At 39.2% G+C, this 288358-nt stretch overlaps 1 protein-coding gene across 3 annotated transcripts; it reads left to right on the top strand.

The window, feature by feature from the left end:
• The first annotated feature begins 75552 nt into the window (after window positions 1-75552).
• Window positions 75553-250990, top strand: LOC128656338 (T-kininogen 1). 3 transcript variants are annotated; one of them, XM_053710187.1, is made up of 10 exons: window positions 75553-75845; window positions 99280-99393; window positions 106980-107067; window positions 136725-136894; window positions 150273-150383; window positions 153604-153688; window positions 163791-163936; window positions 177922-178026; window positions 202665-202745; window positions 249709-250990. In XM_053710187.1, the coding sequence occupies exons 1-10, from the start codon at window positions 75606-75608 to the stop codon at window positions 250378-250380; spliced, it is 1812 nt and encodes a 603-aa protein (XP_053566162.1). In that variant the 5' UTR covers window positions 75553-75605; the 3' UTR covers window positions 250381-250990. The 3 variants fall into 3 exon arrangements, with proteins under 3 accessions (XP_053566162.1, XP_053566163.1, XP_053566161.1); XM_053710186.1 differs by having other exon boundaries at window positions 75556-75845; window positions 136722-136894; XM_053710188.1 differs by lacking the exon at window positions 202665-202745 and having other exon boundaries at window positions 136722-136894.
• The last annotated feature ends 37368 nt before the right edge of the window (window positions 250991-288358 follow it).

The raw sequence follows: 288358 nt of genomic DNA, 5'->3' as shown, positions 1-288358 counted from the left end.
CGGACGGAGAAGCATCTGCCCTGTCCCCCGCGTCAGGACTTTCAGATCCCGCAGCTGGGAGGGAAGAAGAGGAGGCAGAGGATGGCGAGGATCTAAATCTTTTGGGGACCCGGAGATTGAGGAGCTCGCATAAAGTCACCTCATAAGGGAGTAGGTACAGTTTCCGCGGGGCCTTTCTTTGGCCCCCTCTTTTACGGGCTTGTACCCAGTCCCTTATGAGGTTTACTTTTTTCGATAAACGCAACCTCATATCTCCGAATCTCCTCATGATCTGATCCTGGGTCCTCTGGACGTCACACACCAATCTAACCGCATTGGTGATAGACTCCCAGAGGGCCTTCTTAACAGGCGCATCTGTCAACCTCCTCTTGTTCCCAAACAGCTGGGGATAAAAGTCCTTGACGGCGTGGACCAGTGCAGCGCTCTCCTCCTTGGTGAACCTGGGAACTGACATGCCTGCTCGGTTGGCTACTAAATATATTATAATAATATTAATATATAACACTGCCTGCAGGCATTAGAGAACTGACAAAGATGGCAACGTGTAATGGACTTTTATATGGTGAAGTAAACATGAGATGCACCATGGGACAATTTATCTGTACATCTGATTGGATAAAAGTTAGAAATATTGTTATAATGTCTGTGAGACCATCCTGACTCAAGTTGTGTTTGTGTGATGAACTCTGATTGGCCGTTCCTTAATGTTTCATATCTTAGTAACTTCCTTACACATACCGCTTGGTGGTGCTGTTACTTCATTTTTCATGTAGACTTATTTGTAACTCATGGGCCTGTCATGCGGATATGTGTGACGCAGATTTAATATCCGTGATCCGTTAAATATTAATGATTAAATACTCTTTAAAATCTAATACTGTCACATTATTAATGTTGTAGACATTTCTCGGTTTAATAACGGTCTGTTTCTTTAATACAAATACACATTTCATATTGTATGTCTTTATTGTTCTTTAAATACATTTATTGTGAAGTATTGACATTGCTCTATTAAATGTCTTTATAATGCACATTGATTGTGTGCTATTGCGTGACATTAGACTCTAATGTTTAAAGATGCTAATCTGGTGTTTCAAGATGCGTTTCCCACGCAATATTTATTAATGTTAAAATTCAGGTTAGAATGTCAGTAACTTGGATAATCTGTTTATAAATATTAAACTACAGCTTTGTTATTCGCAAATAAACCTCGAGCTTGTATTTGTCTGAAGTGCTCATATATGTTATTGTGCAATGGCGTCTTTAGTTTTAAAGAGACATTACAAACAATTGTATCAAATGATCTGTAGAGATAGAAGATTGTTTAGACTTTAAAATGTGAATCATTTTCCCTTAGTATTTATATATCCTCAACAGAAGAAATTTAAATGCACATGGTTGAGACAATCACATAAGGCATCTCTGTGCATCCACCAATCTTCATCTACTGAGCCGATCTCGATATGCTTTTCAAGCAAAGTATGTCAAGATAGCAAGATAAGTAAATACACTCTTTAAATCTCTTAAAGGGACACTGTCCAAACAAATTTAGCATTGGTGATTGAGCATGAAATGTTAATCAACTTTATTATTTAATCCGATTATCAAATGTTAACAGTTATCTTGTTATGTTTCTTTGCAAATCAATAATGATATTTTATATTACGGACAATTGTTTAATAAAAACCTGGGTTGTCCTTGACGATTGTTGCATCAATTATTCCAAACAATCAAGTTCTGTCCAGAGTACTGAAGCAAATAAATTAGCTATTTACTGCCTTATTTTTAAAGTAATGATAGCAACATCACAATGAGCATTCATAATATGAGACAAGTTTTAAAGTTGATTCAAATAGAATACTCATTCAGAATGTATAAATCATTAATTTTTTAACTGTCTACCTTTAAGTATATTTTGAGTTCATGTCCCTTTAAATAAACATTTCACAATAATGCTTAAAATATCATAAACCTAGGCACCTTCCTTTTGCTAAATGAGTCTAACATATGAGTAAAGCAAATTTAGATTAACTTCTAGATTGTTTTACACACTGACTGAAATATATTTATTAAATGAGGTCTTTTTTAGCCTTCAGCGTAGAGGGACATTAAGCTATATGTTATGTATGCATTTTGTATAATATTCTTATATTTGAACAACTTAATATGTTTTGTTATTCAATCATTATATTGTAATTATATATATTCTTGGATTAAATACATCTCTACATAGGCTATTTTGATGCTGATTGTTGTTTGCATATAGATGCCTTATATCATTGACTAAGATATGTGCATTGTTTTTTTTATTTTAACAAGTATATTTAAAGACTGAATGTAATTCTATAGTACTTTCTAAATATGTTTAAATTCTTGTATGATATTTTTTAAAATCTATACAAAATATACTTTGTGAATGTCCCTTTAAGGACCCAAACATTTTGTATTTTGATTTAACATTGACAAAATAAACAAAAGGGGAATTTACATTCTATATAGATATTTGATGTCTAACCCAAGAGGTAAGATTGTAATAAATACATAATATTACTAAGTATAGTTAAATGACTCCACTAGAAAATTACATAGATTAACCTGGCATCCAATAACTAATTTTTGAAAAATATCAAGTTAAATGACCTACCATTTATAAATGTAATAATTTAAATAATTTTTCAAATAATGTTTTGAGATACCTAAGGAAGATACATGATCTTATACAATTATTTTTACATTCAACAACACTGTCACTTTCATGTAATTGAACCACTTCACCTTATTAAATGTTAAAACAATTAAAATTTTACTACATATCCTAAATAATTTTAATATATACATTTTCAATATAAAAGCATTGAAGAATCTGACTCCCCAATTAATGTTATAAAATATATTTTAATATTCTCGGAAGCATTTTATTTTCTAATATTAATGCATTATTTTATCTTATGCATGTGCTTGTCAAATAGCCAACTACCAGTCATGGGAGTCCAAGTTTTATTTATTTACAGATTATATTGATATTTAGTAGAATCTGTTCAAAATAATGTATTTAATAATAAAATGTTTAGTATTAACATGTAAAAATATATTTAATAGAATTAAATATTCCTGGAAGTCATCAGATGCCAATCTGAAATGACAAATAATAAAAATGGAACAAAGTTAATACACACGTTGTCAAATATTCATAAAATACATTTAAAATCATATGGTGTCTATGCTCTAACTTTGATCAACATTTTTTAAAGATAATCATTAAATTGATTTAAAATTAATGAAATACATACACCATTATATTGTTGATTAAAAATTCAATTTAAATATCCAAAATTCAAATTATACATAATAATGTATATCACATTTCAACAATATATGTATGCTGAACATAAATCTAATATTTCATGTCCATTCAAATACCTCTATATCAACTATAATATGTATTCCTTTTTCTGATTGTGATCCCTAAATATCTAATGATGAAATAAGTATGACTAATGTATGTAAGCTAACAATAATCAACATTCTTCATGTGATTCTTAACTAGCATGCACCAACCTGGATAATGCATGGTCTTTGAAAGTCAATTCAGGGGTAAACAGTTGATCTTCAATAGGTGTCTTATTCATCAGTTCATTAAATAGAGGACTGGGAAATACTATCTAAAAAAGTACAATCATCTAAGTGTCTGATTGTGATCCATAAATATCTAATTAATAACTAAATATGACTAATGTATGTAAGCTACTAATATTCTACAGTCTTCACTAGCATGCATTGGTACACCAACCTGGACAATGCATGGTCTTTGAAAGTCAATTCAGGGGTAAACAGTTGATCTTCAATAGGTGTCTTATTCATCAGTTCATTAAATAGAGGACTGGGAAATACCATCTACAAAATAGAAAATCATCTAAGTGTCTCCAATAGGATGTCTCCACAGCCTTATTCTATCAAATAGTTTGCACTTACCATATGAACATGTCTTTGTATGGTTTTCAAGGTCAGCAGAATTGAAAGATAATGCCAGACATGATCCCATTGGTATACTTCAATTTCAATCTTGGCTTTTTCCCCACTGTCAGTCTGGGCAATCTTCACTGTCAGGCTTCAAATTGTTCCCTTTCAGTCTTTAGATTAAGTCATCTCCCTAATGTAAGAAATTTTATCAAAAAAATTCATACAAGTGTGTGAATCAGTTCTGTACCCCTCTCCCACCCCCCATTTCATAATAAATATCTGTCACTAGCTTACTAAGCCTGTGTATGAACCTGTGTTATTTTCTATCAAGTGTGAAGATGAGTCATATTGAGCAGAAAAAACCTCTGTGTGACATTGAACCATAGTCATTCTAGCGTATCCCTTTCTGATTATGTACATTTTAAGTAATGTGTAAACAAAAATCTATTTTTGAAAATGTATGCCATATGATGTATTTGTGTACAAATCATGCCAGCAACAGTCCATACATTTCTACTTACCATCTGATGTCCTCTTTAAAAACCAGGTGGCAAAGACTCGCTATAGGACCCAATGCCCAGAGCATCACCTATATTATGAAAATTAAAAATTATTCTAACATTTGATCAATACTAACATGTTTGCACAATTCTCTACTTGTCATTTCCATAGAGTTCACATCTATTGAAAATACTCCAGTGTAACTTCTATTCTTTACCGTCTAAAGTGGCGGTTGATGACGTCTGCTCTGACATCAAGTCCCTCGTCCTGGAATTCCCCCTCTAGAACAGGATCATCCTCCTCATCTCTGAGGAGGTCTCTGTCCACCGGGACGGCCTGCAGCATCCCAGCCCGCTGTGCAATATTATGCAGGACGCTACAGGCTACAACGATCTTAGCCACCTTCTTTGGGTTGTACTGGAGTGCTCCTCCAGAACGGTCCAGGCACCTGAATCTCATCTTCAGGAGCCCGAACATCCTTTCAACCACCGCCCTGGTTCTCTTATGAGCCCTATTGTAGCGCTCCTCAGACACATCAGTCGGGCTACGCAAGGGGGTAATGAGCCAAGGCCGGCTCATGTACCCAGAATCACCTATAAATTTTGAACAGAACATAATTCAAACAGAATACTTAAACTAGTATATTGTTGTATAAATTTTTATTTTTAAAAACGATAATCCATATTAAAAGTTGTCAGAAACATCCAAAAAATAAATTTCTATATTATTCTGTATCTTCCCATTTCAGCTAAGACATGCTACATATGCGTATTGTTCTGAAAACAAACCTTGTGTAAAATGCTAACTACATGGTTACATTGCATTCTCTATCTGAACACTTAAGGTAAGACATGCTACATATCTGCATTTAAATAAAACTAGACATTAGCAGAAAGAGACAATGACAGGGTTAAATTGCATGAGATAATAGCTTCCCATTTCACCTAAGACATGCTACATATGCGTATTGTTCTGAAAACAAACCTTGTGTAAAATGCTAACTACATGGTTACATTGCATTCTCTATCTGAACACTTAAGGTAAGACATGCTACATATCTGCATTTAAATAAAACTAGACATTAGCAGAAAGAGACAATGACAGGGTTAAATTGCATGAGATAATATCTTCCCATTTCAGCTAAGACATGCTACATATGCGTATTGTTCTGAAAAAAAACCTTGTGTAAAATGCTAACTACATGGTTACATTGCATTCTCTATCTGAACACTTAAGGTAAGACATGCTACATATCTGCATTTAAATAAAACTAGACATTAGCAGAAAGAGACAATGACAGGGTTAAATTGCATGAGATAATAGCTTCCCATTTCAGCTAAGACATGCTACATATGCGTATTGTTCTGAAAACAAACCTTGTGTAAAATGCTAACTACATGGTTACATTGCATTCTCTCTCTGAACACTTAAGGTAAGACATGTTACATATCTGCATTTAAATAAAACTAGACATTAGCGTCGGTAAATAACAAATGGTTAAATTTAATCCTATAGCTGAACATGACGCTAACAGTTAAAAAATACAGGGCCAATTGTCAAAATAATTAACCATGTTGAGCACAAATACTCACCAACGAGATAACCAGGGGGCATTTGTCTTTCCTCAAACTGGCTCCACAGGGATGACAGAGAGAGGATGCGGGCATCATGACAAGCCCCTCCAAAATTCGCAAACACATGCATAATCCTCATCCGTGCGTCACAAACATACTGCACGTTGAGGCTATGAAAATGTTTGCGATTTCTGAAGGGCAAGTCATCAATTGGAGCACGCTGCGCAATGTGGGTACAATCTATGGCTCCCAAGACATTGGGCAATTGAGCAATATCAAAGAATTCCCGCTTCAGGCGCCTCCAATCACCATCATTCTGTGGGAATCCTATGTATTGCTTACTGATACGTACCATGGCGTCCAGAAAGTTATCAAACACCACAGAGAATGTACCTTGAGCCAGGCCATGCATGTACAGTTCTCCGGATTGAAAACTCCCGGAGGCCAGGACGTATAGACAGCTTAGCATCTTACTCATGGGGGGAACAGCAGTCCTTATTTGTATACGTGGCTCCAAATGAGGTTTAAGAAGATCGTAAAGGCCAATGAGCTGTTCGCGATCGAGCCGATACTTATCAAAAACCTCAAAGTCGCTCATGTTTTCCAAGGTGGGTCTCACCCTGTAGACACGAGGACCTCGAACCAGACGACCCCTTCGTCTCGGTCTGAGCCGCCGAGGCTGCCGGATTCGACCAACAGCTAGTTCGCCAATAGCAGCACCAGCAGCGTCTACCATGTCATCGTCATCCATCTTTCAAAACAGCGTAACAAGGTAAGCACTTGATCTGATGTGGATCACAAGTGATGCATTGGCCATGTTGTTTGGGGGATTTATAGTACGATTAGTCCAATGGTATTGAGTTTGTAATGATTGCTAATTGTATTCACTTGTTTGTATGTGAGCGGCGCGAATGCTTTCAAAGTGGGCGTTGTATTTTTTTGGCTGAAATGTTGTTTTCCGCCAATAAATCTCAATGTGAAAGTGTCAAATATCACACATACAGTGCATGTTTGTAATGTTTGTTCATATGCGTAATCAATATTTATTAAACGCGATCTTATAGTAACAAGTACACGTCCAGGCTAACATGAATGAAAGTGCATAGTTGTGTATAATGTGCATCGAATGTGATCGATCAATGTTGCTGCAACATTGTTTGTAAACGATAAAGTAACATCTGCCATCTGTAGTATTATATATATAAGTGATTGCCGAGCTGTCAATATTGTATGCGTCCCTTTAAAATCGCAATAATACTGAATAACTTCCGGCTGTCATCTGTAGTATTGTATATATAAGTGATTGCCGAGCTGTCAATATTGTATGCGTACCATTCAAATTGCAATAATAATTCTGAACTTCCCGTCTGCCATCTGTAGTATTGTATATATAAGTGATTGCAGAGCAGTCAATATTGTATGCGTCCCATTCAAATCGCAATAATAATTCTGAACTTCCCGTCTGCCATCTGTAGTATTGTATATATAAGTGATTGCCGAGCTGTCAATATTGTATGCGTCCCATTCAAATCGCAATAATAATTCCAAACTTCCCGTCTGCCATCTGTAGTATTGTGTATATAAGTGATTGCCGAGCTGTCAATATTGTATGCGTCCCTTTCAAATGGCACTAATACTGAATAACTTCCGGCTGTCATCTGTAGTATTGTATATATAAGTGATTGCCGAGCTGTCAATATTGTATGCGTCCCATTCAAATCGCAATAATAATTCCGAACTTCCCGTCTGCCATCTGTAGTATTGTATATATAAGTGATTGCCGAGCAGTCAATATTGTATGCGTCCCTTTCAAATCGCAATAATAATTCCAAACTTTCCGTCTGCCATCTGTAGTATTGTATATATAAGTGATTGCCGAGCTGTCAATATTGTATGCGTCCCTTTCAAATGGCACTAATACTGAATAACTTCCGGCTGTCATCTGTAGTATTGTATATATAAGTGATTGCCGAGCTGTCAATATTGTATGCGTCCCATTCAAATGGCACTAATACTGAATAACTTCCGGCTGTCATCTGTAGTATTGTATATATAAGTGATTGCCGAGATGTCAATATTGTATGCGTCCCATTAAAATGGCACTAATACTGAATAACTTCCGGCTGTCATCTGTAGTATTATATATATAAGTGATTTTAGATCTGACAATATTGTATGCGTGCCATAAAAATGGCACTAATACTGAATAACTTCCGGCTGCCATCTGTAGTATTGTATATATAATTGATTTGCGATCTGACAATATTTCTTAATTGTCCCATTGAAATCTCCATAATAATGCTGTTCAAAAGTGTGGTTTACGTATATGTTGAATTGTAGTATTGAGTGTTAAAGTTCCTAAAGGGGCGGTACAGTGGTGAATCTGTGATGTGTATGGTTGAATCTTCTAATGACGTCATGATATTATTAACCTGCCTATGTAGTTGTGAAATCCTCATTGTGTTGTTGTATTGTGCTACATTGTTATTGTGTGCTGAATAAAATCAAAATGTGTGCTTTGTGGTTGCGTGATGGGTGATGCGTGTTATGTACATGTACGTATATATTGTGATTGTGTCCCACATATGCTGACTTCTATATAGCGGTCTGGCATTGTTGTTCCTTCCCATAAAGTGACATCTGTAATCTGGTGTAATGATGTATTTTTTGTAGGTAATTCCTAATGGTTTATTGTGATGGAATAATGATGTTACAAGTACCGTCAAATCCATATGTTGTGTTTTGTGATTCCTGTAGAGAATGTAATGTGTTTGTCCACCATCATTTGAATGCACATGTATGAGTGAATGTTAAAAGTAATATATGTGCATCCATGAGTGATTATGTGTTAAGCCTATGTAAATATGCAGTTGCTGCAAGCATATGAGTTGAATAACTGAAATGCAATAATAAAGGTAAATGAGAGGTGTTTCCCATTGTGTAGTGTTTGTGAATCCAGAAATGTGTATTGAATTTTATTTTAATTTTAAATGTAATTTTATTGAAATAATAATGTGTTACTAGTGATGTGGATTTGTAGTTGATGTAATCTAAAAGTGTGAAACAAATTTATGGTGTTGTGAATATTTAATAATTAAAAACCATAAGTCCACCATAGGGAAATAGTCATTTCTTGATCTATTTATCATAGCTGTGTCTAACGCATGAAATCATGTTTTTTCTAGCGCTGGTATTTGGAGTTTTTCAGTCTACGCTATTTGCGTGCGTTAGGGAAATGAGGGTTTCGCGTGCACGAGCACGTCTTCCCAATAGAAGTCAATGGAGGCTCTAAAGATTTCTAATTTTTTTTTCTAAGACTGGTTTTCCTCGTAAAGTGAGTGACGTCATGAGCTTGTGTGAAAAAGTAACTAAATCGTGTTCTTTTTGTAATAAATAAATATTTTGTGTATGTCATGTGGTGTATATTGTTTGTATGCATCGATGAGTGTATGTTTGTGATAATGTTATTAGTTAGATGTAGGTATATGAGGGTATTTTCCCGTATGTCCATGTAAGTCAATGGGAAAATGGATTTTTGTGGATTTTTTTCAAACACCCGAGATCTCGCAACTTTAATCCTTTGTATTTTACAGAAAACAAAATAAATATGAAAAATAAAGATAGTGTAGTGTTTGTATGAGTGTAAGTGTACTTTGTGTAATATTTGTTTTGTGATTCGTGGATGTTTTTTTTGTCGGTATATGTTTACTACTGGGTCTGAGGTGGCGGTAGAAAGGTGAGCGTTAGGTGTATTTTGAGTGGCGGTAAATAAACTCTAAATACCGGAGTGCGTAAGAAACCCGCGTTAGGAGCCTCTAACGCTGGTTTTCACGGCTAACGCCGAACTCCAAATCTAGGCCAAAGTGTCTTAGTAAATGGAGTTCATTCAGCAGAGGGGGCTGTTACTAGTGGTGTTCCTCAGGGGTCAGTTCTGGGGCCTGTTTTGTTTAACATATTTATCTGCTATATCAGCAAAGGGATACAGGGGAAAGTATGTCTCTTTGCAGATGATACAAAAATTTGCAACAGAGTGGATGTTCCAGGGGGGTAGACAAAATGAGAAGTGATATCCAACAATTGGAGGATTGGACAAACGACTGGGGTCTAAAGTTTAACACAGCAAAGTGTAAAATAATGCATTTAGGGAAGAAAAATCCAAATGTTAATTACAGACTCAATGACACTTTACTGACTGTTACAGACGAGGAACAGGACTTGGGAATTATTATTTCAGATGATTTAAAACTTAGTAAACAATGTAGTAATGCAGCGAGTAAGGCTAGCAGAATACTTGGATGTATTGGTAGAGGTATTTGCAGCAGAAATAGTAAGGTTCTTATGCCACTTTATAGATCATTAGTTAGGCCTCATCTTGAGTATTGTGTGCAGTTCTGGAGACCATATCTTCAGAAGGATATTAACAAACTTGAATCTGTGCAAAGGAGGGCTACCAAAATGGTACATGGTCTAAAAAATAAAACTTACCAGGATAGGCCCAATGACCTAAATATGTATAGCTTAGAGGAGAGAAGGGAAAGAGGTGATATGATAGCAACTTTCAAGTACATTAAAGGGTTTAGTAAAACTGAGGCTGTGGGTATTTGACATAAAATGGAAAATTCAAGAACAAGGGGTCATGAGCTCAAGCTAAAGGGTAGTAGATTCAGAAGTAATTTGAGGAAGCACTTCTTTACAGAAAGAGTGATTGATTTATGGAATAAACTTCCTCAAGAGGTAGTAGCAACAAACACTGTGGGGGACTTTAAAAATGCATGGGACAAGCATAGGGCTATCCTACGAACCAGATAAGTTTATACTGTTAGGTAAGGTCGGGCAGACTTGCTGGGCCTATGGCTCTTATCTGCCGTCAATATCTATGTTTCTATGTTTCTATATATTTTTTTTTAAATTCCAAGAATGTCTAATATAACTTGGACTGGTTGCAGGGGCGGACTGACAAGTCGGGCAAATCGGTCCTTGCCCAATGGCCCGGCTTCTTAGGGGGCCCTCCCCCATCCATGCATGATTGTACTGAAGCTTTTTTAAAAAAAATGTATTTATATGTAAAAAAAAAAAAATCTTTTTTGGGGGGCTTTTGATTTTGTTCTCGGAGGGGGGGTGACAGTGCGTGTGTAAGGAGGTTATTATCCCTTTAAGGAGCTCAGCTGCAGATTACTTCTTTTTCTATGAGTTAGTGAATGCAGTAGGTAATGCACAGTTTATTTATAAAACAGAAGTAATAAACCTGGTTATTGTTTGTGTCACTGAGGTTTTAGAATCCCCCTATGTATGAAGGGTATCTTTGTAGCAGTGAGTTTAATTAATATTGCAAGTAAGCAAGTAATATAATATAAAGTCTGTAACAAGTATGAAGTTGCACAGATTAGAGTTAATCCCAGAGTTTCCGTTCCTGTGAAGTTCAGGCTTTTTTAGTTATATGATGAGTTTCAAAGGCTGTATTAATGAATACCTTGAATCATGCAGGATATGTAATTGGATATTACTTTTCTCCGGAGTAATAATTACTTGGTATTAAACAGTTCATCAATGCGTTATTGTTAAATAAGCGATGTTAATTTTACCTTATTTATTCCTTGCTAAATGACTTACACTGCAGTCGGTTGCTCAGGTTCTGTCCCCGGCGTTTCCCTGCAGCGTGTGATGGCGGAAGCCTGTGTTGGGGGAGGGTTCAGCTTCAGTATGTGGCTGAAGTAAAGATGCCGATATGGTAACGAATCAAACTGACTGTGAATTTTACAAGGCAGAGACAGCAGTGGTGAGAGTTGTGAAATCCTTATCACTTGATTGTAATTCAGTATAACTCTTTTAAGTTTTGATGAAATGAGTTGCAGATCGTTTGGTGTATTCAGCCACAGACGATAAAGTTGAATTTGTCCTTGTGAGACTGGAAAATAGTTAAACAGTGGATTTATCCCTTCTCAGGTGTATTTCAAGTTTAGCTCAGGTCTTCAGGTGTCTGTTAGGTCAAACAAAAATTACTAAGCAGTGATTGCCAGGAAGTTGCAGGATTTTAACAGGAAAGCAACCAATAGGTGGAGAGAAAGGAACGTTACTGCTTAAAGGTACAGTGTCCCTGACATGACCCCCCCCGCTAAGGGAGCTGTTCCACAGCTACCGGACGAGGACGATCTGGGTGTCTCCGATGGAAAGCAGAAAGCAATCTGGGAGCTTTGAGGTTGGAAGCAGGTTCCCAAGAGTCTTCATCTGATGAGAAGTTTTTCCAGCGTATCAAAAACTGTAATTTGCCAGAGCGCATACGGGAGTCCAATATGGAATGAACCTCATGCTCATTAGGGTCCAGAACAGTTGGAGGTGGAGGAAGTAAAGTGCTGGTGTCACGTAATTCTCCATAAGGCTTTAATAAAGATACATGTATGGTGGGATGGATCTTTAAATTATCAGGAAGTTCTAAAGTAACTGCATTTTGATTTACTATTCGTTTTATTGAATATGGTCCAATGTAAAGACTTGCCATCTTCTTGCTGGGAATCTGTAGCCTAAGATTCTTTGTGGACAACCAAACTTTGTCTCCAATGGAATATGCTGGGGGTACCCTTCTACGAAGATCATAATACTTTTTTTGGACATCCTGGGCATCTTTAATATTTTGATGTATATAGTTAAAGTTATCCACAAGGGAGTTATGCAAATCGTCCACTAAAGGTGAATCAATGGTTTCTTGTGTGGATAGTGGAAAATTTGGATGATACCCATAGTTTGCGTAAAAGGGAGTAAGTTTCGTAGAGGAGTTGACCGAATTATTATAAGCAAACTCTGCCATGGACAGGTAATCCATCCAGTCATTTTGATGATAAGCACAAAAACATCTTAGGTACTGTTCCAACCACTGGTTAATTCGCTCTGCTTGGCCATTTGTCTGCGGATGAAAGGATGTAGAAAACCTGTGATCCATGTGTGTTAGTTTGCAGAGGTTGGTCCAAAAACGAGAGGTAAACTGGGAACCTCTGTCAGTTGTGAGAGTTGGTGGTATTCCATGTAGTCTGACTATATGGTGCAAAAAGAGTTGAGCTGTCTCTGATGAGGTTGGGAGTTTATGGTATGGCAGGAAATGTGCCATCTTGGTGAAAATATCCACAACAACAAAAATTGTAGTTTGACTTTTAGATATTGGTAAGTCCACAATAAAATCCATGGATAAATGTTGCCATGGTTTTGTAGGAGCTGGAAGAGACATGAGCAATCCATATGGAGGTTTTCTTTCAGATTTGGAGGTAGTGCAAATTAAGCAGGTTTTAACATACTGGTGTATAGTTTTATCCATCTTGGGCCACCAGAAGGTTCTCTTAATAAGTTCTGATGTTCTTCGGAAGCCTGGATGACCAGAGAGTGGTGAGTCATGTAAAATCTTCAGTATAGTCGATCTCATGCCTTGGGGTACATATATTTTATCACCATGATATAGAACCCCGGATTTAGTTGTAAGAGTGGAATGCTCGGATGTGACATCTTTTCTGTCCTTGATTGTGTGTTCTTTGATTTGTGACATAAGGGACGACGTTAATCCAATAAATCTTTCTTTTGGTATTATATCAGCGTTGATGTACTCATTTTCTGGCTTTACTGGTAAGCGTGACAAAGCATCAGCTTTCCCATTCTTATTAGCTGGTCTGTAAATGATGTTGAAAGAGAATCTAGAGAAATACAAACTCCATCTGACTTGTCTCGCAGAAAGAGTCTTGTTACTTTGTAAGTATTGCAGGTTTTTGTGGTCAGTAAAAATCTTAATGGGGTATTTTGTACCCTCTAGTAAGTGTCTCCAATGTTCTAGGGAGAGTTTTATCGCTAACAGCTCTTTGTCCCCAATCGGATAGTTCCTCTCAGCTGAAGACATGACTTTAGAATAATAAGATATTGGGTGAATGGGACAATCCGGTGAAGTCTGTTGTGATAGTATTGCTCCTATGGCGTAATCGGAGGAGTCTACTTCCAGAACATAATACAAGGATGGGTCAGGAAACCTCAAGATAGGTGCGGAAATGAAACAGTTCTTTAAGGTTTGGAAAGCTGAGTTAGCGTCTGGAGTCCAATGGAATACAACAGATGAACTAGTAAGTCTGGAAAGTGGTTTTGCAAGTTTTGAGAAGTTTTTTATAAATTTCCTGTAATAGTTGGAAAACCCAAGAAATCTCTGGAGATCTTTTTTGGTCTTTGGTGTAGGCCAATTCTTCACGGCATCCACCTTTTCTTTCTGCATTTCTATGCCAGAAGGTGAAATGTTATAGCCGAGGAATGACACTCTGTCGGTGTGGAACATGCATTTTTCTAGTTTTGCGAAAAGCTTATGTTGTCGTAACCTGGAGAGGACACTCCTCACATGTGAGACATGATCTGTATAAGATTTAGAATAAATTAAAATGTCGTCTAAGTATACGACTACACAAATGTCGAGGAGGTCACGGAAAACGTCATTTATGTAATGCTGGAATGTGGCGGGAGCGTTACATAAGCCAAAAGGCATGACCAAATATTCGTACAACCCATACCTGGTTCTGAACGCAGTAAGCCATTCATGACCTTCTTTAATTCTTATCAGGTTGTACGCTCCTCTTAAATCAAGTTTAGAGTATATAGTGGCTTCCGAGAGACGCTCAATTAACTCGGGTATTAGAGGGAGTGGATAACGTTTTTTTATTGTAACTTTGTTCAGTTGCCGGTAATCGATGATAGGCCTGAGACTTGAATCTTTATTTCGGACAAAGAAGATGCCCGCACCAGCTGGTGAGGTTGAGGCCCTGATAAACCCCTTCCTGAGGTTTTCTTCCAAGTAAGTCTTTAAATGATCCAACTCAGGTTGACTCAGAGAATATAGGTGTCCGTAGGGTATAGTTGCTCCAGGTTGAAGTTCTATCGTGCAGTCATACGGACGATGTGGTGGTAAAGTTTCTGACTCAGTTTTACTGAAAACATCGGAATAGTCAGAATATTCAACAGGCAAAGCCGGAATATTGGTATCAGTATTTAACAGGATTTTATCTTGATTGCAATGATGTAAACAATATTGCGAGTTGAATGACACTTGATAGGGAGCCCATGTTATTTGGGGGTTGTGGTGCTGCAACCATTTAATACCTAGAACAACAGGGAAATGAGGAGAAGGTAATGCATCAAAAGAAAGTAATTCACTATGACCAGCAACTGAAACCTTTATGGGTATGGTGTGGTGAGTTATTGGACCAGTAGTGATTGTAGAACCATCAATGACACGGACACAGATGGGGTTTGCTTTTTGAATGATTGGAATTTTATTTGATTTTACAGTTTCTAAATCAATGATGCTTCCGTAGGCTCCAGAATCAATAATTCCATCAAGTGTCAACTGGCTTTGGTCCCACTGTAGGGAAAGAGATAGAATGCAGTAAACAGATTTGTTAGCGTTAATGACTGATGTATAGACAGTTTTTAACTTACTTCGTTTATTTTTTTGTAGTGTAGGGCAATCTTGTACTGTATGTGTAGGGTTGGCACAGTACATACATAAAGATTTAACCCTTCTTCGGAGTCGTTCCTCAGGAGTTAGAGGGCCTCTTATTATTCCAATTTCCATGGGTTGGTCCAACTGTTTAGTTGTAGAGGGAGCCTCCCTGGGTGGTAGAAAAGTAGAAGGTCTAGGACGAGCATCTATTGCATAGCGCTCAGCGCGTCTCTCACGTAACCTGCGGTCCATTAAGGTGGCTGAACGCATGAGTGCTTCCAAAGATTTGGGTAGTTCAATCCGAGCTAGCTCATCCTTTAAATTATCAGCCAGACCAAGCCTGAATTGATTCCTGAGAGCCACTTGGTTCCATTGTGAATCTGTAGCATACAATTTAAAATCAGTTATGTAGTCCTCCACTGGTCTCTTACCTTGTTTTAGATTTCTCATGGAGGATTCTGCTGTGAGTTGAACGTCAGTGTCCTGGTATAATTCATCCAAGGAAGTAAAGAAATCCTCTAAGCTTCCCAGTAAGGGGTTATCTGTTTCACAGAGGTTGTCTGCCCACGTGCGAGGCTCACCCCTGAGGAAAGAAATTGTACTCAAAACTTTAACCCTCTCAGTAGGGTATGTTCTAGGCTTTAGGTTGAATATCAATTGACAGGAGTTCTTAAACTGTCTGTAAAGTTTACGATTCCCAGAGAATGGCTCTGGAAGAGCAATCTGTGGTTCTGGGGTTAAATCATGATGTGAGGGTCTAGTCGAAATGGAATCCCTAATAATGTTCCTGAGGGATTGATTTTCAATTTGTAAGTCATGCACTGCTTGTGCTAGTTGATCTACCTTCTGTGTGAGGTTATACACTACTTGAGGAAGCTCTGCTGGGTCCATACTGATGGCTTAGTAATTATGTAAGGAGGTTATTATCCCTTTAAGGAGCTCAGCTGCAGATTACTTCTTTTTCTATGAGTTAGTGAATGCAGTAGGTAATACACAGTTTATTTATAAAACAGAAGTAATAAACCTGGTTATTGTTTGTGTCACTGAGGTTTTAGAATCCCCCTATGTATGAAGGGTATCTTTGTAGCAGTGAGTTTAATTAATATTGCAAGTAAGCAAGTAATATAATATAAAGTCTGTAACAAGTATGAAGTTGCACAGATTAGAGTTAATCCCAGAGTTTCCGTTCCTGTGAAGTTCAGGCTTTTTTAGTTATATGATGAGTTTCAAAGGCTGTATTAATGAATACCTTGAATCATGCAGGATATGTAATTGGATATTACTTTTCTCCGGAGTAATAATTACTTGGTATTAAACAGTTCAACAATGCGTTATTGTTAAATAAGCGATGTTAATTTTACCTTATTTATTCCTTGCTAAATGACTTACACTGCAGTCGGTTGCTCAGGTTCTGTCCCCGGCGTTTCCCTGCAGCGTGTGATGGCGGAAGCCTGTGTTGGGGGAGGGTTCAGCTTCAGTATGTGGCTGAAGTAAAGATGCCGATATGGTAACGAATCAAACTGACTGTGAATTTTACAAGGCAGAGACAGCAGTGGTGAGAGTTGTGAAATCCTTATCACTTGATTGTAATTCAGTATAACTCTTTTAAGTTTTGATGAAATGAGTTGCAGATCGTTTGGTGTATTCAGCCACAGACGATAAAGTTGAATTTGTCCTTGTGAGACAGGAAAATAGTTAAACAGTGGATTTATCCCTTCTCAGGTGTATTTCAAGTTTAGCTCAGGTCTTCAGGTGTTTGTTAGGTCAAACAAAAATTACTAAGCAGTGATTGCCAGGAAGTTGCAGGATTTTAACAGGAAAGCAACCAATAGGTGGAGAGAAAGGAACGTTACTGCTTAAAGGTACAGTGTCCCTGACAGCGTGTGGCCATGGAGACTTAGAAAAGGAAGGAGGAAGGAGCAGCGGAGCCAGTAAGTAAGTGACAGTCGGACTCACTAACTGACAACACATGGAGGAGTCCGGACTGACTTAAAGTCCTGGTTAAGAAATGCTGCCCTGCTGCAATATGTGGACCAGGTGTGCGTGTGTATAAATCCAGAATCCAGTCCACATATTATGATGATCACGGCACATTGTCTCCTGGCTGCTCAGCTGAAGCTCTACCCACATTCAACACGCCGTTTGCACACAATTTTAAGTGCGCATTAGAGGCAGTCGCGGAATTGCAGCAGGTGGAGCAATTCATGGCAACACTGGCGGCAGGCAACATCTCAGGCGGCAATTGAAGGAGCTGGGAGCGGGCTGACGGACTGGAAGCAAGTCAAGTCACTTACACTCATGTGACATCAAATGAAATGTAAAAAGAGAGAGAGATGCACTCAGCTGAGACAGAACAATAGCTAGAAAAACTTCCGTTCCTGTTCATTTTCAGTGTCACTCAGGGTGCATACTCTTTAGCACACTATGCCCCTTCACAGAGAAAAAATATCCTGTAGCATATCAGTCTGACCCTGCCCAATGACAGCCCAGCACTGAAATACTAGGCAATTCTTCTCTGAACAAGAGAAACACAGTGAAGTGCGGTGAGGTCAGAGGCTGGTGAGGCACTGGCTGATACTCCCGGGAAACACACATATAGATATAAATATATATATATATATATATATATATATATATATATATATATATAATCTCATATGCTATGCTTAACTCATATAAATGCCAGTTACAGATAGCACAGCAGCTGTTCCTAGGTCTTGTTAACTGTCCCTGTGATCTGACTTTGGCAGCGTCTGTAGAGTTAATGGGAACTAGAGCTCTTATTGATCCAGATTAATCTACGTGGTTTCAGCCATTAAAACTATAGTTAGAATATGGCTATTTTTCTATATATTTTGCCCATTGGTACTAACTTGAAATGATCGACTAAGTAGAGGACAGATTACTATTTGCGTCCATACGTCAACATCAGTAAAAAAAAAAAAAAAAATTATCCTGTTGCTGGTTATTTGTTGAGGCATCCACTTCAGTTTCCCGTTTTTAATATAAATATTTGCATACATTTTCTTCTTCAACTCTGTAGATATGTAGATAGCTGTGTGAATAGTTTCAAATAAAAGCTAAATAAAGAATAATGGATTCTTAGAATGCTTGAATGTTAAGAAAAGATCTGTACAAGATTTGACAGTGAATTGAATGATTTAAGGCATTAAAGGGGAAGTAGAAAGCAATTAGCGTTTTTGGAAGACGTTAACCCCTTAATGACCAGACCATTTTTCAATTTTCTTACCCTTAATGACAAAGGCTATTTTTACATTTCTGCTGTGTTTGTGTTTAGCTGTAATTTTCCTCTTACACATTTACTGTACCCACACATATTATATACCGTTTTTCTCGCCATTAAATGGACTTTCTAAAGATACCATTATTTTCATCATATCTTATAATTTCCTATAAAAAAAATATAAAATATGAGGAAAAAATTGAAAAAAACACACTTTTTCTAACTTTGACCCCCAAAATCTGTTACACATCTACAATCACCAAAAAACACCTATGCTAAATAGTTTCTAAATTTTGTCCTGAGTTTAGAAATACCCAATGTTTACATGTTCTTTACTTTTTTTGCAAGTTATAGGGCCATAAATACAAGTAGCACTTTGCTATTTCCAAACCCCTTTTTTCAAAATTATCTGTCAGGAAAACCTGAATATCCCTTGACATGTATATATTTTTTTTTAGAAGACAACCCAAAGTATTGATCTAGGTCCATTTTGGTATATTTCATGCCACCATTTCACCGCCAAATGTCATCAAATAAAAAAAAAAGTTCACTTTTTCACAAATTTTGTCACAAACTTTAGGTTTCCCACTGAAATTATTTACAAACAGCTTCTGCAATTAAGGCACAAATGGTTGTAAATGCTTCTTTGGGATCCCCTTTGTTCAGAAATAGCAGACTTATATGGCTTTGGGGTTGCTTTTTGGTAATTAGAAGGCCGCTAAATGCTGCTGCGCACCACACGTAAATTATGCCCAGCAGTGAAGGGGTTAATTAGGTAGGTTGTAGGGAGCTTGCATGGTTAATTTTAGCTTTAGGGTAGTGTAGTAGACAACCCCAAGTATTGATCTAGGCCCATTTTGATATATTTTATGCCACTATTTCACCGCCAAATGCGAGCAAACAATTAAAAAAAAATTCATTTTTCACAATTTTAGGTTTCTCACTGAAAGTATTTACAAACAGCTTGTGCTATTATGGCACAAATTGTTGTAAAAGCTTCTTTGGGATCCCCTTTGTTCAGAAATAGCAGACATATATGGCTTTGGCATTGCTTTTTGGTAATTAGAAGGCCGCTAAATGCTGCTGCGCACCACACGTAAATTATGCCCAGCAGTGAAGGGGTTAATTAGGTAGGTTGTAGGGAGCTTGCAGGGTTAATTTTAGCTTTAGGGTAGAGATCAGCCTCCCACCTGACACATCCCACCCCCTGATCCCTCCCAAACAGCTATCTTCCCTCCCCCACCCCACAATTGTCCCCGCCATCTTAAGTACTGGAAGAAAGTCTGCCAGTACTAAATAAAAGGAGTTTTTCTTTTTTTTAATAAAAAAAAATAAAATGTTTTAGCTGTGATGGACCCCTGCCTTAGCCCCAACCTCCATGATCCCCCCCCCCCAGCTCTCTAACCCTCTCCCCTACCTAATTGCCGCCATCTTGGGTACTGGCAGCTGTCTGCCAGTACCCAATTTGCCCCAAAAACAAAAGTATTTTTTTCTCTTCTTGCAATTATTAATGTTTTCTGTAGTGTAGCAGCCCCCCACAATACCCCAACCCCCTCCCCCTCCCAGATCCTTATATATTTTTTTTTTTTAAATCTTTTTCCCCCCTCTTCCCTCCTCATTGGTGTCAGTGGCCAGCTAATCGCGCACGCGCGCCACCGCACGCTCCCGGCGTGCACATTGCACTTACAGGAACCGGATGCCGGGTAGCGATGGGCCGCCCACCCGCCTCCCTGTTATGCTCCCACCCACCAACGAACCGGCACCATCGCTACCAGTGCAGAGAGGGCCACAGAGTGGCTCTCTCTGCATCGGAGTCTTCTAAAAAGGTATTGCAGGATGCCTCCATATGGAGGCATCACTGCAATACCCTGAGAGCTGTTAGACAACTGACGTACCAGGTACGTCTATTGTCATTAACTGGTTGTTAATGCATGATCTACCTGGTACGTCAGTTGTCATTAAGGGGTTAAAGAGACATGAAACACAAATTTTTTCTTTCATGATTTAGAAAGAGCATGCCATTTTAAACAACTTTTGAATTTACTTCTATTATCTAATTTGCTTCATTCTCTTGATATGCTTTGCTGAAAAGCATATCTAGATATGCTCAGTAGCTGCTGATTGGTAGATGCACATAGAGGCCTTGTGTGATTGGCTCACCCATGTGCATTGCTATTTCTTCAACAAAGGATCTCTAAAGAATGAAGCAAATTAGATAATAGAAGTAATTTGGAAAGTTATTTAAAATTGTATTCTTTACCTGAATCATGAAATAATTTTTTGGGGTTTAGTGTCCCTTTAAGTGGTTATGTGGATATGAGGTATTATCAGCTGAGTTAACACAATCCTTTTACCTTCTATTTATTTGTAATTTGTGGTCTTTTGTAAAGAAACATTTACCCAGAAATACCAACAATTTGCCTGTACTGATTGGTAATTAATGACAAATAAATAGAAAGTAAAAGGACAGCAGATTTGAGCTTCCAATTTGGAACATTTATGCAAGTTGTCGGCTGCCATTTTAAAACAAAATTAAGCTTTTTCCTTGTGTAAAATACGTTGTGTGTGGAAATATCCCAGCAAGCAGTTTGCTTAAAAGATAGGTTATTTGTTTGTAATAATTGAAGGTGTCAAATGTTTTTCACCAAAATAGTGTAGACAAAGGATTCTGACAACTTGAAACAGCTGATAATACCTCAGATCCATATAACCACTTAAAGGCTTCCAAAATTGCAAATTGTTTTTTACTTCACCTTTAATGCCTTAATTTATTTATTCAATTCACTATCAAATTTTGCAGACATTTTCAGTGCACTGCAGACTTACTAGTACAAGGAGGACTCCAATATGGATGCTTTTGTACAAACATACTGTATATACTAGAGTGATCTAAAAATGTCAGTGTAGTGTACATAACAATATCAATCTGCACAAACATATCTACATTCTTGGAAAGAAGTATAAAATATCATAGAAATATATTCATGTGTATATATATTTGTAGGGGTCTATATATTAACACAAAAAAGTTGGCAAAATAATTGACAATCACTAAAGTAGCAAGCACTGCTACAATGGCTCCTTCTTTACAAAAATGCACATATGTTTGCACATCTAACACACACACTCTTTTTTTTACATAAATGCACATATGTTTGCACATCTTCTCATACACACACACACACACACACACATATATATATATATATATATATATAAATATATATATATATGTGTGTGTGTGTGTGTGTATGTTTGTGTAGTGTGTGTGTGTAGTGTGTATGTGTGTATTAATATATGTTTGTGTAGTGTGTGTGTATGCGTGTGTGTATGAATATGTATGTTTGTATAGTGTGTGTGTAGTGTGTATATGTAGAGAGTATGTGTGTATGAATATGTATGTTTGTGTAGTGTGTGTGTGTGTGTATAATGTGTATATGTAGAGTGTATGTATGAATATGTATGTTTGTGTAGTGTGTGTGTGTGTATAATGTGTATATGTAGAGTGTATGTATGAATATGTATGTTTGTGTAGTGTGTGTGTGTGTAGTGTGTATATGTAGAGTGTATGTGTGTATGAATATGTATGTTTGTGTAGTGTGTGTGTGTGTGTGTGTAGTGTGTGTGTGTGTGTGTGTAGTGTGTGTGTAGTGTGTATATGTAGAGCGTATGTGTGTATGAATATGTATGTTTGTATAGTGTGTGTGTAGTGTGTATATGTAGAGTGTATGTGTGTATGAATATGTATATTTGTGTAGTGTGTGTGTAGTGTGTATATGTAGAGTGTATGTGTGTATGAATATGTTTGTGTAGTGTGTATATGTAGAGTGTATGTGTGTATGAATATGTATGTTTGTGTAGTGTGTGTGTGTGTGTGTAGAGTGTATGTGTAGAGTGTATGTGTGTATGAATATGTACAGTATGTTTGTGTAGTGTGTGTATGCGTATGTATGAATATGTATTTTTGTGTAGTGTGTGTGTGTGCATGTATGTACTGTATGTTTGTGTAATGAGTGTATGTATATGTGTGTGTGAGAATGTGTATGTACAGTATGTATATGATGAACATTACAGTGGCCATTATTATAAACAACATGTTTTTCAATAAAAAATGTTTTACTCATTAAATAACTGCCTTGCTTGCTGTGGCCTAGATTTAGAGTTGGGCGGTAGCCGTGAAAACCAGCGTTAGAGGCTCCTAACGCTGGTTTTGGGCTACCGCCGGTATTTGGAGCCAGTCATTAAAGGGTCTAACGCTCACTTTCCAGCCGCGACTTTTCCATACCGCAGATCCCCTTACGTCAATTGCGTATCCTATCTTTTCAATGGGATCTTTCTAACGCCGGTATTTAGAGTCGTGTCTGAAGTGAGCGTTAGAAATCTAACGACAAAACTCCAGCCGCAGAAAAAAGTCAGTAGTTAAGAGCTTTCTGGGCTAACGCCGGTTTATAAAGCTCTTAACTACTGTGCTCTAAAGTGTACTAACACCCATAAACTACCTATGTACCCCTAAACCGAGGTCCCCCCACATCGCCGCCACTCGATTAAATTTTTTTAACCCCTAATCTGCCGACCGCCACCTACGTTATACTTATGTACCCATAATCTGCTGCCCCTAACACCGCCGACCCCTATATTATATTTATTAACCCCTAACCTGCCCCCCACAACGTCGCCGCCAGCTACCGACAATAATTAACCCCTAATCTGCCGACCGCAAAGCGGCGCCACCTACGTTATCCTTATGTACCCCTAATCTGCTGCCCCTAACACCGCCGACCCCTATATTATATTTATTAACCCCTAATCTGCCCCCCTCAACGTCGCCTCCACCTGCCTACACTTATTAACCCCTAATCTGCCGAGCGGACCGTACCGCTACTATAATAAAGTTATTAACCCCTAATCCGCCTCACTCCCGCCTCAATAACCCTATAATAAATAGTATTAACCCCTAATCTGCCCTCCCTAACATTGCCAACACCTAACTTCAATTATTAACCCCTAATCTGCCGACCGAATCTCGACGCTACTGTAATAAATGGATTAACCCCTAAAGCTAAGTCTAACCCTAACACTAACACCCCCCTAAGTTAAATATAATTTAAATCTAACGAAATAAATGAACTCTTATTAAATAAATTATTCCTATTTAAAGCTAAATACTTACCTGTAAAATAAACCCTAATATAGCTACAATATAAATTATAATTATATTATAGCTATTTTAGGATTTATATTTATTTTACAGGTAACTTTGTATTTATTTTAACCAGGTACAATAGCTATTAAATAGTTAAGAACTATTTAATAGCTAAAATAGTTAAAATTATTACAAAATTACCTGTAAAATAAATCCTAACCTAAGTTACAATTAAACCTAACACTACACTATCAATAAATAAATTAAATAAACTACCTACAATTATCTACAATTAAACCTAACACTACACTATCAATAAATAAATTAAATACAATTCCTACAAATAAATACAATTAAATAAACTAACTAAAGTACAAAAAATAAAAAAGGACTAAGTTACAAAAAATAAAAAAATATTTACAAACATTAGAAAAAAATTACAACAATTTTAAACTAATTACACCTACTCTAAGCCCCCTAATAAAATAACAAAGACCCCCAAAATAAAAAAATGCCCTACCCTATTCTAAATTACAAAAGTTCAAAGATCTTTTACCTTACCAGCCCTTAAAAGGACCTTTTGTGGGGCATGCCCCAAAGAATTCAGCTCTTTTGCCTGTAAAAAAAAACATACAATACCCCCCCCAACATTACAACCCACCACCCACATACCCCTAATCTAACCCAAACCCCCCTTAAATAAACCTAACACTAAGCCCCTGAAGATTTTCCTACCTTGTCTTCACCATGCCAGGTATCACCGATCGTTCCAGGCTCCGAAATCTTCATCCAAGCCCAAGCAGGGGCTAGACATCCATCATCAGGCGGCTGAAGAGGTCCAGAAGAGGCTGCAAAGTCTTCATCCTATCTGGGAAGAAGAGGCGATCCGAACCGGCAACCATCTTGATCCAAGCGGCATCTTCTATCTTCATCCGATGACGACCGGCTCCATCTTGAAGACCTCCACCGCGGACCCATCTTCTTCTTCCGACGACTTCCCGACGAATGACGGTTCCTTTAAGGGACGTCATCCAAGATGGCGTCCCTTGAATTCCGATTGGCTGATAGGATTCTATCAGCCAATCGGAATTAAGGTAGGAAAATTCTGATTGGCTGATGGAATCAGCCAATCAGAATCAAGTTCAATCCGATTGGCTGATCCGATCAGCCAATCAGATTAAGCTTGCATTCTATTGGCTGTTCCGATCAGCCAATAGAATGCAAGCTCAATCTGATTGGCTGATTGGATCAGCCAATCGGATTGAACTTGAATCTGATTGGCTGATTCCATCAGCCAATCAGAATATTCCTACCTTAATTCCGATTGGCTGATAGAATCCTATCAGCCAATCGGAATTCGAGGGACGCCATCTTGGATGACGTCATTTAAAGGAACCGTCATTCGGCGAGTAGGCGTCGCTTGAAGAGGATGTTCCGCGTCGGCTTGGAAGAAGATGGCTCCGCTCCGCTCCGGAAGAAAGAAGATTGAAGATGCGGCTTGATAGAAGACTTCATCCCGATGATGGACTTCCGACTTCAGCCCGATGATGGAGTTCCTCAGCCGCCGCTTGGATCAAGACTTCGGACCCTCTTCTGGACCGATCGGTGAACCCGGTGAGGTGAAGACAAGGTAGGGAGATCTTCAGGGGCTTAGTGTTAGGTTTATTTAAGGGGGGTTTGGGTTAGATTAGGGGTATGTGGGTGGTGGGTTGTAATGTTGGGGGGGGTATTGTATGTGTTTATTTTACAGGCAAAAGAGCTGAATTCTTTGGGGCATGCCCCGCAAAGGGCCCTTTTCAGGGCTGGTAAGGTAAAAGAGCTTTGAACTTTTTTAATTTAGAATAGGGTAGGGCATTTTTTTATTTTGGTGGGCTTTGTTATTTTATTAGGGGGCTTAGAGTAGGTGTAATTAGTTTAAAATTGTTGTAATATTTTTCTAATGTTTGTAAATATTTTTTTATTTTTTGTAACTTAGTTCTTTTTTATTTTTTGTACTTTAGTTAGTTTATTTAATTGTATTTATTTGTAGGTATTGTATTTAATTATTTTATTGATAGTGTAGTGTTAGGTTTAATTGTAGATAATTGTAGGTATTTTATTTAATTAATTTATTGATAGTGTAGTGTTAGGTTTAATTGTAACTTAGGTTAGGATTTATTTTACAGGTAATTTTGTAATTATTTTAACTATTTTAGCTATTAAATAGTTATTAACTATTTAATAGCTATTGTACCTGGTTAAAATAAATACAAAGTTGACTGTAAAATAAATATTAATCCTAAAATAGCTACAATATAATTATAATTTATATTGTAGCTATATTAGGGTTTATTTTACAGGTAAGTATTTAGCTTTAAATAGGAATAATTTATTTAATAAGAGTTAATTTATTTCGTTAGAATAAAATTATATTTAACTTAGGGGGGTGTTAGTGTTAGGGTTAGACTTAGCTTTAGGGGTTAATCCATTTATTACAGTAGCGGCGAGATTCGGTCAGCAGATTAGGGGTTAATAATTGAAGTTAGGTGTCGGCGATGTTAGGGAGGGCAGATTAGGGGTTAATACTATTTATTATAGGGTTATTGAGGCGGGAGTGAGGCGGATTAGGGGTTAATAACTTTATTATAGTAGCGGTGCTGTCCGCTCGGCAGATTAGGGGTTAATAAGTGTAGGCAGGTGGAGGTGACTTTGTGGGGGGCAGATTAGGGGTTAATAAATATAATATAGGGGTCGGCGGTGTTAGGGGCAGCAGATTAGGGGTACACAGAGATAATGTAGGTAGCGGCGGTTTACAGAGCGGCAGATTAGGGGTTAAAAAAAATATGCAGGGGTCAGCGATAGCGGGGGCGGCAGATTAGGGGTTAATAAGTGTAAGGTTAGGGGTGTGTAGACTCGGGGTACATGTTAGAGTGTTAGGTGCAGACGTAGGAAGTGTTTCCCCATAGACAACAATGAGGCTGCGTTAGGAGCTGAACGCTGCTTTTTTGCAGGTGTTAGGTTTTTTTTCAGCTCAAAATGCCCCATTGTTTTCTATGGGGATATCGTGCACGAGCACGTTTTTGAAGCTGGCCGCGTCCGTAAGCACCGCTGGTATCGACAGTTCCAGTGGCGTTAAATTATGCTCTACGCTCCCTTTTTGGAACCTAACGCACTGAAAACCCAGCCATTCTGTGAACTCGAAATACCAGCGGTATTTAAAAGGTGCGGCCAGAAAAAAGCATGCGTAGCTAACGCACCCCTTTGGCCGCAGAACTCTAAATCTAGGCATGTATTTCCCTGTTCTCCCCCAACAAACATAATATGGCCTGTGGTGACAATAAAGATGTGACTGTTTTGTGTATTTTAAAGAAGGGAGACAGAGTGCACAAAATAAATTCCCTGGAGAGCCATACACTCACTGTGCAGCACAAACTTACTTGATTCAGTAGAAGTTCAGTGGGTCTGCAGGGTCACCATGGGGGAGGGATGAAGCATAGTGCTGTACTAGTAATATATTATACAGCAGAGGTCAGCTGCCAGTGTTTCATCCTCTCCTCCATCCTGAGTCTGACTGAAAAAAACTTTGCAATTTTACACAGGAGGGGGTATTTGCTTGAAAGCATTTGAGGACCTGTAAAAATAAACAAACCTTGAACAGACAGACCTCGCTCCCTTCCTAGCCCAGCCGAGGATGAGCATGTTTAAAAAGACAGATTTACAATGTATCCCTGTCTGAGGCTGAGAGGACCCGTGGAATTTGGAAATGAACGTCAAAGGAGAAAAAAAAACAGGGAGGAAGGGGTTATCAGGGAAAGGAGCAACAGTATATAAAAGTGTCAGTGCAGTGTACTAGCTCTACTGGTCTTTAGCACTTTTGTTTTCCAATTATTCCAAATGTAATTTTGATGTCTCCTTTTTTTTTCTCAGGCTGAGAAAAAAAAGGAGTCATGAAAATGACATTTGGAATTGGAAAACTAAAGAGCTAAAAACCAGTAGAAGTAGAACACTGCACTGACACTTTTATATACTAAATTATTCCAGACCAGTAGTGTGATTTACCACCCCCCACACAGCACACACGTACCTCATTATTGAATTCCCTAGCCTGCACAGCAGCTAACGGTTCTTAAGGAATGCAGCATGGGGACAGAGATGGAGCAAACAAGTTCAGTCCTCCCCACTCCCCTCACCCACCCACACCACTGTTCAGTGCACTGAAGTGCAGCTAACACGGGCCATATTAAACAGCCTCAGATCCCCCCTTTAGTACTGCTGCCGATTCTGAATCTAAGTATGTTGTAATTAATTTGCAATTATGCACTTATCTTTATCTGGCAAACTTCTCCTCCGGCTCTTGTCTGACTTTTCTTAACTCTCAGTCAGTCTCCACTTCTCACCGGCAGCAGGCTGACACGTGATGTCACATGGCTCAGGCTGTCGGCTCTCTTCCTGCCCAGAATCTGGCACCGACTGCTGATTGGATCCAGCGGCGACTTAGACAGTAGCCTCCTTTGTCAGCAATATGGGCTGTGAAGAGCCGTAAGCACCACTTGGTGGCGCTGGCTCCGGCTCATACAAAAATGTAGTAAGCCATCTATATTGCGCAATGGAGGGGGAGCTGAACGGCTCACAGCCTCTCCATTGCGCAATATGGATCACAATGCGCAATCCACAATCATCAACATCCCTCAAATGTGGCAGTGTGGTGAAGTGGGTTTTTGGGTGGTGGCGAGTTGGGGGGGCTACCTTGGGGTACAGATTTTTTTTTAAATAAAAAAAAAACAAGAATTTTTATTTATTTTTAAACATTTTTTAAAAAGTACCCAGGCGCTGCCTCCCCTGCCTCCTATGACAGCACGTCACTGGAGAAACAACAACCCCAGACAATCTTTTCGGCCTTCTGTGGGCCTTGTCAGTGAGGTGCAGTCGCATATCTCTAAGGGCATGTGTGCAAGGAGTCCACGTCTAGTTTCCCCTTTTACTCTTAGGGAGACCCAAGAGCAATTTGCATACATATAAAAAAGAGAGAGATGCACTCTGCTGAGACAGAACAATAGCTAGAAAAACTTCCGTGCCTGTTCATTTTCAGTGCCACTCAGGGTGCATACTCTTTTTGCACACTATGCCCCTTCACAGAGAAAAAATATCCTGTAGCATATCAGTCTGACCCTGCCCAATGACAGTCCAGCACTGAAATACCAGGCAATTCTTCTCTGAACAATCGTCCGGGTTGTTGTTTCTCTTGTTCAGAGAAGAATTGCCTGGTATTTTGGTGCTGGACTGTCATTGGGCAGGGTCAGACTAATATGCTACAGGATATTTTTTCTCTGTGAAGGGGCATAGTGTGCTAAAAGAGTATGCACACTGAGTGGCATTGAAAATGAACAGGCACGGAAGTTTTTCTAGCTTTTGTTCTGTCTCAGCTGAGTGCATCTCTCTCTTTTTTTATATTTATGTAAATTGCTCTTGGGTCTCCCTAAGAGTAAAAGGGGAAACCAGACGTGGACTCCTTGCACACATGCCCTTAGAGAGATGTGACTGCACCTCACTGACGAGGCCCACAAAAGGCCGAAACGATTGTCTGGGGTCGCTTCTCGGGTCAAGTGCAGTTTTCTGTGCTTGGTCTTGGTTGAAAGATTTGCTGCCTGGAGACCTGCTCCTTCGGCCTGGGGTCCTTTCCCTTTGGGGTTTGACCTCCTGCTGCTATTGGGGGGGTGGCTACTCCTTAGGCGTAGAGCAACTGGGTAGTAGGGCCGTCCCCTTGGCCTTGTGGCATCATCCCTGGACTTCAGCCACATGCTACTTTTGGGGGGGCGCCCTGAAATCCAGCCTAAAGTGGCAATAGGACAATTATGCCTACCAATGTGTCAAACGTTCCCCATACACTTCGGGTGTTGATTTCTAAAGATTTCCGAGAGAAGATTGGTTTGGTTCATGTCCAGCAGGGTGTTTTGGAGGGTGTTTTGAAGATGCCAAGAGCAAGTTTGCATTGTGTTCAGTCTTTCCCTTTAAGAGGCATTTTTGATGTGGCTTTCACCGATGAGCATCATTTACAGACCTGCTATCAACGGACTATTGATATGGCTGCTGCTCCAGAGTTGGTGAGCATCAGATTTGTTTCCTGTGTGCAGAGGGAGAGAAGAATCCTGGTGACAGTACATATGTACAACCCTTGGGTCACTGATGTGGAAATTCGTCTGTTTCTTTGTCGCTACTTTGATGATGTTCAAGGAGGTAGCAAGCTGAAGAATCAATTTGGGACTTTCAATGGAAAGCGCAGGTTCTGGGTGTGGTTTGTGCCAGATGAATTAGGTATTGGTGGAAAGAAACACCCTCCACAGACTTTCGCCATTGGTGGAAATAGAGGTTTCCTATACTATGATGACATGCCTCTGTTTTGCCGTAGTTGCAACCTGTTTGGTCACATTGCTGAAAATTGCCCAGGTGCCAGATGCCGAAATTGCGGTGAGGAGGATCATCTTGTTGCCCACTGTAGTAAACGCCGGACCTGTGACCTGTGGAGTTCTTCAAGTCATCTGTGCAGGATGTGTCCTTTGATGATGTTGCAGGGGCTTGATAGAGTGAAGCTTTCCTACGCTGATGTTGCAAAAAAAACATCTTCAGTTGCGGTTGAGCCATCTGTGAATGAGGAGGAGGTCTCTGATGAGGCATTGATCTCTATATTACCTCTTTTGTGTAAGAAAACTGCAGTTGGGGTTCCTGTCAGAGAGGTGTCTGATGCTCCTGTGGTGGTTCCTGTGGCTGAGAAGGTGGAGGAAGCCCAATCTAATCTTCAGGAGGTGGATCTTGCTACATCTAATGTGATAGCTGCTTCCGATGTTCTTGAAGCCCTGTTGCCCAATTCTGTGGATGATACTGCTGCTTTTCCTGGGACAGAGAATTTTTCCTTCACTGAGTCATCTTGTGATCCTGCTCCTGATGCTGTACTTGGTGAAGGAGAGAACATTGATTGGTCTGCTGTTGTGTCCTCTGGTTCTGAGGAGGATATGGATACTGCAGGGAAAAAATCTGCCTCCAAGCGGAGAAAAGGTGCGGATTCTGATGGATGGGAGAGTCCTGATTTGGATCTACCAGTAGTTAAGAGTGCAGCTCCAGATACTGCAAGTGATGCTGACTCTTTAATTTCAGAGTTTCCTTCTGTCTCTACTAAAAACGTTCCCTCTGACTCAAGCCAGTGTATAGGTGACTTTTCTGATACCTCTTCTGTTGGTTATCTAGATAAAAGAGATGTGAACCAACTTGCTGAAGTTACTGGTTATGAGGCTGGCAAGGGGGAGCCTAGGAGGTCGGCATGTCACAGAGGCAGATTTAAAGGATCTCCTTTGAGTCCTAAGAAAAATAAAGAAAAGAAGAAGTCCTGATGTTAATTTTGTTTTTTGTTTGTTTGTTTTTCATTAAAAAAAAATTGTGATGTTTCTGACTATTTCTTCCCTTAATGTCAGGTCTATGAAAACTATAGCAAGGAGAGCTGCAATTTTTAAGTTATTATCTGTATGTTCTGTTAATATTTTTTGTTTGCAGGAATGTGGTCTCTCTGAACATCCTAAATGTGCTGACTGTAATATGGTCCTAAAGTATGGTCTTGTTCTTCTGATAGGATTTCTATCCTTAATGTAGTTCATATTGTCCCAGGTCGGGGTCTTTTGGTTATTTTAAGTTTTAGTTTGACTGTTTTTCGTTTGTTTAATGTATATGCTTCTCCAAATATGGTAGAACGTTTGCTTAATTATGAAACATTAAAGTTTTTTCTGCCAGGTCGAGAGCCAACTTTTTTGGTTGGGGATTTTAATTGTATTATTAAGAATGGGGACAGAGAGGGTGGAAGTGATTGTAGGGTGGATAGCTCAGGGAAGTTTTTAGTTGATCTGCTTAAATCTTTCGGTTTGAAGGATGCATTTGGGTCTGTTTCATTTTCAGGGGAGGGTTTTACTTTCTTTAGTGATAGTGGTGGGATAAAATCTTGAATTGAATTTTGTTTTTTATCTAAATTTCTATGTGTTAATGATTTTTCTTTAAAGTGGATGCCCTTTACGGATCATGCCCTTTTGATGTCTAAGGTGAATTGTGATTTGAAGATCAAGTATGGTAAGGGTGTTTGGAAATTGAATGTGGATTTGTTAGAAGATGAGAAGATTAAGGGTCAGTTTGTTTGGATGTATGAAAGGTGGCGTGAAAGAAAGTGTAATTTTAGTAATGTGCTTATGTGGTGGAAATAAAGAGGTTTTTTATTAAGAAAGGCTGTGAGAAAGCTAGAATGGAAAGGGAGTTGTTTGATAAATGGTATCTGAGGTTGTTGTATTTGTATGAATTGAGAAATGGTGGTATTGATGTGCATGAGGAAATTGCTGAAGCAAGAAAGATAATTAAAAAGTGAATGCATGAAAAAGGAAAGAAAATTGTTTTTATGGCAAGATTTGAGAAAATGGAAAAGGATGAGTCGTGTAGTAAATATTTTTAAGAAAGTTTTGAAGGAAAGTCTGGTTTTGTTAGTGTTTTTGATAAGGTTAAGTGTGAAATTAGTGGTACGGATGGTGTTTTGCGTGAAGTTCATGAGTTTTACAACGAGCTGTATAAAGAAAAAACAAGAGATGTTTTATTGGAAAAGGAGTTGTTGGAAGACATTGAGGTTAAGTTGGAAAAATATGATAATGATGTGTTAGAAAGGGATCTAAGTTTGGATGAGATTGCAGAGGTTATTAGGAGTTTTAAGAATGGGAAGGTACCTGGTTGTGATGGTTTGCCTGTTGAATTTTATGCTTGTTTTTGGAATTTGATTGGGGTGGATATGTTGGATGTTTGTAAGTTTGTTTTTAGAATGAATGTTTTGCCTTTTTCAATTAGGAAAAGTTTGATTGTTTTGGTATTTAAAAAGGGTGATAAGAGAGATTTGAGGAATTGGAGGCCGATTACGTTGTTGAATGTTGACTATAAGGTTATTGCAAAGGTGTTGGCAAATAGAATACGCGGAGTGATTGGTAAGGTTGTGGGTGAAGAGCAAGTGTGTGCTGTTCCTGGGTGTCAGATTTCTGAAAGTTTTTTGTTACTACGTGATGTACTTACATGTAAAGGAAGAAAAGACAGGCGCACAGGGCACAATTCAAGTGTAGAGTTTTATTATACTGATGAGACACACAAATGAATAACACTTACTAGATTAAAAACAAAGTTCTGCATTGAGAGCATATGCTCTTGTGATTTATGCAGCTCCTGTGGCACCAGGGAAATAGATGGTCCCTCTCCTCTCCGTTCCAAACAAGGACTGTTGGGCAGCGGTGTTCCGGATCCTGTTGCCCAAGTCGTTGTCCCCCTGGTGCTAGACAGTACTCTTAACTGCTTTCCCTTGAATCCTTTAGCGGATGCCTGACGCATTTCCCCCGATTCCGATCGGGCTTTATCAAAGGCTATGTGGATTTGAGTTGGCGCCTGTTTGTTTTAAAGGCGTAGTAGCCAATCAGGCTGTGGGTGTGCGCTTCTTAACCAATCATCTTTTGAGGGTGTGAGCGCTTTGTAAGAAAGTCCCGGATTGAGGTTACTTGCTTTATCTGTGTTCCATTACACACCGTGAGCACATAGGATTGATACTAATTATATAAAGCAAACTGAATTAAATATATATACAGAAACTAAGCTAAATACATATACAGAAACAAAATTGCTCTCATACGAATAGAACCACTGAAAACCTGTGAACATTAACATTGTTACAAAAATGTATATTACAACACATTGTTTTTATGTGAGGTAGGTAAACATTATGTGTTAACCCTTTAAGGACACAGCTTTCAGTTTGCTCAATTGTTTTATGACGGAAAAATTCCGTCATATGTCCTTAAGAGGTTAATGATACAACAGCCTATAGACCGATGTTGGTGACCACAAAGAAACCGCTAATGCATCTTTATTGCCATATGGTAGGTATTTAAGTTTCGATCCGTCTTTATTTATGACAGGGTCATTAATGGAAAAAGGATTGTTAATAAAAAAGGGGTTATTAATAAAAAGGATAGTTATTATTGTTATTAAAGATAATGATAATAATAATCATAAATGAAACTAGATTAAATTTGCCTGAGGCAGGATACAATTAAAGAATGTTTCTTTGTTTAGTGGTACAAATTGGTGCTCTGAAAAAAAACAAAAAAACAACAAAACTGTTGACTATCTATTTCATTTTCTGTAAGCATAAAAAGGATTTTATATCAAACTTGTCCTACTCGCTTTATCTATGAATCATAAAATTTATATATAAAAGAAATTCATGCTATAGCACTAGTCTATACTCTATACTCATTAAATAAATTTATTGAGATGACCATGTTTTGTGGAGAATGAATATCCTTATAAATTCGGGTTGTTGATTAACAAAGGATACCCTAAAAAACTAAGTTCTCTAAGGGACATAGTTTAACTTACAATATACACTATTAATAGCATGGATTTGATAAAAATAATTAAATGGATTTGAAAAATGCAAACTATACACTATAAAATCTATTTAGAATTTATGACTATTAAAATTTGTTTAAAACTTAAAAGGGTAAAAATATGAACCTTTCTAAAAAAATTTTTGAAAAACCTTAAAAATACAAACATTTCTAAGAGTGCTATAAAACAAGGAAGTTAATATAATGCACTGTAGTACACTATAATACACTATAAGAAAGCCGCCACATCTATATCAATGTTTAGCCCTAAAGGCTGTAGTGTTTTTAACTTATATATCCACTTTGTTTCTAACTTTCTCAATTCCAGTAATCTATTTGGTTTTGTGTGTGGCACTTGATCGATTACTTGTATCTTTAGAGAGCTTGGATTGCTCCCATTACAATCTAGAAAATGTTTTGGGACGCTGTGATTTTCCATTTTTTCTTTAATGTTATATAAATGTTCGTTTGCTATAATCCTTTTTATGCTTACAGAAAATGAAATAGATAGTCAACTTGGGCAACAGGATTCGGAACACCACTGCCCAACAGTCCTTGTTTGGAATGGAGAGGAGAGGGACCATCTATTTCCCTGGTGCCACAGGAGCTGCATAAATCCCAAGAGCATATGCTCTCAATGCAGAACTTTTGTTTTTAATCTAGTAAGTGTTATACATTTGTGTGTCTCATCAGTATAATAAAACTCTACACTTGAATTGTGCCCTGTGCGCCTGTCTTTTCTTCCTTTACATGTAAACACATCTGAGCCAAGACCAAGTGGGTTTTGTGTGATTTCATTGTTTATATTACTATTACTATCATCTTTATAGTTGATATAATTTTTGTTATTATTTTTATTTTTATCTTATTATTTATTATACTGAACTTTTAGATAAATTTTAATTATTTACAAACATTTTTTTAACTGTTTGTAAAAGCAATCTAATCCCTTATAATTCACATTGTTTCTATGTGGTGACCACAGATAGCAAACTACATATCATTAGGATTTTTTATATCTTACCCATTGAGGAATAGTTGCTTTTGAGTCAGAACATAAGCGCATAAAATTACACTTGTTTTAACTAGTCACGTGATGTACTGTGGTATGTGAGGGAGAGGATGAGGTCTGTTGCTGTTGCTATTGTGGATTTTGAAAAAGCGTATGATAGGGTAGTGCATGATTTTATGTTTCATGTTTTAGAACGTTTAGGTTTTTCTGGTAAGATTATTGGTTTAAATGTTTGTATTGTGATATAGTGAGTCAAGTTCAGGTTAATGGTTTTTTGACTGAGGAATTTTGTGTTAAATCTGGAGTGCGTCAAGGATGTCCTTTGTCTCCTGTGTTATTTGTATGTGTCATTGAGCCATTGTTAACTAGTTTGAGGAAGGATAAATTAGTTAGAGGCGTGAGTGTTCCTGGTAGTAATGGAAGGTGTTTAAAAGTGATTGGGTATATGGATGATGTGAATGTGGTATGTGAGACTCAGGCTGGTTTGAGGAGGGTGAAAACTTTAGTTGAATGTTTTTGTATGGCAAGTGGTTTCAGAGTTAATTGGAATAAGTGTAAAGTTAAAGTTTTTGGTAATGATAGGGAGATTGATTCCTGTGGATGGCCTGTGACTGATGGTGCAATTGAGGTGTTGGGTGTGAAATTTGATGTGGATTTGAAAGGCTTGGAAAGTTGGGAGAATGTTTTTGATAAAGTGAGTAGAAAACTTCAGTTTTGGTCTTTAAGGACTTTATCTTTGGAAGGAAAAATGTTAGTTTTTAAATCGGTTTTGATCCCTATTATGTTATATTTGGCGTTAGTTTTTCAGCCTCCTGAGAGGATTTTTCGGAGAATTTTGAGAGTGTTGTTTTCTTTTTTCTGGAGTTCTGGTATGGAGCGTTTGAAAAGAGATGTTGTTGTTAAGACTAAGAATGTTGGTGGTAATGGTTTTCCAAATGTGGAGAGATTTTTGGCTGTGAAATATGTTAGTAGGTGTGTGGTTCTGAGTGGTAAGGATAGCATGGCTGGTTGTATGGTAAAGTATGCTTGTGGAAATGTTTTAAGACGATATGGTTTGTTTGAGATTGATAGAAAGAAACCGGTATGTTTTGCTGTTCCGTGGTTTTATGTAAGGGTGGAATGTTGGATTAAAAAATATGGTTTGGAGAATGTTAGTAGTGAGATGTGGTGTGCAAACAGAATGGTGTTGAAAATGTTGGAGAAGAAGGAAGGTCTTGAGTTGATTGGGGGTTTGAATGAAAATGAATGTGTGTTGGTATGGAAAAATGTGTGTAATAAGTATTTGATGAATAGGCAGAAAGATATTAGTTGGATGAGTGTGCATAAGTGTTTGCCAACAAGGGATTTTCAGAGAATGCGTCGTTTAGTGGTTTCAGAAGTGTGTCCTAGAGATGGATGTTGTCAAAGCGAGAGTGTTATTCATTTGTTTTGGAATTGTGAGTATGCTAGGGATGTTTGTAGAAGTTTGAAAAGGATGATTAAGGGTCTGACTGGAGTGCAGTTTTTTTACTGTTAATATGATGATGTATGGTTTGTGTGGAAGTGGTGTGGAAAAGGAGAAAGCAAGACTGATATGGTTGTTGGCATGTTGTGTGAAGGAGGTGTTGTGGGATGTGCGTAATATTTTGATTTTTAATAAAGAGGTAGTTACTGTAGGTAATTGTGTGGGTATGATCCGTGGGAAGTTGTTTTTGTATTTTTCTTTTGATAGGAGGCGATATGGGGAATTAGATTCTGAAGGCATCTGGAAGACAAAGAAGTGGAAAGATTGGATTATTTAGTTTTTAGGTTTTTTTTCTCCAGTTTGTTTTTGTCTGTATTTGAAATATGTTTAATTTTATTTTGTGTGATTATTTAAGTTTTATGTTTGCATTTTGATTTTTTCTGATGACAAAAATTTGGGTCAATATTTCAGTTGTTTTGTAACAAGAGATATTTTGATTTTATGTTGTATATATGCATATATGATTATTTTTCTAATAAAAGAATTATGAAACGATCGTCTGGGGTTGTTGTTTCTCTTGTTCAGAGAAGAATTGCCTGGTATTTCGGTGCTGGACTGTCTTTGGGCAGGGTCAGATTGATATGCTACAGGATATTTTTTTCTCTGTGAAGGGGCATAAGTGTGCTAAAAGAGTATGCACCTTGAGTGACACTGAAAATGAACAGGCACGGAAGTTTTTCTAGCTTTTGTTCTGTCTCAGCTGAGTGCCTCTCTCTCTCTCTTTTTATATTTATGTAAATTGCTCTTGGGTCTCCCTAAGAGTAAAAGGGGAAACCAGACGTGGACTCCTTGCACACATGCCCTTAGAGAGATGCGACTGCACCTCACTGACGAGGCCCACAGAAGGCCGAAACGATTGTCTGGGGTTGTTGTTTCTCTTGTTCAGAGAAGAATTGCCTGGTATTTTGATGCTGGGCTGTCATTGGGCAGGGTCAGACTGATATGCTACAGGATATTTTTTCTCTGTGACGGGGCATAGTGTGCTAACAGAGTATGCACCCTGAGTGGCACTGAAAATGAACAGGCACAGAAGTTTTTCTAGCTTTTGTTCTGTCTCAGCTGAGTGCATCTCTCTATCTTTTTATATTTATGCATATTGCTCTTGGGCCTCCCTAAGAGTAAAAGGGGAAACCAGGCGTGGACTCCTTGCACACATGCCCTTAGAGAGATGCGACTGCACCTCACTAACGAGGCCCACAGAAGGCCGAAACGATTGTCTGGGGTTGTTGTTTCTCTTGTTCAGAGAAGAATTGCCTGGTATTTCGGTGCTGGACTGTCATTGGGCAGGGTCAGACTGATATACTACAGGATATTTTTTCTCTGTGAAGGGGCATAGTGTGCTAAAAGAGTATGCACCATGAGTGGCACTGAAAATGAACAGGCACAGAAGTTTTTCTAGCTATTGTTCTGTCTCAGCTGAGTGCATCTCTCTCTCTTTTTATATTTAATCAAATTAAATGTGTCAGACAGTCAGACTCAGTCAGTGTATATAAAGCTCTTCTACTTTAGCTACTTATTATATAAGTAGCTAAAGTAGAAGAACTTTATATACACTGACTAAGTATGACTGTCTGATACATTTCATTTGATGTTGAAGTTATCAAGTGAACAGTACAGTCTTCAAGTTGTCAGTGTAACGTAATTAGTAAGTACTGCAGTTTGCTTGCTTGCATGATTTGCTAATTAATACCAAATCAAGCAAGCAAGCTGCAGTACTTACTAATTACATGCTTGCACTGACTAATCTATTTGAACTTCATTCAAATACAAATGCCGCCCTCGCCTGACTCATACACAGAAGCAGACTCTCCCCTAGGCAACGAGCAGAACAGCAGGCACCGCATCCCTAGCAAAAGCTAGAGCAGCGCGCCGTGACATAGCTCCCTTCTCAAGGGTTCACTCCGGGAACCAGAGTCGGTCGTAAAGGATGAGCAGCATGGAATCTGGAGACCAAAGATGGAGCATGAACATCACAGGCAGGAACCCAGGAACGATCTGCCACAGAGTAACCCTTCCAACGTACCAGATACTGCAGTTGTCTGTGCCTGTATCTGGAGTCCAGGATCTTAGCAACCTCATATTCAGGGTCACCATGGACTAGGAGTGGAGGAGCTCGGAGCCGGGTATATCTATTGTTGATGTAAGGCTTGAGTAGTGAGATGTGGAAGACTGGGTGTATGCGCAGGGTTTTGGGCAAGGCCACTTTGTAGGCAACATGAGACAGTCTATTCAGGACTTTGTAAGGACCGATAAACCTAGGCCCTAATTTTGTGACGTTGGTTGACGTAGACAAATATGTCGAGTAGAGATCCAAACATGTTCACCTAACGAAATGGCATGTACAGAAGCTCTATGATGATCAGCAAACCTCTTGTATCTAGAGACAGCTGAATGTAACTGAGAGCGAATATTTTGCCAATGAGTGGTGAGATTAGTAACGTGTCGGTCTGCAGCAGGAACCCCTGTGGACTGAGCAGAAAGAGGGAAGACACGAGTGCCAATGAGAGTTCCTTGCCCGCTCGGCTAGGGGTAACAACTCAGACCAGTTGGTATGCAGAGAAATAACAAAAGGTTCTAAGATAGGCCTCGAGATCCTGATTTACTCTCTCAGTCCATTAGTCTGAGGATGGTAGCCAGAAGACAAGTAAACAGTGGTTCCAATCAACTTGCAAAAGGCTCTCCAAAAGGTAGAGATGAATTGTGGACCTCTGTTGGAACAATATTCACGGGAATGCCATGAAGTCGTACCACATGCAAGAGAAGAACAACCCAGATAACCGTATGATGGTCAGAAGGAGGGAGGTCAACAATGAAGTCCATTGTTATGTGTGGCCATGGTTGGGAATGAACAAAGGTTGGAGCAAGCCAGGAGGCAAGGATCTGGGAGTTTTGTTGGCATCAGACTTCATAGTAGGCCACCATACATGTTGGGAAAGAAGCTTAAAAGTCCTTATCAAACCTGGATGTCATGAGCCAAGGAAAACACAGGAGTGCGTAGGTTCAGAGGTACAAAAAGGATATCGGGAGCCACAGGGACTTCAAGAGGCTTTCTAGACTGGGCACATTGCAGTCTTTGAAGAATGGTGGCTTTCAGTTGAGCAACCAAACAGGAGGGGGGTATGATGTGTTCAATAGGAGCTTCAGAGGAATCACTAAAGTGAGGAAACTGATGGGAAAGGGCATCAACCTTCTTGTTTGTGGTCCCAGGAAGATAAGAGACCACAAAGTTAAAATGGGAGAGGAACAAGGCCCACCTGGCCTGTCGAGGATTGAGTCGATGAGCAGTCTCTAGGTAAGTCAAATTCTTGTGGTCACTGAGAATCTGAATGGGATTGGCGGTGACTTCTAGCCAATGACGCAATTCATTCAAGGCCATCTTAATGGCTAAGAGTTCACGATTACCCACGTCCTGATTCCTCTCTGCAGGAGTAAAGCGTAAAAGGCTACAGGGTGCAACTTGGAGGTTAAAGGATCCCTTTGGGTTAAAACTGCTCCAGCCCCTATCTCGGAGGCATCAACCTCTAAAGTGAACTGTAGGTCAGGATCAAAATGGCGGAGCACAGGAGAAGAACAAAAGGCTTTTTTCAGATGAGAGAAGGGATTTATGGCTTTAGGAGGCCAATGTTTACAGTCTTTGTTCTGTTTTGTCAATTCAGTGAGTGGAGCGACTGTGTCAGGGTGCCAGGAATCAGACTGAGATGAGAAGTGCAAAAATAATCACACCTTTATTAATAACAAAAAATAATATAAAGTCCACAAGTGAAATAACAAGCCAGGAGTCAAAGCCAGAGCTGGTAGTCAGGTGAGTTGAGTCAGGAGCCAAAGCGAATAGTCAGACGAGCTGAGTCAGGAACCAAAGCGAGTAGTCAGACGAGCCGGAATCAGGAACAAGGAGAACAGCAGAGTCAGGAACAAGCCAGGGATCAGGAACCAGGAGGGACATCAGACAGCAAGGTAATACACAGGAACTGGAACTCACAAACAGGTCTGAGACAACGCAAGGGCAAAGCATACTGAACAGAGGCCCTTTAAATAATATGTGATGACATCACAATTCTGAGACTGCAACCTGTCTCACACAGATGATGTACACCAGGCTGACCATAAGAGGGCGTGCAGGAAATGAGCAGCATCACACACTCTGCACCAGACTCAGCAAGAGAGGTGAGTAAAATGGGTGCCAGCAGCACATGGCAAACAAAGCAGGGAAAAAACCCTGACAGACTGTTTGGGAAACGTTCTTTAAAAAAAACTTGCGGTAATAATTGGAGAACGCCAAGAATCTCTGTAGTTCCTTTAATGAAGCGGTTGAGGCCATTCCATAACTGTGGTGAGCTTAGCAGGATCCATGGCAAAACCCTCCTTTGAGATGACATAACCAAGGAACTGGATCTGAAGTTGATCAAACTCATATTTTTCTAGTTTGGCTACCAGAGAATTGCCTCTAAGACGTAGAAGTACCTGTCTCACATGTTTATGATGCTCCTCCAGGGTGGAGGAGAAAATAAGGATATCACCCAGGTAGACAGTGCAATTGAGGAGGTCACGGAAGACATTGTTGACAAATGCCTGGAAGACTGCAGGGGCATTACACAGCCCAAAGAGCATTACAAGGTATTTGTAATGCCCTGATCTTGTGTTGAAGGTGGTCTTCCATTTGTGCCCTGGGAAGATACAAATCAGATTGTATGCCCCCTGTAGGTCCAGCTTGGTGAAGTAGCAAGCATTCTGAAGTGAATCATACAGTTCAGTGATCAAAGGAATGGGATAGTGATTCTTGATAGTGATGTTGTTTAAGGCCCTGTAGTCGATATAGGGTCTGAGCTCACCATCCTTCTTACTGACGAAAAAGAATCCAGCTCCAGCAGGAGAGGAGGAAGGGCGAATGAACCCTTTAGCTAGGTTCTCTTGGATGTACTCCTCCATGGACTTGGTTTCAGCTTTTGAGAGAGCATAAGTCCTCCCTTTAGGAAGTGGTTCTCCGGGAAAAAGGTCAATTTTGCAGTTGTAAGGACAGTGGGGTGCCAGCACATTGGCTGCTTTCTTTTCAAACACATCTGTGAAATCCGCATATACTGAGGGAAGGCTTGAAGGGGTCTGTTGACTGGCTAGGGGGATGCGGAGCAGAGGAGTAACCTTAGCAAGGCAGGAGTAGAAGTAGGAGGTACCCCAGGTGGCCAATTGTCTCTCAGCCCAGTCAAACTGTGGATTGTGTATACGATTCAAGGAAGACCAAGGATGACAGGCTGTGCTGGGGAATGAATAACCTCAAACTGCATCTGTTCGGTATGAAGGACTCCCACAGTCAGGGTCAGGGGCGCTGACTCGAAATGGATTAACCCAGAACCAAGGGTAATGCCATCCAGAGTAGTTATCTTGTGACAGTGGCATCTACTTATCAAGCCGTCAACTTACCTGCATTCGACGGCACCAATACGCTCGCCAAAGATCGCCAGCATTGCTTCCGCGGACCTGAATACGTTCTCCAAAGTTACCAAAAAAGCTGTCAAAAAGCCGCACACCGAGTACGGGGTGATGAGCAGCGGACTGTTGTTAACTAACAGTCATCGATCTCGCTGCTCTTCGGCTTTTTTACAGCTTTCTTGGTACCCTGTTACTAAACACCCACACTATACTATACTGTTTACCCCCTATACCGCCGCTCCCGGACCCCGCCGCAACTCTAATAAATGTATTTACCCCTAAACTGCCGCTCCCGGACACTGCCGCAACTCTAATAAAGTGTTTAACCCCTAAACCGCTGCTCTCGGACCCCGCCGCAACTCTAATAAATGTATTAACCCCTAAACCGCTGCTCCCAGAGCCCACTGCCACCTACATTATACATATTAACCCCTAATCTTCCGCCCCCTATACCGCCGCCACCTACATAAAGTTATTAACCCCTATCCTGACGCTCCTGGACCCCACCGCAACGAAATAAAGTGTTTAACCCCTAAACCGCCACTCCCGGAGCCCACCACCACTTACATTATATTTATTAACCCCTAATCTGCCCCCCCTACACTGCCGCCACCTACATTAAATTTATTATCCCCTAATCTGCCGCCCCTACACCGCCGCCACTATATTAAATGTATTAACCCCTAAACCTAAGTCTAACACTAACCCTAACACCCCCTAACTTAAATATAATTTAAATAAATTGAAATAAATTATTCCTATTTAAAACTAAATACTTACCTATAAAATAAACCCTAAGATAGCTGCAATATAACTAATAGTTACATTGTAGCTGTCTTAGGGTTTATTTTTATTTTACAGGCAACTTTGTATTTATTTTAACTAGGTAGAATAGTTATTAAATAGTTATTAACTATTTAATAACAACCTAGTTAAAATAAATACAAAAGTACCTGTAAAATAAAACCTAACCTAAGTTACAATTACACCTAACACTACACTATAATTAAATTAATTACCTACATTAACTACAATTAAATACAATTAAATAAAATTAAATAAAATTATCTAAAGTACAAACCCCCCCCCACTAAATTACAGAAAATAATAAAATAATTACAAGATTTTTAAACTAATTACACCTAATCTAATCCCCCTAACAAAATAAAAAAGCCCCCCAAAATAAAAAAAAGCCCTACTCTACACTAAATTACAAATAGTCCTTAAAAGGGCTTTTTGCGGGGCATTTCCCCAAAGTAATCAGCTCTTTTACCTGAAAAAAAAGTACAATACCCCCCCAACATTAACGCCCACCACCCACACACCCAACCCTACTCTAAAACCCACCCAATCCCTCCTTAAAAAAACCTAACACTAACCCCTTGAAGATCACCCTACCTTGAGACATCTTCACCCAACCGGGCCGAAGTCCTCAACGAAGCCGGGCGAAGTGGTCCTCCAGACGGGCAGAAGTCTTCATCCAAGCCGGGCAGAAGAGGTCCTCCAGATAGGCAGAAGTTTTCATCCAGGTGGCATTTTCTATCTTCATCAATCCGGCGCGGAGCGGGTCCATCTTCAAGACATCCGACGCGGAGCATCCTCTTCCATCGACGTCGACTGTAGAATGAAGGTTCCTTTAAATTACGTCATCCAAGATGGCGTCCCTTCAATTCCGATTGGCTTATAGAATTCTATCAGCCAATCGGAATTAAGGTACGAAAAATCCTATTGGTTAATTCAATCAGCCAATAGGATTGAAGTTCAATCCTATTGGCTGTTCCAATCAGCCAATAGAATGTGAGCTCAATCCTATGGCTGATTAGATCAGCCAATAGGATCTACACAAGATCTGTAGCGATGTAAGCATCGATCTGTGTCGGACTGAGTCCGGCGGATCGTATGTTACGTCACCAAATTCTACTTTTGCCAGTTTGTAGGGTTTGATAACTAAGGCAAATCAGGCTCGCCACAAATACGCTGCGGAATTCCAGCGTATTTGTGGTTGACGGCTTGATAAATACATGCCTTTTCTGCAGAAGAGGCAACCCAGTCTGAATCATAAAACGGTGATCCAGAAAGTTTCCTGCTGCCCTGAATCAATGAAGGCTTGAGTGTGGACAGAATTCTGAAAGAAGGTAAGGGTAACAGGTACCTGGATTCGAGAGAAGTGAGGGGATTTAGTAGTGATCATGCTTAGAGGTACCCAGTGTTATCCTCTAAACATTTGCTTTTCCCAGCCGAATGTCACATTTCTTTAGTTGGTGGGAGTTAGAACCACAATAAACGCATAGTCTCAATCTCCTTCTTCTCTGTCTTTCAGACTCTGTGGGTTTGAAGGAGGAGAGATCCATGGGTTCCTCTACTGGGGTAACTGGAGGTAGAGGATAGTGCAGAGACCAGATGAATAGAAGAACGGGAGGGAAGGATTCTCCGAATTCTGTCTCTCTTAGCTTGTCTCTCCTGGAAGCGAGAATCTAGACTGATACAAAGTATTATAAAGTCATCCAAGGAAGAAGGAACATCACGATAAGTAAGTTAATCTTTGATGCGTTCATGCAGACCTCTCCTAAAGGCTGCCTTGAGAGCACTGCCATCCCAACTGGTCTCAAGTGCCAAGGTACGCAACTCAATGGCATATTTTGCCACAGTTCTATTGCTCTGGTGGAGATTAGTGATGTCACAAATAGTTCGCCGGCGAATAGTTCCCGGCGAACATAGCATGTTCGCGTTCACCATGGCGGGCGAACATATGCGATGTTCGATCCACCCCCTATTCTTCATCATTGAGTAAACTTTGACCCTTTACCTCACAGTCAGAAGACACATTACAGCCAATCAGCGGCAGACACTCCCTCCCAGACCCTCCCACCTCCTGGACAGCATCCATTTTAGATTCATTTGGAAGCTGCATTCTTAGTGAGAGGAGGGACAGTGTAGCTGCTGCTGATTTAATAGGGAAATTGATAGCTAGGCTAGTGTATTCAGTGTCCACTACAGTCCTGAAGGACTCATCTGATCTCTGCTGTAAGGACAGCACCCCAAAAAGCCCTTTTTAGGGCTAGAACATCAGTCTGCTTTTTTTTTTTCCTGTGTAATCTAATTGCAGTTGCCTGCCTGTCAGCGTGTGTGTCAGGGTCACACTGTATACTGTGCCCACTTGCCCAGTGCCACCACTCATATCTGGTGTAACAGTAGTGTAGATTTAAAAAAAAAAACACTTTTTTGACTGTGTTAAATAATAGCAGTCAGTTTCCTTCACACGTGTGCGTTTCAGGGCCTGCCTGCCAGGGCACAGTGTCACCCCAATGAAACTCATATCTGGTGTAACAGTAGTGTAGATTTAAAAAAAAAAACACTTTTTGGACTGTGTTAAATAATAGCAGTTAGTTTCCTTCACACGTGTGCGTTTCAGGGCCTGCCTACTAGGGCACAGTGTCACCCCAGTGCAACTCATATCTGGTGTAACAGTAGTGTAGATTTAAAAAAAAAACAACACTTTTTTGACTGTGTTAAATAATAGCAGTCAGTTTCCTTCACACGTGTGCGTTTCAGTGCCTGCCTGCCAGGGCACAGTGTCACCCCAGTGCAACTCATATCTGGTGTAACAGTAGTGTAGATTTAAAAAAGACAACACTTTTTGGACTGTGTTAAATAATAGCAGTCAGTTTCCTTCACACGTGTGCGTTTCAGTGCCTGCCTGCCAGGGCACAGTGTCACCCCAGTGCAACTCATATCTGGTGTAACAGTAGTGTAAATTTAAAAAAAACAACACTTTTTTGACTGTGTTAAATAATAGCAGTCAGTTTCCTTCACACGTGTGCGTTTCAGTGCCTGCCTGCCAGGGCACAGTGTCACCCCAGTGCAACTCATATCTGGTGTAACAGTAGTGTACATTTAAAAAAAAAAACACTTTTTGGACTGTGTTAAATAATAGCAGTCAGTTTCCTTCACACGTGTGCGTTTCAGTGCCTGCCTGCCAGGGCACAGTGTCACCCCAGTGCAACTCATATCTGGTGTAACAGTAGTGTAGATTTAAAAAAAACAACACTTTTTTGACTGTGTTAAATAATAGCAGTCAGTTTCCTTCACACGTGTGCGTTTCAGTGCCTGCCTGCCAGGGCACAGTGTCACCCCAGTGCAACTCATATCTGGTGTAACAGTAGTGTAGATTTAAAAAAAAAAACACTTTTTGGACTGTGTTAAATAATAGCAGTCAGTTTCCTTCACACGTGTGCGTTTTAGGGCCTGCCTGCCAGGGCACAGTGTCACCCCAGTGCAACTCATATCTGGTGTAACAGTAGTGTAGATTTAAAAAAAAAAAAAACACTTTTTGACTGTGTTAAATAATAGCAGTCAGTTTCCTTTACACGTGTGCGTTTCAGTGCCTGCCTGCCAGGGCACAGTGTCACCCCAGTGCAACTCATATCTGGTGTAACAGTAGTGTAGATTTAAAAAAAACAACACTTTTTGGACTGTGTTAAATAATAGCAGTCAGTTTCCTACACACGTGTGCGTTTCAGTGCCTACCAGGGCACAGTGTCACACCAGTGAAACTCATATCTGGTGTAACAGTAGTGTACATTTAAAAAAAAAAACACTTTTTGGACTGTGTTAAATAATAGCTGTTAGTTTCCTTCACACGTGTGCGTTTCAGGGCCTGCCTTCCAGGGCACAGTGTCACCCCAGTGCAACTCATATCTGGTGTAACAGTAGTGTAGATTTAAAAAAAACAACACTTTTTTGACTGTGTTAAATAATAGCAGTCAGTTTCCTTCACACGTGTGTGTTTCAGTGTCTGCCAGGGCACAGTGTCACCCCAGTGCAACTCATATCTGGTGTAACAGTAGTGTACATTTAAAAAAAAAAAATACAATTTTGACTGTAATAGATTGAATAGCAGTTAGTTGTCTGCAAGCGTATGTGTCAGGCCTACAGCGTCTACTCTGCCAACTTCTGCCAGTGCACAGTGCTACTCATATCTGTTGTCACAGTAGCTTGCACGCATAGTACCACCAATCGAAAAAAAATGACAGGCAGAGGCAGGCCACCCCGCAGGGGCCGTCGTGTTTGTGGTGCTGTGATTCCCTTTGGCCCTAGAATAATGCCCAGTGTTCAGAGGCCACGTACCCCGAACTCAAACATTTCTGAGGACATAGTTGACTGGCTAACACAGGACACCCAATCTTCTACAGCTTCCGCTCGGAACCTTGACGCACCATCCTCCTCCAGCTTAGCTTCGGGCACCTCTCAAGTTACCACTCACCCGCCTGCCGCCACCACCAACACTAGCACCACAGCCGCTTCACATGATCTGTCAGAGGAGTTATTTACACATCAGTTGGAAGAAATGATTGATGCGCAACCATTATTGCCAGATGATGTAGATAACAGGGATATGTCTCAGTCAGGCAGCATTACACACATGGACGTACGGTATGATGATGATGATGTTGTACCCGCTGCGGGAGTTTGGTCTGTCACTGTGAAGCGGGCGTAACCCTTACACTACCTGATCGATACAACATCATACCTGATGTTTTAAAGCACGTTATTCCAAACAATTTAGGAATGTTAGGTGATTTATTCCCTTTATGGCTTAAAACCAGACTCTGCATCAACTATGTAATTTTCCATGGGAGTTTTGCCATGGATCCCCCTCCGGCATGCCACAGTCCGAGTGTTAGTCCCCTTGAAACAACTTTCCCATCACTATTGTGGCCAGAAAGAGTCCCTGTGGGTTTTAAAATTCACCTGCCAATTGAAGTCAATGGCGGTTCGCCCGGTTCGCCGGTTCACAAACTTTTGAGGAAGTTCGCGTTCGCTGTTCGCGAACCCAAATTTTTAGGTTCGCGACATCACTAGTGGAGATCCAGTAGAGAGTACTCTGCAGCAAAAGTATGGCCAGAAGTCCCAAACACAGAAGATAATGCAGAAATGAAAGCATCAGCATTGTTCAGAAGTGGAGCGTTCTGTTCCAAAAGGGGGGAGACCCAGTCTAGGGCTTTGTCTTTCAGTAAGGAAATGATAAAGGTGACCCTTGACTGGTGAGACTGGAAGGTGTGAGGATCATTGCGAAAGTGCAGCCTGCACTGGTTAAGATAACCCCTACAATCAGTAGTACCTTCATATTTGTCAGGTAATGGTATCCAGGGTATACTTCCAGAAGCAGGGGAAGAAGTTGCAGTACTAGGAGCAGAGACTGATGGTACAACAACAGGAGCGGCATCCTTCGCTGCAACTAGTGAGGAGAGTTGAGCGGTTATAGCCTCTAGTTTGGAATAAACACTCTGCAACATCTGTCCTTGACGATAAACTGCTCTTGCTACCTCATTTGGGTCCATGGCCCAAGTATAATGTAATGCTTGTGGGATATTCCTTTATCAGACCAAACTTGGCCAGTAGTCTTCTTATCCCAGTGTCAAGCTGGAATGATAGGGAATATCCCAGAGCAGAGAAAGTTCGCAAAATGAGGTAAGTGTACTCACAATAGGCAGGGTAGTCTTTGGCGGCAACAGGTAGGGAATCCAGCGGTATGGCAGTTCAGGGGTAAACCAATAGAATAGTCAGGCAGGCAGAGTAACAGTTTAGCAGTCCAATGGTTCAAGGGTTAAACAGGCAGAGTGGTCAGACAGGCAGAGTTCTGCAACTGTATGACAATCCAGTATTTTAGGGTTAAGCAAGCAGAGTAGTCAGACATGCAGAGTTCCATAACAGTATGGCAATCCAGTACTTTAGGGGTTAAGCAAGCAGAATAGTCAGACAGGCAGAGTTCAATAACGTTATGGCAATCCAGTACTTTAGGGGTTAAGGAAGCAGAGTAGTCAGACAGGCAGAGTTCAATAACGGTATGGCAATCCAGTACTTCAGGGGTTAAGCAAGCAGAGTAGTCAGACAGGCAGAGTTCAATAACGTTAAGGCAATCCAGAATACAGTAACAATCACACCCAGGAGCACACTAAGTAACACCTATACTTGGGCAGTGATAGGTAGAAAGTGAGCAACTTACATAGGCGCAGGATTCGCGCCACAGGAGATCCTGACCGGCTTCAGAATGAAAGGAGCGTGCATCGATTACATCAACGCTGCACACACACAGGAGTTGACTCTCCCCTAGGCAACGAGCAGAACAGCAGGTGCCATATCCCTAGCAACAGCTAGAGCGGAGCGGCAGTGACACTGGAGAACTCTATAATATAAATCTGTATATAAAGAACTAGGGAGGGGTCTGTGTGTATGACAGAGGGGAACTCTATAATATAAATCTGTATATAAGGAACTGGGGAGGGGTGTGTGACAGAGGGAACCTCTATAATATAAATCTGTATATAAGGAACTAGGGAGGGGTCTGTGTTTATGACAGAAGGAACCTCTATTATATAAATCTGTATATAAGTAACTGGGGAGGTGTCTGTGTGTGTGACAGAGGGAACCTCTATTATATATATCTGAATATTAGAAACTGGGGAGGGGGCTGTGTGTGTGACAGAGGGAACCTCTCTATAATATGATATATTTGTATATACGGTACTGGGGAGAGGTCAGTGTGTGTGAGACAGAGGGAACCTCTCTATAATATTATATATCTGTATATAAGGTACTGGGGAGGGGTCAGTGTGTGTGTGTGACAGAGGGAACTTCTCTATAATATTATATATCTGTATATAAGGAACTGGGGAGGGGCTGTGTGTGACACAGAATGAACTCTTTATATTAGTTTCTGTATATAAGGCACTGGGGAGGGGGCTGTGTGTGACAGAGGGAACCTCTCTATAATATTATATATCTGTATATAAGGTACTGAGGAGGGGCTGTGTGTGTGTGTAAGAGACAGAGGTAACCTCTCTATAATATTATATAAGGATCTGGGTAGGGGGCTGCGTGCAGGGACGGAACTACAGGGGGTGCAGAGGTCGCAAAAAATAAAACTTTTATTATTATAAAAAACGTTGACCTGCCACTACCTGCACTGATATCATGTGAGTGTGACATGATGCTTCACTAGTGTCTCTGACTACAGGGGTTAGTCTTTCTGTTTTACCCATTGGTGTTTATGTGTGTATGTATGTGGAACCAGCAAATTACAGGCCTTGTTACTACAGCATGGGGGGGGGGGTAAACAGTGTCACTATACAGTACTACTATATACAGTATGGGGGGGCTGGACCATGTCACAGACTACTGTGGTCATGTTATAAAGTACTGGGGCAGGTAGGGGCAGGACAGCCATCTCACCGTCAGATTACAGACGGTGTCACTGACTCACTATATACAGTACTGGAGGGTTTTTTTTTTGGGGGGGGGGCTTTTTAGATTCTTGCACCTGGGCCCTGTGGTTTCTAGTTACGCCTCTGGCTGCGTGTATGACAGAGGGGAACTCTGTATAATAGTATATATCTGTATATAAGATACTGGAGAGGGGACTGTGTGTGAGGCATAGGGAACCTCTACATTGTGTTAAATGTTTATTAATTAGGTTTTGGCAGACGTTAGACCTCTCTATAGTACTGTATATTTCTACATGAGATGCTATAGGAAGGGAGCAGCAATGTTCTACTGGGAGCTAGCTGAGCATGTTATGTGAGGCATATATGTGCATCCACCAATCTTCAGCTAAATCACAGTAGTCCAGTGCTGCTCCTGAACCTACCCAGGTATGCTTTTCAACAAATGATAGGAAGTGAATTAATCAACTTAGATAATAGAAGCAAATTGTAATGAATGGTGTTTAAAATTGTATGTTCAATCTGATTCATTAAAGGGACAGTAAAGTCATAATTAGACATTCATGATTTAGACAGAGCATAACATTTTAAACAACTTTCCATTTTACTTCTATTATTTAATTTGCTTCCTTCTCATGCTATCCTTTGCTGAAAGGTTTATCTAGGAATGCTCAGAAGCAGCAAATAACCTAGGTTCTAGCTGCTGATTGGTGGCTGCATATATATAAACCTATTGTTATTGGCTGGCCCATGTGTTCAGTTAGAAACCAGTAGTGCATTGCTGCAACTTCAACAAATGATACCAAGAGAATGAAGCAAATTTGATAATAGAAGTAAACTGGAAAGTTGTTTAAAATTGTTCTGCCTAAATCATAAAATAATTTTTTTGGGTTTTATGTTCCTTTAAAGTTTAATTTTTACTTTACTCTCCCTTTAAAATTGATTTCTCTAAACCGGCCCTGGTTTCATATAAAATGTACATAGTTTTATCTTTATTTAGTGTAGACACCTACTTATAGGATCATGCATCTCTTATTTAAAGGAAATATACAAATTAATGATTTTTACCTCTTTAGCTGCCAGTAATGAGTGATTTTACCCCCTTATCTGCCCCTCATTACTTTCTGCTCCATACTGTAGTGCATATAGGCATGGGATTTTTTTAGTATAAGCACTTGCCAATTTACAATATTTAGTTCTTATTAAAAATATTTAAGAAAAAATTGTCTCCTTATATGGCAATTAAAAACCTGGTGGGGGAGGGGCATATGAGGTAGGAGGGGCAATGGAGGTGGGAGGGGCACAGGAGATGGGGGGGCAATAGGGTGGAGGAGGGGCAGAGGAGGTAGGTAGGTGGAGCAAAGAGGGGGTGGGGTGCCCTGCCACACTTTTGCCCGGGGACCTTGGTTGGTCTCAGTCCGCCCCTGTGGTTGTCACATAATAAAGGAGGAGTGGAAATAGACATAACTTTGAAATTTGTAAAAAAAAAAATCTGCTACTTATTTGAAGTTCAGACTAAGGGGTAGATTTAACAACTGTCGGGCGGACATGAAATGCTTGTGCAATTCCACCCCCACACAATTCGCTGCTAGCACGGAGCTGTCAAAAAGCCGTGCACCAAGTACGGGGCGATGAGCAGCGGACTGTTGTTAACTAACAGTCATCGATCTCACTGCTATTCGGCTTTTTCCCAGCTTTATTTATACCCTGTCACTAAACACCGCCACTATACTAAAATGTTTAACCCCCATCCCGCCGCTTCCTGACACCTCCATAACTCTAATAAAATTATTAACCCCTATCCCACTGCTCCCGAAGCCCACTGCAACTAAATAAAGTTATTAACCCCTAAACCGCCACTCCTGGAGCCCTCCGCAACTAAATAAAGGTATTAACCCATAAACCCGTGGCCTCCCACATCACTACCACTTACTAAACCTATTAACCCCTAAACCGCCAGCCCCCCACATCGCCATAAACTAAATTAACCTATTAACCCCTAAACCTAACAACCCCTTAACTTTACATTAAATATTAACTCATCCCTATCTTTTAATTAATGTAAACTTACCTTTAGATTTAAATTAAGCTATATTAAACTAATAATTTATCTACCCTAACTATTATACTAAAATTACATTAAACTATATTAAACTAATAATTAATCTACCCTAACTATTATACTAAAATTACATTAAACTTTATTACATATTTAAACACCTAACCCTACTCAAATTATTTAAATCTACAATAAAGAATTACTACGTTGCAAAAAACTAACTAAGTTACAAAAAATAAAAAATAAACTGTCAAATATTTAAACTAATTACACCTAATCTAAGAGCTCTATGAAAATAAAAAAGCCCCCCCAAAATAAAAAAACCCTAACCTACAATAAACTACCAATCGCCCTTAAAGGCGCCTTTTGCGGGGCATTGCCCCAAAGAAATCAGCACTTTTAACTGTAAATAAAAATACAAACACCCCCCCAACAGTAAAACCCACCACTCACACAACCAACCCCCCAAATAAAAACCAAATCTAAAAAAACCTAAGCTCCCCATTGCCCTGAAAAGGGCATTTGTATGGGCTGATCCTATTGATTTGATCAGCCAATATGATTTTTTCAACCTTAATTCCTATTGGCTGATAGAATTCTATCAGCCAAGCGGAATGTAAGGGATGCCATCTTGGATGACGTCATTTAAAGGGAAACCTCATTGTAAAGAAGACGTCGGAAGAAGAGGATGCTTGAAGATGGAGCCGCTTCGCGCCGGATGGATGAAGATAGAAGATGCCGTCTGGATGAAGAATTCTGCCCAGTTGGATGAAGACTTCGGCCCGCTTTGATGAAGACTTTTGCCGGCTTCGCTGAGGACTTCTGCCGCTTCGTTGAGGATGGATGTCAGGTCTTCAAAAACAGTAAGTGGATCTTCGGGGTTAGTGTTAGTTTTTTTTAAAGGGTTTATTGGGTGGGTTTTAATTTTAGATTAGGGGATTGGGCAAGGAAAAATAGCTAAATGCCCTTTTAAGGCCAAAACCCATACAAATGCCCTTTTCAGGGCAATGGGGAGCTTAGGTTTTTTAGATAGGTCTTTATTTGGGCGGGTTGGTTGTGTGGGTGGTGGGTTTTACTGTTGGGGGGGTGTTTGTATTTTTATTTACAGGTAAAAGAGCTGATTTCTTTGGGGCAATGCCCCACAAAAGGCCCCTTTAAGGGCCATTGGTAGTTTATTGTAGGCTAGGGGTTTTTTTTATTTTGAGGGTTTTTTTTATTTTCATAGGGCTCTTAGATTAGGTGTAATTAGTTTAAATATTTGATCATTTATTTTTTATTTTGTGTAATTTAGTGTTTATTTTTTATTTTTTGTAACTTAGTGTTTTTTATTTTGTGTAACTTAGTTGTTAGTTTTTTGTAACTTTGTAATTTTTAATTGTAGATTTAAATAATTTGAGTAGGGTTAGGTTTTTAAATATATAATATAGTAAATTTAATTTGTAGTTTAATGTCATTTTAATATAACAGTTAGGGTAGATTAATTATTAGTTTAATATAGTTTAATGTTTTTTTAGTATAATAGGCTAGGTTAATTAATAGTTTAGTATAGTTTAATGTCATTTTAGTATAATAGTTAGAGTAGGTTAATTAATAGTTTAATATAGTTTAATTTAACTCTAAAGGTAAGTTTAAATTTATTATAATATAGGGATGATGTAATTTTATTGTACAGTTAGCGAGTTGTTAGGTTTAGGGGTTGATAGGTTAATTTAGTTTATGGCGATGTGGGGGGCTGGCGTTTTAGGGGTTAATAGGTTTAGTAAATGGTGGTGATATGGGAGGCCAGGGGTTTAGGGGTTAATAACTTTATTTAGTTGCGGTAGGCCCCGGGAGCGGCGGGATAGGGGTTAATAACTTTATTTAGTTGCGGCGATGTCCGGGAGCGGCAGGATAGGGGTTAATATATTTTATTTAGGTGGCGGCGATGTCAGGCGGCAGATTAGGGGTGTTTAGACTCGGGGCTTATGTTAGGGTGTTAGGTGTAAACATAACTTTTATTCTACCATAGAGATCAATGGGGTATCGGGCAGCAGCGAGGTGTGTCACAGGAGCGAGCTGCACTTAGTCTTATGGCGCGGTCGGGCCGGGCTGTGACTATATAGCTCGCCCGATGCGCTGACTGAATATTACAGACCCGCTCAGCAGAGAGCAGAGAGCGGGTCTGTTAAAGCGCCGTATTTTAGCAAATTAAACTGTAAAAAAGGCTTTTATGGCTATAGCACCTAAATAATGTTATATAATTCTGCACTATGTGCAGAATTATATAACATTATTTTTAAGGTTTACTGTCCCTTTAACCTATATTTACAAACGCTTGCTAGGATATATAAATGCACAGTTCAAGAACACCAGTTTTTCAGAGATTTTTGCTATTTTTCAACTAACTTGAAAGATCACATAGTGAGTATTTAAATATTATAAAACTTGTTAGAAAATATTTCATTAACATGCTACAAGACACTATGAGGATGATTTATTAAATTGTGAGCGGACATGATACGTTGTAGCGTATCATGTCCACCGCACATCGATAAATGCCGACAGCATACGCTGTCAGCATTTCTCATTGCACAAGCATTTCTTGTGAACTGCTTGTGCAATGCTGCCCCCTGCAGATTCGCGGCCAATCAGCCGCAAGCAGGGGGTGTCAACCGGCCCGATTGTATAGGATCGGGCTGATTGATGTCTGCAGCCTCTGAGCAGGCAGACCAGTTATGGAGCAGCGGTCTTTAGACAACTGTTTAATAACTGCGGTTTCCGGCGAGCCTTCGGCATCAATCTCCATTTGGAGCTTGATAATTCGGCCTCCAAAAGTTAAATAATAGATTAATTCCCTGAATCTCTGCCACGGATGTCAGGGAAAAAAATATTATTTTTTTCATGCATAATTTGGAGTTGTGAATAAGTTTATATACTGTCTGAATCTACAGCATGCCAGCAGGATTTGCAACAATGGAATCTAGCAAAGGGAAATTAATATAGAAGTTATTAAAGAAAATAAAACTAATTGTCAAATACCATACAACATACAGTACTGTATGTGATGTCTCAGAAGTTCAATTACTGTGCATTTCTCCCCAGGGAGTCGATTGTTTAACTAATTGCTAATATCCTTTATATATATAGCAAGATCTAGTCCACTAAGGAGGGTGCGCAGCATAGTTAAAATTAAAGCAAGAAAATACAGGTAAATATCTAAATGCTAGGTTATGTAATAACATGAGTACGTTAGTTTTGTTAAATTAACATCTATATTTGGAGCTCTTCCGGAACAAATAACATGAGTGTATGCAGAACATAAATGGAATAATTTGAATGCAAATAACCTTACACCAACACAGACAACTTTGAAGTCTGTTCTGTTACTCATGTCCAGTAGGAGTAACAATATTTTAGGTACACTTGTTGCAGTCGAAAAAACTGATATATAAGTCCCCTTTGTAAATGTGTTGCTGGAAATAAAGGTTCTGTAAAACGCTTTTGCAGTTTCTTGCCCCCTTCACAAATAATAGCTTGTATCGTCTGTGTAGACTAGAACATGCCTGTTTTGATGTTGATTTGTAAAGAAAAGCTTCAGGGTCTAGTAAAAAGTAAGTCCAACGATTTACGACTGTCCTAGCTCAGTTATGAAGGTCATTCTGGAATGTAATCTCCTGTATAAGCAGATGAATAAACTCTCTTCTCAGACATATTACCCGCTGCTTGCACTGTGGTAGAAACGCACTGCTCCTCACAATTAGACAGCTCGTAAGCTGCTGGGTTATCCTCATTCTCTTCCTTAGATAGCGGCATCTTATCTTACCTTTCCACTGCTGTTCAGACTTCAAAAAGAAGTAGTAACTAGATGCAAATGGAACACATAACAAAAAAAAGTACAACTAATGGAAATTTCCAAAAGATTTTCTGGCACTTTTGGGTAGCGATAGTTCCTTTTATTTTTGTGACAACTCATGTGGTACCTACCACTGGCTGTGACTGCCTGCAATTCTCTGTCTCTGCTCTTGTGTAATGTGATTGTGCAATGTGCATGGCTGCAACCATCCAATTGTGTCAAATTTAGTAAAAAAAAAAAGTATTCAAAATTAAATTGTTCTAAGCCCATTGTCTAGCCTGGGCCCTGCACCATCATTAGGCTTGGCCTCATCATAAGTGCTACAATAATGTGCAAGCTGAAACAGAAAAATAAAAAAATTCAGCTTGCATCACTAATAATAATGAAAGTGCGTCCTGAACAAAAATAAAAAAATTGTGCCCGGGGGGCGTGACTAAGCCGAGGCCAAGACAAGATGCATAACTTTTGAGCTCGAATCTCTCTCTGAATATTTGGAAGTTTTTCCCTAACTATATATATAGACTTAGACTTCGTATATCAGAATACTTGGTTGGGAATCACTGCTGCATTAAAAGACACCATTTTCATTAAAAAGGATTGAGTAGAAGCTGAGTAAACCAAGCTGGAGAGCTGCGGCCTACCTCACGATAACATCTATCCCCCCCGGTTACAGGTCTAACCGGGTAAAGCAGTGTTCTTCTGCTACGTCAAGTTTGTTGAGGAGCAGCCATCAATTTGCTACTTACTTATCTACATTCACATGGAGGAGGACTTACATTTGCAGATACAGACTCTCCTGCAAGATCTAGATCTCTGGATCTGTCATAACTATGAAGATCTCACGCACACAATAAGCATCTTCAGAGAAGAGAAATATGTTGATATACCTAAATGTGGGGCCGGTGTGAACGATGATCTATTAACAGCTGCACCAATTGCCAAAGTGAATCACAACTCTTTTACAGATCTAAGATTGACAGCCGAGGCAATAAAGACCCAGGGAAACACTCCCGTTCGGGAAGAGATCATAACCCACCGACTTATACTAGGATGTAGTGCTTCCACCTACACTGTTAGCCCACATGCGGAGTCTTGTATGGTTGAAACCAGTGATGGTGCGGCTGGCCTCCGGGTTTGCGAGAGGAAGCCTGCAGGCAGAGCTGTATACAACCCAGATCAATCTCTCACTGTACAGAATACACAAAGAGGGGCTTGGAGCCACAGATTGAATCACAGGTCGGTACCTGTTACGAAACACAGATTACATACCCAACTGCAGTTAAAGGGACCTCGAGCACAAAGTGAACGGAGTCCCCCGGGCATTGAGCCTCCTCTCAAAGGGTTTGAACATATCTTCAGATATTCACCCAAGACGGGACCGCTAGTAGCTACCCAAGAGTGGTGTAGGCTGAATAGATCTGACTTTAGAGCAAGGGGACTGCAAAGCTGCTGGCCTCTGAACTATACCGGACTTCCCACTGTTAATGGGGTTCAGTGACATAACTGGGATTTATTCAATATTGTGGTAAAATAGAGTTACAGTTAGGCTTAACTATAATCGCAATGCTTAATGTTGGTGGTAGGTACTATGAGTATTAATCATAAGTTAAGATCATCGCATATACCCTTTGCCATCAGAAGGTATTTTAGGCTGTAGAAAGAGTAATCAAATGGTCGTATTTTGCAAATCCATGCAGATCCTTATATGGCCATTAGCTAATACTGTTTTGTTAACTCACGCTAGACACTACCGGGTAATATTTCAATCACTACAGCCATGTAAGCTAACCTCCTTCACATTAGCTATATTCAATATATATTTCTCATTTTGTTCCAGAGCCATACTTGAGGTTTATATGTTCCCCTACCTGTACTACCATATGTTATACAGCTACTTACTGCACTTCATAAGTTAAGGCATAATACCATATTACATAAAGCTAAATAACATAACTACAACTATTGGTATCACATCATAATAAAGGAGATCTCTTAGAATCATTTTGTAATATGGAAACATACATCTCAGCTATACCTGCTCCTCCACAAGCCACAAGCCACAAGCTTTTATCATAGTTATATGATAATAAAGTACTGTACCTCTCATAGTATATGCCATTATTCTAAGTATTCCAGTTTAAGGTATCTTCCTAATACGGAGTTTATTCTTATAAAGAGGTATTTCAGAAACTTTGAAAATATATAAAAACTTTAAGGAATCAATTTGGTCTACCACTCTTGCACTAATAATGGCTATTGTAGTACTCTTTACATGTTATGGCATATTGTATAAGCTCACTACTTCCTGGAATGTTTCCTTGGGATTTAGATGTTATATCTCAGAGGTATATTGTATATAGAGGATTGTTGTTTTCGTTTTCTTTTTTTTGGTTATAGAGATGGTACACCTATTGAAATGATGCATATCTTGTATTACTAAATACCTTAAATAAAAAACTTTGATTTAAAAAAAAAAAATTGTACCCTTTTTTTATCCATAATAACCTGTCTCTCTTCCTTCAAAATCCTTCTACTTATTCCCACTTATTTTAATTCCGGAATTTTTATCCTCAATTATCCCCTAATACTTCCTCAATTCTCTCCTTCTCTTTTCTCTCTGACCCTGATTCTAAAAAGCTCTCTGGGCTGGTAAAATTCTATAAGAATGTTTGCCAGCCCTTTTATTTCCCTTGTGGAATTATATAAAGCCACTTTTTACCCTAAAAATAGGGTGTCTCGCAAAGGGGTGTATACTGCATTTTCGTTTAAGAAGGAAGTACATCCATTGCATCATAATTTAAAAATCTTACAAAATGAATAATTAAAGAACCATTCACATAAAAATATGCAGGAAAAAAATGTATTGTTAATGTGCATCAAAATAAAATTAATAATCAAAAATTGGATTTTATCAAAAACATAAAATTTGTAGGTAAATTACACAGGAATAAATCATATTGACTATTCACAGTGTAAATCTTAATTTAAGTACACTGGGTGTGCAAAAAAAAGCAAGACATTTGTATTTAAAAGTACAAAATACAAAGCGTACTTGTTTTTTTGTAAAATGGGCTGAACATCCACGTATATGAAATTTTCTCTTCAATACCAGCGTAATTCTATAAACATTTTAACCCTACAGTCCTCACTGTTTTTTCTCACCAGTTAAAAAGTGGCAAGTTTTCACCAAAATATTTAAAACACTAAGGCCTAGATTTGGAGTTTGGCGGTAAAAGGGCTGTTAACGCTCCGCGGGCTTTTTTCTGGCCGCACCATAAATTTAACTCTGGTATCGAGAGTTTAAACAAATGCTGCGTTAGGCTCCAAAAAAGGAGCGTAGAGCATTTTTACCGCAAATGCAACTCTCGATACCAGAGTTGCTTACGGACGCGGCCGGCCTCAAAAACGTGCTCGTGCACGATTCTCCCATAGTAAACAATGGGGCTGTTTGAGCTGAAAAAAAACCTAACACCTGCAAAAAAGCAGCGTTCAGCTCCTAACGCAGCCCCATTGTTTCCTATGGGGAAACACTTCCTACGTCTGCACCTAACACTCTAACATGTACCCCGAGTCTAAACACCCCTAGCCTTACACTTATTAACCCCTAATCTGCCGCCCCCGCTATCGCTGACCCCTGCATATTTTTTTAACCCCTAATCTGCCGCTCCGTAAACCGCCGCAACCTACGTTATCCCTATGTACCCCTAATCTGCTGCCCTAACATCGCCGACCCCTATATTATATTTATTAACCCCTAATCTGCCCCCCTCAACGTCGCTGACACCTGCCTACACTTATTAACCCCTAATCTGCCGAGCGGACCTGAGTGCTACTATAATGAAGGTATTAACCCCTAATCCGCCTCACTAACCCTATCATAAATAGTATTAACCCCTAATCTGCCCTCCCTAACATCGCCGACACCTAACTTCAATTATTAACGCCTAATCTGCCGACCGAATCTCGCCGCTATTCTAATAAATGGATTAACCCCTAACGCTAAGTCTAACCCTAACACTAACACCCCCATAACTTAAATATAATTTACATCTAACGAAATTAATTAACTCTTATTAAATAAATTATTCCTATTTAAAGCTAAATACTTACCTGTAAAATAAATCCTAATATAGCTACAATATAAATTATAATTATATTATAGCTATTTTAGGATTAATATTTATTTTACAGGCAACTTGGTATTTATTTTAACTAGGTACAATAGCTATTAAATAGTTAAGAACTATTTAATAGCTACCTAGTTAAAATAATAACAAATTTACCTGTAAAATAAATCCTAACCTAAGATATAATTAAACCTAACACTACCCTATCAATAAAATAATTAAATAAACTACCTACAATTACCTACAATTAACCTAACACTACACTATCAATAAATTAATTAAACACAATTGCTACAAATAAATACAATTAAATAAACTAGCTAAAGTACAAAAAATAAAAAAGAACTAAGTTACAAAAAATAAAAAAATATTTACAAACATAAGAAAAATATTACAACAATTTTAAACTAATTACACCTACTCTAAGCCCCCTAATAAAATAACAAAGCCCCCTAAAATAAAAAATTCCCTACCCTATTCTAAATTAAAAAAGTTACAAGCTCTTTTACCTTACCAGCCCTGAACAGGGCCCTTTGCGGGGCATGCCCCAAGAATTTCAGCTCTTTTGCCTGTAAAAGAATAAATACAATACCCCCCCCCCCAACATTACAACCCACCACCCACATACCCCTAATCTAACCCAAACCCCTTTAAATAAACCTAACACTAAGCCCCTGAAGATCTTCCTACCTTGTCTTCACCATACCAGGTTCACCGATCCGTCCTGGCTCCAACATCTTCATCCAACCCAAGCGGGGGTTGGCGATCCATCATCCGGTGCTGAAGAGGTCCAGAAGAGGCTCCAAAGTCTTCCTGATCGGAACAGCCAATAGAATGCGAGCTCAATCTGATTGGCTGATTGGATCAGCCAATCGGATTGAACTTGATTCTGATTGGCTGATTCCATCAGCCAATCAGAAAATTCCTACCTTAATTCCGATTGGCTGATAGAATCCTATCAGCCAATCGGAATTCGAGGGACGCCATCTTGGATGACGTCCCTTAAAGGAACCGTCATTAGTCGGGAGACAACGGAAGAAGAGGATGGATCTGCGTCGCCTGCTTCAAGATGGACCCGCTCCGCACCGGATGGAAGAAGATTGAAGATGCCGCTTGGAGAAGATGTTTGCCGGTCCGGATGTCCTCTTCTTGCCGGATAGGAGGAAGACTTTGGAGCCTCTTCTGGACCTCTTCAGCACCGGATGATGGATCGCCAACCCCCGCTTGGGTTGGATGAAGATGTTGGAGCCAGGACGGATCGGTGAACCTGGTATGGTGAAGACAAGGTAGGAAGATCTTCAGGGGCTTAGTGTTAGGTTTATTTAAAGGGGTTTGGGTTAGATTAGGGGTATGTGGGTTGTGGGTTGTAATGTTGGGGGGGGGGGTATTGTATTTATTCTTTTACAGGCAAAAGAGCTGAAATTCTTGGGGCATGCCCCGCAAAGGGCTCTGTTCAGGGCTGGTAAGGTAAAAGAGCTTGTAACTTTTTTAATTTAGAATAGGGTAGGGAATTTTTTATTTTGGGGGGCTTTGTTATTTTATTAGGGGGCTTAGAGTAGGTGTAATTAGTTTAAAATTGTTGTAATATTTTTCTTATGTTTGTAAATATTTTTTTATTTTTTGTAACTTAGTTCTTTTTTATTTTTTGTACTTTAGCTAGTTTATTTAATTGTATTTATTTGTAGCAATTGTGTTTAATTAATTTATTGATAGTGTAGTGTTAGGTTAATTGTAGGTAATTGTAGGTAGTTTATTTAATTATTTTATTGATAGGGTAGTGTTAGGTTTAATTATATCTTAGGTTAGGATTTATTTTACAGGTAAATTTGTTATTATTTTAACTAGGTAGCTATTAAATAGTTCTTAACTATTTAATAGCTATTGTACCTAGTTAAAATAAATACCAAGTTGCCTGTAAAATAAATATTAATCCTAAAATAGCTATAATATAATTATAATTTATATTGTAGCTATATTAGGATTTATTTTACAGGTAAGTATTTAGCTTTAAATAGGAATCATTTATTTAATAAGAGTTAATTAATTTCGTTAGATGTAAATTATATTTAACTTAGGGGGGTGTTAGTGTTAGGGTTAGACTTAGCTTTAGGGGTTAATACATTTATTAGAATAACGGTGAGCTCCGGTCGGCAGATTAGGGGTTAATAATTGAAGTTAGGTGTCGGCGATGTTAGGGAGGGCAGATTAGGGGGTTAATACTATTTATGATAGGGTTAGTGAGGCGGGTTAGGGGTTAATAACTTTATTATAGTAGCGCTCAGGTCCGCTCGGCAGATTAGGGGTTAATAAGTGTAGGCAGGTGTCGGCGACGTTGAGGGGGGCAGATTAGGGGTTAATAAATATAATATAGGGGTCGGCGGTGTTAGGGGTAGCAGATTAGGGGTACATAGGGATAACGTAGGTGGCGGCGCTTTGCGGTCGGAAGATTAGGGGTTAATTATTTTAAGTAGCTGGCGGCGATGTTGTGGGGGGCAGGTTAGGGGTTAATAAATGTAATACAGGGGTCGGCGGGGTTAGGGGCAGCAGATTAGGGGTACATAAGTATAACGTAGGTGGCGGTCGGCAGATTAGGGGTTAAAAATTTTAATCGAGTGGCGGCGATGTGGGGGGAGCTCGGTTTAGGGGTACATAGGTAGTTTATGGGTGTTAGTGTACTTTAGGGTACAGTAGTTAAGAGCTTTATAAACCGGCGTTAGCCAGAAAGCTCTTAACTCCTGCTATTTTCAGGCGGCTGGAGTTTTGTCGTTAGAGCTCTAACGCTCACTTCAGAAACGACTCTAAATACCGGCGTTAGAAAGATCCCATTGAAAAGATAGGATACGCAAATGGCGTAGGGGGATCTGCGGTATGGAAAAGTCGCGGCTGAAAAGTGAGCGTTAGACCCTTTAATCACTGACTCCAAATACCAGCGGGCAGCCAAAACCAGCGTTAGGAGCCTCTAACGCTGGTTTTGACGGCTACCGCCGAACTCCAAATCTAGGCCTAATTATTTTGAAAGGAAAATCTATGCATACAAAAATGACAGCGAATTTAAGGTAAAGTACACTGAAAACAGAACAATTTAATTTCTATTAAGCTTAATATTCAAGTGTTAAAACACTTTGGTGACCAAAAGGGGACACGAGCAGAACCAACAATAAGATTAAAACATTTAATATACACATATAAATCACAAGATAAAACAAACTTACAAAAAGTGAAGTGATAGCAAAATAATATCATTGTGTGTTCCGGAAGTCCCGCAAACCTCTACCTATATCTGTATCTGCTGTTTGTGTCTGGCATTGAGGGCCTGTGCCTTTTACTCTGGTTTCCCTCTCTGTACTTCAGAGAGGTGTGTGACTGGAGGGGAGATGTGATAAAAGGGTTAAGAATTAGGGCCAGATTACTACAAGGGGAGCTCTATTTAACGCTCCCGTTCAAACGCTAACTGCGCTAGAAGTAAGCTTTATGCGCTTGTCGGGTTGCGCTTATATTATGAGTTGAAAGTAAACTGTTTTTGTTCTCACGCTAATCCAATGAGCACAAAAAGCCGAAGTTAGAATATGGCAAAAGTGGGGAAAAACATAACACCCTACATGCACGCAAACCAGATTGCATATTCTCATGTGCACTAACCCGACATGAAAATGTGAATATTTTACATTCCAATGTTCTTCACATAACAAAATATGTTTTATTTATTCAGAAATACATATTTATATATACATATATATATATACATATATATGAAGTTTTTTGGTACACACATATATATACAGTATATACAGTATATATATATATATAGCAATCCCACGTAGAGCTCCACACTCACTCTTGTAATCCCAGCTGCCCAGGGTGCATTTAGTACAAACACAGTCACTTCCAATATAAAGCACTCACCGGGTCTTGTAAATCAACACAACCTTTATTAGTAACGTTTTCGGGGGGTGTTAGCCCTGTCCTCAGACCATATAAAATACAAACAAAACATACCTGAACCTTTATACCCCCACCGCTGTGAGCACTTCAGCAGCAAACCGGAAATCCCATGGCGTCATGGCCGCTCCACTGCGCAGGTCCGGCCGTAACCATGGTTACCAGTAGCGACAAATCTAAAAAAGTGACAGATGTTTAGGCAAATATGCAAGACTCAATATATGCATCGTAGCAAAGCTGTCCCTATTCTGAACAAACAAAAGTAACAGGCATTTAACTAAGCCTAACAAAATCACCTTATGCTAAGGGAAACAATCATTTGCGCAGCCTACAGTATTAGCATATATTACTAAATAGAACACATCAAAGAGTCTATACAAAATCAGTCAAATACCTATAGAGCTATACCGATACTAGAACATTATTACATTATAGCAATATAACATAAATAGTAGAGAACAGCATAATATGTCACCAGCAATGGAAATCATAGAAAGCAATGCCAGTCCAGGCGGGTATTCAACCCCCTGGGCACCAAAGTACACAGGTTGAAAATCCACCTGGACTCACGCTGTAGCAGTAAATTGCCCCGATCCCCTCCTCTAGTCAGAGGAGGAACATGGTCAATGATCACGTACCTCAAATCTGAGACCGCATGACCAAACATCGCAAAATGTTGTGCAACTGGTTGCTCCGACTCACCTTTTTTTATGGCCATATAGAAGTACGATGGTTGGCCATGCGAGTCCGGAGATCATCAATAGTTTTTCCTACATAGAATAACCCGCACGGACAATACAATAGATAAACAATATAAGTTGTCGTGCAGGTTACTCTATGTCGGATCTCAAACTTTTTGTTAGTGGAAGGATGAGTAAAAAACTTAGTATTGAGTAGACCATTACAGGTAGTGCATCCAGCACACCTGTAACAACCAGGTTTAACCTGTTGAAGCCAAGTAGTAGTCCTGTAGCTCAGAACTGGATCCACTTTAACCAGCATATCCCTGATAGATCTAGCCCTGCGAAAGCCAATTTTTGGAGGCTGCATCTTTTTAAAGGGCAAATTCACATCCGATTCCACGATGTTCCATTCTTGTTTGATGATATTAGGCAATGCCTTCTTATCTGCTGTGAATGATGTGGTAAAAATCCTGGTCCATATCCTAAAACATATTATAGTGTCTGAGGATATGTTTTTCATGATATCCCCATTGGAGGAAACGGTCCTTCATCTCAGCCAGTTGTACCTGTGCTTTAGTACTTTCACTGTTATTCCGTATCACTCTCTTGAATTGTGATATCGGTAATGTATCGGTATACACACAATTATTATATATAGGTATAGATGTATATAGAATATATATATATGTCTATATATGTGTAAATTGAGAAAAGAGAAGCGGAAGGCTGCTGAGCAATAGAACAACAATATTTATTCCAATAAAAAAGGTTAGTAAGACACAACAAACCAGGGGAAGGAAACAGCGGTCTTACATGTTTCGCGCACACTTGCGCTTAATCATAGAAGCTGAATACAAGTAGGGACAGCTGTTGTATTTAAAGAGCCAAAACACCAATGGGATATTTGGTCTGTTAAGTGACGTAACTCGTAATTGTCACACAGACACCCAATTATATTCTAAGGTGTGTCTCTACAATGAATGCAACAGATCAGAATAAAAATATACTTGCAAAAGTGAGGCAAAACCTGGCAATTAAAATATAGGAGAACATGTTAACATATGATATTAATAGATTCCAATTATTTGTAAATAATGTATACAAATATATTATACAATGAATATATGTTCAAAAACAGAAAAACAAAAAAAGGAAAAACAAAATTCAATGATAAATGTGAAATAGCAGCAATTCTTTTTTGGAAAATAAAGTGTCATGGAATACAAATAATTGATTTATAAGCGTCAGTGTGGATAAATAAATATATATATACCAACAAAACTGACAAAATGAAACTAAAAATTCAAAAATAGAATAATGAGAAAATAATCCTGTTTCCTAAGATGGCAAACGGTGTGCGTATCTTACCCACAAGTTTCTATATGTAAACAATCGTGCACATTTTCAAGAAATTTCCTCATTAAATACAATTCATAAACAATCCATGAAAAAATTCATAAAGAATAATTCATAATGACATAAGAAATTTAATAACTAGACACAATATATGCATTCACAATTCATCTATATAACTTCAAAACTTAAAAAAATCAAAGAATCAAAAAACAAAGAACACATTGTCACTATAAAAATACCACAATATTCCTATAGCACAAGGAAACAATCACTATATGATGTGACTGAAGATATATACTTTTAGAGTATGTTAAAATGTATGTTAAAGTATGTACTAATATGAAAATATATGTACAACTGTCCTAATATATACCTTTCTAATCCACATAATATCTAATATCCCATTCTAAATTCATGTAAGACCGCTGTTTCATTCCCCTGGTTTGTTGTGTCTTACTAACCTTTTTTATTGGCATAAATATTGTTGCTCTATTGCTCAGCAGCCTTCCGCTTCTCTTTTCTCAATTTTGTCATTGCGGTTGTCCGCCGCTTTTTTGGTTGGCTCCACACACCCCTTGTTCTGTAGTTGGTCTGCTCTTCCCCTCTTCCCCTTGCCAGGCGGAAGCTCTACTGTAGCAGCACCTCTCTTCATCACTTTCTACTTCCGGACATTCCTTGGTGCTTGCTCGTTCACGGACGCCGGAGATTGAACTTGGAGAACACACGCTTGTCACACAGAGACCGGTACGGACACCGTACAGGTACTATTATACTTAACTCTCACAAGGAACTGTTGAGAGGGCTAACGGTTTGCAGTCACGACATTGAATATATTTTGAAAAGCTTACTGGCGTTACCGCTTGTTTTCTTACGCCCTGCATACCACTGTCCGTTATTTTGACTGTCAGTTTAACCTGTTCATTGCTGTATATGTTAACTATACGATAGTCCTTTGGATCTGTGTTTCTCTCTCTGTGAATATAGGAGATTACCAATCGCAATCAGTGTTGTTTAAATGCATACGTTTTCTCCTTGATATCTTGTTCAAACGGAACTTTGGTTCATTTTCCTGATGGGTAAGAGGGAATAAATCTAAAAGATTGAACATATATCAGTTGTTTGTTCATAGTGTTTGCAGACCAACTCTTATTATCTTTAGATTATTCAAGTAGGGTTTTTTTTATTGTGTGAGTAGCAATAGATATTTGTATTTCCAATTGTTTTTATATTGAGACACACTACCATGGAGGGAGAAGGAGGCAACCTGGCTACAATTTTTGATATACAAAATAGGAAACAATTCTTTGATACTATTTTTTCTACTTCTGCCAATGCTGCATCTGAGGGAGATTTGAAACACCTGTTTAACACCTTGGAAAAATTATTATTATCAGATTTACGTTCTATGTGGGATGTTGTCACTTTAACACACTACATAGATGTCCAAAGAGTGCCTAGGGGCGTCAGACTGAAAAAATATCCAACTATGACTTAGAGGACAGTGTACTACAAGATGAATGGAATACTGCCCTAAATGAATGCTCCCTGAAGTTACTAGGGGTTCTGGTAAAAAGTAAGGAGCAGAAAAGAAACAGTCTTAAAGAAAAGATTCTAAGCATAAAGGCAGACTTAAAGAAACGTAAAACTGATGATCAATATGCAGCATTGAAATTACAAATGAAAGAAAAAATAAAGAAAGCAGAAACAGAGATTGCTGCAAGGAAGAACAAATTTTTACGTAAACGTCATAAAAAACCCTCAAAAAAGCGTGTTACAGATGGGGAGGATAATAACCCCCTCAAACCGATTCTTAAGAAAGATAAAGAACGCAGGGTGGTTTTTTCATCTACTGAACCAGAGTCTACTGACCGTTACTCGGATTCCTCAGGATCCAGTGAGGACATATCAGTTCCTGTGTCTCCCCATCCCTCTTCTCTTCCCTTGTCTTTACAGGTTTCCTCCAAGAAGGATAAAAGCAATAAAGAGATGGCTGTTCGCCCTAAGACCCGCAACCAATCAACCATCCCTTTAGGAAACTGACAAGAAGATCTAGATGAAAGAAAGGAGGGCAGTTTGGGAAGACAACAAAAGCCACAGAAAAAGAAATAACTCTTAATGTCATTAATCTGTCTGATGCACAACTTACACCGGTGCATGAAAGGGTCCTGAAGAAAGGTCTGGGATTCGCTCCCACATATAAATTTTCAGCTTTCAGGACACTCATTGATGTAAACAAATTTGTGAGAAATTTGACACTTAAAAAATTCTTTCATGATTCAGAACATAGAGTTACTTATGCTGTTTGTAATCCTTTGATTCACAGCATTGATGAAAATGTAGATTGGAATAAAATGTTTTCTTTCTCAGATATTTGTTTGATTGAAACATTAGACAACTTTGACATAAATACCTCCAATATCAGAAATGAGGCTCTTCTCATTCCAAGAAAGCATGAGTCTAGCTTTTACCCCAGGCACTTTAGAGGTAACTTCCTAAACTCTTTCCATAAGAGGGTCGAAGAAGATGTGTTGAAATTGGAAGAAAATTTAAATTCTCCCAATTTTAAGTTCAAACAGAATTTAACTGCTCAGGAACAATTGGCTGTAAAGGACCTGGCTGAAAACGGCAGCATTGTCATCCGTAATTCTGATAAGGGCGGCAATGTTGTCGTTTTAAACAAGTCTGATTATATGATAGAGGCCAACAGACAGCTCTCAGATGGAATTACTTATAGGAAACTTAATTCTGATCCAACATCCATATTTTCCAATCAACTCAAAAAGCTCCTTGAGGAAGCTGTCTCCTTAGGTATTTTTAGGACAGACCAATCGATATTTCTCTTATCAACACACCCAGTAACACTGATCTTCCATTACCTTCCAAAAACGCACAAAAGTCTCTCATGTCCCTTTTGGAGCCTATGTCTGAATGGATTGACATTTTACAACCTCTAGTCACTAACCTGTATAGTTATACCAGGGATTCGGGTCATTTATTGGATATTTTGAAAAATTTTGTTTGGCAGGCAGGATACAAGTGGATTACGGTTGATGCCGCATCCCTGTATTCTTCTATACCTCATGTGCATGGATGCCGGGCTTTGGAGTTTTTTCTAGAGAAAAATACATCTTATCAAGATGAAACAAAACAATTCATTGTTGAGGTTGTGAGTTCCTACTTACTCACAACTATTTTATTTTCGACTCTGTTCATTATTTGCAATGTCAAGGAACAGCTATGGGGGCGAAATTCGCCCCCTCATATGCAAATTTATTTGTGGGTAAGTGGGAACTCCATCACATTTATGATATACAAGAACCCTTCAGGTCCGGCATCCAATTGTACATGAGGTATATAGATGATCTTATTTTTATTGTGAAAGAGGATTTCCCTTTTAATGATTTTTTGGAAGTCTTGAACTCTAATGATGTGAATCTTAAATTCACCGGAGAATTACATCACGACAATGTGAATTTCTTAGATCTTCACTTGTATGGTGATATCACCACACATAAGATCATGTCTACCACATACAAAAAGGAAACAACAGGAAATACCATCCTCCATGCCACCTCTTGTCACCCTCAACACTTAGTTAGATCCATCCCTAGAAGCCAATTTATTAGGCTCAGACGTAATGCCAGCACTTTGGATAATTATGTCCAAGGGGGCAATGATCTTATTGCTAGACTGAAAGCAAGAGGGTATAATGACAGGGAATTATACAAAACCTTTGAGGAAATAAAAGATTGGAAACCTCATCTCAAGGAACAATTGCCTAGTATTGACAATACCAGTAGCTCAGTTGTCTCTGCTGTGGGTACTAATAATGTTAATACCAATAAGAGTAACAAAAACTATCTAGATGAAAGAAGCATTGTTTTTTCAACTCAGTTTTCCCCACAATATAATTCCATATGTAATATTGTTAAAAAGCATTTACATATATTGAAGGGTGATGAGATTTTACAACCCTACATCAAAGAATGCAGATTTATTGCAAAGAAACCACCCACATTGGCTTCTAAGCTTTCTCCCAGTTTAGGTAATTCTAAGACTCAGTCCAATGACAACTGGCTTAGGGGTATTGGTAATTTTAGGGCACACCTTTCAAATTGCCTTACTTGTGAGACCATGGATTTTACTGAAAGGTTTTGTAGTAAGGTTACAGGTCAATCTTTTGAGATGGATTTTTATGCCACATGTCTTACCAATCATATAGTATATTTATTGGACTGCCTACTTTGTGGAGCCCAATATGTAGGACAGTCGACTAGAACCCTTAGGGACCGGGCCAGAGAGCACCTCAAAGACATCAAGAATTTTAACAAAGATTCAGCTGTAGCAAAACACTTTAATCTCTTTCATCTCACAAATTTACCCAGGTTGAAAATTAAAGTTATAGACCTGGCAAGAACCCCTTATAGAGGAGGAGATATTTCTAAGGTCCTAGATAGAAAAGAACTTGGGTATGAATTTAGAATGGGATATGAGATATTATGTGGATTAGAAAGGTATATATTAGGACAGTTGTACATATATTTTAATATTAGTACATACTTTAACATACATTTTAACATATTCTAAAAAATATATATCTTCAGTCACATCATATAGTGATTGTTTCCTTGTGCTATAGGAATATTGTGGTATTTTTATAGTGACAATGTGTTCTTTGTTTTTCGATTCTTTGATTTTTTGATTTTTTGAAGATTTGAAGTTATATAGATAAATTGTGAATGCATAAATTGTGTCTAGTTTCTAAATTTCTTATGTCATTTTTTATGAATTATTCTTTATGAATTTTTTCATGGATTATTTATGAATTGTATTTAATGAGGAAATTTCTTGAAAATGTGCACGATTGTTTACATATAGAAACTTGTGGGTATGATACTCACACCGTTTGCCATCTTAGGAAATTGGATTATTATTATTCTATTTTTGAAATTTTAGTGTCATTTTGTCAGTTTTGTTGGTATATATATATTTATTTATCCACACTGATGCTTATCAATCAATTATTTGTATTCCATGACACTTTATTTTTCAAAAAAGAATTGCTGCTATTTAACATTTATCATTGAATTTTGTTTTTCCTTTTTTTGTTTTTCTGTTTTTGAACATATATTCATTGTATAATATATTTGTATACATTATTTACAAATAATTGGAATCTATTAATATCATATGTTAACATGTTCTCCTATATTTTAATTGCCAGGTTTTGCCTCACTTTTGCAAGTATACTAAGTATATTTTTATTCTGATCTGTTGCATTCATTGTAGAGACACACCTTAGAATATAATTGGGTGTCTGTGTGACAATTACGAGTTACGTCACTTAACAGACCAAATATCCCATTGGTGTGTTGTCTCTTTAAATACAACAGCTGTCCCTACTTGTATTCAGCTTCTATGATTAAGCGCAAGTGTGCGCGAAACATGTAAGACCACTGTTTCCTTCTCCTGGTTTGTTGCGTCTTACTAACCTTTTTTATTGGAATAAATATTGTTGTTTTATTGCTCAGCAGCCTACCGCTTCTCTTTTCTCAATTTTGTCATTGTGGTTGTCCGCCGCTTTTTTGGTTGGCTCCACACACCCCTTGTTTTGTAGTTGGTCTGCTCTTCCCCTCTTCCCCTTGCCCGGCGGAAGCTCTACTGTAGCAGCACCTCTCTTCATCACTTTCTAAATATGTGTACATATGTATGTATGTGTTTATATGTCTGTTAATACATATATACACCGGAAACCACATATCTTTGAGCCCTTATAATTTTTTTTGCGCAATATTTTTTTTAAAATAATTTTTATTAGACAGTGTTAATATGAGTGTAACTATACTTTGTAATGTATTTTTAATGTTTCACAAAACAATTAACCAGAGCTCTAAAGGATGCAGTAATCAGTTTAGGTGGTATTACGAGTTGAAAGTAAACACAATCACTTGAGCTCAATAGCATTTATTTTGAACTCGTAATACCAGTGGTAAGCCCGACGAGCGCAAACATCCACGCAAAAGTTTGGGCTCCATAAGTAATCTGGCCCTGTGTTTGTGAATGGAGATTTGTAAGGTGTGTGAATGCAATCAAAGGGATATAAATGGACAGTGACACGTTGAAGCCTTGAAGCATTACTGCTTACGTGAGTTAAAAGTTGATATTAGTAACTAAGTAGTAGCAGCAGTGGACCAGTTATTTCAGTTACTGGCTGTTACACTATTGTGTTACTTTTTGTAGTAGTTTAGTGAACTAACATGTATTCATACATTATATACATAGATAGATAATGTAACATAGTTTACATATGCAGTGTATGTCTCACTTTCAGTGACCTGACCACACAATGTTCGACTACTACTAGTCTAATACCATTTTATTCACATGCTAATTCAACCATTTGTAAGATTGTCATTAATTGATTCAGTTTATATATTTTGGCGTTTGTGAATGCGTGTGTATCTGTGTGTGTATGTTTATGTCGGTGTGTGTATATGAGTGTGTGTATATATATGTGTGTCTGTGAGTGTGTTTGTATGTGTGTGTCTATGTGTGTGTGTGTACTAGTGATGTCGCATATGCGATGTTTGATCCGCCCCCCATTCGTCATCATTGAGTAAACTTTGACCCTGTACCTCACAGTCAGAATACACATTACAGCCAATCAGCAGCAGACCCTCCCTCCCAGACCCTCCCACCTCCTGGACAGCATCCATTTTAGATTCATTTGGAAGCTGCATTCTTAGTGAGAGGAGGGACAGTGTAGCTGCTGCTGATTTAATAGGGAAATCGATAGCTAGGCTAGTGTATTCAGTGTCCACTACAGTCCTGAAGGACTCATCTGATCTCTGCTGTAAGGACAGCACCCCAAAAAGCCCTTTTTAGGGCTAGAACATCAGTCTGCTTTTTTTTTTTTTTCTCCTGTGTAATCTAATTGCAGTTGCCTGCCTGCAAGCGTGTGTGTCAGGCTCACAGCGTATACTGTGCCCACTTGCCCAGTGCCACCACTCATATCTGGTGTAACAGTAATGTACATTTAAAAAAAACAACACTTTTTTGACTGTGAAATAATAGCAGACAGCTGCAAGTACCCAAGATGGCCGCCAATAAGGCAGATGGGGAGGGTTAGAGAGCTGTTTTGGGGGGGATCAGGGAGGTTGGGGGCTAAGGGGGGATGCTACACCACAGCATATGTAAATATGCTAAAAAAATAAAATAAAATTTAAAAACCTTTTATTTTAGTACTGGCAGACTTTCTGCCAGTACTTAAGATGGCGGGGACAATTGTGGGGTGGGGGTGGGGGAGGGGAGGGTTTTTTTTTTATTTGATCGCATTTGGCGGTGAAATGGTGGCATGAAATATTTCTGAACAAAGGGGATCCCAGAGAAGCATTTACAACCATTTATGCCATAATTGCATAAGTTGTTTGTAAATAATTTCTGTGAGAAACCTAAAGTTTGTGAAAAAGTGAACAATTTTTTTTTTTATTTGATCGCATTTGGCGGTGAAATGGTGGCATGAAATATACCAAGATGGGCCTAGATCAATACTTTGGATTGTCTACTACACTACACTTAAGCTAAAATTAACTCTACAAGCTCCCTACATGCTCCCTAATAAACCCCTTCACTGCTGGGCATAAAACACGTGTGGTGCGCAGTGGCATTTAGCAGCCTTCTAATTACCAAAAAGCAACGCCAAAGCCATATAAGCCTGCTATAATGGCATGTCTGGCACACAGTGTTGGGGCAAGGGTCCATTTGACCACTGATACCTGGTCTGCAAAGCATGGTCAGGGCAGGTATATCACCTACACTGCGCACTGTGAAGCGGGCGTAACCCTTACATGTAACCCTTACACTACCTGATCGACACAACATCATACCTGATGTTTTAAAGCACGTTATTCCAAACAATTTAGGAATGTTAGGTGATTTATGCCCTTTATGGATTAAAACCAGACTCTGCATCAACTATGTAATTTTCCATGGGAGTTTTGCCATGGATCCCCCTCCGGCATAACACAGTCCAGGTGTTATTGCCCTTGAAACAACTTTTCCATCACTATTGTGGCCAGAAAGAGTCCCTGTGGGTTTTAAAATTCGCCTGTGGGTTTTAAAATTCCCTAACGGTGGACGCGGAAGTTCGCGTCCGCCGTTCGCGAACCCAAATTTTTAGGTTTGCGACATCACTAGTGTGTACATGTGTCTATTTGTGTGTGGGTATCTATGTGTTTGTGTGTGTGTGTGTGTGTGTGTGTATGTGTAAGTCTGTGTGTTTCTGTGTGTGTGTGTGAGTGTGTTTGTATTTGCATGTGTGTCTATTTGTACGTGTATCTATTTGTGTGTGCGTGTCTGTGTATGCGTGTGTATTTGTGTATGTGTCTATATATGTGTGTGTGCGCGTGTGTATCTGTGTATGTGTCTATATGTGTGTGTGTCTATATGTCTGTGTGTATGTGTGTATGTATGTCTGTGTGTTTTTGTTTGTGTGTGTCTGTGTATGTGTCTATATGTGTGTGTATGTGTGTGCGACAAACTGCCTGCTTGCTTTGTGTTTCTGTGTGTGTGTGTGTGTGTATGTGTGTGTACGTATGTCTATGAATGTGTGTGAGACAGACTGACTGCCTGTCTGCTTTGTGACTGTGTGTAACTTATCATCTTGCTTGCATTGTACATTTGTAATGGAATTAAAGGCTAAATAATAGCAAATTTAAAAAGCTATAGCTGATTAGAACTTCAGAAAAAGAAAAAAAAAGTGCAAAATTAACAAATTTCATTATCAAACAATTTTTTTAACGAATTTTGGATTAATCGAAATGAGCAAATAATTAATTTTGGGTGAAGCAAAACATTTAAAAAATCCCAAAAAATAATTTGTCAGAAACAATTTTTTTTGTCCATGCACATTTCTAGAAATTGTTTTTTCAGATAAGTGTGTGGTCCTTGTTTTAATATTTAAAATGCTAATCAGTTTCTGAGATCTGTACTAAAGGTAGACAACCTTCATGGATTACACTGCCCAGTTAGAATTGTTTGGACAAACCAGATCTGTTGTTTGTCTTGTGAGAATTGAGTAACATTTGTAAGCATAGTTTGTTGACCTGCCTATGTTTGAGCAGTAGTTCTTTTTCTCTTTTTGTTAGAATGTTCATTAATCTTCTGTACATTTCCCAAAGCACCCAACTAACGATGAGGCTTCTTGTCATTTTGCTCTTGGGCTCTCAGTGTCTTCTGGTTGCTGCTAACCAAGCTTTAACACTTCAAGGAGACTGCAATGATTTCAATGTGTTTGATGCGGCGGATACAGCCCTGATCCAGTTTAATAAACAGAAACAATACGGTAACCAGTTAGTGTTGCATAGAATTACTGATGCCAGGATAAGGGTAAGTGGGTTTATTGATGTACTACATTGCAGTGCTTAACTTTTTTTTTAATTAACCTCACATTTTGAAGAGAAAAAATGGTTTCGTGGACACACACAATTTTTTTTTCTGATGAGTCAATATGCAATAGTTACATACATGATATACATCAACGTTGTTCATCTTAAAGGAACATTAACAATTCAAATTAAATATTCAAATTGAATTGAGCATAAAGTGTTAATTTATAAACAGTAAAGAAAAAAGAAAAATGTTGTGATAATTTATTTTGCCTGATTTTTCTGTACTATAATAATTAAAATTGTAGGTTTCCAGCTGCATCTGTAGGTTCCAACACACTGGTCTAGCTACAAAGAACCCTGTAATTGCTTGATCAGTACAAATTATATTAATTTGTTCCTAATTCACCATTGAAAATAAAGTAATATAAACAATAGCTAAGAAACTTTTCAAGGGGGTTGTCCTTGAACTGTAAAATAAAGCTAATTTTGCTAATAAAATGGCAATTTAAATGCTTTTAATACGTTTATTTGCTATGAGGGCTTTGCAACATTGGGCCAGCTTACAAGTTGTGCGCTAACTTTTTTCGCTTGCGCGCTATCTGCGTTCAAGTTAAAATCTTAGTATGGCCAGATTTGCACGTGTATTACAAGCTGAAAGTAAAAAGTTAGCAAGCAAGCAAAAGACTCAGGACTTCAGGTATCATGACCATGCTAAATCCCTCTCCCTATACTGTAGACTTCAATGGGGCACGCTAAACAAAAATCTGTTAGTTATCGCTCGAGTGCTAACCTGACACTGCGCTAGACCAACTGCGATAAAGCCGAAAGTGAGTTAGGTATTGTTCACATTCCTATGTTCTTCACTTAGAATAAAATATTTTTTTTAGTTTTAGTTTTAAATATTAATTGCTGTATATGTTTGTAAATATTTTTTGTAATAGATATTTAAATATTATATATTCAGATACCTGTATATATAGAAGTACCTATTTTAAAATAAAAGTATTTTTTTTCTTAAGGGAACAACATTGGAATTTCAAGTATTTCTATTCAAAACACATAAAGACATTAAAATGGATTGAAAATGAAAATGCATGTTTCAGGGTATTTAACTGGGAATGGCTCAGAAGTGTATATTTGTGTGTGTGTACATTTGTATATGTGTGCACATACACATTTACCCATATAAACACTTAAATACACATGTATACACACACAGATACACATATTTAGACATAGAAATACAATAGATATATACACTGGAGCCCTTCCAAGGCAAACACTTTGCCAATACCATATCCCTTTAACAATTTTTTTAAATTAAAAAGTGTATATATTAGCATTATAGTTTATTTTAATATGCAGTAACAATCTCCATTGAAGGTATAGGTTGCACTAGTGCAATTTTGGCCATGCTAACCATTCTCTGGTAAATGGTATTTACCATGGACTTGTAATATCAAGTAGCATGCAAATGAAACTGTGGTCCAGTGATATTGCTTATTGCTACCTGCGCTATCATTAGCACGCCACTTGTAATCTGGCCCATTGTGTTTAATTATTTATATAAAATATATATATATATATATATATATATATATATATATATATATATATATATATATATATATATATATATATATATATATATAAATTACTTTGATGCCACTTTAAGAATGGGGTCACAAAATGGCACCCATTCAGTTGTGGGTCATTCATTCCTTTGGCCCTTGCAAATCTCAAAGGTACAAGTTGCCCTTTATTTACATGGTAGTGCCTTTTTTACGTGTCTGAGGAGCAATGAGAGGAAAATGAGGATAAATGGGGAAATGTATTTTTATTGTGCATTAATTTGTTGATATCACAGAAAGAAATCTACTATGGTATAACAATTGCCCCCTTTTTTCATTCATGTTTGAATCTTTAAAAAAAAGGAACACATGTCAGATTTGCTTTGTTTTGGTATCTTTTGTAGAGTATTCGCAGGAGCAGCAGTGCATTACTGGGAGCTAGCTGAACACATCTGGTAAGCTAACTACAAGAGGCTTATATGAGCAGCCACCAATTAACAGCTAGCTCCCAGAAGCACACTACTACTCTTGAGCCTTCCTAGGTATGCTCTTCAACACAGGATACCAAAAAAAAATTTGATAATAGAAGTAAATTGGAAAGTTGTTTATAATTTCATGCTCTATATGAAGCAAGTAATGTTGATTTTGACTTTACTGTCTCTTTAATGAAAAAATAAATCTCTACTAATAAATTATTGTCTAACCTATTGCTCACTATTTTTGAAAATTGAATGATCTTTGAACATCTGGGGCGAGATTACATATGCAACGCGAGCTTCAGCGCAACTGCTGAATCCCGCGCTGCCCGTAATTTCACCTCGCACATCTGGATATCACATATATACGGCGCCAGCAGTTCATAAAGTGCTGTAAGTCGGATAAACTAGCGATGTCCAGAAATGTGAGTAAATACAAATCTCTTGAGTCACCAGTGACTTACGGCACTTTAGAAACCGCCGGCGCCTAAGACAATAAAAAAAAGTCAAATCTCCCATAAAAGTCTAACCCGCCTCCCAAAAATAAGCCCCCTAACCTAACACCCCCTAAATTAACCCCAATTATCTAAATTAAAAAATACTAAGTTACAAACAATTAAAATAATAAAGCTAACATTACTTCAAAATTAAAAAAAACTAAGATTAAATTAATCTAAGATTACAAAAAATAAAAAATTCTAACATTACATAAAATAATTAACCAAATTATAAAAAAAAAAATAAACCTAATCCCTATGAAAATAAAAAAAGCCCCCCAAAATAAAAACACCCCCTAATCCAATGCTAAACTACCAATAGCCCTTAAAAGGGCCTTTTGTAGGGCATTGCCCTAAATTAAACAGCTCTTTTACCTTGAAAAAATACTAAGTCCCCCTATAACAGTAAAACCCCCACCCACCAAATCCGCAAAATAAAAAACCTAACACTAAAAAATCCTAAACTACCCATTGCCCCTAAAGGGGCACTTGTATGGGCATTGCCCTTAAAAGGGCATTCAGCTCTTTTACTGCCCTTCAAAGGGCATTCATCTCTTTTTCAAAGGCCCATTAAAACCCTAATCTAAAAAAAAAAAACAACCAAAAAAAAAAAAAAAAGCCTAGGTCTAACCCCCAGATAGGTACTCATGGTTCCTGAAGTCCGGCGGTGAAGTCTTCTTCCAAGAGACAATATCTTCTATCTTCTATCTTCTTCCAGGAACAAGCCGACGCGGAGCCGAGGGAGGAACTGAAGACTGGTGACCGCGGAACTGAAGACCGGTGACTGCTGAACTGAAGGCTGATTTGAACAGCAAATAGGATTTCAGTAGCTCTCATCCTATTGGCTAATTTGAATATGAAGACTCGAATCAGCCAATAGGAATTCAAGGTACCCCATATTTAAACGCATACCTTGAATTCAATCCTCAGTGTGCTGCGGTGATCGTATGAAGAGGACCTTCACGCTCCATGTCACCGGTCTTCAGTTCCGCGGTCACCAGTCTTCAGTTCCATGCTCCATGCCGGCTTGTTACTGGAAGAAGATAGAAGATATCGCCGCTTGGAAAAATACTTCACCGCCGGACTTCAGGAACTGTGAGTACCTGGATTATTTTATCCCATTAGACAATGAGGAATCATTGATTTGTAATAAAAAAATAAATGCATGTTTTGCAACCCCTCCATAATTCCTGCTGCCATAAGCAAAGGCCTTGTTGGCCTAGGCTAAAATATACACCTAGTGTAATGCTACTTAAAATTGGACATCTGGTTAGCCCCATCACCGTTAGTGAAACATTCCCCAAGTGTGATAATTTACAGATAAACAAGAGAATACCTCAACTAGGGACAAAAAATCCTCACAATATCACACACAAAGAATCCATCAGTTGTAAGCATTATGGAACATCATTATCTTATGCTGGTGGTTGCTGATGGTCTTACTGTGAAAGCTGTTGTTACTACTGGCCCTGTACTGGCTGCATGAACCCCACCTTCTCAGCACATAGAGTATGTTTTCATTGCTCAATGTGAGCCTTTGTCAAACAGCGCCCACGCAGTAAACCTGACATGTTTAGCCTTGTTGCAACATGAGAAGCAGTGACCAAGCTGTCCATAGAATTCCTGTGGTTGGGAGGAGAGGTGGGGTGTACTCTGGAGGAGCAATAAAAAACCTAATGTGCTATATTTTGTTACCAATTTTATTAGACAGTCAGCTAAAATAACATACTTTCTATACAATCACATATGTTAGGGCTCTACAAAATCCATGGCCCAGGCTCTTATAAGGTGTGAATTTACAGACAAATTTTATGTTATTGCTTTATATACATTTTCCCTACAGACCATACTGTTTTGATGGTTGGTTTGTTTAGGACAGAGACCAGGATAGTCAAAACATAGCAGTCCATCGGTCTGTCGATATTTTCAAAGAAAAGGGGATGGCCAAGCAATGCCGGTGTGCGGCAATGTCTCTCCCATAAAAGTCAAAGGAGAGCGTGACATCAACACCCACATTGCCGACATTACCGCTTATCTGCCTTTTTGCTGGGGCCGGGGGGAGCCACATTTGAAGTGGGCCTTCAATGGTAGGCACACTCCAAATATTGCCTGCAGTACCTATGTTTTAATACACTTTCAGACGATCTAGTCTTGCCAACTGATAGCTGGCTATTATAATAAATGTTTACCACAGAGATGCGCAAAACCACCGGAGGCCGATCGCTGGAGGGCCTGCAAAACCTTGCTTAGCTGGGCTCCTGGAACTCAGCACCTGACAGAAATTGACGCATCTTAAAAGGGGTGCTGATCGAACAGGGTGCGGGGGATTAAGTCACCCTTTTAGTATGTAATATGTTTAGTAGGTTGTCGGCAATTTGATGAGGCACCTAGGGATACCACTTGTTTGGCGGTGCTACCTTCTGGGAGAAATGGGGCACCAGAATTGAAGTGTCCCCCATTCCTTCCAGAACGTAGCACCCCCAAACATGTGGTATCCCTAGGTGTCTCATCAAATTGTCAACAACATACTAATAGGGTGACTTGATCCCCTTCACCCTGCTCAATTGGCACCCCTTTTAAAAAGCACTGGACAGAGGATCAATTTCGGTCTGGCGCTGAATTCCAGGAGCATTGCTAGGTTGGCGAGGTTTTGTCGGCCCTTTGGCGTTTACCACATCTCCTTGACAAAATATGTATTGTCATGTAGATTATAAGTATTGTAGATATCTTATCTACAAAAAAGGTATTTAATGGTTGCTTGCTATTATTTAAAACATAAATATATATTTGAAAATATATGTTTATATTTAAAATAATAGAAAGCATCATTAAATACCTTTTACTCTACAGATATATACAATACTTTAAACATTATGAATTGTACATGACTATGCATATCATTTAAACATTAACCCCTAAACTGCCATAACCAAAAACTAACTGTAGAAGCTAAGGCCCTACACATAAATATTTAATATTTAAAATAATGCATTGATATGTAGAATGCATATTATTTTAACCCCTTAATGACAACTGACGTACCAGGTACGTCATGCATTAACAAGCAGTTAATGACAATGGACGTACCTGGTACGTCAGTTGTCTAACAGAGTGCTGGAAGTGATCACAATCACTTCCAGCAGCTCTGAGGGTATTGCAGTGATGCCTCGATATGGAGGCATCCTGCAATACCCCTTTACAAGACTCCGATGCAGAGAGAGCCACTCTGTGGCCCTCTCTGCACCGGTAGTGATGGTGCCGATGGTGCCTTTGACCGGTGGGAGGAGGGAGCGTGTGCGCGCGCGTGCACGATGCGCGCATGCACGTGCACGGGTGTGCGTGTGCATGTGGGCGCGCGTGCACGTGGGCGCGCGTGCACGTGCACGTGCGCACATTAGCCACACTGACACCAATGAAAAAGTAAGGGGAAAAAAAGTTTTTTTTTTTTTTTATATTTAAAAGGATCTGTGAGGGGGAGGGGGTGGGGGTATTGTGGGGGGGCTGCTACACTACAGAAATAATTAAACACAAATAAAAAAATAAATACAATTAAAATAAGTTTGGTTTGTGGGACCAAACTGGGTACTGGCAGACAGCTGCCAGTACCCAAGATGGCGGTAATTAGGTAGGGGAGAGGGTTAGAGAGCTGGAGGGGGGATCAGGGAGGTTGGTGCTAAGGCAGGGGTCCATCACAACTAAAATATTTTATAATTTTTATTTAAAAAAAAAAAAAAACTCTTTTATTTAGTACTGGCAGACTTTCTGCCAGTACTTAAGATGGCGGTAACAATTGTGGGGTGGGGGAGGGAAGAGAGCTGTTTGGGAGGGATCAGGGGGTGGGATGTGTCAGGTGGGAGGCTGATCTCTAAAATTAACCCTGCAAGCTCCCTACAAGCTACCTAATTTAACCCCTTCACTGCTGGGCATAATTCATGTGTGGTGCGCAGCAGCATTTAGCGGCCTTCTAATTACCAAAAAGCAACGCCAAAGCCATATAAATCTGCTATTTCTGAACAAAGGGGATCCCAGAGAAGCTTTTACAACAATTTCTGCCATAATTGCACAAGCTGTTTGTAAATAATTTCAGTGAGAAACCTAAAATTGTGAAAAATGTAAAGTTTTTTTTTTTATTTGCTCGCATTTGGCGGTGAAATGGTGGCATAAAATATACCAAAATGGGCCTAGATCAATACTTGGGGTTGTCTACTACACTACACTAAAGCTAAAATTAACCCTACATGCTCCCTACAAGCTCCCTAATTAACCCCTTCACTCCTGGGCATAAAACATGTGTGGTGCGCAGCGGCATTTAGCGGCCTTCTAATTACCAAAAAGCAACCACAAAGCCATATAAGTCTGTTATTTCTGAAAAAGGGGATCCCAGAGAAGCATTTACAACCATTTGTGCCATAATTGCAGAAGCTGTTTGTAAATAATTTCAGTGGGAAACCTAAAGTTTGTGACAAAATTTGTGAAAAAGTTAACTTTTTTTTTTTTTTATCGCATTTGGCGGTGAAATGGTGGCATGAAATATACCAAAATGGGCCTAGATCAATACTTTGGGATGTCTTCTAAAAAAAAATATATACATATCAAGGGATATTCAGGGATTCCTGACAGATATCAGTGTTCTAATGTAACTAGCGCTAATTTTGAAAAAAAGTGGTTTGGAAATAGCAAAGTGCTACTTGTATTTATTGCCCTATAAATTGCAAAAAAAGCAAAGAACATGTAAACATTGGGTATTTCTAAACTCAGGACAAAATTTAGAAACTATTTAGCATGGATGTTTTTTGGTGATTGTAGATGTGTAACAGATTTTGGGGGTCAAAGTTAGAAAAAGTGTGTTTTTTTCCATTTTTTCCTCATATTTTATCATTTTTTTTTTAGTAAATTATAAGATATGATGAAAATAATGGTATCTTTAGAAAGTCCATTTAATGATGAGAAAAACGGTATATAATATGTGTGGGTACAGTAAACGAGTAAGAGGAAAATTACAGCTAAACGCAAACACTGCAGAAATGTAAAAATAGCCATTGTCATTAAGGGTAAGAAAATTGAAAAATGGTCCGGTCATTAAGGGGTTAATATTTGCATATAAATTAAAATGTAATTAATAGAAAATACAAGGAGACAGAAGCGCCACATGGCCTAGCACTGTATATATTTTTGTGAAAAAGTGTCAAAGATGTATTACACTCACATTTGTTGAAGCACCCCTTGTTTTTGTCTTTATCATTTGATCAGTCTCTGTATGTTATATCTCATCTATATTAGGTGCTGTTCCTAATAGTATCCATATGAATTGTTTATGCTGGTTGTCATGACACTTGTAAGGTGTACCTTTTTACGTGGGTTTGTTAAGATGGTATATATGGCGAGTATTTTAAACCTTTTTATTAAGCCTGATGAAACAGTCATTGTCTGACTGAGAAACGTGTTGCTTGTTTTAACCTTTGTTTTAATAAAGTAAGTTTTGCTATACTTACTTCTTGCCTATATACCATCCTTGATAATGCACACCGGACATCTGGTGCTCTTTTTAATGGAGATTTGTATCCTGTGCAATCGGATTTTGAGCCGCACCTTGTTTCACTACTTACTGGGATATCAGACCCTGTGCAATTGGAGTTGGAGCCACACCGGAGGCCAGTCTGCTGGGTGACTGTTTGATTCCAGCTTGCTTCACTTGCTCCAAGGGGTGCTTCAACAAATGTGAGTGTAATATATCTTTGACACTTTTTCACAAAAATATATACAGTGCTAGGCCATGTGGCGCTTCTGTTTCCTTGTATTTTCTACAGATTGCTGATTTTGGATTCTGGCCATGGATCCTACTACAGATATCTGCCTGGACCTGGATTTTTTCACATTATTATTTGCTAAATGGGACTTGGACATTTTATTATTTAGCATTTTTTTTTTATATATATATATATATATATATATATATTGATTTGCTTTTGTCTATTGAAAGGGTTTAGTCGTGCTTTAGATACATTGGCCCATATTTATCAAGCTCCGTATGGAGCTTGAAGGGCCGTGTTTCTGGCGAGTCTTTAGACTCGCCAGAAACAGCAGTTATGAAGCAGCGGTCACAAAGACCGCTGCTCCATAACCTGTCCACCTGCTCTGAGCAGGCGGACAGACATAGCGGAAATCAACCCGATCGAGTACGATCGGATTGATTGACACCCCCCCTGCTGGCGGCCGATTGGCTGCGAGTCTGCAGGGGGCGGCGTTGCACCAGCAGCTCTTGTGAGCTGCTGGTGCAATGCTGAATACGGCGAGCGTATTGCTCGCCATATTCAGCAAGGTCTGGTGGACCTGATCCACAGTGTCGGATCAGGTCCGCCAGACCTTGCTAGAGGCCATTGTATCATTGAAAGGGTTTAGTCATGCTATAGATACATTGTATCATAACAAATTATATATAGCAATATAGTATTAATCATCTCATATTAATACTATTAATTTATATACAACTAGGCGATAAGCCTGCCCAGAGGGCAGTTTATGTTTAAAACATTATAACCCCCAAAAGGTGATATTACAAAAAATAAAAAAATGTAAAATTACAGAAAAAAATAAACAAAGCTTTTTCAAAATAAAAAATTTAAAACTAAACTAATACCCCTATAAAAATAAAAAAATCCCCCCAAAATTAAACACCCCCTAATTTATCAATAAACTACCAATATTGCCCTAAAGAAATCAGCTCTTTTACATGTAAAAACCACAAAGTACCCCCTAACAGTAAAACCTTCCACCCAACCAACCCTCCCAAAATAAAAAAAACTAAGTCTAAAAAAAACCTAAGCTACCCATTGCCCCTAAAGGGGCAGTTGTATGGGCATTGTCCTTAAAAGGGCTATCAGCTCTTTTACAGCCCTAAAAACCCTAATCTAAACCCCCCCCCCCCAAAAAAAAGCCTAAGACTAAGCCCCAAATAGGTATTCACCGTTCCTGAAGTCCGGCGGTGAAGTTCTTCTTACAGTCGGCTCCATCATCTTCTATCTTCATCTGGAGTGAAGGCGGCACGGAGCGAAGGTACGGAACGGTCTTCCCCGATGCGCGGATCTGGATCGGAGGTCCTCAGTGGCGGTTCTTAGCAGCGGTCCTCAGCGGTGATCTTCAGCGGTGGCGATCCTTAGCGGCATGGAGGCTCCTCTTCATCCAATCTCCGGGGTACACTGAAAATTGAATGCAAGGTACCGCATTCAATTTGGGGTACCTTGCATTCCTATTTGCTGAAATGTTGAAATCATCCAATAGGATTAGAGCTACTGAAATCCTATTGGCTGTTCAAATCAGCCAATAAGATTTCAATAGCTCTCATCCTATTGGCTGATTTCTAAATTCAGCCAATAGGAATGCAAAGTACCCCAATAAAAATAAAGAGGAGCCTCCACGCCGCTGAAGTCCGCCGCTGAGAACCGCCACTGAGGACAGCCGCTGAGGATCCGTGCATCAGGGGAAGCCAGCTCCGCACCTCAACTCCGCGCCGCCTTCGCTCCGGATGAAGATAGAAGATAATGGAGCCACCTGGAAGAAGACCTCTGCCGGACTTCAGGAATGGTGAGTACCTATTTGGCGGTTAGATTTAGGATGTTTTTATTTATTTATTTATTTATTTATTTTTTATTTTAAGATTAGGGATTTAATGGACTTGTAAAAGAGCTGAATGCCCTTTTAAGGGCAATGCCCATACAAATGCCCCTTTAGGGGCAATGGGTAGTATAGATTTTTTTAGTGTTAGTTTTCTTTTTTGGGGGGGTTTGGTGGGTGGGTTTTTTTTTACTGTTAGTGGGGACTTAGTATTTTTTAAACGTAAAAGAGCTGTTTAACTTAGGGCAATATCCTACACAAGGCACTTTTAAGGGCTATTGGTAGTTTAGTTTAGATTAGGGGGTGTTTTTATTTTGGGGGCTCTTTTATTTTCATAGGGATTCGGTTTAATTTTTTTTTATTTTTGATAATTTTGTTTATTTTTTTCTTTAATGTTAGACTTTTTTATTTTTGTAATGTTAGATTAATTTTTGGTAATTTAATTTTAGGATTTTTTATTTTAATTGTAATTTAGTATTAATTGGGGTTAATTTAGGGGGTGTTAGGTTATGGGGCTTAGTAATTAAATTAGTTATTTGCGTTGTGGAGGGTTGGCGGTTTAGGAGTTAATAGGTTAATTAGGTTTATTGTGATGTGGGAGGTTGGCGGTTTAGGGGTTAATAGTATAATTAGTTAGTTGGCGTTGTAGGGTTTGGCAGTTTAAGGGTTAATATTGGAATTTATTTATTTGGTGATGTGGGGGTTTGGCGGTTTAAGGGTTAGGAGTTTGTGTTGTGGGGGTTTGGCGGTTTAAGGATTAGGGCTTTTTTGTTAATACTTTGTGCGGGCGGTTAGGTTTATTTTCTATTAATAATTTGTGCGGGCAGGTTTATTTTTTCTTAATACTTTGTGTGGGCGGTTGTTTTTTAAAAAAAAAAAAAAATTCTTAAGGGAGGTTACGTGTTTTTTCATTATTTTGTGTGGGCAGTTGTGTGTTTTTATTTTAAGGCTTCGTTTGCCTACGCTGCATCCAGGTTGATTCCAAAAATGGCAGGGTGGTGAAAGAATCCAATCTTTTGGCTGCCTTGCACAGCCAACATTCCTTTGAGGATGCGTGCGCAACCGGCGTCACCTAATCAAGTCCCATACAGGTATTGGGGGGGTTAGGAGATTAAGGCCTACTGCATGCTTAACATCAATAATCACCTAATCAACCCCCATACAGGTATGGGGGGTATTAAGGCTCACTAAATGGTAAACATCAATAATCACCTAATCAACCCCCATACCGGTATTGGGGGTGGTAAGGTGAATAAACCTAAACCGCCACCTCCCAATGCAAACTATAACTGTCATGTATCTGACCCGCTCATTGCCGTGTCGCTGCTCACGGATCTCCTCTGTCTCACGTCACGTTGCCGAGCAACCTGACGCGGTATCTGACACACCTCCTGACATCAGAGTCTCCCTGCCTTCAAATCTCGGCGGGAGATCTTACTCGGGGCCCGTTTGTCTCTCTCTTCATGCCGGACCGGACCTGAGTGAGTATTATGCTGAAGTCTCTTCCTTCCCTGCCAGACTTTCCTTTGCCTGATTCCCTCTACTGTTTATTGAGACTCTTGTCCTTAATCTGATTCTCGGAGTAACCTGCTAAAAAGAATACCTCTCTGTTTGTTTGCTAACCTGCTTAAAGGGACATTTGCTTTATCCAAACCTGCTAAAAGGAATACCTCTCTGTTTGTTTGCTAACCTGCTTAAAGGGACATTTGCTTTATCCAAACCTGCTAAAAGGAATACCTCTCTGTTTGTTTGCTAACCTGCTTAAAGGGACATTTGCTTTATCCAAACCTGCTAAAAGGAATACCTCTCTGTTTGTTTGCTAACCTGTTTAAAGGGACATTTGCTTTATCCAAACCTGCTAAAAGGAATACTTGACTTTGTTTGTTTGCTAACCTGCTTAAAGGGACATTTGCTTTATCCAAACCTGCTAAAAGGAATACCTCTCTGTTTGTTTGCTAACCTGCTTAAAGGGACATTTGCTTTATCCAAACCTGCTAAAAGGAATACTTGACCTTGTTTGTTTGCTAACCTGCTTAAAGGAATATTTGCTTTATCACACCTGCTAAAAGGAATACTTGACTTTGTTTGTTTATTAACCTTCTTAAAGGGACATTTGCTTTAATCAAACCTGAGTGGGTCACGTCCTGGATATTTCTCAGTGTGCTAGCGTGTGTTTTACTTTTCACGCTAGCAGTTGGGTTGAATCCTGGGCTGATCCTTTACGGCTGACATTACAAACGGGCCAAAATGGACCCCACTGAATTATCCATGGCCGTGACCCACCAGGGACAGTTATTGGGATCTCATGCTACTCACTTGCAATCCTTGGACGCAAAGTTGGATCAGATAACTACTTTACTTCAGAATATGGCTGCTCCTATACCTCCTAATCCTATTCCTTTGGAGCCCTCACCTCCTACGAATCCTACCAATCAGTCACAAGGTCAACTCAGTCCGAGGATACCCCTTCCGGACAAATATGATGGGAATCCTGAAGATTGAAGGGGTTTTCTGAATCAGTGTCGCCTTCATTTTCGGAATAGTCCTGTTCTCTTTGCAACCCCCTCTTCTAGAATCACTTTCCTTATATCCTTAATGAAAGGTAGAGCCTTAGCCTGGGTATCACCTTTGCTTGAAAAGAATGATCCAATACTCCAGGATGTGGATACATTCCTCTCTGTATTTTCAAATGTCTTCGATAAACCAGGGAGGTCCGCCGCTGCTGAAGCTTCCCTCCTAGACTTACGACAAGGTGGTTAATCTGTATCTCAATATGCCATTGAATTTCGCACCCTAGCTTCTGAGACTACTTGGAATCAGGGAGCTCTTAGAGCAGCTTCTCATAAAGGACTCTCTGAATGTCTCAAAGATGAGTTGGTCTATCGTGAACTTCCAGAATATCTAGAAGCTCTGATAAATCTTTGTATTTGCCTCGAATCCAGATACCGCGAACGGCAACAAGAAAGAGAAAGAAGTCAGAAATCTTCTAATCGACCTTTTCGTCTGGTTCCTCGCCTCTCAAACCCTGTAACTCCCGCTTCTCCACCTTCCGACCAGGCTGAACCAATGGAAATAGGCACCATTAGATTAACCGAAACTGAACGTCTGAGGAGACGCTCTCTTGGACTGTGTTTGTACTGTGGCCTTAAAGGACATTTATTAAAGGATTGTCCTACCAGACCACTAAAAGCCAGGGCTTAACTTCTGTCCAGGGAGCTGAGATAAGCCAAATAGTATTTCATTCCCTCAATAATAAACTTTTTGTTCTGGTTTCTCTTCAAATTGGAGACAAGATTCATACTCAAGCCCTTATTGACTCGGGTGCTGTAACTACTCACTCTATTCCCTTAAGTAGAAAGGAGTATTCTATTCCTGTCTCTACTGTTAGTGGAGATCCTTTGGGTTCCGGACTTATCCAGTTTGCTACTAGACCCATTCTCTTTTCTGTAGGAATTCTTCATTCGGAGACAATATGTTTTGACGTTATCTTGACTCCTCAATTTCCCATAATTTTGGGTCTTCCCTGGCTCCAGTTACATAACCCTGTCTTCTCTTGGACTCAAGGCGAACTCACTTCCTGGGGATCTGCATGTCAAAATAGTTGTCTTCAAATACCCACTAAAGTGCCTCTCAATATTGCTCTCACTACTGACACTTCTGGGTCCTTACCCGCACCTTATCAAGATTTTGTTGATGTTTTTTCCAAGAAAGAAGCAGAACGTCTTCCCCCTCACCGTCCTTTTGATTGTCCCATTGATCTACTTCCTGGGGCTACCTACCCTCATGGCAAGACGTATCCGCTCTCAAGGCCTGAGAATGTAGCCTTGGAGGAATATATCCAAGATAGTTTGGCTAGAGGTTTTATTCGACCCTCCTCTTCTCCTCTAGGGGCAGGGTTCTTTTTTGTGAGGAAAAAGGATGGAGGTCTGCGACCTTGTATTGATTACCGGGGTTTGAATCAAATCACAGTCAAGAATAGTTACCCCTTACCTCTTATTCCTGAACTGCTTACTTATCTTCAAGGAGCTACAATATTTACCAAACTAGATCTCCGTGGTGCTTATAACCTTATTCGCATGCGCAAGGGTGATGAATGGAAGACAGTCTTTAACACTCGATTTGGGCATTATGAATATCTGGTCATGCCCTTTGGGCTGTGTAATGCCCCTGCTGTTTTTCAACACTTTGTGAATGAGATCTTTCGGGATTTTTTGAACTCCGTCATTATTTACCTTGACGATATTCTAATTTTTTCCCACAATTATCAAGATCACGTACACCACGTCAGGAAAGTTTTGCAATGGTTACGTAACTTATGAGACAATCATCTATTCGCCAAATTGGAGAAATGTTAATTTCATCAAAAATCCATACCTTTCTTGGGTTATGTAATATCCGAATCTGGATTTGAAATGGATCCAACTAAACTTTCTTCCATTTTGGACTGGCCTAGACCTGATTCTCTTAAGGCCCTACAATGGTTTCTTGGCTTCGGCAGTTATTACAGAAAATGTATCTAAGGACTTGCTACTATCACTACTCCCATTACGTCACTCACTAGAAAGGGGAAAGATTGTAAAGAATGGTCCCCAGAGGCTATTAAGGCCTTTGAGTCCCTCAAAGAGGCCTTTTCTTCTGCACCCATACTCCGTCACCCAAATCCGGATTTTCAATTTATCTTAGAAGTGGATGCTTCTTCTGTTGCTGCTGGGGCTGTTCTTTCCCAACGAATACTTGACACGGGAAAGATTCATCCTGTAAGTTTCTTTTCCAAGAAATTTACTTCTTCTGAATTAAACTATGACGTTGGCAATAAAGAGTTATAAGCCATCAAGATGGCTCTGGACGAATGGAGGCATTGGCTGGAGGGTACTACTTTTCCATTTTCCATACTCACGGATCATAAAAATCTTCTTTATCTCCAAACTGCCAAACGATTGAATTCCACTCAAGATGTTAAAGATTATGTCTCTGTTTGCACACAATGTGCTACCAATAAAACTCCTCGTCAACTCCCTTCTGGTTTGCTTCAACCTTTACTCATTCCTCACCAGCCTTGGACCCATTTATCTATGGATTTTATTACAGACGTTCCTCTTTCAGCCGGAAACAACACTATTTTGGTGGTAGTCGACAGGTTTACGAAGTCTGCTCATTTCATTCCTTTGCCTGGTCTTCCATCTGCCAAGAGACTTTCTGAACTTTTTCTTGTACATATCGTGAGATTACATGGGTTTCCTAAGGACATCGTCTCCGATAGAGGGGTACAATTTGTTTCTCGGTTCTGGAGATGGCTCTGCAAACATTTTGGCACTACAGTCTCTTTATCAACTTCACATCATCAACAGTCTAATGGCCAGACCGAGAGAGTAAACCAGTGTCTGGAGACTTATCTTAGACATTATGTGGACCATCATCACTCTAATTGGACTCGTTATCTTCCTTTGGCAGAGTTGGCTCATAATGCTCGTTACAATTCGTCTCTTCAGTCTTCTCCCTTTTATGCAGCTTACGGATTTCAACCCAGAACATTTCCTCTGCATACTTCCTCTTCTGAAAATCTTGCTTCTGATTAAACTGCTCGGAGATTAACTCGCCATTGGCGGAGGATACATGTTCTTCTTTCCAAAGCCTCTAATTGATACAAGTTTTTTGCAGACGGAAGAAGGCTCCTAAATTTCGTCCTGGAGACAAGGTTTGGATTTCTACATGTCATCTTCGTCTCAAACAACCTTCTAATAAATTGGGGCCACGATATGTGGGTCCTTTCCGAATATTGGGTCAGGTTTGTTCGACTGCTTACCGAGTTGCTTTTCCTAAAACCCTCAAAGCTCACCCTGTTTTTCATGTTTCTCTTCTGAAACCTGTAGTATCTAATAAATATTCTAAGTCTCTACCCAAGCCTCCTCCTCTGTTGATTCAGGGACAGCCTGAGTTTGAAGTAGAACGAATTTTGGATTCCAAATTTCGTGGCAAGAAGTTGTACTATCTCATCCATTGGAAGGGTTATCCTGTCACGGAACGGACTTGGGAACCAGCTCAACAAGTACACGCCCCTGCTTTGATTAGGACCTTTCACAAAACTTATCCTGCTAGGCCTGGTCCTGTCCCCCGGATGGGTCCTTGAGGGGGGGGTGCTGTCATGTATCTGACCCGCTCATTGCCATGTCGCCGCGGCTCACGGATCTCCTCTGTCTCACGTCACGTTGCCTAGCAACGTGACGCGGTATCTGACACACCTCCTGATGTCAGAGTCTCCCTGCCTTCAAATCTCGGCGGGAGATCTTACTCGGGGCCCGTTTGTTTCTCTCTTCATGCCGGACCGGACCTGAGTGAGTATTATGCTGAAGTCTCTTCCTTCCCTGCCAGACTTTCCTTTGCCTGATTCCCTCTACTGTTTATTGAGACTCTTGTCCTTAATCTGATTCTTGGAGTAACCTGCTAAAAGGAATACCTCTCTGTTTGTTTGCTAAACTGCTTAAAGGGACATTTGCTTTATCCAAACCTGCTAAAAGGAATACCTCTCTGTTTGTTTGCTAACCTGCTTAAAGGGACATTTGCTTTATCCAAACCTGCTAAAAGGAATACCTCTCTGTTTGTTTGCTAACCTGCTTAAAGGAACATTTGCTTTATCCAAACCTGCTAAAAGGAATACCTCTCTGTTTGTTTGCTAACCTGCTTAAAGGGACATTTGCTTTATCCAAACCTGCTAAAAGGAATACCTCTGTTTGTTTGCTAACCTGCTTAAAGGGACATTTGCTTTATCCAAACCTGCTAAAAGGAATACTTGACTTCGTTTGTTTGCTAACCTGCTTAAAGGGACATTTGCTTTATCAAAACCTGCTAAAAGGAATACCTCTCTGTTTGCTAACCTGCTTAAAGGGACATTTGCTTTATCCAAACCTGCTGAAAGGAATACCTCTGTTTGTTTGCTAACCTGCTTAAAGGGACATTTGCTTTATCCAAACCTGCTAAAAGGAATACCTCTGTTTGTTTGCTAACCTGCTTAAAGGGACATTTGCTTTATCCAAACCTGCTAAAAGGAATACTTGACCTTGTTTGTTTGCTAACCTGCTTAAAGGGACATTTGCTTTATCACACCTGCTAAAAGGAATACTTGACTTTGTTTGTTTATTAACCTTCTTAAAGGGACATTTACTTTAATCAAACCTGAGTGGGTCACGTCCTGGATATTTCTCAGTGTGCTAGCGTGTGTTTTACTTTTCACGCTAGCAGTTGGGTTGAATCCTGGGCTGATCCTTTACGGCTGACAATAACTACACTAACACATAACCCCCCTTTAAACTTAACTCTCTAAATTACAAGAAAATAAAAAAATCTAAGTTATAAAAATATTAAAATTCAGTTTCCAAAATAAAAAAAACACTATAATACCTAACACTAATCGTCGTAACAAAATCAAGCAAACCCTGACACTAAAATAAATTACAATAGCCCTTAAAAGGGCCTTTTATAGGGCATTGCCCTAAAGATAATTCAGCTCTTTTAAAATTTAAAAAAATTACAAACCCCCCTCTACAATACAAGTAACTCTCACCCACCAAAATAATTAAATCTACCTAGAAACAATCTTCATCTACGTCAAGTCCCTCTTCATCCTGGCTCCTGGCGCCGTGGGCCCATCTTTGTTGCAATGGAGGGGGACTTTGGCGGCCTCTTCTGCCACCTCCGCTCCGCATCTTCTTTTCTTCATCTCTCTTCCTAGAGCCCTAGGCCTCTAGTTATCAAGCCGTCGACTTTCTTGCATTCGACGGCACCAATACGCTTGCCTAAGATCGCCTAACATCGCTGCTGCGGACCTGTCACTAAGCACCCACACTATACTGTTTTACCCCCTATACCGCAACTAAAAAAACATGTTTAACCCCTAAACCGCCGCTCCCGGACCCCGCCGCACCTAAATAAAGTTATTAACCCCTAAACCGCTGCTCCTGGAGCCCACCACAACTCTATTAAAGTCTTTAACCCCTACACCACCGCTCCCGGAGCCCACCGCAACTCTTTTAAAGTGTTTAACCCCTAAACCGCCGCTCCTGGAGCCCACCGCCACCTACATTATATGTATTAACCCCTAAACCACCGCTCACGGACCCCGCTGCCACCTACAATATATTTATTAACCCCTAATCTGCCCCCCCTACACCGCCGCCACTATATTCAATTTATTAACCCCTAATCCTAAATCTAACCCTAACACCCCCTAACTTAAATATAATTTAAATTAATCTAAATAAATATTCCTATCATTAAATAAATTATTCCTATTTAAAAATAAATACTTACCTATAAAATAAACCCTAAGATAGCTACAATATAACTAATAGTTACATTGTAGCTATTTTAGGATTTATTTTTATTTTACAGGCAACTTTGTATTTATTTTAACTAGGTACAATAGTTATTAAATAGTTATTAACTATTTAACAACTTCCTAGCTAAACTAAATACAAATATACCTGTAAAATAAAACCTAACCTAAGTTACAATTACACCTAACACTACACTATCATTAAATTAATTACCTAAACTAAATACAATTAAATACAATTAAATAAATTTAATTAAAATTAAATAAAATTATCTAAAGTACCAAAAAAACCCCCACTAAATTACAGAAAATAATAAAATAATTACAAGATTTTTAAACTAATTACACCTAATCTAATCCCCCCGGAGCGGAGCGGGTACATCTTCAAGACATCCGACGCGGAGCATCCTTCCAGGCTGATGACTACCCGACGAATGAATATTCCTTTAAATGACGTCATCCAAGATGGCGTCCCTTGAATTCCAATTGGCTGATTGAATTCTATCAGCCAATTGGAATTAAGGTAGGAAAAATCCTATTGGCTGATGCAATCAGCCAATAGGATTGAAGTTCAATCCTATTGGCTGATCCAATCAGCCAATAGGATTGAGCTCACATTCTATTGGCTGATTGGAAAAGCCAATAGAATGCGAGCTCAATCCTAATGGCTGATTGCATCAGCCAATAGGATTTTTCCTACCTTAATTCCGATTGGCTGATATAATTCTAGCCAATCGGAATTCAAGGGACACCATCTTGGATGACGTCATTTAAAGGAATATTCATTCGTCGGGTAGTCGTCGGCCTGGAAGGATGCTCCGCGTCGGATGACTTGAAGATGGACCCGCTCCGGATGGATGAAGATAGAAGATGCCGCCTTGATGAACACTTCCGCCCGTCTTGAGGTCCTCTTCTGCTCAGATCGGATGAAGACTTCGGCCGTCTGGAGGACCACTTCTGCCCGGTTGGGTGAAGACGTCTCAAGGTAGGGTGATCTTCAAGGGGGTAGTGTTAGGTTTTATTAAGGGGGGATTGGGTGGGTTTTAGAGTAGGGTTGGGTGTGTGGGTGGTGGGTTGTAATGTTGGGGGGGTATTGTATTTTTTTTTTCAGGTAAAAGAGCTGAAAACTTTGGGGCAATGCCCCGCAAAAGGCCCTTTTAAGGGCTATTTGTAATTTAGTGTAGGGTAGGGATTTTTATTATTTTGGGGGGCTTTTTTATTTTATTAGGGGGTTTGGATTAGGTGTAATTAGTTTAAAATTCTTGTAATTATTTTATTATTTTCTGTAATTTAGTGTTTGTTTTTTTTGTACTTTATTTAATTGTAATTAATTGTAGGGAATTTCGGTAATTAATTTAATTATAGTGTAGTGTTAGGTGTAATTGTAACTTAGGTTAGGTTTTATTTTACAGGTACTTTTGTATTTATTTTAGCTAGGTACTTAGTAAATAGTTAATAAATATTTAATAACTATTGTACCTAGTTAAAATAAATACAAAGTTGCCTGTAAAATAAAAATAAATTCTAAGCTAGCTACAATGTAACTATTAGTTATATTGTAGCTAGCTTATGGTTTATTTTATAGCTAAGTATTTAGTTTTAAATAGGAATAATTTATTTAATGATAGGAATATTTATTTAGATTTATTTAAATTATATTTAAGTTAGGGGGGGTTAGGGTTAGACTTAGGTTTAGGGGTTAATAAATTTAATGTAGGTGGCGGCGGTGTAGGGGGGTCAGATTAGGGGTTAATAAATTTAATCTAGGTGGTGGCGGTGTAGGGGTCAGAATAGGGGTTAATACATTTAATGTAAGTGGCGGCGGTGTAGGGGGGTCAGATTAGGGGTTAATAAATTTAATGTAGGAGGCGGCGGTGTAGGGGGGTCAGATTAGGGGTTAATAAATTTAATGCAGGTGGTGGCGGTGTAGGGGGGTCAGATTAGGGGTTAATAAATATAATGTAGGTGGCGGCGGGGTCCGGGAGCGGCGGTTTAGGGATTAAACACTTTATTTAGTTGTGGCGGGCTCCAGGAGCGGTGGTTTAGGGGTTAATAAGTATAATGTAGGTGGCAGCGGTGTAGGGGGGGCAGATTAGGGGTGTTTAGACTCGGGGTACATGTTAGGGTGTTAGGTGTAGACGTTCCCATAGGAATCAATGGGATATCGGGAAGCAGTAAACATAAGCTTTCGCTGCTGTCAGACTCCCATTGATTTCGATGGCATCCGCCGCCTCCAGTGCGGCGGATTGAAAACCAGGTACGCTGGGCCGGAATAGTGGCGAGCGTACCTGCTATTTTTTTGATAACTAGCAAAAGTAGTCAGATTGTGCCGAACATACGTTCGGAACATCTGTAGTGACGTAACCATCGATCTGTGTCGGACTGAGTCCGGCGGATCGTATGTTACGTCACTCTATTCTACTTTTGCCGGTCTGTAAGGTTTGATAACTACGGCGAATCAGGCTCGCCACAAATAAGCTGCGGAATTCCAACGTATTTGCGGTTGACAGCTTGATAAATAGAGGCCCTGGTCTTCATGTGGTCACCGCTGCACACTGAATTTCTGGAAGCAAGGAACCCCTTTATATATCAGCAGTTAAGAAGTTAAAGGAACATAAAAGTACACAAAAAATGTATGGGTTAACGCATTTAATCATTTCACTGTTTTATGAATCCCCTTAGACTTAAATTGTGATTTTCGATTACAAATAATTAGATAACGTAACGGATTGTGTTTCAACTGGGTAAAGAAGTTAAAGTTTAAAAGTTTTATATCCAGGGCCAGAATGGGAATAAAAAGCAGCTCTGGAAAAATGTGAAGGCCAGCCAGTCTGTAGAATGCACAGGCCTTATTTTTCTGGAAGACCAAAATGTTGTATAGGCATTCGGCAGCCCACTTTTTATACATTGCTCCCTTTCACAGTTTTCAAATGATTATTCATAGTGTGATCTGGAGACAACACTCAAAACAATGTGAAATGGTCTCATATTGTGATTGACAAGAGATTAGAAACCATTCAAAGGAGGGATAATAAACTGGTACATGGTTTAGGAAATAAAACTTACAAGTAAATACTCTGTGACCGTAAAAAAGGACATGAAACCCAACATTTTTGTATCATTATTTAGATATGGAATTAAATTTAAAAAAAAGTTTCCAATTTACGTCTACAATCAAATTTGCTTTGCTCTTGTGTTATTCTTTGTTGAAGAGATATCTAGGTGCACATATCTGAAGCACTACATGACAGGAAATAGTGCTGCCATCTAGTGCTCTTGCTAATGTATAACATTGTTGCAAAACTGTTGCCATATAGTGCTGCAGACACAAGCTTACTTGACTGCTTTTCAACAAAGGATAACAAGAATACTAAGAAAAGTTGATAATAAAGGTAAATTAGAAAGTTGTTTAAAATTGTATGTTTTAACTAAATAATGAAATCATATCCCAAGAATTGCTAGTATATACTATGCACACATAAAAAGTGAGCTTTATATCTCTTTAACATAGTGAAAAGATAGGGACAATTCCTAGAATTCTTAAAGGGACATAATACTCATATGCTAAATCACTTGAAACTGATGCAGTATAACTGTAAAAAGCTGACAGGAAAATATCACCTGAGCATCTCTATGGAAAAAAGGAAGATATTTTACCTCACAATCTCCTCAGCTCAGCAGAGTAAGTTCTGTGTAAAAAGTTATACTCAGCTGCTTCCAGCTGCAGGTAAAAATAAAAAAAAATGAAGAAATGAACAGCAGCCAATCAGCATCAGCAGTGCTGAGGTCATGAACTCTTACTGTGATCTCATGAGATTTGACTTAACTCTCATGAGATTTCATAGTAAGATTCCTTTACCTGATTGGTGAAATAATATGAGAGTGCACGATGCTCATCCTTTCAGCTGTCCCAGGACAGACACACTAAAATGCTGCTTAGAAATCCTTTACAATGGGAGGTGGCTACTGAGGAACTTTTGAGGTAAAATATCTTTCTTTTTTACATAGAGATGTTCAGGAGATATTTTCTAGTCAGCTTTTTACAGCTATGCTGCATCACTTTCAAGTGTTTAAACATTTGGGTATTATGGCCCTTTAAGTAATGAATAAAAACAATTTATATTATCATAGCCATTATCAAAACCAAGTACTTTGCAACTTAAGATGACAGGGAACACATACAAATGGGATATTAAATGGATATAACACACATTAGGAATTCTGTGTATCAAGAAAATTTGAAATACACGTTCAACAATTATTTAACCCCCTTTTCCTGAAATTTAACTCAGCAAACTTTTTTTTAATCATTTCTTGTGACACTTGTAAGTAAATACACCAGATATAAAAAATATAACCCAGCTATATTCTACACAATTATTCACTGTACTAACTCATTTATATCTTTCCCTGACTGGCCACAGCAGAAGACGAAAAGCTTTTAAAAGGGTATGCCCAGAGGATAAAAAAACAATACAAATTTTGCTAACAAACAATATAAGTTTAAATGCTTTTAAAACATTTATTTTATAACCACCTTTTGCCATGCAGTGGTAAATGTCTAATATATAATTGTATATAAATAAATGTTATGTCCCTTTAAGTGCTACAGTAGAGCAATAGCAAGTTATATGCAAGTGTTACATTATCATTTTTGTTGTTTCTTGTGGAGCTCTTTTAATACTGGACGTACAAGTGCAGAGTGCATTGTAAAGTTGCCAAAGTGTAGGTGACATCAGTTGAGGCATTGCCAGTCCCTCAGAGCATATGCACCTTGACATGAGCATACTTAGGTAGTGACATGGTGACCATTATATCATGAATGGAAGATTAGATGCTGCATCTTAGGAATAAGAGAAAAAATATAGTACTTTAATTCCAGCGCTGGAACTTTAGTTATTAGAAATTCATCAGTAAATTTGTCTTTTTTGTCCCTTTTTCTTTCTAGCCTGAAGGTGATGAGGGGGTGCATTATTTTCTAAATTATCAAGTACGTGAAGGTTCCTGTGCGGTGAACAGTGGAAAATTATGGCAACAGTGTGACTTCAGTCTGTCTGCAGTGGTAAGTTTGTCTGCATTGTAATTCTATGTTATCAAATTCTCTGAGCATGAAATCTATTTTATTCATTGTGATCGTTATTTAACAGTTTGGCGTTCTGTCTTGTTTATTGGTGAAGAAACAAGCAGAAAACACTGTGGTACACAATGTTACAAGTGTAAAAAAAACAATACTCCCCTCTTTTAGAGACTGCTGTTTTCCGTCAAACCAAACAGCACAGATATTTCTTCTTGGTGGTGCAGGTCTGCGAGGGGTTCAATGTCCACGTCTCATTCACTTACAAACAGTATTCTGTGGATAAGACGATCACAGTAGTGCAGAGAGTAACAGGCAGAATAAGTACCAAATATAAAATAGAAGCCACATGCTAATTAACAGAAGATGTATTCCAATATTTAAAACACAAGATTAAAAGAAAGTTTGCAGGATCTTGTAGCTCAACGCGTTTCAACAATATGTTTGTCTTTTTCAAGAGTGAGAAAAAACAATTCATAGCAGAAAGGCTGACTGTCCATTTTATATTCTAAAAGTGCCCACTTATTGACTTTCCAGTTTTCATATTGGAATCTGGAAAGAGGATTTACATGTTCGCAGGAAACTACATTGATGCTCTTACAAATTTGCAATATCTTTATATGCTTTTCCTCCCCCCGAAAAAGTAGCATTTATAAAAAAAATTATAATAATTAATTAATTTTTTAATTCAAAATAAATAAGTAAATCAATTTGATATAATTGACATCTTAAAAATGCTTTTTCCTGAGGTTGAAAATGTCTAAGCAAACAAATTTCTACACTTAATTTAAAAGAAGAAATAAAAAATCTTTGGATAAATCTTCTGATAACTGGCATTTGATTCCCTGTGAGTATTTTCCATTTGGTGTCCATTCTTCTTGTTACTCGCTTCCCTATTGTGATCATCTTTACCACAGAGCACTGATTGGAAGTGAATGAAAAGTAGAAATTGAACCCCTGCAGAACTGTGCTGCCAAGGAAAAATATTTGTTTATTGGTGAACAAGAGCTTAAGCACAGGTTTTTATAGTAAACAGAAGTCTCAAAAATTGTATTTTAAAACAAATGCAGTTTAGAATATCTAGAACCTCAGGTCACCATCTTCTTGTAGAATCCTGTTTTAGAAGATAAATTGCAGCCACTTTCTTTGTATGGAAATTAGTTTCCGCAAGTGTTCTCAATTGTTGATGAAAATCTCAGCAAAATGCAAAACAAGGTTATATTAATGAGTTAAAACAATATATATATATATACATAAAAATTGTTTTTTTAACCCCTTAATGACCGGACCATTTTTCAATTTTCTTACCCTTAATGACAATGGCTATTTTTACATTTCTGCAGTGTTTGTGTTTAGCTGTAATTTTCCTCTTACTCATTTACTGTACCCACACATATTATATACCGTTTTTCTTGCCATTAAATGGACTTTCTAAAGATACCATTATTTTCATCATATCTTATAATTTACTATAAAAAAATGATAAAATATGAGGAAAAAATGGAAAAAAACACACTTTTTCTAACTTTGACCCCAAAAATTTGTTATACATCTACGACCACCAAAAAACACCCATGCTAAATAGTTTCTAAATTTTGTCCTGAGTTTAGAAATACCCAATGTTTACATGATCTTTGCTTTTTTTGCAAGTTATAGGGCCATAAATACAAGTAGCACTTTACTATTTCCAAACCACTTTTTTTCAAAATTAGCGCTAGTTACATTGGAACACTGATATCTTTCAGGAATCTCTGAATATCCCTTGACATGTATATATTTTTTTTTAGAAGACAACCCAAAGTATTGATTTATGCCCATGTTGGTATATTTCATGCCACCATTTCACTGCCAAATGCGAGCAAATAAAAAAAATCATTCACTTTTTCACAAATTTTGTCACAAACTTTAGGTTTCTCACTGAAATTATTTACAAACAGTTTGTGCAATTATGGCACAAATGGTTGTAAATGCTTCTCTGGGATCCTCTTTGTTCAGAAATACCAGACTTATATGGCTTTTGGCATTGCTTTTTGGTAATTAGAAGGCCACTAAATGCCGCTGTGCACCACACGTGTATTATGCCCAGTAGTGAAGGGGTTAATTAGGGAGCTTGTAGAGACCTTGAAGGGTTAATTTTAGCTTTAGTTTAGTGTAGTAGACAACCCAAAGTATTGATCTAGGCCCATTTTGGTACATTTCATGCCACCATTTCACCGCCAAATGCGAGCAAATAAAAAAAAAGTTAAATTTTTCACAAACTTTAGGTTTCTCACTGAAATTATTTACAAACAGCTTGTGCAATTATGTCACAAATGGTTGTAAATGCTTCTCTGGGATCTCTTTTGTTCAGAAATAGCAGACATATATGGCTTTGGCGTTGCTTTTTGGCAATTAGGAGGCCACTAAATGCTGCTGCGCACCACACTTGTATTATGCCCAGCAGTTAAGGGGTTAATTAGGTAGCTTGTAGAGAGCTTGCAGGGTTAATTTTAGCTTTAGTGTAGAGATCAGCCTCCCACCTGACACATCCCACCCGCTGATCCCTCCCAAACAGCTCTCTTCCCTCCCCCACCCCACAATTGTCCCCGCCATCTTAAGTACTGGCAGAAAGTCTGCCAGTACTAAAATAAAAGGTGTTTTTTATTTATTTATTTTTTTAATTATTAATCTGTGATGGACCCCTGCCTTAGCCCCCAACCTCCCTGATCCCCCCAAACAGCTCTCTAACCCTCGCAACCTACCTATTTGCCACCATCTTGGGTACTGGCAGCTGTCTGCCAGTACCCAGTTTTCCCCAAAAAAGAAAGGTTTTTTTTTTTGTTAAACACAGCTTTTTCTGTAGTGTAGCTGCCCCCCCCCCTAATAACCCCATCCCCCTACCCTAGCAGATCCTATTATTTAAAAAAAAAAAAAAAAACGTTTTCTGCCCCCCTCTCTCTTCTCTAATCATTGGTGTCAGTGGTTGCTGCGCGCGCGCATACACACATGCACACGCGCGCCCACAGGCCCCCCTCTGCATGCTCCCAGCATCCGGCGTGCACAAAGCACTTGCAGGAACCGGATGCCGGGGAGCGATGGGCCGCCCACCCTCCTCCCCTGTAAGCTCCCACTCACCAACAAACGGCACCATCGCTACCGGTGCAGAGAGGGCCACAGAGTGGCTCTCTCTGCATCGGATGCTTTTCAAAGGGTATTGCAGGATGCCTCAATATCGAGGCATCACTGCAATACCCTGAGAGCAGCTGGAAGCGATTGCGATCGCTTCCAGCACTCTCTTAGACAACTGACGTACCAGGTACGTCCATTGTCACTAACTGTCAGTTTTTGCAGGACGTACCTGGTACGTCAGTTGTCATTAAGGGGTTAAATACTAATAGTTAAATAAAAATTAATTAAGCAAAAATGCCTTGTTCACCCATCATGCCTCCATACTAATGGCATTCAAATTGTTTAACACATCATAAATACCTCTCTATCCCACTGCAAAACACATTAACCCATTTGGTATTTAAGGGATCTGCATCCAGTATCAGTAGTTCTAAGTAGGTAGAATGGTGGCTTAAAGTGAATGTAAACTTTCATAAATTTGTGCCCGGTTTTTAAAAATACTATTAAAAACAGCGGCACTTTCATTCATGAAAGTTTACATTGCAGCGTATCTTTACAAATACTTACCTTTCTCTTCAGCAAAGCCGTATCGGCGATCCCCCGCCCACTTCTCATGCTGTACTTACACAGCAATGACGAAACCGGCTTTCTCCAATCACGGCGTGGCCTCACGAGAAGGATGCTCTGGGGGGGAAGCCATGACTGGAGGAAGCCAGTTTCATCATTGGTGACGTAAGTACAGAGGAGCTGCGGGTGGGGGATCGCCGATCTGGCTTTGCTGAAAAGAAAGGTAAGTATTTGTAAAAATACGCTGCAATGTAAACTTTCATGAGTGAAAGTGCCCCTGTTTTTGATAGTATTTTTAAAAACCGGAAACTAATTCATGAAAGTTTACATTCACTTTAAGGATCAAAGGCAGAGGGTATCAATTAATGGAGTGTATTCAAATGAGGGGTGAGTTACTAATGGTGTTCCCTAAAGGTCAGTTCTTGGGCCGGTTTTGTTTAACATGTTCAGTAGTGATATTGGAAGTAGGCTCCAGGGAAAGGTGTTCTTGTTTGCTGATTATACAAAAAGTGGATCAAATGATCAGGAAGAGTCGATCAAAAACTGGAGGACTTGGAAAATAAATGGGATCCAAAATTTAATATGACCAAAAACAAAATTATGCATATAGCATTCAAAAACCCAAAGGCCAATTATAGTCTTAATGGTCAATTACTGACTGAAGCAAAAGAGGAAAGGGAAATTGCAGGGTTCTTATGCCACTTTACAGACCATTAGTTAGACCTAATCTGGAATGTTGTGTACAGTTCTGGAGACCATATCTCCAGAAGGATATAAATAAACTAGAAACTGTCCAAAGGAGGGCTACTAAAATGGTACATGGTCTAATATAAAACGTACAAAGAAAGACTCTTTGATCTAAATATGTATAGTTTAGAGGAGAGAAGGGAAAGCGGTGACATGATAGAACTCTTCAAATATATGAAGGGGCTTAATAAAATTGAAGCTGAAAGCATTTTCCACAAAAAAAGAAAAACCATAACAAAGGGTCACAATCTAAAGTTAGAGGGTAGTAGATTCAGGAAAAATGTGAGGATTTTTTTACAGAAAGGGTGGTGGATTAATGAAATAAACTTCCAATTGAGATGGTAAACACAGCGACTGTAAAAGAATCAACAATTCTTGGAACATGCATAAGGCTATCCTAAGAAAACAGTAACATGTAATGAGGGTAGAGTTGATGGACCTTTTGTTTCTAATCTACCATCTAGTTCTATGGGCTAGATTACAAGTGCGGTGCAAACAGTTTTTAAATCCGCTGATAATAGAAGTTCAGCGAAATCGCGATTGTGCTAGCGCAATCCCCTTTTTTATGCTTCAATCCTTTCCTCGATCTAAGAGCTGTGGTAAACTAGTTTTCGAAACTAAAAAGTTGCACAAAACACAACAAAAATACATTACAAAGTACACTTACACTCATAAACTACACTATTAAGTTCTAAACCACCATACCCCTACATCGCAAACACAAAATAATACTATTAACTCCTAAACCGCCAACCCCCCACATTGCAAACACTAAATAATACTATTAACCCCTAAACCGCCACCCCACACATCACAAACACTAAATAATACTATTAACCCCTAAACCGCCAGCCCCGACATCGCAAACACGAAATAATACTAATAACCCCTAAACCGCCACCCCCCATATCGCAAAATACCTAAATAATACTATTAACCCCTAAACCACCTTTCCCCCACATCACAAAGTCATAAACTAACATCTAAACCACCTAACCTGACACCCCCTTACCTAACCCAAATTAAAATACACAAAAAATTCAAAATAAATCCTAACTAACATAAAAAAAACTTAGAAGATGGACTGCCATCATGATCAAGATGGAGCGCTGCGATGAAGATGGAGCGCCGCAATAAAGATGGAGCGCTGCCCATCATCATTGGTGAGTACCAACTTTGGGGTTAGGTTTAGGTTTTTTTTTAATTTTTAGGGTGTTTTTTTTATAGATTAGGGTTTCTATTTTTTCATGCAGCAAAAGAGCTGAATGCCCTTTTAAGGGCAATGCCCATCCAAATGCCCTTTTCGGGGCAATGGGTAATTTAGGATTTTAGAGTTAGTTTTTTATTTATTTTGGGGGGTTGGGGAAGTGGGGGGTTTTAATGTTAGAGGGGTTAGTGTTTTATTTTAACAAAAGAGCTATAATGTAGAATTATTATTTTCTGTAATGTTAGTTGTTTTTTGTAATGTTAGGGTTTATTATTTTTGTAATATTAGAATTTTTAATTTTTTTTAATGTTAGGGTTTTATTTTTAAAGATAAGATTAGGTTTAATTTATTTTTACAGGTAAGTTTTTTATGGTAGTTAGGATTTATTTTTTAATTTTTATGTATTTTAATTTGGGTTAGGTTAGGAGGTGTTAGGTTAGGGTGTTTAGATGTTAGTTTATGACTTTGCTATGTGAGGGTAAGATGGTTTATGTGTTTAATAGTTATTAATTAGGTATTTTGGGATATGGGGGGATGGCGGTTTAGAGGTTAATAGTTTTATTTAGTGTTTGTGATGTGGGGAGATGGCGGATTAGGGGTTATTAGGCTAGGGGCTTATGGTAGGGGATGGGGAATGCGGAAATGTGAGGTCGTTTGCGCGAGGAGGGTGTTAGGTTTTTTCCCACTTTTTTTGTCTCTATTGATTTCTATGGGGGAACACATGCACGTGCACGTGAAAACTCCGCTTAAGATTTTTGTACTTTTCGGGTTACCGCTAGCACAAAATAAGGTTTTTCTCAACTTGTAATACCAGTGGAACCAGACAAGAACAAGAAGACTATCGCTAGCCATGTTTTCAGGAACGCAAAATAACTATTTACAGCGGCACTTGTAATCTAGTTCTATGTTTCTATGTTTTCTGAAAAAAAGTCCATTCACATTTTTTTTAAAATCAGGGGAAAAACGGTAAAGATTGGAATAAATCCCATTGTTTGCTGGTTTAATTAAAAGTAAAAATATAGCTCAAGTCACCCTTTTATTCTAGCAGTCTTTATTTTCCATGGGAAGATGATGGTTTAGCAAGGAAGTTACCAATGTGGGAACACATACTGAAGATATAATGGGAGGTATATTTAATGTGGGAAAAGATCATGTAGAGGGGGAGAGTTAAGTGGGGTTTGTGATAGGGGATTTATGATTAGGTAAGTAGCAGTGGAGAACAGGTAAGCCGTTAAGATAGTCACAAACAGCATGAGGGTGATCACATGCTAGGGTTATGTGATCTGAGAGGAAGTCACTGAAAGGGTTATGTGTAGAGGAGAACATTGTGTAGTTGTGATTATCTGGAGTGGGAAGAATTTGTTGAGCTGTTGTTAGGAAGTAGGTGAGATTATTTTCTTTTGCTCCTCCACTGTGACTTTTGTCCCTATAGTCTATATATTCCTCTTCATCCTGTATCAATACCATTGTTAAGTCTAATTGTATTGTACTGTATACCCAATAAATCTTACATTTATACCCAATAAACCTTAAATCCGTTATTTCCATAGGATTTCACGTTTTGTTATGCACTCTAGCCAGCAATAATTGTTTACTTCAGATCTCAAAAAGCTCTAAATGTTTTCGGATTGTGCTTGAGTCCATTACTTATAATATATAATAATAAGTAATATGAGCGCAAAGTCCACAACTATATATCTCTTTCTGCACTATCCATTAAAAGTAAAGGGTGTGCTAAAAAGATTTTGCCCTCTTTAAACTGCTTTGGAAACAAATTTTAACCAACCACTTTCAATACCAAATTGTACTGTTATAATCATATTATTAGTCTACAACTTTCCCAAACATGGATATACACCTAAGGTTTAGGAATGTTGCATTACATTTATCTCACTGTATATTTTATGCTATTTTGTTGGTATTTTATTTTATTATTTTTGCCTAGGATCCAGTAGACTGTTTTGCCCATGTTTTTGTCAACAAAGAGTCAAACCTCAGGAATGTCCATACTCAGAACTGTAAACTCATAGTAGGTATGTATATTATCTCTAATTTGTTAACTTATATGTAGTATTGCACTTCACATTTCAAAAACTTTACATTTTCATGGCAAGAAATTCTCTACATGCATAAACACTAACAACAAAGGACAATAAATATGCAAACTATGGTAGTGATAGATTGTACAATTAAGAAAAGGTCCAGTTTACATTCAAAACCAAATTTCCGTCTTTCTCCTTTTTTGAAACATGGCCCCTTTCACTGAGGATATACTGAAGTAGACTCCAGAGCATGCATGGTGTGCAGCAATGTTATAAAAAACACTTCTAAATGGAGGCTGCAACTGACAGTTGTGACTCACAGCAGGGAACACTCACAGCACTAGCTTCATTTTACACTACTTGAGCACATTGCTTAGATGTCCGATCCAAAAATAAATGTACTCTAACTTTTTGTACAAGTAGGCTTCTTTATTAAACTGTACTTCTATCTATACAGCACTAGTTTGGTTTTCCATAGAATTTTACCCTAGGGTCTTCTATACTTATATAACTTCCATGTCTCTTAAAGGGACATGAAATAATTTTTTTTTAATTTCATGATTCAGATAGATCATACAATTTTGAACAACTTTCCAATTCACTTCTGTTATCTAATTTTGCTTTATTCTTTTAATATCCTTTGTTGAAGGAGCAGCAATGCACTACTGGGAGCTAGATGAAAGCCAATGACAAGAGGCATATATGTGCGGCCCCCAATCAGCAGCTTTAGGATACAAAGAGAACTAAATAAAATACATAATATAAATAAATGGGAAATTTATTTAAAATTGCATGCTCCTTCTGAATTATGAAGGAAAAAGTGGGTTTTATGTCCCTTTAAAGTGAAAGTAAATTTTCACATAAATAAATAATGTAATAGATTCGCTACGTTTATTTTTTAATTCATTATTTTTTATATACTTACGATTTTTCGACCATACCGTCTTTTATGTTCCTCCGCCCCCACCCCGCTCATTTCCTGGTTTAGCTATATTTCAAGTGTGCAGCTACATCCGTGCAGCTACATCTATTGTGCGTGTGTTAAAATACGATCTCTGCTGTGATACATATTAAAACAATGAATCACTCAATTCATTGTTTTGTATCGTAGCAATGATCATGTTAGCTGTTCCTGTTCCGTCAATCCCTGAAGAGCAGACTGATCATTCACTGTTTTTGCAAGTTGTGGACAATGTGCATGCGTGTCTCATGAACGCGCTTCGAAAACAGGGAGAGAATTCAATGACACACATATGAAGTTGAAGTTGGGGAGTGGAGTGAGGATATTCAGACGCCACTGGGGGACCAATAAGAATAGTAAAGATGATATTCGTCATTTCTAAATAAATAAATAAAAAAAATATTCGGGCAGAGGGACGGCAAAATAAATATTCAGATTGAAAGGTACCATTATAAGCTTATTAGACGATATATAAAAAAAAATCATGAATTAAACTCTAGTTGATTTTATATGTAGTTTGCGTTGCGGCATAGAGGTGCTTCAGACTTTACTTTCACTTTAAGTTCCACTACCAGTATATCCAATGAGAAGGCCTATTATAAAATGTTACAAGTACTATGTGAAGCAGTTTGCACACACTTTCAAAAAAAATTTTAAGGACATTTTAATCAATTATAAAACCTGTTTTTGCTTCTCACTGTAAAAAGCCATTATATACTTTGCACTAAAACCCCTCAACAACAGTATCCACATCCATCCAAAAAAAATAAAAAAATCTTCACACAAATTTTCACATGATGTTTGGATTTATCCATTACATGGCATATGTTGTCCTTGTGCACATCTTTTTACTATTTAAAATTCATACGGCTAGATTTAGAGTTCTGCGGCCAAAGGGGTGTGTTAGCTACGCGTGTTTTTTTTTTCCCCCGCACCTTTTAAATACCGCTGGTATTTAGAGTTCAAAGAAGGGCTGCGTTAGGCTCCAAAAAGGGAGTATAGAGGCATATTTACCGCCACTGCAACTCTAAATACCAGCGGTGCTTACGGACGCGGTCAGCTTCAAAAACGTGCTCGTGCACGATTCCCCCATAGGAAACAATGGGGCAGTTTGAGCTGAAAAAAAACCTAACACCTGCAAAAAAGCAGCGTTCAGCTCCTAACGCAGCCCCATTGTTTCCTATGGGGAAACAGTTTCTAAGTCTGCACCTAACACCCTAACATGTACCCCGAGTCTAAACACCCCTAACCTTACACTTATTAACCCCTAATCTGCCGCCCCCGCTATCGCTGACACCTGCATATTTTTTTTAACCCCTCTGCCGCTCCGTACACCGCCGCAACCTACTTTATCCCTATGAACCCCTAATCTGCTGCCCCTAACACTGCCGACCCCTATATAATATTAATTAACCCCTAATCTGCCGCCCCCAACGTCGCCTCCACCTACCTACAATTATTAACCCCTAATCTGCCAACCGGACCTTACCGCTACTATAATAAAGTTATTAACCCCTAATCCGCCTGACTCCCGCCTCAAAATCCCTATAATAAATAGTATTAACCCCTAATCTGCCCTCCCTAACATCGCCAACACCTAACTACAATTATTAACCCCTAATCTGCCGACCGGACCTCGCCGCTACTCTAATAACTGTATTAACCCCTAAAGCTAAGTCTAAACCTAACCCTAACACCCCCCTAAATTAAATATAATTTAAATCTAACGAAATAAATTAACTCTTATTAAATAAATTATTCCTATTTAAAGCTAAATACTTACCTGTAAAATAAATCCTAATATAGCTACAATATAAATTATAATTATATTGTAGCTATTTTAGGGTTTATATTTATTTTACAGGCAACTTTGTATTTATTTTAACCAGGTACAATAGCTATTAAATAGTTAATAACTATTTAATAGTTACCTAGTTAAAATAATTACAAAATTGCCTGTAAAATAAATCCTAACCTAAGTTACAATTAAACCTAACACTACACTATCAATAAATTAATTAAATACAATACCTACAAATAAATACAATTAAATAAACTAACTAAAGTACAAAAAATAAAAAAGAACTAAGTTACAAAAAATAAAAAAATATTTACAAACATTAGAAAAATATTACAACAATTTTAAGCTAATTACACCTACTCTAAGCCCCCTAATAAAATAACAAAGCCCCCAAAATAAAAAAAATGCCCTACCCTATTCTAAAATAAAAATAGAAAAGCTCTTTTACCTTACCAGCCCTTAAAAGGGCCTTTTGCGGGGCATGCCCCAAAGAATTCAGCTCTTTTGCCTGGAAAAAAAACATACAATACCCCCCCAACATTACAACCCACCACCCACATACCCCTAATCTAACCCAAACCCCCCTTAAATAAACCTAACACTAAGCCCCTGAAGATCTTCCTACCTTATCTTCACCACGCCGGGTATCACCGATCGCTCCAGGCTCCGATGTCTTGATCCAAGCCCAAGCGGAGGCTGAAGACGTCCATCCTCCGGCTGAAGTCTTGATCCAAGCGGCGGCTGAAGAAGTCCATCATCGGGCAGAAGTCTTCATCCTATCCGGGCAGAAGAGGAGATCCGGACCGGTAGACATCTTCATCCAAGCGGCATCTTCTATCTTCTTCCATCAGACGACGAGCGGCTCCATCTTCAAGACCTCCGGCGCGGATCCATCCTCTTCTTCCGACGTCCTAACACAGAATGAAGGTTCCTTTAAGGGACATCATCCAAGATGGCGTCCCTCGAATTCCGATTGGCTGATAGGATTCTATCAGCCAATCGGAATTAAGGTAGAAAAAATCTGATTGGATCAGCCAATCAGATTGAGCTCGCATTCTATTGGCTGATCGGAACAGCCAATAGAATGCGAGCTCAATCTGATTGGCTGATCCAATCAGCCAATCGGATTGAACTTGAATCTGATTGGCTGATTCAATCAGCCAATCAGATTTTTTCTACCTTAATTCCGATTGGCTCATAGAATCCTATCAGCCAATCGGAATTCGAGGGACGCCATCTTGGATGACGTCCCTTAAAGGAACCTTCATTCTGTGTTAGGACGTCGGAAGAAGAGGATGGATCCGCGCCGGAGGTCTTGAAGATGGAGCCGCTCGTCGTCTGATGGAAGAAGATAGAAGATGCCGCTTGGATGAAGATGTCTACCGGTCCGGATCTCCTCTTCTGCCCAGATAGGATGAAGACTTCTGCCCGATGATGGACTTCTTCAGCTGTCGCTTGGATCAAGACTTCAGCCGGAGGATGGACGTCTTCAGCTCCCGCTTGGGCTTGGATCAAGACATCGGAGCCTAGACTGATCGGTGATACCCGGCTTGTCGAAGATAAGGTAGGAAGATCTTCAGGGGCTTAGTGTTAGGTTTTTTTAAGGGGGGTTTGGGTTAGATTAGGGGTATGTGGGTGGTGGGTTGTAATGTTGGGGGGGGTATTGTATGTTTTTTTTCCAGGCAAAAGAGCTGAATTCTTTGGGGCATGCCCCACAAAAGGCCCTTTTAAGGGCTGGTAAGGTAAAAGAGCTTTTCTATTTTTATTTTAGAATATGGTAGGGCATTTTTTTATTTTGGGGGGCTTTGTTATTTTATTAGGGGGCTTAGAGTAGGTGTAATTAGCTTAAAATTGTTGTAATATTTTTCTAATGTTTGTAAATATATTTTTTGTAACTTAGTTCTTTTTTATTTTTTGTACTTTAGTTAGTTTATTTAATTATATTTATTTGTAGGTATTGTATTTAATTAATTTATTGATAGTGTAGTGTTAGGTTTAATTGTAGATAACTGTAGATAGTTTATTTAATTAATTTATTGATACTGTAGTGTTAGGTTTAATTGTAACTTAGGTTAGGATTTATTTTACAGGTAATTTTGTAATTATTTTAACTAGGTAACTATTAAATAGTTATTATCTATTTAATAGCTATTGTACCTGGTTAAAATAAATACAAAGTTGCCTGTAAAATTAATATTAATCCTAAAATAGCTACAATATAATTATAATTTATATTGTAGCTATATTAGGATTTATTTTACAGGTAAGTATTTAGCTTTAAATAGGAATAATTTATTTAATAAGAATTAATTTATTTCGTTAGATTTAAATTATATTTAATTTAGGGGGGTGTTAGGGTTAGGGTTAGACTTAGCTTTAGGGGTTAATACATTTATTAGAGTAGCGGTGAGGTCCGGTCGGCAGATTAGGGGTTAATAATTGTAGGTAGGTGGAGGCGATGTTGTGGGCGGCAGATTAGGGGTTAATAAATATAATATAGGGGTCGGCGGTGTTAGGGGCAGCAGAGTAGGGGTAGATAGGGATAATGTAGGTTGCGGCGGTGTGCGGTCGGCAGATTAGGGGTTAAAAAATTTTAATAGAGTGGCGGCGATGTGGGGGGACCTCGGTTTAGGGGTACATAGGTAGTTTATGGGTGTTAGTGTACTTTAGAGCACAGGAGTTAAGAGCTTTATGAACCGGCGTTAGCCCAGAAAGCTCTTAACTCCTGGCTTTTTTCTGCAGCTGGAGTTTTGTCGTTAGATTTCTAACGCTCACTTCAGCCAAGACTCTAAATACCGGCGTTAGAAAGATCCCATTGAAAAGATAGGATACGCAAATGGCATAGGGGGATCTGCGGTATGGAAAAGTCGCGGCTGGAAAGTGAGCGTTAGACCCTTTCCTGACTGACTCTAAATACCAGTGGGCGGTAAAAACCAGCGTTAGGGCCCCCTAACGCTGGTTTTGACGGCTAACGCAGAACTCTAAATCTAGGCGATAATGTTGCTAAGCAGGTTATTAAAGTATAAATTAAGCACAACTGGTTCAGTGTAATATCATAGTTTAAAATGCTTTATTTAATGTTATAAATTCTATCAAAATCAATTGCTAATTTAAATTTTTTTCATTTCTATGGATAGAACCATTTCTGGAAGTAGTTCCAGTTTTAAGGATAATTCAAATTAGTGATGAAAAATGAACACTGCTGTTCTGATATATTATTTGCAGTGTTGCTTAGAAGATAATCTGTTGGTAAATAACCAATCTAGCTTTATATGATTGTTTAAATACAAGTTTTAAAAATGAAATTTGACATTAAAGGAACAGGAAACCAGATTTCTGCATATCTGATCATGAACATTGTGATGGTCAAATGCTGCTAAAATATCCAAACAAGCCCTGGACATTAATCCAAATGCAGTTTATAGTTAATGTTTTTCACAACAGTCAACATAATTCTGGTATTTGTCAACCAATTGTTAATTAAGGCCTATTGCTGTGTGTAAATGATAATAAAGACCTAGATTGCAAGTCAATGACATGAAGCTTTCCATAGTAGATATGTGCGATTTGTTTCGGATCGATTCGGAAATTCGTCCGAATTTGTAAAATTCGGGATTCGGATCGATTCAAATTTCCGAATTAAAATAGTGACGAATCTACCGAATAAATCCGAATTAGTTCGGATTTATTCGGATTTATTCGGTAGATTCGGATGGCCATGGATTACACTAGTATTGTACAGTATATTAGGTTATATCACTCTGCTATGGGTTACACCTAATATACAGTACATAATACTAGTCTAATACACAGCACTTACTGAAATTCCGAATTTCCGAACCGAATCCAGACGAATTTATTCGAATCCGAATGAATCTGAAATGAATCCGAACTGAATTGATTCGAATTTTTCCGAATTCGAATCGATCCGATCCGAAATTCGAAAAAATCGAGCTGCTGGTGCAATGCTGCCCCCTGCAGACTTGCGGCCAATGAGGTGTCAATCAACCCGATCGTACTCGATCGGGTTGAATTGCGGCGATTCCTGTCCGCCTCATCAGAGCAGGCGGACAGGGTTATGGAGCAGCGGTCTTTAAACACGGGGCGTCAAGCTCCATTCGGAGCTTGATAGATAGGCCTCATAGTATTAAATATATTTTTTTAAATGGATAATTATTAGTATCAGTAACTGAAACAATATATGAATACTGAAGATGGGTAAAAAGTGAGGAAGGGAGTTCCCCAAACTTGAATTAATCCTGGAGTCCATTAGGATGACATGGAAGGAAGTGATTGTTAAGGAGAAGAGGTTTACAGCATCTTAATCTGCTCTCATTTTATTTAAATCTCTTTTTCCTGCCAAATAATTCAGATCAAAGCAATTTATATACAAAAACATCCACTATTATCTTTCAACCCCATAATTGTCACGTTCTATTCTCTCCCATGTCAGTAAATGTCTATCTGAGAGCTTTTCCTAGATGGCTTCCCATCTTCTAAAGATCTAAAGGTAAACAAGTCAGAAATAGAGCTATTAATATCACCCCCTTTCAAGCATAACTCTTTCTCATGTAATCTCCTGTACAGTTGATGCCTTAAAAAATATAATTTATGCTTACCTGATAAATTCATTTCTCTTGTAGTGTAGTCAGTCCACGGGTCATCCATTACTTATGGGATTATATCTCTTCCCTAACAGGAAGTGCAAGAGGATCACCCAAGCAGGGCTGCCACATAGCTCCTCCCCTCACACGTCATATCCAGTCATTCGACCGAAACCATACGAGAAAGGAGAAACTATAGGGTGCAGTGGTGACTGGAGTTTAATTAAAATTTAGACCTGCCGTAAAAAACAGGGTGGGCCGTGGACTGACTACACTACAAGAGAAATGAATTTATCAGGTAAGCATAAATTATATTTTCTCTTGTTATGTGTAGTCAGTCCACGGGTCATCCATTACTTATGGGATACCAATACCAAAGCAAAGTACACGGATGACGGGAGGGCCAAGGCAGGATCTTTACACGGAAGGAACCACTGCCTGTAGAACCTTTCTCCCAAAAACAGCCTCCGAAGAAGCAAAAGTGTCAAATTTGTAAAATTTTGAAAAAGTGTGAAGTGAAGACCAAGTTGCAGCCTTGCAAATCTGTTCAACAGAGGCCTCATTCTTAAAGGCCCAGGTGGAAGCCACAGCTCTAGTAGAATGAGCTGTAATCCTTTCAGGAGGCTGCTGTCCAGCAGTCTCATAGGCTAAACGTATTATGCTACGAAGCCAAAAAGAGAGAGAGGTAGCAGAAGCCTTTTGACCTCTCCTCTGTCCAGAGTAAACGACAAACATGGAAGAAGTTTGACGAAAATCTTTAGTTGCCTGCAAATAAAACTTCAGGGCACGGACAACGTCCAGATTGTGCAAAAGTCGTTCCTTCTTTGAAGAAGGGTTAGGTCACAATGATGGAACAACAATCTCTTGATTGATATTCCTGTTAGTGACTACCTTAGGTAAGAACCCAGGTTTAGTACGCAGAACTACCTTGTCTGAATGAAAAATCAGATAAGGGGAGTCACAATGTAAGGCAGATAACTCAGAGACTCTTTGAGCGGAGGAAATAGCCATCAAAAACAGAACTTTCCAAGATAACAGCTTGATATCGACGGAATGAAGGGGTTCAAACGGAACGCCTTGCAGAACGTTAAGAACTAAGTTTAAGCTCCACGGCGGAGCAACAGTCTTAAACACAGGCTTAATCCTAGCCAAAGCTTGACAAAAAGCCTGAACGTCTGGAACTTCTGCCAGACGTTTGTGCAGAAGAATAGACAGAGCCGAAATCTGTCCCTTTAACGAACTAGCAGATAAACCCTTTTCTAAACCCTCTTGTAGAAAAGACAATATCCTAGGAATCCTAACCTTACTCCATGAGTAACTCTTGGATTCGCACCAATATAAATATTTACGCCATATTTTATGGTACATTTTCCTGGTAACAGGTTTCCTAGCCTGTATTAAGGTATCAATAACTGACTCCGAGAATCCACGCTTTGATAGAATCAAGCGTTCAATCTCCATGCAGTCAGCCTCAGAGAAACTAGATTTGGATGGTTGAAAGGACCCTGAATCAGAAGGTCCTGTCTCAGAGGCAGAGACCATGGTGGACAGGACGACATGTCCACTAGATCTGCATACCAGGTCCTGCGTGGCCACGCAGGCGCTATTAGAATCACTGATTCTCTCTCCTGTTTGATCCTGGCAATCAATCGAGGAAGCATCGGGAATGGTGGAAACACATAAGCCATGTTGAAGACCCAATGTGCTGTCAGAGCATCTATCAGCACCGCTCCCGGGTCCCTGGACCTGGATCCGTAACAAGGAAGCTTGGCGTTCTGGCGAGACGCCATGAGATCCAGATCTGGTTTGCTCCAACGATGAATCAGTTGGGCAAAGACCTCCGGATGAAGTTCCCACTTCCCCGGATGAAAAGTCTGGCGACTTAGAAAATCCGCCTCCCAGTTCTCCACGCCTGGGATGTGGATCGCTGACAGGTGGCAAGAGTGAGACTCTGCCCAGCGAATTATCTTTGAGACTTCCAACATCGCTAGGGAACTCCTGGTTCCTCCTTGATGGTTGATGTAAGCCACAGTCGTGATGTTGTCCGACTGAAATCTGATGAACCTCAGAGTTGCTAACTGAGGCCAAGCCAGAAGAGCATTGAAAATTGCTCTTAACTCCAGAATGTTTATTGGAAGGAGTCTCTCCTCCTGAGTCCATGATCCCTGAGCCTTCAGGGAATTCCAGACTGCGCCCCAACCTAGAAGGCTGGCGTCTGTTGTTACAATCGTCAAATCTGGCCTACGGAAGGACATCCTCTTGGACAGATGTGGCCGAGAAAGCCACCATAGAAGAGAATCTCTGGTCTCTTGATCCAGATTTAGCCGAGGGGACAAATCTGAGTAATCCCCCTTCCACTGACTTAGCATGCACAATTGCAGCGGTCTGAGATGCAGGCGCGCAAATGGTACTATGCCCATTGCCGCTACCATTAAGCCGATTACCTCCATGCACTGAGCCACTGACGGGTGTTGAATGGAATGAAGGGCATGGCAAGCATTTAGAAGTTTTGATAACCTGGCCTCCGTCAGGTAAATTTTCATCTCTACAGAATCTATAAGAGTCCCTAGGAAGGGAACCCTTGTAAGTGGCAATAGAGAACTCTTTTCCACGTTCACCTTCCACCCATCCGACCTCAGAAATGCCAGAACTATCTCTGTATGAGACTTGGCAGTTTGAAAACTTGACGCTTGTATCAGAATGTCGTCTAGGTACGGAGCTACCGCTATGCCTCGCGGTCTTAGTACCGCCAGAAGTGAGCACAGAACCTTTGTAAAGATTCTTGGGGCCGTAGCTAACCCGAAGGGAAGAGCTACAAACTGGTAATGCCTGTCTAGGAAGGCAAATCTTAGATACCGGTAATGATCCTTGTGAATCGGTATGTGAAGGTAAGCATCCTTTAAGTCCACTGTGGTCATGTACTGACCCTCTTGGATCATGGGTAGGATGGTTCGAATAGTTTCCATTTTGAATGATGGAACTCTTAGGAATTTGTTTAGGATCTTTAAGTCCAAGATTGGTCTGAAGGTTCCCTCTTTCTTGGGAACCACAAATAGATTTGAATAGAATCCTTGCCCGTGTTCCGTCAGCGGAACTGGGTGGATCACCCCCAGTAGTAAGAGGTCTTGTACACAGCGTAGAAACGCCTCTTTCTTTACTTGGTTTGCTGATAACCTTGAAAGATGAAATCTCCCTTGTGGAGGAGAAGCCTTGAAGTCCAGAAGATATCCCTGAGAAATGATCTCCAACGCCCAGGGATCCTGGACATCTCTTGCCCAAGCCTGGGCAAAGAGAGAAAGTCTGCCCCCTACTAGATCCGTTTCCGGATAGGGGGCCCTCACTTCATGCTGTCTTAGGGGCAGCAGCAGGTTTTCTGGCCTGCTTGCCCTTGTTCCAGGGCTGGTTAGTTTTCCAGCCCTGTCTGTAACGAGCAACAGCTCCTTCCTGTTTTGAAGCGGAAGAAATTGATGCTGCTCCTGCCTTGAGGTTACGAAAGGCACGAAAATTAGACTGCTTAGCCTTTGATTTGGCTCTATCTTGAGGCAGAGCATGGCCCTTACCTCCGGTAATGTCAGCGATAATTTCTTTCAAGCCGGGCCCGAATAAGGTCTGCCCTTTGAAAGGAATATTAAGCAATTTAGATTTAGAAGTCACATCAGCTGACCAGGATTTAAGCCACAGCGCTCTGCGCGCTTGGATGGAGAATCCGGAATTCTTAGCCGTAAGTTTTGTTAAATGTACGACGGCATCAGAAACAAATGAGTTAGCTAGCTTAAGGGCTTTAAGCTTGTTCATAATTTCATCCAATGGAGCTGTGCGAATGGTCTCTTCTAGAGACTCAAACCAGAATGCCGCCGCAGCAGTGACAGGCGCAATGCATGCAAGGGGTTGTAAGATAAAACTTTGTTGAACAAACATTTTCTTAAGGTAACCCTCTAACTTTTTATCCATTGGATCTGAAAAAGCACAGCTATCCTCCACCGGGATAGTGGTGCGCTTAGCCAAAGTAGAAACTGCTCCCTCCACCTTAGGGACCGTCTGCCATAAGTCCCGTGTGGTGGCGTCTATTGGAAACATTTTCCTAAATATAGGAGGGGGTGAAAAGGGCACACCGGGTCTATCCCACTCCTTGTTAACAATTTCTGTAAGCCTTTTAGGTATAGGAAAAACGTCAGTACACACCGGTACCGCAAAGTATTTATCCAGCCTACATACTTTCTCTGGAATTGCAACCGTGTTACAATCATTCAGAGCCGCTAATACCTCCCCTAGCAATACGCGGAGGTTCTCAAGCTTAAATTTTAAATTAGAAATCTCTGAATCCAGTCTGCCTGGATCAGATCCGTCACCCACAGAATGAAGCTCTCCGTCCTCATGTTCTGCAAATTGTGACGCAGTGTCAGACATGGCTCTACCATTATCAGCGCGCTCTGTTCTTACCCCAGAGTGATCGCGCTTACCTCTTAATTCTGGCAATAACAGTAGCCATGTCTTGCAAAGTGATTTGGATGGGCCGCCCTGATGTACATGGCGCCACAATATCACGCACCTCCTGAGCGGGAGGCGAAGGTACTGACACGTGAGGAGAGTTAGTCGGCATAACTTCCCCCTCGTTGTCTGGTGATAATTTCTTTACATGCAAAGTTTGACTTTTATTTAAAGTAACATCAATACATTGAGTGCACAAATTTCTATTGGGCTCCACATTGGCCTTTAAACATAGTGAACAGACAGATTCATCTGTGTCAGACATGTTTAAACAGACTAGTAATGAGATTAGCAAGCTTGGAAAATACTTTCAATAAATTTACAAGCAATATAAAAAACGCTACTGCGCCTTTAAGAAGCACAAAAAACTGTCACAGTTGAAATAACAATGAACCAATTAGTTATAGCAACCAAATTTTTACAGTAAGTGTATATAGTTAGCAGAGGATTGCACCCACCAGCAAAGGATGATTAACCCCTTGATACCCAAAAACGGATAACAATTGTATTAATTAACGTTTTTATCACAGTCAAACACACTGTCACAGGTCTGCTGTGACTGATTACCTCCCTCAAAACTAGCTTTGAAGACCCCTGAGCTCTGTAGAAACGTCCTGGATCATGGAGGATGAAAGGGAAGACTGTGACTGAATTTTTACTGCGCAAAAAATCGCTAAAATAGGCCCCTCCCACTCATATTACAACAGTGGGGAAGCTCAGTAAACTGTTTCTATGCAGAAAAAAATGACAGCCATGTGGTAAAAATCATGCCCAATAAGTTTTATCACCAAGTACCTCACAAAAAACGATTAACATGCCAGTAAACGTTTTGCAAATGTATTTTAAAGTTATGAAGTGTTATTAAAAAGCCTGCTACCAGTCGCTTTTACTGTAGTGAAGGCTCAGATATTACTTCAGTATTAACAGTATTTTCTGAGTGAAATTCCATTCCCTAGAGAAATACTTCAGTGTATACATACATACTCATCAGCCTGATACCAGTCGCTACCACTGCATTTAAGGCTGTACTTACATTACATCGGTATTAGCAGTATTTTCTCAGTCAATTCCATTCCTTAGAAAATAATTTACTGCACATACCTCCTTGCAGGGGGGCCCTGCGTGCTATTCCCCTGTTCTGAAGTTACCTCACTCCTCAGAATGTACGAGAACAGCCAGTGGATCTTAGTTACGTCCGCTAAGATCATAGAAAAAGCAGGCATATTCTTCTTCTAATGCTGCCTGAGAACAAACAACACACTCCGGTGTCGTTTAAAATAACAAACTTTTGATTGAAGAAATAAAACTAAGTTTAAAACACCACAGTCCTCTCACACGACCTGTCTTTAGTTAGGTGCAAGAGAATGACTGGATATGACGTGTGAGGGGAGGAGCTATGTGGCAGCTCTGCTTGGGTGATCCTCTTGCACTTCCTGTTAGGGAAGAGATATAATCCCATAAGTAATGGATGACCCGTGGACTGACTACACTTAACAAGAGAAATCCAAATGATTCTTTTAACTATCAAGAGTTCATACTTAACACTCCTCTTTCTTTCATTCCCCTATCCAGTCACTCAACAAGTTGTGATGGAATCACCTGTGCAACAATTCTCTACCTTTGTAAATACCAAACAATATCAAGATATTAAAATCATACTGTTAGAATCTCTTGCCTCAACAGTTGCAACCCCTTATTAACTGGAAATATCAGCTGTTCTGTTCTGTTCTGCCAATCCCATCACTAGATTCACATATCCAACAGAAAAAAATGCAAACTCTTGGACAAAATTTGTTAAAGCTCTTACTCCACCATTTATATCTGCTCTAACTTGTAAGCAATCACCCACAAGCCTTCTACACTAATATCACAAACTATTCTTCTCCACCTTATTGGTTACCTACTGCCTTCCCAAGCTTATAAAGCTCCTTTATTCACTTTTTTGTATCTTTTTGTTCATATATTCATATTATTATTATTCTTTATTTATAAAGCGCCAACAGATTCTGCAGCGCTGTTAATGAGTACAGAGATAAAAGTACAATGGTGAAACATTACAATATAAGACAAACTTTAACAAACAAATATAGGGAGGTTTGAGGGCCCTATTCCTGTGGGAACTTAAAATCTAGTTGTATATATATATATATATAATAGTTGGAAGCGATATAAGGCCTGATGTCCCAAAGATCAATGGATCTGTCAAGAAATACTAATTTCTTACTGGGCGAAATATTATTAAAAAAAAAGTAGGGTGACACTTGCTGTACAGAGAAGTGTGCATTCCATAAATGTTAAAATGGTTTATGTTTTGTAAAAGTTCAAATAATCTAAATGCAAACAGTAAATGCAGTAGATATCTTACAATTGCTCTCTTGCCACTGAAAGGGAGGCAAGACATGTATGTATGAAAATATTCACCTAAACTAGCATGTATTGTTTAGATCGATAGAACATACCTGGCTGCCAACTTTCCTCATTATTATACAGGTTGCTCCCATTGAACGCCCATGGAAAGCCTATTGTATGTAGGCAATAAACATGGTTAACAAAGAACAAACAAAAACAAAACGTGGGTATTTTGTACATGTCTGGTCTTACCACTCAGAGGGGGAGATCTGAAAAAATTACTCTACAGAGGGAGATACAATGGATCTATAAGCTAGGAACATTGCATCCAAATGTTTTGAATAAGCAGGCAGCGCTGTCCTGCTTTTTATCTGAAAAATAGGGAATCCGGAACTTGAGAGTGACCTGTAGATATCTGTAGTTAAATAGTTATATAGCTCTAGCTGTAATGCTAATAGATTGTTTAGTGTTCAGAGCATTACACTTGGACAGTACAACATGTTTAATGTGTTTAATTAACATAACCCATTTATGGCATGACGTATATTCCCCTCATCTGTTATGTAAAGTGTATAAAAAATTTTTTAATATGTGTTATTATTTGTTTATACCGGAAGTGATGCCGGACCTTTGATATGTTTGTTATGGTAGGTTACCATGGCAATGTTTCAATATTATTTATAGACAATTGGGCATGTTTTAAGGGGTAGAACCGATACGGTTCCCCTAGTCTGGCATATTACAGAAGTATTGGATTTTTTTTTCCGTTAAACTGTACAAAGAATGTTGTTAAGATAATCCATGTAGTATACAGTAGTAGGTTTTCACCGTAAGTGCTCTGACATCACTTCCGGGTAATGCTGGGCAGTGGCTTGGCATTCTGTTTAAATGTAGTTATGTTATTTGAGTATTTTATTCTGCTTTTTGAAATCTTGCTATGAAGCTGTGAATTGTTGTGTTACCCTTGACAAAGGTCCAGTGCCTGGATCGAAACATTGGGAAAGAAAAGAATAATAAATGGAAAGGTGAGCTACAGAAAATCCACTTACAGTTTTCGGACCGGACATCCATCCTCATCCAAGCGGCAGAAGTCCTCCGCAAAGCCGGCAGAAGTCTTCATCCAATCGGGCCGAAGTCTTCATCCAGACGGCATCTTCTATCTTCATCCATCCGGCGCGGAGTGGGTCCATGTTCAAGACATCCGGCGCGGAACATCCTCTTCTAACGACGTCTCTTGAAGAATGAAGTTTCCCTTTAAATGACATCATCCAAGATGGCGTCTCTTACATTCCGATTGGCTGATAGAATTCTATCAGCCAATAGGAATTAAGGGGGGGGGGGAAATCCTATTGGCTGTTGTATTCAGCCAATAGGATTGAGCTTTCATCCTATTGGCTGATCCAATCAGCCAATAGGATTGAGCTCGCATTCTATTGGCTATTCCAATCAGCCAATAGAATGCAAGCTCAATCCTATGGATTATTATTGTAGGCTAGGTTTTTTTTATTTTGGGGGGGGGCTTTTTTATTTTGATAGGGCTCTTAGATTAGGTGTAATTCTTTTTTATTTTTTATACTGTGGTTTTTTTTATTTTTTGTAACTAGTTGTTATTGTTTTGTAACAGTAATTTTTTATAGTAGATTTAAATAACTTGAGGAGGGTTAGGTTTTAAAATATGTAATATAGTTAATTTAATTGTTAGTTTAATGTAGTTTTAGTTTAATAGTTAGGGTAGTTTAATTAATAGTTTAATATAGTTTAATGTAATTTTAGTATAATAGGGTAGGTTAATTAATAGTTTAATGTAGTTTAATGTAATTGTAGTATAATAGATAGGGTAGGTTAATTAATAGTTTAATATAGTTTATTTTAATTCTAAAGGTAAGTTTTAATTTATTATAAGATAGGGATGAGGTAATTATAATGTAAAGTTAGCGGCTTGTTATGTTTAGGGGTTAATAGCTTAATTTAGTTTATGGAGATGTGGGGGCTGGTGGTTTAGGGGTTAATACATTTAGTTAGTGGTAGTGATGTTGGAGGCCAGGGGTTTAGGAGTTAATAATTTTATTACAGTTGCGGTGGGGTCCGGGAGCGGCGGGATAAGGGTTAATACTTTTAGTTAGTTGCGGTGGGCTCCGGGAGCAGCGGAATAGGGGTTAATACATTTTATTTAGGTGGCTGCGATGACGGGGGCGGCAGATTAGGGGTGTTTAGACTCAGGGCTTATGTTAGGGTGTTAGGTGTAAATGTAATTTGTTTTCTACCATAGAAATCAATGGGATATCTGGCAGCAGCGAACATAAGCTTTCGCTGCTTTCAGACTCCCATTGTTTCCTATGGTATCCGCGTCCTCCAGGGTTGCGGATTGAAAACCAGGTATGCTGGGCCGGAATAGTGGCGAGCGTACCTGTTAGAAGTTTGATAACTTGCAAAAATTGTCCTATAGTGCCAAATTTGTATTCGGAACATCTGTAATGACGTAAGCATCGTTCTGTGTCGGATTGAGACCGGCGGATCGTATGTTACGTCACAAATTTCAACTTTTGCCGGTCTGTAGGATTTGATAAATAGGTCGTATCAAGCTCGCCACAATTATGCTGCAGAATTCCAGCGTATTTGCGGTTGACGACTTGATAAATATCCCTCTTAATCTGGCCCTATGTATTTTAGCTATTTATTTATGTAAATAATCATGTTTTGAATTTTTGGCATGTTTTTTTTCTTTTTAGGAAGAAGATTTTGTGTATGGGATTACTTCTAATATCGTGGTTATACTGTACCAAATGTCTTCAAATTCAATACCATGTGTGGTACAGTGCAACTGAGATATTAGAATAAACCTGTTCAATAAAATGTAAACTTACTTTAAAGTTGCACTATTGTAGAGGCTTAATAAATACAATGTTAAAAAACACACTATTGTAAAACAAAAAACTTGCGGCTATTGTCTTAAACAGGGTATTAGTATCCTGTAAACAAAATTTTCTACTAAAAAAGAAAAAGTATTCCAAAAATTAAAAATGTATTTAAATAAAACGATTAGTTAAAATACATAGGGATAGATTACAAGTAGAGTGCAAAAATATTAGCCCTATTGAGAGCTAACACCACTTAAATCAATAGAGATCCTATTCTTTCACTTGTATTACAAGATGAAAGTAAACTGTTAGTGGATCTAACATCTGGAGGTCAGAGAGCACGGCTGCATTAACTCCTTTTCCCCATATACTTCTATGTGTGCGCTACAAAACCCTCTTTTAGCTTTTGCTTGTGTGCTAACCTGAAGATGCACTAGGACAACTGCACTTAAGATGAAGGTGCATTAAGGAATACTTATTTTTATTTTGAAATACATATCAATATATATATATATATATATATATATATATATATATATATATATATATATATATATATATATATCTCAAAATAACAAGAGTATTGCATTGAGCAATGATACTTTTTTATTGGACTTACTATACATTTATAAGTTGACAAGCTTTCGGAAGAGTTCCTTCCTTTATTAAGTCTGAAGCAATACTGACCAATTCAATGGAATTTACAGATTATATCTTAAAACTCAGAATAGCTAAGAAGCCAAAGCAAGCTTCTTAGCTATTCTTGCCAAAGCAAGCCAAAAACTTCACCTTCGGATGAACCTACACAGACACTCAATCAAAAACTACTGTGAAACAAAATACTGCACCCCTGTTGGTCACCATTTCACCCAACCTGACCACTGCATCCAAAACCTCAAAATCAAAATTCTCAGAGGCAACTTCAAAAACACCATGGAAAAAAAACCTTTGAAATGAAAATGATAATGCACTTCAACTTGTTTAATTCTGGACTAAATGTGGACTCTGGTTTCTTAACACATTATCAAATTTTTTTGTAATGTACTTTCATTTAGTCAATTACATTGTATATTCCACATTCTTTATACATAGGTACATAGGTAAACCTATGTCCACACTTTTGTCTTTTTTAGCTTTTGTATTCCCCCTGTATATACAATTTCACATCTTTATAGATATTGATTCAATGTTGACATATAACTTTATGTCAGTATATGCTCTATGTAAAGCTATATATTTCCCCTGTCTGTTCTCCTACACTGGACACTGTCTGCCTGTTACCTAAGCCCCCCTCATGATTTTTACGACACCTCCTCCTCTCCCTGCATTTTCTGTCTTCTTAGCTATTCTGTGTTTTAAGATATAATCTGTAAATTCCATTGAATTGGTCAGTATTGCTTCAGACTTGATAAAGGAAGGAACTCTTCCGAAAGCTTGTCAACTTATAAATGTATAGTTAGTCCAATAAAAAAGTATCATTGCTCAATGCAATACTCTTGTTATTTTGATATCTAAATCTCTCGACTAACACGGCTACTCCAATCAACGTATATATATATATATATATATATATATATATATATATATATATATATTGAAAATAGAAAGATGTGTGCACACTTATGTAAACATATAAACACATAACACCTATATACACCTACAGTATATACATACGCACATACAAATACACACACATACTGTATATATATATATACACATACATACTGTATATATAAACAGACACACACATATATATATATATATATATATATATATATATATATATATATATATATAAAACACACACACATATATACATACTTCTGAGCCCTTTCCAACACATTTTTCTTTACCATGTAACTTGTAAACCCTTTTTAAACATTTATTTCAATAAAAAACAATTTTATATTTGAACTTGTAATATGAGTGATGTTTAGCACTGCTAAACTGTGATATCCATTGAAAGTATAGGTCGGCCACGCTAAACATTCTCTGGTAATACTTATTTACCATGGACTTGTAATATCAATATTCTGCGTTATCAATAGCTTTCCACTTGTAATCTAGGCCATTATATACTATTTTACAGTGTTTTATATATATATATATATATAATAGAGTTCTAGTAAGATATTGCTAACAATCCTTAAATCCAATTCTCAATGAAGAAAGCACTCGTTGGACTTGTAGAAATATAATCCATAATATTTATTACACAGTCGTCATAACGTTTCGGGTACCGGACCGGACCCTTTGTCAAATGATACAAGAAAAATATGCATAACATTCCCCCACCAATCCCCACCTTATATAACTACCTAATGCCAATTAAAGTGACTAAAAATTAAAAGATACTTAGCCCATGAAGACCATGCTGGTCTCGCGTACACAGCCACAGCTCCAAGTGGCCTGATGACGTCATCACGGCGTAACACGTCGGATGCGCCACATCATCACAGGAGTGGGCGGATAGTGATCTGACAGCTGTCAGACCATGATAACCATATACAGGTTAACGCAGATGGTAATACCATCAATCGAGCATACCGATGCATATATTTTAAGCATATTGGGCAAGTATCAAACACAATAAAAACAATAACAATAGATACATCAAATGTATACTAATTCACAGCATATCACATCCTGAATTTATATGCGACATGGACGCAGGGTACTTATTGTACATTATCACTCAATAGGATATCATATACAGTATTAACATTTAAAGAGATGTGCAGAGAGGACATCTAGAAAATGAGTTACACAGATAAAGAGATATAGTCTCATCTTCAGAGGCTAGTGGTAGAAAGGACTAAAATGCAAGTAGGTATCCAGGCCCCTTGGCATGATGGTATCCAAAGTATAGATCCATTTTGTTTCTCTCCTTAGTAGAGCCTTCGCTCTATCACCTCCTTTAGACATCGTTGGTATATGGTCAATCGGCATTGTTTTCAGGCTGGCAGCACTGTGTTTCTTCTGGCAAAAATGCCTGGCAACAGGTTGATCTGAGTCGCCTTTTTTGATGGCTTCCCTGATTGCATGTCTGTGGTTAGCCATATGGTCTCTGAATGATGTTATGGTCTTCCCTACATAGAAAAGGGAGCACGGGCAAATGAGGATGTATATAACGTAATTGTTTGTGCATGTTAAGCGATGATGGATCTTAAAGCGTTGATTAGTGTGGGGGTGTTGGAATGTGGAGCCCCTCAACATGCTGTTGCATGTGATATGATTGCTGCATTGAAAACAACCTTTCTTACTTGTTTATAGTCATGTGGTCTTACGGTAACACTTCTCAGGATCAGATTCTACTAAGATATCTCTTAGGTTCCGCGCCCTCTGATAGGCCATCCTAGGGGGTTCTGTGTGTTGAAATGGCAGAGACTTCTCTACCTTCACCAAATCCCAACGTCTCCTTATCGAGGAGTTTAACGTCCCATGGGCCATATCGAAAGTGGTCACAAAATGTATCCGATCCATTCTCTGTGATCCGCTGTTTGTAGCAATAGATTAATCTTGTGTGTGCTCTGTCAGTCTTCTCTTGGTTTCAGCCACTAGATTCTTCTCATAGCCTCTTTTTATAAGTTTTTCTCCCATTGTGTCAAGTTGTGTACTCATTATAGATTTTTCCGTATTATTTCTAAGGACTCTGGTGAGTTGAGACGTGACTACACCCTTCTTCTGATGGTATGGATGGCAACTATGTGCCTCTGTAGGCTTGGTATACAACGAGGTGCCAAACCTACAGTAGTTATTCTCATTGACCTTAAAGATATTAAGGTCCAGGAAATATATAGATTCAAGAGAAAATTCCAATTTAAATTTGATGGGGGACGTTAGTTTGTTCATGGTCTCTACCCAGGTAACTAGATGTCCTTCCTTCCCACGCCATATCAACAAAACGTTGTCGATATAGCATGTATAGAAGATAACCTCCATACAATCTTAGAGTTTCATGACCTCTCTTTCATGCCATGCCATGTATAGGTTGGCATAAGTGGGGGCCATGTTTGAACCCATGGCGGTACCCGAGGTCTGCAGGTAGAAATTGGTCTCAAATCTAAAATAATTTTTTTCCAAGCAAAAAAAGCATGAGCTCAATAATAAACTCAACAGGTGGTCCCTCATAGAACATGGAACTGGCGACCATGGACCGGATAGCCTGCACACCTCCATCATGAGGGATGGAGGTGTACAAGCTGTCAACGTCCATGGTGACCAATCCGCTGTTTTTAGTAAAGAAATGAGACTAGGGGCATCCATTAGATAGGAGTTGGTGTTCCTGACCACTGGCTGCAGAAAATGATCCACAAATATGGCCATGTTAGAAAAGAGAGAATCCCTTGCGGAGACTATAGGTCTCCCAGGAGGGTTGTCCAGTGTTTTGTGCACTTTTGGAAGCAATTACAATACTGGAATTTTCGGGCAGTCAGTGCAGGAACAGCAACGTATTTTCATCAATGAGTCCTGCTTCACCTGCAGACCTCAAGTATAAGTCTATACTCTTTTTGAATGTAAGTGTAGGGTCACCTCTCAGTCTTGTATGTGTAGATGTATCAGATAGCTGCCTTTTAGCCTCACTTCTATATTGAGAATAATCCATCACTACAATGCCGCCGCCCTTGTCGGCGGGGCGTATGGTTATTGATTCTTCATTTTTAAGACTAAGGATGGCTTTCCTTTCGCCTTCAGTGAGGTTATCTATCTATCTATTGGGTACTTATAGAGCGCAAACTAATCACCCGTGAGGGTCTCAAGGCGCTAAGGGAGGGTAGATAGGAGGAAAGGGGGGAGGGGATGGGCGTTCAGTCGAAGAGCCAGGTTTTGAGGTCCTTTCTGAACTTTATAAGGGAGGTGGATTGTCTGAGGTGCAGCGGGAGGGTGTTCCATGTCTTTGCTGCTATGTGGGAGAAGGATCTTCCGCCCGCTGTGGCTTTGCTGATGCGGGGGATGACTGCGAGTGCTTGGTCGGCCGATCGTAGTTGTCTGGCGGGGGTGTAGAAATTTACGCGGTGGTTTATGTATTCGGGTCTGATGTTGTGTGGGGCCTTGAACGCGTGGGTAAGGAGCTTGAAGGTGATTCTCTTGTTGATGGGGAGCCAGTGAAGGTTCCTTAGGTGTTCTGTGATGTGGCATTGGAGGGGGATGTTGAGGATGAGTCTGGCTGAGGCGTTCTGGATACGTTGGAGTCTCTTTTGGAGTTTGATGGTGGAGCCGGCATAGAGTGCGTTGCCATAGTCCAACCGGCTGCTGACAAGGGCGTGGGTGACTGTTTTCCTGGTTAGAGTAAGACAAAGGTTTGCTATTGGTACAGTCATGACATACCATGCATGTAAAGCTTTTTATCTCAGGGTTAGTCAATGGTGGTTCAAAGGTTGAAGGTGTTTTAAACATAGTCATAGGGCTCTGGGTTTTGTCTTTGAAAAAGTCTTTTAATTTAAGCTGTCTTTGAAGTTTGTGTATGTCTACAATTTTTTCAAAGTCATCCTCCCTTGGAGTGGGTACAAAGAACAAGCCCCTACTAAGTAGTTTAGTCTCATCCTCTGATAAGGTCCTGCTACTCAAAATGAACACTATGGGAGGTAGTTATCAAGCCGTCAACCTCAAATACGCTGGAATTCCGCAGCGTATTTGTGGTGAGGCTGATTCGCCTTAGTTATCAAAGGCTAGAGACCAGCAAAAGTAGAATTTAGTGACGTAAGCTTCGATCCGCCGGACTCAGTCCGACACAGATCGATTCTTACATCATTACAGATGTTCCGCACACAAGTGCGGCACAATCTGACTACTTTGCTAGTTATCAAAAAACTAGCAGGTACGCTCGGCACTTTTCCGGCCCAGCGTACCTGGTTTTCAATCCGCGGCCCTGGAGGTGGCGGATCCCATAGGAATCAATGGGAGTCTGACCATAGCGAAAGTTCATGTTCGCTGCTGCCAGACATCCCATTGAATCCTATGGGAGATGTCTACACCTAACACCCTAACATGAACCCCGAGTATAAACACCACTAATCTGCCCCCCCCCTACACCGCCGCAACTAAATAAAGTTATTACCCCCTAAACCGCCGCTCCCGGAGCCCACAGCCACTCTAATAAACTTATTAACCCCTAAACCGCCGCTCCCGGAGCCCACCGCCACTATAATAAACTGATTACCCCCTAAACCGCCGCTCCCGGAGCCCACCGCCACTATAATAAACTGATTAACCCCTAAACCACCGCTCCCTGACCCCGCCGCAACTATAATATATGTATTAACCCCTAAACCGCCGCTCCCAGACCCTGCCGCCACCTACATGATACCTATTAACCCCTATCCTGCCCCCCCTATAGCGTTGTCACCTATAATAAATTTATTAACCCCTATCCTGCCGATCCCAGACCTCGCCGCAACTTAATAAATAGTTTAACCCCTAAACCGCCGCTCCCGGACCCCGCCGCAACCTATATTAAACTTATTAACCCCTATCCTGCCCCCCCTACACCGTCGCCACCTATAATAAAATTATTAACTCCTATCCTGCCCCCACTACACCGCCGCCACTGTAATAAAATTATTAACTCCTAAACCTAAGTCTAACACTAACTCTAACACCCCCCTAACTTAAATATTAATTAAATAAATCTAAATAATATTTCTCTTATTAAATAAATTATTCCTATTTAAAACTAAATACTTACCTTTAAAATAAACCCTAATATAGCTACAATATAACTAATAATTATATTGTAGCTATCTTAGGATTTATTTTTATTTTACAGGCATCTTTCAATTTATTTTAACTAGGTACAATAGCTAATAAATAGTTATTAACTATTTAATAGCTACCTAGCTAAAATAAAGAGAAATTTACCTGTAAAATAAAAACTAACCTAAGTTACAATTACACCTAACACTACACTATACTTTAATAAATTATTCCTATTTAAAACTAAATACTTACCTGTAAAATAAACCCTAAGATAGCTACAATATAATTAATAATTACATTGTAGCTATTTTAGGATTTATATTTATTTTACAGGTAACTTTGTATTTATTTTAGCTAGTTAGAATAGTTATTAAATAGTTATTAACTATTTAATAACTACCTAGCTAAAAAAAATACAAAATTACCTGTAAAATAAATCCTAACCTAAGTTACAATTAAACCTAACACTACACTATCATTAAATTAATTCAATAAATTAACTACAAATAACTACAATTAAATACAATTACATAAACTAACTAAAGTACAAAAAATAAAAAACATAAGTTACAAACATTTAAAAAATATTCTAACAATTTTAAGCTAATTACACCTAATCTAAGCCCCCTAATAAAATAACAAAGCCCCCCAAAATAAAAAAATGCCTTACCCTATTCTAAATTAAAAAAGTTCAAAGCTCTTTTACCTTACCAGCCCTTAAAAGGGCCTTTTGCGGGGCATGCCCCAAAGAAAACAGCTCTTTTGCCTGTAAAAGAAAAATACAACCCCCCCCCAACGTTAAAACCCAACACCCACATACCCCTAATCTAACCCAAACCCCCCTTAAATAAACCTAACACTAATCCCCTGAAGATCATCCTACCTTGAGTCGTCTTCACTCAGCCGAGCCACCGATGGAACTGAAGAGGAGATCCCGAGCGGCAGAAGTGATCCTCCAAGGGGCGCTGAAGAAGTTTTCCATCCGATGAAGTGATACTCCAAGGGGCGCTGAAGAAGTCTTCCATCCAGGCGATGTCATCTTCCAAGCAGCGCTGAAGAAGTCTTCCATCTGGGCGATGTCATCTTCCAAGCGGGGTCTTCAATCTTCTTTCTTCAGGATCCATCTTCATCCCGCCGACGCGGAACATCCTTCTTCCCCGACGGACTAACGACGAATGAAGGCTCCTTTAAGGGACGTCATCCAAGATGGCGTCCCTTCAATTCCGATTGGCTGATAGGATTCTATCAGCCAATCGGAATTAAGGTAGGAAAATCTGATTGGCTGATTGAATCAGCCAATCAGATTGAGCTCACATTCTATTGGCTGATCAGAACAGCCAATAGAATGCGAGCTCAATCTGATTGGTTGATTGGATCAGCCAATCGGATTGAACTTCAATCTGATTGGCTGATTCAATCAGCCAATCAGATTTTTCCTACCTTAATTCCGATTGGCTGATAGAATCCTATCAGCCAATCGGAATTGAAGGGATGCCATCTTGGATGACATCCCTTAAAGGAGCCTTCATTCGTCGTTAGTCCATCGGGGAAGAAGGATGTTCCGCGCCGGCGGGATGAAGATGGATCCTGAAGAAAGAAGATTGAAGACCCCGCTTGGAAGATGACATCGCCCGGATGGAAGACTTCTTCAGCGCCGCTTGGAAGATGACATCGCCAGGATGGAAGACTTCTTCAGTGCCCCTTGGAGGATCACTTCATCGGATGGAAGACTTCTTCAGCGCCCCTTGGAGGATCACTTCTGCCGCTCCGGATCTCCTCTTCGGTTCCATCGGTGGCTCGGCTGAGTGAAGACGACTCAAGGTAGGATGATCTTCAGGGGGGGTAGTGTTAGGTTTATTTAAGGGGGGTTTGGGTTAGATTAGGGGTATGTGGGTGGTGGGTTTTAACGTTGGGGGGGTTGTATTTTTCTTTTACAGGCAAAAGAGCTGTTTTCTTTGGGGCATGCCCCGCAAAAGGCCCTTTTAAGGGCTGGTAAGGTAAAAGAGCTTTGAACCTTTTTAATTTAGAATAGGGTAGGGCATTTTTTTATTTTGGGGGGCTTTGTTATTTTATTAGGGGGCTTAGATTAGGTGTAATTAGCTTAAAATTGTTGTAATATTTTTTAAATGTTTGTAACTTATTTTTTTTATTTTTTGTAACTTAGCTTTTTTTATTTTTTGTACTTTAGTTAGTTTATGTAATTGTATTTAATTGTAGTTATTTATAGTTAATTTATTTAATTAATTTAATGATAGTGTAGTGTTAGGTTTAATTATAACTTAGGTTAGGATTTATTTTACAGGTAATTTTGTATTTCTTTTAGCTAGGTAGTTATTAAATAGTTAATAACTATTTAATAACTATTCTAACTAGCTAAAATAAATACAAAGTTACCTGTAAAATAGATATAAATCCTAAAATAGCTACAATGTAATTATTAATTATATTGTAGCTATCTTAGGGTTTATTTTACAGGTAAGTATTTAGTTTTGAATAGGAATAATTTATTAAAATATAGTGTAGTGTTAGGTGTAATTGTAACTTAGGTTAGTTTTTATTTTACAGGTAAATTTCTCTTTATTTTAGCTAGGTAAGCTATTAAATAGTTAATAACTATTTAATAGCTATTGTACCTAGTTAAAATAAATTGAAAGATGCCTGTAAAATAAAAATAAATCCTAAGATAGCTACAATATAATTATTAGTTATATTGTAGCTATATTAGGGTTTATTTTAATGGTAAGTATTTAGTTTTAAATAGGAATAATTTATTTAATAAGAGAAATATTATTTAGATTTATTTAATTAATATTTAAGTTAGGGGGGTGTTAGGGTTAGTGTTAGACTTAGGTTTAGGAGTTAATAATTTTATTACAGTGGCGGCGGTGTAGTGGGGGCAGGATAGGGGTTAATAATTTTATTATAGGTGGCGAAGGTGTAGGGGGGGCAGGATAGGGGTTAATAAGTTTAATATAGGTTGCAGTGGGGTCCGGGAGCGGCGGTTTAGGGGTTAAACTATTTATTTAGTTGCAGCGAGGTCCGGGAGCGGCGGTTTAGGGGTTAAACTATTTATTTAGTTGCGGCGGGGTCCGGGAGCGGCGGTTTAGGGGTTAATACATTTATAAGAGTTGCGGCAGGGTCTAGGAGCGGCGGTTTAGGGGTTAATAACTTTATTGAGTTGCGGGGGGGCTCCGGGGGCGCCGGTATAGGGGGTAGAACAGTGTAGTTTAGTGTGGGTGCTTAGTGACAGGCTAGCAAGTAAGCTGTCAAAAAGCCGAAGAGTAGCAAGATCAGATGAGTGATAACTCTCACAGTCCGCTGCTCATCGCCCCGTACTTGATGCGCGGCTTTTTGACAGCTTTTTTGATAATTTAGGCGAAATTTTGCAGGTCCGCGGCGGCGATGGTAGGCGAGCTTAGGCGGGCGTATTGAACCGGCGAAGGCAGGTAAATTAGACACGTTGATAACTACCCCCCAATGTCTGTTTCTTTTTTGAGAACTTCTTTTTTTTCTATATCCCACTCTCCTTGTTGGTTTTTGTTTGTGTTTATTGGCGGTTTGTTTGCTGCTCGTGTGACAACCCTAGAAAAAGAAGCCGTATTAGATGATGTAGTGGATGTCTGTTCAGTGGCCCTGTTGTCGTTGTCATATTCTGTGGAATCCCCCCCACTACTGTCAACAGTTTGCATTAAACTTTTTGGGCGTGGGGTTCTATGTCTATGGTTATTCACTAGGTCCTCCTTCCCATACAACCATCTATAAACTCGTCTTTCCATGTAGTCTGTTTCCACAGTAGCAAGTTTTTTGTTTTTAAATGAGATCAAATCATTTTTATATTTCAATACCATATTATCTATTTTTTTAACCAATCCTGGGTGTTATCTTCTACTAGTATATGGTGACTGCTATGTTTAATTTGCTCTATCTCAGTTTTCATTTTATTCTCAAGTTTTTGTACCTCCTCTATTACTAGCAACATTAAATCATAAGAACATTTGTTCAAAATTGAACACCATTTACGACAGAATTCGTTACTTGATCTACCCAGAGTGGGGATGTTTTTCACCCTGAACCCTCTTGGTATTTGTCTTTTTCTATGGTAGCTAGATAAATATATGGCGTGTAGGTGGTAATCAATTTCCCTTTTCCTTAAATTAACTAGTTTGTAATATATGTTTATGGGGGTGTCACCCCTCAACTCACTCAGATCTGATGAAACTCTGATTCTCTCTGCATCATCATCAGTGAACATGAAAGTGTCTGTGTTCACTTCTTCATATTCAATCCCAGCAGGCAAGCTGTCAGCAGTGCTCTCTTCCATGATATCTCAATATGAACCAGCACAGATTGTGCAGGATGCAGGATGCTATGTTCAGTCTATGGTGGAAAACAGAACACAGTGAAAAGATGGACACAATATCGCCTTGTTTGAGACACATATATCAAAGTTCTTTCCAAAATAAGGTTCCAGCAGGGTGCACTGTCAGAAAAACAGATAGAGTTCTAGTAAGATATACCTCTACCAATAAATCCAAAACTTAGTAAACAATGTAGTAATGCAGCGAGTAAGGCTAGCAGAATGCTTGGATGTATTGGTAGAGGTATTTGCAGCAGAAATAGTAAGGTTCTTATGCCACTTTATAGATCATTAGTTAGGCCTCATCTTGAGTATTGTGTGCAGTTCTGGAGGCCATATCTTCAGAAGGATATTAACAAACTTGAATCTGTGCAAAGGAGGGCTACCAAAATGGTACATGGTCTAAAAAATAAAACTTACCAGGATAGGTTCAATGACCTAAATATGTATAGCTTAGAGGAGAGAAGGGAAAGAGGTGATATGATAGCAACTTTCAAGTACATTAAAGGGTTTAGTAAAACTGAGGCTGTGGGTATTTTACATAAAATGGAAAATTCAAGAACAAGGGGTCATGAGCTCAAGCTAAAGGGTAGTAGATTCAGGAGTAATTTGAGGAAGCACTTCTTTACAGAAAGAGTGATTGATTTATGGAATAAACTTCCTCAAGAGGTAGTAGCAACAAACACTGTGGGGGACTTTAAAAATGCATGGGACAAGCATAAGGCTATCCTACGAACTAGATAAGTTTATACTGTTAGGTAAGGTCGGGCAGACTAGCTGGGCCTATGGCTCTTATCTGCCGTCAATATCTATGTTTCCATGTTTCTATGTTTCTATATGCACTCCTCATCCATAAGCAATTGCCACGGTGCTAACAATCCTTAAATCCAATTCTCAATGAAGAAAGCACTCGTTGGACTTGTAGAAATATAATCCATAATATTTATTACACAGTCGTTGTAACGTTTCGGGTACCGGACCGGTACTAAAAATTGAAAGATACTTAGCCCATGAAGACCATGCTGGTCTCACGTACACCGCCACTGCTCCAAGTGGCATGATGACGTCATCATGGCGTAACACGTCGGATGCGCCACATCGTCATCACGCCACTTGGAGCTGTGGCGATGTACGCGAGACCAGCATGGTCTTCATGGGCTAAGTATCTTTTAATTTTTAGTCACTTTAATTGGCATTAGGTAGTTATATAAGGTGGGGGAATGTTATGCATATTTTTCTTGTATCATTTGACAAAGGGTCCGGTCCGGTATCCGAAACGTTATGACGACTGTGTAATAAATATTATGGATTATATTTCTACAAGTCCAATGAGTGCTTTCTTCATTGAGAATTATATATATATATATATATATATATATATGTGTACATTTACCCACAATCCCCCAGCTCAAGTAGGCTTATGTACAAGTTTCACAAAAGAGTTTCAGTTTCGGTCCACACATGTAAATTGTATGTCATTCAATACTATCTAAAAAGATAATTTACATTTCTTTTTTTCCTCTTCTTTCAGTAGAACCTCCAGTGATAGTTGAGCATCAGCCTTGTCTTGGATGCCATCGGCCCATAGACAAAAACAGCGAAGAAGTGGCAAAACTTATAAAATCTGCAATTCATAAAGTGAATTCACTGGGCTCCCGTCCCTATCACTTTAATCTGGAAAACATCCATAATGCTACAAGACAGGTCTGTACATCATATTGTACAACAATCAATCCTTAATGTGTATTTATTTGATGGTGAAATGGTAAATCCCATTGTTAATAATAGGTGGTTGCATTTTGCTAACCTTTTAAAAGTTAATTACATTTATTTAAATCCTTATAATTATTGATGTTTAATTCTTTACAGAACATAAGAACATAAGAACTGCTGTGCATGCTGTCATTATTCTGTGCCTAGAGATAATTTCTGTACCTGAACACTGTGTACTAAGCTATCTGTATCTGACCATTGGTTTCTACCTGCTTGTACTGGTACACTGTGCACTAGGCTGCCATGCTTGAATATTGTTCAAACAGCTGCTTACTTTTGTTCCTTATTACTGGCTACCAGCCTGCTTGTTTTTAACAACTGACTACTGACCTGTACCTAATTGTTGTCCACATTTCTTACCATTGGACACTAGCCTACCTATACCTTATCATTGACCTTTACCATGGAGATCACCTTCAAATTAGAAGTGCACCTAAACACTTGTTTAAAAAAGGGAAATCCTCTCTTTAAAATAAGGAGTCTTTCACTAATTAAATTAGTGGTGATATAGAAGCTGTGTAATAGCCTCCTAAATTGAAAATCTCTTTATATGTGTAGCCACCAATCAGCAAATAGCAAGCAGGTGCTGAACCTACCTAGCTATGCTTTTCAACAAAGGATACCTAAATAAGGAAGCAAATTAGATAATAGAAGTAAATTGGAAAGTTGTTTAAAATTGTATACTTTATCTGAATCATGAAAGAAAAAAATTGGGTTTCCTATCCATTTAATCATTTTCAGACTACCATTAGCTGTTAAATCAGCCACTATTTGGCAGTCTACAAAGCTGTCAGATTTGTAATTTGTTCTCCCAAAACTAAGGCAGTTGAAGGGCGGCTAGCTTTGGCTTCAATTTAAGTCTACTGGATTTAAAACATGATAATTTGTACAAGTGTCAAGATTATTATTGTCTTTTGACTTTTAATGGAGCTGTTTATGGCCTTACATTTTCAACAGACTCTTCAATGTTTAAATGCTAAAAAGCCCATTATGACTGAAAATACAAATGGTACCTATAAATATTAATGTTTACTGTATTAAAAACTGAAATAATATATAGTATATAAGTAATAATTAATATATAATGTATTGTTAAAATATATTAACAAAACAAAGTAGTCTGACTTACTGTAGATGTATATTAATTCGTTTAGTGCATTGTTTCTCAACTCCTGTTCTCTAGTACCGCTAACAGACCAGGTGAAATAATCAGCTAATCAGTTTCCATAGTTTCTAGCCTGCTCTCACTCATAGGCTAAATATTTCCCCAGACAATCTGGCCTTTTAGGGGTACTTGAGAAACACTGGTTTAGTACATGTTTAAAAATATATGTGCATGTCTATTGTGACTGATGAGTCGATCATAGGTGAAAGTTGTAAGCGAGAAAACAGTTTTTTTACACCTGAGCAACATACTCTGAGATACCATTTTCCTCTTAAAGTTATCAAGCTGTTGGACATTAGATGGGAGTAGGGTTACAGCTAACACCTTACAACATTTTGCTGCAGTTGTAAAATAGAATGCACGGTCGGTTATGTAATATAAACTGATTGAAAAGCAGAAGTTGATAAAACTTTACACCAGCTGAACAGTGTAGTGTTTGTAAATCCAAGTGATTTAGAAATATATCTGACACAGAGTCCATTTATACAGCAACTAACTCCACACACTTTATTTCCTGGTTCCTCATTTTAACAACACTGTCCCTGCCCCTGCTTCTTTGCAACAATTATATACATTTACAAGTCAGAGCACAAACTAGGAAGAAAGCATTATGTATTATAATATCACAACTGACACCATTTCTCTCCCTTACTTTAGATTAGAAACATAACAATTAAACTAAACATAAATATAACTATATATATATACTATGCTTTATATTTAGAAATAAGATCAACTATATTTCACATAAAAGAGTTGCATGATGACATTATAATAATACATTGCATGAAAACACATATTATTTTTCATAGTCTTTAAGGTATTCAGGAGGTCTTCTGTTTTCTCTGAGAGGGTATTTTTGATTAGTATCTGAGAACTGATCACGTGCTATGTTTTCTTCCCACTCACTGCTCTCTGTGTTATCGATATTATCATCATGTTCTTGAAATATTTTGGGTATATCAGAATCATCATCTTCTGCATCAGATAATTCAGTGTCCTGTTCTTTGTGTAGTTTCTTGAAGAAAGAAGAATTCTGAGTAATTATATGTCCATTCCTTACTGCAGTGATCGTTGATCCTTGAATTCTTATAACTGTATATGGGACGACATCATATAAAGTATCCAACTTGTGTCGTCTATCCAACTTGTGCCAAAGCCAAGCTTTCATCTTGGCTTTGGCATGACTATCTTTTTGTATTAAGTCCTTGTTGAGTGTCTCTTTTAGTGAATCATTTATATCTGGAATTTTGATCCAAAGTTTGCAATTGATTAACAGCTCTGCAGGTGATCTGCCAGTAGTTCAATGGGGAGTTGATCGATAGTCTCTCAGAAAAGAGTATACATTTTGTTTCCATGGTCTACCTTGTGCTGTAGTTGCCCTTAGAAATGACCCCATAGAACGCATGAATCTTTCAGCTTCTGCATTTGTTTTTAGGAATTTTAGGAATTCCCAATCAAGAGAAAACTTTGTCTAAAACAAGAATAACAGTGACTGAAGATGTTGAGCTGATAACTTCTACTACCGGGTATCTTGAATATTCGTCTATAACCACCATCAAGTAATCTCCAGTAGGTAATGGGCAATAAAAATCTATACTCACATTACACCATGGTGCTTCAGGCAATGCAGACATTTTTAAAGGTTCTTTGTGAGCTCCTGGAGTTGTGGCTTGACACACAATACAATTTCTCACCAACTTTTCTGCTTGTTGATCTATTGATGGAAACCACACTTTCTTCTGTTAAGTGTGATCAGTCCACGGGTCATCATTACTTCTGGGATATTACTCCTCCCCAACAGGAAGTGCAAGAGGATTCACCCAGCAGAGCTGCATATAGCTCCTCCCCCCTACGTCACTCCCAGTCATTCTCTTGCACCCAACGACTAGATAGGATGTGTGAGAGGACTATGGTGATTATACTTAGTTTTATATCTTCAATCAAAAGTTTGTTATTTTAAAATAGCACCGGAGTGTGTTATTATCTCTCTGGCAGAGTTTGAAGAAGAATCTACCAGAGTTTTTGTTATGATTTTAGCCGGAGTAGTTAAGATCATATTGCTGTTTCTCGGCCATCTGAGGAGAGGTAAACTTCAGATCAGGGGACAGCGGGCAGATGAATCTGCATAGAGGTATGTAGCAGTTTTTATTTTCTGACAATGGAATTGATGAGAAAATCCTGCCATACCGATATAATGTCATGTATGTATACTTTACACTTCAGTATTCTGGGGAATGGTACTTCACTAGAATTACACTGTAAGAAATACATAAAGCTGTTTAATAACTAGAGATTATGTTTAACGTTTTTGCTGGAATGTAAAATCGTTTTCATTTACTGAGGTACTGAGTGAATAAATGTTTGGGCACTATTTTTCCACTTGGCAGTTGCTTAATCTGTTTTTCTGACAGTTTCTGTTCTCCCTCACTGCTGTGTGTGAGGGGGAGGGGCCGTTTTTTTGGCGCTTTTACTGCATCAAATATTTCAGTCAGCAACTCATTGTATTCCCTGCATGATCCGGTTCATCTCTACAGAGCTCAGGGGTCTTCAAAACTTATTTTGAGGGAGGTAATTTCTCTCAGCAGAGCTGTGAGAATTATAGTTTGACTGAGATAAAAAACGTTTATTCTGTAATTTGTTTCCTGCTTTCAGAATTTGTTATCTTTGCTAATGGGATTAAACCTTTGCTAAAGTTGTGTTGTTTACAAGGATTGAGGCTATAACTGTTTCAATTTATTAATTTTCAACTGTCATAGATCTTCTGTGCTTCTTAAAGGCACAGTACGTTTTAATATTATTCTAATTGAATTGTATTTCCAAGTTGCAAGTTTATTTGCTAGTGTGTTAAACATGTCTGATTCAGAGGATGATACCTGTGTCATTTGTTGCAATGCCAAAGTGGAGCCCAATAGAAATTTATGTACTAACTGTATTGATGCTACTTTAAATAAAAGTCAATCTGTACAAATTGAACAAATTTCACCAAACAACGAGGGGAGAGTTATGCCGACTAACTCGCCTCACGTGTCAGTACCTACATCTCCCGCTCAGAGGGAGGTGCGTGATATTGTAGCGCCGAGTACATCTGGGCGGCCATTACAAATCACATTACAGGATATGGCTACTGTTATGACTGAGGTTTTGGCTAAATTACCAGAACTAAGAGGTAAGCGTGATCACTCTGGGGTGAGAACAGAGTGCGATGATAATATTAGGGCCATGTCAGACACTGCGTCACAGGTGGCAGAACATGAGGACGGAGAACTTCATTCTGTGGGTGACGGTTCTGATCCAAACAGACTGGATTCAGATATTTCAAATTTTAAATTTAAACTGGAAAACCTCCGTGTATTACTAGGGGAGGTGTTAGCGGCTCTGAATGATTGTAACACAGTTGCAATACCAGAGAAAATGTGTAGGTTGGATAAATATTTTGCGGTACCGACGAGTACTGAGGTTTTTCCTATACCTAAGAGACTTACTGAAATTGTTACTAAGGAGTGGGATAGACCCGGTGTGCCGTTCTCACCCCCTCCGATATTTAGAAAAATGTTTCCAATAGACGCCACCACAAGGGACTTATGGCAAACGGTCCCTAAGGTGGAGGGAGCAGTTTCTACCTTAGCTAAGCGTACCACTATCCCGGTGGAGGATAGCTGTGCTTTTTCAGATCCAATGGATAAAAAGTTAGAGGGTTACCTTAAGAAAATGTTTGTTCAACAAGGTTTTATATTGCAACCCCTTGCATGCATTGCGCCAATCACGGCTGCAGCGGCATTCTGGATTGAGTCTCTGGAAGAGAACATTGGTTCAGCTACTCTGGACGACATTACGGACAGGCTTAGAGTCCTTAAACTAGCTAATTCATTCATTTCGGAGGCCGTAGTACATCTTACTAAACTTACGGCGAAGAATTCAGGATTCGCCATTCAGGCACGCAGGGCGCTGTGGCTAAAATCCTGCTCAGCTGATGTTACTTCTAAGTCTAAATTGCTTAATATACCTTTCAAAGGGCAGACCTTATTCGGGCCCGGGTTGAAAGAGATTATCGCTGACATTACAGGAGGTAAAGGCCATGCCCTGCCTCAGGACAAAGCCAAAGCCAAGACTAGACAGTCTAATTTTCGTTCCTTTCGTAATTTCAAAGCTGGAGCAGCATCAACTTCCTCTGCACCAAAACAGGAAGGAGCTGTTGCTCGCTACAGACAAGGCTGGAAACCTAACCAGTCCTGGAACAAGGGCAAGCAGACTAGGAAACCTGCTGCTGCCCCTAAGACAGCATGAATTGAGGGCCCCCGATCCGGGATCGGATCTAGTGGGGGGCAGACTTTCTCTCTTCGCCCAGGCTTGGGCAAGAGATGTTCAGGATCCCTGGGCGCTAGAGATAATATCTCAGGGATACCTTCTGGACTTCAAATACTCTCCTCCAAGAGAGAGATTTCATCTGTCAAGATTGTCAACAATCCAGACAAAGAAAGAGGCGTTTCTACGCTGCGTACAAGAGCTCTTGTTAATGGGAGTAATCCATCCAGTTCCACGATCGGAACAGGGACAGGGGTTTTACTCAAATCTGTTTGTGGTTCCCAAAAAAGAGGGAACTTTCAGACCAATCCTGGACTTAAAGATCCTAAACAAATTCCTAAGAGTTCCATCGTTCAAGATGGAGACTATTCGGACAATTTTACCTATGATCCAAGAGGGTCAGTACATGACCACTGTAGATTTAAAAGATACTTACCTTCACATACCGATTCACAAAGATCATTATCGGTACCTAAGGTTTGCCTTCCTAGACAGGCATTACCAGTTTGTGGCTCTTCCATTCGGATTGGCTACAGCTCCAAGAATCTTCACAAAGGTTCTGGGTGCTCTTCTGGCGGTACTAAGACCACGGGGAATCTCGGTAGCTCCATACCTAGACGACATTCTGATACAAGCTTCAAGCTTTCAAACTGCCAAGTCTCATACAGAGTTAGTGCTGGCATTTCTAAGTTCACATGGATGGAAGGTGAACGAAAAGAAAAGTTCACTCGTTCCACTCACAAGAGTTCCCTTCCTGGGGACTCTTATAGATTCTGTAGAAATGAAGATTTACCTGACAGAGGACAGGCTGACAAGACTTCAAAGTGCTTGCCGCACCCTTCATTCCATTCAACACCCGTCAGTGGCTCAATGCATGGAGGGAATCGGCTTAATGGTAGCGGCAATGGACATAGTACCCTTTGCACGCTTACACCTCAGACCACTGCAACTGTGCATGCTAAGTCAGTGGAATGGGGATTACTCAGACTTATCCCCTTCTCTGAATCTGGATCAAGAGACCAGAAATTCTCTTCTATGGTGGCTTTCTCGGCCACATCTGTCCAGGGGGATGCCATTCAGCAGACCAGACTGGACAATTGTAACAACAGACGCCAGCCTTCTAGGTTGGGGTGCCGTCTGGAATTCTCTGAAGGCTCAGGGACAATGGAGTCAGGAGGAGAGTCTCCTGCCAATAAACATTCTGGAATTGAGAGCAGTTCTCAATGCCCTCCTGGCTTGGCCCCAGTTGACAACTCGGGGGTTCATCAGGTTTCAGTCGGACAACATCACGACTGTAGCTTACATCAACCATCAGGGAGGGACAAGAAGCTCCCTAGCTATGATGGAAGTATCAAAGATAATTCTCTGGGCAGAGTCTCACTCTTGCCACCTGTCAGCAATCCACATCCCGGGAGTGGAGAACTGGGAGGCGGATTTCTTAAGTCGTCAGACTTTTCATCCGGGGGAGTGGGAACTTCATCCGGAGGTCTTTGCCCAAATACTTCGACGTTGGGGCAAACCAGAGATAGATCTCATGGCGTCTCGACAGAACGCCAAGCTTCCTCGTTACGGGTCCAGATCCAGGGATCCAGGAGCAGTCCTGATAGATGCTCTGACAGCACCTTGGGACTTCAGGATGGCTTACGTGTTTCCACCCTTCCCGTTGCTTCCGCGATTGATTGCCAGAATCAAACAAGAGAGAGCATCAGTGATTCTAATAGCACCTGCGTGGCCACGCAGGACTTGGTATGCAGACCTGGTGGACATGTCATCCTGTCCACCTTGGTCTCTACCTCTGAAACAGGACCTTCTGATACAGGGTCCCTTCAAACATCAAAATCTAACTTCTCTGAAGCTGACTGCTTGGAAATTGAACGCTTGATTTTATCAAGACGTGGGTTTTCTGAGTCAGTTATTGATACCTTAATACAGGCTAGGAAACCTGTTACCAGAAAGATTTACCATAAGATATGGCGTAAATACCTATATTGGTGTGAATCCAAAGGTTACTCTTGGAGTAAGGTTAGGATTCCTAGGATATTGTCTTTTCTACAAGAAGGTTTAGAAAAGGGTTTATCTGCTAGTTCATTAAAGGGACAGATCTCAGCTCTGTCCATTCTGTTACACAAACGTCTGTCAGAAGTTCCTGACGTCCAGGCTTTTTGTCAGGCTTTGACCAGGATTAAGCCTGTGTTTAAAACTGTTGCTCCACCATGGAGTTTAAACCTTGTTCTTAATGTTTTTCAGGGCGTTCCGTTTGAACCCCTTCATTCCATTGATATAAAGTTGTTCTCTTGGAAAGTTCTATTTTTAATGGCTATTTCCTCGGCTCGAAGAGTCTCTGAATTATCAGCCTTACATTGTGATTCTCCTTATTTGATTTTTCATTCGGATAAGGTAGTCCTGCGTACTAAACCTGGGTTCTTACCTAAGGTAGTTACTAACAGGAATATCAATCAAGAGATTGTTGTTCCTTCTTTATGCCCAAATCCTTCTTCAAAGAAGGAACGTCTACTGCACAACCTGGATGTAGTCCGTGCTCTAAAATTTTACTTACAGGCAACTAAGGAATTTCGACAAACGTCTTCTCTGTTTGTCATTTACTCTGGGCAGAGGAGAGGTCAAAAAGCTTCCGCTACCTCTCTTTCTTTTTGGCTTCGTAGCATAATTCGTTTAGCTTATGAGACTGCTGGACAGCAGCCTCCTGAAAGAATTACAGCTCATTCTACTAGAGCTGTGGCTTCCACTTGGGCCTTCAAGAATGAGGCCTCTGTTGAACAGATTTGCAAGGCTGCAACTTGGTCTTCGCTTCATACTTTTTCCAAATTTTACAAATTTGACACTTTTGCTTCATCGGAGGCTATTTTTGGGAGAAAGGTTCTTCAGGCAGTGGTTCCTTCTGTATAAAGAGCCTGCCTATCCCTCCCGTCATCCGTGTACTTTTGCTTTGGTATTGGTATCCCAGAAGTAATGATGACCCGTGGACTGATCACACTTAACAGAAGAAAACATAATTTATGCTTACCTGATAAATTCCTTTCTTCTGTAGTGTGATCAGTCCACGGCCCGCCCTGTTTTTAAGGCAGGTAAATATTTTTTAATTTATACTCCAGTCACCACTTCACCCTTGGCTTTTCCTTTCTCGTTGGTCCTTGGTCGAATGACTGGGAGTGACGTAGGGGGGAGGAGCTATATGCAGCTCTGCTGGGTGAATCCTCTTGCACTTCCTGTTGGGGAGGAGTAATATCTCAGAAGTAATGATGACCCGTGGACTGATCACACTACAGAAGAAAGGAATTTATCAGGTAAGCATAAATTATGTTTTTTCTAGTAATAAACTTTTCATTTCAACTATTCCTTGGTGACCTTCATGTGCTATGGATAATACTTGTTGTTGTAAACATGTTGGAACGACTATTCGATTACCTTGCAAGATAATACTGTTGTCATTATTCACGGAGAGTTCTTTGCCAAATCTTGCAAATGACTTCAATTATTTTCCATGTATTTTGTCAGAGTCAGCTGTGTACCATTTTCAATTCCGAACTAATACAGCAAGTTTTGCAGTATAGGATCAGCTAATGCTGCTTGTTGTATTTCTTCTACACTCAACGCTTTAGGTATAGCATGATTATTAACAAAATTGAGATATTCTTTTGCATCCATGAAACTTGGAGAATTTGTGAATGAAGCTGCTGATATAGGATGTCGAGACATATAGTCTGCTGGGTTCTCTTTTCCAGATTTGTAGACCACAGTAAAATTATATGGTTGTAGCCTTAAACCCCATCTTTCTATTCTAGCGGGCGGTTTGGATTTTGGAATATTCCAGATCAACTGTAAAGGCTTATGATCTGTGATCAGTGTGAATGGACAACTATATAAATATAAATGAAAGTATTCTCAACTCCAAACTATTGTAAGAGCTTCACGTTTGGTTTGAGAATAACTTTTTTCCACATCATTTAAAGAACGGCTACAATATGCAATGATATAATGCTTGCCTTTGTCTCTCTGCACCAGAATAGCACCTAAACCAACAGGGCTAGCATCTACTAAAAAAAATAGTTTGTTGTTGAGGGTTAAAATAGGACATTGTCTTGTCACTGGTCAAACTCTGTTTCAATTGTTGAAAAGCTTGTTCCGTTTCAGTCCAACGCCATGGCACACTTTTCTTTGTTAACTCTCTTAAAGGTGTTGCAATAGTAGAGAAATTAGGGATAAATCGAGAACAGTAATTAACCATCCCTAGGAAACTTCTGACTTTACTGGAGTCTATAGAAGGATTTGCACTCTGAATTGCTTCCACTTTCTTTGGGTCTGCTGATATGCCTTCAGCTGAACAGACAAATCCATAAAATTCTAGTTTAGTTTTGTTAAATTCACACTTACTTCAATTTAAGGTAAGTCCTTTCTCATGAAGTCGCTCAAAAACTGCAGTGAGATTTTTTATCATGGTCCTCTTGAGTAGCTCCAAACACAATAATATCATCGCTGAAGCTCTTAACTCCTGGAATTCCAGATAATGTTTGCTGTATTGCATTTTGAAATACTTCAGCAGCAGAAGAAACACCAAAACTTAGGCGCTTGTATCTCCACAATCCTGTGTGTGTTGAGAATGTAGTTATATATCTGCTTGTTGGATCCAATTCTAGTTAATGATAGCCTGATTTTAAATCAAGTTTGGAGAAAACTTTTGCTGGTTGAGATCATGAATTATATCATCTAATGTTGGCGTAACATGGCGCTCCCTGATAATGGCAGTGTTGGCTTGCCTCATGTCTATGCAAATTCTTACACTATTTGGGTCTTTGGGTTTGGCATTGATACTATTGGGGAGACCCATGGAGTTGGCTCCTGCACTCTTTCGATGATTCCTTGTGTTTCAAGGTTCTTGAGTTCAGCATCAACCTTGTGCCTTAGATGAAATGGAATTCTTCCATGTGGTTGTATTACAGGTTTTATATGTGGATTAATATGCAGCTGTACTTGAAAATCTTACAATTTACCAATGCCATTGAATAAATGAAAATACTGCTGTACTAACGGATCTGCTACAGATCCTGTGCTCTATAAGCTTTATAAGTCAAAAACTGGATGAAGTTTCAAAACTCAGATGAGAAGAATTTTGACCCTTTACAACATAAAACATAGTTGCTGTTTTGTTGTGTTTAAATGCACATGTGGCTGTAAATTTACCAATGACATTAAGGGGTTTAGTTGATCCATATGCATATATATTTATTTTACTCTGTAATAGCTGTGATTGTGGTTTTAACATGTGAAATGTGTGTTCACCCACTAAATTAACAGCAGATCCTGAATAAATCACTGCAGTGATTTTAGTGTCATTATTGAGTACATCAACTTGTGGCTGAGTTAGGTTACACATGTTGTTTACTACAAATACATATTTGTCATCATTGTTTGAATATTGTCCTTTTTGATCAGGAGATCTGACTAGATTTATTTTCCACTGCTCTGATGTATGTGGCTCAGTATGTGATTAAGATATTTGATACAATTTTGTTCAACATTGCTTTGCAAAATGATTACATTTTCCACATGCCCTGCATTGCTTATTCCTTGCTGGACAATTCCCATTATGTGGATAGAAACCACCACAGTTTCTGCATAACACAAATGAGGTCTGGTTCTTTCTTGTGGGCTGTACTGTTGAACTGTCTTTTTGAACTATATTTGTAATAAACTGATCTTCAGTAGATCTATTTTCTATGCTTGCAGCTTGCCTGTCAGCAATTTCTAATGCTCTGCCATAATCAAGCAAATCTTTTAAAGATAGTTCAGATTGTATCAGTGTATATTTCCTAAGTTTTGAAGAAGTGCAGTTTTGTATTATCTGTACTTTAATCTCATTTTCAACATCAGAAAAGAAACTCACAATTTTTTGCTAGTAAACGTAACCTAGTTTGAAGCGCATCTAAAGGTTCATCACCCTGTTGTGTTGCCTGTCTGAATATGTATAGCTCATACTGAGTGTTCTTTTTAGGGAGAAAATATGTTGTCAGTTTATCTTTAACATCATTGTATGTGTCAGTGGTTGCAGACAAGGAGGTCAAATTATCAATTGTCTGTCGGACCTGATCCGACAGTGCGGATCAGGTCCGACAGACATCGCTTTATGCGGAGAGCAATACGCTCTCCGTATTCAGCATAGCACCAGCAGCTCACAAGACCTGCTGGTGCAACGCTGCCCCCTGCAGACTCACGGCCAATCGGCCGCCAGCAGGGAGGTGTCAATCAATACGATCGTACTCGATCGGGTTGAATTGTGGCGATTCCTGTCCACCTGCTCAGAGCAGGCGGACAAGGTTATGGAGCAGCGGTCTTTAGACTGCTCCTTCATAACTGCTGTTTCTGGCGAGTCTGAAGACTCACCAGAAACACGGGCCCTCAAGCTCCATTCGGAGCTTGATAAATGGGCCTCAAGGTATCATAAATGTCATACACTTTTTCTCCAGCTAAATGAAGCAGTAAAGCCTTTTTTCTGTTTGCATCAGTAACATCCAAAGCAATAAGATATTTTTTAAATCTCTGAATCCATTTTAGCCATCTTGGTCCTACTGAGCTAAGTTCTGCATCAGAGTCAAACACAGGGAGGTTGTATTCATTACATGCAGCCATTCTTGTGTGTATTGCAACAGGTTACTCACTGTTTGCTGAGACAAAGCAATAGGGTTCAAACATAGTCCTCGTCATCAAAATGTAGTGTTTGTAAATCCAGGTGATTTAGAAATATATCTGACACAGAGTCCATTTATATAGCAACTAACTCCACACACTTTATTTCATGGTTCCTCACTTTAACAACACTGTCCGCGTCCCTGCTTCTTTGCAACAATTATATACATTTCTAAGTCAGAGCACAAACTAGGAAGAAAGCATTATGTATTATAATATCACAACAGACACCATAAACAGATTTAAACTTTTGCATTGCAAAGTTAGCACCACCAATTGAAACTCATCCACATCCACAATTGCTGTGCTTTTGTGAGATAAAATTAGGAAGTATGTGAAAGGTTTAGTTATTTGCAGCTCAGAATTTACCGCAGCAACATAAGATTGTCCTTTATATCAATCTACTGTGATCTCCAGAGCCCTTAATTTGTTTGAGGCATAAGGAGAAGCACTCCAGCCTAGCCCCTCTTGGGAAAATGTAAAATCACAAAATAAATATATGCAGCATTATGTTTTACATGAAGCATTTTATGATTGTTGTAACTTAGTATTTTGTTAAAGTTTATGTCATATTTTTTGTGAGGGTTTAGGCAAGAGAAAGTCCCTTTATAGCAGGTTCTCAGTGATTTGAGGTTTACCATGTAGGTATGCGCAAGTAATGCATATTGAAAATGTAAATTAAAATGTTAAAAAAATGTTTTCAATGTGAAAATATATGTTATTCCTTTTTAAAATTAAATAGTAGTTTTAATTAAACCCTTTGTTTAGATGATTATGTGATAACGGTTGGTTTGTTGATATTAATATTTTGCATTTATTTTGCCTTATTTAAACGGTCACCTTTAAAATGGCTACATTTAAAACCCAAAGCCTAAACCTTTAACCATAAGCCTCACCCCTTAACTCGTCTCTTACCCAACTTTAAGCAGTGAAGTGTTGAATTTTACTGTTCAATTGATGATGTTTAAAATCTATCGCCGTTTCAACAATGATAATTTAAATGTCACCTTCCAACAGCACCATTTTCACAGTCTACATTAAACTTTTCCTAAAAACCCATCAAGAGAAAAAGTTTTAATTTTGTACTGATATCGAAAAATATATTCATATCTGTTTTTATCCCTACATACGTTTAAGGTGGTGAATGGATGGAATTACCGAATACATTTTACTATTAAGCAAACTAACTGCTCTAAGAGTTTATATGAAAATGTTTCATCAGAAGAATGCCAGCTTATTCAAGAAGGGGTGAGTTCTCTAATCTTTTTGCAGTTTTATGCAGTTTTCCCTTATCTTTTTCTCTAAATGTGTCTGTGGTAAAAAAAACATAGTGGGCGCGATCACATATACGTAGCAGGTTTCGGAGCAAGCGTGGGAACCCACGTCGCCTGTAATTTCACCTCGCACATCTGGGTATTACATATACTGCGCCATTAGATGCTAAACTGGCGTAAGTAGGACAAACTGGCGATCTTCTGAAATGTGTGCGCAAATACACATTTAAGTCGTCGCAAGTAACTTAGGCCAGTATTTTATCCACGGAAAGTGTCAATAAAGAGTAGTTTTATGCAAATTAGGCTAACACTCGTAAAAATGAACCACGATTTCATATAAAAATGTGACACATAATTATGCTATTCAAAATTCATATATAAACCCATATATAAAGAGATGAAGGTAATACAATTATGATTTCCCATTGTTCTCTCCTCCAAGTATTGTTGATTGTTTTGAGAAGAAATTTAAAGTAAATAAGCAAGTATATGTCCACAATGTGATAAAGTACCTACAAGCTCAATCCATTTGAGTATGTTGTGGCTTCAAACTATTTCAAATACACAAATAAACCTTAAAAAATCAATATCATAGTATACTGTCCCTTTAACATTGAGATGCTGCTTAAATGTATGTGTTTGTTAAGGCTTCCAGGGAGTTACGTTGCTTTTTTAGTCAGTGCAAGGGTTGCTGCGCCTGCAATTTGTGGCAAGATGAGAATGGAGTAGATTTTCTGAATTCTGCGAGCGTAAGTCCTTACGCTGTATATTGGATACCAAATTGCGCGTCTGTTCTATGTTAGTCTATGGGTAAAAAAAATAAGTCCGAATGGTGAAATATACGCGCGTAACTTGTATGCTACGCCGTATATGTAATACCTAAACGGCGTTAAATCTGGCGCCACCGGCTTTTGCGGGCGACGCTGCATATGTAATGGAGGCCCATGTATTTGTGTATATTTGTAGTCAGTGTTTAATAAAGAAAAATACACTTATTGGCCTCCATTAGATATGCAGCGTCGCCCGCAAAAGCCGGCAACGACAGATTTTACGCAATTTTGGTATTACATATACGGTGTAGCATACAAGTTACGCACGTATATTTCACCCTTCGGACTTATTTTTTTATCCATAGACTAACATAGAACAGACGCGCAATTTGGTATCGAATATACAGCGTAAGGACTTACGCGCGCAGAATTCAGAAAATCTACTCCATTCTCATCTCGCCACAAATTGCAGGCACAGCAACCCTTGCACTGACTAAAAAAGCAACGTAACTCCCTGGAAGCCTTAACAAACACATACATTTAAGCAGCATCTCAAGGTTAAAGGGACAGTATACTATGATATTGGTTTTTTAAGGTTTATTTGTGTATTTGAAATAGTTTGAAGCCACAACATAATCAAATGGATTGAGCTTGTAGGTACTTTATCACATTGTGGACATATACTTGCTTACTTACTTCTCAAAACAATCAACAATACTTGGAGGAGAGAACAATGGGAAATCATAATTGTATTACCTTCATCTCTTTATATATGGGTTTATATATGAATTTTGAATAGCATAATTACGTGTCACATTTTTTTATGAAATTGCGGTTCAGTTTTATGAGTGTTAGCCTAATTTGCATAAAACTACTCTTTATTGACACTTTCCGTGGATAAAATACTGGCGTAAGTTACTTGCGACGACTAAAATGTGTATTTGCACACATTTCAGAAGATCGCCAGTTTGTCCTACTTATGCCAGTTTAGCATCTAACGGCGCAGTATATGTAATACCCTGATGTGCAAACCTGCGCCGTATATGTGATCGCGCCCATGGTATATAGTATTTCAGCATAATAACTTTTACTTTATATGCCTTGTAGAATAAAAACAACTTTAGAGCAATTGGTAAAGCAAATACAGTTTTGTTTTAAAGGGGTTACAATATAAATAAATATATTTTTTGCACAGTTTTAATCAGCAAACTAATGGGCAAGATTTATCAATTTTCATGCTGACAGGATTCTCATGTTGTAAACATGTCCACGTCTTATCACAAATTGTGGGATGAATTTTTTTCTATCTTGAAGAACTGAAAATGCATACTATTATCAATCAGGCAATTGTCACTTGAAATAAACATGACAGAGGCCTAGTTTCTTTTGAAGTGGTAAAGTGTGGAAACGGGTGGTAACATAAAAAGTATCTATAGACTTGAATGTGGATAAAAGTTTTTATCACCAGTTTCCACAATTTACCACCTCGATGGAAACCAGACCATATTCTTAGGCCTAGTTTACATTACATTTGCAAACTGTGTAAACTGGCAGTAAGAAAAAGTAACTTCATTAAAGTCTATGGAGATGTTTATGTTATCACCAGTTTGCACAGTTTACAACAGCCATGGAAACACTAAGGGGCATATTTATCAAAGTGCTAGCGGACATGATACAATGTAGCGTATCATGTCCGCTGCACAGTATGCTGTCAGCATTTACCATTGCACAAGCACTTCACCAGAACTGCTTGTGCAATACCGCCCCCTACAAATTCGAGGCCAATACATTATATTTAACTCTTAAGCTAAAATTTGACTTTCTAAAATTCTTTGAGGAAGCGTACTGTCAAGGATTCTTACATAATCTTACCAAAGCTGAGAGCTTTAGATCATCAGGCCCATAGTCTCAGGCCTCAGGTTAAAGCAAGCAGTAATTCTACTTAGTTTTTTTTTTTCTAATAAGCTATATAATGTGCTGCAGTAGGTCATTCTCTGCACAGAACATGACAACATTACCACTTTTGCTCTGACTGTATTGATAGATACCTGGTCAAACTGGCAAAGAGTTGGTATAAACACCTGTCGCCAGTCTCTTACCCAGGCTACACATCAGAGGATTGAGAAGACTTAAAACGTTTCATTTTTAAGTGTGGGCAGACATAAAAGAACATATTTTACAACAATTTTCTTTCATTCCTACACTTATGGATAAAAATAAGATATTTGATACATTAGACTCGAAAGTTAATATAATAATCTGCATTTTAAATCATTGTATTTATTTAATTAATGTATATGCATAGGCAGGATTTCAGTTTATAAATACTGTTGTTTAGACTTTAACATAGACTAAAGACTACAGAGAAAATACACATCTTTAAGCAGTAGATAACATTATGGTGTTTTATTTTGTTTTTTTTAGGAATCAGGTTCATGTATAAGCAACATATTTGTGACTCCTGATGGTAACATTAAAGACTTAAACCCAGGATGCAATTCTATGACAGGTAACAGTAAGATAAGGTCAATGTTATCCGTTTCTTTGGCTTTTTGTTGAAAAAAAAGAAGCAAATTCAAGAAGTGACCTTTTAAACTGGAATTTACAGCAGTCCACTACATACCTCCCAACATTTATCTGCAGCTATCCAAAATGGAGGATTTGGTGGTTTGGTCCAGGAGTTTGGGCAAAGCTGGGCAGAAAGTGCAAAAATCAGGATTTGGCTAGTTAGTGGAAAACTGTGATAGTTGGGAGCTCTGCAACTAATGAAGACCATGAGAAGAAGTAAAAGAAAGACGTAGTATAGATACAGAGCTCCCAACCATCCCAGTGTCCTTAGAGCTACTTTCCCTACTCTTTACAACTTAGATCCCTTCTCCAACTTTCTGGACCCAATGGGAAAAACAAAAGTGTTGTAAGGTATGTGGAAAGGTTTTTCAAGCGAAACCTTGTCATAAAGTAGATAGAATGATAGCCATGATGCAGATCTGTAAAAAGGAGATGGAAGGTATTAGGATCAGTGATACATGACAACAGCTTGGAAAGGTAAAGAAGAGAAGTACTTACATTGTGTACAATTCAAATGATTTTACATTTTTTGAAGTATTTATTTTATTTTATTTATAAAATAATTTACCAGGAAGGATACATTGAGATTTCTCTCGTTTTCAAGTATGTCCTGGGTCCACAAAATAATTGCATTGATACAATAGGGTACAATAAAATACAACAACAATATTGATACACAATATATACAAAATGTAGCATAGAACAGGTAGGAAATATATAATCAACCATGACAGGTGCATTCTGTTTTGAGATATGTAGAGAGGGATCTCTTAAAGGATATTAGGCTTTAGGAAGGTTTGAAAGTGTGCGGAAGGTCATTCCATAACTGTGGCGCTCTGTAGGAAAAGGAGGATCGAGCTGCTTTCTTTTTGTATTGAGGCAAACTAAATAATGTGCTGGTACTGGATCAGAGGTTATAGGAGTTGGGAATAGCTGGGGAGAGTATTCTGCTCAGGTAGGGTGGGAGCTTCCCAGAAAAGCTCTTAAACACAAGGCAGGAAAGATGGAGGGTGCGTCTGGATTCCAGCGACAGCCAGTTTAGTTATTTTAGCATGTCACAATGGTGGGTTCTGTAGTTACATTGTAGCACAAAGCGGCAGAACAAGTTATACAATGTATTAAGTTTATTAAGATAAGTTTGGTGCATATACTACATCCCATAATCATTGATTGGCATCAGCATTTGCTGTACAATCTTTTCCTTTACTGTAGGGCTTAGGCAGGATTTGTTTCTGTACAGGGCACCTAGTTTTGGATAAAGTTTAGCTGCAAGTTTTTCTATGTGGAGGCCAAAAGATAGATTGGGGTCTAACAACAAACCCAAGTATTTGAAAGAGTGGACTGCGGTCAGTGCGCAATTTGATTTTGTTTTGATGCAGATGGGAATTTTGTAGTTTGTGTAATTTAGGTACCATTCCAAAGATCATTGTGACAGTTTAGTCAGTGTTTAGGAAGAGTTTATTTTTTTAAATCCACTTTTCTACCTCTGTGAACTGGTCTTGGAGTATTGCCTCAAGCTGTGGTAGATCGGATTTGCTTGCATAGGTTACTGAGTCGTCTGCGTACATGTGTACAGTTGAGGATTTGCAGACATTAGGCAGATAAAAAATAAATAAATAATGTGAATAGTAGGGGGCCGGGAATAGAAACTTGGGGAACACTACACGTGACTGGGAGAGGGAGGGAGTCGCTGTCAGAAATGGAGACATATTGTGATCGATCCGATACATATGATCGAAACCAGGTTAGCAGACGATCACCAATACCTGAGTTTTTTAGTTTGAGTAGTAGAATGTCATGGTCTACTGTGTCAAAGGCCTTTGCAAAATCAAGGAAAATAGCTCCAGTTTGGTCTCTTTGTTCCATGCCAGTTTGGATGTCGTTGCAAACTTTAAGGAGGGCAGTTTTAGTGGAGTGATTTGGGCGAAAACCTGATTGATCAGGGGTCAGATAGTTAGATTGTTGGTAATACTCACATACGCCTAGATTTAGAGTTTTGCGGCCAAAGGGGTGCGTTAGCTACGCATGCTTTTTTCTGGCCGCACCTTTTAAATACCGCTGGTATTTAGAGTTCACAGAAGGGCTGCGTTAGGCTCCAAAAAAGGAGCGTATAGCATATTTACCGCAACTTCAACTCTCGATACCAGCGGTGCTTACGGACGCGGCCATCTTCAAAAACGTGCTCGTGCACGATTCCCCCATAGGAAACAATGGGGCAGTTTGAGCTGAAAAAAAACCTAACACCTGCAAAAAAGCAGCGTTCAGCTCCTAACGCGGCCCCATTGTTTCCTATGGGGAAACACTTCCTACGTCTGCACCTAACACCCTAACATGTACCCCGAGTCTAAACACCCCTAACCTTACACTTATTAACCCCTAATCTGCCGCCCCCGCTATCGCTGACCCCTGCATATTATTTTTAACCCCTAATCTGCCGCTCCGTACAGCGCCGCCACCTACATTATCCCTATGTACCCCTAATCTGCTGCCCCTAACACCGCCGACCCCTATATTATATTTATTAACCCCTAATCTGCCCCCATAACGTCGCCGCTACCTACCTCCACTTATTAACCCCTAATCTGCCGACCGCTTCTCACCGCTACTATAATAAAGTTATTAACCCCTAATCCGCCTCACTCCTGCCTCAATAACCCTATAATAAATAGTATTAACCCCTAATCTGCCCTCCCTAACATCGCCGACACCTAACTTCAATTATCAACCCCTAATCTGCCGATCGCACCTCACCGCTACTATAATAAATGTATTAACCCCTAAAGCTAAGTCTAACCCTAACACTACCACCCCTCTAATTTAAATATAATTTAAATCTAACGAAATAAATTAACTCTTATTAAATAAATTATTCCTATTTAAAGCTAAATACGTACCTGTAAAATAAACCCTAATATAGCTACAATATAAATAATAATTATATTGTAGCTATTTTAGGATTTATATTTATTTTACAGGCAACTTTGTTATTATTTTAAAAAGGTACAATAGCTATTAAATAGTTAATAACTATTTAATAGCTAAAATAGTTAAAATAATAACAAAATTACCTGTAAAATAAATCCTAACCTACAGTGGGGCAAAAAAGTATTTAGTCAGCCACCAATTGTGCAAGTTCTCCCACTTAAGAAGATGAGTGAGGCCTGCAATTTTCATCATAGGTATACCTCAACTATGAGAGACAAAATGTGGAAACAAATGCAGACAATCACATTGTCTGATTTGGAAAGAATTTATTTGCATATTATGGTGGCAAATAAGTATTTGGTCACATACAAACAAGCAAGATTTCTGGCTCTCACAGACCTGTATCTTCTTCTTTAAGAGGCTCCGCTGTCCTCCACTCATTACCTGTATTAATTTGGCACCTGTTTGAACTTGATATCAGTATAAAAGACACCTGTCCACAACCTCAAACAGTCACACTCCAAACTCCACTATGATGAAGACCAAAGAGCTGTCGAAGGACACCAGAAATAGAATTGTAGACCTGCACCAGGCTGGGAAGACTGAATCTGCAATAGGCAAGCAGCTTGGTGTGAAGAAGTCAACTGTGGGAGCAATAATTAGAAAATGGAAGACATACAAGACCACTGATAATTTCCCTCGATCTGGGGCTCCAAGCAAGATCTCACCCCGTGGGGTCAAAATGATCACAAGAACGGTGAGCAAACATCCCAGAACCACACGGGGGGCCTAGTGAATGACCTGCAGAGAGCTGGGACCAAGGTAACAGAGGCTACCATCAGTAACACACTACGCCGCCAGGGACTCAGATCCTGCAGTGCCAGACGTGTCCCCCTGCTTAAGCCAGTACATGTCTGGGCCCATCTGAAGTATGCTAGAGAACATTTGGATGATCCAGAAGCGGATTGGGAGAATGTCATATGGTCAGATGAAACCAAAGTTGAACTGTTTGGTAGAAACACAACTCGTGGTGTTTGGAGGAGAGAGAATGCTGAGTTGCAACCAAAGAACACCATACCTACTGTGAACATCATGCTTTGGGGCTGTTTCTTTGCAAATGGAACAGGACGACTGATCCGTGTACATGAAAGAATGAATGGAGCCATGTATCATGAGATTTTGAGTGCAAACCTCCTTCCATCAGCAAGGGCATTGAAGATGAAACGTGGTTGGGTATTTCAGTATGACAATGATCCCAAACACACCGCCTGGGCAACGAAGGAGTGGCTTCGTAAGAAGCATTTCAAGGTCCTGGAGTGGCCTAGCCAGTCTCCAGATCTTAACCCCATAGAAAACCTTTGGAGGGAGTTGAAAGTCTGTGTTGCCCAGCGACAGCCCCAAAACATCACTGCTCTAGAGGAGATCTGCATGCAGGAATGGGCCAACATACCAGCAACAGTGTGTGACAACCTTGTGAAGACTTACAGAAAACGTTTGACCTCTGTCATTGCCAACAAAGGATATATAAAAAAAGTCTTGAGATGAACTTTTGATATTGACCAAATACTTATTTTCCACCATAATTTGCAAATGAATTCTTTCCAAATCAGACAATGTGATTGCCTGGATTTGTTTCCACATTTTGTCTCTCATTGTTGAGGTATACCTATGATGAAAATTACAGGCCTCTCTCATCTTCTTAAGTGGAAGAACTTGCACAATTGGTGGCTGACTAAATACTTTTTTGCCCCACTGTAAGTTACAATTAAACCTAACACTACACTATCAATAAATTAATTAAATACAATACCTACAATTATCTACAATTAAATAAACTAACTAAAGTACAAAAAATAAAAAAGAACTAAGTTACAAAAAATAAAAAAATCTTTACAAACATTAGAAAAATATTACAACAATTTTAAACTAATTACACCTACTCTAAGCCCCCTAATAAAATAACAAAGACCCCCAAAATTCAAGTTCAATCCGATTGGCTGATCCGAACAGCCAATCAGATTGAGCTCGCATTCTATTGGCTGTTCCGATCAGCCAATAGAATGCGAGCTCAATCTGATTGGCTGTTCGGATCAGCCAATCGGATTGAACTTGAATCTGATTGGCTGATTCCATCAGCCAATCAGAATTTTCCTACCTTAATTCCGATTGGCTGATAGAATCCTATCAGCCAATCGGAATTCGACGGACGCCATCTTGGATGACGTCCCTTAAAGGAACCGTCATTCGGCGAGTAGGCGTCGGTAGAAGAGGATGGATCCGCGTCGGCTGGAAGATGATGGCTCCGGAAGAAAGAAGATTGAAGATGCTGCATCATAGAAGACTTTATCCCGATGATGGACTTCTTCAGCGCCCGCTTGGATCAAGACTTCAGCCCGATGATGGATTTCTTCAGCCGCCGCTTGGATCCAGACTTCAGCCGGAGGATGGACGTCACTCTTCAGCCCCCGCTTGGGCTTGGATGAAGATTTCGGAGGCTTGGATGAAGACTTCAGAGGATGGATCGGTGAACCTGGTATGGTGAAGATAAGGTAGGAAGATCTTCAGGGGCTTAGTGTTAGGTTTATTTAAGGGGGGTTTGGGTTAGATTAGGGGTATGTGGGTGGTGGGTTGTAATGTGGGGGGGGGTATTGTATGTTTTTTTTTACAGGCAAAAGAGCTGAATTATTTGGGGCATGCCCCGCAAATGGCCCTTTTCAGGGCTGGTAATGTAAAAGAGCTTTGAACTTTTTTAATTTAGAATAGGGTAGGGCATTTTTTTATTTTGGGGGGGTCTTTGTTATTTTATTAGGGGGCTTAGAGTAGGTGTAATTAGTTTAAAATTGTTGTAATATTTTTCTAATGTTTGTAAATATTTTTTTATTTTTTGTAACTTAGTTCTTTTTTATTTTTTGTACTTTAGTTAGTTTATTTAATTGTAGATAATTGTAGGCATTGTATTTAATGTATTTAATGATAGTGTAGTGTTAGGGTTAATTGTAACTTAGGTTAGGATTTATTTTACAGGTAATTTTGTTATTATTTTAACTATCTTAGCTATTAAATAGTTATTAACTATTTAATAGCTATTGTACCTGGTTAAAATAATAACAAAGTTGCCTGTAAAATACAGGGAGTGCAGAATTATTAGGCAAATTAGTATTTTGACCACATCATCCTCTTTATGCATGTTGTCTTACTCCAAGCTGTATAGGCTCGAAAGCCTACTACCAATTAAGCATATTAGGTGATGTGCATCTCTGTAATGAGAAGGGGTGTGGTCTAATGACATCAACACCCTATATCAGGTGTGCATAATTATTAGGCAACTTCCTTTCCTTTGGCAAAATGGGTCAAAAGAAGGACTTGACAGGCTCAGAAAATCCAAAAATAGTGAGATATATTGCAGAGGGATGCAGCACTCTTAAAATTGCAAAGCTTCTGAAGCGTGATCATCGAACAATCAAGCGTTTCATTCAAAATAGTCAACAGGGTCGCAAGAAGCGTGTGGAAAATCCAAGGCGCAAAATAACTGCACATGAACTGAGAAAAGTCAAGCGTGCAGCTGCCAAGATGCCACTTGCCACCAGTTTGTCCATATTTCAGAGCTGCAACATCACTGGAGTGCCCAAAAGCACAAGGTGTGCAATACTCAGAGACATGGCCAAGGTAAGAAAGGCTGAAAGACGACCACCACTGAACAAGACACACAAGCTGAAACGTCAAGACTGGGCCAAGAAATATCTCAAGACTGATTTTTCTAAGGTTTTATGGACTGATGAAATGAGAGTGAGTCTTGATGGGCCAGATGGATGGGCCCGTGGCTGGATTGGTAAAGGGCAGAGAGCTCCAGTACGACTCAGACGCCAGCAAGGTGGAGGTGGAGTACTGGTTTGGGCTGGTATCATCAAAGATGAGCTTGTGGGGCTTTTTCGGGTTGAGGATGGAGTCAAGCTCAACTCCCAGTCCTACTGCCAGTTTCTGGAAGACACCTTCTTCAAGCAGTGGTACAGGAAGAAGTCTGCATCCTTCAAGAAAAACATGATTTTCATGCAGGACAATGCTCCATCACACGCGTCCAAGTACTCCACAGCGTGGCTGGCAAGAAAGGGTATAAAAGAAGAAAATCTAATGACATGGCCTCCTTGTTCACCTGATCTGAACCCCATTGAGAACCTGTGGTCCATCATCAAATGTGATTTACAAGGAGGGAAAACAGTACACCTCTCTGAACAGTGTCTGGGAGGCTGTGGTTGCTGCTGCACGCAATGTTGATGGTGAACAGATCAAAACACTGACAGAATCCATGGATGGCAGGCTTTTGAGTGTCCTTGCAAAGAAAGGTGGCTATATTGGTCACTGATTTGTTTTTGTTTTGTTTTTGAATGTCAGAAATGTATATTTGTGAATGTTGAGATGTTATATTGGTTTCACTGGTAAAAATAAATAATTGAAATGGGTATATATTTATTTTTTGTTAATTTGCCTAATAATTATGCACAGTAATAGTCACCTGCACACACAGATATCCCCCTAAAATAGCTATAACTAAAAACAAACTAAAAACTACTTCCAAAACTATTCAGCTTTGATATTAATGAGTTTTTTGGGTTCATTGAGAACATGGTTGTTGTTCAATAATAAAATGAATCCTCAAAAATACAACTTGCCTAATAATTCTGCCCTCCCTGTAAATATAAATCCTAAAATAGCTACAATATAATTATTATTTATATTGTAGCTATATTAGGGTTTATTTTACAGGTAAGTATTTAGCTTTAAATATGAATAATTTATTTAATAAGAGTTAATTTATTTCGTTAGATTTAAATTATATTTAATTTAGGGGGGTGTTAGTGTTAGGGTTAGACTTAGCTTTAGGGGTTAATACATTTATTATAGTAGCGGTGAGGTGCGATCGGCAGATTAGGGGTTAATAATTGAAGTTAGGTGTCGGCGATGTTAGGGAGGGCAGATTAGGGGTTAATACTATTTCTTATAGGGTTATTGAGGCGGGAGTGAGGCGGATTAGGGGTTAATAACTTTATTATAGTAGCGGTGAGATGCGGTCGGCAGATTAGGGGTTAATTATTGTAGGTAGGTGGAGGCGACGTTGTGGGGGGCAGATTAGGGGTTAATAAATATAATATAGGGGTCGGCGGTGTTAGGGGCAGCAGACTAGGGGTACATAGGGATAACGTAGCTGGCGGCGATGTGCGGTCGGCAGATTAGGGGTTAATAATAATATGCAGGGGTCAGCGATAGCGGGGGCGGCAGATTAGGGGTTAATAAATATAACATAGTGGTCGGCGATGTTAGGGGCAGCAGATTAGGGGTACATAGGGATAACGTAGCTGGCGGCGATGTGCGGTTGGCAGATTAGGGGTTAATAATAATATGCAGGGGTCAGCGATAGCGGGGGCGGCAGATTAGGGGTTAATAAATATAACATAGTGGTCGGCGATGTTAGGGGCAGCAGATTTGGGGTACATAGGGATAACGTAGCTGGCGGCGGGGTACGGAGAGGCAGATTAGGGGTTAAAAAATGTTAATAGAGTGGCGGCGATGTGGGGGGACCTCGGTTTAGGGGTACATAGGTAGTTTATGGGTGTTAGTGTACTTTAGAGCACAGTAGTTAAGAGCTTTATAAACCGGCGTTAGCCCAGAAAGCTCTTAACTACTGACTTTTTTTTGCGGCTGGAGTTTTGTCGTTAGATTTCTAACGCTCACTTCAGCCACGACTCTAAATACCGGCGTTTGAAAGATCCCATTTAAAAGATAGGATACGCAAATGGCGTAGGGGGATCTGTGGTATGGAAAAGTCGCGGCTGGAAAGTGAGCGTTAGACCCTTTCCTGACTGACTCCAAATACCAGAGGGCGGTAAAAACCAGCGTTAGGAGCCTCTAACGCTGGTTTTCACGGCTACCGCCCAACTCTAAATCTAGGCCATAGTTTTTTTCTAAGATCTTTTACAATACTGGGAGCAATGATATTGGGCAATAGTAGAATCCAGACACCAAGGATTCGTTAATTAGGGTTGTGACAGGTTTATCAATTGCCGGCGCACTGAGCTTCAACAGCATTGCTGGGATTTGATCATGTCCAGACTGGTTTTTCATTTTTAGATTATTAAGGTGTTTCTTAATGACATTGATGGGTACAGGTCTACATTTTAACTTCTCTATATTGGATCTTTGCAGATTTAGTGGGGCCTGATCCACATTTGTAGTTTCAGGATGTGTGTTATTTATTAGTTTGTCAATCAGTGTGTTGGAGCATCCGACAAAATAATTGTTAAAGGAATTTGCCACTTCTAAGGGAAGTTGCAGGTTTTGGTTGTCCACTTTGACAGTGGAGGTTTGGGAGTGGATTGGGGGAGTTTGTAAGTTATTTATGACTTTCCAAAACTTTCTAGGGTTTGATATGTTATTGTTCTGTTTTTCACAGAAATATTGGGCCTTGGCCAATTTTGTTTGTTTAGTGCATATATTTCGCCATTGTCTATATAGACAGTGATCTTTCATAGAGCCAATATGCTTGAACTTTGACCACAATGAATCCCAAAACTGGTACATTTGAATGAGGTCAGCTGTGATCCAATTCACATGCGCTCCTTTTACTCTCACCTTACGCAGCGGGGCATGCAAATTCCAAACTTGTAGGAGTTCGGACTGAAAGAATTCAACTGCAGAGTCTATATCTGGGATTAGGTTTAATCTGTGCCAGGGAGTAGATACAGATAATATACAAATTATCTTCTTCTGCCAAGACAAAAAGTGTGAGAGGCCTCCATAGACAGAGAAACCTCCAGAGTAGTGCTAGGTCAAGGGACCCAAGTTTCAATATTGCAAATAGAGTTTTAAAGAAAAGAATTAATGAGAGGATTATTGCCTATAGAGTTTCTCCTACTCACTTTTATATCTTGGAATTTGGGCCCATATATGTTTATGTTTGTCTATCCATTTTGTTTTATCAAGAAAAAATAATCCATGCTATCACATTATAAACTTTACTTTAGGAAGTAGTAAGATATCTGGAAACAGTATAAAATGATTCAGTTACTCAGTGAAATTATACATGATGCTAAAGAAGCGAATTTATTTGTTCTTATTATGTTTAGGATTTTGCCTTGACTGTCTTGGAGAAGTTGAAACAACGGACCCAGAGCTGTTAAACCTGATGAGACAAGTCATTGATGAATATAATCATAACAGTAACAACACACGTCTTTATAAAGTTTCTTTAATTGACAAAGCAACTAAACAGGTTAGTTTTTTAAATTATCTTTGGACTATTTGTTATTTGTTCTAAATATGGCAAAGATGTTACAGAATCAGTATATATACATACATATATGCATACACACATACATACACATACCATGCAGCTATACTCAAAAGCGATAGGAAAGTCAATTTTAAACTTGCATGATTCAGATCTTGGGGCATATTTATCAAGGTCTGGTGGACCTGATCCGACACTGCGGATCAGGTCTGCCAGACCTCGCTGAATATGGCGAGCAATACGCTCGCCGTATTCAGCATTGCACCAGCAGCTCACAAGAGCTGCTGGTGCAACGCCGCCCCGTGCAGACTCGCGGCCAATGGGCCGCCAGCAGGGAGGTGTCAATCAACCCGATCGTACTCGATCGGGTTGATTTCTGGCGATGTCTGTCCGCCTGCTCAGAGTAGGCGGACAGGTTATGGAGCAGCGGTCTTTGTGACTGCTGCTTCATAAGTTATAACTGCTGTTTCTGGCGAGCCTGCAAGCATATACATATGCCCCAGAGCATTTTATTTTAAGATGAAAATTTGCTTCTATTTTCAAATGTATTTTGTTCCCTTGGTATCCCTTATTGAAAATGAATATGCACATATGCTACATATCATACACTACTGGGAGCTTTTGATTGGTGTCTACGCACATTTGTCCCATTTTGTTAGCTTACCAGATGTGTTCAGCTAGCTTCCAGTAGTGTATTGCATGAGTTAAACACACATGCCTCCATCACAATCTCTTTGCTATCTGCTCCCGAAAATAAAAAAAACCCACAGCTGCAAATTAGTTTTCACTCGAAAGGTATTTGTTTTCAGAACCAAAAGTAGGAAACCAACTAAAACTAACATATTCAATGGTCATTTCACAATTCGTATGTTTACATTACAGATGTTTCCGATTAACCCATTTGCAAAGAAATCATCATTTACTGTACATGTGTGAGATTAATCTGTTATAATCTGAAAAAATGTAGATCTCATGACCCAATAAGTAAAATGTTAAAAAACAAGAAAATTCTGAAATGAACTCCTTGGAGGTGCATGATGACCCATGGTCCTCATGGTCATCCACTACCCAGTGCAGATATCAACTGTATATTTATCCTGTGGACCTGCACTGGAGAGGGGAAAGGAGACTGCAGCCAGTCTCCTTCCTCCTTGCTTCCTTTTGCGGGTAAGCAGTGTAATGTCACTACAGGCACACATGGTAGTGTCACAAGGGGGCAGAAACTCTCTTTTAATGAAGGTCAAGCTAGGGAACTGGGGGAGTGGCTTAGCAAGTCATTTGAGAGAGGATTGTCTACCCCTGTAAGTTGAACAGTCATTACCTGCAACAGACTTAAATACACATACATTCACAAATACAAACACACATATACACTTTTGAGCCCATCCCAGTCCACATGTCATATACCATATCCCTTTATATCACTGTAAAAACATTTATGTTAATAAACACATAAGTGTGTATATACAGATATATATACAGTGGGGCAAAAAAGTATTTAGTCAGCCATCAATTGTGCAAGTTCTCCCACTTAAGAAGATGAGAGAGGCCTGTAATTTTCATCATAGGTATACCTCAACTATGAGAGACAAAATGTGGAAACAAATCCAGACAATCACATTGTCTGATTTGGAAAGAATTTATTTGCAAATTATGGTGGAAAATAAGTATTTGGTCAATATCAAAAGTTCATCTCAAGACTTTGTTATATATCCTTTGTTGGCAATGACAGAGGTCAAACGTTTTCTGTAAGTCTTCACAAGGTTGTCACACACTGTTGCTGGTATGTTGGCCCATTCCTGCATGCAGATCTCCTCTAGAGCAGTGATGTTTTGGGGCTGTCGCTGGGCAACACAGACTTTCAACTCCCTCCAAAGGTTTTCTATGGGGTTAAGATCTGGAGACTGGATAGGCCACTCCAGGACCTTGAAATGCTTCTTACGAGGCCACTCCTTCGTTGCCCGGGCGGTGTGTTTGGGATCATTGTCATGCTGAAATACCCAACCACGTTTCATCTTCAATGCCCTTGCTGATGGAAGGAGGTTTGCACTCAAAATCTCATGATACATGGCCCCATTCATTCTTTCATGTACACGGATCAGTCGTCCTGTTCCCTTTGCAGAGAAACAGCCCCAAAGCATGATGTTGCCACCCCAATGCTTCACAGTAGGTATGGTGTTCTTTGGTTGCAACTCAGCATTCTCTCTCCTCCAAACACGACGAGTTGTGTTTCTACCAAACAGTTCTACTTTGGTTTCATCTGACCATATGACATTCTCCCAATCCGCTTCTGGATCATCCAAATGTTCTCTAGCATACTTCAGATGGGCCCAGACATGTACTGGCTTAAGCAGGGGGACACGTCTGGCACTGCAAGATCTGAGTCCCTGGTGGCGTAGTGTGTTACTGATGGTAGCCTCTGTTACCTTGGTCCCAGCTCTCTGCAGGTCATTCACTAGGGCCCCCGTGTGGTTCTGGGATGTTTGCTCACCGTTCTTGTGATCATTTTGACCCCACGGGGTGAGATCTTGCGTGGAGCCCCAGATCGAGGGAAATTATCAGTGGTCTTGTATGTCTTCCATTTTCTAATTATTGCTCCCACAGTTGACTTCTTCACACCAAGCTGCTTGCCTATTGCAGATTCAGTCTTCCCAGCCTGGTGCAGGTCTACAATTCTGTTTCTGGTGTCCTTCGACAGCTCTTTGGTCTTCATCATAGTGGAGTTTGGAGTGTGACTGTTTGAGGTTGTGGACAGGTGTCTTTTATACTGATATCAAGTTCAAACAGGTGCCAAATTAATACAGGTAATGAGTGGAGGACAGCGGAGCCTCTTAAAGAAGAAGATACAGGTCTGTGAGAGCCAGAAATCTTGCTTGTTTGTATTTTGTTATGTTGCCTAATAATTATGCACAGTAATAGTCACCTGCACACACAGATATCCCCCTAAAATAGCTATAACTAAAAACAAACTAAAAACTACTTCCAAAAATATTCAGCTTTGATATTATATATATAGTTGTTTTTTATTGGGTTTTCAACAACATAAGAGAAAAAAAACATACAATAGCATTAAACCAACAGTTGAGCATGACAGGAATCATAAACAAATTACAAACAGAGCTGGTGGATAAAATAAACTCCTCGAGTCCAGTAGTCGAGTATGCAGTCCATGTGAGAATTAGTCCCTTTATCTGTGCATAAAGGTAGGTGACACAAGAAAATATAGTTTCAGAATTAGTACTCATTTCTATAAGTGGACTGTCACTTGTAAATAATTGAGAAGAAAGTATGGTTGACCAAGCCTCTGCTTAGCAACCTTGTCTGGCGTGGACAGAGATTACATTGAAAAACCACCAAAAATTAAAAATACTTAAATCCCAATAAATCAACTAAGGGAAAAAAAATAATAACAATAACAGAATAAATTACAATATCGATAAATAGATCTTGTGCACTCGGGTGTGGAGACGGGCATCGCAATGGCTCTGAATAAGCTTGATCGAGAAGTTAATGGGGAGGTATTTTTATGGTTAACCTACCATGAGCTTAACTGGGTGTTGATCAGTTGGGCTAACTTATGATTTATATCTATCTAGCTCCCAGAGGAGTAACATGTTCTCATAGAAATCTAATTTGCCGATTTGAAGGTAATGGAATCTTTCTAATATCAAGTCAGAGTTGACCAGTTTCTTCCATTCGCTAATAGTGGGGATTTTAGTGGATTTCCAACATCTGGGAATCATTTGTTTCGCAGTGTTTACCAAAATGTAGAATAGTTGTCTACGGATTTTACATGTTATTTGGGGGGAGTCGTGTAGAAGGGCCATTTCTATGCTTGGGAGGAGTTGTGTGGCAAGAACTGCGTTAATTTCTCGGAAAACTGCTGTCCAGAAGTTTCTTATGGGCACACAATACCACCAAATATGAGCCATACTTCCAGGTTGACTACAGCCTCTCCAGCATGCATCTGAGCTGCCTCTAAAGATACGCTTAATTTTGGTTGGGGTTAGATACCAGCGGGTAAAATTTTTATGTTTGTTTCCTTTGCTCTTGAGGAATGTGCGGAGTGTGATAGATTTTCGAATCTATTGTGCCAGTCTGCTTTACTTGTGGTTGTGTCTAGCTCCCTGTCCCATCCTGCGGTGTACAAGGGTAAACTTGGGAACCTATTTTCCAACACTAGTTTATATAGAGTGGAGACAGATCTAAGAGCCTTTAGGTCACTCAAGCAATATTGCTCGAATTTTGTTAAGGGTCGCAAGAAATCAGCTTTTTGTTTGTGTGTGAGTATGAAATGTCTCGCTTGATGATAGTTGAACCAGGAGGTAAAGAAGGGGAGAGAGAGGGAATCGACTTGTTGTTTTGACATTAACTTATTATTATCTAGCAAGGTATGAATCCGTATTAAAGGGACTTGAGGTGTGTGTAAACCCCTTTCCTGTATGAGTCCCGGTGGGAATTCCGGGTTAGACAACAGGCTTGTGAGTGGAGAGTATTTTGAGGAAATTTTTGGGAGCGCCTTGAGAATAAATCGCCAATCCCTCCACGTCTCGTTAGAGATGGAGGACGTTGATATTTTATGGTTCCCCAATGCTTGAGAGTTCCAGCATTTGCTACCTAGGTGGTTTGTGTCTGCCATGTGAGTTTCTATCTGCACCCAACCCTTAGGTTGGGTCCCATTAGAGCTACACCATTCCAACACCCGTTGAAGAGATATCGCTAGTTTATATGAGTGGAGGTGAGGTACACCCAGTCCACCCAGGACTGAAGCTTTATAAATCGTGCTTTTATTAATGCGTGGTGGCCTGCGCCTCCATATGTAGTCATTCAGTATTTTTTGCAAGATGTCAATTTCTCTAGAGATGTGTTGGGTTGGTACTATCTGGAGTATGTACAGAGCTTTGGGTAGAAGGACCATTTTTGCTGCCTGAATTCTCCCTAACCACGAAATATTCTTTAAAAGCCAAGAGGAAGTCAGGGATTGGAACTCATTGATGAGTTCATCATAGTTAAATTTACGCGTTAGTTGACTGTCAGGCGTCAGATAAATTCCCAGGTATTTAAGGCGACTGGTTTGTGCCTTCAGGGGGCAAAGGGCTCTAATGTCCTCTAGCATCTGTTGGGGGATCATGACCGGTAAGAATTCTGATTTTGTCATGTTAATGGAAAAATTGGAAACCTCACCAAAAGAGGAAAGTTCTGACATCACATGTGTGATAGAGTTAAGAGGGTCCGTCAATGTCAGTAAAAGGTCATCTGCATAAATGGTAGTTTTGTGTTGTTTAGATCCTACTGTTATTCCTTTAATAAGCGAGTTCTCCCTAATTCTAATTGCAAGGGGCTCTAGGGATATTATGAAAAGCAGCGGGGAAAGGGGACAGCCTTGCCTTGACCCGTTCTTTATCTCAAAAGCTTCAGAGAGAGTCCCATTTAACCTGACCTGCGCTGTGGGATTAGTGTAGAGGGCCATAATTTTTTGAATGAATCGGTTTGGGAAATTAAAACGTCCTTAAGTCGTCTGTAAGTAAGTCCAGTCAAGTCTGTCAAATGCCTTCTCGGCGTCAGTGGACAAAAAAAGGGCTGGTGTTTCGGTCTTAGATACAAATTCTATAAGGTTAAGCACTTTCACGGTGTTGTCTTTAGCCTCTCTATTGGGTACAAAACCTGATTGATCCTGATGAATTATTTGTGGAAGAATTTGGTTTATGCGCGTGGCCAGAATTTTAGCATACAGTTTTAAATCAGTGTTAAGGAGGGAGATAGGTCTGAAATTGGCAGGGTTATCAGGCACCTTGCCTGGTTTCTCTAGTACTGAGATATGTGCTTGTAGCATAGTGTCAGGGAATGTGGAGCCGTCCGCTATCTGGTTAAATAAAGAGGTTAAATGTGGGACCAAGTATTTTGAAAAGGTTTTATAGTATAAACCTGAAAACCCGTCCGGGCCTGGAGCTTTATTAGGTTTTAGGGTATGAATTGCATCCAGCACCTCCCTAGAAGAAATTGGTTTATCCAGGAATTCTCTTTGCTCTTCACTTAGCTGGGGTAGTTGTATGCTAGAGAGATATTGGTGACATACTTGGTTATGAGACGTGGCTGTCCTGTCTGGGAATAGGTTGTATAACTTATGATAGAAAGATTGGAATGCTTCAGCAATTTTGTGGGTGTCCTCAAGGTGTTTCCCAGATTTGTTTTTTATTGAGTGAATATATGTCTTTTGTTGTCTGTGTTTTAGGGCTCTTGCTAGCCATTTCCCTGCCTTATTACCCTCTCTGTAAAATGTTTGCTGGAAAGACAATAGTTGTCTCTGAGAATCTATGTGCAGGAGTTTATTTAATTGGTCACGCTTACAGGTTAGGTCGGTCATAATTTCAGTGTTTTCTGGGGATTGTTTGTGGAGGAAGTCTAAATCTGCAATTTCTTTAGCTAAAGAGGAAAGCTCCTCTCTCCTTTTTTTTTTCAAATAAGCTTTGACTTTGATGAGTTCTCCTCTTATTGTGCTTTTATGTGCTTCCCACAATATGGGGTGGGATATATCCGGCGTGTTATTTATGGTGAAATAGGATTTAATGAGTTTGGCCAAGCGTTTTACTTGCTGTTTCCCCTTGAGAAGTGACTCATCTAGCCTCCATTGAAAGGGCCTAAGTGGGGCTGAGGGCCAGGCTATGTCACACGAGACCAGAGAGTGATCTGACCATGTAGTGTGCCTAATCTCAGCTGTTTTCAAGAAAGATAGAGAGAGATGATAAATGAAAATGTAATCCAGCCTAGAGTAGCATTTATTTGGGGATGAGAAAAAAGTGAAATCTGACTTCAGGGGATTTATGTATCTCCAGGTGTCGTGGACCCCTAACAGTTTGAGGTTTTTCCATATGTTTTGCATACGCGGGATTTTTTGTCTGGTACAAGGGTTGGAGCAATCTATGTGGGGGTCTAGGGGAACATTTAGGTCTCCTGCCATAAACAGAGAGCCTTTGGTTTGTGCTAGAATGGAATTGGTGATAGTATGGATAAATTTGCTTTGGAATCTATTAGGTGCATATAAGTTTACCAAGGTGATGGGTTTGCCATAAAGGAGGCCCGTCACGCATAGGTACCTGCCCTCTTTATCATGCTCTACGTGAAGTTTGCTAAAAGCCATTGACTTATGGATTAAAATGCTTACTCCATTGATTTTCTTAGTGGGGTGGGTACTATGAAAATGTTGCGGGTAGTTAGATGAGAAAAACTTGGGTATGTGTTTGGTTTTAAAATGTGTCTCCTGGAGCATCAGGATATGACCTCCCTTCCTAGATAAATCTAGCAATGCCATCCTACGTTTGTTTGGACAGTTCAGCCCTTTCGCATTTTGGGTTAAGATAGTAAGGGTCTGATCTAGTGTTTTATGGGGAGTAACCATTTTTAGATTTAAGGGTGCCATAACTAGACATTACCTCCATGCTCTGCCCACCTCCCCACTCCGAGTGCACCTGTATACGCCAATGGTCCATTGCATTCTCGATAACAAAGAAATAAGAAAACAAGAAATAAAAAAGAATTAACAAACAAATACAATAACATTTTACCCCTTTCCTAAGTGAAAGGGTAGAATACATCATTTTACCTAAAGGAGAATTTATCTCCCATCTGACTGAGAACATACATGTCACAACATTAGACTTACAACAATATGATGATACAACCTTCAGAATTTAACTACTGGGCTGCATGTTAAAGGATGAACAGCAAGGTCTAAGTGTTGAAATGGCCGATAGGCCCCTGAAAATGAGAGGGTGAGAAACACATAGAAACATATAACAACTTTCATATAAGGCTAATTGGAGAACAAAAATCTCTAAACTCTAAACAACCTAATGTAGGCATAACATTATTAACTTGGTTGTCCTGGATCGTCAGCTATCTCGTGACAGTCCTGTGACGATTATCCCTTAAAAAAGGGAGAATTAGCTTTGACCTGTATACAATACTGTAGTAAATGAAAAGCAGAAAAAAAAAGGATACAGCCTAAATGGCTCATGGACTTGCTCTATCAAGTAAGGAGTTTTGGCTGCCCACATTCATTTTGCGTGTTTTTCTTTGTTGCACCTGCTGCCATTCTTGCCTCTGTGGGAGGGAGTTATTTCTGGGCCTCAGATTGTGTTGCTCCAGTGTGTCCTGAAACTTCTCTATCTCTGGAGGGATAATGTCCAAAGCCTTGCAAATCTGGCTGACATCTCCTGGGTTGGTGCATATGAATCTCTTTCCTTGCCAGGGTATGATTAATTGAAAGGGGAACCCCCATCGATATGGGATGTTGGACTTCCTGAGAAGTGTGGTGAAGGGTTGAAGATCAGCATTTTCATATTTGACAGGTTGCTGGTCACGAGCTAGCTTCATTAGTTCTTCTTTAACTTGGAAATTTGTGACTCGCACAATTATATCCCTGGGAGGTTGCGAATCTAAAGGCTTTGGTCGTAGAGCCCTATGGGCCCTGTCAATATCAATTTTTATGGGTGACTCTGTTTGTTTCAGTGAGTTGAACAAGTCTTGTAAGTATTGCTCTAGGCCAGAGGGAGGGATGGATTCAGGGACACCTCTGATTCTGATATTATGTCTTCTGTTCCGATTTTCAGCGTCATCTATTTTGTCTTCCAGGCCTAGTATGGTGTCATTTTGTTTGTGGATAGTAGTATGAAGGTCCGAGATTGCTGAAGAGTGAGCGTCCAGTGTATTTTCAGCTGCCTCCACTCTGTGCCCTATATCTGAAATTTCTTTCTTTAGCTCACTTATTTCCTCTTTGATACACTGCTTGACCTGTGACACCAGGGCAGAAAAATCCTTTTTCGAGGGCAGCGAGTCAAACAGGGCTTTGGGTACTGTAATAGAGTCAGCTGTGGTTTCAGAATCTGAGTCTGAGGAATAGAAAGCTGCGGCAGAATCCTGATCCTCAGCGGGATTGAGGTTTGTAGATTTGGCCTCCGCTGCTTTAAAAAAAGCGTTAACTGAGGGGGTCACGTGGCTCCTCTGCTTTTGTGTCGCACCTTTTTTATTAGATTTTTTGGTAGACATGTTTACCCTGAATAGAAACAAAGACACTGTGTGAGCGTACCCTTTGTGATAAGTATTGCCTGATAGAGGTCAGGTGATTGTTGTATGCTTTGAGCAAAGCTTGTAGAAGCAGCTACAGATGTGGCCTTAAAAAACTGCTATGATTGTATAGAGAGTCCCCTCCATATGAAAAGCTGTAAAGCGTGCTTCCTGTCTTGCAGCCAGGTGTAACTTCAAGTATTTTGAGGCAGTACATAAGATTAGAATGTGTTAGCACCATAAACATACATATACAGGTATTTTAGGAGCGATTATGTTTGCATGACATTTTAGATCCCCAGCAGAAAATCAAGTGGAGCTGAACAGCGTGTTTACATTTTGTAGTGCTGCGTCATTTCAAGCTTCTTTGGCCCTGTTTAGCTGTGTATGCTAGGGGAAATCTTAGGAAACCTTGCCGTTGCATTGAAGTACTTTTCTAAAACACTCCTCTCTCTCTTTGAATGAATCTTGTCCCAAGAGATTAAATTTAGTCCCCCTTATATTTGGGCCTCCGCTCTGTGCTTGTAAGTTGCGTTATGAATTATAGGGCCAGCACGCCTCTCATATATGTGACCATGCCGGGGCAAGTAGGTAAATGTCCGTTATAGGATTAATCCATATCTCTTACCCGCAGCCAGATTCCTCGTTATAGTCGTATGTGATTGTGTGCGGCGGCGAAGGCTGCAGCTGGGCTCTGATGCGCTTAAGCCTATTCCGTTGCGCGGCGTGTCACCTGTTGTGAAGTATAGCACCGGTAAAGTTTTGGCTTCACATTTGATTCTCCTCTCTATTATAGTGCCGGACAGCACTTTTGGGCTAAACTTTTCCCCCGGTTATGAGAGAAAAACGTTGCTCAGTCAGAAAGGGCTCAGGAGCACACTCAAGCCGCGGCCATTTCCCTGGCTGGCTCGCTCCGACCCCTCAGCTTTGATATTAATGAGTTTTTTGGGTTCATTGAGAACATGGTTGTTGTTCAATAATAAAATTAATCCTCAAAAATACAACTTGCCTAATAATTCTGCACTCCCTGTATAAAGAATAAGATGCACAGACACTGATATAAAAATCCAGTATAAAACTGTTAAAAAAAACTTACTTAGAAGCTCTCAGTTTAGCTCTGTTGAAAAGGTAGTTGGAAAGCCCACTGCAAGTGGGAAATAAGACCCTCCCCCTACCCCTTCTTTTGCATATAAAAAGACCTTTTACACAAACAGGAGCAAGCTGGAGTAGGTAGCTGACGGTATTCTCATAAAACTTTGGGGTTTGGTTAGGAGTCTGAAAATCAGAGCAATGTTATTTAAATATAAGCAAAACTATACATTTAAAAAAAAGAAAAAACTTTATGGGCTATATAAATAGATCATCTACAAATCATTTATGCAAAGAAAAAATGAGTGTATAATGTCCCTTTAAGTAGAATTTTACAAGCAACTCAACAAAAGCTCTGATTCAAATTTTCATCTGGAGTTAATATATTCTTCTCAAACAGTAGTGAATAATATTCAGAGATTTTAGATGTTATGACGTTGTACCTCTCTAGAAAAACTATAAAGGCCACTCTCCCACGCCATTCAGCTATTGTAGGGATTGTAGGCCACTTCCAATGATTTGGAGCAATGCATAATATAAGTTACGAGAGTTGTGTGAGTTTTATTCTGTAGGAAAATTTGTGAGTTTTGAGGTAGAGCTATTGCAAGGACAGTTACCATTTCAGACATCACTTTCCAATACCTATAATGCATGGGGCATGACTTCCAAATGTGAGTCATGTTGCCTATTTCTCTAGTGCCCCTCCAGCATGCATTATCTGTCTGTGGAACTAGTTTTGCTAGTCTGTGTGGTGTAAGATACCACCACATTAATATTTTCATATTTAACTCCATTATTCCAGCTAATGAGGAGGCATAGCACTAACATTTTTAAGTTCCACATGTAATCTAGGCCACAATATGTGAGCAAATGTAAAATGCAACCTCACTGTCATACAGGTATAATCCTATATAATAAAAGGCCAAGTGTGTTTGTCCGAAGCTGTCATGCGCAGTAGAGACAGCACGAGGACAAACACACCTAGCCTTTGAGTCCCTAACTGAAGATCTGCGCCGCGGCAGAAGTGGGCGTGGTCGGGCGTGAAGGGGCATGACCGGGCGTGAATGATCGTGAAGGGAGCGTGGTCGATGTGAAGGGGCATGACCAGGTGTGAAGGGGGCGTGGCCGGTTGGGGTCACACAATAGAGAGAGGGGAGAGAGATAGAGAAGGGGGAGAGAGACAGCAAAAGACAGGGGGGAGAGAGACAGCAAAAGAGAGGTGGGAGAGAGACAGCAAAAGAGAGAAGGGGAGAGAGACAGCAAAAGAGAGGGGGGAGAGAGACAGCAAAAGAGAGGGGGGAGAGAGACAGCAAAAGAGAGAGGTGGAGAGAGACAGCAAAAGACAGGGGGAAGAGAGAAAGCAAAAGAGAGGGGGATGAGAGAAAGCAAAAGAGAGGGGGAGAGAGACAGCAAAAGAGAGAAGGGGAGAGAGACAGCAAAAGAGAGGGGGAGAGCAACAGCAAAAGAGAGGGGGGAGAGAGACAGCAAAAGAGAGACGGGGAGAGAGACAGCAAAAGAGAGGGGGGAGAGAGACAGCAAAAGAGAGAGGTGGAGAGAGACAGCAAAAGAGAGGGGGGATAGAGACAGCAAAAGAGAGAGGGGGAGAGAGACAGCAAAAGAGAGGGGGAGAGAGCGCAACAGAGAGGGGGGAGAGAGACAGCAAAAGAGAGAGGGAGAGAGAGACAGCAAAAGAGAGGGGGGGAGAGACAGCAAAAGAGAGGGGGGAGAGAGACAGCAAAAGAGAGGGGGGATAGAGACAGCAAAAGAGAGGGAGAGAGAGAGAGAGCACAAAAGAGAGGGGGGAGAGAGAGAGCGCAAAAGAGAGGGGGAGAGAGAGAGTGCAAAAGAGAGGGGGAGAGAGAGAGCGCAAAAGAGAGGGGGAGAGAGAGAGCGCAAAAGAGAGGGGGGAGAGAGAGAGCGCAAAAGAGAGGGGGGAGAGAGAGAGCGCAAAAGAGAGGGGAGAGAGAGCTCAAAAGAAATGGGGAGAGAGCTCAAAAGAGAGGGGGGAGAGAGAACGCAAAAGAGAGGGGGGAGAGAGCGCAAAAGAGAGAGGGAGAGCGAAAGAGAGAGCGCAAAAGAGAGGGGAGAGAGCTCAAAAGAGAGGGGGGAGAGAGAAAGCTCAAAAGAGAGGGGGAGAGAGAGAGCAAAAGAGAGGGGGGGAAGAGAGCGCAAGTGGTGGGACCGCTGTGCTGCAAAAAATGGCCCGTGTGAATGGGCTTTAGGACTAGTATACTATAGTTAGCAACTAATGAAAGAGATGTCAACATTATACCTTAATCTGTGAGCTTTTGCTTTTTTGAAAATGTCATGTAACTATTGTATTCTTTGATATAACTTGGCAAATGGAGCTTTACAAATAAATAATAAACATATTAACCAAAGGCCAAGGGCCTATTTTGGCATAGACGAACAACATCTGTTCCTGGGATAGTAATATTTTTGTTGGGTGGGGGTGATGCATCATATTCTATAGAAAAATGCTTTTCCGCTCCTCTTCAAATGTTTTTTAATTGTTTTAGAAGTAAATGATCTCTAGTAATGTTGTGTGGGTGAATGAACTCTCCACACATTCCTTGCCAGTTGTGAGAAATATATGAGGCAAACATGAGTTAAAGTTATTGGGAATAAGGAAGGTTTGGGGACAGCAGATTTTACAATGCCTAGAGCAGCATAAGAGCTAAATATACCAATGCTATGTGTATGAATTCTCCTCCTGTAGACTGTAAGCTCTTCATAGCAGTGTCCTCCACATTCTTTACTAAATTTATTTAGCCTGTTATGTTTCTTATCAAAAATCTTTGTCATTGTACCCTGCGTAATTGAATTTTGTGGCACAATACAAATAAATGAAAATAATATTTTTTTACAAATGAGTAAAGATATTATAATAGACCCTTACTCTCATTCTCACATCACCCTTAAAAAATAATTTAAGTCACTGTCACCTAGATTATGAGTTTTGCGTTCGTGTTTTAATGCTGAAAAAATGGCCAGCAACGCAGCTATTACGAGTCTTGTTGGTATAAATGTACCTTTTAGCCTGTAATGCAACGTCAGTCCTGCACTAGAAAAAATGAAGTTTTTGCATGGGATTTCTATAGTGCTGCCATAACAAGTTTTGCGGTGAGGCTAAAATGCTTGTGTTATACCCTATAACGACACGATCCGTAACGCCATCCGAGACCAGTAGTTATGAGTTTTACGCAACAAAACTGTTACACAAAACTCATAACTAAAGTGTTACAAAGTACACTAACACCCATAAACTACCTATTAACCCTTAAACCGAGGCCCTCCCGCATCGCAAACACTATAGTACATTTATTAACCCCTAATCTGCTGCTCCCGACATCGCCAACACTAATAAAATTAAAATTAAATTTCACTTTAAGACTTTCTTTTACACACCATAATAGACTAATGTGACCTATACACATTTAAAGGGAAATACAAGTTAAAATTTAATTTTAATGATTCAGATAGAGTATATATTAAAACACACAAATTTAATTTTTCTCTTGGTATCCCTTGTTGGACAGCATACCTATTAAGGCTCAGGACCATACATGTTTCTTAAGCAATATATGTTAACAGTGTTTGCAACTATACTTAAAATTGTTGCAGAAGCTGCTGCCATATTGTGCTCAAGACATGTGTACACTCCTGTGACCACCAAGGAATGCGCTACAACAAAGAATACCAAAAGAACAAAGTCAATTAGAGTTTTCCTAAACCGACATCAGTAAAAATACAAATGTACTTTTATGTATTTGTTAAATATTTATATATATATTTTTTAAATCTTTTATTTACAGGGAAAAAATGAAATCTTATTTCAAGTGAATTTTCAACTTAAAGAAACCAATTGCTCTAAGCCTGCATATTCCATATTGGGAGATGAGTGTGGCATTTTGGATGGAGTAAGTACCATGAAGAATTAACGTGATATTAAAATCGGTCAGATAAGTCTTTTTTTTAGTAATATGCAAAGCACATTGTTAAAAACCTTTTAATACAAATTTCCAACAGCATACACTTACTTTTGTGGCTTATAATGCCAGCTAATCACAGCGACCATACATTAGTGTAGGTATTGGGAGTATGCACAGGTCTCGTGCAAGTGCTATGTACTATAGTAACAGCATAGCCACATTTGACAGCTTTTTGACAGCTAGTACAATGACAGCCCTCATGACTAATGCTGCAATAGAATGTGTAGGAGCTAAGGAGCATGCATGTGCAACAAGTGAACGTTTTTATATTGGGGGGAAATGTATTAATTAATTAATTAACTATCAGGACACAGGAACATCAAAGCAGGTAATAAACATCAGTTTAGCAACAATGTGCTAGCTGATTGCATTGGTATGCACATTGCTGTTAAACTGATATTTATCATCTAGTTCTCTTATCTCGAGGTGCAAGATTACATATACGGCGCAGGCTTCAGCGCAAGCCCATAATTTCACTGTGCACATCAGGGTGTTACATATACGGAGCCGGCAGTTCATAAAGTGCCGTAAGTCGGATAAACTAGCGATGTCCAGAAATGAGCGTAAATATAAATTTCTGGAGTCGCCAGTGACTTACGCCACTTTAGAAACTGCCAGAGCCTAAGACAATTAAAACAAACATAAAATCTCCCGTAAAAGTCTAACCCGCCTCCCAAAAATAAACCCGATACATAAAAACCCCTATATCCGCCATCAAACCCACATCAGAACTAATAATAAATGTATTAACCCCAAAACCGACAACCCGCTCACAACGCAATGTGCCTAATTAAACTATTAACCCCTAATACGCAATTCACCCACATCGCGATCTACCTAATAAAAGTATTAACCCCTAAATCCGCCAACCCCAACATCGCAAACTACCTATTAAAACTATTAACCCCTAATCCGCCATTAACCCACAATGCAATAAACCTATTAAACTATTAACCCCTAATCCACCAAACCCACCCAACGCAATGCTAATAAATCTATTAACCCCTAAGCTGCCAAAGCCCACAACGTAAATAACTAATCACTTAGGCCTAGATTTGGAGTTCGGCGGTAAAAGGGCTGTTAACGCTCCGCGGGCTTTTTTCTGGCCGCACCATAAATTTAACTCTGGTATCGAGAGTTAAAACAAATGCTGCGTTAGGCTCCAAAAAAGGAGCGTAGAGCATTTTTACCGCAAAAGCAACTCTCGATACCAGAGTTGCTTACGGACGCGGCCGGCCTCAAAAACGTGCTCGTGCACGATTCTCCCATTGGAAACAATGGGACTGTTTGAGCTGAAAAAAAACCTAACACCTGCAAAAAAGCAGCGTTCAGCTCCTAACGCAGCCCCATTGATTCCTATGGGGAAACACTTCCTACGTCTGCACCTAACACCCTAACATGTACCCCGAGTCTAAACACCCCTAATCTTACACTTATTAACCCCTAATCTGCCGCCCCCGCTATCGCTGACCCCTGCATATTTTTTTTAACCCCTAATCTGCCGCTCCGTAAAACGCTGCCACCTACGTTATCCCTATGTACCCCTAATCTGCTGCCCTAACATCGCCGACCCCTATGTTATATTTATTAACCCCTAATCTGCCCCCCACAACGTCGCCGACACCTACCTACACTTATTAACCCCTAATCTGCCGAGCGGACCTGAGCGCTACTATAATAAAGTTATTAACCCCTAATCCGCCTCACTAACCCTATCATAAATAGTATTAACCCCTAATCTGCCCTCCCTAACATCGCCGACACCTACCTTCAATTATTAACCCCTAAACTTCCGATCGGAGCTCACCGCTATTCTAATAAATGTATTAACCCCTAAAGCTAAGTCTAACCCTAACACTAACACCCCCCTAAGTTAAATATAATTTACATCTAACGAAATTAATTAACTCTTATTAAATAAATTATTCCTATTTAAAGCTAAATACTTACCTGTAAAATAAATCCTAATATAGCTACAATATAAATTATAATTATATTATAGCTATTTTAGGATTAATATTTATTTTACAGGCAACTTTGTAATTATTTTAACCAGGTACAATAGCTATTAAATAGTTAAGAACTATTTAATAGTTACCTAGTTAAAATAATAACAAATTTACCTGTAAAATAAATCCTAACCTAAGTTATAATTAAACCTAACACTACCCTATCAATAAAATAATTAAATAAACTACCTACAATTACCTACAATTAACCTAACACTACACTATCAATAAATAAATTAAACACAATTGCTACAAATAAATACAATTAAATAAACTAGCTAAAGTACAAAAAATAAAAAAGAACTAAGTTACAGACAATAAAAAAATATTTACAAACATAAGAAAAATATTACAACAATTTTAAACTAATTACACCTACTCTAAGCCCCCTAATAAAATAACAAAGCCCCCCAAAATAAAAAATTCCCTACCCTATTCTAAATTAAAAAGGTTACAAGCTCTTTTACCTTACCAGCCCTGAACAGGGCCCTTTGCGGGGCATGCCCCAAGAATTTCAGCTCTTTTGCCTGTAAAAGAATAAATACAATACCCCCCCCCCCAACATTACAACCCACCACCCACATACCCCTAATCTAACCCAAACCCCCCTTAAATAAACCTAACACTAAGCCCCTGAAGATCTTCCTACCTTGTCTTCACCATCCAGGTATCACCGATCCGTCCTGGCTCCAAGATCTTCATCCAACCCAAGCGGGGGTTGGCGATCCATAATCCGGTCCAGAAGAGGCTCCAAAGTCTTCCTCCTATCCGGCAAGAAGAGGACATCCGGACCGGCAAACATCTTCTCCAAGCGGCATCTTCGATCTTCTTCCATCCGGTGCGGAGCGGGTCCATCTTGAAGCAGGCGACGCGGATCCATCCTCTTCTTCCGATGTCTCCCGACTAATGACGGTTCCTTTAAGGGACGTCATCCAAGATGGCGTCCCTCGAATTCCGATTGGCTGATAGGATTCTATCAGCCAATCGGAATTAAGGTAGGAATTTTCTGATTGGCTGATGGAATCAGCCAATCAGAATCAAGTTCAATCCGATTGGCCGATCCCATCAGCCAATCAGATTGAGCTCGCATTCTATTGGCTGATCGGAACAGCCAATAGAATGCGAGCTCAATCTGATTGGCTGATTGGATCAGCCAATCGGATTGAACTTGATTCTGATTGGCTGATTCCATCAGCCAATCAGAAAATTCCTACCTTAATTCCGATTGGCTGATAGAATCCTATCAGCCAATCGGAATTCGAGGGACGCCATCTTGGATGACGTCCCTTAAAGGAACCGTCATTAGTCGGGAGACATCGGAAGAAGAGGATGGATCCGCGTCGCCTGCTTCAAGATGGACCCGCTCCGCACCGGATGGAAGAAGATCGAAGATGCCGCTTGGAGAAGATGTTTGCCGGTCCGGATGTCCTCTTCTTGCCGGATAGGAGGAAGACTTTGGAGCCTCTTCTGGACCGGATTATGGATCGCCAACCCCCGCTTGGGTTGGATGAAGATCTTGGAGCCAGGACGGATCGGTGATACCTGGATGGTGAAGACAAGGTAGGAAGATCTTCAGGGGCTTAGTGTTAGGTTTATTTAAGGGGGGTTTGGGTTAGATTAGGGGTATGTGGGTGGTGGGTTGTAATGTTGGGGGGGGGGGGGTATTGTATTTATTCTTTTACAGGCAAAAGAGCTGAAATTCTTGGGGCATGCCCCGCAAAGGGCCCTGTTCAGGGCTGGTAAGGTAAAAGAGCTTGTAACCTTTTTAATTTAGAATAGGGTAGGGAATTTTTTATTTTGGGGGGCTTTGTTATTTTATTAGGGGGCTTAGAGTAGGTGTAATTAGTTTAAAATTGTTGTAATATTTTTCTTATGTTTGTAAATATTTTTTTATTTTCTGTAACTTAGTTCTTTTTTATTTTTTGTACTTTAGCTAGTTTATTTAATTGTATTTATTTGTAGCAATTGTGTTTAATTTATTTATTGATAGTGTAGTGTTAGGTTAATTGTAGGTAATTGTAGGTAGTTTATTTAATTATTTTATTGATAGGGTAGTGTTAGGTTTAATTATAACTTAGGTTAGGATTTATTTTACAGGTAAATTTGTTATTATTTTAACTAGGTAACTATTAAATAGTTCTTAACTATTTAATAGCTATTGTACCTGGTTAAAATAATTACAAAGTTGCCTGTAAAATAAATATTAATCCTAAAATAGCTATAATATAATTATAATTTATATTGTAGCTATATTAGGATTTATTTTACAGGTAAGTATTTAGCTTTAAATAGGAATAATTTATTTAATAAGAGTTAATTAATTTCGTTAGATGTAAATTATATTTAACTTAGGGGGGTGTTAGTGTTAGGGTTAGACTTAGCTTTAGGGGTTAATCCATTTATTAGAATAGCGGTGAGCTCCGATCGGAAGTTTAGGGGTTAATAATTGAAGTTAGGTGTCGGCGATGTTAGGGAGGGCAGATTAGGGGTTAATACTATTTATGATCGGGTTAGTGAGGCGGATTAGGGGTTAATAACTTTATTATAGTAGCGCTCAGGTCCGCTCGGCAGATTAGGGGTTAATAAGTGTAGGCAGGTGTCGGCGACGTTGAGGGGGGCAGATTAGGGGTTAATAAATATAATATAGGGGTCGGCGGGGTTAGGAGCAGCAGATTAGGGGTACATAAGTATAACGTAGGTGGCGGTCGGCAGATTAGGGGTTAAAAATTTTAATCGAGTGGCGGCGGTGTGGGGGGAGCTCGGTTTAGGGGTACATAGGTAGTTTATGGGTGTTAGTGTACTTTAGGGTACAGTAGTTAAGAGCTTTATAAACCGGCGTTAGCCAGAAAGCTCTTAACTCCTGCTATTTTCAGGCGGCTGGAATCTTGTCGTTAGAGCTCTAACGCTCACTGCAGAAACGACTCTAAATACCAGCGTTAGAAAGATCCCATTGAAAAGATAGGCTACGCAAATGGCGTAGGGGGATCTGCGGTATGGAAAAGTCGCGGCTGAAAAGTGAGCGTTAGACCCTTTAATCACTGACTCCAAATACCAGCGGGCGCCCAAAACCAGCGTTAGGAGCCTCTAACGCTGGTTTTGACGGCTACCGCCGAACTCTAAATCTAGGCCTAAGCCCCCTAACCTAATACCCCCTAAATTAACCCCATTACATAAATTAAAATAAAACTAAATTATAATTAAAATAAAAACCTTACATTACTCAGTAACGCAGCCCCATTGATTCCTATGGGGAAATAAAAGTTATGTTTACACCTAACACCCTAACATGAACCCCTGAGTCTAAACACCCCTAATCTTACATTTATTAACCCCTAATCTGTTGCCCCCGACATCACCGACACCTACATTATTCTTATTAACCCCTAATCTGCCGCTCTGGACACCGTCGCCACCTACATTATAGTTATGAACCCCTAATCTGCTGCCCCCAACATCGCCAACACCTACATTATATTTATTAACCCCTAATCTGCTGCCCCCAATGTCGCCGCAACCTACCTACACTTTTTAACCCCTAATCTGCCGCCCCCAACATCGCCGCCACTATATTAAAGTTATTAACCCCTAAACCTAAATCTAACCCTAAACCTAACACCCACTAACTTAAATATAATTTAAATAAATCTAAATAAATATTCTTATCATTAACTAAATTATTCCTATTTAAAACTAAATACTTACCTATAAAATAAACCCTAAGCTAGCTACAATATAACTAATAGTTACATTGTAGCTAGCTTAGGGTTTATTTTGATTTTACAGGCAAGTTTGTATTTATTTTAACTAGGTAGAATAGTTATTAAATAGTTATTAACTATTTACTAACTACCAAGTTAAAATCAAGACAAATTTACCTGTAAAATAAAACCTAACCTAAGTTACACTAACACCTAACACTACACTTTAATTAAATAAATTACCTAAATTCAATACAATTGCCTAAATTAAATTACATTAGCTAAAGTTAAAAAAACAAAACACTAAATTACAGAAAATAAACAAATTACAAGATATTTAAACTAATTACACCTAATCTAATAGCCCTATTAAAATAAAAAAGCCCCTCCAAAATAAAAAAACCCTAGTCTAAACTAAACTACCAATAGCCCTTAAAAGGGCCTTTTGCGGGGCATTGCCCCAAAGTAATCAGCTCTTTTACCTGTAAAAAAAATACAAACAACCCCCCAACAGTAAAACCCACCACCCATTCTATTGGCTGTTCCAATCAGCCAATAGAATGTGAGCTCAATCCTATTGGCTGATTGCATCAGCCAATAGGATTTTTTCTACCTTAATTCCGATTGGCTGATAGAATTCTATCAGCCAATCGGAATCTAAGGGACGCCATCTTGGATGAAGTCACTTAAAGGTACCTTCATTCAGTAAGAAGACTCTGGATGAAGAGGATGCTCTGCATTGTATGTCTTGAAGATGGACCTGCTCCGCGCCGGATGAATGAAGATAGAAGATGCCGTCTGGATGAAGATTTCTGCCCATCTGGAGGACCACTTCGCCGGCTTGGCTGAAGACGTCTCCCAGTAAGTCGATCTTCAGGGGGTTAGTGTTAGGTTTTTTAAGAGTGTACTCGGTGGGTTTTATTTTTAGGTTTGGGTTTGGGCGGCAAAAGTGCTAACTGCCCTTTTAAGGGCAATGCCCATCCAAATGCCCTTTTCAGGGCAATGGGGAGCTTAGGTTTTTTTAGATAGTATTTTATTTGGGGGGTTGGTTGTGTGGGTGGTGGATTTTACTGTTGGGGGGATTGTTTGTATTTTTTTTTACAGGTAAAAGAGCTGATTACTTTGGGGCAATGCTCCGCAAAAGGCCCTTTTAAGGGCTAATGGTAGTTTAGTTTAGGCAAGGTTTTTTTTTATTTTGGGGGGCTTTTTTATTTTAATAGGGCTATTAGATTAGGTGTAATTAGTTTAAATATCTTGTAATTTGTTTATTATTTTCTGTAATTTAGTGGGGGTTTTTGTACTTTAGCTAATTTCATTTAATTTAGGTAATTTTATTTAATTTAGGTAATTTATTTAATTATAGTGTAGTGTTAGTGTAACTTAGGTTGGGTTTTATTTTACAGGTAAATTTGTCTTTATTTTAGCTGGGTAGTTATTAAATAGTTAATATCTATTTAATAACTATTCTACCTAGTTAAATTAAATACAAACTTGCCTGTAAAATAAAAATAAAACATAAGCTAGATACAATGTAACTATTAGTTATATTGTAGCTAGCTTAGGGTTTATTTTATAGGTAAGTATTTAGTTTTAAATAGGAATAATTTAGTTAATGATAGGAATATTTATTTAAATTATATTTAAGTTAGTGGGTGTTAGGTTTAGGGTTAGACTTAGGTTTAGGGGTTAATAACTTTAATATAGTGGCGGCGATGTTGGGGGCGGCAGATTAGGGGTTAATAAATGTAGGTAGGTGGCGGCGGCGACATTGGGGGTGGCAGATTAGGGGTTAATACATATAATGTAGGTGGTGGCGGTGTCTGGAGTGGCAGATTAGGGGTTAATAATTATAATGTACTGGTCGGCGATGTCGGGGGTGGCAGATTAGGGGTTAATAAATATAATGTAGGTGTCGGCGGTGTCCGGAGAGGCAGATTAAGGGTTAAAATTTTTATTATAGTGTTTGCGATGTGGGTGGGCCTCGGTTCAGGGGTTAATAGGTAGTTTATGGGTGTTAGTGTACTTTTTAGCACTTTAGTTATGAGTTTTATGTTACGGCGTTGTACCATAAAACTCATAACTACTGACTTTTAAATGCGTTAGGACTCTTGATGGGGTAGGGTGTACCGCTCACTTTTTGGCCTCCCAGGACAGACTCGTAATACCGGCGCTATGGAAGTCCCATAGAAAAAAGACTTTACAAAGTTTACGTAAGTCGTTTTGCGGTAAGGCCAAAGAAGTGTGCGGTCACCTTAAACCTTCAAGACTCGTAATACCAGCGGGCGTAAAAAAGCAGCATTAGGACCTCTTAACGATGCTTTTATACCCTAACTCACAACTCGTAATCTAGCCAAAAATTATCAAAAATAAAAAAAATTATACCAAATCCCTATGAAAATAAAAAAGCCCCCCCAAAATAAAAACACCCCCTAATCTAAAAATAAACTACCAATAAAAGTGCCTTTTGTAGGGCAGTGCCATAAAGAAATCAGCTCTTTTCCTTAGTTTAGTCCCCCCCTCTAACTGTAAAACCCCCCACCCACCACACCCCCCAAAATAAATAAACCTAACACTAAAAAACCTAAACTACCCATTGCCCCTAAAGGGGCATTTGTATGGGCATTGCCCTTAAAGGTACTCACAGTTCCTGAAGTCCGGTGGACAAGGTCCTGTTCCAGGCGGTGAAGTCTTCATCCAAGCGGCGACTGGTTCCTGAAGTCCGTCAGTGAAGTCTTCCTCCAAGCGGCGACCGGTTCTTGAAGTCCGTCGGTAAAGTCTTCTTCCAAGCGGCGACCTCTTTTATCTTCATCCAGGACCGCGAAACTGAAGACCGGCGACCACAGAAATGAAGACCGGCAACAGCAGAGCCATGGAGCATGGAGGATCCTCTTTGTACGATCTCCGCCGTACACTGAATAGTAAATTCAAGGTACGCGATTAAAAGTGGCGTTCCTTGAATTCCTATTGGCTGATTTAATTCTTCAAATACAAATCAGCCATTTTATTTTTCCTCTTCAGTTTAAGGAAGTTTATTATGAAATCTTGTGAGATTACAGTGAAATCCCATAAGATCACAGAGCTGGTCAGAGCTCATGATACCTCTCCGAACACCAGATATACAAGCTCCACAGGGGCATGGGAAAGTCTATGATTCTACATTTGTCGCAACTGCTGACATCCACATGAAAGAGCTGGCCTATATTACGGAGGAGCTCCTGCTGATAGATGTGCAGATATCGTTGGAAGCTGGACATCAGAATTTTTATTTGTTACCTACCTCTGGGGAACCCCCAGCGCTTTGACACCATTGACTTGCAATCTACAATATCCATGCACCATGGATAGAGATCTATGTGGGATCCAAAATGCTCGCAACAGCTAAATAGACCACCGTCCATCTATACAATCCGTGGAGATCGTGCCACCACTTACCCTAGGCTATGTCACCGGTAAGGCTCCTGGGAGACAAGCTGCCTCCAGGAGGGTTGGTGAGGCCAGCTCTTTACGACGAAAGATGGATTTTGCCCTGGAGTTTTGGGTTAGAAATGAGGAGATATGTTTGGCTGTTGCATTGCCTCCTACAGATAGTCTCTGGTCTGAGACTGTGTCACCTTCCCAAGAATTCTTGTCTCAGGAATTCTTTGGATTCAAGCAGTTGACTAAGGTACTCTTTCCCCACACCAACCATAATCTAAAAATAGGGGTAGGCTAGCACCATTTTTCCCTTCTCCCTCGATGAGCAGATCCACATTTCTTGGATTCTGGGCTCGATTTGTTGACTACTAAGAGATAGCGTTAATAATTGTCCTGCTTCTGCATGCTAGCTATAGGATACTAAAGAGGGGTTTAGACCCTCTTATACTGTAGGATAAAAGCTATTTTCCTATATTTACCTGTTTCTTACTGTTAGCGACAAAGACTGCAAAGCGACTGCAATAGCTATATATATATGTTGATGAGTATAACATATGTACTCAACATAGGATCAATGTATTAATTGTGCTACCAATGTAGGATATTATGGCAGCCACTAGGTGGCATAATGAAGAGATTTTGAAGTAATGTACTTGTTGGTAGAGGTGATGGTATATAATGGCATTAGGAATGGATATAATGTATAGCATGACTAAGGGCTGAGAGCCCGAAGCGTAGCTGTATTGAAATATCTCCACAGGTGCTCTATGGGATTGAGATCTGGACTCTATGCTGGCTAGTTCAATACTCTCCAGCGCTTTGTCTTAAACCATTTCTGGGTGCTTTTGGATGTGTGCTTTGGGTCATTGTCCTGCTGTAAAACCCATGACCTCTGTTACGGTTACCCTTAGTCTCGCTGAGAGATGGACCGCTTAGTAGCCTGGATCCCTATTGCTAAAGAGGGGAGAAGCTGCTTTCCATAGTATTCTATATGAGTCTCGCAAATATAGAATAATCTCCCTTAGCTGCAGTACAGCTAGGATACCCTTCTGCCCACAAAAACGAGTCAACGCTGCGATTGAGGGTCAAAACAAGAACTCAGGACTGGGATGCCCAGCCTGCTTTTTATTAAGGTTACATGCACACAGGGCACTCCCAGGGGGAGAGGGGGGGAAGCACAAAATCCCCCATCACACATTTAGATAGAGAGCACTGTCCTTTGACAGGCCACAATAGGATTACAGTACTTAAGATAACAAGTTTACAAGTTCATCTTATCAATTAGCAGTCTGGCTCCAGAGGTGATTAGACAATAGTTTCTAAAAGCTGAAAAAAAAGAGTTAACTCTTTATGAAATGAAACTTGTTATGGTTTTCTTGGAGCCCTTCTTAGGCGCTGGCTTGCTGGTTCAGGCATTGCTGCTGGGAAATAAGCTTTTCACAACAAAATAACTAATGCTTCTGTAACATTGCTCCCTTTCTGTGGAACACTCTGGCAGACACGGTCTGACCCCTTTTCGGGGCAGACTAAGGCTGTCCAGACCGCTGGTTATGCGGGGCTGAGGTCGGTTTGTCTGGACAACCCGTCGGCGTTGCCATTCTGTTTCCCAGGTCTGTAAGTAATGGTGAAATTGAAGGTTTGCAACGATAAGCTCCAACGTAATAGCCTGCCGTTATCTCCAGAGACCCGGTTCAGCCACACCAACGGGTTATGGTCGGTGACCAGAGTGAACTCCTGACCATATAAATAGGGAGTCAATTTCTTTAATGCCCACACCAAAGCCAAACACTCCTTTTCGACCGCTGCATAGCTGACTTCGCGGGGCAGGAGCTTCCGGCTGATGTAGGCAACTGGATGCTCCCCTCCATCTTCGCCTACTTGGCTGAGGACGGCTCCCAGCCCGAACATGGAAGCATCGGTATGGACGATAAAACGTTTGTTAAGGGCTGGGGCCGCCAAGACAGGAGCGTTAATTAGAGCATTTTTGAGAGCCTGGAAAGCCGTTTCACAGTGGGGAGACCACAGGACCTGTCGAGGTAAGTTCTTCTTGGTCAAGTCAGTCAGGGGTTTGGCAAGTGTGCTGTAGTCTGGTACGAACCGTCTATAGTACCCTGCCGTGCCCAGGAAGGCTAGGACCTGAGTCTTAGTGATGGGGGTGGGCCAATTGGCGACAGCTTCTATTTTGGCCGGCTCTGGTCGCTGCTTTCCACACCCCACCCGGTGACCCAGGTACTGTACCTCGGCCATACCAAAGTGGCATTTTTCTGGCTTCAGAGTCAGGCCAGCAGCCCGGATCTGATCCAGAACCATTCCCACATGAGCTAAGTGGTCCTCCCAGGACTCACTGTGGATCGCTATGTCGTCCAGGTAGGCGCAAGCAAAACTCTGGAAGCCATCCAGGAGCCTATCCACCAAGCGCTGGAATGTAGCTGGGGCATTCTTCATCCCAAACGGCATTACCCTAAACTGATATAAGCCGAATGGGGTGACGAATGCCGACTTGGGGATAGCCTCCGGGGCCAGGGGAATCTGCCAGTAACCTTTGCAGAGGTCAATAGTGGTCAGGTAATTTCCCCTGGCTATACGATCGAGTAGCTCGTCTACCCTGGGCATAGGGTAAGCGTCCGTCACGGTATTTTCATTGAGCCTCCGATAGTCTACGCAGAACCGGGTGGTCCCATCTTTCTTGGGCACCAAGACAACTGGGGAGGCCCAGGGACTATCGGAGGGCTCAATTACCCTGAGCTGGAGCATCTCATCGATCTCCTTCTTCATTCCTGTCCTAACTGCTTCGGGGATTCGGTACGGAGCCTGGCGCAAGGGAGCTTGTCCCGGAGTATCTACCTGGTGGGTGGTTAAAGTAGTGTACCCTGGCTTCGGGGAGAAGGTGAGGTGTTTGGACTGGAGGAGTTGGTTGAGCTGCTCCCTTTCAGTGGGGCTAAGTCGGTCCCCTATCTGAACCTGAGCCACTATACCTGTGGGGAGGCTCTTTTCTAATAGGTCTGGAATGGGTAAACTGTCGGGGTCTTCCTGAGGGGAACAACATATGGCCGTCACGTTCTCTGGTCGCTCAAAATATTCCTTGAGCATGTTTACATGGAATGTCTTTCTAAGATTGTTGTCGTGGCAGCTAGCTATCACATAAGTGGTGTCTCCCCTTTTCTCTACGATCTGGTAGGGACCCTGCCAGGACGCCTGCAATTTGTCTGTCTTCACCGGCTTAAGTACTAACACCTTTTGTCCTATGGTGAAGATTCTCTTTCGGGCCCCCCGATCGTACCATACTTTCTGTCTTCTCTGGGCCAACTGGAGATTAGCCCGCACGGATTTGGCTAATTGCTCCATTCGGTCCCTGAGTTCCAGCACGTATGGCACAATTGGGACACCGTCAGCCTCCATCTCTCCCTCCCAGTGCTCCCGGATCAGGTTTAGGGGTCCCCGTACCTTTCTTCCGTAGAGCAACTCGAAGGGAGAGAACCCTGTCGTTTCCTGGGGCACCTCCCGATAAGCAAATAGGAGGTGCGGCAGGAAGCGTTCCCAGTCTCGGTATTCCTGAGTGAACGTCTTGAGCATTTGCTTGAGGGTCCCATTGAACCTCTCACACAGCCCGTTCGTCTGGGGGTGGTATGGGGAGCTTAGGAGGGACTTAATTTTGCAAACCTGCCAGAGTTGTTGGGTCAATTCAGCCGTAAATTGGGTGCCTCGGTCGGATAGGATTTCTTTTGGAAATCCTACCCGGGAGAACACCTGTACTAGTGCATTCGCTACCGTATCCGCTTGTATGTTGGATAGGGCGACAGCCTCTGGGTACCTGGTAGCGTAGTCCACTACGGTAAGAATGTATCGCTTACCGGAGGGACTAGGGGTAGCCAGTGGTCCCACTAGGTCAATAGCAACCCGGCTGAAGGGTTCCTCTACAATGGGCATATTTACTAGCTGGGCTTTAGGGTGATCGCCTCGCCTTCCTACTCGTTGACACACATCGCAGGTGTTACAGTAAGTTCTAACGTCAGCGTGCACCCCTGGCCAAAAGAACGTGTGAGTAATGCGGTGTAGGGTACGGGTAACGGCTAGGTGGCCTGCTAAGGGGATGTCGTGGCCTATTTTGAGGATTTCTTGACGGTATTTGTGGGGCACTACCAGCTGTCGCCTACGCTGTCCCCTTTTCTCTGTCCAGCGGTAAGGTTTCCTTTTTTCCATAAGAATGTTTCGTTATCTGCCCCGCCCCCTCCGGTCTCTGCTCGTTCCCGGTACTTTTGTAAGGTCGGGTCAGTCTTAGACTCTGCCTCGAAAGCATCTGGGGTGTCCCAGGGTATGGGGCCTAACCTGTCAGGCAAGGTCGGGGTAGGTCTTACCTGTGTCTCCCGCACTGGTGAAAGCTCTCGCTCCGTCCGGGCTTGGGCCCGTGTAGTCACTGGGTCCGCCTCGTTGTTGCATACTGGAGCATAGGCAGAAGTCATGGGGCCCAAATCGTTGCCCAGTAGTACTTCGGCAGGTAAATTATCCATTAGGCCCACGTTCACAGCCCCCTTTCCCGCTCCCCAATCAAGATGCACTTTAGCTGTTGGAATTTTGTACACATCCCCCCCCGCCACTCTAACGGCCACAGTCTGTCCGGATCGCTTGTGCTCTGGCACCAAATGACTCTGTACCAGCGTGATAGTAGCCCCTGTGTCTCGCAATCCCTCGGTAGATCGCCCCTCGAGCCATACCCTCTGCCGATGGTGCTGGCGGTTATCTGAGGCAGCATATACAGGGTCTGCCTCGTGAAGCGGCCCCACATATCCCTCCATAGGGGCCTCTTGGTTAACACAGAGGGCCCGGGCCGGACGATAGGACCCAGAGGGGTCATTGTAATTCCTGGGTGTCTGGTGCGTATTAAGGGGGCAGCTAGCCATGAAATGCCCTGGTTGCTTGCATCGGTGGCAAGTCGGTCTGGGACGCTCAGAGCTGTTATTGGGTGGTCCTGAGTGTCGGACGGGCCCTGTGGGCACCGGGGCTCGGAATTCAGCACGAGGGGGTGCACGGTAAACCTCTCTGGGTTCGACCCGTGCTGGAGCTCGGTAGTTCATGGGTTCGTGAAGACGGGAGTCATAATGTTCATCGGCCAATTTGGCTGCTTCTTCTAAGGTAGAAGGCCGCCTGTCTCGCAGCCATTCCTTCCCTTGCTGTTCCATGCCATTATAAAAATGTTCTAAGAGAAACAATTGTAAAATTTCCTCCCCAGTCACCGCTTTACTTCCGCTCAGCCAGTGATTTGCCGCTCTCCGCATTCGGTGCGCCCATTCCATATGGGTATCGTTAGGCTTCTTTTCCGTGCCCCGAAACTGTCGGCGATACGTGTCCGGAGTTACAGCGTACCGTCGCAACAGTGTCTCCTTAACTAGCTCATACTGTGTCACTTCCTCAGCACCCAGAGTACGAAAGGCTTCCAGGGCTCGCCCGGATAGTTTCCCAGACAATATCGTGGGCCACTCTCTGTTGGGAATCTGGTGCAGGGCACATTGCCTTTCGAAGTCCGCCAAATATTCATCAATCCCTGTCTCGCTCTCTAGGAAGGGTCGAAATGCCGCATAGGGTATCTTGGGCCTCCCAGCATTTTCGACAGGGATGATTACCTGCGGGGCTTCAGCATTGCGGTGTGCGTTCGCTAGGTTGAGTTCGTGGGCTCGAGTCTCTCGTATATCCTCGTCCGCCTCCGCCATCAACTGCTGTACCAATTCCATGGAGGGGTTCGGCCCGTATAATGAGAGCCTTTCCCGAACAATCCTGGTTTTTTCGTCACTAATCGTGGTCGGTGTTTCCGCCATTGTGAAGCTCTGATCCAGTTCGGTCAATTCTGCGATCAGCTCTCTCCTCGGCCGGTTGCTGGCGTACCCCCCTCTGCTTTCAAGTAAATCCTTTAGGGTTGTACGCTTCAATTTTTCGTAAGCGCTCTCCATCCGTTCTGTACCTCTCCTAGGAAATCCAGGAAAATCCCGCCGCTGCCGCCAAATGTTACGGTTACCCTTAGTCTCGCTGAGAGATGGACCGCTTAGTAGCCTGGATCCCTATTGCTAAAGAGGGGAGAAGCTGCTTTCCATAGTATTCTATATGAGTCTCGCAAATATAGAATAATCTCCCTTAGCTGCAGTACAGCTAGGATACCCTTCTGCCCACAAAAACGAGTCAACGCTGCGATTGAGGGTCAAAACAAGAACTCAGGACTGGGATGCCCAGCCTGCTTTTTATTAAGGTTACATGCACACAGGGCACTCCCAGGGGGAGAGGGGGGGAAGCACAAAATCCCCCATCACACATTTAGATAGAGAGCACTGTCCTTTGACAGGCCACAATAGGATTACAGTACTTAAGATAACAAGTTTACAAGTTCATCTTATCAATTAGCAGTCTGGCTCCAGAGGTGATTAGACAATAGTTTCTAAAAGCTGAAAAAAAAGAGTTAACTCTTTATGAAATGAAACTTGTTATGGTTTTCTTGGAGCCCTTCTTAGGCGCTGGCTTGCTGGTTCAGGCATTGCTGCTGGGAAATAAGCTTTTCACAACAAAATAACTAATGCTTCTGTAACAACCTCTGACAGAGACCCAACTTTCTGACAATGGGCCCTACATTGCACCACAGAATTATTTGGTAGTCTTCAGATTTCATAATGCCATGCACACAGTCAAGACATCCAGTGCCTGAAGCAGCAAAGCAACCCCAAAACATCAGTGAACCTCCACCATGTTTGACTGTAGGGACTGTATTCTTTTCTTTAAAAGCCTCATTTCTTTTTCTGAAAATAGTAGAATGATGGGCTTTACCAAAAAGCTGTAATTTTGTTTAGTCTGCCCACAGCACATTCTCCCAAAATTATTTTTTAGCTTTCTCAGATAAGTTTTGGCAAACTCCAATCTGGCTTTTTTATGTTTCTGTGTCAGCAGTGGGGTCCTCCTGGGTCTCCTACCATAGCGTCTCTTTTTTATTCAGATGGCGACTTATAGTGCGAGTTGACACATTTGTACCCTGTGCCTGAAGTTCAGCTTGAATTTGTCTGGAAGTTGATAGAGGTTCTTTATCCACCATTCGAACAATCCTTCATTGCAATCTTTGATCAATTTTTCTCTATCGTCCACGTCTAGCTAGATTAGCTACAATGCCATGGGCTTTAAACTTCTTTACAATGTTGCGCACAATGGACCCAGGAACATTAAGATCTCTGGAGATGGACTTGTAATTTTTGAGATTGTCCATGCTTTTCCACAATTGTTGTTCTTAAATCCTCAGACAATTCTATGCTGCTCTTTCTCTTCTCCATGCTCACTGTGGCACACAGAGACACACAAGGGAAAGGTTGAGTACATTTTTCACCATTTTATCTGGTTGCCAGTGTGATTTCTATATTGTCAGCACCTGTTAATTGATACAGGTGAGTTTAATTACAAATTACAGGAGCACCACAAACTTGGAATGCAATTATTTCTTACAATTTTGAGCAGGTGCCAATATGTTTGTCCATTTTGGAGTTTTGCGTGGAATGGGTCAGATTTGGCTTTTTTTTTCTCCACTTTTTTGTGTCATACCCATACAAACCAAATAAATAAACATGAGACCGCCTAAACATTTGTAATTGCAACAATTTTCTGGGCAAAGTGGTGCATTATCTGACAGAAATGCAGGAGTGCCAATATTTTTGGCCATGATTGTATATATGTATATAAGCATATACATATATATTTACAGGGAACACACAGTTGCCATAGACTGCAATGTAAAGGCTGTTTTTTTTTTTCTAACATCCCACACCCCAGCAAACCTAAAAACCACCATAACTGTTTTTTGCAGCTATTTTATTAAAAAATAAAGATACTAATATCGTTCAGCCAGATTACGAGTTTTGAGCGTCATTATTTTTTTATTGAGAATCAACTTGAGGCACGAATACAGTGTATGACAGTGAAATCAACTCAAATACATATTTTCCACATATACAATCTCAAATAGGGAACAAATGGGAGCTGCACAAAGTAATCTAAACAAATTTGAGTAATAATGCTTAAAAATAGAATTGAACACTTATTGTGCCAACCAAACTATCTACCCTCTGAATATTCTATGAGGCCACTCTTGGGTCTCCCAGTACAACAATGTGGCGTTACAAAGGGTATTCATGGACAAAAGGAGGCCACTCTTGGACCTCAGCTGACGAATCTCATTTTTTCATTTTTTAACACAGAACGGTAAATATGTCACATGAAATTATATATATATATAGACAGCAATATATGTATCAATATTATTAGTAATGGAAGATGGATATTTCTATCGGATTTAGTTTCCTCTGCTCACGATGTGAGCCCAATGGAGTAAAAAAGGGGGGAGGGTGGGTGGACGGAGATGATCAGGTAAAAATGTTGTGGAGGGTTAGTTAATAGAGTGGAGTCAAACATATGTGTATATAATAATAAACATAGAAATCCGGCAGAACCGATGTAGTGTTATGGTGTTGTAGATATTATAAAGAACATCCTGACTGTAGATGAATGCAACATTACAAAAGAGGAACAGGATCTAATAGCCTCCTAAAACAAGAAACTGCCTGTGAAGCATCACAGGTCATCACAAGTATCATTAAAGTGGACCAGTATAACACAATTGAACTAAGTAATAATAGAACTTAGGCAAGTTAGCATAACACAAACATAAAGTAAGACATCTCAATGTAAATTATGGGTCATCTTATTATAACGCTAGGCTTCAAATAAAAATAAGCAGAGAACAAATAATACCAGCAATAAGGTTGAGACCAGACATATCCAGCCCAGAGAGTTTGGATAATAACCTGAACCCCTGTCCATGAGATTGTAAACATGCATTCTTATAGGCTCCAGGATCTGGTTGGCAAACCTTCATGGAATGCCTATGTCGAGAGTTATTGCAAATATAATCTTTTACAAGTAAAAGGCTATGAGGGCTAGTTTGACTATATAGAAGGTCATTAGCCAATTCCCCTGCAGTACGTCTGTCCTGACATCTAGTCATTATCAAGAGAGGGGATGTATAGCACATCTGTAGGGTTCTTGCCACAACTAAGGGAGGGTGGAGCTACTATTATGAGGGAGGTGGTAGTATTGAGCTATCAGGATTCAGCTTGAACTGGGAAGGGAAGGAGTCTAATACTAATAAGAATAATGTAGTTAAAGCTTTACAAACATGTAAGACTTCCACTCGTACCTCCATCAGCATTTAAGTTATATATGGTCTGCCTATGCATCTAGGAAACACAATGTGGTATACAGCTTATTATGTAGATATATATGGTATTAGATTACCCTTATATGGTAGCCTAGGATAAATAATATGGCTTTCCCCGCTGGGGAAGTATACAGCTATGTTATTATTTAGATAGATACAACTATCTCTATCCTGCTATTATTTACCTTAATGTAACAGGTCTATGAGACTATAGTGGAGTTGTGCATATGGTATACCTTATGATACAACTATGTTAGTACATATGTGTTATCTTTACTAGGCCACCCCGGCCACAGGTATCCCAGCAAGACGGGTAAACAACTATTGGGATGTCTCAGACCTAGCTCCCCTTGTGTCATAGAGTGGCTCAAACATTGATTTACGCACCCATAGAACCACATATTTTTTCACTTATTATTGGCTGATAGGTGCCTAGGATAGATGAAGAGAATTGCCTACCAAACGGTCAGGGTATAATACAAAGTATGGGAGCCATCTAGACCCGCATACCATGGACTTCACTTCCACAGGGGAGGGGGCTCAAGATATACCGGCTGAGAAAACAAACAAACTATGGCCCCTGAAGTGTACCTGGAAGATCATAAAACATTTAACCAATTAACCAGCTATAAGAACATCATGTATAGAAACATTATAAAAGTAATTACTAGTTGTAGAATTATGCAGAATAACATATGCATTATCAATAAAGCCTATGAGAGGAATGAGTTATATAATAATAGGTATGTACAAGGCTTTTCAAAGAATAAAAAGATCTAAACCATCAAACACAGTATGCATTAAACATATGAACAGAGGTAATAAGGCAAGATTGATCCCTATTATATATATTGAGCTCAAAAAGTTAGGACTTAACTCAACAGGGACGTCATTGTGCGCAATAAACAGGCCATGGTGTCATAAATATAAAACTGAGTAGAACTAGGAGACTTCAAGCATGCGTGAGTATCCACTTATTATACGCAACACATTTTAGGGATAACAGAACAGTTCTCTAAAGCAGTAAATAAGTCTGCACAGAGCATAATGAATTTGATGAGCTACGGTACAGTCCCTTTAGCCAATAACTCTAGGGAGTTCTGCTTCCGTTTGTAGGGATAACAGCTCTTTATCCCCTGCATAACAAGTTTGCAGCCACCGCAATTTCCTATCACCCCTAAGGTAATCAAAGGAGGTGTAGGCCACCATCTTAAACTGCAGCGATGCACATTTCTCACCAGGGTACTGCTTTTCCTCCGCTACGGTAATATTGCACAGTATGTCCTGCAATGTTTTATCCCTGTTGCAGGCTGGGTGGTCCGCTTGTGGGAGGTCAATAGTATGGCCGGACATACTCTGTGTGATGAGTGCATCTGCGTAGCCACCATTGTCGGCAATAGTGATAGTAGGTAGCGCAATTAGACACTTTGCATCTCTCTTTACAATCCAAACATCCTTTCCTTCAAGCAGGTTAGTGCTCACTCTGGGGTCTGTAGCTTCCAATTTGGCATGTGGGATGGATGATGGGCATTGGGGTTCCTGAGCATTACCTCTATTGGAGATTTCAATGAAGGTAGCTGTAGAAAAGTCTTAGTCAAGTTTAGCAGAATCTGCTGCATCACGCTGGAGCGCTTCCTTTAGCGCGTATTCAAAAGCAGCCTGGAAGTCGTTTAGGAGGTTATTCATCTCCCTGAGGATGTGAGCCCCAGATAACATACTGCCCCTATGTAGCTGCGATCAGTGGTAAAAACAATGAGGGGTTCTCAGCCCGTCCGATATCTCTCCCTTATCTCCACGTGGGTAGGAAAATGGTCGTTCTCAGGGATTCCGTCTAAAACAAGAAGCGTCTGAGCTAGGATATTCCTCCCTTCAGATATCTTTTCATGTAGTTTTGTGCTCCTAGGTCTCCTGGGTTGTTAAACTCAGTATTTATAATAGATGAGAAGCTAAATGATCACCCAATTTGATATTTATATAGAATATAGCAGGAGCTACCACAATGTGCGACTGTTCAGTTCAAGATCCAGCTCCGCCCCCATACAAGCGCTGCTTTGACGTGCTCGTGCACGATTTCCCCATAGACATCAATGGGGAGACCCGGCAAAAAAAAAGCCTAACACCTGCGATCGCGGAAATAAAAGCTCCGTAACGCAACCCCTAACACCCTAACATAAAAACCACGTCTAAACACCCCTAATCTGCTGCCTCTAACATCGCTGCCACCTACATTACAGTTATTAACCCCTAATCTGCTGCCCCTAACATCCCAGCCACCTACATTACAGTTATTAACCCCTAATCTGCCAGCCCCGACATTGCCGCAACCTACATAATGTTATTAACCCCTAATCTGCCACCCTTAACATCGCCGCCACCTACATAAAACTATTAACCCCTAATCTGCCGCCCTTAACATCACCGCCACCTAAATACATTTATTAACCCCAATCTGCCGCCCTTAACATCGCCGCCACCTACATAATGTTATTTACCCCTAATCTGCAGCCCTTAACATCGCCACCACCTACATTACAGTTAATAACCCCTAATCTGCCGCCCCCAATGTCGCTGCCACTATACTAAAGTTATTAACCCCTAAACCTCTGGCCTCCAACATCACTAACACTAAATAAATATATTAACCCCTAAACCTAACCCTAACGTAACCCTAACCCTAACACCCCCTAACTTAAAAATAATTAAAATAAATGTAAATACAACTTACAATTATTACCTAAATAATACCTATTTAATACTAAATACATACTTACCTGTAAAATAAAACCTAAGCTAGCTTCAAAATAACTAATAGTTCTATTGTAGCAAGTTTATTTTTTATTTTCATTTCACAGGTAAGTTTGTATTTATTTTAACTAGGTAGACTAGTTAGTAAATAGTTATTAACTATTTACTGGCTACCTAGTTAAAATAAATACAAACTTACCTATAAAATAAAACCTAACCTGCCTTACACTAAAACCTAACATTACAATAAAATAAATTAAATTAATAAAATACAATTATCTAAATTACAAAGAAAAATAAACACTAAATTACACAAAATAAAAAACGCAATCATCAAAAATAAACACAAATTACTCCTAATCTAATAGGCCTATAAAAATAAAAAAGCCCCCCCCCAAAATAAAAAAAAACCTAGCCTACACTAAACTGCCAATGGCCCTTAAAAAGGCCTTTTGCGGGATATTGCCTCAAAGAAATCAGCTCTTTTACCTGTAAAAATAAAGACAAACAACCCCAACAGTAAAACCCACCACCCACACAACCAAACCCCCCAAATAAAATAAACCTAAGCTAACCATTGCCCTGAAAAGGGCATTTGGATGGGCATTGCCCTTAAAAGGGCATTTAGCTCTTTTACATTGTCCAAACCCTAAGCTAAAGATAAAACCCACCCAATAAACCCTTAAAAAAACCTAACACTAACCCCCGACGATCCACTTACGGTTTTAGAAGACCGGACATCCATCCTCATCCAAGCGGCAGAAGTCCTCATCCAAGCCAGCAGAAGTCTTCATCCAAGCAGGCCGAAGTCATCATCAAAGCCGGCAGAAGTCTTCATCCAGACGGCATCTTCTATCTTCTTCCAGACGGCATCTTCTATCTTCATCCATCCGGCGCGGAGATGGTCCATCTTCAAGACATCCGACGCGGAGCATCCTCTTCTTCTGATGGTCAACGTAGATTGAAGTTTCCCTTTAAGGTACATCATCCAAGATGGCGTCCCTTACATTCTGATTGGCTGATGAATTCTATCAGCCAATAGGAATTAAAGGGAAAAAAAACCTATTGGCTGTTGCAATCAGCCAATAGGATTGAGCTTTCATCCTATTGGCTGATCCAATCAGCCAATAGAATGCAAGCTTAATCCTATTCGAATTCTATCAGCCAATTGGAATGTAAGGGACGCCATCTTGGATGACGTACCTTAAAGGGAAACTTTATTGTACGTTGACCATCGGAAGAAGAGGATGCTCCGTGCCGGATGCCTTGAAGATGGACCTGCTCTGCGCCGGATGGATGAAGATAGAAGATGCCGTCTGGATGAAGACTTTTACCGGTTTCGATGAGGACTTCGGGCCACTTGGATGAATACTTCTGCCGGCTTCGATGAGGACTTCTGCCGCTTGGATGAGGATGGATGTCCGGTTTTCGAAAACTGTAAGTGGATCGTTGGGGGTTAGTGTTAGGTTTTTTTAAGGGTTTATTGGGTGGGTTTTATTTTTAGCTTAGAGTAATTCGATTTTATTTTTGATAATTTAGTTTTTTATTTTGAGTAATTTAGTGGGTTTTTTTTTTGTAATTTAGTGTTTGGTTTTTTTTGTAATTTAGATAAATGTATTTGATTAATTTAATTTTTTTTTTTTTTTGTAATGTTAGTTTATAGCGTAAGGCAGGTTAGGTTTTATTTCACAGTTTAGTTTGTATCTATGTTAACTAGGTAGCTAGTAAATAGTTAATAACTATTTACTAACTAGTTTACCTAGTTGATATAAATACAAATTTACCTGTGAAATAAAAATAAAACCTAAGATAGCTACAATGTAACTATTAGTTATATTGTAGCTAGCTTAGGTTTTATTTTACAGGTAAGTAAGTATTTAGTTTTAAATAGGAATTATTTAGGTATTAATAGTAAGTTTTTTTTAGATTTATTTTAATTATATTTACGTTAGGGGGTATTAGGGTTAGGGTTACGTTAGGGTTAGGTTTAGGGGTTAATAGGTTTATTATAGCGGCGGTGTGGGCGGACGGCAGATTAGGGGTTAATAATCTTTAAATAGTGTTTGCGATGCGGGAGGGTGGCGGTTTAGGGGTTAATAATTTTATTATAGTGGCGACGATGTCGGGAAGCGGCAAAATAGAGGGGAAATAAATGTTTGAAGTGGCGGCGATGTCCGGAGTTGCAGATTAGGGGTTAATGATTTTATTTTAGTGTTTGCGATGCGGGAGGGCCTCGGTTTAGGGGTTAATAGGTAGTTCATGGGTGTTAGTGTACTTTGTGATCGTTTAGTTATGAGTTTTATGTTACAGGCTACAGCTTTAAAACTCTACTGACTTTAGATGGTGGTACGGATCTTTTCATTTTAGGCTGTACCGCTCACTTTTTGGCCTCACAGTAAAACTCGTAATACCGGCACTATGGAAGTACTTTTCTTAAAGTGCGGTACTGACGTTGCGTGACGGCCCAAAAGGTGTGCGGTACAGATATTCTGACAAGACTTGTTATACCGGCATTAGGGAAAAAGCAGCGTTATGAAGCATAGCAATGCTTTTTCACTCATAATGCAAAACTCGTAATCTGGCTGTTTATTTTTTAACAAAGTAAATTACACTTGATTTTGGGGGCATTTTGTGGATATTTAAAAAATTAACCAGAGAGCTTGCGGTAGCAATAACCAGCCACTTGTAATGGCTGGTTATTTATTGGTCACGTTATTTATAAATTAGCGCTCCACTTGTAATCTAGCCCATAATCATCATATATGATTTAATGGCATCCTGACATTATACATCACTATAAATATTATGAAATGAGTGTGTGCTATTAATGACTGACCGTAGCTTAACTAATTCCAGCATTTAAGTTTTTAATATACCAATTTTTAATAATAACTCTCTAAAAAAGTTTTACTTTTTAATAGAAATATGTGATACACATGCTGAATACTTGACGGGGGACAAATGAGTGCTTATACAATATCGCTTTTGTTGTCTTGAACTGAAATGGGAAATGTGATTCACATTGGAACTGCTTAAAAGGATAGGAAAGTCAAAATTAAACCTGTATGATTTAGATAGAGCCTGTCATTTTAAGACACTTTTAAATTCACTTCTATTTTAAAATGTGCTTTGTTCTCTTGTTATCCCTTGTTGAAAAATAATATGCACATATCCTATACTAGTAGGAGCTAGCTGCTGATTGGTGCCTGCACACATTTGTCTCTTGTGATTGGCTAACTAGATGTGTTCAGCTAGCTGCCAGTAGTGCAATGCTGTTCCTTCAAAATGAAGCAAATTTGATAATAAAAGTAAATTGGAAAGTTGATTATTTTCTAATCACAAAAGAAAATGTTGGGGTTTCCTGTGCCTTAAAATAAATGCTTATCACTTAAACCTTAAATTATGATTATTTAGGCAAATACAGAATCCCACTGTAACTCGTATTCCTCTTTCTTATTGTTTTAGGTCCTGTTGGTCTGTAAAGTTAGTATCAATGTTACAAACAAAGAGATTGACATTTCTTCACGACCTGTATGCAATATTCAAGTAGGTGATTTAAGTATAATTGATTTAATTAAATGTTCTTTAGTTTAAAACATAAAAGTACTTTATAAAATTGCTACTGCCTTTTTATCGTACTGCCATTCAATACAATGGGCGAGATTACATATGCTGCGCAGGCTTCAGCGCAACTGCTGAAACCCGCGCCACCCATAATTTCACCTTGCACATCGGGGAATCACATAAACCCCGCCAGCAGTTCATAAATCGGATAAACTAGCAATGTCCAGAAATGTGCGTAAAAACACATTTCCTGGAGTCACCAGTGACTTTTGGCATTTAGATACTGCCGGTGCCTAAGAAAAAAAAAAAAGGAAAATCTCCCGTAAAAGTCTAACCCATCTCCCAAAAATAAACCTGACACGTAAAAACCCCTATATCCGCAATCCCCCCACTTCGCAACTAATAATAAAAGTATTAACCCCTAAACCACCAACCCCCCACAATGCAAAATACCTAAACTATTAACCCCTAATCCGCCATTCACCAACCGCCATTCACCCAGATTGTGATCAACCTAATAAAAGTATTAACCCCTAAATCCGCCAACCCCAATATCGCAAACTACCTAATAAATGTATTAACCCCTAAATCACCAAACCCCCACATCGCAAAGTAACTAATTAACTTATTAACCCCTAAACCACCAAACCCTTACATCGCAATCCACCTAATAAAACTATTAACCCCTAACCTGCTATTCACCCACATCGCAATTAACCTAATTAAACTATTAACCCCTAATCTGCCATAAACCCACATCTCAATTAACCTAATACATCTATTAATCCCTAAACCGCCAACCCCCCACAACGCAAAAAACTAATTAAATTACTAAACTCCCTAACCTAACACCCCCTAAAATAGCCCCCAATTACCTAAATTAAAAAATAATGTTACAATTAAAATAAAAAACATAACATTACTTTAAAAATAAAAAAACTAACTTCAAATTAATCTAAAGTTACAAAAAATAAAAAAGTCTAACATTACATAAAATAATAAACCAAATTATCAAAAATAAAAAAATAAACCTAATCCCTACGAAAATAAACACCCCAAATAAAAACACCCCCTAATCTAAACTAAACTACCAATAGCCCTTAAAAGGGCCTTTTGTAGGGTATTGTCCTAAGTTAAACAGCTCTTTTACCTTAAAAAATACTGTCTCCCTTCTAACGGTAAAACCCCCCACCCACCAAACCCTCCCAAAATAAAAAAAAAACTAATAGTTTTTTACCATTGGTATTTGGAACTCTAATAGACACAGCTTGAGGTTGTTGCTATGGTAAAAAAACAATCCAGTTGCTATAAAATAACATTTATACTTACTTGATAAATTAATTTCTTTCATGATGGTGAGAATCCGCGACCCATCACATGCTGTTTAAAGGCAAACACTCTACAAAACATAACTTTTATTCCCACCACTTTTCCTTTATCTTTTCATTAATATGAAAAGAAAGGAGAAAATTACAAAAGTAGAATAGATAAAGCAGGGTAAGTGAAGTGCAAACTGGTACGGCTGATGAATTTTGAAGATGGTAGGGCGCTAGACCCCACCCCTTAAAATAAATCCCCACTTTAGCTGACTCTGCCTATTTTATGTATATATAGAACAACAAACAGCGAAGCCTCAGGATTTTTCCAAACGTGCCAAGTTTAATTGACGTTTCGGGGATGAATCTCCCCTTCTTCAGAACAAACAAATGATATTACCTCCTCCCCTGTGTGTAAAGTGCCAAAATTCAAACCATTGCAAACATTGAGAAAATCACCAAACCAGAAGTAGTATTCTAAACCACTTCTGGTCCGATGTTACATGTATTGAAAACTCACATAACAAGTACTTCAGCATCTCAAACCCAAAGCGCAATATTGCGTTCATAAGTAGCAGTGATAAACCTGTGTTACAAGTGCCATATCATCAAATGAACAAGCAGTGAAGAAATGCGCATGCACACGATACGCATCTGCGCGAGGATCAGTTCAGCTATCTGATTGATATATTCTCTGCTGGCTTTGGATGTTTTATACGACTTTTTATCGTTGGAATAAAGTTTTGGATTTTATATTTTACAAGTTTCTTGCCTTTGGATTATCTGCATCTTTCATACGCTTTGGATTTCTTATGCCCTTTATGCCTTTTCTGAGCACTACATAACTTTGGATGTCCGTATACGCTTGATGTTGTTTGGGGCGTGTTCGGCAGTTCCGCCCCGTGTAGCAGCCAGATCATTGGCCGAATCAATAATTGTCCCCGCCCACTCTCCATAGTGCTGGTTACTTGTCATCAGTATTTCACAGGTGAGCACTGTTCACAGTGTTTTTGTGACTTTATATCATCAAATAATGTTGTAAATTCCGGTGTTCTAAAATTAGTCTTGACGCATATAAATTCCGGTGACGTGACATTAGCTGTTGGAGGCATGTGCTCACTGCGCATGTACAAACGGCCCAACCTCAAAAAATCAGCTGTTTAGGTATAAGCAAAGGGTCGAGGAATTCTATGGGCATTAGTCTACATTGCGACTGCGCATGCGCACACGGCCGGACTCCTTACGATCAGTTTAATAAGTTACATCAGAGGGTCCATGATGTCTACAGGCGAGTTGCCTTCAGTGTGCATGTGCCCGCAGCGTAAAATGACAATTAAGGAGAAAAAAACAACATACAAGTTTTACAAATATAATAAAATATTTAAATTCAAAAGTTTCAAATTATACAGTATACAGCGCATTCTATCAAACAAATTAATGCACAGCATCATGTGGCCCCACAAATTTAATGGTTTTCTAGTGTCTATATGGTTGTTCTAGACCAGGGGGCGCCAACCTTTCGGACCTCAGGGACCACTAAACTCACAATTTTTAATCCCGTGGACCACTAACATGATTTTTTTTAAAAAGGTACAAACATGTATAATATGTGTATATATATATATATATATATATATATATATATATATATATATATACACACACACATACTGTACATAACTAGTATAACCATAGCTAAGTTTACATTATGTATATATTTACACATTTTTAAGAATTATTTTTTGGAATTAACTAACTGAATGACAGAACTGAGAGAATACTTCCAATTGACAGGTGAAGGGTGAGTGCTAACTTTTGAGCTGGAAACAGAGAGGAAGAAAGTGGGGGGGAAATAATTATGTTTAAAAGGACCATAAGACTTCTAAGTCACCTCCCCAGTTGGGAATTATTCAAAACTACTTATGATCATGGACAGACATTGGAGTCATAAATTAAGTTTATATCAGAAAGCTCTCAATATGGATGTGAGCTAATCACGACTGATGTTATTGGCAATTACTATAATACTGGTGGGATATGGCTGATCTGCTGGATGGCAATTACTGGAATTCAGGTGGAATGGCTTTGTGCGCAGGAAAATTATTAGAATTATTTTTTTTATATATTTAATTTAAAAAAAAGAAGATGGAGGGGAGGAAGACAAACAGTGATGTAAGTCCATCTGAAGGAATTAGGAAAACTACTACAAAGATAAAGGGTAAGAAAATAAATAAAATATGAGAATTTTTTTTCTCCACTATTTGAGCCAAGACTATACCAACCTCTGCGGACTTTAGAATGGAAGCATCTTCCTCTGAGCTGTGCGCCGGCGGGAGGAGTTAAAAACATAATTTAGCTACGTAAGTTGCACTGTACTACGCAACATGCGTAAGGAGATTGTAATTTAACTCTTCCGTCTGTTTTCACTGATGTCCAGCCAGGCACTGTAGGGAGTTGCGGAACAACAGGAGTGACACCATCAGAGGAGATTAATTCCTGCTTGATGGTGTCAAAGACCACCAATATCTTCTTGTGGACCACCAGTGCTCCATGGACCACTGGTTGGCGACCGCTGTTCTAGATTTTGTGGGGCCACATGACGCTGTGCATTAATTTGTTTAATAGAATCCGCCCTATACTGTATAAGTTGAAAATTTGGAATTCAAATATTTTAGAAATCATGCACCCTCTGATGCAGATTATTAAGATGATTGTGAGGAGTTGGGCCGTGTGTGCATGCACGGTATACTGCGCATAGACGCAGTGTAGTCTGATGCCCATAGAATTCCTCGACCCTTTGCTTATACCTAAACAGCTGATTTTTGGAGGTTGGGCTGTTTGCGCATGCGCAGTGAGTGCCACACGCCTCCAACAGCTGATGTCACGTCACTGGAAGTGACGCGGGTCCGGAATTTTTATGCGTCAAGACTAATTTTAGAACACTGGTCTGTATACCATTTGCGTAACCGGAAGTGACATAGCTTGTGTAAACCGGAAGTGGGGCATCATAGAATGTTCACGTTATGGATGACTGACTTCCGAAACTGGAAGTAGGGCATATCTAAGTAAAACACCATAGGTAAAGTTACTTAAACACTCATATTATCCAAAAACAAACAAACGTGCTAACTGCACACTTTATTAACAAAGTATACGTGTACCATACAGCACACTGTGCTGATAATTCCTACATGGAATGTGTAAATTGTGTAAGTAGGTGGGCACCTTACAAAAAACAGCACCTATGTGCTCTCAAAATTGTGTATACATTAAAGTAATTATACTGGCTGTCAAAAGCAGATTGAACTAGATAGTATATAGTAGTCTGTGTTGTTAGTTATGTAACTAAACTGGTATATCTTATTGATGTATATAGTTTTTGTACAATGTCACTGATTTCACTACTGCATTTCAGAAGGGTTAATTTGTCAGAAAGATGTCATATGTATGTGTTAAAGCTGAAACATTGCTAAGTGTAGCAACAGGAGTGCAGAAACAGTATGGGTATTCTAGGGGTACTAATGCAGGATATGTATATGTTCTTAGTTGTGTAGGGTCCACTCCAGGGTCTATAAAACTCTGAGGTAGAACCTATGGTGGGTAAACAGATGTAGAAACCTGTTGTCTAAGGCACCTAGGTAATCTGGCATAGAATTCAGTCCCTTTGTAGCATTAGTCTCAGAATCCATTCTGCCTCTCTCCTGAGCAGCATTTTATTCCTGTTTCCACATCTCAGAGGTTTCAGGATGTGGTCAATAAGTATGACTCTTAAGGATAGTACAAGATGCTACAAGATGTTTTGCCTCCATCCAGTGGTATGCCACCGGTTGGTCTGACCGTCCCTTCTCAATAGCCTGTCTCAAGGCCATCCTGTCATTCACCATACGTTCCCTTAGAATCCCTTGGGTCTTTCCAACTTAATGTTTTTTGTTGTTGTGTGGGTGATTACATTTCTTGGTGGCTATTAGGCCATTGCATGTGGTGCAATTTGGATACTTATAGCAACCCCTAATGTTGGGTTTAGTGGCGGTTTCATAGGAATTTACAGGATCAGTTTGGACCTGGAGGTCTCACAAATACTTGATATGAGGACCAAATTCCTCCATAGAGGATACAAGCCGAAAGTAATTGACCCTATCTTTGAACAAAAGATGAGTTAAAATTTTTATCTAAGAGCCTAAAGAAAATTATGATCATCATCACTTTTTTTGGGGGTAGTAAATTTTTTATTTATTTACAATTTAATTACGGCTGCACACACTATTTTATACACACACACACACACACATATATATATATATTTATGTATGCCACTCTCTTGCTATCTAAATGCTAAAAAAATTTTAATTAACATACAGCTGTGCTATATTTTTTAAAAATAGTAGCCAGTGCCACAATGCTACTAAATCCCATCCAATTTATCACTTGCATGCTAGTTTCTGCCGCTGCCCATAGTAGTAATGTTAGGTTGGGGTGGAGGGTGATGGTGTGTAAAAGGTTAATATTTTAGAGGCACTTTATATGTATATACAAAGTTTTATTTATATGTGTTTTACTGTGTATTTACTGTACATATTATACATTCCAGTGTTCTTCACTAAGATTTTTTTTTAATTTGTATTTCTAAATATTTATTTATATAGATATGTGTATATATACATCTCTACCTGTGTGTGTGTGTGTATATATATATTTTTTTTTATTTTTTTTTTGAGGTTTGATTCAAGGGATACAAACATCAAGATGTAAAGATATAGCAATACATGTGTCATAAGAACAAAATTCTGGGTTACAGTAGGCACTTCAACAAATAAATTCTAGAAAATGAAAACAACGTACAAGGAGTATTACTATTAATATTTACACCTTCAATGGAATGCAGGAGGCCACTCTTGGACCTTGTAAAAGAAAATTGAATAAGTAAAGCTTTAGAAGGTAGTTTCAAAAGGAGCAGACCTCTTTTGGGTCTTATATGACAAATCTCTATTTTTTATTTGTATTTGATTTAAACCAAGATAGGGAGGAGACTGTTAAATATGAACCTGCATATCTTATCAACTGATGCAGAGCTCCTTTGCTGAACAGAAATCCCATGAAGCTTAAATAGAGCTTTTTAACATAAGATAAATATAACAATGGAGCAATGTCGTGTGTGTTAGTACTAGATACAAAGGGTACCAAGTAGGGAATTTTAGGGCTGTGGTATCTTTCCTGCATGGCACCAAAGTTTGAATATAAATGAGGGAAGATATAGAATGTAGAACATAGTGTGTAAGCCAACATTTAAATCTATAAGTGGTGGAGAGGAGGGAATGAAACTGTAAGAGTAAACAAGTTCCATGTACTGAGGAGTCAGCTATGTACATACAACACTGTTTCAGCCGCTGACTGTGTGACTATACTAAGAGGCTGATTTATCAAGGGCCGAATGGCCCCTGATGCCCCTGTTTCCGCGTGAGCCTTCGGGCTTGTCAGAAACAGCAGTTATGAAGCAGCGGTCTTAAGACCGCTGCTCCCTAACTGGTCCGCCTGCTCTGAGGCTGTGGACATCAATCTGTCCAATTTCATACGATCGGGCTGATTGACACCCCCTGCTAGCGGCCGATTGGCGCGAATCTGCAGGGGGCGGCATTGCACAAGCAATTCACTAGAACTGCTTGTACAATGTTAAATGCAGATAGCGTATGCGGTCGGTATTCAGCGATGTCTGGCGGACATGATATGCTACAGCATATCATGTCCGCCAAACATTGATAATTTGGCCCCTAAGTATGAGAACAACAGCATAGGAAACAGTACTAGTAAATCTTTTTCACTACCCTCCTTTCCCTTTCTCTTTCTTTTTCTTAAAAAAATCTCCACAAAATACAGGCAGTATATATTGGTTTGTATTGATGGGAGAAGCAAACTGTAAACTCCTATGGACCTGCTAGAATTAGTTTTATTAAAGCATGTGTAGCTTGCTAGTACTTAAAAGGAAAGCATCACGCATTTTTATACCTGAAATTTTAAAGTATTATTTCCCTCAAACAAAATATCTTATAAGCTGTACATTAAAGTTCTGAAATGAACTTACTTAGATGGCTAAACCTAAGTTAACCCCTTAGTGACCAGACCATTTTTAAATTTTCTTACCCTTAAGGACCAGGGCTATTTTTAAATCTTTGCGGTGTTTGTGTTTAGCTGTAATTTTCCCTCTTACTCATTTACTGTACCCACACATATTATATACCATTTTTCTCGCCATTAAATGGAATTTCTAAAGATACCATTATTTTCATATCATAATTTACTATAATTTTTTTTTTTTTTTAAATATGATGAAAAAATGGGAAAAAAATACACTTTTTCTAACTTTGACCCCCAAACTCTATTACACATCTACAACCGCCAAAAAACAACCATGCTAAATAGTTTCTAAATTTTGTCCTGAGTTTAGCAATACCCAATGTTTACATATTCTTTGTTTTTTTGCAAGTTATAGGGCAATAAGTACAAGTAGCACTTTGCTATTTCCAAACCATTTTTTTTTCCTCAAAATTAGCGATAGTTACATTGTAACACTGTTATCTGACAGGAATCCCTGAATAACCCTTCACATATATATATGTTAGTAGACAACTCAAAGTATTGATCTAGGCCCATTTTGGTATATTTCATGCAACCATTTCACCGCCAAATGCTATCAAATAAAAAAATCGTTAACTTTTTACTAACTTTTTCACAAACTTTAGGTTTCTTACTGAAATGATTTACAAACATCTTGTGCAATTATGGCACAAATGGTTGTAAATACTTCTCTGGGATCCCCTTTGTTCAGAAATAGCAGACATATATGGCTTTGGCATTACTTTTTGGTAATTAGAAGGCCGCTAAATGCCGCTGTGCACCACACTTGTATTATGCCCAGCAGCGAAGGGGTTAATTAGGTAGCTTTTAGGGTTATTTTTAGCTTTAGTGTAGTGTAGTAAACCACACAAAGTATTGATCTAGGCCTATTTTGGTATATTTCATGCCACCATTTCACTGCCAAATGCGATCAAATTAAAAAAAAATTGTTAACTTTTTCACAAACTTTAGGTTTCTCACTGAAATTATTTACCAACAGCTTGTGCAATTATGGCACAAATGGTTGTAAATGCTTCTCTGGGATCCCCTTTGTTCAGAAATAGCAGACATATATGGCTTTGGCGTTGCTTTTTGGTAATTAGAAGGTAACTAAATGCTGCTGCGCACCACACTTGTATTATGCCCAGCAGTTAAGGGGTTAATTAAGTAGCTTGTAGGGTTAATTTTTTTTTTAGTGTAGAGATCAGCCTCCCACCTGACACATCCCATCCCCTGATCCCTCCCTGACCCCCTCAAACAGCGCTCTTCCCTTTCCCACCTCACAATTGTCACCTCCATCTTAAGTACTGGCATAAAGTCTGCCAGTACTAAAATAAAAGTCTTTTATTTTTTTTATTTTTTATTCTGCAGTGTTGAATCCCCATTTGGCCCCCAACCTCCCTAACCCTCCCCCTATTTGCTGCCATCTTGGGCACTGGCAGTTTTTATTTCTTTATATTGAATAAAAAAAAAATCTGTAGTGTAGCTGCCCCCCCCTCAATACCCTATCCCCTCCCCCTCCCAGACCCTTTGCCCAACATTTATTCCCCCCTCCCTCCTTCCCATACATTTTGCGAGGCATTATTGTGAATTTTGCGCTCACATGCACACACGAGGACCCCCCAGCGAGCTCTGCCCCCCCCCATGCGCACTATAGTGAGACAGGAACCGGATCTAAACCAACGATGGGCACCATCGGTGGCCGATGCAGAGAGAGCCACAGAGTGGCTCTCTCTGCATCGGTGGGTAAAAAAATGGTATTGCAGGTTGCCTCAATATCAAGGCATCACTGCAATACCATGAAAGCTACTGGAAGTGATCAGGATCGCTTCCACCGATTGAAACCCCTGAGGACATATGGGTACGTCCTTGGTCATTAAGTGACAGTTTGTTTTATACACTTGATCAGGTTGTTTTATACACTTTTCAGTAAAATGTTGGCGATATTCCTTTAGTAGCTTTTCTAGTTCTGTAGACATAAGCATGTAAGTCTCCTCCGTGATAGGTATAGAGTTATCAGGCATGAAGAACCTCTCACTAGGAGAGGGGGGGTACGGCTGAGGATGAACTCGGCGTTGCCACACCATTGAGACCTGCTGAGCTACTTGATGCAAGCCTTGGCCGTTAACTTTTTGCCCGTTCAAGGCCAACAATCGAGTTAATAATCAGAACAGTTCATACTATATTCTTTAAGAGAAAAGGGGAGGCGCAGAGGGTGTCTAGCCTCTTTTCTAGTAAGCTCCTCACTGGCTTAAAATACAGAACAAGAATAATACAATTACAAGTGAAAAGGGCACTTTGCAGCAGACACTTAAGATTTAAAGAGTTTTACCAGTAAATCACAATAATACATATAATTTGCAAACTCTTAAAATATTTAATAAAAATGAATAGCAGCAACATATGACATACACTCAAAACTAATCAGGGACGTTACTTTTAGTTTGCTAGCTTAAAAGTTCAAAATATAAAAAGTTAAAAGCCACCTTATCCAGACAAGTCTTTATAAAAGATTTTGCAGACAATACGACTTAATTTGCCAAAAATTTAAAACGCTATATCAGCATAATTTCACAGTTCCAGTATTTCACTGTCCCAATATTCTCCTTACCAGCTTTTTATTGGATTTTGGAAGCAGAGCCGCATCGGCTAAACAGGGTATTGAAAACGGCTTAAACGTTACCTCACCACAGTATATATTATACCATGCCAAGACTGCAATCCCTTCTTGGAAGGTAAAAATGAGCTGCTCCTCACAGCATTGTACACTCTGTAGGGATTTTCTTCTGCTCTGTTTGAGTCACCTGCATATGTGATTGGTAATGCGGTTGACCATCTGACCTGTAGATGTCCACTGATTGGTCCAAAGTTGCTCTTCTAGTTTAAAGCTTCTATTTTAAAGTCATGTGTCACAGACCTGACAGATAATAGCTTGCAAATGTCACAGTGGCACACCATAGTCCTCAACGTGTTTTGCCTGTTTTGTAGGGCTTTATCAAGATACAGTACTATGTATGGGGCCAGCCATTTATATTGTTTGGGTTCCTGTGATTGGTTGCCAGTTTAAAAGTGGATTAAGAAAATACATAGCTTACAACCAGTAAGGTGGTATTGATTGATCATATCTCATGTTCTTATTCACAACAAAACATCTATAGAAATGTTTGCTCAAATACTCCACAGAGGAATCAAAGAAGGTATTCCAAAAATATATACATATCTCTCTCTCTCTCTCTCTCTATATATATATATATATATATATATATATATATATATATATATATATATATATATAAAATTCATGAATTTTCATATATACATGAAATTAATCTAATTAGGTTCATATTTAGAATTTCTTAAGTAAATAAAGTGCATTTAGATATTCATATCAGTTTGAGTTATAATTAATGGCTTTATTATATTCTATTGACACAGATAAAATGCAAGGAAATAAGATAAAGTGCAAGGCAATAAGATAAAGTGCAAAACTGTACTCAGATAAAAATGGATCAAATGAATCTCCTAAAGCCTCACTAATTAGACAAACTTATTTACATCCATCTCTGAATTCAGTCCTTTCTGTTGTAAAGTTATCATCTTATATATTAGCTCCGCCTCCTAATATAAAAATTTATCCTCAAGACTACCCCCTCTCCAATCTGGTCTTACTTTTTGAATTCCCCAGAATTTCAAGTGTTTGGGGTTATTATTATGGAATTCCCTAAAGTGTTTAGAAATATAATTGTCTTTTTTCCCATTTTTTATACAACTCAAATGCTCAGTGATCCTCTCCCTTAGGGTATGTGTCGTTTCCCCAAAATACTGCATCTTGCAAGAACATTCAATAAGGTAAATGAATCCCTTGTTAGTGCATCTGATTGTATCTTGTATATCAAATCTTTCTCCTGTTTGTGCTGATACAATACTTTTTATCTTAGTGGCATGTTGGCAAGCTCTGCTTGTATAGTATGGGAAGAACCCATTTACCTTATCTCTATATATGTCCCTGCAGTGTGAAGTTTTATTTTATTTTTTAAATTTACTTGAGTCAAGTATATTTTTAAGGTTTTTTGTTTTCCTGAAAATCATTTTAGGATAGGGAGTAATCCTATCCCCTATTTAAGGATCTCCCTGAATTAAATACCAGTGCTTCCCTTTGAATCGTATTAATGCATTTATGATCACTGTTAAAATTTGTAATAAATGGGGTATCTATACAATTTTCATTTTTAGGTTTGATTTCAGTTTTGACCTTTGGTTCTATTAATTTCTTCCTGTCTATATCTTTAGCTCTTGTGATCGCTGTTTGTATCAGGTCATCTTTATAACCTCTTTCATTAAATTTCTTCTCTAGTACCCTTACTTGGTCCTTATAATCAGTCAATTTCATATAGTTCTTCCTGATCCTAAGTGTTTGCCCATAGGGTATATATTTTTTCCACTTATTTAAATGGCAGCTATCTCTGTGGATGTAATTATTTGCATCTACCTTCTTGAAGTGGGTGCAGGTGTTAAGATCCTCATTTTCTAGTTTGATTTCCAAGTCTAAATATCCGATAATTTCCTCACTATATGTATATGTTAAGTTTATTCCTTGATCATTATTATTTATTTGAGTTAGCATATTTTCCAGAGAAGATACATCACCTTTCCACAAGATAAGGATATCATCTATAAATATTTTATATAGGACCAGGTTCTCCCCAAGTTCGCATGAGTTGAGGAAGTTGTCCTCCCATCTACCCATTAAAAGATTTGCATAACTTGGGACGAACCTGGTCCCCATAGCTGTACCCTTTATTTGATTATAAAAAACATTATTAAAAGAGAAATAATTATGCTTGAGTATAAACTCCACACTATCCACTATAAATTGCTTTTGTGATGGATCTATTTTCTTGTCTTTTTCCAAATAGTGTTTAATGGATTCTATTCCCATTCCTGGGATATGGGCTAAAAGTAAGGCAGAAGCCGAAACGCATCAGATTTTGTAACAGTCTACCCACTTTTGCACTATATTTTACTCCCAGGGTTTTGTTTACCCCTATGCAACACTGTTTAATTGAATACTAATAAAGGCATGTTTTTACTCAAATCACGGTGCTCCTTGAACTTCTTTGGTGTACTCTGTGATGTGATTGATCTAAGAGAGCACGCGATTTTGGAGTAACGCTGCAGAGGATTGGCTACATTAAGTAGAGAGCAGTTGGAGGAAGAGGGACACAGAACGCTGTTGACAAGCGGCGTCCTCAGGCACGGACCGGTTCAGAGGTTGGCTGGATATCCCTGTGGAGTAAATCACATGCCGTTTCAGTGAAAGGCTTGGACTCGAGTGGACGTAGAGGACCCTACCTGAGTGCTGATTTCGATGTTGGGGAGTCACATCGTAATTAAAAGCACAGTGTCTACATCCCAAAACGCTCACACTGAAAAGATTAGGGGAAACCATTCACAGTGTTTTTAGAGACTGCTAAACTACATAATTTGGGACATTGTACCTATCATTGAGACATTTATATTTAGATGATTGCTACAATTATATCTTCTGTATATTAGAAGTAGTACACTACCCCTTTTCCCCTACGCTGTTCGGTTATCATTACCCTGTTTAGCCGATGCGGCTCTGCTTCTAAAATCCAGTAAAAAGCTGGTAAGGAGAATATTGGGACAGTGAAATACTGGAACTGTACAATTAAACTGTTACAGCGTTTTAAGTTTTTGGCAAATTAAGTCGCAATGTCTGCAAAATCTTTTTATATTTGGAACTTTTAAGCTAGCGAACTAAAGGGCTTTTCATTTTTATTTATTATTTTTATTAAATATTTTAAGGGTTTGCAAATGATATGCATTATTGTGATTTAATGGTATATCTCTTTAAATCTGAAGCTACAAAGCACCCTTTTCACTAGTAATTGCATACTATCAGCTAGATTACGAGTATTGCGTTATGATTGAAAAAGCAGCGTTATGGCCCATAACGCTTCATTTTCCCTAACGCTGCTATTACGAGTCTTGTCGGTATAGGTGTACTGCACACCTTTTAGCCTGTCACGCAACATCAGTACCGCACTTTAAAAACAGTCCTTTTTCAATAGGAGTCCCGCCAGTATTACGAGTTTGCCTGGGAGGCCAAAAAGTGAGCGGTGCACTCTATAATCACAAGATCCGTAACGCCATCTAAAGTCAGCAGTTATGAGTTTTACGCTACAAAGCTGTAACATGAAACTCATAACTAAAGTGTTACAAAGTACACTAACACCCATAAACTACCTATTAACCCCTAAACCAAGGCCCTCCCGCATCGCAAACAATATAATACATTTATTAACCCCTAATCTGCCACTCCAGACATCGCCGCCACTATTAAAATGTATTAACCCCTATTCCACCGCTCCTGGACATCGTCGCCACTATAATATAGTTATTAACCCCTAAACCGCCGCCCCTGCATGGCAAAAACTATTTAAATATTATTAACCCCTAATCTGCCGTCCACCCACACCGTTGCTATAATAAACCTATTAATCCCTAAGCCACAAGCCCCCCACAACGAGATATACTAAAATAAACTATTAACCCCTAAACCGAAAGCCCACACAACGAAATATACTATAATAAACCTATTAACCCCTATAACGCAAGTCCCCCACAACGAAATATACTAAAATAAACTGTTAACCCCTAAACCTAACGACCCCCTAACTTTATATTAAAATTACAAATTCCCTATCTTAAATTAAATTAAAACTTACCTGTCAAATTAAATAAATTAATTTTAAACTAACAATTAAACTATTATAATTATTAAATTAAAATTAAACTAACTACCAATTAAATTAAACTAAACGTTAAAAAAATCCTAACACAGCTCTAAAAATTACAAAAAGTATCTAATTACAAAAAAAACTAAATTACAAAAAAAAACCACACTAAATTACGAAAAATAAGAAACAAATGATAAATAAAAAAGAATTACACCTAGGGGCCTATTTATCATATGTCTGTCGGACCTGATCCGACAGTGAGGATCAGGTCCGACAGACATTGCTGAATGCGGTGAGCAATACGCTCTCTGTATTCAGAATTGCACCAGCAGCTCTCGCGGCCAATCGGGGGGTGTCAAGTACGATCGCGTTGATTTCCAGCGATTCCTGTCCGCCTCATCAGAGCAGACGTACAGGGTTATTGAGCAGCGATCTCCATAACTTGTGTTTCTGGCGAGTCTGAAGACTCGCCAGAAACACGGGCCCACAAGCTCCTTGCGGAGCTTGATAAATGGAGCCCCTAATCTAATAGCCCTATCAAAATAAAAAGCCCCCCCAAATAAAAAAACCCTAGTCTACAATAAACTACCAATGCCCCTTAAAAGGGCCTTTTGTGGGGCATTGACCCCAAAGATATCAGCTCTTTTACCTGTAAAAGCCAATAGAATGAGAGCTCAATCCTATTGACTGATTGGATCATCCAATAGGATTTTAGCAGCTCTAATTCCTATTGGCTGATTGAAATCTTTCCAGTTTACGGCGGCAACCGTATAAAGAGGATGCTCCGCACCGGATGTCTTTAGGATGGACCCGCTCTGCGCCAGATTGATGAAGATAGAAGATGCCGTCTGGATGAAGACTTCTTGCCGCCTGGATGAGTACTTCGCCGGCTGGATGAAGATTTCTTGCCGCATGGATGATGACTTCAAGCGGGACTTCAAGAACTGTAAGTGGATCATCAGGGGTTAGTGTTAGGTTTTTTTAAGGGTTTTTTGGGTGGGTTTTATTTTTAGTTTAGGGTCTGGGCATGTCAAAGAGCTAAATGCCCTTTTAAGGGCAATGCCCTTTTCAGGGCAATGGTTAGCTTAGGTTTTTTTAGATAGTTATTTTATTTGGTGAGGTTGGTTGTGGGGGTGGTGGGTTTTACTGTTTGGGGGGGGTGTTTGTATTTTTTTAGAGGTAAAAGAGCTGATATCTTTCACAAAAAGCCCTTTTAAGGGCCATTGGTAGTTTATTGCAGGCTAGGGTTTTTTTTATTTTGCTTTTGTTTTTTTATTTTGATAGGGCTATTAGATTAGTTGTAATTCTTTTTTATTTTTGATCTGTTTCTTATTTTTTGTAATTTAGTGTTTGTTTTTTTATGTAATTTAGTTATTTTTATTTTTAGTAATTTTAGTGTTTATATTTTTTTGTAATGTTAGGTTTTAGTGTAAGGCAGGTTAGGTTTTATTTCACAGGTAAGTTTGTATTTATTTTAACTAGGTAGTTAGTAAATAGTTGATCACTATTTACTAACTAGTCTACCTAGTTAAAATAAATACAAACGTACCTGTAAAATAAAAATAAAACCTAAGCTAGCTAAAATATAACTATTAGTTATATTGTAGCTAGATTAGGTTTTATTTCACAGGTAAGTTTGTATTTAGTTAAAAATAGATATTATTTAGTTAATAATTGTAACTTTAGTTTTGCTGCATTTTAATCATGTTAAAGTTAGTGGGTGTTAGGCTTAGGGTTACCTTAGGGTTAGGGTTACATTAGGGTTAGTGTTAGGCCAGAGGTTTAGGGGTTAAAAACTTTAGTATAGTGGCTGCGACATCGGGAGCGGCATATTAGGGGTTTATAGTTTTATGTAGGTGGTGGCGATGTTGGAGCGGCAGATTAGGGGTTAATAACATTATGTAGGTGGCGTCGATTTCCGGGGTGGCAGATTAGGGGTTAATAACATTATGTAGGGGCGGCAGATTAGGGGTTAATAACTGTATGTAGGTGACGGCGATGTTGGGTGTGGCAGATTAAGGGTGTTTAGACTCAGGGTTTATGTTAGGGTGTTAGGTTTAAACATTAGTTTTATTTTCCCCATAGACATCAATGGGGCTGCATTAAGGAGCTTTTCATTCTGCGATCGCAGGTGTTAGACATCGCAATTGATTTCGGTGCAGTATGGAGCTCAACGCAACCATATCGCCCGCACAAGCCTGTTTTTTTAAAACTCCTAATACCAGCGCTATAGGGAGGTAAAATCCCTATAACGCTCGAAACTCGTAATCTAGCTTTATATTCTTTCACTCATAAGCTGGTATGAATATGAAATGTATATGAAAAGTTTAAGCTTGGATATTTGGTAGATTGTTATTGTGGCGGTCGTTAAAATCCCTATAACGCTCGAAACTCGTAATCTAGCTTTATATTCTTTCACTCATAAGCTGGTATGAATATGAAATGTAGATGAAAAGTTTAAGCTTGGATATTTGGTAGATTGTGTGGGCCTCTTTAGGAGCCAGAATTTTTGTGACCGATAAGATGGCCGCCACCGGAAGTCCCGCTCTACCTGTATATATTTATAAAGATATATAGATAAATATGTTTACAAAAATACATTAGATATATATAACAATAAATATTTATAAATAAACATTATGTGAAGAACATAGGAATATAAAATATCTATTGCTCACTATAGGAGTCCCACCAGCTGTACTGAAGATACAAGGGCGGGTCGTGTGGAATCTCATCATCATGAAATAAAATAATTTATCAGGCAAGCATAAATTCCAAAATGTGACCCACCCAAATTAAAAAAAATATTCCAAAGAGCAATCTTCCTGCTTATTGTACTTTTATGTCTCACCCAATATTCCCTCTATTTATTTTTTATTTTTTTGAGAAGTCTGATAAAATAATTACACAAATGTGTGTGCACACACATGCAAATTCTCATTCCCACACATACACAGAAACTCTCATTCCCTCACACAAACAGAAACTCGCATATCCCTCAAACACATAAACAAACTCTCACTTGTTTGGGGACATACACAAACTTTCACTCCCTCACACACAAACTCTCTCTCACACACACGCACACACACAGAAATCAAATCATATAGACAAACTCTCAATCACAAACTAACTATCTTTCTCTCACACAAAAACTCTCACTACCTCACACGCAGACAGAGAAACTAACTCACACACAGAGAAACTCTCTCTGTCTCACACAGTTTCTCTCACACACACACACTCACACAAACTCTCACTTCCTCACATGCACACACAAAAACTCACTCACAACCAGTGACAGGAACTATTTGGTAACCCATTCACTGCTAGAAACTGGAGCAATAATCCTCTGATTTTGTAGTCTTTACTGCTTCAATTTTAGGTTTAAGAGCAAATGGTACAACTTTTGGTTTACAAAATTTTAAAATAGCATTTTCTTTTAAGAGAAGCTGATTCTGCTTGCCTTTAACTAAACCTAGGGTCACATCAAATACAGTGCTGTATTTGTGCTTTAGTAAATTAATCCAAGTAGAATTTGAATTGCCTCTTTGGTGCAGTAGTGTGTTAAGCGGTAACTGTTGTGGTAACTTTGGCATGCCCAATGCTCGAATCCAGGGTCTACCAAACAAAGGTGTAGCTTTTTAGTTATACCATTAAAGGGTCTTTATACACCAATTTTTCTTTGCATACATGTGTTGTAGATCAGGGTTCTTCAAACTTTTTTTCCCAAGACCCAGTACCATGATACCAAATACGTTCTCGACGCCATATTTTTATGCTTCTTCTGAAAATTTCTGAAGTAATATACAAGATAGCTGCGATATTTGGCAAATTGAGTAAAATGTGTGCGTATTTTACTCCTGATTGTAGTCATACTTGAAAAAGTAAAAGGTAAAAAAAAAAGCGTTGTAAAAGGTAAAAAACACACACACTCTCATACAACACACACACTCTCATCTAACACATACACACTTTTATACAACACACATTACACACAACAAAAAACACACTGTCATACAACACACACACTCTCATACAACACACACAACACACATACTCTCATATAACATATACAAACTTTCATACAACACACACCACAAACACACACTATCAATAGTCTATCATGCATCACACTCACTCTCATATAACACACACACACTATCATACAACACACACACACTATCATACAACACACACACACTATCATACAACACACACACACACTATCATACAACACACACACACTATCATACAACACACAGGCCTCTATTTATCAAGCTATCAACCGCAAATACGCTGGAATTCCGCAGCGTATTTGTGGTGAGCCTGATTCGCCGTAGTTATCTAACCCTACAGACCAGCAAGAGTAGAATATAGTGACGTAACATACGATCCGCCAGACTCAGTCCGACACAGATCAATGCTTACATCACTACAGATGTTCCGAACGCAAGTTCGGCACAATCTGACTACTTTTTCTAGTTATCTAAAAACTAGCAGGTACGCTCGCCACTATTCCGGCCCAGCGTACCTGGTTTTCAATTCGCCACCCAGGAGGCGGCGGATGCCATAGGAATAAATGGGAGTCTGACAGCAGCGAAAGCTCATGTTTGCTGCTGCCCGATATCCTATTGATTCCTATGGGAACGTCTACACCTAACACTCTAACCTGTACCCCGAGTCTAAACACCCCTAATCTGCCCCCCCTACACCGCCGCCACCTACATTATACATATTAACCCCTAATCTGCCCCCCCTACACCTCCGCCACCTACATTATACTTACTCACCCCTAAACCACCGCTCCCAGACCCCGCCACCACCTACATTAAATTTATTAACCATTAATCTGCCCCCCCTACACCTCCGCCACCTACATTATACTTATTAACCCCTAAACCGCCGCTCCTGGAGCCCGCCGCAACTAAAGAAAGTGTTTAACCCATAAAAACCGCTGCTCCCGGACCCCGCTGCCACCTACATTAAATTTATTAACCCGTAATCTGACCCCCCTACACCGCCGCCACCTACATTAAATTTATTAACCCCTAATCTGACCCCCCTACACCGCCGCCACCTACATTAAATTTATTAACCCCTAATCTGACCCCCCTACACCGCCGCCACCTACATTAAATTTATTGACCCCTAAACCTAAGTCTAACCCTAACACCCCTAACTTAAATATAATTTAAATAAATCTAAATAAATATTCCTATCATTAAATAAATTATTCCTATTTAAAACTAAATACTTACCTATAAAATAAACCATAAGCTAGCTACAATATAACTAATAGTTACATTGTAGCTATTTTAGGATTTATTTTTATTTTACAGGCAACTTTGTATTTATTTTAACTAGGTAGAATAGTTATTAAATAGTTATTAACTATTTAATAACTATCTAGTTAAAATAAATACAAAAGTACCTGTAAAATAAAACCTAACCTAAGTTACAATTACACCTAACACTGCACTATAATTAAATTAATTCCCTAAATTAAAATTAATTAATTACAATTAAATAAAATTAACTAAAGTACAAAACCCCCCCACTAAATTACAGAAAATAATAAAATAATTACAAGAATTTTAAACTAATTACTCCTAATCTAATTCCCCTAATAAAATAAAAAAGTCCCCCAAAATAATAAAAAATCCCTACCCTATACTAAATTACAAATAGCCCTTAAAAGGGCCTTTTGCGGGGTATTGCCCCAAAGTAATCAGCTCTTTTACCTGTAAAAAAAAATACAATACCCCCCAACATTACAACCCACCACCCACACACCCAACCCTACTCTAAAACCCACCCAATCCCCCCTTAATAAAACCTAACACTACCCCCTTGAAGATCACCCTACCTTGAGACGTCTTCACCCAACCGGGCAGAAGTGGTCCTCCAGACGGTCCGAAGTCTTCATCCTATCCGGGCAGAAGGGAAGAAGTCTTCATCCAGGCGGCATCTTTTATCTTCATCCATCCGGAGCGGAGCTGGTCCATCTTCAAGACATCCGACGCGGAGCATCCTCCCAGGCCGACGACTACCCGACAAATCAATATTCCTTTAAATGACGTCATTCAAGATGGCGTCCCTTGAATTCCGATTGGCTGATAGAATTCTATCAGCCAATCATAATTAAGGTAGGAAAAATCCTATTGGCTGATGCAATCAGCCAATAGGATTGAGCTTGCATTCTATTGGTTGTTCCAATCAGCCAATAGAATGCAAGCTCAATCCTATTGGCTGATTGGATTAGCCAATAGGATTGAACTTCAATCCTATTGGCTGATTGCATCAGCCAATAGGATTTTTCCTACCTTAATTCCGATTGGCTGATAGAATTCTATCAGCCAATCGGAATTCAAGGGACGCCATCTTGGATGACGTCATTTAAAGGAATATTCATTCATTGGGTAGTCGTCAGCCTGGAAGGATGCTCCGCGTCGGATGTCTTGAAGATGGACCCGCTCCGCTCCGGATGGATGAAGATAGAAGATGCCGCCTGGATGAAGACTTCTGCCCGTCTGGAGGACCACTTCTACCCGGTTGGGTGAAGACGTCTCAAGGTAGGGTGATCTTCAAGGGGTTAGTGATAGGTTTTATTAAGGGGGGATTGGGTGAGTTTTAGAGTATGTGTGTGGGTGGTGGGTTGTAATGTTGGGGGGTATTGTATTTTTTTTACATGTAAAATAGCTGATTACTTTGGGGCAATGCCCCGCAAAAGGCCCTTTTAAGGGCTATTTGTAATTTAGTATAGGTTAGGGATTTTTATTATTTTGGGGGATTAGATTAGGTGTAATTAGTTTAAAAATCTTGTAATTATTTTATTATTTTCTGTAATTAAGTGGGGGTTTTTGTACTTTAGTTAATTTTATTTAATTGTAATTAACTTATTTTAATTTAGGGAATTAATTTAATGATAGTGTAGTGTTAGGTGTATTTGTAACTTAGGTTAGGTTTTATTTCACAGATACTTTTGTATTTATTTTAACTAGGTAGTTATTAAATAGTTAATAACTATTTAATAACTATTGTACCTAGTTAAAATAAATACACACTTGCCTGTAAAATAAAAATAAATCCTAAAATAGCTACAATGTAACTATTAGTTATATTGTAGCTATCTTAGGGTTTATTTTATAGGTAAGTATTTATTCTCAAATAGGTATAAATTATTTCATGATAGGAATATTTATTTAGATTAATTTAAATTATATTTAAGTTAGGGGGTGTTAGGGTTAGACTTAGGTTTAGGGGTTAAAAATTTTAATATAGTGGCGGCGACGTTGGGCACGGGAGATTAGGGGTTAATAAATTTAATGTAGGTGTTGGCAGTGTAGGGGGGTCAGATTAGGGGTTAATAAATTTAATGTAGGTGGCGGCGGGGTCCGTGAGCGGCGGTTTAGGGGTTAAACATTTTATTTAGTTGCGGCGGGGTCAGGGAGCGGCGGTTTAGGGGTTAATACATATAATGTAGGTGGCGGTGGGCTCGGGAGCGGCGGTTTAAGGGTTAAATACTTTATTTTGGTGCGGCGGGGTCCAGGAATGGCGGTTTAGGGGTTAAGAACTTTATTTAGGTGCACTGGGCTCCGGGAGCGGCGGTATAGGGGGTCAACAGTATAGTATAGTGTGGGTGCTTAGTGACAGGGTACCAAGAAAGCTGAGAATAAGCCGAAGAGCAGCGAGATTGATGACTGTTAGTTAACAACAGTCCACTGCTCATCATACCATACTTGGTGCGCGGCTTTTTGACAGCTTTCTTGATAATTTTGGCGAACGTATTCAGGTCCGCGGCAGCGATGTTAGGCAATCTAAGGCGAGCGTATTGGTGCCGTTGAATGCAAGAAAGTCGATGGCTTGATAACTAGAGGCCACAGTCTCAAGTTGAGACCCAGTAGACATAGTGTTGCGACCCAGTAATGGACCCATGGTTTGAAGAACCCTGTTGTAGATAATCCATTTATATAGCCCACCTGGGGGTGTTTTTGTAACAATGTATAGTTTTGCTTATTTTTTAATAACATTGTGCAGATTTTCAGACTCCTAACCAAGCCCCCCAGTGTCAGAAGTAGACTACTACTGCTGGCTTCTGTTTGTTTAATCTATCTTTTCATATGCAGGGAAGGGGGTAGGGGGGAGTGTCAGTTATCAAACACTTTTCTTGGGTGCTCCTGATATCCTTATCAACAGTGCTAAACTTGGATCTTCTAAGTAAGTTTTTAAAAGGTTTTAGACTGGGTTTTTAGATCAGAATCTGTGAATATTATTCTTTATAGTAGTATCTATTACATGCAGTTATATGAAAATTGGTGTATTCTATCCCTTTACATGTCACTGTAGGTGATACACACTCAATAGGAATTATTATTTAATTTGAAAATGTTTGCATATCGACAGCTGTTGGAACAGTAAGTTGCCTTAGTCCCAGGTGGTTTCATTCAGCAGCTGAGATAACAGAGACTGCTGCTCCTGTACCAACTTCCATAATGAGAACTTTACAATCATAATACAGACACCTTTGCTTGCAGTTTTTAAATTTTATTTTCAAGGCTGTAGATCTGTAATGTGTATAAAAATATTTCTTTTTCTTAACATGTGTGTCTACTTAAACATGAAAAGCTAAGCGTGATTTGCTGCCTTTCTAAATTTTATCTCTGTCTAAAGAACTTTTGCATGCTTTTTTTTTATATGACTTCTCTTCCCACACCTATAGCAGGTGCTGTTCTTAAACCTGCAGGTATTTGCTGTGTGATTTTTGTCACATCTGTAACATGTTGTCTGTGGCCCTTGTCTGTTTATTTAGGTGCATACTTATATGATAAACATCTACTTATTTTTCCTTATCACAAAATGCCTGTGCTGGGGCTTGAAGCATTTGTGCATCTTGAGTAGCAAGTTCCATCACTGTAGCATACTTTAATGTCAAATCATCTTATGTTAATAGTCTCTTTTTTACTGTACAGTCCATGAGGCCAATAACAAACATATTACATAAAGCAGTATTAGAATAATCACGAAATCTGCAGGTACTTGCTAGTTTTTTTTAAACTGATCACATATGTTTTAAAGTCCTCATTCTGCAATTGCTTGCATGAGTAAAATTTAAAGCATTCTGCTATCCCTAGAGGCTTAGGTAGTTCACAGTAGTAGGTTCACAGAAGTAGAAACAGCTGTTTCACGGGAGTTAAGAAGAGGCAGTCTTAAGACTGCTGCTCCTTAACTTGTCCACCTGCTGTGAGGCTGCGGACATCAATCTGCCCGATCGTATACAAGTGAGTTGATTGACACCCCCTGCTAGCGGCAGGGGTGGCATTGCACATGCTGTCGGCATTCAGCAATGTCTGGCAGACATGATCTGTTACAGCGGATCATGTCTGCCAGACATTGATAAATCGACCCCTAAGACTTCCCCAAAAGACTAGAGCATTTTTAGCATTTTTCCCATCACTATATTTTAACAGAAATAGAGCTTTGTTTTTTTTATTTACCTTTAGTTGAAAGTAAATGGTTGCACTCGAGCGCAAACAAAATTTGCACGCAGATTAGCATGCCTAGCATAAAGGTGAAAAAAATGTTCACCAAACACATTAAAATAAACTATTACACTTATAAACTTTCTGATAAAAATGTTTCATATAAATATTTTTATTTATAAGGGTTAAAAGTCATATGGTATATGGCAAGGTATTTGACTGGAAAATGCTATAATGTGTGCGTATGTATGTATGTATGTCATAGTTGCCAACATTTCAAAAAAAATTCCAGGGACACTTTGCAGCAGAGCAAGCAAGCGGGTTCCTGGAGTATTGACGACCTACTGTTCAACTGCTCCGCCCACTCAGTTCTGCAATCAAAACACACCCATTTGAAAGTAATAGTATAATTTAGACTTATCCATAGTTTATTATACAGATTACAGCACCAAGCTCTTACACCTACCCAGTCTCTGGAACACATTCTGGGCATATGGTTATTTTTACAACACTGCATCAAAATTAGAAAGGCAAATAATATGTGAACCCATTCAATAATAATAATATTCCATTAGGAATGAATTATATTTAAATAATACACTATATCTATTTATCATCTATCTGTATATATGTATGTGTGTGTGTGTATATATATATATATATATATATATATACACACAAACAACAAATGTTGTGCAAAAGAGATTTTCAGGGACATTTCCAGGGACAAAAAAAATCCAGGGACATACAACAAAATCCAGGGACTGTCCCTGGAAATCAGGAACTGTTGGCAACTATGTATGTATGTATATATATATATATATATATATATATATATATATATATATAGAGAGAGAGGCGTAGAGAAAAACGGCACACACTATCCAATAAGCACCCTGGTGCACTGCTACATGTAAATGCAAAGAGTCCCAAGGAATCCCACGCACGGCTAATGCGTAATGAGGTCCCCAAAGCAGGCACAAAAAAACAGGGCTTTAAATAAATAAAGCCTTTATGTGAATATGCAGAGAAACAAGGGCCTTGCCCAAACGTTTCGGCTCTCATTTTAGCCTTTGTCAATGTAAGCCGTGCAGACGTAACAAACAATACATAACCCAATACTTAAATACCCTAATACACAAAGTGGCAGCAGCTGTATCCAAACCCAATCCAATATCCGATCTTCATGCGGCAAACACCCAATACTTAAATACCCTAATACACAAAGTGGCAGCAGCTGTATCCAAACCCAATCCAATATCCGATCTTCATGCTGCAAACAATGTCAACAATGTCAACGCTCAGAAGTGACATCATCAACCGGCGTCTCCGGCATGTAACCACCACGTTAACCTGTTACCATGGTGACGCTATACACAAGGCGCCAGGCCGGAATAAACAGAGCGTAATCAGATAAGCGGTCGGATTAAGAGAAGACCAGGCGCTGCCAATAATCTGAAAAAGAATATACACACATATATTATTACAAAAGTAATCATAGGTATATACATATAGATAAGTCTCAATACGGTACAACATTATGATCAAAGGTTGTATAGTGATACTAACATAGGCTGACCATATTGCCGCTTTAAAAAGGGACACATATGAAAAATACATATGTCAGGGCTGTTTTCAGGGCTGTTTATAGAAATGGTTTTGTATAAGAACCCTCACATATGTATTTTTCATATGTGTTCCTTCTTAAAGCGGCAATATGGTCAGCCTATACTAACACTATCTTTACCCAAGGCTATCAAGGTGTCAGTAACACTTCAATATTACATCCATATAAACAATTATGACGTGTTCAGATGTTTAGTCATACACAATACTATTAACATCAGATCCTTGAGCAAATATGCTTCATACTTCCAGGAGTAGATAGAAAAAACACGGCCCATCACCATCGTAGGTATTTTTTGCGGTAGCAGCAGGCTATGTTCGCATTAAGTCCCTTCGGGGATACTGTGTTGAGTGTAAAAATCCATCTCTACTCCATTCGAAGCAGAGCAAGTCTTCTGTCACCACCCCTTCTGGGACGTGGGACATGATCAATCAGCATTGCTCTCAACATTGAAACTGAGTGTCCTGCCATCAAGAAGTGTCTAGTGACTGGCTGGTCTGACCGACCCTTATCCAATGCCTGTCTTATTGCAGATTTGTGGTTTGCGAGTTTTTCACGGAACATTGTCACAGTTTTACCCACATAGTAAAAAGAACAAGGATAGATGATGATGTATATCAAAAATTCAGATGTGAAGGTAAGCCTATGCCTGATACTTTACCTCTTGTTAGTGTGAGGATGGTGGAAAGTATTCCCAGTCAACAGGTTGTTACAGGTTACACAGCTCACACAGCGGAAGCAGCCTTGTTTATCCTTGGGTAACCATGTATGTTTATCTTAACAGTGAGTGGGATCATTTATGACCAGAAGGTCCCGTAAGTTATTCGCCCTCTTGTATACCAACCTCGGTGGTGGGGCTTTATAAAAAGGGAGACTGTTGTCCTCAGAAAGTATGTTCCAATTCTGCTTGATTGTAGAGGCCAGGATTTTAGTGCCTGGGGTATAGGTTGTGATAAAGTTTAATAGTCATCAGAATTGGCTTGCCTCCTAGTGGTGAGACTTTCCTGCGTCCATTCCTGTGCTTTTTTAGACTGTTTAGTAATCAAATCAGTGGGATATCCCCTCTGGAGAAAACGTGAAGACATTTCTGTCAGTTGACTCTTCTTGCGATGTTATCCGTGTTGTTACGCACAACCCACAGGAGCTGCGAAGAGCTGACCCCATCACTCTGAAATCTAGGATGATAACTAGTATAGTGTAAAATAGAATTCTTATCCGTTACCTTCTGAAATAGGGTAGTATGTAACTCATAACCACTATCCACCTTGGTCTTATAGATTTCTAAGCCCAAGAAATGTATTCCATTCATATCACATTCCATTTTAAACCTTATAGTGGACTGCAAGGAGTTCAAATCATCAAACCACTTTTGGAGATTATCCAAAGTGTCATGCCAAATAAAGAAAAAATTGACGATGTATCGGCGGTATAATTTGATGGGAATCTGCCTGGAGAAAATGTTAAACGTTCATACATAACCATATAGATATTGGCATATGATGGGGCCATATTTGACCCCATCGCCGTGCCCATAGTTTGAAAAAATAGTCATGTTCAAATCTAAAAAAGTTTTATCCAGGCAGAATTCCACCAAATGTAAAGGAAACTCTACAGGAGGTCCTATATAATGTGAATTATTTGTGAGCATCAATCTCAGCATTTTAATCCCATGTGCATGGGGAATGACGGTGTACAGGCTAACAACGTCCATTTTTTTTATAGATGTGTGGGTATTGGTAGGTTCAAAGACGCTAGGGGATTTAAATGGTTTAACAGCATAGTCACCTTGATCTTTAAAAAAACTTTTTATTTTAACAGTCTTTGGAATCTACCCAAATCTAAGAACAATCTAAAGAAGAACAAATAATAGTGTTTAACCTTAGCTCTAGGCCTCTTACAGGCGATGAACTTAAGGTTTTAAACAAAGGTTTATCCTTTGTTCCCACCCCAAAATGTAACAGATTTGATTTACAAGTGGATTTGGGTAGGTTCCAAAGACTGTTAAAATTAAAAGATTTTTTTAAAGATCAAGGTGACTATGCTGTTAAACCATTTAAATCCCCTAGTGTCTTTGAACCGACCAATACCCACAAGTCTATAAAAACATTCCATCATATGTGTGCCTCCACCCTGTCTAATATACACCAACACTTGACCCCTCACAGGGATAATTTAAATAAAATTGAAAGGGATGCCATTAAATCCCTGTCTTCAAATGCTAAGATAATAAAAAGACCTGCAGACAGGGTGGGGCCACTGTGGTTCTTGATTATTCTAACTATAGACAGGAGGCTTATAGGCAATTGTTGGATGGAGTCACCTATTGTAAACTTGCTGGTAATCCTACTGCGAAATTCAAGAAGCAGATAGATGATTTCTTAAGAATAGCCTATACGGCTAACATTATTGATGAAGATGTGTTTGGTTTTCTGTCAGTGGACTATCCGGTCTATCCTATTTTATATCTTCTGCCGAAGATACACAAGTTGCTTGAGAGTCCCCCTGGCAGACCCATTGTGTCTACCAGGGGCTCTCTTCTTCAGCCTCTTGCTGAGTATGTAGATTTCTTTTTACAGCTGGTAGTGCAGAGTACCATTTCATATCTTAAGGATTCATTGGAACTCAATGGTCTACTTAAGGGCTTGCATGGTGTGCAGAACACTGACATCCTTGTCACGATGGACGTCGTTAGCCTGTACACACTATATAGGACCTCCTGTAGAGTTTCTTTTACATTTGGTGGAATCCTGCCTGGAGAAAAACTTTTTTAGATTTGAACATGACTATTTTTTGCAAACTTTGGGTCGAACATGGCCCCATCATATGTCAATATCTATATGGCTATGTATGAAAAGTTTAACATTTTCTCCAGGCATATTCCCATAAAATTATACCGCCGATACAGTCGATTAAACTTTATCACGACCTATACCCCAGGCACTAAAATCCTGGCCTCTACAATCAAGCAGAATTAGAACATACTTTCTGAGGACAACAGTCTACCTTATAAAGCCCCACCACCGAGGTTAGTATACAAGAGGGCGAATAACTTACGGGACCTTCTGGTCATAAATGATCCCACTCACTGTTAAGATAAACATACATGGTTACCCAAGGATAAACAAGGCTGCTTCCGCTGTGTGAGCTGTGTAACCTGTAACAACCTGTTGACTGGGAATACTTTCCACCATCCTCACACTAACAAGAGGTAAAGTATCAGGCATAGGCTTACCTTCACATCTGAATTTGTGATATACATCATCATCTATCCTTGTTCTTTTTACTATGTGGGTAAAACTGTGACAATGTTCCGTGAAAAACTCGCAAACCACAAATCTGCAATAAGACAGGCATTGGATAAGGGTCGGTCAGACCAGCCAGTCACTAGACACTTCTTGATGGCAGGACACTCAGTTTCAATGTTGAGAGCAATGCTGATTGATCATGTCCCACGTCCCAGAAGGGGTGGTGACAGAGGACTTGCTCTGCTTCGAATGGAGTAGAGATGGATTTTTACACTCAACACAGTATCCCCGAAGGGACTTAATGCGAACATAGCCTGCTGCTACCGCAAAAAATACCTACAATGGTGATGGGCCGTGTTTTTTCTATCTACTCCTGGAAGTATGAAGCATATTTGCTCAAGGATCTGATGTTAATAGTATTATGTATGACTAAACATCTGAACACGTTATAATTGTTTATATGGATGTAATATTGACTAAGTGTTACTGACACCTTGATAGCCTTGGGTAAAGATAGTGTTAGTTACTAACACTATCTTTACCCATCACTATACAACCTTTGATCATAATGTTGTACCGTATTGAGACTTATCTATATGTATATACCTATGATTACTTTTGTAATAATATATGTGTGTATATTCTTTTTCAGATTATTGGCAGCGCCTGGTCTTCTCTCAATCCGACCGCTTATTTGATTCCACTCTGTTTATTCCGGCCGGGCGCCTTGTGTATAGCATCACCATGGTAACAGGTGACTTGGTGGTTACGTGCCGGGGACGCCGGTTGATGACGTCACTTCTGAGTGTCCACGTTGTTGACACTGTTTGCCGCATGGAGATCGGATATCGGATTGGGTTTGGATACAGCTGCTGCCACTTTATGTATTTGTATTAGGGTATTTAAGTATTGGGTTATGTATTGTTTGTTACGTCTGCACGGCCTCCATTGACAAAGGCACCGGTGAGAGCCGAAACGTTTGGGCAAGGCCCTTGTTTCTCTGCATATTAAGATCCAGGGACTGAGCGCCCCACTGCAGCAAAGAAAAGTCATGTTCCAGGAACCATCCCATGGTGATGCAGGCTTTGTTCACTGGCACATTATCCTGCTGGAAGTAGCTATCTGCCTGAGGATAAACTGTCAACATGAATGGATACACTTGGTCAGCAACAATGTTTACGTTTGCTGTGGCATTCAGAAGTGAATCTAGGGGTATCAATAGATACGTGTGCCAGGAAAACATTTCCCACACAATAACACCGCCCCCACCACCTTTTCATCAACCATGACGGGTCCATGGGTTCATGCTTTTTTCGCCAAATTCGGAGCCTGCCATCAACATCATGCACTAGGAACTTCGACCCGTAAGACCAAGCAACCTTTTTCCAGTCTTAGATGATCCAGTGCTGGTGTTGTTGTGCCAAGAGAAGGCGTGCTCTCTTGTTCTTCTTTGATAACAACAGCACCCAACGTGGCTGCTGGCTATTGTAGCCAATCCACTACATGGTGCACTTAGTGGTGTGTTGCAATATGTTTTTCTCTGCACTAAGGTTGAATTCTGATGTGATTCATGAAATTGTGGCCTGTTTGCTTTCACAAGTCTATACATCATCCTCTGACCTCTCTTATCAACGAGTGTTTTTCTTCTACAGAACTGCCACTGACTGGATGTTTTTTATTCATTGTACCATTCTCTATACACCATTGAAATTGAGATACTTAAAAAGTTCAGGAGTACAGCCGTTTCAGATAAGCTTCATCCAGCACGTCTTGCACCTAGTATCATGCCATGTTCAAAGTCACTGCTCTTCCCCATTTTGGTTGCAGTTTATACTCTTAACTGATAGTAGGGAGGTTGTTCTGTTGGTTGTACCAAAGCTGTGAACATGTGACGTGCAACATAGTGGAACAAACCATTTGTATGCACAGCAGGGCTGTATCTAAGAACGTGGCCAAAGTGTGTGTGTGTGTGTGTGTGTGTGAATATATATAAAATAAGAGACTTCTGCTAAATTATCAGTTTCTCTAGTTTTACTATTTATAGGTATGTGTTTGATTAAAAATAAAATTTATGCTTACCTGATCAATTTATTTATTTCCGGACATGGAGAGTCCACAACGTCATTCTAATTACTAGTGGGATATTCACTCCTGGACAGTAGGAGGAGGCAAAGAGCACTTACCTTACCCATAAACCCCAGTCATTCAGCCGAAGGGAAATGGAAAAGACGATAACACAAATGTATAGAGATGCCTGAGGTTTAGTAAAAAATTACTATCTAATCTTAAGAGTGGGGTCATGGACTCTCCATGTCCAGAAAGAAATACATTTATCAGGTAAGCATAAGTTTTATTTTCTTTCCTAAAACATGGAGAGTCCACAACGTTATTCCAATTACTAGTAGGAACCAATACCAAAGCTGGAGGACACAGAATGAACAGGGAGGGAGAACAAGACAGGTATACCTAAACAGAAGGCACCACCACTTGAAGAACCTTTCTCTCAAAAGAGGCCTCAGCTGAGGCAAAAGTATCACATTTGTAAAATTTTGAAAAAGTATGCAGAGAGGACCATGTTGCTGCCTTGCAAATCTGTTCCACAAAAGCTTCATTTTTGAAAGCCCAAGAAGAGGAGACAGCCCTAGTGGAATGAGCTGTAATTCTCTCAGGAGGCTGCTGTCCAGCAGTCTCATAAGCAAAACGAATCATACTTCTCAACCAGAGGGAAAGAGAAGTAAAGGTAGCCTTCTGACCCTTATGCTTTCCTGAGAAACAAACAGGGCAGAAGACTCCGTGAAAATCCTTAGTAGCCTGTAGGTAAAATTTGAGAGCACGCACAGCATCCAAGTTATGCAACAGACGTTCCTTATGAAAAGAAGGATTAGGACAGAGAGAAGGAACAACAATTTCCTGATTAATATTTCTATCAGAAACCACCTTAGGGAGAAACCCAATTTAGTACGAAGGATCGCCTTTTCCGCATAAATAAATAAGGTAAGGGGAATCGCACTGCAAAGCCGAGAGTTCAGAAACTCTCGGAGAAAAGAAATAGCGATAAGAAACAAAACCTTCCACGATAACAGCTTAATATCTATGGAATGCATTGGCTCAAATGGAGCCTGCTGCAAAACTCTAAGAACTAGGTTAAGGCTCCAAGTGGAAAGCTCCAACAAATGTGAGTAGTCATTTGTTACAAAACAACTACTTCCTCAAAGTGCCATTACAGATTCACACTATGTTGCAATTTTCTGTTTCCTTTTTTATGGGATCTCACTGAGGAATGCTAACAAGCTGAAAAACTCATCCAGAGGACACAGACATATCCTTGATTCAGAACTTTATTTGGTTTTCCTTTTATGATTTTTGTTATCACATTTATTTCACATTTTTTTCTTTGTGATATTCGGTATATTTATTGTAAAATCCAAGGAGGAGCAACAGGTTAAAACACAGGCCTGATTCTGACCAGGGCCTGACAAAAAGATTGAACATCTGGCACATCCGCCAGACGCTTACGTAAAATAATAGATAATACAGAAATCTGACCCTTCAGAGAACTGACTGACAACCCTTTCTCCAGACCATCCTGGAGAAAAGACAACATTCTAGGAATCCTGACCCTACTCCAAGAGTAGCCATTTGATTCACACCAATAAAAGTATTTATGCCATACCTTATGGTAAATTTTATGAGTAACAGGCTTGCGAGCCTGAAGCATGGTATCAATGACTGACTCAGAAAACCCACGCTTAGCCAGAACTAAGCGTTCAATCTTCATGCAGTCAGCTTCAGAGAAACGAGATTTGGATGGAGGAAAGGACTCTGAGTTAGAAGGTCCTTCCTCAGAGGTAACCTCCAAGGAGGAAGTCTGCAAACCAGATCCTGCAAGGCCATGCAGGAGCGATTAGAAATACAGATGCTTTCTCCTGTTTGATACGAGCAATGACTCGTGGAAGGAGTGCAAACGGAGGAAACAGGTATGCTAGACCGAAATCCCAAGGAACCGCCAGAGCATTTATCAGGGTGGCCTGAGGATCTTTTGACCTTGAACCGTACCTTGGAAGCTTGGTGTTCTGATGAGATGCCATCAGATCCAACTCCGGCACCCCCCACTTGAGGGTTAACCTGGAGAACCTTTCCAGATGGAGAGCCCAATCCCTGGAATAAAAGGTCTATCTGCTCAGAAAATCCGCCTCCCAGTTGTCCACTCCTGGAATGTGGATAGCAGATAGAAGACAATTGTGAGCTTAAGCCCACTGAATAATCCGAGTCACTTCCTTCATGGCCAAGGAACTCCGAGTTCCTCGCTGGTGGTTGATGCAAGCCACTGAGGTGATGTCTGACTGGAACCTGATAAACCGGGCTAAGGACAATTGAGGTCAAGCCATCAGAGTATTGAAGATCGCTCTCAACTCTAAGATGTTTATGGGGAGAGAAGACTCGCAGCATGCTGGCGTCCGTGGTCACAATCAACAAGGAGGGTCTCCAGAAACATGTGCCCTGAGACAGAGATGTGGGGGGCCAGAGGTTTAGGGGTTAATAGGTAGACATGTGCGATTCGGTTCGGTCCGAAACGAAATTCGGACGAATTTTGTCGAATTCAGAATTCGGATCGATTCGAATTTCCGAATTGCGGCAGTGCCAAATCTACCGAATAAATCCGAATCGATTCAAATTTATTCGGATGGATTCGGATGGATTTGGATGGCCATGTATTACACTAGTATTGTACAGTATACTAGTGTAATACACAGCACATCCCACTTAACAGTGCCGAAATTCCGAAAATCCGAATCGAACCGAACCGAATTTCACACGAATCCGAAAGAATCCGAATGAATCCGAAACAAATTAATTCGATTTCTTCCGAATTCGAATCGATCCGAACAGAAATTCGAATCGGTCCGAATCGATCCGAACCGAACATGTCTATTAATAGGTTTATTTAGTTGCAGAGATGTGGGAGGCCGGAGGTTTAGGGGTTAATAACTTTAATATAGTGGCAGTGATGTTGGGGAGCGGCGGAATAGGAGTTAATAACTTTATAATAGTGGTGGCGATGTTGGGGTACGGCGGAATAGGAGTTAATACATTTTATTAGTGTCGGCGATGTCGGGAGAGGCAGATTAGAGGTTAATAAATGTATTTTTTTTTTTTTTAAGTTTTAAAAGCTTTATTGAATAACTCAAAGTACACAATATAAACATGACAAAACACAAAACAGAGCAATAAAGTGTACAAGATATGATAATATTTTGTACATGACTGAAATATAGAACTTATTTTTCTTTTCACAAAGTACTTGAAAGTAATAAAGAAATGGTCACACTTTCATTTGCACATAGAAAAGGAGATCTTACGAGGAATAGTTCTATCTCGTATGCAGATATCCGTACGATTATTTACATTAATATCTTTACTGAAAAAATGTAGAGGTGCAGATTCCCTAATTTGCGGATTGGATGTATGATGTGTGGTGCAGATTTGTTGCTCCCGTCTGAGTCAGAAAAGTCAGCTCATCACAGGGATATAGTACAAGAATAGAAGGTAGAAGGTAAGAAAGGAAGGAGAAAGAGGAAGGGAGCAGAGAAAGAGAAAAAAAAAAACAGGGGGAAGGGGGGGGGATAGGGGATTTGATAATGTGTAGAGGCACGTTAAAGGGGGGAAGGAAAGAAGCCAGTCGCCAAGCTTTAGTGGTTGTCCAGGATATTCAAAAGCCTAAGGAGGTTTCAGGAGCCACATACTCCAGATCGACCAATATTTGTTCATACGCTCTGAAACACTGTAGATGCCCTGTTCCATAGAAGCTAAATAGTCCATAAGTTGGAATAGCTGTGCCAAATTAGGAGCCTCCGTCTTTTTCCATGTTCTAGCGATACAAACTTTCGTGGCAAGCAGAATCACGGTTGCTATCAATTGCTGTGGGTGTGACACATCTTGTAGACCGATGTGTAGAAGGGCTAGAGCAGGAGACTTAGGGAGTGAAAGCCCCAGGTCTGGGGTAATTTTTTCGCAAAACCACCAAATATGTAAGTCTGAGCCTTGTTGGCCACATTCCCTCCAACATAACTGGGAAGCAGACAGGTATATCTTAGTTCGCTTCTGAGGAGTTAAATACCATTTTAGTAAGACCTTAAAGTAGGTCTCTAAGTGCGACACACAATGTACAGCAGCCTTGGTGATTGTTGTCACATGCTCAACATCTTCCAGAGTAATCTGGGTATTCATCTCGCGACCCCAGGCCTTTATCTGCCACGGAAGCATCTCACTATACTCATTTAGAAGGGTTAGGTGATGATTTGTAAGGGGTCTGATAAGTTTAGTCCCCTGTATCCATCTGTTTTCCCAATTAGTCCTTTCCCTAAGATCTATCTTAGGAAATCCCCAAGCCTGGCAGTACCTCAATATTCTATGGCTCTCGAATGTAAGCCATCTTGGAGCCTACTCAATTTGGTGCACTAATTGTCTAGATGTCAACATCTTCTTTTGATGGTAGAGATCTCCTATACAGGTGATGTTCCATGAAGACCAGTCCAGCGTATGAATGTTCGGGAGGCCATGTAGTAGACCCTTAAGGCCGTGTATGGGAGAGGGATGAGGGGCTATCCCTTTATGATGTCTAAGCCGATGCCAGGCCTGGCAATTATCGAGTATTATACTGTTCGTGATTTTCAGATCAGGGAGCCTGTGTTTGGGGATCCAGATTAGATCCTTCAGGTCAATATAGTTAGGAATGACAGCAGCTTCAATCAGAAACCAAGCAGGTTTCTCCTCTTCATTGCTCCAACCAGAGTGAGTCAATCTCGTTGCGTCATGATATAAATATATATTAGGAAAAGCAATGCCACCCCTGTAAACAGGTCTTTGGAGAATACGAGATGCTACTCTTGGTTGTTTTCCTCTCCAGACGTAATTAATAAATAAGGAGTGGATCTGGGATAGGTACAGTTTTGGGATAGTGTATGGTATGCACCGGAAAAGGTAAAGGATTTTGGGTAAGATGGACATTTTCAATGTAGAGATACGACCCATCCACAAAATTTCCATAAAATCCCATCTCTGTAAAAGTTTTTTGATTTTGATAAGCAATGGCTCAAAGTTGTGTTTAATGACTTTATGAATATCAGGACCTAGTAGGATTCCTAAATGTTTAATAAGTTCCGTATGCCAAGTAAAAGCAAATCGGTTTTTGAGATGGGTCAAATTATTTGGTTCAATATTTATGGCCAGGGCTTCTGTTTTCAGTATGTTGACTTTATATATGCTTATAGTTCCAAAAAATTCTAGGACCTTGAAGACTTCTGGAATTGAGGAGATAGGGTTGGTTAGCAAAACCGTAAGGTCATCTGCAAACAGAGCAATCTTTTCAAATCTCGTACCAATCTGGACTCCTTCAATTTTCTGGGAGCATCTAATTGCTTGGGCCAAAGGTTCCATAACCATAGCAAAAATCAAGGGTGATAGAGGACAACCTTGGCGGGTGCCATTTGCTATGGTAAAAGGTTTGGATCTAAAGCCTACTCCTCTTATTGTTGCAAAAGGAGCAGAATATAGTGCCTGTACCATTTTAACAAATGATGGAGGGAAGCCGAATTTCTCTAGGACCTGCCAGATATACTCCCATCGGACCCTGTCGAACGCTTTTTAGGCATCTAAAGACAGGGCCACGACGGGAGTGCCATTCTTAGCCGATTCCAAGAAGACCTGTAGCAATTTACGGGTGTTATCGGGCCCTTGCCTACCGAAGGTGAAGCCAACCTGGTCAACCTGTATTATGTCAGGGAGCATATGTACGATTCTGTTAGCTAATAGCTTAGAATAAAGTTTAACATCCAAATTTATAAGAGAGATAGGTCTATAGCTGGAGCAATACAAAGGGTATTTTCCCGGCTTAGGAATCGCGATTATAGATGCTTCTAAGAATTCTTTAGAAAAGCTACCCGAAGAGGCTACTTCAGTGAACAGAGAACATAAGATGGGAGTCAAATGTCGTCTGCATTCCTTATAAAAAAAAACAGTGAAGCCATCTGGCCCAGGGAACGTATTCGGTTTGAGCTGGGAGATGACCTGGTATATTTCTTTATTGGTGAATGGCAGTAGTAATGTGCTTCTTGCGTCCTCTGAAAGTTCAGGAAGGACAAGAGTGTCAAGAAACCCCTGAATCTGATCTATAGAGGGTGTAGCTAAGTTTTCTACCTTCTCAATATTATATAATTTAAAATAGTAGTCTGCAAAGGCATCGCCTATTGCTTCAGGTGCTAATATTTTAGAACCATTAACATCTATAGCCTGGATTCTGGAATGGGCAGTCCGAGCACTGAATTTCTTAGCAAGAAGCTCATTCGCCTTATTTCCCTTGTAAAACATTAGCTGCTTGAATTTTGCTAGATTGGCTTTAACTTTATCCTGTTCTAGCTGGAGAATTTGTTGTCTAAGAATACTAATTTATTCTGACATAAGAACGGAAGGAGCACTTTTGTTTTTTTTCTCTAGGTTTCTTAGATTCACTACCAATTGTCCTAGAGGACCGCCTCTATTTTTCTTGAGTTTTGCAAATTCAGAAATACAGAATCCCCTAATGAACGCTTTTAGTGCCCCCCATAGAATTTGGGAGGAAGTCTGATCAGGTTTATTGAACTGGATAAATTCCTCAAGAACTTTAGTAAGGGAGTCTTGGAATCCCAGCTCTTCTCAGAGGGAATTCGGGAATTTCCAGGTCTGTCCACCTCCACGGGCCATCGTTGGGAATATATCAACAGACACAGCATCGTGGTCTGACCAGGTGCAGAGATGTATCTTCGAGTCAGTGACCTCATTGAGAAGTCTAGAATTTATAAAGAAATGGTCTAGCCTGGAATAAGATTTGTGTGGGTTGGAGAAAAAAGTAAAGTCTTTTTCTTCAGGGTGACATGACCGCCAGACATCATAGAGATCATGTCTTACGATCATGGATCGAAATTTGGCTGCAGTAGAACTAGTATAAGAGTCAATAGATTTGCCTGAGACAAGTTTTTTTATCTAGTTGAGGGTCCCAAATGAAATTAAAGTCACCGCCTATGATAGTATGGCCCTGCTTGATCGATTTAACCTTATTTAGGACCGATGCGATAAATTGTAACTGTTGCTGATTTGGGGTGTATATATTAACTAAAGTATATAAATTACCATTAAGCTTGCAAACACAAATAATAAATCTACCCTCTGGGTCTTGTTCTAGATAGATTTGGTCGAACTGGAGATCTTTGTGTAAAAGTATTGCCACTCCTCTAGTTTTGTCAGTGTAAGAGGCTGTAATACCGTTTGTGTATATAGATGACTTATATAGATTTGGGCAGTCTATGGTCCAGTGGGTCTCCTGGAGGAACAAGACATCAGCCGTAAGTCTCTTGGCATACGCCGTCAATAGACTGCGCTTCCCTGGTGAATTTAGACCCTTAGTATTAAGAGTGAGGAGTCTTAGGGGGGTTTCCATAGATGAAATGGAGGCCGGGGGTAAGGGAAAAAAAAAGGGGGGGTAAAAAAGGGGGGGAGGAGGTAAGAGAAAGATTAAATAGGTGGAGCAGGAGAGAAGAGAGAGACCAGAGCGGAAAAAAGGTTAGAAAGCAGAAATGAGAAGTCAGGAGATGTGAAAGTGTGATGAATGTTATTTAGGAGTCAGGTGCATAGACATTGGACAGAAGAAATATGTGAATATAGGGATTCTTAGTGATACACAAGTTTACTTCAGTAAACTTCAAAGTAGTGTGGGGGGGGGGGGGGGACAAGGCCGTATGTAGGAAGGCCCTGATAAAGGTAGCTAGTTATTTAAAGAGGGGGAGTCAAGGAAATATTATATAGATTTGTCGTCAATCAATCTAGTGGGTATGTGAAGATAAAGGTAAAGGGAGTGTTATGCCCTCCCTTAAATGTCAAGTGTGTGAGATCCAGTGAAAATAGGGCAAGGAAAATAAAAGAATCCTAGTACTGTGGAAGGTATATGGACAAGTCTGTTATAGACCTAAAGAATTATATATCCTTATGAAGTTTGTGTTCCTAATTTAATGTGTTTTTGTGTGATTTAAGCCATGTGTAAACCTCTCCGAGATGGAATGTAAAAACTAGAAACATTTAAGGTTTCGGTCTTGTACATTAAGAACCATGTGCTATCAACCATCAAATATGCCGAACCAGTGGGTTACACCCAGAGCCCCACCGACAGCACTCTCTAGGCCAACATGAAGTCGAAGGAAAGTTAAGTTTTGTTTAATGTACCGTCAGGTCCGGCCCAGGGAGCAAAACACAGATGTTTTCAGAACACAGCAAAAAAGGAGATGAGCATAGAATAAACAACACACATAGATCTGAGGCAACACCACTATACAGTGAGTGTCAGGTTCTATCACCTGTTTTGTAATAAATGTAAGGTAGTGTTGCCTAATACACATAGTGGTGTGAATTCTGAATATACAAACCAAAATCTTAGAACATAATAGAGAATCAACAGAGCTTACAATACATATGTAAGTATATAGCAAACTAAAAGCTTTTAAATTTTCAATTGTGTGAAATAATGACATGAAAAATTAAACTTACCAATATATAAAGTGAGTCATTTAGAGTTTCGGCCTTATACAGTAAGAACCATATGTAATCAAACGTCAAATATACCAAACCAGTGGGTTACGTCCATAGCCCCACCCGACAGCACTCTCTATGCCAACATGAGGCCGAAGGAAAGTTAAGTTTTGTTCAATGTACCGTCAGGTCCGGTCCAGGGAGCAAAACACTGATATTTCTAAAACACAGCAAAAAAGAAGATGAGCATAGAATAAACAACATATATAGATTTGAGATAACCTTATAATACAATGACTGTCAGATGCTATCGCCTGTTTTGTAGTAAATGTGAGGTGGTGTTACCTGACACATATAGTAGTGAAAATTCTGAATATACAAACCAAAGTCTTAGAACACAATAGAGAATCAACAGAGCTTACCATACATATGCAAGTATATAGCACACTAAAAGCTTTCAGAGTTTCAATTGTGTGTAATAAAAAACTATATGAGAGCTTTCCAGTGTTATTCCCCTGACTGGTATAATGTGTCAATGAGTTACTCCCAAGGTCCCATCCGGCAGCACCTACTAGGCCAACAGTTGGTCCAATGAGGGTGAGATTGCATCTAAAATGCTGTCAGGTCTGGCCCAGGGAGCAAGACATGGGTGTTTTTATGGTATAACTGGAAGGATAATACAGGGCAAATGTTTGATACACAAATTTGAGGAGCAAATATAACAATTCTCAGGGCAATAAATAAACACAGCCTGTAGAAAAAAATATAAACAATATCTATAATGTCTTATAAGAGTCTTGGTAAGCGACTGGCATAGTCATTCTTCCATGTTCTGCATTGCCTGAAAGATGAAACTTACCAATATATACAGTGATAACAATGTTGGATAAGTAAACAACAATCTCAGGAGCTATCAAGTGTAATTTGCCAAAAGCTTGCTTTTAGAAGCCCTGGTTAGTGGTCCTTTTAGACTAAGAGTAAGCCATAGGAAAACAGAATCTCTCTGTTCATGCTGCAAGACCTGGCAAAAATAAGCAAGATATGGGCATCTATATACTATGGCATAAAACATATAGAAATGTCAAGAACACAATACTTGTTACATAGGTAGTAGAAGTAGGACCTATTAGGGCCTATAGAGACTTCATAGGTATACATCAGTTACAAGAGTCTATACTTATCAGTTCATCCTGGAGAAGAGTCCCTGGAAGGTGAGCTTCTTTTACTTGGATGTGAATGTTGTGGGAGCGAATTCCATGTATCTGCTGTAGGACGAAGCTGTGGAGGACTGGGAGAGAAGTGAGAAGAAGAGGAGTCTGCTTTATCCCATCTTTTCAATAGATCTTCGCCTTTTGCCGGAGAGTCAACTGCAAAAAGAGATCCCTCTTTATGGATGATCAACTTGGTAGGGTATCCCCAGCGATATTTCAGTCCCCTTGCACGTAGAGATTGTGTCAGTTGACGAAAAGTGTTCCTTTTTTGCAGAGTGAACTGCGAGAGATCTGGGAATACTTGGATATAGGCTAGAGTCTCTGGGAGCTTGGGTTTGGCAAATGCTGCACTCATGAGCTGTTCTTTATATGTAAAAAAGTGAAACCTCACTATGACATCTCTAGGTTTGTCTTTAGGGGCATTTCTACCCCTGGGAATCCGGTGAACCCTATCTATCAGCATGTCATTGGGTTCTGTAGGGGGAGCTAGTAAGAGGCAAAAATTCTTGACATAGGACTCCAAATCTGCCTGTTGGATTTCTTCAGAAATTCCTCTAAATCTAGCATTATTTCGGCGCGACCTATCTTCAAGGTCCGCCACTTTGTGTTCCACTTCTGAGATATAGTCTGAAAGATTATGGGAATGAGCTATTATGTTTTGCTGTTCAATCGCCAAATCTTCCTGTTTGCGTTCAAGAGCTTCTGTCCTTTCCCCCATTTCTGCTAGGTCTTTTTTAAGATCTGCTACTGAAGATTTGATAGTAGATGTTAGATTATCCTGTAGGTCATTCAACCTCTTGTTTAAAGTATCAACAATGTCAGGTCTATAGGAAGGTTCCATTTCTTCATCTCTTCGTTGAGACATAGGTGATTTAGGGCTATCAGGCCTCTCTTGACAGGAGTGAGGTGACCCCGTTCCTTTCATAACAGTTGAGTCTTTATGTTTAAAGTGATCTGCTATAGAAGTTTTAGACCTGGTTGTTGTTTTCCCTTTATTTTTGCAGGGCTGAGACATGTCTTAAAGGCAACTGAGGAAGAGATAGATAAGATATCAGCAGTCTTGTGTCTGGCTTATACCAGCTAATAGAAGAAATGGGGGAGATATTTAATCACTGGATCTCATTAACCAGCAAAAATAGAAATTTCTAGCAGGGGGAGGGCTCCCCAACCTGGCTCCACTAGCCCTGCATGTTAGAAAAAAAAACTTTATCTTCTGAATTTAAGAAATATAAACACTTGGGTTCTGTAAAAGTATCAAAATTAGGCGTGTGGAGAATCTATATAGAGCAAAATGTCCAAGTATGAGAGCAAAATAAATGAGGTAGCTTTCAGTTTACATACTTTCAAGTAGAGATTCTCACATCATTAAGAACAATAATAAAGTGTATGGAGATGTAAGGCAATGGCTTCTATTTGCCACTCATAAAGTTGTAAGACTGTCCAAATAAAGTCTCAGTGGGGCAGTAACTGTATACAATATTTCAGCAAAGAGTAGAATAGTAGCCAGAAAACCAAATCTAGTAATCCCAAATTAAGTGTCCCTTAATGAAAAAGCAAGCTGCTGTCTACTTACAAGCTGCCACGTGGGATGCCGTTAGGAGTACTGTGCTTATAGTACTATGAAAATCGAGTTGCCGGCTATTATATTCACCTCTCCCAAGGTGTTTGGTGGTCCGGTGGCTCTAGGAAAGGGTCTTGCAGCTGTCGGGTGTGTTTTCGCCTGTGAAGGCTTAACAACGGGTGCCGATGTAGGCCTTTCCTGTGAAATGTTCTGGAGCTCCTAAGCGGCCTAGTTTTACAATCTCAAATGTCTGCAAAAACGGGCAAGGAGCAGTGCCAGGTGGCTGTATTAGCTGCCCTAGATGTTTTTTGGGCAATTTCGCTACGTTCAGAAGGTTTTATAGGCTAAAATATCTCTTTTGTGGCCAGAGCTCTGTCTCCACACGTCCTACCAGTTGTGCTGCAGGCTCCGCCCCCGTTAATAAATGTATTTAATAGTCGCAATGTGGGTGGGCGGCAGAATAGGGGTTAATAAGTTTTAAATAGTGTTTGTGATGCAGGAGGGTAGCAGTTTAGAGGTTAATAGGTAGTTTATGGGTCTTAGTGAACTTTGTAACATTTTAGTTATGAGTTTTGTGAAACATTTTTGTGGCACAAACCTCATAACTACTGGTTTAAGATGGCGGTATGGATCGTGTCGGTATAGCCTGTAACGCAAGCATTTTAGCCTCACTGCACAACCTGTAATACCTGCGCTATGGAAATCCCACACAAAAACGTTATTTTTTTGAGTGAGAAATGGATGTTGCATTACAGGCTAAAATGCTTGCGGTATAGCTATACCGACATGGCGCGCAATAGCTGCGTTACTGCCATTACCCTGAAATGTTTCAGCGTTAAAAGCCATAATGCAAAACTCGTAATCTGCCTGAATAAGTTTTAAGAATGCAAGGCATTACTGAATACCTTTTCAAGCAATTACCGGTAAAAGCCGTTCCTTGTTTTCTTTCAAAATCTCACTTGTCCTAGCTTCCACCGCTCTTTACTGTTGGTTGGGCAAGTGAGATTTTGAAAGAAAACAAGGAACGTCTTTTACCGGTAATTGCCTGAAAAGGTATTCAGTAATACAATTTTGTCACTGTCGGTTAAAGGGACACTGAACCCAATTTTTTTCTTTAATGATTCAGATAGAGCATGAAATTTTAAGCAACTTTCTAATTTACTCATATTATGAATTTTTCTTTGTTCACTTGCTATCTTTATTTTAAAAGCAGGAATGTAAATCTTAGCAGCCATTTTAGGTTCAGCATCACGCTTGCTTATTGGAGGCTTACATTTACCCACCAATAAGCAAGCATAACCCAGGTTCTCAACCAAAAATGGGCCGGCTCCTATGCATCACATTCCTGCTTTTTAAATAAAGATAGCAAGAGAATGAACAATTTTTTATAATAGGAGTAAATTAGAAAGTTGCTTAAAATTGCTCTATCCGAATCATGAAAGAAAAAATTGGGTTTAGTGTCCCTTTAATAATCCAAAGAAAATCTGCTGGATTTGACATTTTATTTTTTTTATTTTTACCTCTGGCCAGAGATGAACTTTATCTATGTATTTAACCAACTTAAAGCATTTCATGTGAAAAAAAAATTTTTAGAGATCGATTCATCAGGATCAGTGTTTTGTACGGGCTTTATATAATAAGAAAGATATATTATACTAACTCTCCTTGGGTTTAACATCTCCAAATAAGAGTGGTTATTCAAAGTATGTACTTAAAGTATTTGTATTATAATTATTATAAATACTATTATTATTTCCCTTAATTTTAAGACTGTATATCCCTTTAACTGGGCTATAGAGGCGCATCTTAAATAATTTTTGTTAATACCCTTGAGGACCTAACCATATAGGAATATTTAAGGTGCACACACCTTACACATTCATTTTCCCCACCATTTGTTGCTTATACTTGCCATTGTAGACCCTGGTGAAAATACATATTATTTAAATATGCCTCCAACTTTTTGTCAATGGGATCCTTAAAAGAACAGCTATCCTCAATAGGAATTGTGGTTCTCTTAGCCAGAGTATAAATAGCCCCTTCTACTTTAGGCACGTTTGCCATGAATCTCGAATGGACTCAGCAACAGGAAACATCTTTTAAAAACGGGAGAAAGGTATCCCTGGCTTATCCCATTCCTGTGCAATGATCAACAAAACACAGTCTGGAACAGGAAACACTTCCACAGAGGAAGGAACATCATAGTATCTGTTAAGCTTAATAGATCTCTTAGGTTTGACAGCGACAGAAGAATCGGAGCCGTCCAAAGTAGCCAGTACCTCCTTTAGCAGTAAACGAAGGTGTTCAAGCTTAAATCTGAAGTTTACTTCTTCAGAATCAGTCAAAGGATTTATACTGTCCGAATCTGAGATTTCACCCTCAGAATCTACCAAGGTATCCTCCTTATCAGACATATGAGGGAGGTCAACCTGCGCAGCTGCAGACACCTTACACTCAGAAAAATGTTTAGATTTCCTCTTGCACTCCCCCATCATGGGAAAAGCAGATAAAACCGCAGATACTGCAGAAGATATCTGTGCGGCAGAATCTATTGGCAAATAAACTCCAGGAGGCTGAGAGGAACTGCAGGGCACTGTATGTGAAGCCGTTGATGCTTGGGATATGTGAGGAGAAGGCTGTGGCACTGCCTGAACAGCATCATCCTGAGAGACATTAGGCTCATAAACAAGTAACTTGTCTTTACATTTTAAAGCTTTTTCTAAACATGAGGAACAAAATTGCATAGGTAAGACAATTTGGGCCTCCAAACATAATAAGTCTGTTCATTATCCATAGCTGATAAAGGCCCAAAAAGCAAGGAATGTCACTTTAGGAAAAACAAATTTTTCTTCAAAACACTAGGCAAATAAATAAAAAATACATCTCTACACCTCAGAAGCTGAGGTGCCCTACCGTAACCTTCAGCTTTCATGTGTCTTGGTATGCTCTCCACCAGTCTTTCACATTGCTGCTGGGTGATTTTATGCCACTCCTGTCACAAAAATTCAAGCAGCTCGGCTTTGTTTGATGGCTTGTGAACATCCATCTTCCTCTTGATCACATTCCAGAGATTTTCAATGGGGTTCATATTTGGAGATTGGGTTGGCCATGATAGGGTCTTGACCTGCTGGTCCTCCATCAACACCTTGATTGACCTAGCTGTGTGGCATGGAGTATTGTTCTGTTGGAAAAAATATTAATCAGCGTTGGGGAACATTATCAGAGCAGAAGAAAGCAAGTTTTCTTCCAGGATAACCTTGTACATGGCTTGATTCATGCTTCCTTCACAAAGATAAATCTGCCAGATTCCAGCCTTGCTGAAGTACCCCCATATCACCACTGATCCTCCACCAAATTTCACAATAGGTGTGAGACACTATGGCTTATAGGCCTCCCCAAGTCTCTGTCTAACCTTTAGACAACTAGGTTTTGGGCAAAGATGATTAATCCAAGAATATGACCTAGAATCGGGCAGATTATTCTTTGTGAAGGATGCATGAGTCAAGTCGCATAGAAGGTTATACTGGAAGAAAACTTGCTTCCTTCTGCTCTGACAATGTTCCCCAACTCTGAGGATTTTTTTTTCCATAACGACAATGCTCCATACCACACAGCCAGATCACTCAAGGAGTGGATGGAAGACCACCAGATTAAGATCCTGTTATTGCCAGCCCAATCTCCAGACCTGAACCCCATTGAAAGCCTCTGGAATGTGATCAAGAGGAAGAGGGATGGTCCAAAGCCATTAAACCAAGCCTAGCTGCTTCAATGTTTGTGCCAGGTGTGGCATAAAGTCACCCAACAGCAATGTGAAAGACTGGTGGAGAGCATGCCAAGACACATGAAAGCTGTGATTGAAAATCCTGGTTATTCCGCCAAATACTGATTTATGAACTCTTGCTAAAACATTAGTATTGTGTTTTTTTAAAAATTAATATGAACCTCTTTTCGTTGCATTATTTGAAGTATGAAAACAGTTGAAGTTTATGGGAGAAGTTTTTACTTTCAACTAATAATGGGTTAGACTACAAGTTGAGTGCAAAATATCGCTTCCGCAAAAGCGATATTTGCTCTCATCTTAGTAATATCAGCGCACGCAAATGTGTGCTGGTAATACAAGTGAGGTGCAATTTTGCATGGAAGCCTAGCGCTCACAAGATTGCGCTTCCGTAGGCGAATTTGCCTGTTTGCAGGCACTCAATAGAATAGCCCAATATGTGTAAAAAGTTTACTTTAAGTACAATTTGTGCAGAAACTAAAATTTTATTTACCACGCGTCTTGTAATCTGGCCCATTGTCTCGCAATTACATACAGCGAACCAAGGTTGCATAAAAGTTACTGCAATGAAGTGCTTATTAGAACCTCCTAGGCCTCCTTAAAAGTACAGTTCACCTTAATACAGTAGCCACAGCACAAATAAAAACCCTGTTATGACATCTTCTGACCCTTTTACACTACAGTACTACACCCACACTAATATTTTTATTTCACAGCAGAAATAAGTAGATAACTCTGGTATTTAGCACATCAAGATGGCAACTGTAATATGAAACGGAATTTAGCAGCAATATGAAGATATATAATCTATGAATGTTTTTCTAACATTATCGTATACATGCTCATGAAGGTTATGGTGCTTGGTGTCCCCAGTGAAATATCAAACCATGCAAAAGGGTGAACAAACCATAGTAATGCGATGGAGTGAATTAATGAATTGTATAAGAGGAACAGTTTTGTGTGTATTTAAAATTGTAAATGTAAGCTTTGTAAATCACGAAATCTAGCACCATTTTTAGGGCTTGTTCAAAATATTAATGATTATCTATTAAAATATTAAAAAATAAAAGGAAATAGATTTAATTATCATTTATTTTGATAAATTAAACGTTACTGTCCTTAAACGCTGTAAATTCGCAATTATAAGTAAAAAATAATGTGATACAGATATTATTTCTACCATTGACTTTGTGCAGTGTAGTTTAGTTTGTTTTCTAAAATATTTTTTATAAACATATTCATCGAATTATGTTGTATGTGCATGTAATAATGTTCATTGTATATTTATTTTTATTCTAGAATCAACGTATGTTTGTAATAAGAGGACTGTCCCCTTTCCGTACCACTAATCCAAACATTCGTTTGCCTAGACACTCCCAATTACCTGAAAAATCAAAAGGACATGGGCATGGTCCTATTCATAAACCAGAAAAAAATAATGGAAAAAAGGATAAGAAAGAAAAGAAAGAAAAGAAGAAAAAAGACAAAAAGAACAAACATCATAAGAACGGGGAGTCTTCTGAAGAATCTAATGAGGTAACAGTCATCCCACCAGTGCATAAAACCACAGACAAGTCCAAGACAACTACTCAAACAGCAGCGCCAACAACGAGTCCAGTACATGATTTTGTGGAAACAACTTACCAGTTTATAGAGAATACAAGTACCCTATCTTTATTCCCTCAAATCCCAGCAGTACCAGGGGAAGAAGACAACTTTCTAAATCTTCATGAAAATGTTTTAGACGATCTGCCAGAGCCAACAGTTACAACTGCACCAAACTGTCCTGGGAGTTTTTGGATCCCTAAAAGATTGTTGCCAATATTTCCTGTGTTTCCACCTCTTACTGATGAAGATCTGTTATTAGGAGCTGACGACTTACCAACTCCAGCAGATCCAGTCATAGAGCCAAAAGAGCCTAAAATCCTTTCAACAGTTCAAGCTTTCAGTGATGATGACCTGAGCTTCTAATTTTTAAAACCTTGGCCTAATTACACAAGGTATAATGATAAAACATGCAGGATACAGGAACATACATTTAAAAAAAATGTATATGTTCGGAAACTAAAAGGGACACAATACCCATTTTTTTCTTTCATGATTCATATAGAGCACGTGATTTTAAACAACTTTCAAATTGACCTATTTTTTACTATTATCCCATTTGTTTTTTGGGGTATTCCTTGTTGAAAAGCATACCTAGTTAGGCTCAGGAGCTACTGATTGGTGGCTGCATTTATATGCCTCATGCTATTGGCTCACCTAATGTATTAACTAGCAACCAGAATTGAATTGCTGCTTCTTCAACAAAGGATACTAAGAGAATGAAACACATTAGATAAATAGAAGTAAATTAGAACGTTGTTTAAAATTGTATTCTCTTTCTGAAACCTGAAAGATTTTTTGGGCGTTTCATGTCCCTTTAATGACCATGAAAACAATAATTTAATGTCATTTTATGTTCATTTTCTACAACATTGAATACACCTTAAAGGTGTATTTTTAACACTAAATATTTCTTTACACATCTTCTTTAATCCTGGGATGTAACTTAGCATATAAATAAATGACATTACATTTATATTTGCTGTTGTTTTCTTACCACTTTAAACCAGCTACTGTAGATTTGGGTTCAATATCAGTTTATGTGCACACAATGGGTGCTTGTGGGTCCTTCTAAGTTTAACCAAGCATAATCTTTGGTGAGTGCAGTAATTCAGGCTCTATTGAAGCTACTACTAGAAATGAATTATGGTAAGTGGGACTGATGTTCAGGATCTGCAAGGAGAAGGTTAAATATGGGGAAGGATGGGTGGTGGGTTGGGGGGGGGGATTTTGGTGGACACAGTTCTACAAGTCCTAACACAAGAATTCCCATAAGGAGTAAACCATTATAGAATGTATCGGGATCATAAAACCATGTGTTCAACAAGAATGCAATGAAGAGAACATTTCTGACAACTAGAGACTAAAAACTGTTGTGATTGAGTGGGTCCCTAATTCTTGGAACCAATTAATGTGACTTTAGGACAGAGCTTTCCAAACTTTTTATGTTGGTCACACACTTTTTAGACCTACCTCATTTTGCGACACAGTAATTTAGTTGTACTAGCAAAAAGGAGGTTAAACTAGCTTGTTTTAAGAGATACGGACACATACATAAATTATATAATAATGAAATTTACAAGTAACAGTATGTGTGTGCAAGAATTAAAAAAAAAAGTTTAATAACACCAATAGCTACTTACTATTTTAATGGGATGTATGAGGTTGATGGGATGAACACAATTTCTTAATATTTGGTGGAATATTAGATAAAGACACTCGCATTTCATCATCAAGCATTTTTAAGTTTCCACTTCCTATCCATATATCAAGAGCAGGAGCAGCAATGCACTACTGGGAGCTAGTTGCAAAAAAAACCCTCTGACTTCAGTTCAGCGTTTAAGCTGCCGCCCTCAGAGCTCGGTGAGTCCGATTGACTACTGCCCACTCTGCAAACACACTGCTGTCCCACTCAATGACTACACATGCAGTCACGTGCCAATTAAGGAGACTACATGTGCAGTCAGGAGCCAATGTGCCGTCAAAGCCGCCAATGCAAATAGTTTCAGTTCCCACTGAGCTGCGCCAATAGGTTAAGATGATCTGTGACCCACTAGGTATAAATCGCGTGTCAACCATGTGATATGCGTAGCAGGCAGGCGGAAATTCAGAAACCAAAAAAATAAATACATTTAAAAAAAATTTGTGCTGAAGCAGGGACACACCAACACACTCCTGCCGACACACTAGTGTGTCCCGACACACAGTTTGGAAAGCACTGCTTTAGGAGGATATCACAGAGGAGGCTCTGGTTACAGGGTGTGGCATATTTGAAATAAGTGTGAGGAGTGGTGATCCAAATAGGTGATACAGCACAGCATTTATTGCAGTACCTTTCCCATCTGTCATTGTTCATCTTACTGCTGAAGAATGCATAAAGGGACATGAAACCATTTTTTTTCTTTCATGATTCAGTTAGAGAATACAATTTTAAACACAATACAATTTACTTGTATTATTTTATTTCCTTCGTTCTTCAGATATCCTTGGTTAGCAATGCACATGGGTGAGCCAATCACATGAGGCATCTATGTGCAGCCACCAATCAGCAGCTACTGAGCCTATTTAGATATGCTTTTCAACAAAGAATATAGAGAATTAATCAAATTAGATCATAGAAGTAAATTTGAAAGTTGTTTAAAATTGCATGCTCTTTCTAAACCATGAAAGAAAAAAAAATGGGTTTCATGTCCCTTTAAGCATAGCCACTCATAAAGATTGCACGGGATCTGAAAAGCAATGGCATGGAATAGATTTCTGTTTGTTTATTTAGACAGTGCAAAATGTGATACTCAGATGAAAAGAGAGACAGATAGTATCTCTTTGTTTTGGCTCCCTGTCTATCTAACGCCAGGGAGGGACATTTAAATACTGGTGTCAATGTTATGCAAACATTGACTCCTTTACAATGAGTAAATTCTGGTACCAGTAACCAGAATATAAAATTATCATTGAGAACTCTTAAAGGGACAGTCTAGTCCAAAATAAACTTTAATGATTCAGATAGAGAATGTAATTTTAAACAATTTTCCAATTTACTTTTATTGCCAATTTTGCTTTGTTCTCTTGCTGTTCTTAGTTGAAAGCTAAACCTAGGAGGTTCATATGCTAATTTCTAAGCCCTTGAAGGCCGCCTCTTCTCTCAGGGCATTTTTACAGTTTTTCACCACTAGAGGGTGTTAGTTCATGTGTGTCATATAGATAACACTGTGCTCATGCATGTGGAGTTCAGGTGAGCCAGCTCTGATTAGCTAAAATGAATATCTGTCAAAAAGAACTAAAATAAGGGGGCAGTTTGCAGAGGTTTAGATACAAGGTAATCACAGAGGTAAAAAGTGTATTTATATAACTGTTTGTCGTGCAAAACTAGGGAATGGGTAATAAAGGGATTATCTATCTTTTTAAACAATAAACATTCTGGTGTAGACTGTCCCTTTAATGCTGATAGGATCATTAATTGTCCCATAGCACTGCTACTGTATAATACCCCCTCTTGAGACAATATATACTGAATACATGTTATTATAGAATTTATGTTAAATTTTGGATTTTAGGATAAAGCTCATTAGATTAAATTGATATTTTAGTGCCCACAGTAACTATATAGAACATCTTCTTAGGAAAAATAATACATATTGCCAAGCGATACAGCGGATGTGTAAAATTTAATTTTAAGAAGAATTTCAAGGTAATTAAGAAGCAGCAATTCAACACAGATGGTAAGCGATCCAGAAGGGCATTTTGCTGCATTTTCCCCATACCAACACAGATGAAACCTCAAATTAGCCAATAGAACAGTAACCTATATACAAATAAATTCCCTACCTCACTTTGGCTGGGTGTTGTTGGTTGAGAAAGATTCATACAAGCATTGGTCTTTTACATCAAAAATACATTTATTCACACCACAAACAAATGAATATTTTCATTCAATAAATTTGTATAACAAATAACATATTACACATGAATTCACAGACACACAAAATGGCATTTCATTTATTTACAATAAAACAGGAACATATTTAAGTCTAGGCAACTAGGTCAGTGCCTAGGACAGCCAGATTTAGAGGGGCAGAACATTTTAGATAGTTCTAAAACAGGTTGTTTTCCTTCTCCAATAAACTTTAAATAGTTTTCATTACATTTTATTACAAATCAATGATTCCTGATCGACCATGTTTCCTTGGTCTCTGAGTGTGAAAATATTTCAGACAGATATGAGACAAATATGTTGAGCGGGGGTCATTGTTCCCTGTAATGTGCACGGCAGAGCAGCCATGTATTTATTTTGTAGACACTGCGCACTTGTTAAGTAAGGACATGCATCACAGGGGGCTGTTATAGCTTTGGCGCCCCAGCGCGGCAAAAACAGTTTGTGAGGATGTGACTGACTCATGTTAAGAACATTATAAAAGGTAAGTTTCTAGGGAGTGCATATTTGCTGTGGAATGAGTGTGAGGTTCAGACATGGTCCAGCAACACAAACAAAATCCCAGAACAGCTCCATATACCTCAATTAATTAAAAAAGCCATCTTTTTGTTCCAGAATGTAATCTGACCCGTATTATACACAAAAACCTAGGATATTTGGACAGGTCTCTACGTAAGAGTATGTATAGAGTTCAGCTTTAATGATGACAGCCTGGAAAGTTTGTAAACTCCAATTGAATCTATAACTCTGTCCCCTCCGCTCCCATAGCTATAATCCACTCTTATAGCCATTGATGTAGATCTTAGCTGGTCATTGGCCTGCAGCTCAAAGTGATTTTTGGGTTATCTCACCTAGAATTAAGGATCTTCCTTCTCTTTTGGATGTGCACATCTCCCCCCCCCCCCTCTCCCTACCTCAATTTTAAGAGGAACTTCACTAATGTTGAATGTAGTGCTCCAAGGTGGTAAAACCTACTTAGTTATTTTCATATCTATACATTCACTTCCTGGAGGGGGTGACTCTATATTATTTCATTATTGTTCACCCAATATGGTGAATTCTATTGCGGTATATTTATATTTAAGCCAATTTTCCTCTTATGTGCCATGAATATGAATAGGTTCTAGAGTAACCTTATATGTTAAGTGAAGAAACATGGTTTATGGTGTTAACTATATTGTGTATTTTATCTCTTTATTATTACTACTATACTTTAATTGGTATTTTGCACCCTACGGGGTAAAAATGTATCTCTCATTAATAATCTTTATTCTACATATAACAGTTGAAAATATCATACTAACGGGCAGAATGCTTTGCTAATGAGGTACTATAGTACTATTATGTAAAAAAATAAAAATATAAGGTATCACGGTAAATCTTACAATATATATATCTGAAATATACTGGTGATATAGTAGGATATGCATGTTCTCAATATGTCTAACATGATTTGCTATTGATATTAGACATGCTCATTTTGTAATAATTTGTTTTATTGTCAGTATGTGGCTCTTGTTTGTTTTGCTAATTACCTTAATAAAAAATTTTGATTTAAAAAAAAAAAAAGCCATCTTTATTAGTTCTAAAGTTGGAGCCACTCTGGGATTTTGTATGAGGGATACGGAGTTGTTCTGGGATTTGTATGTGTTCCTGCAAATTGTTTAACATCATGTGATAATCAACTGAGATCTTTCCTCAGACCTTCAAATTGAGGAATAAAAATATCTGAGATTTGTTTAACTAGATTCTCTGTATCTGTATAACTGTGGGGGGTTACTATACCCTCTGTTGGGCCACTGTCGGAGTTATCTAGGCGGTTTCTGCTTTTTTATCTTTTTGTTTTGGAGGCATTTTAGGTGATTTATACTTATTAGTGTTCAAGTATCTATCCATATGCTAAGAGAAAGAAAAAAAAATACAATTAGTTAGTGGCTATAATAGCCTGGAAAAAAGGTGAGTGAAGGTACTGTATGATTGGTGCAAAGAAGATTACGCTAAGTAACCTACTATTAACACTTATTGAAGTTATATCAATAAATAAATTAAATAAAATACCTACAATTACCTACAATTAAACCTAACACTACACTATCAATACATTAATTAAATACAATACCTACAAATAACTATAATGAAATAAACTAACTAAAGTACAAAAAATAAAAAAGAACTAAGTTACAAAAAATAAAAAAATATTTACAAACATAAGGAAAATCTTACAACAATTTTAAACTAATTACACCTACTCTAAGCCCCCTAATAAAATAACAAAGCCCCCCAAAATAAAAAATGCCCTACCCTATTCTAAATTACTAAAGTTCAAAGCTCTTTTACCTTACCAGCCCTGAACAGGGCCCTTTGCGGGGCATGCCCCAAAGAATTCAGCTCTTTTGCCTGTAAAAAAAAACATACAATACCCCCCCCACCAACATTACAACCCACCACCCACATACCCCTAATCTAACCCAAACCCCCCTTAAATAAACCTAACACTAAGCCCCTGAAGATCATCCTACCTTGTCTTCACCATACCAGGTTCACCGATCCGTCCTGGCTCCAAAATCTTCATCCAACCCAAGCGGGGGCTGGCGATCCATCATCCGGTGGCTGAAGAGGTCCAGAAGAGGCTCCAAAGTCTTCATCCTATCCGGGAAGAAGAGTAGATCCGGACCGGCAACCATCATCTTCCAAGCGGCATCTTCTATCTTCATCCGATGAGGACCGGCTCCATCCTGAAGACCTCCACCGCGGACCCATCTTCATCCGGCGACGTCCAACTGAAGAATGACGGTTCCTTTAAGGGACGTCATCCAAGATGGCGTCCCTCGAATTCCGATTCTATCAGCCAATCGGAATTAAGGTAGGAATATTCTGATTGGCTGATGGAATCAGCCAATCAGAATCAAGATCAATCCGATTGGCTGATCCAATCAGCCAATCAGATTGAGCTCGCATTCTATTGGCTGATCGGAACAGCCAATAGAATGCGAGCTCAATCTGATTGGCTGATTGAATCAGCCAATCGGATTGAACTTGATTCTGATTGGCTGATTCCATCAGCCAATCAGAATTTTCCTACCTTAATTCCGATTGGCTGATAGAATCCTATCAGCCAATCGGAATTCGAGGGACGCCATCTTGGATGACGTCCCTTAAAGGAACCGTCATTCTTCAGTTGGACGTCGCCGGATGAAGATGGGTCCGCGGTGGAGGTCTTCAGGATGGAGCCGGTCCTCATCGGATGAAGATAGAAGATGCCGCTTGGAAGATGATGGTTGCCGGTCCGGATCTACTCTTCTTCCCGGATAGGATGAAGACTTTGGAGCCTCTTCTGGACCTCTTCAGCCGCCGGATGATGGATCGCCAGCCCCCGCTTGGGTTGGATGAAGATTTTGGAGCCAGGACAGATTGGTGAACCTGGTATGGTGAAGATAAGGTAGGAAGATCTTCAGGGGCTTAGTGTTAAGTTTATTTAAGGGGGGTTTGGGTTAGATTAGGGGTATGTGGGTTGTGGGTTGTAATGTTGGGGGGGTATTGTATGTTTTTTTTACAGGCAAAAGAGCTGAATTCTTTGGGGCATGCCCCGCAAAGGGCCCTGTTCAGGGCTGGTAAGGTAAAAGAGCTTTGAACTTTAGTAATTTAGAATAGGGTAGGGCATTTTTTATTTTGGGGGGCTTTGTTATTTTATTAGGGGGCTTAGAGTAGGTGTAATTAGTTTAAAATTGTTGTAAGATTTTCCTTATGTTTGTAAATATTTTTTTATTTTTTGTAACTTAGTTCTTTTTTATTTTTTGTACTTTAGTTAGTTTATTTCATTGTAGTTATTTGTAGATATTATATTTAATTAATGTATTGATAGTGTAGTGTTAGGTTTAATTGTAGGTAATTGTAGATATTTTATTTAATTAATTTAATGATAGTGTAGTGTTAGGTTTAATTGTAACTTAGGTTAGGATTTATTTTACAGGTAATTTTGTTATTATTTTAACTAGGTAACTATTAAATAGTTATTAACTATTTAATAGCTATTGTACCTGGTTAAAATAATTACAAAGTTACCTGTAAAATAAATATTAATCCTAAAATAGCTATAATATAATTATAATTTATAGTGTAGCTATATTAGGATTTATTTTACAGGTAAGTATTTAGCTTTAAATAGGAATAATTTATTTAATAAGAGATAATTAATTTCGTTAGATGTAAATTATATTTAACTTAGGGGGGTGTTAGTGTTAGGGTTAGACTTAGCTTTAGGGGTTAATACATTTATTAGAATAGCGGTGAGCTCCAGTCGGCAGATTAGGGGTTAATAATTGAAGTTAGGTGTCGGCGATGTTAGGGAGGGCAGATTAGGGGTTAATACTATTTATTATAGGGTTAGTGAGGCGGATTAGGGGTTAATAACTTTATTATAGTAGCGCTCAGGTCCGGTCGGCAGATTAGGGGTTAATAAGTGTAGGCAGGTGGAGGCGACGTTGTGGGGGGCAGATTAGGGGTTAATAAATATAATATAGGTGTCGGCGGTGTTAGGGGCAGCAGATTAGGGGTACATAGGGATAATGTAAGTAGCGGCGGTTTACGGAGCGGCAGAATAGGGGTTAATAATAATATGCAGGGGTCAGCGATAGCGGGGGCGGCAGATTAGGGGTTAATAAGTGTAAGGTTAGGGGTGTTTAGACTCGGGGTACATGTTAGAGTGTTAGGTGCAGACGTAGGAAGTGTTTCCCCATAGCAAACAATGGGGCTGCGTTAGGAGCTGAACGCGGCTTTTTTGCAGGTGTTAGGTTTTTTTTCAGCTCAAACAGCCCCATTGTTTCCTATGGGGGAATCGTGCACGAGCACGTTTTTGAGGCTGGCCGCGTCCGTAAGCAACTCTGGTATCAAGAGTTGCAGTGGCGTTAAATATGCTCTACGCTCCTTTTTTGGAGCCTAACGCAGCCATTCTGTGGACTCTCAATACCAGAGTTATTTTTATGGTGCGGCCAGAAAAAAGCCAGCGTTAGCTACGCGGGTCCTTACCGACAAAACTCTAAATCTAGCCGTATGTGTTTATACAATTATACGCCCTCTTTATGTCGTTTAAAGTAAATTGCAAAAACAGCTACATATATATATATATATATATATATCAGTACAATCTGTTAAAAAAACTTAAATATCTAAGCAAAAAGAGAGTTAATACACTTTTAATAGCTTAGGCATAAACCTCCTACTGGTAAGAACATACAAGTATGAGTGAGGAATCAGAGTGGTGACCTTGTTATTTTTCTTTGGTATTGGGAGCGCAGTTGATTTAACAGTGTTTACAAACACAATTTATAGCTCACAGACTATTACACCGTAAGGTAAGAAAAAAAGAAAAAGAGACTTTTATAGCAGTGTCAATATCAATATCACTCTTATAATCTTAATAAACAATGTAAAGAATGTGAATCCTACTAAATAAGAGCAAATAAAACCAGATGATATAGGAGCAACTGACTAAGTAAAATTTACTAGTACCTATTTATATCTCTCTCAATGTTACTCAAAAAGAGACTTTTATGATAGTGGCAGTAACAAAATAGCTCTTACAAAATGTAAACAGTGTAGGTCCTGCTGACTGATAGCAGGTGAATTCTGCTGTAATGAAGGCAGGTAACTTATCAGCGTTTACTAACACACATTATTACAATGGCAATGACAATGTAGCTCTTGTACTCTAAACAAACAGCATATACAGTGTAAGTCCTGCCAGCTTCCAACAATACATTTTTGTAATTCCCCACTCAGAAGATCTTAGCTGTTAAATGCAAACAGAAACAAGCTTATGGGAGCCGTGGGGTATTCTTGCATTTAGTATGTCCAAGACACAAAGTTCTTGATATGCTCAAAATAAATACAATAACTGGGTGTGTTCTGGAAGACGTCTATATATTGACCCTCTGTGTTTTGCATTTCCTTAAGACCAATAGCTAATTTATGCAGAAACTTTAGTAAAATACCAGAATAAATCATAGTAGACTATAGCCTGGGTAATTGATGCTGTTAAAGGCTTATTTTACCCTTCAGCTAATGACAGTTACTTAACCAGGGTGCCAAAGAGCGAAAGTACATTTATAATGCTTCCCCTCGATAGTTATAGCAACTACAGGCTACTTATCTATATTTGTGCAGCTAATCAGATCACCACATCTTGCATCTGTTGAACCCTTGGTATACTTTAGAAAAGTCCCCACTGCTCACTAGTTCTTTTGTGATTTCATCTACAAGCCTTTTAATTCTCTAAATACACACTAATAGTAAGATATCACTTTATCCATAATACTTTAACCCCTAGTGCTATCTCTAGCAACTCATTTCCACCTCCCCATCTCCCTCAAATTATTCACTATCTAGGAAGAAGATAGTAGGAATTAGAGGCTAAGGCCTCTATTTAAGAAAGTCTGGCGGACCTGATCCGACAGTGCCGATCAGGTCCGCCAGACCTCGCTGAATACGGCGAGCAATACGCTCGCCGTATTCAGCATTACACCAGCAGCTCATAAGAGCTGCTGGTGCAACGCCGCCTCCTGCAGACTCGCGGCCAATGGGCCGCCAGCAGGGGGGTGTCAAACAACCAGATCGTACTAGATCGGGTTGATTTCCCGCGATGTCTGTCCGACCTGCTCAGAGCAGGCGGACAGGTTATTGAGCAGCGGTCTTTGTGACCGCTGCTTCATAACTGTTGTTTCTGGCAAGCCTGCAGGCTCGCCAGAAACACGGGGCATCAAGCTCCATACGGAGTTTGATAAATATGCCCCTTAAGGACTATTAACTCTAGCGCTTTTTTATTTACCCCCCTTTTTCTCTACATTTTTTTCTTCCATAAATAACAAAGCAGCAAGAGAGTCATGGAAATATTCTCATATAGGGATAAACTTCTAACAGAATCAGAATCTAAAGACAGACCTAGCACATCAGCAGAATATGAGAGAGTTGACACTAATAAACTTATAAATGATCTAGAAAAAAATATGAGCAAAGAATTGAAACAAAATGGAACTCATTTTTCTAGATAGGTATTTAGATAAGGAGCTCATACCTAGAGGTTTAAAACTCAAAACATCCTGTACTTTCCAACTGAGTGTTACACTTCAGGAAGAATGGGAAAAAGTGTTGTTTGAAGCCTCTAAAGGATTAATAGAGATTATAAAAAAATCTAGAAATGAAACACTCACTAATATTAATGAAGAAATACTCAATATTAAAAGCAAATTAGATAATAGTCAAGAGCAACACCTTTTAAAAAATAGACAAAAAATTATTATGGAAATTATACATTGAAAGATGAAATGTTAATAGGTGGAAGAAAAAAGAAAGAGATGAGAAAGAAAAAGAAACACAGGAAGACCAAAATATGGAAGTTAAAACAGAAAATAACACTAGGTATGACTCAGATAGAACAGACAATAAAGATAACCAGATATCAAAAGAGAATTACAGATACCAGAGAAATAAGGAAGTGAAATACTCAGTAAGGGCTACATATGAAGATCAAAGAAATATAAATACTAGAAGATATAATGAACAGAGACACTATACACATTATGAACCAACATATAGAAGGAGTAATCCTTTCAAGTATAACAATAGAGGTTTTAAACCTTATGTGAACAGACACCAATATAGACATAATGAGTATAATGAATATCAATATAATAGAGGATTCAATACACATAATGAGTATAATCGCAATCAAAATTATAATGATAACTGGAATACAGAGGATTATGGTAGAAATAGAGGGGCAAATTATATACCTCATAGACAAGACAGAAATAGACCAGAGGAAAGATGGAGAACACATTCACACAATGATCCTGAACCAAGAACATATGAAGATAGATGGAGGGTAACAACTCATAATAGGGTTGAACCATTAGAGAAAAAAAGATTGGATAGTTTTGAACTTACTTCAGAGGAGGAACATTTTTTAGGGAGAAACCCTCAAAGGGAGGGCAAATCAGTGAAATCCAAAGAATTAACAGAAGTAGAGAAACGGTTAAAACTAAGAAAAAGAACTATAGAGGAAGTAAAGGAGGACAAGGAAGACAAGGTAGAAACAAAAAGACAAAAGTAATGAAAGAGAACATAATTCCCCCTAAGAAAAGTAGCATCTTTAATTTAAGTGAACGAAATCTTACTGATAAGGAAATGAAAATTTTAGATCTAGGTTTAACATTTGCTCCAAGTAAGACCCTAAATAAATTTGAGACTCATATAAATGTTAGGAGGTTCACAAGAAATTTGACCCTTAAAAGATATTTTTGGGGGGGCGGAGCCAGACACGCTACAGTATGGTCGCATTTTCTACTCTCTCTGTATCCCAAGTTCTGTAAGCTTCTCCTAAATCCCTAATCCTTCCTAATAACCCAGTTTTCCCTAGTTCCCTAAGCCCTCAGACAACTTTCCTCTGAGCTAATTTGTGAGAAGGAGAGCAGTGAGCTAACCGAGCGCTACAGGACCGCCGAGAGCCTAAGCCACATCCACCGCTGGCCACCGCTCTTCGAAACAGGCCTCCTACCTATTACAGCCTCCGGCCACGTTTTCCACATCCCGGAGCAACTTTCACCTTACTCTACGCTCCCTTGTATAGCTGTACTGAGCGGCAGCGCTGACCTCCTTCTTGCCGCACGGCCCGAGAGGGTCCCGCCTCACTGCAGATAGGCCTGTAGACCTCCCGTAGGAGGTGTGATTGACATCGAGCCCTCATTGAACAACCCGGCTCCTTGGTCTTGGGCCCCTTCGCCTTGGAGAACCCAGCATCCTCCTAACAAACACAGGTACTTTTTAAACTCACTACGGTGAGGGCCCCTAATAGAATCTTATATATTATTCTCTCCCTGATTCACACACCCACGTGGCAATCTGAGAAGGCCTCATTAGAGATTTCAACATTGAGGGGGCTAGAGCTATATCAGGCTATAACAGGAGATAATAATAATAATAATATTAACACCTTGAGCCTCCTGCAATCTCCTCAATCTTATTTCTACAGTGTTATCAAAGGCATCCTCTGGGACTGTGTGTACTAGGGGATTAACAGAGACGCTATGCAGCTTGACTGGCAGCACTAATTTTACATGGCTTCAGCTTCAATGTCAACAACTTTGCTCCCTGTTTAAAGCCTACAGTTCCAACCTGCCTACTTTATATATTATAAACAGCTGAACCACATGTGGGGAACCCTTTGTCCTGTAACTTTATTTTACCAACCTAGGTTAAGCAGACCTATCAGATACTTCTACTGGCAGCTTTTAAAGAGATATCTACCTGAACGACGACTCTCAACCGCCAAAATCATAAGAATAAAGAACCACATACTCTAAGCCCTCTTTTTGGGAGCCACCCTTTTCACTTGCATTTCTGCACCTGCAACTTTATTACTGTGTGACCAAGCATTATCTTTCTTTCTCCTCACCTCCCTTTCCCGTAGGCCCTAATTACCTACGGGTCATATCCCTCTGTCCTTTTCCCCAACCTGCTCAGGAAGAGCACATTCCCCAGGTGAGTGAGACAGGACTTTATACGGAGCGAAGATCTAGAGTAATTTAATTCAAACTGAGCAACCCCCACCCCCCCATTTCATTAACCTCTATCTAGAAATGATGATGTGTTGAGCGCACCTTACAGGGGGGGTACCAAATCTTCATTCTTCATCTACTCATTATCACTGGAGACTACCACCATCAGCTGGAACCTTTGATATTACTTTCTATTTAACCGGAACCGATCATGTCTCAATCACAAAAAAAGAAGTCAAAACATACAGATTTACCAAAAAGAACCCTCTCTGACCATTTTCAACATAAATCTTCATATGAACAAGACATGTCAGATGAGGATTCCAGGGAATCCCTCACCACTGCAAAAGACTTTCATAGGTCTGCTCCTCATTCCACAGACAGATCACTGACTCAGCACTCTTCTATCTTAGAATCTATCAAAGATCTCTCAGACAAGATGGATTCCCACCATTCTTCACTAAAACAAGAGCTCAAAGCCTCAGTCTCAGAACTTAAAAGAGACATTTCCCTTCTAGGCGAAAGAACGGAAAACCTGGAAAAGAAACAAGAAGACCTTCATTTAGATCATTCTAATCTGTTGGCATACTCACAGTCGCTTGCAGAAATGATCACAGATCTGGAGACAAAACTGGCGGACCTTGAAGACAGGTCCCGTCGTAACAATATTAGAATTTGCGGTATCCCAGAGGAAGTGGGCACCGCTGACCTCCCCAAATATCTCATAGATCTCTTCAAAGAACTTCTCGGGTCAGTACAAGAACAAGAAGCCCTAATCGATAGAGCTCACCGAGCTCTACGACCGAGATCTGCTCCGTCTGGCTCCTCCAGAGATGTAATCCTAAGGCTACATTACTTTACATTCAAGGAGAAACTACTCAGAGCTTCATACCAAAATAAACGACTAAAAGATCCATATCAATCCATCCAGATTTTTCCTGACTTATCCACACACACGCTGAATAAAAGATGCTCCTTTCAACAAATAACTCAGACACTACGCCAAAATAATATTAAATACAGATGGGGCTTTCCGGTCAAACTCTTTTTCCAGATAGAAGAGCAGTCATATGTTGTATCCACTCTTGAACAGGGCTGCAAAATCCTTCACACAACTGGACTTCTTCGTCCCCAGAATGAATCAAAAGACCCTTCGGCCCCTTCCGAGAAACTTAATGCCTCTGCCCTAGAATGGAGACCTCTCCCACAACAGTTCAGCTATCAAGCCAAGAGAAAGGAGCTTCATCCCCTACAGGGGGACACTTGAAACTGATTAGCATCTGCAGAACTTTCCACATCTCTGCCGCTATCTTCCATCCTTTTTTCTAAACGGACATAATTTAACCATCCTCTTACTCCAGAGACCATAGACTTGAATTGCTCTACGGATGGTAATGTACTGATGTTTATTGTGTTCTTATTGTTTCAGTTTTCCTTTTTCCTTTTTTTTTTTTTTTTTTTTTTTTTCTTCCTTCTCTCCTCTTTCATTTTCTTTTTCATATGGTTGTCATATTATTAACTGTTTTATTGTTGTTTATCTACATAGACCAAGTTACATTTCCACCGAGATACTAGACTCATCCTGTTTCAATATATAGTAATATACTAAAGACACTACTTTTCTTCTTTTAAGAGATATCGCATAGTTAGAAGTACGTTATTTATGCCAACAGTAAAGCTTGTGTCACCCTTGGTTACGACTTTGATCAGGCCACAATTACTCACTAAGTTCCCAACCTTTGCCTCCCTACTCAGTACCAAATGACCCAATGTTTTGATTATAGTGTCTCTTCTTAGTTTAATCCTAGGTTTTGCTGATCCCTTTCACTCGTTACCTTCACTTATAAGTTATTACCCATAATAGGCACTCACTGTGAACCCATAAGATTCTTCACATGTTTAATCATATTATCTAAGTGTGGCAGATCTGTGTACTCTTCTACTCCCTACTGCTATTTTGTTGTGTTTGAAAATATTGATAACCTCAATGTTTTACTTGTTAAATTAACTATTGATTTGTCTCCTTATTAGATTTGAGTACCCCCCCCCCCTCTCCTTATCGTTATTTTTACTCAATTATCCCTCCTTATACTAGTTTCTAGTATTTAATGCCTGGACTTACAAGCATCCTAATTTAATCTCTCTACTGTTACTACCCTATAGCACTTGGTATACAAATATTTCTTTAACGTTACATACCTGTAATAATATCTCCCCTGGCCTAGTTATATTTATAGTTACGTATCATTCTAACCCCCCATCCCCAATTTCCTTAATCTTTGAGCGGCTCTTGCCCGCTGAATATCCCTTCCCCCCATTTCTTTTTGGATTTTAATTGTGTTAATGTGCATTCAGTTCTATTGACTGTTCTCGTAGAATACGTTACAAGTTATACATCTATTTTCCCATTTCCCAATTTATCCCTCCCCCCTCTCCCTTTTTTTTTTTTTCTCTCTCTCTCTCTCCACTACCTCTCTTTCCTTACCCTTCCGCCCTTCCCTATCCAACCCATATAGTCGCTATGGCCCAATTACGTCTTCTAACCCTCAATACTCAGGGCCTCAACTCTCCTACTAAGCGCAGCCTCATGCTAAATATGCTACAACGCGCCAAGATAGATGTTGCTCTACTGCAGGAAACACATTGGCTCACTAATTCGGTCCCCTCTCGCAGATATAAGAAATACCCAGTAATTATTGAAGCCTCATTTAACACCAAATCTAGAGGGGTTGCAATACTTATTAGCTCCCTAGTAAACTACGACCCAATCTACACGGAAATTGATCCGCAAGCCAGATTCATTATTTTAATTTGCAGATTAAATGATAAACTTTGCACCATTGTCAACACATATGCACCTAACACAAAACAAATTAGCTTTCTAAGACGTTTGCTAGACTTGGTAGCGACTATCCAGCAAGGTGAGCTAATATTAGGGGGGGATATGAATATGATATGGGACCCCACATTAGATAGACTAGGCCCAAAAGTCTCGTCAGGTGAGAGATCCATACATCCCCTTTCTGTTTCATTCCAGAAACTGCTTGCAAAATTTAATCTATATGATGTATGGAGGGCGCTGCACCCTTTCGACAAGGAATTCACCTTTTATTCCCCACCACATCGCTCTTATAGTCGTATTGACTTTTGATATAGTCGTATTGACGTATTGATATTTCCAAATATCCAATGGTACCAGGCAGGGGTGTCCTCTCTCGCCTTTACTTTTTGCGCTCGCGATAGAACCTATGGCGCAGGCAATTAGGCTGAATCCGAATATAGAGGGGTTTTCTACTCAGGGAACACAGCATAGGATATCACTCTATGCTGATGATATCACATTGCTCTTAACACAACCCTTTCGATCCCTTCCAGCGGTATTTGATTTGCTCAAGCATTTCTCTTCTCTAAGCTATTATAAATTAAATCTCTCTAAGACGGAAGCCCTGCACGTGAACATTCCGCCTTCTGACCTTGACCGCTTACGAAGACTATATAACTTCCACTGGTATGCACAGTCCGTCAAATTGTTAGGGGTAAATCTCAGTATGGACACTTCTATTGTTATTTCAAAAAAAATTTCAGACAGGCTTCCTGAATGGCGTAAGCTTTTAGATTCGTGGGAATTCCGCGAGATATCTTGGACAGGCAGGATAGCAGCGGTCAAGATGTCCTTTATCCCTAAAATTCTATATCTGTTTAGGTCCCTTCCGATAAACCTACCCAGACCCATATTGAACAAAATGCAGAGCCTTATTACGTCTTATGTATGGAAAGGCAAAAAACCTAGGACAGCCACACAAACCCTTCAAAGACATGTATCCAACGGCGGGCTAAGTCTCCCTAACATCATATTATACTACCAAGCAGCCCGCCTCACTCATTTGCTAAGCTGGAGTTATTTATCTAATTTGGCCTCATGGCGAACTGTAGAACTATCCCTACTACCTGACGGTCTTCAGCTACAAGGCCTACCGTGGATACCTACACACTATAGAAAAGACCTTAAATTGACCCATCCAGTAATCTTTGAGACCCTACAGTTCTGGGACCAAATCAGACACTTCCCTAGTATAGCCCCACACCCCTCGCCTCGACAGACAATATCTAGTACCCTCATATGTCTGCCAGACTCTCATATACTCGCATGGTCTAACTATAATGTTAAGTGTATATCAGACCTATATGACCGATCTAATACCCTGTCACATGCCACTTTATGCAGCAATCTTCAAATTCCCCGCTCTCTGAATTTTGAGGCGTTTCGCCTCTGCTCTATTCTCAAATCATGGGGATTCCCTAATACAACCCTCAGAGAAACTACGAACTGGGAAAGACGTTGGTCTCTCGCCTTACAGATTAGGGGTGCTCTTTCATTCCACTACAATTTACTTATACACCCGCACTCGCTCCACAAAATATCCCAACACATTGCTTGGGAAAAAGAACTATGTTTTACCTGCGATGCTGATATGTGGCATAGAGAAATTTTAATCACTAGGAAAATCCTACACTGTGCTACACTGTGGGAATTACATTTCAAAATAACAGTACGTTGGCACCTAGTCCCAGTCACCCTCCACAAGATATATACTACTCATCCACCTACCTGTTGGAGAGGCTGTGGTCACCTCGGCACACAGAGTCACATTTGGCGGCATTGCCCACTTATAGCCCCCCTCTGGACCCGACTCTTTAACATACTCGGACAATTAGGCATCACCTATCCATTAAGCCCCCAAACATGTATTCTACACCTAGACTTTCCTCCGCTTACTACTGCACAAAAATACTTAACGATTTACCTACTAATGTCCACTAAATTAGAGATAGCGAGGGCCTGGAAGCAGAAATCCCCCCCATCCATTAGACAGGTCATAGCGACTGTTTCATTCATCCACAAGATGGAATCCTATGCTCATACAGCTATGGATACATATGAAACCTACCTTGACATTTGGCGCCCATGGGTCGAGAAGTTCACCCCCTAGAAACCTGAGCTACCCCCTCATACATTTCCCTCCCTAGTCCCTCCCCTAAAATTCTCCCTCCCCCCCCTTTTTTTTTTTTTTTCTTCCTCTCTCTCTTCTTCCTTCTTTTTCCCATGCACCCCATCTACGAGAATCATGAGAAAACATAATTTCCTGCACACAAGCACTGAATACAGGAAAATGAGAAAGCGTTTATGTAACTTTAGGTAATGCTTGTATCGATGTTTTGTCAATCATTATATATGGGTCCTTGAACTTTTTGCAAATAGATAGTCTTATAATATCAGGTTCCCACAACAACTGCCCGTCATAATTTTATTCTTGACTAAATGCCCTTTTTTTTGTTGCCTCTTTTCCTTTTCTTTCGTTATACCTGAAGTTACTTGGAAAATGTGTTTATTGAAACAAATGTTATCCCTGTGAGGATACTGATTGAATACATGTTTGCATTTGTTTTTCTCAATAAAAATCTTTATAAATAAAAAAAAGATATTTTTTTAAACAACCACTCGAGAACTACAAAAGAGTAGAGACTGATAAATGTATCCACACAGACTTAAAGCCAAAATTGAGGTTTAACCCCCTTAATGATAAGGGTAGTAATATAGAAACAATTTAGAAACTAGTATTAGCAGACTTAAGAAAGTATAATAATGATTTTAAGACAACCTCTAATTTAAGTAAAAGTGAGAAAGAAATACTTAAAAATCTAAAGGATGATAATTCAATTACCATGAAGTCCGCCGATAAGCGCGGTGGCTTGGTGGTGATGGACAGATCAAAATACTGTAAAGAGGCAGAGACATCTAGGTGATAAAAAGATTTACAGAAAACTTGATATCAACCCTACTGAGAGATTCAATAAAAAAAATAATTTCTATTTTGGATAGTGGTAGAAGAAACGGCATCCTAAAAGAAGGAGAATATGACTTAATTTTAAATAAATTTCCAAGAGTGCCGGTCTTCTATCACTTACCCAAGATACACAAAATTCTCATTGACCCACCAGGGAGACCTATAATCTCTGGTATAGGTTTGATGACATCTAATTTATCAAAGTATGTTGATACCTTTCTACAGAAATATGTAGTGAATCTTAATACATATCTGAAGGACTCCACAAACCTTCTGACATTATTAAAATATATTAATTGGGAAGACTCTATGATACTAGCCACATGTGATGTCACATCCTTATATACTTCCATCAACCACAATTTTGGGATAGAGGCAGTAGAGTCTTTCCTGATAAAAAATAAGGAGATACATAAAGAACAGAAAGACTTTGTATTACAAAGTATAAGATTCATACTAGAGCATAATTATTTCTCTTTTAATAACAAATATTATCTCCAGGTTGAAGGGACTGCGATGGGCACAAGGTTCGCACCAAGCTATGCAAATCTGTTTATGGGGGAATGGGAACTGAGATTCCTAGACCATTCAGAGCTTGGTGCGAACCTTGTGCTCTTCAAGAGATATATAGATGATATCTTTATTATTTGGAGAGGGAAAGAAGAGAACCTCATAGAACTTTTTGAGTCTACGAATAGCAATGATCGAGGTATCTCGTTTATTTATCAGTTTAATACAAAACAAATTACTTTTCTTGATCTGGATATTTCAGTAGAGCCTAATAATATTGAAACAAAACACATTTCAAAGAGGTAGACTCAAATAATTTCATACATGCCTCTAGCTGCCACTTCTCAAAGTGGAAAGAGAGTATACCAATCAGTCAAAGTCTGAGAATTAGAAAAAACTGCTCAAAAAATTATGATTCTGAAACTCAAATCAACATTTTGGAAGAAAAGTTTAATGACAGAGGTTACAAGAAGGACACAATTGATAAGGCAATAGACAGAGCAAGGAATACCGAGAGAGATAAATTGTTAGAAAATAAGTTTAAACACAACAAATATACATTTGATGATTTTAATGTCCCTTTTATTAATGATTTCAGTGAGGACCATTTGATAATAAAAAAGATACTAAGAAAACACTGGCATCTCCTAAAAAATGATCCAATCTTGGGAGACAAAATACAGCCGTATCCAAAGGTAATATATAGAAAAATTCAAAATCTGAAAATGATTCTAGCACCAAGTGAATATAAAAAGAGTAACAAGAAGGAGGCGGAGCCAGCGCTCAATGGAGTCGGCTGCACACCCGTGAGCTCTGTTCTCCCTTTAGGGCAAAAACGCTTTAGATGTGAGTCTAACTGGCCTTAAACTGCCTACAACACTACTCTATCACTACTAGAGCATATCACCAGCCCGCGGGTATACTGGATGGAGGACCCGCAATAACGGAGCAGTTACTTTTCACCAGACCGTCGATACACACGCAGGATACACTCGGGACGTGCAAAAGCCCATCAGATGTTTATGAGCAGAGCACGATTGTCCTGGAAGCATCTAGGAGCCCCATCAACGTGAGACTTTTTGAGCTTAAATGCATGAGGGCTGAAACATGGGGCCAGCAAGCTTCTACAGGTCATTGGGCCTGAATAGTAATTAGATCTGTCCGCCATCTTGGATTGCAAAGAGCAACGCATGGCACATAAGTCCAGGGAAAACATATGTGAATGATAATGTGTACAGCAAAGATATAACCAGAGGGAAATTATGATATAAAAATTATCAATCCTGGGATTGATGGAATGTACACCTGTATAGCACTCTTTCCCTATTTGACAATGGCAAAAATTGGACAAGATATAGGAGTCTGAAGTGGGAGGAGTGCGTTGGGATGTATTAAAATATAACCTTTATTGGTAAATTTAAAAAAATACTACCTTAATCTAGAAACAGAAGAGGATGATAATCACAATAAATTTGTGATGAAATTACTTGAATTTGTGCTCAAAAAGAACTACTTTGTCTTCAATGACCAATTCTATCTGCAAACAAGGGGGACAGCCATGGGGACAGCATGTGCACCCACGTACGCCAACCTATTTTTAGGTTGGTGGGAGCACAATACTGTCTTTGTTGACAACAATGATGACTATATTAAACATATCCCCCTCTGGCTAAGATATATAGATGATATTCTCTTAATTTGGGAAGGACCCAAAGAAAAACTGGACAGGTTTCTAAAAATTCTAAACCAAAACAGACTAAATATCAAATTGACTTATGAATGCAGCCAGACTGAAATATCTTTTTTAGATTTGAGAATCTTTAAAAAAAGCAATGGCATGTTGGGAACTGATTTATACAGAAAGAAAACAGCCACTAATACCATTCTGTATAATACAAGCGCACATGCACCGTGCACAATCAAATCCCTACCAACAGGAGAATTCCTACGAGTCAAAAGAAACTGTTCAGAGCCTGATCTATATAAAATTAGAGAACAAGAAACAACAGACCGCCTTAGCCAGAGGGGGTACAGTAAATCTCTAATCAAAAAAGCAAAGGATAGAGCAAGAAAAACAGAACGCCAGAATTTATTGAAACCTAAGACCCGCACCAATGATAGTAAAACCAGATTAGTGTTGACGTATAACACACAGAGCAAGGAGATAATTCAAATAATTAATAAACACTGGCATATCCTTCAAGCAGATAATACTCTGGATCAATTTATAGGCTCCAAAGCAGATATTAGCTACCGACGCACAAAAAACTTGAAAGATCTAGTGAGCCCCAGCCATTATACTCGTAAAAAGAGCACAACTGGTAGTGGCATACAAAAAGGTTCATACCCTTGTGGAAATTGCATCAGTTGCAAATTCCTGAAAAAAACAACATCAATTACGGATAGATTTGACAAAAAATATTTGATTAAATCTTTCATTAATTGCAATACTACTGGGGTAGTTTATGCCTTACAGTGCAAGTGTCCCAAAACCTATGTAGGGATGACGACACGTAAATTACGAACAAGACTGCAAGAACATGTGCGGAATATCAGAAATGCAGCCAAAGATTTAAAGAACAAGAAGGCCATTTCTTCAGTAGCACAACATTTTTATAAATTCCATCAAGGAAAGGCAGAAGGGCTAAAATGCTTTGGCATATACAAAGTTAATCTTGGAATTAGAGGTGGAGATAAGGAAACAGCCTTACTTCAACATGAAAGCAGATGGATTTATCTGCTCAATTCCATACAGCCCAACGGGCTAAATGAACATAACAACTATTTCTCATATCTGTAGATATAAAGCAGATGACAATACTTTAGAACAATACAAAAGAATTTAACAGAAACAAGAAACTGATCAAACTAGGAAAATCTAGTAGTGGAAATTGTAATATATATATATTACAATACTTATTACAATACTCACTATAAGTATTGTTTATTGCAGGACTTATTGTAATACTTATTACAATATATTATAATATTTACACAGATAACCAACTCACCAATCACTATTATCATTTTTATTGAATTCCAATTCACTATTGGTTTTTTGACACTCACATTTCACACCCCAAATCACACATCATTGTAAAGATAAATAATTATTTATCACCTGTACACATTTATTGTCTTAATATAAAAAAAATTTTTTCACATCTATACACAATAATGGATGTCATATTCCATTCCATTTATTTATTTATTTATTTTATTTTTCAACCCCATTCAATGCAACCTAACATCACTTTAAGAAATAGGGCATATTATTTAGACCCTCTTATTCTATATTCACATATATTATTTAGACCTTTTTATTCTATATTCACATTTAATATTATTATTTTTTAGAAATCATGTCACAATTATCTATCCAAATCAACACAATTCTTGGATCCATATTGAGTCAATAAAATAAGACTCTTATTTTGAAGCATATAGTTTTTATAATGTCACTATACACGAGAAATATTAGACACCTTTACCTACAATAAAACTATAGTATGCAGAGATACTACCATTGACAACCAAAGTTTTTACATGTGTCCCGTATTGAGTATACAATAACATGTCAAACTGCAAAATCATAGAAGCAATTACTAAGACTTTATTAAAATGTTTCTAGATGTCTGTTTAAAATTAACAATCTATCTGTGTATTTTATTTATTTGGCATTTGTGCACATTCTTCTCGGATAATTACATTGTAGTTTAAAATGATAACAATGTTGCAAATAGTCATTTGTTTCCTTATTTCCTCACAAAGATCTAAACTGAGCAATTTATTATCTTTACTTGTGAATTGAATCTGTCAAAATAAACAATCATAAACAATATATTTTGCATGATATGCTTAAGAACAGTTTAACAGATATACTAATATCTTGCTCCTCACAACGTCCTCTTCTCTTTCTCTATCGTTTTTTACCAAACAATAACAAAATAAAAAACGTATACATTCCTTGTGACATCTCATTGAAACTGGAAATCTATACACAATACAGAATTGAAAAGGCAGCCATATCCAATTACATTTTTTCTTTGACATACACAGGCTGTCTTTCATTCTGTGATTGGTTCGTTGTAAAGACTCATCTAATTTGCTGAATAAGATCCAATAGGAGGAGCAGTGCGAGCCAATAAAAAGACACTTCTATGGCCGCGCCGTACCCTTTGAAAAAGCCACGTTAGTGGCGAAACATGTCAGGGAATGCTTTGTTGAATGCCGTTTAGCTATTTTTAAAAAAAAGCAGGAATGGTGGTCTTTATAGTTTAAACAATTGTGGTTGTGCACAATATTGATTTAATTAATTTTATAATGGGGACAACTCAGTAACATTATTTCAAACAGAACCGGCATTTATAGTAAGAGCTTAGTGCTGATTGGAGACAAACGGTTAAGAAATACGGAGCGTTAATATATACATAATACCGCTATTATTTAGCTCAAGGTCTGTACTTAGCCTTCCAAAATGCTTAAAAAATAAAGTGGTAACACATATCAATTTGCTAATCCTCAGTGTAAGCTAAGCTAAGTTAACTTTACAAATTGGAATTGAACCGGCATTTATAGTAAGAGCCCAGTGTTGATTACAAACAAGCGGTTAAGAAATACAGAGTCTTAATATATATTCAATACCGCAAAACGTTAATTTAAGACCTATACTCGGCCTTCTAAAATGCATAATATTCAATCCAGCAACACGCATTAACCTGTTAATCTTTAGCATAAGCTAAGCCAAGTTAACGCTACCTAACTGAACCGGCACATATAGTAAGAACCTAGTGTTGATTGTAAACTAGCGGTTAAGAAATACGGAGCATTAATATACACACTATATGGCAAATTGTTTGTTTGAGATCAGTACTCAGCCTTCCAAATGCTTAATATTCAGTCCGGTAATATATATTAACAAGTCAATCCTCAGTATAAGCAAAGCTAAACTAAGTTTACGAACAGCAGCTATCCTGCAGCAGCACCGTAATCAATTTATACAATTGCTATAACTATGAAAATGAAATAAACAGAGTATGACTTTAATATAATAACTTGGGGGACTAATAAAGATAATAGAAACACAAATCGCTGAGGTGAAATATTGTAACAGAAGCCTAGTCTAAAAAAAGTTACTCAAGACAGTTGTTACACTTAACGCTAAAGGTCAGCAGAACAAGTGTACACCTGACAGAAATCTTCTTTATGCAGCTAATAAGAGCAGCAATCTATTAACATTATGTTAACCGTAGCAGAAACAAGACCAAAAGTGTAACAAAGAGTTATCCTGTATAGTCAACCATGAACTATATATTATACACATTCTTTATATCAATAAATTATTAAAATAATGTGATACAACTGGAACGTTTTTTCAAGTGTTTTGTTACAATAATAATTATACGAATTACTTGATACAAATAACACCATATCTGTCTGAATAACAACAGTACAAAAATTCAAGCTAGCCTAGTGCTGTATTCTTTTATAGCTAATTATTAATACTAGACCAGCAACTGAATCACTATCAGAGTATAGCAGCTTTACGGATACCACGCAAGTGTTACTAATATTCAAATAATGTACAGCTACTGAGAATACCATAGTGTGAAACTGACTATTAGTCTAAGTTTTCCTCAATATATGTCACAACCACTCCAACTGACTGAAAAAATTCAATTAGACCCAATCCTGCAATTTTAATTAAGTATGTATGTAGATTGTGTTTGTTGTTGCTTTTTTTAAAATTTACCAATAAAGGTTATATTTTAATACATCCCAACGCACTCCTCCCACTTCAGACTCCTATATCTTGTCCAATTTTTGCCATTGTCAAATAGGGAAAGAGTGCTATACAGGTGTACATTCCATCAATCCCAGGATTGATAATTTTTGTTTCAAATAACCAGTACACAGCACCTCAGCCGCTTTGCAAGACAATATACCTGGATCACAGATAGATTGATACATACATATGATATTAATCAATCCAGAGAACAATAGGCTACCCTATTTTTATAAATTTGTGCAGTGCCATTAGTATTCTAGTTTTCTTTGTGGAAATTATGATATATAGCTTCAGCAGCTAACCTCAAAAGTAGAGAAATTACTATCACTAAAGGAGACGCAGCACAACAGCCTGAACTTGAACAGAGACTTTGAAAGCAGATCACACTCTCAGGTTCATTGCCTGAACAGGTATATTTATTGCAGTGACTGCAGAGATAACTTTTATTAGCGGCACCTAATACAGGGGAGCTTTGGTTGTTGACTTCATTTTGCTTCTACTTCTCTGGGCGACTCAGCTTGATATATTTGAGCATCTCTATACTACTGATATAATAGTCAGCATGTCACCTAAGAAAGGTAATAAGCCAGAAAGGGCAGCTAAAAAGCAAGTTTGTACAAACCCCTCTGTTAATAACTTTTTTAAACACTTGGACACATCTGCTAAAAAATCAACAACCCCACGTGAAACTAGAACAGATGTCTCTTCTGCTTCGTCAGAATCAGAGGGGGAATGTCCTGACTCTGCCATTTCAGTACCTAGGGCTCTCTTGGACTCTCTGCCTTCTAAAAAGGATTTTTCTGCTTTAATATGTCAAGTGAAACAGTGTATAAGGGAGGAGATCTCTGAGATTAAAAAAGACCTCTCAGCCACGGGCCTCGGGTAGAAAAAATGGAAGATAACACAGACCTGACCAACTGAAATATAACTTTCCTCCGATCTAGAGTTGCTGCAAAAGACGATACTATACTACAAATGGAGAACAAGTTAGATGACTTGGAAAATCGGAGTCGCCGGTGCAACATTAGAATAAGGGGAATACCTGAGACTATTACAACAACAGAATTGGAGAAATACTTGCAAGATCTCTTCACACATATTATGGGGGTTGACCCCGAGGCCACGTTTGCCCTAGATAGATTTCATAGAGCCTTACGAGCAAAACCCTTACGAGACCAACCACCACGAGATGTTATAGTCAAAGTAACATGCTACCAGATTAAGGAGGAGATAATAAAACAAGCATGACAGAAATACCCACTCAGGTTCAGAGCTGAATCAATTCAACTATATGAAGATTTGACGCCCAGAACTCTGCAGAAAAGAAGGGAATTTAAGCATTTTACGGCTAAGCTGAGACAGCGCAACATTCCCTATAGATGGGGCCACCCATTTAACCTACAAATTCCATGGAAAGGTAGAAGATTGATCTGCAACTCTACGGAAGACATTCTGCGAGTTTGTAAAAACTTGGAAATCACACCACCCTCACCACAGGATGAGGTGCGCAGAGAGGCCACGGGGGAGCACGACTTAGCACCACCACTACCTCAGAGATCTGTGTGGAAGAAGATTCCAGCAAAATCTGTCAACCTTGAAGTTCAGAATCCTGGACATATACCCACAATAGGACAGTGATTTTTATGTCCCTAATTCAGTTATTAGTGATTTTTATATCTACCAATGTAAGTTGTTTGATTTGGCTGCGTCCCTGTCATGCAGGGCACGCCGGCCCTGGCCCTCCCCGGTATTCTGAGGGGGGGGGTGGTGTTGGATGGGCCCGGCCGATGACCCCGGGGATGGGAACTTTCCTTAGCGGATGGCCAAGACACAAGCACGAGAAGAACGGTATGAGGTAAAATACTTAACCACTGCTTGCCTTTTGCTTTGTTGACTGTTGTAATGTTATCTGTTATGGTGAAATTTTTTCTTTGCATTGCTCTTTAATACGTTCCCACAATACAGACGAGGCAGTAAAGCCTCTGGTATCACATGTTTATTGCACTAGTTATACCACATGTGCAAAGTCTAAAATAATCTTTATTGCCCGCTAGGGGTTCGTGTTCTCCCTTTAACAAAAAAAATACTGTTTTTTGTTTTTTATGTCTGCACCAGATGTGCAATGATTGTTTTGTTTACAACCTGTTTTACCTGCCTACAACGACACTGCCATTGGTTATACCCTAATATGAAAAGTTTGGTACATGATAGTAATTACCACACGACAAATATGCCATTGCCACATGTATGCAAAAATCTAAATTTAGAGAATAGCAGTTATGAAACCTAGTTTTGATGCACAATATATACAAATCCTAACTCAAAATGTGAGAGGTTTCAATAGCCCTAATAAGAGGAATATGGCCCTGCGGGACCTCTGCAGGAGAGGGGGGAAAATACTTCTATTGCAGGAAACCCACTTCAAAACTGGGAAAATACCCGGTTTCTTTACCTCTCAATACCCACAACATTCAAGTTCAATCCGATCAGCCAATAGAGCTCGATCAGCCAATAGAATGCAAGCTCAATCTGATTGGCTGATTGGATCAGCCAATCGGAATGAACTTGAATCTGATTGGCTGATTCAATCAGCCAATCAGATTTTTCCTACCTTAATTCCGATTGGCTGATAGAATCCTATCAGCCAATCGGAATTGAAGGGACGCCATCTTGGATGACGTCCCTTAAAGGAGCCTTCATTCATCGGTAGTCCGTCGGTAAAGAAGGATGTTCCGCGTCGGCGGGATGAAGATTCAAGACCCGGCTTGGAAGATGACATCCCCCGGATAGAAGACTTCTTCAGCGCCTCTTGGAAGATGACCTCGCCCGGATAGAAGACTTCTTCAGCGCCTCTTGGAAGATGACCTCGCCCGGATGGAAGATTTCTTCAGCGCCGCTTGGAGGATCACTTCTAACGGTCCGGGTCTCCTCTTCAGTTCCATCGGTGGCTGTGCTGAGTGAAGACGACTAAAGGTAGGATGATCTTCAGGGGATTAGTGTTAGGTTTTTTAAGGGGGGTTTGGGTTAGATTAGGGGTATGTGGGTGGTGGGTTTTAATGTTGGGGGGGTTGTATTTTTCTTTTACAGGCAAAAGAGCTGAACTCTTTGGGGCATGCCCCCACAAAAGGCCCTTTTAAGGGCTGGTAAGGTAAAAGAGCTTTGAACTTTTTTAATTTAGAATAGGGTAGGGCCTTTTTTATTTTGGGGGGGTTTGTTATTTTATTAGGGGGCTTAGATTAGGTGTAAGTAGCTTAAAATTGTTTTAATATTTTTAAAATGTTTGTAACCTATTTTTTTTATTTTTTGTAACTTGGCTTTTTTATTTTTTGTACTTTAGTTAGTTTATGTAATTGTATTTAATTGTATTTATTTGTAGGTAATTTATTTAATTAATTTAATGATAGTGTAGTGTTAGGTTTAATTGTAACTTAGGTTAGGATTTATTTTACAGGTAATTTTGTATTTCTTTTAGCTAGGTAGATATTAAATAGTTAATAACTATTTAATAACTATTCTAACTAGCTAAAATAAATACAAAGTTACCTGTAAAATAAATATAAATCCTAAAATAGCTATAATGTAATTATTAATTACATTGTAGCTATCTTAGGGTTTATTTTACAGGTAAGTATTTAGTTTTAAATAGGAATAATTTATTAAAGTATAGTGTAGTGTTAGGTGTAATTGTAACTTAGGTTAGTTTTTATTTTACAGGTACATTTCTCTTTATTTTAGCTAGGTAAGCTATTAAATAGTTAATAACTATTTAATAGCTATTGTACCTAGTTAAAATAAATTGAAAGGTACCTGTAAAATAAAAATAAATCCTGGGGGGCGGAGCTGCAGGAAAGCATTTACCCTTTCAACGGCACTACCAGTATGGAGGCTCTAACAGCTTGGGAACAGCGCACACAACACCTGTTGGAGAGACACTTTCAGAGTCTGAAAGAGGACTTAACGCTGTTATTATTCTCCCTAATACCGCAGCCAGTACACGATCCCAGGCGCATTGACCCGGCACAGGATAATGTCAACTACGCTGTACCAGCACGTGGGGCCTGGGAACAACATGAGATCCCCCCTGACAGATCCATACTAAACCTCTGGTATTGCGGGCTGGGACAAACATCGGATCTCTGCAGAGTGCCGACTATAACAGCAGAGTGGGAAGCTGATGAGATATCAATTCCTAGCATTTCCCGCACACAAGAAGACACAACATCTACAGTCATGATTGTTTGCCGTGATCACTCAGCCCTGCTCCAAGAGACCGTCACTGAATGTGGAGATTCCTCAAAAGGGGCTATACAACCTAACCTTACAACCGGGGAAGTGTTCTGTCTAAAGGACAATGCCAACTTAGAAGGTAGAGCACTTCTGTCTATGCTTCACATATGTCCTACTAAAGTCGGACCTGCAGTTTTTGGTGCGCATTCCGGTGAAAGAGGTTTGACAGAGCGGATACCGCTGGGCCTGGAGCCCAGGGCGCATGCAACGGCTGAGATTCATAAGATAGGTGTCGGCTAGCTTTACCTTACCGGTTTCCCCATTCACTTTCCATTAGTGAATATACCTTGAAATGACTTGAATATTTTTGTCCTTCCTGTTCTATACGCTTCATTAAAGCTCCTCACCCTTAAGGCTTCAATCTGGGACACACATCCACATGATGCTGTTAAGCTGCTATTGCAACAACAACCAACTCCCTACCTCTTACTTTTATTTAATTCTTAGAATGCCTTTATTGCAGAGTGGGGACCATTAGTTTTCAGTTACAAAAAAAAATAAAAAATGAGGCTTCTATATATGTTCCAGTCACACATGTTTTTTATTTACAGTTTTACATTTCATATTAGAGATCATAATAGTAGTATTATAACTTATGTTCACCCTTATTCTTCTGTTTTTGACCTAGCTATTTATCTCGTGCCACTGATCCCAACTTCCATACATGTATGGCACTACTATGGTTGGGGCACTGTGATAACAAATACTATTCTAGCACACCAATGTCTTAATTAATTCTTGTTTACTCTTCATATGTGAAATGTATGGGGTTTTTTTTTGTTTTTTGTTTTCTGTATCTACTGTTCTGTGACTGGATATATTCTTTATGTTGTCAATTTTCAATGCCTCAATAAAAAATTATTTAAAAAAAAAAAAAAAAATAATAAAAAAAAAATCCTAAGATAGCTACAATATAATTATTATTTATATTGTAGCTATATTAGGGTTTATTTTAAATGTATTTAGCTTTAAATAGGAATAACTTAGTTCATAATAGAAATATTATTTAGATTTATTTAATTAATATTTAAGTTAGGGGGGTGTTAGGGTTAGTGTTAGACTTAGGTTTAGGGGTTAATAAATTTATTACAGTGGCGGCGGTGTAGTGGGGGGCAGGATAGGGGTTAATAAATTTATTATAAGTGGCGACGGTGTAGGGGGGGCAGGATAGGGGTTAATAAATTTATTATAGGTGGCGACGGTGTAGGGGGGGCAGGATAGGGGTTAATAGGTATAATGTAGGTGGCAGCGGTGTCCGGGAGCGGCGGTTTAGGGGTTAATACATTTATCAGAGTTGCGGCAGGGTTTAGGAGCGGCGGTTTAGGGGTTAATATATTTATCAGAGTTGCGGCAGGGTCTAGGAGTGGCGGTTTAGGGGTTAATACATTTATCAGAGTTGCGGCAGGGTCTAGGAGCGGCGGTTTAGGGGTTAGTAACTTTATTTAGTTGCGGGGGGGCGCCGGTATAGGGGGTAGAACAGTGTAGTTAGTGTGAGTGCTTAGTGTCAGGCTTTCAATAAAGCTGGGAAAAAGCCGAAGAGCAGCGAGATCGGATGAGTGATAACTCTCACAGTCCGCTGCTCATCGCCCCGCGGCTTTTTGACAGCTTTATTTGATAACTTAGGCAAATTTTTTCAGGTCTGCGGCGGCGATGTGAGGCGAGCTTAGGCGTGCGTACTGGGCCGGCGAAGGCAGGAAAGTTGACACGTTGATAACTACCCCCCACAGTGTGGTCAGATCATTCTCAAGTGGAGTGTAAAATAGTGTGGCCTTCAGCCCCTGTTAAGCCTTTTACTTGGCGACTGGATAACTCACTCCTCTCTGATTCAAAGGTGGAGGAGTTATTTGCACAACACTTAGATACCTATTTCTCCCTCAATAACACCACAGATGTTAGTTTTGCAACGGTATGGGAAGCTCATAAGGCCTATATTAGAGGGGAGTTTATCAAACTCAAAGCTTTCAAACGTAAACAATCCCTTAAAAACTATACCAAACTAGCTCAGGAGGTATCAGAGGCCGATTTGGTTTTGAAACTTCATCCGGAAGACCACACCTTAGCTAAAAACCTCCAGGAAAAAAGAGAAGAACTAAATAAACACCTACAAATTGAATCTCAGAGACATCAACTATATATAAAACAAAAGTATTATGGGGAGGGAAACAGAATGGGAAAACTTTTAGCCAGGGCATTAAAAAAACAACACAACAGGTCTTATATACACTCCCTCAAAGCAGCGCGTAGCACCCAAATAGAAGATACAAAGTCCATTGGAAACTCTTTTAGGGATTTCTACCACAGACTTTATAATCTGTCTCCTAACAGATCGTCCATATCACACCAGTCAAAATGTGAGGAATATTTAGACACCGTAACCCTTCCTAGGCTTACTGATAGCGAGGCATTACTACTAGAAACCCCTATATCCAAGAAGGAGGTACTGGAAGCCATAAAAGAGCTGAAGCCGGAAAAAGCACCAGGCCCAGACGGCTTTAATAATCGATACTATAAGGTATTCAGAGCCCAACTTGCCCCACATCTACTCACTTTGTTCAATCAAATATCAGAATCCATAACTTTCCCCGATACCATGCTGCAGGCCCATATATCAGTACTCCCCAAACCCGGCAAAAAAACGGAGATCCCAGCAAATTTCAGGCCAATTTCCCTGTTAAATGTAGATCTTAGATTATATGCTAAAATTTTAGCAAATAGGGTTAATAAAATATTGCCAAATTTAATCCATTACGATCAGGTCGGCTTCGTCCCACAGAGAGAAGCCAAGGACAATATATGTAAAGTTTTAAATTTGATAGAATATATTAAAAAATCAAACATACCGTCAGTATATCTATCAACTGATGCCGAAAAGGCGTTTGATAGACTAGATTGGATTTTTCTACAAACTTCCCTTCAAAAATTTGATTTCCCCAAGAATTTTATTCAAAAAATATTCGCATTATACTCTCATCCCTCTGCCCAAGTTAGGGTCAACGGGGTGCTCTCTGACCAATTTGAAATTAGAAACGGCATGAGGCAGGGCTGCCCGCTTTCCCCTATTCTCTTTATATTACCCTTAGAACCATTAGCTGTAAAATTACGCGAACACCCAAACATAAAAGGCATTGATATCCATGGGGAATCATATAAATTGGCAATGTTTGCCGATGACATTCTTATGACCTTGTTCAACATGAACTACAGGCCTTCGGTGCAGTGTCAAATTTCCTAATTAACACTAATAAACAGAACTGTACCCAATTAACCTCTCAGAGGCAGAGATACTGGAATTCCAACATACATTTTCTTATAAAATTCCGACCCAAGCGTTAAAATACCTGGGAGTATATTTGTCCTATGATACTGAGACCCTACGCAAATTAAACTATGGCCACCTGCTAGAGGAATATCAACTTTTGGTATCTTCCTGGCTCCCAAAGAAAAACATTTCATGGCTGGGGAGAATAGCTGCTGCCAAAATGACCCTGCTACCAAAAGCCTTATATATCATGTAAGCATTACCAATACCGGGGGTCACCACAGACATTTGCAAACTACAATCTATCATTGACACCTATATCTGGTACCGTAGGCCACCAAGACTAGCCAAAAATACCCTCTACAGATCTAGAGATGATGGTGGGCTGGGGGTTCCAAATCTACACTTCTATAAATTGGCGATTACTTTAAATAAAATAGTAGAATGGTGTCAACAGGGAAATGATTCCTATAAGAGAAGTGTCCACCTCGAATCCCAATTATTGAACACCACGCATATAGGCGAATTGTGTTGGGCTCCTCAAAAAACCCCTTTAGGCACATTTATGGCGTACCCAATCATTAAAGAAACTTTGTCAACTTGGTTAAAAATACGCATAAAAAAAAAAATTCACATAAGCGCACCACATCACCCTATTCACCTCTAACGACACTTAACTCAAATAGAGAACTTCACCTAGCTCCATGGGGAAAACAGCAATATATAAACAGGCCTACAAAGCTATTAGACTATACACCTGTGTTTATGCTAATCGACAAAGGACGTCTAATGCAACGGGATGAGTTGTTGTCGCAAGGTATTCATCAATTTCAACCCTGGTTTGTCTGTCATCAGGCTCGCCACTACCTATCTATGCATAAATTTAAGCAGGATATGTTCAGAGCACGTACAACATTTGAACTCTTATGTACAGCACGGCAGCCCCCCAAAAAAGTTATCTCTACAATGTACAAAGACATTCTCAAATCACATTATCTCACTAAACCAAACTATACATATAGATGGGAAAAAGAGATAGGGAAAGAAATCCCTCACAAACAATGGGAGCTATGGTTCCAGGCAACTGCCAAATCAGCATACTCAGCGGCAGCACTTGAGACAAATATCAAAATTCTCACTATGTGGTACCTAACTCCCAGCAAATTAAAACACATGTTTACAAACGCTAACCATAAATGTTGGTGGGAGTGTGAGCAAGAAGGCACAATGTATCATATATGGTGGGGATGCGATATAATACATGCATTCTGGATCCAAGTCCATGAACAAATTTGTAAAATCATTGGGGTTGAATTAGCTCTCTCCCCTGAGGAGGTCTTGTTCAATTCCAGACCGCGTATTCCCTGTACAATTAGAAAAAACCTTTATCAAATCTTATTAAATGCAGCAAAAAGGCTCATCCCAAAGTTTTGGAAGAAGGCACAGCCACCTACGATTGCCAATTGGCTTGACCTAGTAAAAAATACCCTATTATTGGAAAGGCTATACTATTTTAAATTGGGATGTCTAGACTCTTATCATGACATGTTATTTTTATGGGAGCAGTACTTATATGGTGAGAAAGTAATAAGCAGATGACCTCAAACATAGGATATAATATGAGACACTATATTAATTCAATTGAGTTACGTATAAGTTAGTAAAAAAAAAAGGGGAAAGCAATCTTACGTGGCATGCATGGTTGGCAGTTTTCTCTTGTGGCAGGACACTTATTATTATCTATTATGGTTTATATTGTTTTGAGTTATTGTTCATATATTTGGCTATCTACTTGATACACATGTCCCTTTTAAAAAAACAATCTTTAGCAGGATTGACATACACGAAGGAGCAATATAGTGAACCCATATAATGGAGGATTTTGGAAATAAAAAAATAAAAAAAAAAGTCCTTAGAATTTATCTCATTAGCAATAGTGCCTGAGTTGTACTTTGTGTAACCCTGTCTGGTTTATAATGGTAACAAATGAGGCTATATCATTGTAAATACACTCATAGACCTTGTTTGATTGTAACCAAGTGTAAAAGTATGATCCAACCATACTAAGCTTGACATGTTGTAATTTTGATTTTGTTTTATTCTTTCTTGTATGTTCTATTTGGAAAAATAATAAAAGAAATAAAATATAAACTTAAAAAAAAAAAAAAAAGTAACAAGAAATCTTTAGATAAAGATCTGAAAGGAGCAGATATAAAAGGATTCTTCCCGTGTCATATATGTAGGGCCTGCCAATTTAGTATTAAAAAGAAATCTATAAAAGTTCCAAATAAAACAAAAGAGTTTAAAATAGAGAATGTGATAAGATGCACAAACAAGGGTATAATTTATATGTTGCAATGTTCCTGTGATCTCATCTACATTGGTGAAACGACACATATGTTGAGAGACAGGATAAGGGAACATATCTGCAACATAAAAAAAGGCAACCTAGATACCCATTTGTACAAACCTTTTTTTTTTTTTTTATTAAGGTTCATATCGAGGCATACACACATTAGTTGTCACTTAGACCATATACAACAAAGAAAAAAATACAATTTCAAAGCTTACAACCAGTATAAGTCAAGGAAATTATGTAGTACATAACTAAATGACAAATTAAACATTGCAATGAACATATTGGTCACCAAGTAAGCATGTAACCTGCTTACTCACTTATGAGGCCACTCTTGAACCGCCTATTGCTTCATAGGGTAAAAAACTATAGCAGGAAATGCTAAGCGGAAGACAAAAAAAAGGACCACTTTTGGGTCCCATAAGATGAACCTTATTTTCTATTTTATAATATATGGTCCCTTTTAGACCTTCAAATATTATCTAAACAAAATAACACTGTATATAGCTAGCTATAATAACCATCCATTATAGTATAACAAAACATAACAGCATAAGTTTATAACTTGTCACAGTATGATATAAAGTGAAATAATAAAAACAGGGTAGGTGTAATAAAGTTATTTTCGGATGCTGAGATAAAATATATAGTGGGATAATTGGAGCATTACTCAAATGTCAAAATGATATGGAAAGAAAATATCCTATCAAAGATTTTACTTAGTATCTGTTACTTTAAGTCATAATATAGTGGGCTCAGCTAGACCTCTCATTTTAGAGACTTAGCAGTAAACAGCATGTATATCCCCAAATAATTATAAAGTAATAAGGGACCAATGTTGGCTCTAAAATAAGATGCGGCAACATCTATTCTGTTATATAGGGAATCGCTAATCTCCTAATTATAAGTATAGACCTTGTCATCTGGGCATGGGCCCTATATCCGAAGACAGGTCCTCTATATTATAAAATGTTTTTATTCTAGAGGTCCCAATCAGTAATTAGTTGTACCCCCCTGGTCTCGGCCGTTGACAAAGGGGTAGCCACCTATGTTTACTAGGGATGTTCAAGATAAGACTATTTAAAGGAGCATTAGCAAATCCATTCTAAATGTAAATCTAAAACATGAAGAGACAAGCATTGCATCTACACATATATAAACCTCCTGAAGGGTATTTCAATATTTAGCTTTTTTTTTTTTTTAAAGTTTTTTATTGAGGTTATGCTAGTGAGTACAATATGTATAAAATACCATACAACATAAAAAAAAATAATAATAATACAACATCAGTGTCACATTTACAGTAGTTATTCTTATAAATGAAATAACAATGTGGTAGAAAGCTAGGTATATATCAAGAACCTCTATTTATTTTTTATTGCTTATATTCTTCAACTCAATAATTTCCTCAAGAGCGCAAGCGGCCACATTTGGACCAGTAAAAGCAAATGTTATCTAGAGGAAAGATAGCGAATGTATTGGACACTTATGGTCCCATACATATACTGTAAAGAGTAGAGTATCAACTGAAATTTTTATTTTCAAAAATATAAGGGGGGGGGGGGGTAGAAAATTCAGCGGATAAGCACCGCTTGTCAAATATAAGGTAGTATGGGGGGGCGGAGCCCTAGGTAAGGGTTACAGAAAGAAATACCATGGGACCTACAAGATGGTTTCTGAGAGATTAGGGGTAAATCATAGGGTTAGAAAAGAACATGTGACATTTAGCATCTATGAATAAAAGGGCGTATAAGAAAAATGATATGATCGGGGGGTTATTACCCTATATGTAGACTTTTGGCTGGTGGGATCATAAAGTATATTACTGAAGGGAATCCAAAACTGATAGAAAATATGGATTAAGGTAAGCATTGCACTAACTTCAAAGCCCAAAAGTAAGAGATATCCCCTCTAGAGTTAATAGTATTTGGAAGGTAACTATGACATTAGCATTATCAAATGAATAATATTTTCTAAAGCCTAGACCCTATGTTAGTTATAATATTGGGGGGTAATCTAGGGCAGAAATAGGAATTAGACATTTGGGGTATATATTATAATAGGGATAAATAAGCCTTCAGTTATTAAAATTACAATACTACTACACTAATATGGACATATACTAATATGCAAAACATTATATCAAATCACCACCTATCAGCAATTGTGGAAACTAGGCTTAGGAGCAAGTGTGATGTCAAAGACAGATCATATAGCAAGTGATACCATCGAAATTAAAGTAGTGGACATGTACCCCTCTAAGACTTACACTATAAGTAAGTACTCTGCACATAATAATATAAGGATATGTAGCTATTAAGGGATCTTAAAAATAGTAGGAACCTATAAAGGTCTAGGAACATAAAAATAAGAATTAATATTTTAGAACAGCTATCTCTCAGTCTCAGATATTGACATTCCTAGGACAAAAAACCTTATATAGTAGTATGAGGCATATCATTAAGTGCATACTAAAATTATCTATATTATGAACAGATGTATAACAAAACTTGTGAAGGATAGGATTTAGGGACCCAAGATCTCAAGCATTATATCTCTTATAACTATCATGCTGGAGATCTCTATAGCTAAATAACCAATAATTTACAGATTGACCCCGGCTTATCTGGTAGGACATCTTGTAACATAATGAAGGCAAATTGCGTCTAGTGCACCTACTCGGAGTAATGTAGTGCTGTGAGAGGGCGACATGGTTATACTATATATAATGCAACGCCTGTCAAGGAGCATATGATAAGTTATTGGAAATACACAAAGCAGAGGGCTGGTGTAAGAACAATTCATGCGTGCAGATC

The sequence above is a fragment of the Bombina bombina genome, chromosome 4 (assembly GCF_027579735.1).
Source record: "Bombina bombina isolate aBomBom1 chromosome 4, aBomBom1.pri, whole genome shotgun sequence".
Classification (NCBI taxonomy): domain Eukaryota; kingdom Metazoa; phylum Chordata; class Amphibia; order Anura; family Bombinatoridae; genus Bombina; species Bombina bombina.
Note: the sequence above shows the minus strand (reverse complement) of the source record. Positions and strands in the feature narration are given on the sequence as shown.

Coding starts and splice junctions, on each gene's coding strand:
- LOC128656338 (XM_053710186.1), top strand. CDS start 75,606: ATGTTCATTAATCTTCTGTACATTTCCCAAAGCACCCAACTAACGATG. Junction 153,689..163,790: donor AGGATGCAATTCTATGACAG/GTAACAGTAAGA, acceptor TATTATGTTTAG/GATTTTGCCTTGACTGTCTT. Junction 178,027..202,664: donor AGTGTGGCATTTTGGATGGA/GTAAGTACCATG, acceptor TTATTGTTTTAG/GTCCTGTTGGTCTGTAAAGT.